This window comes from Giraffa tippelskirchi, chromosome 3 (genome assembly GCF_054371585.1).
Source record: "Giraffa tippelskirchi isolate mGirTip1 chromosome 3, T2T-mGirTip1v1.2.pri, whole genome shotgun sequence".
Lineage (NCBI taxonomy): Eukaryota > Metazoa > Chordata > Mammalia > Artiodactyla > Giraffidae > Giraffa > Giraffa tippelskirchi.
In genome coordinates this window covers 146,185,704-146,474,061 of record NC_137277.1, presented here as the reverse complement: position 1 = coordinate 146,474,061, position 288,358 = coordinate 146,185,704, and the positions used below count along the sequence as shown (strand labels likewise).

General features: G+C 39.5%; 1 protein-coding gene and 1 non-coding gene across 2 annotated transcripts; both read left to right on the top strand.

The window, feature by feature from the left end:
- The first annotated feature begins 40,815 nt into the window (after positions 1-40,815).
- Positions 40,816-40,922, top strand: LOC145543897 (U6 spliceosomal RNA). Its single transcript, XR_014081142.1, has one exon. It is a non-coding gene; the product is annotated as a U6 spliceosomal RNA (small nuclear RNA).
- A 36,217-nt stretch (positions 40,923-77,139) lies between these two features.
- On the top strand, positions 77,140-276,296 carry SATB2 (SATB homeobox 2). Its single transcript, XM_081577716.1, has 11 exons — positions 77,140-77,159; positions 81,596-81,823; positions 103,120-103,296; positions 157,702-157,828; positions 158,976-159,099; positions 174,949-175,051; positions 199,283-199,755; positions 220,503-220,715; positions 225,527-225,682; positions 241,925-242,122; positions 273,145-276,296. Exons 2-11 carry the CDS (start codon positions 81,655-81,657, stop codon positions 273,604-273,606), a joined length of 2,202 nt encoding a protein of 733 aa, XP_081433842.1. The 5' UTR covers positions 77,140-77,159; positions 81,596-81,654; the 3' UTR covers positions 273,607-276,296.
- Positions 276,297-288,358: the final 12,062 nt, after the last annotated feature.

Below are 288,358 nucleotides of genomic sequence, written 5' to 3'. Positions count from 1 at the left end.
AGGGGATCTTCCCAACCCAGGGATTGAACCCAGGTCTTCTGCATTGGAGGCAGATTCTTTACCATCTGAGCCACCAGGGAAGCCCAAAATATAACATAAATGTACACAAAAATAAGTGTACACTTGATGCATTTTCACATAGGGTAACCCTGCATGACCTATATAATCAAATACCCAGGTCAAGAAACAAAATATTACCAAGCCCTCATCTGCCTTATGTCCCTCTCTGGTCATTATTATACTAAGAGAGACCACCCTTCTGGCATCTGGCTTCTGGCACCATAAATTAGTCTTGCCTGGTTTTGAACTTCAGGGAAGATGAGTCAGACGATGTGTGTACTGTCTGGTTTCTGCATTCTTTCATTCATTTATGTTCATGAAATTCATTTATCGTGTTATGTATAGCAATTCTTTTGGGGGCATACAGTGTTTCATTTTATGAATACCACAATTTATTCATTTTACTGTTGATGGACATCTAAGTTACTTTCCTTTTTTATCTATTATACATAAAAGAAACTTTTCTGTATGTGTTTCTGGTGGGCAGATGTGTAACTTTGGGCTTCCCAGGTGGCTCAGTGGTAAAGAATCCACCTGCCAAGGCAGGAGAAGCAGGAGATGTGGTTTCAGTCCCTGGGTGGGGAAGATCCCCTGAAGAAGGAAATAGAAATCCACTCCAGTATTCTTTCCTGAAAAATCTCACGGACAGAGGAGCCTGGCAGGGCTACAGTCCATGGGGTCGCCAAGAGTTGGACATAACTTAGCAACTAAACAGCAAGAACAGCATGTGAACCTTACTGTTGGAGTAGAATTGTTGGGTCATAAGGTATGTGTAGTCTAGTTTTAGCAGAAAATGCCCAACAATTTTCCAAGTGACTGTGCCAATTTATATCTCTACCACCTGTATACAAGAGTTCCTATTGCTCTGTATCCTTGTCAACACTTTCCACTAATAATGCCTTTCTTAAGAAATGAGTTTAATTACTTTTCTTCTATGTGTATAAGAGCTGGAAGGTCAGAAAAGAAGAGGGATTTGGTCCCCTATTTCTTCTATATCTTTAAGTGCCCCTGAGACTTTTCAGCCTTTCCATTTACACCAGTATTGCCATCCTTAGGTGGATTACCATAGTAGTAGCAGTCACATACCTTGAGGAACTGCCTTTTTAGGACCCTCAATTCTACTATAGTCTACTATTCTACTATAGTCATCTAATCTAGGTTTGCTGCCAATTAAGATGACCTCCAATGCCTCCTGAAGTCTTTGGATCTTCAGGATGATTCTATTGAAAAACAAAGACCTATTTTTTCAGTTCCACTGTAGCTGACAGTTTGGGAATGACGTGATGGTTGAGAACTTGATTTTAATTCCAAAGAGAGGCACAGAAAAGATGTCAGGAGTAGGGCTGAAGAACACCATCATCTCACTCTTGGGCTAACTGCCAGTCTGTAACCTCAACATTTTGTAGTTTATTTTTTCCTAGAATGTTTACTTGGCCTATCAAGGTGTGCTAAAGCCAGAAAGAAGATAGACTGTTAGAGAACTTAGACTTGAAACTGATCTTTTAAGAACAGACTGAATTTTCTTGAAAACAGAACATCTGGCTGCTAAGTCCAAAGGTAACGTTATACAGAAGAATCAGGTGGTTGCCAGAGAGGAGGGAGGTGAGAGGAGGAAAGAAGGTGAGGGAAATTAAGAGGTACAGATTTCCAGTTGCAAAATAAATGAGTCATGGGTATGAAACATAGAGCATGGGGGATATAGTCTATAACTCTGCAAAATCTTTTTATGGTGACACTGTAACTAGACTTACTGTGGTGATAGGTTTGAAGTATATAGAAATATCAAATCACTATGCTGCTTATCAGGAATGAACACAATGGTGTAGGTTAATTATGCTTCAAAAACAACAGACTCGTAGAAAAAGAGATCAGATTTTTGGTTACCGAAGGAGGAAGGTGGAGGAAGGTGGTCAAAAGGTATAAACTTTCAGTTATAAGGTAAATGAGTACAAGATAAATGAGTATAAGATAAATGTAATGTACAACATGATAAATACAATTAACACTGCAGGATGTTATATATGAAAGTTGTTGAGAGAAAATTCTAAGAGTTCTCATCACAAGAAAAAGTTTTCTATTTAATTTTATATTTCTGTGAGATGATAAATGTTCACTAAACTTGTGGTAATCACATCTCATTTAGGTAAATCAAATTATTATTCTGTATACCACAACCTTATATAGCACTGCAGTCAATTTTATTTCAATAAAACAGCAAGGGAAAAAATCAAGGCTATACCCCAGATAGAAACCAATCAATCCAGTATTTTTATGCTATGTTAACAGCACATTCTGGTAAGTCACATCTGTTTCTACCAAAATCAATATTTGGGCCAACACTCTATAAAAACAAGTTAATTTACATCCCCAATATCTGAGATAGAGGTAAACTCAATTAACTTACATTTAACAGTATAAAGTTTTTCATAGTGTCAACATCAGTTGTGAAATAACCTCCTCATATACAATACCTCTGGGCCTCTGGTCCCATCACTCCATGGGAAATAGATGGGGAAACAGTGGAAACAGTGTCAGACTTTACTTTTTTGGGCTCCAGAATCACTGCTGATGGTGACTGCAGCCATGAAATTAAAAGACGCTTACTACTTGGAAGGAAGGTTATGGCCAACCTAGATAGCATGTTTAAAAGCAGAGACATTACTTTGCCAACAAAGGTCCGTCTAGTCAAGACTATGGTTTTTCCAGTGGTCATGTATGGATGTGAGAGTTGGACGGTGAAGAAAGCTGAGCGCCGCAGAATTGATGCTTTTGAACTGTGGTGTTGGAGAAGACTCTTGAGAGTCCCTTGGACTGCAAGGGGATCCAATCAATCCATCCTAAAAGAGATCGATCCTGGGTGTTCATTGGAAGGTCTGATGTTGAAGCTGAAGCTCCAATACTTTGGCCACCTCATGCGAAGGGTTGACTCATTGGAAAAGACCCTAATGCTGGGTAGGATTGGGGGCGGGAGGAGAAGGGGACGACAGAGGATGAGATGGTTGGATGGCATCACCGACTCGATGGACATGGGTTTGGGTAGACTCCGGGAGTTGGTGATGGACAGAGAGGCCTGGCGTGCTACAATTCATGGGGTCGCAGAGAGTCGGACACGACTGAGCGACTGAACTGAACTGATAAAATACCTCGTGTGGTCCTGACCACATCCCTCTGGGGGAGTTGTGTTGTCCCCATTGTATGCATCAGAAAACAGACGTGTGGAGAAGTTAAAGACCTTCCCCTTCTGTAAGTGGCTGACCAAGGATTCAAGGTAAAGTCTGTTGGACTTCAGGTCTCTGATATTAGCTCCTACCTTCAATTGGCTCCTGCAGGGAACTGTAAGAGGGCTTCAAGTTGGACAGACCTTGAAGCTGTAATATCAGTCCTATGTTTATCCCCATCTCTCTCTTCGTCTGCACCTTGTTCCTCTCCCTCTCTCTCTCTCTTTCTCTCTCTCCCTCTTTCAGGACCCGTCTACTCACCCAGTTACTCACAGGCAAGGTACGCCTAGTGCATTTGCTTCTCCTGATGAAACTCGACAGAGAAGTCCTCATAAACACGTTTCTGTTTTAGCAGACTGCCGAACACCATCTGCTAGCCCGATAAAGACAATCTTCCTTTAATTAGGAATGCTGAAATGTTGGAAATCCAGGCCAGCTTCTAGCATTACAGAGAAAACTTGGGGCATGGAATCCTCAGAGGAGCAAACTGAGAGTTGGGCCCAGATTTTCAGGGAAAACACACAACCTGCTGAAGTTCAGGAGAAATGGGGCCTTGTGGCCTGTTCTTGGGACGCTTCTCTGCACCCTCTAAAGTGGCCTCAGTGGTTGCAGGGCCAGGGGCCAGACACACAGGGAAAACTTTTCAGTTATATTCACTTTTTTCTAGCTTGTTTCTTTCCTTACATATGTGTGGGTTTTTTGGGTTTTTTTCATAATAAGGGCTTAGTCAAAACTAAGATTCCTCTTTTTGGGTGTGCCACTATTGAGCAGATTCTACACATTTCTCCTGCTCTCCTACCAAACTTAAATGCTCAAAAACACATTTATTTCCCCCTGGAGATGGTTTTATTCAATATTTCAGACATGGGGACATATTCTTTCTAAAAAGTAAAAATAAAAATTGGTTGTACCTGAAAATAATTGCATATATAGTATATTCAATATTTTAATTTGGCATCCATTATGGAGTTAAGACGATGTCATTTTCTATCATTGAAAGAGAATGTTTATTTGAACGTAGTGTGGTTTTTTTGTCAGCCATGCTCTCATTCACATGTTTTTCACAATTAGATTTCTTTGTCTGTTGGTTTTTATTTGAACTATATTTGATGTACAATGTTGTGTTAGTTTATGGTATATAGCAAGTGATTCATATATATATATATATATATATATATATATATATCCTTTTTTAAATTCATTTCCACTATGGCTTATTACAGGATATTGAATATAGTTCCTTTGTGTTATACAATAAGACTTTGTTGTTTATTTTATATATAGTAGTTTGTATCTGCTAATCCTAAACTCCTAATTTATCCCTCCCCCCACCCCTTCCCCCTTTGGTAACCCTAAATTTGTTTTCTATGTCTGTGAGACTATTTCTGCTTGGTAAATAAGTTGATTTGTGTCATATTTTAGATTCCACAAATAAGTTATATCATATGATATTTATCTTTCTCTGACTTATTTCACTTAGTTTGATAATCTCTAGGTCCATCTCTGTTGCTGCAAATAGCATTATTTCATTCTTTTTATTGCTGAGTAGTGTTCCATTGTACATATTTATATCCCTTCATCTGTTGATGGACATTTAGTTTCCTTCAGTGTCTTGGCTATTGCAGACAGTGTTGCTATGAATATTGGGGCGCATGTATCTTTTGGAATTATAGTGTTCTCTGGGTATATGCCCAGGAGCGGGATTGCAGAATCATATGGTAAGTCTATTTTTAGTTTTATAAGAAATCTTCATACTGTTTTCCACAGTGGCTGTGCCAATTTACATTTCCACCAACAGTGTGGGAGGTTTCCCTTTTCTCCACACCCTCTCCAGTATTTGTTATTTGAGACTTTTTAATGATGGCCATCCAGCCCTGTGTTAGGTGGTACTTTACTGTAGTTTTGACTTCCTTTTCCCTACTAACTAGCAATTTGATTATCTTTTCATGTGCCTATTGGTCATCTGTATGTCTTCTTTGGGGAAATGCTATTTAGGTCTTCTTTGATTGGGTTGTGAATATAGTGTATTTACTAGAGCCAAACAGATTTTTTTTTCCATTGTGTTAAATAAATTTCAATATATTCATGCCTTCGTGAAGAGAAAACAGTTTGGTACATCAAAATAACAGATGCAGTTATTTCAGCTCTTAATATTCCTCAGTGGTTAAGGATTTTGTTGTTGTTGTTGTTGTTGTTGCTATTGTTCCTAAATTTTAGCCTTTTTTGATTAATTTAGGGAATAATGTTACCTATTCTTATAACCACCATGTAGATGAAGTATTTTTTTAAAAGAGTTTTTGTAGCATGATTTGATAGTAAGTGTCACTCAATTCTAAAAAGATCTGAGTCTTGGAATTTAAAATATGAAGCCATATGAAGTATTATAATAATCAGAAGGGTAAATACATGGCAAGTTTTACCTTAGGGAAATTATGGAATACCTCAGACAAAATTCTGTGAAAGGAAATCTGACAAGAACCTGAATATTTCAACAATGCCATGCACCATTATTGCTTAATGTAAGATGTAGTCATTCATGTCTCTTTAGCTAAAATCACTGAATACTTAGAAATAAGTTGAACAAACAAAATTAATTTCACTTTGACTGTAATGGACAATGTCACAAACACTCACACACACTCTCTCCTAAATGCACTCGTATATAGGAGGAATGAGGAGGTAGTTCCCATCAATATGATATAATATAATAATATGGGTAATATATTAAGTTTAACTGGTCAGAACGTTGAGATAGAATTTTATTGATTTTTTTTAATTCTCTACATGTTGTAGTCATAAGTACAAATACCAGATCCTAATCCAAAAGGATTCATTATCATGCTAGAAATAAACCACAGTAAAAGACAACCTCTGTAATGGCATGTCTCCTTAAATTAGAGTCATGGCTGACATTTTTGCTTTTATGAAAAGTGCTGTATTAAAATGACCATCTAAGACCTTTGACCCTAATTACTTCTTGTTAATAACAGTATTCTGTTGTCCCTGGTGGAATCCGTACTTCCCTGATTTGTCAATGGCAGGCTTTCATGGGAAACATGTTTAGTCACCAGCACTGTACCTCCATGAAATAGCTTGATATTTTGTTATCAATATTAATCTGTCTCTTTTTAAAAAAAAAAAATCATTTCATAGCTTTAGGTAATAGCAACATAAAAATTTTGGGATACAAATCAGGAAATTCTCATTTATATGAATGTCACAGAAGAGATATTAGGGAAAACCTTGAACAGTCCACACCATAGATGTTAAGCTTTTATGTGTGCCTCTGGCAAGTTATAGTCCATGGGGTCGCAAAGAATCAGAAATGACCGAATGACTGATTACACATGCATATTGCGTTATTAGCCCATGTTATAAATTGTTTATAGAAATGACATCAGATATTTGTGCTAAGTTGCTTCAGTCGTGTCCAACTCTTTGTGACCCTACGGACTGTAGCTTGCCAGGCTCCTCTGTCCATGGGATTTTCCCAGGTAAGAATACGAGAGTGGATTGCTATTTCCTCCTCCAGGGGATTGTCCTGACCCAAGAATCAAACCCGAACCTCTTAAGTCTTCTGCATTGGCAGGCAGGTTCTTTACCACTAGCACCACCTGGGAAGCCCTCAGATTTTTATTGTGTATCTTGTCAAAAATCAATCTTATTATAACTCCTACTTTTTATCCTTTTTATCTTAGTAATCACCAGCCCCTGTCAATTCTACCACCTAATCTTCTCTCGGAAATCTCTTCATCTCCATTACCTCTGCCTTTTTCATGTTGCCTTTGTAACAGTATCCATGCATATCTTCTATACCTTTTCCTCAGATACCTCTTCTAAGCTACTACCCACCACAGTAAACCACACTAATCTGGTCATGTTAAACACCTTTAATAACTCTTAGCCAAGTAATAATGGTCACACATGCACCATTAATTTTCCAGACATCAACTGTTAGTACCTGATAGAAAAGTCGAGGATGCTAGAAATTACAATTTAAACACTGAAACAGTGCAGACAGAACTTAGGTTCCATTTCACCAAATGATACCAGGTTCCAGAGTGAGTGAGAGAGGGAGGTATGATTCTTCTCTTCCTTCACTTGAGGGTTTCTTCCTGCTTTCACGGAATGGACATCTCACCACACTACATGGAATGATTCAGTTCAGTTCAGTTCAGTTCAGTCGCTCAGTCACGTCCAACTCTTTGCGACCCCATGAACCGCAGCACACGAGGCCTCCCTGTCCATCACCAACTCCCGGAGTCTACCCAAACCCATGTCCATCGAGTCGGTGATGCCATCCAACCATCTCATCTTCTGTTGTCCCCTTCTCCTCCTGCACCCAATCCTTCCCAGCATTAGGGTCTTTTCAAACGAGTCAACTCTTCGCATGAGGTGGCCAAAGTATTGGAGTTTCAGCTTCAACATCAGTCCTTCCAATGAACACCCAGGACTGATCTCCTTTAGGATGGATTGATTGGATCCCCTTGCAGTCCAAGGGACTCTCAAGAGTCTTCTCCAACACCACAGTTCAAAAGCCTCAATTCTTCGGCGCTCAGCTTTCTTCACCATCCAACTCTCACATCCATATATGACTATTGGAAAAACCATAGCCTTGACTAGATGGACCTTTGTTGGCAAAGTAATGTCTCTGCTTTTAAATATGCTATCTAGGTTGGTCATAACCTTCCTTCCAAGAAGTAAGCATCTTTTAATTTCATGGCTGCAGTCACCATCTGCAGTGATTTTGGAGCCCCCCAAAATAAAGTCTGACACTGTTTCCACTGCTTCCCCATCTATTTGCCATGAAGTGATGGGACCAGATGTCATGATCTTAGTTTTTTGAATGTTGAGCTTTAAGCCAACTTTTTCACTCTCCTCTTTCACTTTCATCAAGAGGCTCTTTAGTTCTTCTTCACTTTCTGCCATAAGGGTGGTGTCATCTGCATATCTGAGGTTATTGATTTTCTCCCGGCAATCTTGATTTCAGCTTGTGTTTCTTCCAGCCCAGCGTTTCTCATGATGTACTCTGCATATAAGTTAAATAAGCAGGGTGACAATAAACAGCCTTGACGTACTCCTTTTCCTATTTGGAACCAGTCTGTTGTTCCATGCCCAGTTCTAACTGTTGCTTCCTGACCTGCATACAGGTTTCTCAAGAGACAGGTCAGATGATCTGATAGTCCCATCTCTTTAAGAATTTTCCATAGTTTATTGTGATCCACACAATCAAAGGCTTTGGCATAGTCAATAAGGCAGAAATAGATGTTTTGGAATGATAGTGTTTAAATATATGTATTTCTTGTGCAATGTGAATTCAAAATGTAAGCTACTTTTTTCACTTGGTGCTCAATAGGAAAAACAGCCACCTCTATGAATTTATGGAATTTATGTCTAGAATGATTTATTGAGAGATGGCACATGGGCACCAGCACAGCACCTTTTTAAAAGACCTCAAAAATGATGAAATCTATTGAGATTTTTGCCTTGCTTTCTGGCTCTCAGACTTAAACACTTGACTTTGGGCTAAGTTGAGATTCTCTCACGATTCTTCTGAGTTGTCTCCTCGTGATTTGCCATTCCTTTACAACATTTACTGTCTAGAACTTTGTGAACTATTTAGTGCCCTGTGTGTAGGCTCTTTTCAGGTTTCTGTTTGAGTCAATACAAGGCCTGGGCTTCCTAGGTGGCTCAGAGGTAGAGGATCTGCCTGCCAAAGCAGGAGACACAGGAGATGCGGGTTCAATCCCTGGGTCTGGAAGATCCCCTAGAGGAGGAAATGGCAACCCACTCCAGTATTCTTGCCTGGAAAATTTCATGAACAGAGGAGCCTGGTGGGCTATAGTCTATGGGCTCACAAAGAGTCAGACATGACTGAGTACCTGAGCATGCAACAAGGCCTGGCCTGAAGTAGGTGTTTAATAAACACGTGATAGTGTGGAAAAGACCAATTTTAGCTCTAGTGCTCTGTCGATAATTTTTACTTCGCATTATGATCATTATATGCATGTGCAGTTGAAACTAAAAAATCACTCATTTGGCACCAAAGCATGACTAATACAATTTTGCAGGAAATGCCTCTAATTTCTTTGAGTACCATGTGGAGGCCTCATGGGCCCAGAGTTCCTGACTGAGCTAAAGGACAACTGTAGGTGCAAAGAAAGGGAGCCATATGATGGGGACTCACAGGGGGCTCTTTACCAGCTACAGATGAGATTTCCCTGACTGTTCTTTGCAGTAAAGTGTTTTGCTGCAATGTTAAGATGAGAAGAAGCATCTCCATTTCAGAAATACAAAGGAAAACAAACTATCTGTCTGTCTGCATAACATTCCTTTAAAGTCAGATGAGTTTATTTAAAGCATGGTATCCCTGGGAGGGGTGTGTAGACTGGCCAACCCTACCACAGAGCCTGCAGGAACCAGTGGCCTGGCTAACTTTCCACAGAAGTCTGTGTCAAGGTTTGTTGGGGTGGGGTAATGTTTCCTACCAAATAACTCAGACAGAGGATTAAACACATTTCTATGCAACTGTGGCAGATTTGGGTTTTATTTTTACCCTACAGTCCTTAAATTACAATACCTCTTTTGATGTGGCATATGCACATTGTGTATTCTTAACTGCTTATTTAGATACATTTTGGACTTTCAGAAGTCATTTTTTTTTTTTTTTTTTTGGTTGTGGATGCCAATAAATAGGTTTGTAGGGGGAAAGGAATAAACTGTACTTTTATATTCCTGGTTTGGGGATCCTAATAAAGTTTTAAAAATTTATAACCTAATGGCGAGCCATGTCTACCATTGCACCATATCAAAAGATTTTTCCTTAAAAGGAAAGATGCAAGGTTTTTTAGTCTAAATATGACCTGCTATAGTTTCCCATCTGGAAATTCTAACTGCCTTCATTGTCGGTATTCCCCTATTGTCTCTGCAAATTAAAACTATGGACAAGCACCAAGCACCAGTTAAATGAGAGCCGCAAGATTCCTAGCTAAAGGACTTTTCCTTTTTCACTGATAGCTAAGTTCATCCTAACTCCACTACATCTTTGTTCCTTCTGACCCTTGACTTGCAGGTACAATATTATATTTTCTCTTTGACACTGTAGACATTAGTGATGTTTTTGCCATCTCAATGATTCCTAAAAATGCTCTTCTTTAGAGTAGAAGCCCCGAGCTCTGAGAACCTACATCTTAATCATGTTTGCACCCACAGAGACTATGAGAGAACATAAACAAGTGGGTAGGGCAATTGATGCTTAATGCTACCCAGTGACTGAGGTCTCATCAGTTTTGAAGTTCAAACTTCTGACCTCTGAGTTCATTGCCTAGTGCTTCCATTTCCTCCTTCATTTGAATTCTTACTGTTGTGGAGGCCATTTAAGTTAATTGATGACTTGGCATATTTTTAGCCTCTGGAGTTTTGCATGTGAGGGCAGAGGAGGGAGACTGGGATTGTGGTTGGGCCTCACTGCCAAGCATAGCATTGTGTGTTACCCTGACCTTTGTCTGGAGTTCTCAAGACCCTAATTGAGTAATCCTATTAGTGGTGTCTTTTAGGAGAAAATATAGTAGAGGAAAAAACAAATATTCTTCCATAATCATGTGCTGCTGCTAAGTCACTTCACGTGTCCGACCCAGGCGACTCCATAGCCCACCAGGCTCCCCTGTCCCTGGGATTCTCCAGGCAAGAACACTGGAGTGGGTTGCCATTTCCTTCTCCAATGCATGAGAGTGAAAAGTGAAAGTGAAGTTGCTCAGTCGTGTCCGACTCTTAGCGACCCCACGGACTGTAGCCTACCAGGCTCCTCCGTCCATGGGATTTTCCAGGCAACAGTACTGGAGTGGGTTGCCATTTCCTTCTCCATAATCATGTAGAATAAACTTAATATTATAATAATCTTTGCCAATCATTGTGTAAAAATGATATATCATACTGACTTGGAAAGTCATTTGAAAGTTTTATTCTTTTCATGTTTTGCTATTTGGAATTTTCTACTTTGTGAATTTTAGTCATCCTTTGTATCATGTTAGATTTGAACTGTCTTTATTTTTTTTAAAAAGATTTTGTCTTTTTTTTAGAAACTGATTTTCTACTATCTTTGAGCTCTTACAGAAATGATAGTAGTCATGGTAAGGACATATCCTTTCAAACCTTATCTCATTTAGCTAATTAGTCAGCTCCTGAATAAGAGAGTACATTTTTGTTGATAACTTTAGAAAAACATTTTATCCTTTGTCCAAAACTTTTCACATTTTCAGACAAGTTATGTATGAATTCTGGAATAAGTAGAAATTTCAGAAAAATAAAATAACAAGTGTATGGATTTATGGAGACAGGAGAATGCAATTTCTTAATCAACATTTGAGAGCATCAAATTCCTGAGAGGAAAGTCTAGTTTGAATATTATTGTGTAGATGGAATGATCATATGTAAATTGCTTGGTATATTTTTCTGTTTATATGCATGTATGTGTATGGACTCTGTGAGCTTTTTTGTGTGGGTGGATATGTGGTCAAATTATGTGGATGGGTTTGTTTGTGGGGAAGTATGGGGTGCACACAGGAAATTAGGAATCAGAAGCCCTTATGGTTTTATTTTAACAGAGGTAAGGATGGATCGAAGTGGCTTTCAATTTTCATATGAAATCATTTAAGCTGGCATTAGTCTCGTAATATACATCAAGCATGAATTCAAAACAGTTTTAAGGAATGAAATTCTCACAAAGAAGGTAAGCTTACAAAACTACGTTAGTGTGTGTATTCTTTTTAAATTGAAACTACCTAACCCAGCATGTAATAATTTTATGTCTAGAAAACTGACACCCAGGTCATTAAAGAACAACTCTTCTATACCTTAAGTTCTTGAAAACCAGTCTGAATAATTTAGCCTATTTCAGACAAATAGTTGTATAGCCATCTGCCTACATACGCTTTAACCCTAAGCCAGTGAGCATGGTAACAGTGGAGAGCTCCAAAAAGAGTACAGTCTGCACATAGTGAGGAACTGAAAAAGGACACCAGCATCCACAGATGGATTTGCCTACCACATTGAAATCAACATGGCAAAGAGGAGAGGGAATGAAAAGTGTTTATTTTCTCAGGAAATCATATATATTCACTCTGATGGGAGCACATCCATCCAACAAACATTTACTGAGAGCCTACTATGTGCCAGGCCCTGTTCTGTGTGCCAGAGAAGAGTCCTAAGAGAGCCTCTTCTGGTCCGTAAGGATAGCCATATACATGGTATGTGTTACCTTAGAGTCTGGGCAGAGTCTGATTGCACCTCCTCAGGCAAGGTGAACCTCCCTAGGGATGGGTGACATTGAGGCTGGGTCCTGAAGGATGAGTAGGAGTTTACAAGAAAAGAATGAGGAGGGCATCGCTGGCAGCAAGATCAATGCTGAAGAGGCGTATGAAGCACATGGCACGTTTAGGAGAATGGCAGGAAGTGTCATGTGTGTGGAGCAAAAGGCTAGGTAGATAACACTTTCTGGCTCTTCCCAAAGAGGTCACAGTCTTAGCTGGCAGACATCTTTTTTTTTTTTCTCTCTCTCTCTTTTGGCCCACACAGTGTTTTAAAAATATTTTGAATTAGTTGCCAAGATTTAAAAATTGGAAGATTTCTCATAAAATTCCAGATTTCTGGCTTCTCTTGGGAAAAAAAAAAAAATCGGAAGATCTGGCAACACTGGGCCCACATTCCCACATGGCAACAAATGACTGGAGCTGAGTAGCAGCTCCAATGCCTCCTCCCTCTGTGAAAGAGGCATGAGCTTGCCAGTTCACCCCCCTCTCCCCACCCCCCTTCCCCTTACTATCTCCACCCCCACCCAGCTCTCCTCTCCTTCCTGTTATGTACCTGGCCACCTCTGAACCTGTTGTTGTCTAGGGTAAACGCTGAACAAAATGGCCATGTTTCTTGCTTGCATGGAGCACAGACAATAGAAGACTTCCTGGAGAAAAGTGAGAGGGCCTTGGATATCTTCCTAAGGAATGAGGGCTTCATCCTACAGGCCCACAGGGAGACAAGAAATATACTTAAAACAATGATGTGATTAAGTCTGTCCTTTAGAACTCTGACAACAGAATGAAAGATGATGACATGGATAGACAGGGTCCAAGGCCAGGAAACAAGTAAAAGGCCATCACAGCAGTCAAGAGAAATCAAACTAGGAAATGATATTCTACTTATGACCCTAAAAAAGCTATAGTCAAACTTTGAACTGTTAAAGCATTCTCCAAAGAGAAGTCTCATAAAACTTCAAATACAGTAAAATCACAATGTATGTATTTCGAATGTTGATTTATAAAAAGGAAAAAGAAAGTTCACCGGAATAACATAGCAATAGCAAAGACATGCCGACCTTTGAAGTTTTGTAATGAGTAGCAAACATAAAGCCTCAGGCCTTCAGATTAGCCCCACTAAAGAGACTGTAGGCAGCCCCATGGGTCTGTTTTTTTCAATTCATAGTTCACAATATACCATGATCTAGCCCACATGCAGGGGTTTATATACTAGGCCAAGTCAACCCAATTGCAAAAGGGAAGTTTTAAAATGATAGACATATTCCTTATCCTTTTTCAAAGTTTCCCTCAACAACAGAATATATACTCTTTAAATTAGCTAAACGTTTAGAAGCTGGAATTCTGTCAGCCTCAGAAACTCTTTAGGGCACGAGTAATTTAAATCTCCACAAAATGTGCTCAGTTTCACTCATGTATTATGGATGGAGGTTTTGCTTTCTTAGAGCTCTGTCTCTTCACCTACAGCTGAAGTTGTCCTTGTATCATTCTCGTCATTATATTCTTTTCCTCAAACTTCTCTAGAGTAGGGAAGGAGAAGAAGAAAGTTAGAAAGGAACAAGGAAAGACCATGATGCCAACGGATCTTTTACTTTAAAAACTTTGAAGTTTTACACAAATGTACAATTGTGTGGTTGAAAGGGAAAACAGATTGCTGGACATCTTTCTTAAAATAATTAAGAATTCTTCAAATCCCTAGTGCTTCTGCTCCAAGGGGCTCGTTGTCAAATAAAGTGGCTCATAAATGCCTAAATCCTCCACCCATTCTGCCAAACATTCCATCCTTTAAGCAGCCTGGAACATGCTTCTTGTGTTTCCTGTCAATATTACCCACAGAGAGATACATAGAGGGTTAAGTTCCATGTCTTCTGTATAGATGCTTAGATCCACCTTGAATGAATGAGATCTCAGAATATACAGCTGCCCTGAGAAGAGGAGCAAAAATACCTTCTAAGGTGCCTTGTGATAGTCAGCACTCTGTGTTCTTTTAATAAGATAGTAAAGTCTTAGAATGTTTTATTATCAAAAGTTATTAGTTCAACAGTCCTTCATGGACTTGATGCTCAACAGGGTATAATGCAAATAAGTGTTCAGATTCTTTTTCTAAACTCTTGTACACAAAAAAGCTATATGAGGCTTTTTAAAGTTGAAGTCTGGAGCATAATAATAGCAAATGCTTTCTACCAATCACTGATCTCAGTAATACATATATGTGTGCTTAGTTGCTAGGTCATATCTGACTCTTTGCAATCCCATGGACTTTAGCCCACCAGGCTCCTCTGTCCATGGGATTCTCCAGGCAAGAATACTGGAGTGGGTTGCCATGCCATCCTCTAGGGGATCTTCTTGACCCAGGGATCAAACCCGCGCCTCCTGTGTCTCCTAAATCACAGCCAAATTTTTACCACTGAGCCATGGAAGGGAGGTCCCTAACATGTGTCATATGAAGCTAAATTGCAAAACAGAGCAAAATTTCTGATAAAAACACAAGATAAAAATTGCTCCTCAAATATATCTGGCATTGGTGCAGACCTAGTAAATGGGATATAGCCAAGAATACTCAGTGGGGAAAGGATAGCCCTCCAATAAATGATATCGGGAAAACTGGACCTCCACATGCATAAAAATGACGCTGAATTCCAGTCTTACACCATTCACAAAAATAAACTCAAAATGAATTCGACTTAAACATAAGAGCTGAAACTGTAAAATTCCTAGAAGAAAACATGGATAAAAGCTCCTTGACATTGACCTTGACAGTGATTTCCTACACAAAACACTAAAGCACAGACAACAAAAGCAAAAATAAATGAGACTACATCAAACTGAGAAGCTTTTGTGCAGAAAAACAAATGGTCTAAGAAATGAAAAAGCAACCTTTGGACTAAGAGAGAATATTTGTAAACCATTTATCTAAAAAGGGGGTTAATATCCAAAATATATAAGGAAGTCATGCAACTCAATAGTGCAAAAATAAATAAATAAATAAATAATAGACATTTTTCTGTGAAAGACCTACAAATGGCCAACAGGTACACGAAAAGATGCTGAACATCACTAATTGTCAGGGAAATGTAATCAAAGTCACAATGAGATACCACCCTCCTCATACCTATTAGAATGGCTGTAATCAAAAAGACAAGAAATTTTAAAAAGAAACCTGTAGTGACAAGGTCAGAATGAAGGTAAATTATGAAATGAATAGAGCCTAGCTTAATAAATATGAATGTACACAATTGTATTATTTTCATTTTTTTGAAGGAATAGGTGTACATATTTAAAAACAACAGAGACCAGAACAGCTTATTAGCCAATAAAAACATCTCCTTTCAAATGATTGTCTCGTTCCTCAATGGCAATTATTTTTAATAATTTGTTTTTATTTCTTATGGTGATTATAGCTTTAATATTTGTACTCCTCTATATGGATTTATAAACTTTGGAAATTAAAATAATAAAGTGCAGAGGATATGGAGAAAAGGGAAATCTTGTGTATTGTTGTTGGGAATGCAGCTTTGTACAACTACTATGAAAAAAAGTAAAGTATTAAAATCACATTATCCCTATTCGGGTATATATTCATCGGAAGTGAAATCAAGATCCCAAAGAGATAAATGTGCCCCTCATTGTTCATTGCAACTTTACTCACAACAGCCAAGATATGGAAACAACCTACATGTTCACCCACAGGTGAATGAATAAAGATGTGATATATATGATATTATTCATATAAAAAAGATGGAAATCCTGACGTTTAGGACAACATGGATTACCCTTGAGGATATTATACTGTGAAATAAGTAACAGAGAGAAAAGACAAATACCATGTGACCTCACTTTTATGTGGAATCTGAAAAAGTCAACCTCATAGAAACAGAAAGTAGATTGGTTGTTGCCAAGGGCTGGGGATAGGGGAAGTGGAGAGATGTTGGTTAAAGGATACAAAATTTCAGTAAGATGAATAAGTTCTGGAGAACTAATGTACAGCATGGTAACTACAGTTATCAGTACATTATATACTTGCAAGTTGCTAGGAAAGCAGATCTTAAACATTCTCACCACTCTCACAAAAAGAAAATTACATGAGATGATGGAGGTATTAGCCAACCCTATTGTGGTAATCATTTTACAATATATATTTGTATCAAATCTTCACACTGAATACCTTAAATTTACACAATGTTACGTGTCAATTATATCTCAACAAGGCTGTAAAAAAAATACAATAAAATAACTCACCTCAACAATAGACATTCTTGTATACCATCAAACATTTGCAAATCAATATTTTAGTGACATTGGGACTTCTGGTTTAAGATGGTGCCAACCTAAGTAGCCTCGGGTCCACAGTCCACAAACTGTCCATTTGAAATACGTATTAAGACAGCTAAAGTTATGAAAACTCATACTACAAAGAAAAATAAACTCAAAAGCTTTACCACATGCCAGAACCTTCATGGAATTTTCACAAGTAAGAGTTCTATGGAGCTGAATTCACAAACATCATGGCTTTCCCACTCTGTCCCACTTTTGAGTTACAATAACACCTTTGGCTATTGAATAGGTGTGTTGTGTGTGTGCTCAGTCATGTCTGACTCTTTACAACCCCATGGATGGTAGCCTACCAGGCTCCTCTGTACATGGAATTTTCTAGGCAAGAATACTGGAAATACTGGAGTGGGTTACCAGTTCATACTCCATGGAATCTTCCCGACCCAGGGATAGAAAACATGTTGGCAGGCATATTTTTTACCACTGAGCCACCTGGGAAGCCCCATTGAATAGGTAGAAGAATGCCATTGTTAATCTCTCTTCAGTGATGCAGAAGCTAGTTTTATCAGAAAATAAGGCAAAGACTACTTTTTTACAACCAAAAAGTTTCCTTTAAAAGACAAAACTAAATTTTAGCATCCCTCCTGGGTTTCCCAGGGGGCTCAGTGGTGAAGAGTCCACCTGCCAATACAGGAGACGTGGGTTAGATGGAGTCAAGAAGATCCCCTGGAGAAAGAAATGGCAACCCACTCCAGTATTCTTGCCTGGAAAATCAAAGGACAGAGAAGTCTGTGGGCTTCAGTCCATGGAGGTCCCAGAAGAGTCGGACATTACTTAGCGGCTACACAACAACAATAACCAGCATCAGTGCATCACACTATGCCCATTCAGAGACCATGACATGGTTTTTGAGGAAAAACAAAACAAAACAAAACAAAACCAGGTGGGGGGAGTGATTAGGGTGCATCACTCTCTGAGAGAAATGTCCCTTTAGATGAAGTATCCTAACAGGGTCAAGAAATGGTGTGTGTTCTAAGACTGCAATGCCCAGTATGCTGACATCTAGTCACATGTGAATGTTTAGATTTAAGTAAAGTAAAAGTATACAAAATTAAAACTTTAGTTTCTGAGTCATACTAGCCATATTTCCAGTACCCAATGGTTACATGTGACTAGTAGCTACTGTGCTTGGCTGTGCAAATTGTAAACCATCTCTACCATCAGAGAAAGTTCCTTGGCAGTGGTACTCTAAGATAAAATCCTTCAATAAAATATGAAATATGGAATAGTAATAATACCAATTTCATAAGATTTTTTAAAGCAAGCAAAGACCATCAGGAACACACTTGAAGTCAATGTTTGTTGAGCTTGGTACATATAGAAGAAGTACTTCAGAGGAAACCTAGGGTACTTCAAGAGGGAGAAATTAAAGAAGGGTACCTGCAACATGTGGGGGGTAGAATTAATCAAAAGATGGCTTTGACAGAGTAAGTGGCTGAAACAGTTCATGGTCTTTAAACCCATGAGTCTGTGAGAAGTTACTGCTAGATAAGTTTGTCCATGATCTTATCTCAGATTGTATGGGTCTGAATGAACTTGTGGTAAGAAAATTTGAGCCTAGATACTTTGTGTTGCACAACATGGTTTGGAGCAGCTTATTTGTTTTGCAGTTTTGAAAGTTGTACCTTCTGTCTCGGTTCTCAGTATCTCCCTCCCTCCAGTGCAGCCTAACTACCAGTAAGGACATTTTTCATTTTCTTGGTGATAGATCATTTTCTTTTGGAAATATGATCAATTTAGTCCTGCATCTCTCTTGAAAGTATAGTATCTAACAAACTCTTGCTAAATGATGAATGAGTTTTGAGGATCTAATGTACAGCATGGTGGCTATAGTTAATAACACTGTATAGTATATTGGAAATTTGCTAAAAAAAAAATAATAATAAAAATAAATCAACTATATTTCAAAAGAAAAAAGAGGAGAAATAAAATTTGCTAAGAAACTAAGAGAGTAGATAGATCTCATGTTCTCTGCATAAAACAAAACAAAACCGTGATATCTGTAATTGACTTGATTGTGGTATGTGATTGTTCAGTTGATAAGTCACGTCCAACTCTTTGTGATCCCATGGATTGCAGCACACTAAGCTTCTCTGTCCTTCACTAGCTCCTGTAGTTTACTCATACTCTTGTCCATTGAGTGGGTGATGCTATCTATCTCATTCTCTGTTGCCTCCTTCTCCTTTTGTCTTCAATCTTTCCCAGCATCAGGATCTTTTCCAATGAGTAGGTGCTTTGCATCAGGTGGCCAATGTATTGGAGCTTCAGTTTCAGCATCAGTCTTCCAATGAATATTCAGGGTTGATTTCCTTTAGGATTGACTGGTTTGATCTCCTTTCTGTCCACGGGACTCTCAAGAGTCTTCTCCAGCACCACCATTCAGAAGCATCAATTCTTCTTCAGTGCTTAGCCTTCTTTACGGTCCAACTCTCACAACTGTACACAGCTGACAGGTAAAACCATACCTTTGACTATATGGATCTTTGTCAGTAAAATGATGTCTCTGCTTTTTATTATGCTGTATAGGTTTTTCATAGCTTTCCTTTCAGGGAGCAAATATCTTTTCATTTCATGGCTGCAATCACTGTCTGCAGTGATTTTGGAGCCCAAGAAAATAAAATCTGCTACTGCTTCCACTTTTTCACCTCCTATTTGCCATGAAGTGATTGTAGTAATCAATTCACAATGTATATACACAACAAATCATCACACTGTACATTTTAAACATACATAATTTTTTCAATATCTCAATTTTTATAAAAGAAAGAATGACAAAAAATTATTTAAAATTAAAAAATAATAGAATGTATAGTATCTGAATCTATTAAAAAGGATTTAATATTTGTAATGGCAGTTGTTTGGAAAACTGTAGGCATTATACCCCCTAGTTATTTTTTGTTGGATAATTGTTTATTGAGTCATCTAGCATGACAGTGACTATGCAGCAGTATTTGAGACTCTGGAGATTATATACTTGGCAACTATAACAGAGAGAAACATGGACACAAGGATTATTATTAATGGTTGAAACATGTCCCAAATGTCCCACAAACTATTTGGATCTTCCTTAGATGATCAAGTGTTTTTGGTTTTTTTTCCTCTTTAATTTGAATACGAGTTGTTTAGTTTTTCCAGTAACCGAAGAAGTGGTCCAGTATCTAGAAATTATCAAGGATAAGGTTGTTGGCCCAAATAAGGCAGTAGAACCGGCAAGGGAGAATGAAATGGCTTAGAGGGTAAAGAAAGTGAAAAAGTGAAAGTGAAAGTCGCTCAGTTGTGTCTGACTCTTTGCGACCCCATGGACTGTCCATGGGATTCTCTAGGCCAGAATACTGGAGTGGGTAGCCTTTCCCTTCTCCGGGGGATCTTCCCAACCCAGGGATCAAACCCAGGTCTTCCACATTGCAGGCGAATTCTTTACCAGATGAGCCACAAGGGAACCCCTGAGGGTAAAGAACGAAAGTGTAAAGAAACAGTACTAGTGGCTTGTGGCCCCTGGTTTGGTGGGAAGGAATGGTTTTGAGTCAAATATACTTTTTCTAGAAATCTTGATCTAGCTAGCTGTTCTCACAAACCATCTACTTTCAGAGATTCTTCAGCTTTATGTTTCCATTAAGTGCAGTTTTTAAAATTCTTAATGCTGGAGAATGGATGATGTTTCATTTGGAAAATCTATCATTGGAATCTTAATGCTGTGATAGATGTTAACAGTACATGATAAATTCTTTTCTGATGAAGTTTAAGTGAAGTCGTTATCTGATGATATTTCCAAAGATACCTAATCACCTAATCTAATATGTTGAAGCTGATTAGGTAGCTGGTAAGGAAGCCTGCTGATATCTTTTGATGATAAGAATGAAAAGTACACCATAATTTTTCATACACTACAGTATTTAAATGGAGGAGAATAGAATTCTTGTTTGGAATAGCACACAAAATTAGCCTATAGAGATTTAGTCTTCTTCCTAGGAAGAAGAACATGTGACAGTGAGGACAGTGATAAATGCCCAGTTGTTTTAAAGTGAAAGTCGCTCAGTTGTGTCTCTGCAACCCCATGGACTGTAGTCCATGGAATTCTCCAGGTCAAAACACTGATGTGAGTAGCCGTTCTCTTTTCCACGGGATCTTCCCAACCCAAGGATTGAACCCAGGTCTCCCGCATTGCGGGTGGATTCTTTACCAGCTAAGCCACCAGGGAAGCCCAAAATCTATAGTATGAAAATCACCAGTTGACATTTCCTATGTAAATCTGACAAAATCTTTGTATGGGCTGTTATTGTATCAATGTATATCTATAGATACGTACATTTACACTGTATCTGTATGTTTTTTAATGTGAAGTCAGTTCAGTCGCTCAGTTGTGTCCGACATTTTGCGACCCCATGAACCGCAGCACGCCAGGCCTCCCTGTCCATCACCAACTCCCGGAGTCCACCCAAACCCATGTCCATCAATCGATGATGCCATCCAACCATCTCATCCTCTGTCGTCCCCTTCTCCTCCTGCCCCCAATCTTTCCCAGCATCAGGATCTTTTCAAATGAGTCAGCTCTTCGCATCGGGTGGCCAAAGTATTGGAGTTTCAGCTTCAACATCAGTCCTTCCAATGAACACCCAGGACTGATCTCCTTGCAGTCCAAGGGACTCTCAAGAGTCTTCTCCAACACCACAGTTCAAAAGCATCAATTCTTTGCCACTCAGCTTTCTTTATAGTCCAGCTCTCACATCCATACATGACCACTGGAAAAACCATAGCCTTGACTAGACGGACCTTTGTTGGCAAAGTAATGTCTCTGCTTTTTAATATGCTGTCTAGGTTGGTCATAACCTTCCTTCCAAGGAGTAAGCCTCTTTTAATTTCATGGCTGCAGTCACCATCTGCAGTGATTTTGGAGCCCAGAAAAATAAAGTCAGCCACTGTTTCCACTGTTTCCCCATCTATTTGCCATGAAGTGATGGGACTGGATGCCATGATCTTAGTTTTCTGAATATTGAGCTTTAAGCCAACTTTTTCACTCTCCTCTTTCACTTTCATCAAGAGGCTCTTTAGTTCTTCACTTTCTGCCATAAGGGTGGTGTCATCTGCATATCTGAGGTTACTGATATTTCTCCCGGCAATCTTGATTCCAGCTTGTGCTTCCTCCAGCCCAGCGTTTCTCATGATGTACTCTGCATAGAAGTTAAATAAGCAGGGTGACAATATACAGCCTTGACATACTCCTTTTCCTATTTGGAACCAGTCTGTTGTTCCATGTCCAGTTCTAACCGTTGCTTCCTGACCTGAATACAGGTTTCTCAAGAGGCAGGTCAGATGGTCTGGTATGCCCATCTCTTTCAGAATTTTCCACAGTTTATTGCGATCCACACAGTCAAAGGCTTTGCCATAGTCAATAAAGCAGAGGTTAATGTGAAGAGTACACAGTAATTGATACATATTTAGAACAATTTTATTTATACATAACATAGAAATGCTGAACTTTTCTTTGAATTAGTCAACTTAAAAGAAATTTACCCTAGTTTTAAGAAAGAAAGGGCTTCCCTTGTGGCTCAGCTGGTAAACAATCTACCTGCAATGTGGGAGACCTGGGTTCGATCCCTGAGTTGGGGAGATCCCCTGGAGAAGGGAAAGGCTACCCACTCCAGTATTCTGGCCTGGAAAAAAGAGTCAGACATGACTGAGCAACTTTCACTTTCACTTTAAGAAAGAAAAAATCTCTCAATAATTTTGAGTTAATTAAAATTGGCAAACAAATGGAGTCATTCCTATTATCTTTACTTTTATAAAGGAGAAAATCTTTATGTTACCTGTATCTATTTAGGAAATGCAAAGACATTTCAGGGGTAAAAGCTATCGTGATATTTTTATTATTCTAATTTGGTGCCTAAATTTGAAAAAGACAAAATCAAAATGAGTTGTCATAGGAGACAAGATATGCCTAAGGCAAGTAACAGTTACAAGCAATAAGTTTAAAACAGTGATTAGTGAAGGTCATCATTAAGAACTTAAACTTTTTCAGAAGTAAAAGCTTATATATATATATATATATATATATATATATATATATATAAAATTCATTTGGTTTTGTCAGTTCTTAGTTGTAGCACACAGGACCTTCCATCATATGGGATCTTTAATTATGGCACACAGACTCTCTAGTTGTGGCATGGGCTTAGTTGCTCCGCAGTGTATGAGATCTTAGTTCCTCCACCAGGGATCGAACCTGTGTACCCTGCATTGCAAGATTTTAACCACTGGACACCAGGGAAGCCCCAAAAGCTTTTATTTAAAATATATCAACAGCAAAAAGAGTTCAGCTCAGTTCCATCGCTCAGTCATGTCCAACTTTGCGACCCCATGGACTGCAGCACGCCAGGCCTCCCTGTCTATCACCAACTCCCGGAGCTTGCTCGAAATCATGTCCATCGAGTTGGTGATGCCATCCAACCATCTCGCCCTCTGTCATCCCCTTCTTCTCCCGCCTTCAACCTTTCCCAGCATCAGTGTCTTTTCCAATGAGTCAGTTCTTCACATCAGGTGGCCAGTATTCAGGACTGATTCCCTTTAGGATTGACTGGTTTGATCTCCTTTCATTCCAAGGGACTCTCAAGAGTCTTCTCCAATGCCACCATTCAAAAGCATCAATTCTTTGGCACTCAGCTTTCTTCATGGTTCAACTCTCACATTCATACATAACCACTGGAAAAACCATAGCTTTGACGAGATGGACCTTTGACTAGGCATAGAATAATTTTTATCAGAAAGAAAATCCGTTCTAGTTTGCTCTTTTAAAAATATCATCCATGATCAGATAAAGATCTGTAAATAGCTTTCTCTTTTGAATAAACCCATCAATTTAAAGAGCTTGGTCAAAATTTTTAGCACTTTTTTTCTGACTCCGTATTTATAGATATTCTAATCCCAAGCTCATAGTGTTTACTCTTCAGGAGAGATTTTTCTACACTTTTAAAATATACTTAAAATCTGTCTTTTATTATTTTTTTATTCTGACATAACCAGATATTTTTTACTTTAGAGCAAAAGTATTCCTTTGTTTAAAAAATAGTAAACTAAAATGTATCCATTACTCTGTGGAAACAGCCTCCACCATCACATACTTTTATTTTAAAACAAACATGTATGTCAAAATAAATCAAACATATTTGTGCATCTTTTTTAACCTCTTAATTGAAGACTGCTCTGCATGTATTAAATAATAACACAAATATGTCAAAATTATGTGCTTAAGTATATAAAGATTATTTCTCAGTAAAATCAAAATAATATTAAGGGTTTAAACTAAGAGTCTCAACAAATCTTATGATTTGTAGCTTTATATAAATTTATATCTTTTCATAAAGCCTCTTCCTATTATGATACGATATACTTAAGTACAGAATATTCAATTTTATAATCTCAAAGGATTGACTAGCAAAACTAGTAAAGGAAATTTAGGAAATTCAAATTAGACTTTGTTTTTTGGCTGTGTTGGGTCTTAGTTGCAGCACATGGAATTTTTTAGTTGTGGCATTTGGGATATAGTTCCCTGACCAGGGATCAAAACTGGGCCCCCTGCTTTGGAAGCATAGAGCGCTGGACCACCAGGAAAGTCCCTCAGATTCGACTTTTTTATGAAAAATAAAGTTTAGTATAAACTAGAATATTTTGCTAATGTTGTTTTTAATGAAATTAGGGGAAAAACATACAGCAGTTTTTAAACCTGAAATTATTAAATCAGCTATTTGCTGAAGGAATAATTTTGATAGGAATATTACATGAAATTTTAAAAATATAGTTTATAAATGCGTACTTATAGCAAAAATTTGAATATTATAAATCATAGTTAAACGCTCTTGGCATTTTGCTTTCCTTCTTGTTACCCAGAAGCTAAGGCCATGTAGTTTGGGATTTTTTTCAAAACCTAAATATATCAATATTGTTTTTAAAAGTCAATAAGAACTTGGTCTATTAAACCTAATTTCTAAAATGTTTCCCTTTTGATTAGATCCATTTAAAGTAAATATTCCTAGAGTGACACATAATGACAATTTCTAAAAGTAATTAATGTTTAAAGTTTCCAAGGAGACAGGCAGAAAAATAAATGAGAGAGAGCCAGCTACAGACAAATATGGCAGAAATCATAGTATTGAAAGGGAGGGTCTGAATGGTTTAAAAGTCCCTATTACCTAAGTATGGCTTCCCAAGTGGCACAGCTGTAAAGAATCTGCCTGCCAATGCAGGAGATGCAAGAGACACAGTTTCGATCCTTGGGCTGGGAAGATCGACTTCAGCAACCCATTCCAGTATTTTTGCCTAAAAGATTCCATGGACAGAGGAGCATGGCAGGCTATAGTTTATGGGGTCACAAATAGTCAGACATGACTAAGGGACCAAACAACAACAGAAAACAACATTAGCTAAGTATACAAGTCTAAGTTACAGGTATAGACATCACTGCAAGACTTCTAGTTGAAAGTGCAGTGCCTGAATCTACTAAAAAGGTCTGTTTCTGTTCTCCTATCATTAGAGATAATTCTCCTTGCTGGTTTAAGGGATTCGTTGGGAAATTGGGTGCTGGTCTTGCTTGAAGCCTCTTTATTTTTCCCAGAGAAGCTTCAAGTTCCTTTTTCTTTTCTGTAGAGTTCAGAGCAGCTTTAAAATGTATCCATGGTAAGTCTAAACTTATAAGTAAACATTTCCTCTAAAATTTTGGCTATTGGAAAATCCTTTAGAGAGACAGCTTTAGAATCCTAATTGTATTTGTAAGTTTTCCTGTCGATTAAAAAAATAAAGACCTATAGGTAGCTAAGATTTTGTTTCCTTTTCTGTTCATGTCCAAAGTTCTTCAGTGTGGCCACTGTAAGTACAAGTTATCTGTGATTAAATTATGCCATTTTAAAAAACGCACATGAGTTAGAAATGTAATTAAAAAAATATTAAGTCAGACGTTTGACCCAAAGCGACCAATGACTTAGATGGAGACCACCCCATGTGCACTGCAAGAGTCAGTGAGAATGGTGTTTCTACAATCTCAGGTTTCTGGAATGTAAACAAAGCCATCACTAGTGGTGAGATTGACAAACCCATAGCTCTGGACAGATGAAACTGAATAAAATAGTTCTCAGGGGCACGAAGACAAGACTGAAGAAGCCCTTATAAATGTTTTGAAAGATGACTCAAGGCAAAGTTTGTCCAAAGGATGCCAATCTGATGACAGCTTCTGAACTCCTCAGCCTTTGAAGCATCTCAAATATAAATCCATCGGGCCTGTGTCTATCATGGTTGCTGGGCCTTATGTGGCTGACTCAATCCTAATAAATCAAAGACCTTTCTTCCTGGATAGCTAGAAAAGATTCATTCAGGAAAAAGTGATGATCAAATTTCTACTCAGGTGTATTGACACTGGAAATTTGCCACTTAGGTTTATACTCCAAATGGCCAATATTTGAATTTCAATGTAACAACAGAGGAGAAATCCATTTGGTCTAAGAGTGAATTATATCCATAAACAGATATGAAAATCAAGGTCCCCACATTTTGCTTTTTAGACTACCTGAATAGCAGTTATTATGTCCTGTTGTTTTGAATTTGTGTGTTAGACTTTGGTGGCATAAGATTCATAGTGCTTAATGTAAGTGGAGGAAAGAATTGGAGTAAATCTTAGTATTTCAACCTAAAGATTTATGGAGCAATTATTTTATTAGAGTATTGCTAATTGAAATTTACTATTGAAATTTACTCTTCAAAGAGCTGTTTTCATGTACCTGTGATCTATTCGGACTCTGGGTCATGTGGGCTTGCCTCTGACTCACATGCTGAGCCAAAAATCTCTGGATTCCCAGGGTAAATATGGGAAAGCTAACTACTCTCCTAGCAGCACACATATAGCAGCAAGTAGTGCCTGTGCCTGTTACATGTGGTAAATCTAAGCTGGTAGTCTTTGAGAGCAGAGTTTTGGGCATCCTTGGCTTATCTGTTCTAGTTGGTTCAATGGCCAGCCCTACTTCTACAGTGCTGCACTGAGGGTCAGGTCAGCAGAGTCCAGTCCTGTTTCCTCTTCAGTCACTGTGATCCTGAAGTTACTAAAGGGAAAAGAAAATAATCATGCACCCTCATCAAGCCCCCACTTTATGACTGCTGGTCTCCCAAGTTTCCCAGCCTGGATAGGCAAATTCTTCACCTTCCACCTTGGATTGTTGGTATATTCGTTCAGTAAGAATGAAACCAGCTTCCTAAATGACTATTATTTTTCTACAAAGGAGAAACATTTTTTCTACAAAAGAGACAACTGATTAGGATGAATTATTACCAATTGTCATAGATGATCTTAGGGTCAAAGAGAGAAACGGAGCTGTCAAAAATCAAAAGCAATTTGGACACTGGACTATTACTTAATCATAAAAAAGAATGCAACAGTGCCATTTGCAGCAACATGGATGGATCTAGAGAATATTAAACTTAGTAAGTTAGAGAAAGACAAATTCTATATGATATCATTTTTTTGTGGAATCTCAAAAACAATACATGAATCTATGCACAAAAGAGAAACAGGTCCACAGACATAGAAAACAAATTTACGCTTACCGTGGGGGAAAGGGAAGGAAAGAGGAACAAATTAGGAGTATGGAGCTAACAGATACAAACTACCATGCATAAAATAGGTAAGCAACAAGTATTTACCGTATAGTACAGAGAATTATAGTCAATATCTTATACTAGCTTAAAGTGGAGTATAATCTGAAAATATATATATATATAACTGAATCACTTTACTGTATACCTGAAACTAATACAGTGTTGTAAAACAACTATGATTCAATTAAAAAAAAAAACTAAGAAACCAAACAAAGCAAAAAACCAAATCAAACCATGACCACCACCACCAAAAAAAAAAAAACAAACAAAAAACGAAGAGCATTTCTTGCTCTGAAGCCAATAGCCTTCACTGTAATCTCCACTGTGGTCCCTGTCCATGTGCAGAAGGTATGGAGACCTAACTGAAGGTTAACTCTGGCTTCCCTTCTCTGTATCATGAAGGAAGAAGCACAGTCTTGGCACAGTGGATGGGTGACTTTCTCTTGAGTCAAGGAGCCTGAACTTGTAGCCATCTCTACTTCTTCAGACTTTGGATTTGGTATTTGATCTTTAAGCCTCAATTTTCCTATCTATAAAATGGGCATAAAAATAGGGTCAAATGATCAAACTCGTAAATTTAGTCTATGAAATCAATGAAGCAATTTGAGTTTCCATCCCTTGCATATAGAAAGTAGCTATCAAGTCTTTGCTATTATCATTTACAAAGTTCAGGAGTTCCCAAGACATTCTCATTTTCAACACCAACTACAAGTTTGAGCATCCCTAAGTACTACCCTCAGATTCAATAATTCACTAGAAGGACTCAGAACTCAGAAAAGATGTTATACTCACAGTTTATTACAGTGAAAGATACAGATTAAAATCAGACAAGGGAAGAGATGCATAGTTTAGGATCAAGGAGAGTCCAGGGTAAGTGTTCCAGTTGTCCTCTCCCAGTGGAGTTATACAACAGTACCTATTTCTTGTAGCAACTATATATGGCAATTGTTGTTGTTCAGTTGCCCAGTCATGTCCGACTCTTCATGACCCCATGGACTGCAGCACGCCAGTCCTTCCTGTCCCTCACTATCTTCCAGAGTCTGCTCAAGTTCATGTCCATTGCATCGGTGATGCCATCCAGCCATCTCATTTTCTGATGCCCTCTTCTGCTTCTGCATATATGGAAATAAACACAGAATAATTACCAACCAAAGAAGCTCAGTTGAGCTTTTGTGTCCACAGATTTTATTGGGAATCAGTCACATAAACATGGTTGATTGGCTCCATCACTGACCTTAACCTCTAGCCTTTTCAGAGGTCGAGCTGATACTGCCTGGCTAAAGGGCCCCCATCATAAATAAGGTTGTTAGCAGAGACTGTTGTGGCTCAAAGGACCAAATAAACAAAAACACTCATCAAGCAGGACATTCCAAGGCTAGAGGCTGCTTCCCAAGAGCTGCGTACAAAGGCCAAACCTCTCTTAGCACAAAGTTAATCCCTTACTACAGACTATTGTTAACCAAATCTCTTTTGCACTATCCATAAATCACTAAAATAAGACTTTGAATCTAAAATTGCTTAACAAATAGTTAATTCTTTTGATAAAAATTATGTTTTTAGCACTTACTATGACCCATGCACCATAATGGGCCATGGGGATTTTTTTTTAAAAACCAACCTCACTAGTCTACTGCCTCCCTTAATGAACTAGTGGGAGAAACAGATGTCAAGACAAATTGTTGCAGTATAGTCTACCAAAGTCTTCTAGGAGCCCAAGGAAGAAAATGTTTAAAATTTGCTTGGAATTGCAGGGAAAAACTAAATTATTTCCCCTTGGGAGAATTTTATTTTGAAATTATAATCTTGGAAATTCACTCTTTCTGTTTTGCAAAACGGCTTAACTCTTAGTTATATTCCTAATCTGTGAATGAGGACTGACCACAATACTCCAGTGACTGAAATGGGTAGTCTCAATCTTTCAAAACTTCTCACTTCATTGATTCATCCATTCAAAACTCTCTAGCTAATTAATTTTCATGCTTCACTTCCCAATATTTTTGTCAATTACTGCATCACAGTCCTTTGCTTCTGTTCCTGGGTAGTGGGTAGGGGAGAAAACAGGAAGAAAAAAGGATTTGTCACATGTTTAGGAGGATGTGATCCTTACACAGCACAAATATTTGCTTATTTTTATAGGCTGACTAAGAAGATTTAAGCATTTTCTTCCTTGGGCTCCTAGAAGACTTTGGTAGATTATACGGTAACAGTTTGTCTTGACATCTGTTTCTCCCACTAGTTCATTAAGGGAGGCAGTAGACTACTGAGGTGTTTTGTTTTGTTTAATCACCACCCTTATGATAGAGAGTGAAGAGGAACTAAGGAGCCTCTTGATGAAGGTGAAAGAGGAGAGTGAAAAAGCTGGCTTAAAACGCAACATTCAGAAAACTAAGATCATGGCATCCGGTCCCATCACTTCGTGGCGAATAGATGGGGAAATGATGGAAACAGTGACATACTTTATTTTCTTGGGTTCCAAAATCACTGCAGATGGTGACTTGCAGCCATGAAATTAAAAGACGCTTGCTCCTTGGAAGAAAAGCTATGACAAACCAAGATAGCATATTAAAAAGCGGAGACATTACTTTACTGACAAAGATCTGTATAGTCAAAGCTATGGTTTTTCCAGTAGTCGTGTATGAATGTGAGAATTGGACCATAAAGAAAGCTGGGTGCCGAAGAACTGATGCTTTTGAATTGTGGTGTTGGAGAAGACTCTTGAGAGTCTCTTGGATTGCAAGGAGATCAAACCAGTTGATCCTAAAGGAAATCAACCCTGAATATTCATTGGAAGGACTGATGCTGAAGCTGAAGCTCCAATACTTTGGCCACCTGATGCGAAGAACTGACTCATTGGAAAAGACCCTGATGCTGGGAAAGATTGAAGGCAGGAAGAGAAGAGGACCACAGAGGATTAGATGGTTGGATGGCATCACTGACTTGATGGAAGTGATTTTGAGCAAGCTCCTGGAGTTGGTGATTGGTAGGGAAGCCTAGCGTGCTGCAGTCCATGGGGTTGCAGAGAGTTGGACATGACTGAGAGACTGAACTGAACTGATACATTGGCTATCTAGATCAAGAGTCAGCAAACTCTTTCAGTAAAGGGCCATAGTAAATATTCTGGGCTTTGCAAACCAGACGGTCTCTGTTGCAGGTACTCAGCTCTGCTCTGGCAGTATGAAAGCAGCCATCTGCAAAACAGAAAGGAATGGGCAGAGCTATGTTCTAAGAAAACTCTATTCACAAAAATGCAACTGGCCAGATTTAACTCTGGACTCTAATTTGCAGACCCTTAATCTGTCTAGGTCATTCATTGCCACAAGAATATTGTGGATGTACCTGATGTAGAAGCACTGAGGGATAAAGAAGATTTTCTAGTAAATGCAGAAGCATAAGTAGGCCAGAAATTAGGAGTGTGTAGTTATCGGCTTTCCATATGTTGCTCCAAATGAGATGGGATTCAGGCTATAGAGTAAGAATGACTAAGACAAATGAGCCAAAACCATCTTTTTGACCCATTCTGACAAGCTCTGCCTTTATTGCAAACTCCCTTGCAAACACCTGGGAAGTCCCTGAGGCTGTGGCTAGGCTTATGAGATTTGAGAGCCAAAGGTGTTGTTGTGATATAAATAGTATTTTGGGTCTTCTGATTTTAGGAGAATATATTTGAGGCTGAATCTATACAACATGAAGTAAAGTAGAAAATAGGTCATTTATTTGGTCAACATAATAAGCCACATCAAGCACTCCTGCCTTCAAGCACTCTTACTTGTTGACTCAGTGTCTTTTTCCCTCCCGTCATCAGTGAAAAGCTGATTTTATTGGGGGATGCAAAAGCACTCAACATAAATGAAGTTGATTTTTCAAGGTACTCTTTCCACTAGCAGTAGCCCATATGAGACAGTTCTGGATGCTGAGATATAAGCAGAATTCTACCAGTAAAGCTTCTAGGAATGGTATGTTTTCCTTGTTAAAAATGGACAAACTCAGCTTGCATGCACTTCCTTCTTTCAGCTAAGACCACAGATATGATGCCTAGAAAGGGAGCCACCATCTTGTTATCATGGGAATCAAACACCATGGAAGATGAAGCAGAAAACTTGAAGGAGCCTCAGTCTTCAGTGATTCCTTTAATGCCTACAATGCTTACTTCTGGACTTCTAATTTATATGAGAAACAAAACTTTATTGCTAAGCCACTGTTGGTTGATTTCTATTAAATTTAGCCAAATATAACTCTAATTGGATTAATTGACTTCAAATTTTTCAAAGCTATGAAAATTAGTCCATTGCCAGTGTTGAAATGCTATCACTAACAAAGGATAAAATCTTGACCTTACTTTGTGCAGTGAAGACAGTAGAGTTAAGAGCAGGATAGTACTGAATTGATCAATGCTCTGGTTCACATTCTGTTACTCTTCATCAGCTCATTAGCTGCTGTTTCAGGATTCGTAGTGGCTACTACGAAAGGCATTTATGATGGTGGAGTGTGGCCCATTAAGGAGTCTGGTTGGCTAAACACAGTCTAGGCTGTATGTGTTCAATACAAGCTGTTTCACAAAACTTGAGGGAACATAGAAAATCTCAGTGCTTGGAAGTTAGTACATCATCATCAAGAGTATTCTTGCTGTTATCTATGAGTTAACTATTTTATATAAAAAGAAAGTATTTTTTAAAAGTTGTAATTATTCATTCCTTTTTTTCTAAGCTTTATAAATAAATTCTATTGAAACCATGCTTATGATGAGTAATTCTTCAAAAACTTTCTCTTAAAAGCCTTTTGCCATTAATATTTTAGTTTATTAAAAAATGAGTTATGTCTTAATCCATTGTCAAATGTACAACAATTAAACAGCATATAATATTGAAGTTGGAAGTTTCTTTGCAATTGGATGGTTTAGCTTACAATAGATGGTTTATTAATGTAAACTTAGTGGAGGGTAAGCCAATGAGCACTTCATGTTCTGATGTTTGAAAAAGATCAAATTTACAAGGACATGATTTTTTCCTACCAAATTTCTAAATGTTACTGTTAAAAGACATAGAATATGTGTAATACAAACATATGTATCCCAAGGGGCAGTTCAAAAAGATTGTTAACATGGAAAGTTTATGGAAGAATCCAAAATCAAATTAATATCCCAGAACTTGGATACTAACTTGGATTTTGAAAATGTTTTCCCAGATTAAAAAGGAGTTTTGGTGAGGGGCCCCATATGGAAAACATGCATAATTTATTTAAAAGACCAAAGCAAAAGTGAATTCATAGTATGAAATCTGGTGATTACGCTATAATTAAAGGGCTAGTTTGTTTTCTGTTTTAAAATTATTGTCTTCAGAGTTTCTACCCACCCCTCTTTCCGCTATTCAGGGATTCAAAAGTTTAGAAAGAATTTTCTTTGTAGAACTGAAAGTTTTTATCTTTTCACTATAGTACAATAATGAAAATCTTTTTATCCTCTCCCTCATTTTGACTTTCTACTTCATAGATTATATTTAAACAAACCAGAGGGGCTTCCCTGGTGACTCAGATAGTAAAGAATCTACCTGCCATACAGGAGACCTGGTTTTGATCCCTGGGCCAGGAAGATCCCCTGTAGAAAGGAATGGTTACCTGCTCCAGTATTCTTGCCTGGAGAATTCCAGGAACAAAGGAGCCTGGGGGGCTATAGTCCATGGGATCTCAGGACGTAACTGAGAGACTAATACTTCTTTCACTTTTCACAAAATCAATGATATTGACTGGCTAAACTGATTTGGCTGGCTACTTAAGTAAATGAATCAATTCTATACAGAATCATTTATATAAAATCATTCATTCAAAAAACAGTTCTTATTTTAAATATAGCAGTTTCATGTTTCAGCCAGGAACAGAAGAGAGAAAGGCAATGAGCAATGAACCATCGTGCCTCAGCCCCAGGGCACATGCGTGTGTGCTTAAACTGCTTTTTCATCTGCATTCACAATACCCACATGAAGACTGAAAAGGTTGTCTGCCAAACTGTTTCATCCTGCAGTGTCAAGAAGTCTTCTCATAAGGGAAAAACCACCTGTCTTTATATCTGAACAAGGAAAGTGGATTGCTAGGGGGAGGGGGACTCATAACTTGAGATAAGAGCTCAGGGTTAGGTTAGGGTTGTATTAAGGATCAAGCAAGGGCTCTGTTTGCCAAAAATCACCAAGGGAAAAGAAGGTCAGGAGGGAGATGAAGGGCAGAACAAGTGAAAAAGAGAACAAAAGGGAGAGGAAGGGAAATTTAAGAAATCAAGAGGAAACAAGAAAAAAAATACAAAAAGAGACAAAACAAGAAGTGAAGGAATGGATGTAGGGGCAGTGCGGAAACAAAGGAGATGAGGACAAGGGAAGGGAGGCAAGAAGGAGATACTGAAACAAACCAGTCCTGGATCATGAGTAGCAAGAGAAAGTGTCCTCAGAGCCTACACTATATGCATCCACTGAAATTAAATAGTTACTGCATTTGACCTTACCCCTTTCATATGACTACAGTTTGCTCCTATTATATTACTGTAATAATATAAAAAATAGTCAGAATTTAAATCATTTTTAAAGCCAATTTTAAACTTTCTTACATTTTCTGAATGCTGTTGCTTTCAGTTGCAGATTGGATTTTAAAAGCTATGTAAACCAGTGTTATAGGTCCTGCCAAAATTAAAAACAAAAAACTGTACTAAACTAAAATACCCAACTTAAATATTTCACACATTATGTTCGTGGATCTAATTACATTTCTAGGCTCAGAAATACAAATGTCTAATACGCACGTGTCGATAGAATGATATAATCTTTGTCATTTATCAAGCTTTGTGTAAAAACAACACTGGTAATAGTATACTATAGTGTTTGTATTATAAATGGGGCATTGGCAAAGTAATTACAAATTGAAATTAAGAATAAGAACACTTTCAGATTGAAATTAGAAAAGATCAAGTTGTAAAAGGTAAGCTGAGTCATTGATAACCCAGTCCCAATGGAAGTCAGTAAGTATGTGATTAAAAAAGCACGCAGAGGAGCTTTGGTGGCTCAGTGGTAACGAATCTGCCTGCCAATGCAGGAGACACGGGTTCAATCCCTGATCTGGGAGGATCCCACATGCCGTGGGGCAACTAAGCCCATGCACCACAACTGTTGAGCCTGTGCTCTAGAGCCTGGGAGCTGCAACTACTGAGCCCATGTGCTGCGACTACTGAAGTAGGTGTACCCTAGAGCCCATGCTCCACAGCAAGAGAAGCCACTACGATGAGAAGCCTGTATACTGCAACTAGAGAGTACTAGAGAAAAGCCCGTGGAGCAACAAAGACCCAGCACAGCCAAAAATAAATAAATAAATAAAATTATTTTAGATAGTAATAATAAAAAGAGCATACAGGGACTTCTTTGGCAGTCCAGTGGTTAAGACTCCATGATTTCATTGAAGGGACATGGATTCAATCCCAGGTAGGGCAACTAAGATCCCACATTCTGCATGGCATGGCCAAAAAAATTAAAGATATTAATTAGTTTCTTAAAAAGAGCATGTAAAACATAACCAAAGGGACCTCCAAGAAGGCAGGACTAAAGTGTGGCTGTAATCAAGAAAGCTTGGGTCAAAATAATTGCATTGTATTCTATCTGAGGACAAGTAAGGTAATATGGTATATTAATGCACTGAATCCTGCAAATCTCTGTATTTTCATAAAGATGAAATTTCTGCAAAGCCCTCCTAAGAGGTTCTTCTCGGTTCTCTCAGGCACTTTCAGAAATAATTTTTGTTTGAAAGATGTGTTCACAGGTACCCTTCTGTTTGGTATTTTAAAGAGTCTCGGACTGGAAATCAGGACCTAGGTTTCAGTCATATGTCCAAAGACAGACTCTCTATGCTTTCTGGACTCTATTTTCCATCTGTAGAATGGGCATGTAAAGCTAAAATCACAAAGACATCTTCCAGAGATGTTGACTCTCCCTCCTTCCTCTTTCTTCTCTGGATTCTTGGAGCTGACTTCCTTTTTTACTGCCAACTTTTCTTTTATCCTATTACCTGTCAGCTATGAATGCATCTCATTAATTCACAACAAAAGTGGCTGTTGAATATTAGATGAGCGCTTGCAAAGTGCCAAGACCACTTTGTCCACTCTATTTCATTTAATCTTCCCAGTAGACCAATTACATTGTTTCATAGCAATAAGTATTCATCTAAATCCTTTCCTACGGTGTATCACAACAATATTCCATCATTCTTAAATATCCAAATGTTGACTAGTTAATCTGTTTCCAATATTTTAGTGTTAGAAGAATAAATATTGATTCACATATGTGTTTTTGTGTGTATATATAGACATAGATATATAAATAATGCCATAATAAATATATAGGTGTGTATATATATACATACACACATAGTTCTTTCACTCAATAAATATTTATGTACCTGCTATGTGCCAAGCACTACAGTTATGATGATGATCAAAAAAATTCTATCTCCTGGCATCAAGGACCTTATAGTGCATTGGAAAGTTTAAGTAAACAGACAATTATATAACAAAGCATGTGCATAATTGGAGTACAAAAAAGGGATGGTCAAGAAGTGCTTCTGGATTGGAGAAACTACTGATAGAGATTTATGGCAAAAGGTTCCTGCAGAGGAGAAATAAAGGGTTTTATAGAAGCTACAGTTAGAACTGGACATGGAACAACAGACTGGTTCCAAATAGGAAAAGGAGTACATCAAGGCTGTATATTATCACCTTGCTTATTTAACTTATATGCAGAGTACATCATGAGAAACGCTGGGCTGGAGGAAGTACAAGCTGGAATCAAGTTTGCCGGGAGAAATATCAATAACCTCAGATATGCAAATGACAGCATCCTTATGGCAGAAAGTGAAGAAGAACTAAAGAGCCTCATGATGAAAGTGAAAGAGGAGAGTGAAAAAGTTGGCTTAAGCTCAACATTCAGAAAACTAAGATCATGGCATCAGGTCCCATCACTTCATGGCAAATAGGTGGGAAAACAGTGGAAACAGTGACAGACTTTATTTTCTTGGGCTCCAAAATCCCTGCAGATGGTGACTGCAGCCACGAAATTAAAAGACGCTTACTCCTTGGAAGGAAAGTTATGACCAACCTAGACAGCATATTGAAAAGCAGAGACATTACTTTGCCAACAAAGTTCTGTCTCATCAAGGCTATGGTTTTACCAGTAGTCATGTATGGATGTGAGAGTTGGACTATAAAGAAAGCTGAGTGCCAAAGAATTGATGCTTTTGAACTGTGGTGTTGGAGAAGACTCTTGAGAGTCCCTTGGACTGCAAGGAAATCCAACCAGTCCATCCTAAAGGAGATCAGTCCTGGGTGTTCATTGGAAGGACTGATGTTGAAGCTGAAACTCCAATACTTTGGCCACCTCATGCGAAGAGCTGACTCATTGGAAAAGACCCTGATGCTGGGAAAGATTGAAGGCAGGAGGAGAAGGGGACAAGAGAGGATGAGATGCTTGGATGGAGTCACCGACTCAATGGACATGAGTTTGGGTAGACTCCGGGAGTTGGTGATCGACAGGGAGGCCTGGCGTGCTGCGGTCCATGGGGTCGCAAAGAGTCGGACATGAGTGAGCGACTGAACTGACTGACTGACAGAAACTGAAAGAGGCTACAGTAGAGCTAATATGTTTTACAAACTTCTGGTTGCAACCCACTAGTTACGAAACCAATTCCTTTAGTCATTACCAAAATTTCATGTAAAATGAGAGAGAATAAAACAGAATGGAGAATACCAGAGTGTATCACTGTAAAAAGGTTATATCTTGTTTTAAAAAACTTTTGTTTCATTATGTGTAGGAACCAAGTCAAAAATATTTGAGAAACACTGAACTATAATGTCAGGAATGTATAGGAGAGACACCATAAGAAGTGTTAAAGATGAGGTCTGAAATAAATCTTACTTCATCCTAAAGACAACGGGAGCCATTAAAGAGCAGTTCAGAGAATATTGTGCTTTGTAAAGATCCTTCTAGAGAAAAGATGAAAGAAGAGCTGGGGGATTGCTTAGGTGGCTACTGCAGTCATGCACGAGAGATCATGAGGGGCTGGACTAGGAGAGTAGCAATGGGGATGGAGAGAGAGCCCACCTAAGGTTGGCCCTCGATATACAAAGGTACAAATCTATACTGTTACAGAATTCCCTTCAGGGGTAAATAGTAAGTGAGGTGGAAGGCAAAATGATTGATCTGCACTTGAGATTTGACCGATAAGTAGGGATAAGATGACACTGGATTTTGGGACTATCAAGATACAGAGGGAAGTGTTAGACTGTGAAATCTAATCTGAATTTTCAGAGAAATTAAATCCAGGAGCTGATTTAAATTTAAAATAGTGAGAATAAGACATCTACCACAATAGTTTTAATTAAAAAGACTGGCATGGTGAGGATGTGGAACAAATGGAACTCTCATAGACTGCTGGTGGAATAAAATTTTGTACAGTCACTTTGGAAAATTGGTCAGCAGTGTCCACTAAAGCTTATCATACACAAACCTTATGACCCAGCTCTTCTCCTTGGTCCTCCTCTTCCCCAAAGAGAAAGCATGATTTGTCCAAAAAGACACAGTCAAGAATGTTCACAGCAGCTTTCTTCATAATAATAAAAAACAGAGAGCAACTCGAAGTTCATCAATGGTAGAAGGAATAAGTTGTGATGTTTATACATTAAAATATTATACTGTGTCTCTTTCTAGTTATCAACTGACCACAATACAGCCATCTATAGTGCCTCAGTGCATGAACAGCAGAGGGTTGCTTTTTTAATATGAATAGTACAAGATTACAATTCAATTTCTTTTGATGAGTTAATTTTGCCATTAAAAAGTCATTTTATGGTACAAAAATGGTACAAAAGAAGTACCATTTATAGGAAGATAAAACAGATGAAACTAATCTGTGGTGCGGGCGGTCAGAATAGTGGTTACATTTTCTTGTTTTTTGTTTGTTTCTTTGACCATGCTGTGCAGCATATGAGATCTCAGTTCCCAGACCAGGGATGAAAGCCACAACCCTTGCATTGAAAGTGCAGACACTTAACCCCTAAACCACCAGGGAAGGCCCAGTGGTTACCTTTGATGGAGGACACTAATGGTTCAAAAAACTTCTAGGAGTGGGAAATGTTCTATTTTTTGATTTGAGAGGTGGTTACATGAGTGTGTTCACTGTGTGAAAAATCATCAAGCTTTGCATTTATGATTTTTGACTGTGAAATATGCTTTACTTCAGCTTGTTAAAAAGTATACTGTCAATTAGAATAAAGTCTAGCAGAAGTACCATTTCTGGTTCTGTAGACAGGCAACTCAGCTGCCCCAAGTTGAATTTCTCACTTACTTCAGTTCATGGCTTAGTAGTCCAAGTAAGACATCTCTTATGTGTTATTTCATGTTATTGTCATTCTCTTTACCCCCATCTTCCTCTCTCCCAGATCCCCTTCCCAGTGTATTTAATATCTTTCCTTTAAATTCACTCTCCATTTTTCTGTGTAGAAATTTGTGTATCTTTGAAAATTGTGGTGATGCGTATATGTGCTTTTAAGACATATAAGTGATGCTGTGCTAAAAATCTCATTTTGATTTTTACATGTTAAACATAAATACTGTGAATCTGAGATATGATCATGTTATATGAAAATATAGCTAATTTATTATAATCGCTGTATGGCATTCCACTGTATGCATGCATTTTACTTTTTCATTAACAGACCTCCACATTACTTCCCTCTCTTCACTACCACAACTGTACTAGTTTCCTCATGAATCTGCATGAGAGTTAATGAAGCACATTGTACAGCTTTTTATCTTTATCAATATTTTTTCTAGGAAGATTCAGTCACATTCCCATCAGCTTTTATAATTCTTTTGTATTTTTTCTCCAATCTGATAGACAAAAAATTCTCAACATATCTTAATGTGCATTTAACTTCGTCTAATAATTTGTATTGGAGTACAATTGCTTTACAATGTTGTGTTGGTTTCTGCTATATTTTTGTTGTGTTCGGTTGCTAAGTCGTGTCCCACTCTCTGAGACTTCATGGACTGTAGCACTCCAGGCTTCCCTATCACTATTTCCCAGAGTTTTCTCAAACTCATGTCCGTTGTGTCTGTGATGCTATCCAACCATCTCATCCTCTGTGGTCACCTTCTCCTCCTGCCCTCAAACTTTCCCAGCATCCGGGTCTTTTCCAATAAGTTAGTTCTTTGCATCAGATGGCCAAAGTATTGGAGCTTCAGCTTCAGCATCAGTCCTTCCAATGAATATTCAGGGTTGATTTCCTTTAGGATGGACTGGTTGGATCTCCCTGCTGTCTGAGGGACTCTCAAGAGTCTTCTCTAGCACCACAGTTCAAAGGTGTCAATTCTTTGGCACTCAGGTTTCTTTATGGTCCTACTCTCATATCTGTACATGACTACTGGAAAAGCTTTGACTATACAGACCTTTATTGGTGATGGCTTAGATTTTTAATATGCTGTCTAGGTTTGTCATAGCTTGAATCAGCTATATGTATACATATATCCCCTCCCTCTTGGACCTCCCTCCCACTTACCACCTCCCATTCCCACCCATCTAGGTAATCCCAAAGCACTGAGCCGAGCTTCATGTGATTTATAGCAGGTTCTCACTAGCTACCTGTCTAGATAAAAATAAGCTAAAAAACAAAAACTTTTAAAAATCACTAGTAAGATTAAATATTTTTCATGCTTTTTGTTCATTTATATTCTTATTAGTTAACTGCTTGTTCATGCCTTTAATTCATTTTTCTTCTGGGATTATTTTTTTTCATTGACTCTTAAGAAAGCTTCATATATTAACAAAATTGACCTGGGTTCATATATTGCAGATATGTTTTCTCATTTGATTTTGTCTTCTAACTTTATTATGGTGCTGCTGGTGGCGATTGCAAGTTTGTTTTGCTTTGTTGTTGTTTGGTTGGTTTGGCCTTATGGCTGCCTTTTTGTTTCCTTTAAAGAAAAATTTTTTTTTGTATTTGTATCTAGCTGCCTTTTTATGGTTTTGGTTTCGAGGTAATATGCAAGAAGAGCCAAAAAAAACCTTCTAATTCAGTTATATGTTTAGAGGTAACAGAAATATAAGTGAGGAGGACTAAGGTTAAGAGGAACATTAATCCTATCAAGATGTATCAGGGAAGAAAGTAACCAACCAAATCAAAAGGAATTATATTTGCAAAACAAATTTTTGATGTTAGAACCTACTTGGAATGTTTAAGATAAATCAAAATAGTGCTCGCTTCAGCAACATATATACTAAAATTGGAATGATACAGAGAAGATTAGCATGGCCCCTGTTCAAGGATGCCGTGTAAATTCGTGAAGCATTCCATATTAGGGGGGGAAGAAAGTATTTGGACCACAGTAAGAATTCAATAAATGGTAACAGTTGTTAAGACAGAAAAAGAGAAAAGATAAACCAAAATATATCCAGGATGTAGTTTTGATTGTAACCACTCTCTTTTCACCTGTACCATATGATATTCTTGTTAGGCGCTGAAGTCAGGCTAGGCTCCAATGATTGTAAGTGAGATCTTGGGGCCTGTGTCAGGAAGCAGATGTGGCAGCCTGTAGGCCATGGTGACTGCCTAGCATTAGTGGGAATTTCAGACAACCAGGCTGATATTGACTGCAGTGTACCACATGATGAGGAAAGCAACGGTTCTTCTCTGGTCAGCATAACTGCTGAAGAAGTACAGTCACTTCTTTTTCTAGACACTTTATTTAGAAATTTAAACCATGCCTTTTCCAAAAGTGGACTTGAGATTGCTTACATGCAAAAAAATATAGTGCAAGATTAAAAGAGTAGATGAAGAAATTATGGAAAGGGAAAGATTAAAGTAGGATAAATAAAATAAAGCCAGAGAAAACATTATTACACAAAACGCATACCTAAAGGTTCAGTACAACTTGTGAAATAAGGGTAGGAATGTTAGTTTCTTAGTAAAGAGAGCAAAAAGAGTGAAGCCTTTTCACGAAAGTTATTCATGAAAATTATAATCACTCCTGATACTCAGTTCTAAGAGAAATTTCTTCATTGAGTAACATAGAGAGAACAATGCCCCATGACCTAGTTGATAAGGCCCTCAGCAACATATAAACAGTCAACAATACAAGCCTGTATGTGGGCAACTAAGAGCAGTACTTGGTATTTTTACATAGAGTGTTTCTCATACAAAAAGGATTGTAAATGTCTCCCCTTTCTTGATTAGCAAATTCTACTAGATAAGGAAGAAAGATGTTATGCATGTTCTTAACATTCGGTTCAAAATCCACGAGGTAAGTTTTGGTTCCTTCGAATTCTTGTAGTCAAATATTCAATGTTGCAGGACGGGTGTAGACAGGAATTCTGTAGCAAAAAAGGACTTTCACATTAAACTGCATAATTCCTTGCTGGATTTTTATTCCTACCCAATACAAACTATCCTTTTTATAATTCTGTGGGGTACTTACTCAACAGTATTTTATTGTAATGATGATGTGAACTACACAGTTGATTTGTTACCCACATGACCACTTTTCCTTCTGTCAAGAGTGGTTTGGTCTATGTTTTCAAATAAGTCGATTGAGCAATAAGAGAGATGAAGAAGGTACCTTAGAGGAAGAGTTAACTGGAACCGAAGAGAGGAGGCAGCACGCTTTCTCATGGCATCTTATTTTTGCCCTGGTGCGCTTACAGACAGAAGTGAGTGAGCGCATCCTTTACAGAACACAGTCGGCCAACACTGTCCTGTGTGTGGAAAGAGTTTTGGAAGCAGAACAGAGGTGTGTTTTTCATTAGGCCACATTGGATTTTCGCATTCGAGAGTATAATTACCAAACCCAGCCCTCAAACCACTGCAAAAACATCACATGCTTCTTACACACATTTTTTCCCTTCAAACCAGCACTCAAAGTGCCCACCAAGGGCCCTGCCCACAGTAGGGTTCATTTAAAATTCTTTTCAAACGCAGTTGTAACATGGCTTTCATCCACAAAACAAGTATTATCAGCAGTTAAATCATAGGATTATTCTTACGTTACAGATAACTAGGTACACTTAATGTGTAATAGTTATTATATTAAGACCCTGGGCCATACTCTCTTGGTATAAAATTGCCCTCCAGGAGTCAGGCTCTCGGCAATGCACCAGTATCTCTTTCAAGCTTATAATGAACCTGTGCTCTAAACTTGATATTTAGAAGGTCAATTCAGTTTGGAGATTAACTTCTATTTAATTTAAGTTTTAGAAGTAGTGCTAAGGAGAAATGAACACAAAAAGAGGTAGACATTTTATGCTTATTTTTCTCCCTGAGAGCTCTTTTGGGCCAGTGAGAAATTCCAAGCATCAAGTTCTCTTTCCCTCTCTGCTCCTCACTGCATATTGTAAACCCATGATCCTCCCCACTCACCCCTGCAGACTGGGGGACAGCAGGTACTGAGCTTCCTTGGCAAGAGAAGTTTCTAACTGAATTGTGTGTTCTAGCAGCTTAAAGATCTAATGCAGCTTTTTATTTTTTGGCTGCGCTGGGTCTTAGTTGCCATGTGCAAGCTCTTAGTTGCAGACTGCGGAATCTTTAGTTGCGGCATGTGGGATCTAGTTCCCTGATCAGGGCTCAAACCTGGGTCTCTTGCATTGGGAGCGCAGGATCTTAACCAATGGACCACCACAGAAAGTCCCTAGCACAACTTTTTGAAGAATCTCAATCTTCAAAAGGAGACGTATGGGGAAGGGAGTCATTTATCACCTGTGTTAGTGTGGAATATTTATTGTTGTTCAGTCCCAAAGTCGTGTCCTACTCCTCATGACCTCATGGACTGCAGCACGCCAGGTTCCCTGTCCTTCACCACCTCCCAGAGTTTCCTCAAGCTCATGTCCACTGAGTCTATGATGCCATCACCATGTACTGCAAGATGATTTTAGGTGGACATTAACGAACATTTATCATTTTAATAGTTGTTTACAATGTAGTAACTTGCATTTAAATAGTATTTACTGTGTGCTAGATATTATGCCTTATCTCTATTAACTCATTTAGTCCTCATATCAGTTCTAGGGAGAGGGTAGGTAATATTATTGTCCCCTGTTACAGATGAGGAGACCAAGGCACAGGAAGATCAAAAGATTTGTCCTGGCTTGTTTAGGAAGTTAAAGGTAAAGTCTAGATCTGAACCAATATAATCTAGCTCCAATGTCTACGCTGTTAAGCCCTCTCCAGCTCTTCTCTACCGGACTGCACAGAGAAAATCAAGCTAGTGCTCCAGGGCATCCATTGTGTGTAATGAATCACCTCCTCAGGTATGCACCTAGAATAGTAATAGCTATGTACCACCGTAGGTGCATAGTGTACATTAGTGACTTTAGGAGAACAGTCACTTATGTAATTTTCTGCTTAATTCTCTTATATAACTCCAACTGGAAAAGGCCATTATCTTACATAATTTAACATGCATTAGAGAAATACATAACTATCTGTATTAATCATTGCTATGTACTGAATGGTGCTTCCTCTTTGTATGTTGAAGCCTAATCCTTAATTTGACAGTATTTGGATGTGGAGCTATGAAAGGTAACTGGTTTGGATGAGATCATGGGGGTGCCGCCCCCATGGTGGTATTGGTGTCCTTAAACTGAAAGCCCAGAGGGCTAGCTCTCTCTTTCTCTCTATCTCTGCCATGAGGACACAGCAAGAAGATGACCATCTATGAAGCATGGGTAGCCCTCACCAGACACCGATTTGCTGGTATCTTGATCTCAGACTTGCCTCCAGAACTGTGAGAAATAAATTTGTTAAGCCACCTAGCCTATAGTATTTCTATTATAGCAGTCCATACTAACAAAGACAATTATATATTATATATATACAGTATTAAAGATTATCTATTATCTATACATTTATTAAAGATTATTCCATAACTTAGTGACCAAAACAGCAAACACTTATTTATCTCATAATTTATATGAATCAGAAATAAAATCTTACGTTTACACAAAACCTATATACAAATGTTCCAAAAACTGGAAATAACTTAAATGTTCTTCAAAAGATGAATAGTTAAACAAATTGTGGTAAACCCATACTATTGAGTACTGTTGCTACTGTTCAGTCACTCAGTCATGTCCGACTCTTTGTGACCACATGGACTGTAGCACGCCAGGCTTCCCTGTTCATCACCAACTCCCAGAGCTTGCTCAAAATCATGTCCATTGAGTCTGTGATGCTATCCAGCCATCTCATCCTCTGTCGTCCCCTTCTCCTCCTGCCTTAATCTTTCCCAGCATCAGGGTCTTTTCCAATGAGTCAGTTATTCACATCAGGTGGCCAAAGTATTGGAGCTTCAGGTTCAACATCAGTCCTTCCAATGAATATTCAGGATTGGTTTCATTTAGGACTGACAGTTTTGATCTCTGTGCAGTTCAAGGGTCTCTCAAGAGTCTTCTCCAACACCACAGTTCAAAAGCATCAATTCTTTGGCACTCAACTTTCTTTATGGTCCAACTCTCACATCCATACATGACCACTGGAAAAACCATAGCTTTGACTAGATGGACCTTTGCTGGCAAAGTAATGTCTCTGCTTTTTAATATACTGTCTAGGTTGGTCATAGCTTTTCTTCCAAGGAACAGGCATCTTTTAATTTCATGGCTGCTGCAGTCACTACCAGCAGTGATTTTGGAGCTCAATAAAATAAAGTCTCTCACTGTTTCCATTGTTTCCCATCTATTTCCCATCTGGTCATGGGACCAGATGCCATGATCTTTGTTTTTTGAATGCTGAGTTTTAAGCCAGCTTTTTCACTCTCCTCTTTCACTTTCATCAAGAGGCTCTTTGGTTTCTCTTCGCTTTCTATCATAAGGGTGGTGTTATCTGCATATCTGAGGTTATTGATATTTCTCCTGGCAATCTTGATTCCAGCTTCTGTTTCATTCGGCCTAGCATTTCGCATGATGTACTCTGCATATAAGTTAAATAAGCAGGATGACAATATACTGCCTTGAAGTACTCCTTTCCCAATTTGGAACCAGTCTGTTGTTCCATGTCTAGTTCTAACTGTTGCTTTTTGACCTGCATACAGATTTTTCGGGAGGCAGGAAGGTAGTTTGGTATTCCCTTCTCTTTAAGAATTTTCCACAGTTTATTGTGATCCACATAGTCAAAGGCTTTAGTGTAATCAATGAAACATAAATAGATGTTTTTCTGAAATCTATTGACAAATGCAGCATCTAGGGTGGATATCAAGGAAGCTGTGCTTTGAGAGTGGATACAATCCCCCCAGTCTTCTCCTTAGCTCACTTTTACCTGATTGACTGCTTCTCCTCATCACTGTGTATTTTTCATTTTTTGCCACAGTTCAGTAACCTCAACTCTTCTGTTCAGTTATGTTTCATTTATCTATCATTGTATAACAAGCTGTCTCAAAACTTAGTGGTTTAAAAACAACATAAGTGTTTAATTTACCTTTGTTTTGGCAATTTTGGTGAGGCTTAGAAAGAATATCTCTTTGCTTTACAGTATCTGGGGACTCAAGATGACTTGAGGGATGGAGGTTGGAAGAACTGGGTTGGGGGGCGGGGCTGGGTTTCTCTATTTCTGTCTCCTTTTCTCTCTCTTCCCTTTCCACATGAATAGTCCAGATCTCCTAATAACATGTTGACCTCAGAGTGGTTGCACTTCTTACAGAGCAGTTGACTTCTCCCAGCAGCAGCATTTCCAAAGTCTACAGTAGGATCTCCAAGTTTTCTTAGTATCTAACCTCAGAAGTACAAGGACATCACTTTTGCAGCATTTTATGAGTCAAGCAAGTCACTAGGGCCAGCTCAGATTCCAGGAGAGAGAACTAGACTTTGCTTCTCAATGAGAGGAACAGCAAAAAAATTGTAACCATCTTGTATCTACCTAGATCCCTTTTCATTAAAATTATTTGACTTTTTGAAAAAGTTTAGATTCCACATTGGCTATAACACTTTTTATTAGTAATCTTCATCTTTTTAAATTGGACAAGTACATTCATTTTAAATTATGCTAGTTATTTATTTAGGTGGTGCTCTAATTGCCAAGTTTCGGAGATTTTGAGTGGTTTTTGCCGACTATATTGTATCCACAAGCTGTGTTGTTTTGAGTACAATTTCACAGAGCTCAACATTTTCAGAAATACAAATATCAAATATCACGTATACCCCATTTAGCAGAAACATGTATAAATGCATGTACTTACAGTCCTAGGGTCTTCACTGAGTGTTTCAGACCTCTGCTTAGACCCAGAATTTCTTAAGAATCCCCAATTTCTTGTTTTACTCCTTGATCCCAATGCAGAAGGACATCATTACATCAAACAGCACTCTTTCTTCAAGCAGAAACTGCCACAAAAAGGCAGCAATAAAATTGATTTTTGGTGAGGAAGAGTAGATTAACTTCAAGGCAAAATTAGGAAAGTTATTTTTTCGTATTATTGTTGTTTCTTTTTTAGTCATTTAGCACATAGTTTTGTATGTGGCATGACAGAGAATCTTATGCAAGTTTAGCTGAAGACATGTAGAGCATTCAGTTGGCATAATGCCCAAAGGAATTTGAATGTGTGTGTATGTGTGTGAGAGAGAATGAGAGAAAAACGGCGGGGGGAGGTGCGGCTGGCTGATCTGTCATTCAGAGGCTCTGCTGAATTCTTTCCATGTCTACTTCATCACCCTTTTATGAAGTACTTTTCAAAACACAGGAATACTATAAGGAAATCAAATACCATTTACAACTGAAGCTAAGATTGACTTTTCTTCCGGCCACATTCTCTGTGGAAATAACACATGTGTGCATACAAATGTGCGTGTGCGTGTGCGCGCGCGCGCACACACACACACACACACACACACACACACACACACACACACACACACAGAGCTTAGCACTCAGAACATGAGCATCATCAATGAAGGGCAGGTCCTAGCCCCAGATTTCTGACATAAAATTCCATATTAAGATAACAGCGTTCATAAAAATGCTAGATGATTGACTAAGTAGCACTGTTGAGATGCAAGTCGTGACATCTTATAGTCACAGATCAAATTTCAACAGAAATTCCTTGACAACCTGCTGTATATTAAGCACCATATGAGGAGGATGTATGAAAAGAAATAAGATAATTCATTTCTATTACTCAGTTGCTGAGACCAAAAACTTAAACTTCCCTTTGACTTGCCTTTTCAAAGCTCTTGGTAACTGCTATGAATCTATTATTCCTAACATGTTTAATGCCTCCTACTTTCTCTTGTGTTGCCTTCTTAGTTCAAGCCACCACCTTCTCTTCTATGGACTATAGCAGGATCATCCTAATTGTTCTTCTTTCTTCTCCCCCCACCCCCAATATTACCTATTCTCCACACAGCAGCCAAGATGTCTTTCTTAAAAAGGAAATCAGAAAACACTCAGACACTCCAACAGCACTCAGAATAAAATCCCAACTCCTAACCATGGCCTTCAAGACCTCTATCTCTCTCTTCAGCTTTTATACTTTGCTCCTAGCTCATTCCAGCCCATTATGCTTTGAACACATCTAGTTCACATTCAGTTCAGGTCCTTTTCACTAGCTGTTTCTTCTGCTTGGAATCCTCCTTCCCTTGCCCTGCCCCCAGACATTCACTTGATTTGAGTCTCTACTCAAATGTCACTTCCTCAGAGAGACCTTTCCTGACCTAAAATATCATAGAGAAAATAGAAGACATTCTCAACTCCTCACTCTCTCCCCTTACCTTTAATTTTTTTTGTCTTCCTAGCCCTTCACATGAAATATTTATTTTTTTTGTTGTTTTTTCTCCCCACTAAAGTGAAATTCCAAGAGCTTTGCCCATCTTAACTGTTATCATCTCAATGCCTAAAACAGTGCCTGCCACATAGAAAACACTTAATAGACATCTGTTGAATGAATGCTCACGTGAAAGAAAACCTATGCTGATGAAGTTCTGATCTGTATTGGAAGGGAGGCATGGAGACAGCCGTGGTCATATGATGTGATCGTGCTGTGACAGATGTGTGGGCAAAGTGTTTGGGGAACACAAAGGGCTGGGTCCCTGGTTGCTTAGAGAGAGAAGAATCAGAGTTTTTTTTACCTGGATCTTGAAGGATGAGTAAGGGTTCACCAGATGGCGAAGTCTGCAGAGGACATTTCAAGCAGAAGAAAGAAATAGTGGATGCCAAGGCCTGGCTGTAAAAGCATAACATGGGAGGGATGCTCATCATTTCGTTGTACCTGGAAAATAGGACATGTAAACATGCTGCAGAGGGAGATAGAGAAGAGAGTAGCAGAGGTGAGTTGATCAGCTCGGAGACAGAAATGACTTTGCAAGGAGCTTGCAAGAGCGATTGGATTTGAGGAAGGTTAAATCATCATCGTGCGTGCATAAGTGCTCAGTCGTGTCCGACTCTGTGATCCCATGCCAGATTCCTCTGTCCATGGGATTCTCCAGGCAAGAATACTGGAGTGAGTTTCCATGCCCTCCTCCAGGGGATCTTCTAGATGAACAGATAGAACCTGCTTTTCTCCTGTCTCCTGCACTGACAGGCGGATTCTTTACCACTGCACCACCTGGGAAACTCAGAAATCATCTTCAGTGCTCCAGAAAGTTTACTGGCCTCTGTGTGGTGGATAGCGTGAGGCAAAACAATCATCTAGAGGGGATTGGAGAGAAGGTGATGGATGGGACGTGCATTTCAAGAGAGCATGGAGGGGGCCTGGTGACCTAGATATGGGAAACATTGGAAAGGGAGAAACAGCCTGGCAGAATTTTAAACTTGGGTGATTTGATGACTTTATCCTGGTAAGGAAACCAGAAGGAAACTCAAGTCTGGAGAGTAAGAAAGAGAACTAGTCATGGGTCACGTCTACCCAGTGTTCTTCCTCTCCAAGCCCCTGGGTAGCCCTTTGCTACCATTTCGTCAGCTCCTGGGAGCCCACCTGCCTTGGTCCCACAGCAAACTGTGTAGTGCTGGCCTCATAACTGCTCCTCCCTCTACCCCTTGAGCTTTGGGGATTAGGTAACACATGTGTGCCTGCCTCTCCCTTCTCTTGAGACAAATCTTTCCCAGGTGGCTCTTCATCTAGAAAATAGATTAACATCAATTCTGCCCAGCAAGACAGGCTCAGACATGCCAAGTCCCAAAGGGATAAGACTAAAACTCAAGCCTAGACTCACCCAAACTACATGTATAGTATCACTGGACTTTCATTATTATTTTATGCAATTCTTAAATTACACAGCTAATACAAGAATACTTTCCCATTATAAAATATGCAAATACAGAAGTACACTAAGACTTAAGAGTTCCTTCCACAGCAACCCCCTGAAAAAGAAAAGAAGTACACGCCTCCTCCTAAGAGTAAAATTTGTCTCTTTACGGTCCTTTATTTCACACACACACACACACACACACACACACACACACATATACACACACACATACATATATACATATAGAAACAATGTATAGTTTCATATGTTCTCTTAGGGCTCAAATTATTTTGAAAACTTTTTTCACTTATATACCTGTCTTCAAAGATTTTCACATCAGTAAATATAAATCTACTTCTTTCTTTTCAAACTGCTGAAGAATATTCCATGGCAGATGTGTATATTTGTCACTGACTCTTTCCCCTTCTCATGGATACTTGGATTACTTCCCATTTTGCAAGATTTTTTAATAGTGCTACTGTGAATATCTTTGCACACTCTATTTTGTACATGTTTGCAAATGTTTCTCTAATGTGGACCCCTGGAAGCAGAATTGGTTGACCATACTAAAGGTATTTCATTTTAATTTTGCTTGAGGCTGCCAGTTTTTCTATTCTATCTTATTAAGTGCTTCAAGATGTACTAAAACAGAAAAATTTCCTTAAATTGTAATGTCAGTTATATCACAACAGGATCCTTACTGAGGCTAACATCAACCCAGGGACAAACCCAACACTCTGATACTTGTGCAGTATTCCAGAAGAGTAGGAATGCTGGGCTGTAGGCACAGTTCTTAGGGCTGTCTAGCTTTTCTGGGGCCTACTGAAATTTGAGATCTGAAAAAAATTGTTTGCTTTGACATATGAAAAGAAAAATAGAACACTGAAGTTAACACAGATTTATTAAATAATTATAAAATGTAACATATAGTATTCATAAATGTTTCCTTATTGAGCAACCTGGTATTCTCCTGAATTCTTGCCCTGACCTTCTCTACTCCTTAGCTTGAGAGAACAGCACCAGCTTTCCTGGCTTGTCCTTCCCATATTCAGGGAAGACAATCATCCAGAACATATCATCAAGATTTCCTTTTTTCCCTTCCCTAGTTTGGAGGGTCTTTCCAAAAGGATTCCTTGTGTTCCTCTTTAGGAAGGAGGCAAGTTTAACTTGGATAGCAGATTGAGAAAAGAACTCCTTCTCCAGGAGGGTCAGTATTAGGGAAGGACATGCATTTGTCGGATGTAAAACACTGGGGATAATTCTTCTGGCAAGGAGGGGAGGAGATGAAAAGCAGTGAGGTCCTGGAAGGGCTAGTCCCAAGCACTGGGTGGGTGGCTAAGGCAGAGCTTCTGGGTCACACAGTCTCTGCTGTGGAGATGAAGAGGCAGGTGATAGTTGGGATCTCTCTCTGACCTCAGCTTTTATTCTGAATATCAAATTCTTTTTCAAGGAATTTATTTTCCTCTAGTGCTTAATTCCTAGTGTGGCGGTGACATTGCTCCTTACTATTTTTCATCATTAAAGTATCACATCTCAGCAGCACTGTAAGCTAAACAGTCCTTGCAGGATAAGCTGAGGGACCGTATCAGTTATAATATTTCTATGGGAAAATGCTTTGGGGATTTTGACAGTGGATTTACAAAGGAACCTCTGGAGGCCAATCCATTCCTGACTGATCACTGTTCACGTGGACTGCATATGCGATGACCAGACGTTTCTGTTTTCCAAGGATGTTCCAGTTTGTGATTCCCTGGGAAATGTCCTGGGTCAGGAAGATTTTCTATTCAAGTTTCTCTGCAATAGACTACATAGTAAGTACTGTGATATAAGATGCCCTGTAGACTGACCTGGCTAAATTATGCTGTTTTTTAAGCTGGTGACTTTGTAGTTTACAAAATAACCCATGGAGTTTGGCATGCTTTGAAAGCTCAAGATGCATTTCTAAGAATACAAACATTTCCTTTGGCCACCTGGACTATAAAACCCTGGAGGACTCTAATCCCCTGCTGGAGATTGTTGGTGGCCTTCCTTTCCTCTTTTTCTCTTACTCCTTCTTTTCTGTAGCCCAGCCTGGAGTTCTGGGGTCTTTAAAGATGTAGTGAACTAAGATCTGTTGAAATTCTAACAATCGCCCAACTATTCCCCCTGATACTCTCCCCATCCTTCTCCCCAGGAAAATGACCTGTTTATAAAACTCTCTATAGATACTTTCACAATCTGGTGACCTCAGTTCCCTCCCATGTTAGACAACGGAGGTAGAGTTGTGGTCTTCACTCTGGAATTCCCTCCCACACACACTCCAGAGAGCGCCACACATAAGCGTGAAGGGTCCACTAATGAATTTCATGTTTAAGAAAGCCTCCCAAATGTTTAGTTATTTGAAGTAAAGCCACACAGGAAAATGAAAACATGAAATGTCTTTTGCTTTTGGCTGAAATTGTATAAACTTGCCAGTTGAGACATTGACCATAAGGAGATGAGGAAGAGATGGTCCTATTTTCAGAGTTTCCACTGCCTAGCAGGATACTTGATAAGTATTCAACACATGCTTGTTGAACTAAACTGAGACTCAAGCTATACTGGAGGTGATTACATTCAACAACTCTGCTGTCCTGAAATTTCCAGAACCCTCAGTTATTCCTTGTCTTGGACACTGCACTCAAAAGAACGTAGGTGACTTCTCTAATCTTTTGTTCTGAGGAGTCTTCCAAGGGCTTCTCATACTTCCAGCATGTCGGCAACTGTCTCCCCACAACTTGACCTGAAATTCTCACCTTAATACCACTTGTGAGGGGGAGGTTAAGCCACTGTTCCCATTCTAATAGCTACATTATCAAGAGGAGAGAGAGGAACCTGCCTGGATCAAGAATGTGTAGGGATGCATGTATGTGGTGTGTAGTGGTTATTAAGGGAAAAGGAAGAGTAGAGAGGCTGGATGCTTATAGTTCCCTCTTATTATCATTAACAAGAGTGTCCCTGGTGGCTCAGATGGTAAAGAATCTGCCTGCAAGATGGGAAAACCTGGTTCAATCCCTGGGTTGGGAAGATCCCCTGGAGAAGGGAAAGGTAACCCACTTCAGTATTATTTCCTGGAAAATTCAATGGACAGAGGAGCCTGGTGGGGTACAGTCTTTAGGGTCATAAAGAGTCAGACACAACTGAGTGACTAACACACACACACACATTACTATTAAGTCACAGGCTATTTCTGTCAGGTTATCTCATTAGCCCTTTGGAAGTCTTAGAAATTTGGCTTTGAGGATATAGAAAATGAAATAGGACTGGATGATGCACTTAAGTGCTATATGATCCAACCTGCAGCCACCAGCCACTCATGGCTCTTGGGCCCTTGGAATTCTGGTCCAAGTTGGAATGTGCTGTAAATATAAAATACACACTAGTTTTCAAAGACTTATCAAGGAAAAAAAAACAAAATATCTCACTAGTAATTTTTTATATTCATTACATATTAAAATTAAAAATGGATATATTGGCTAAATAAAACTAATTATTAAAGTTAATGCTACTTGTTTTTAAAAATTTTTAACAATGGCTACTAGAAAATTTTAAGTTATGTATATGGCATTATATCTCTATTCCCTGGAGGAGAGCATGACAATCCACTCCGGTATTCTTGCCCAGAGAATCCCACAGACAGAGAAGGCTACAGTCCATACGGTTGCAAAGAGCCAGACATGACTGAAGTGACTTAGCATGCACACACATATCTTATTGGACAGCATTGCTCTAGTGGTAGGAAGAAAGATCCCACCCTAGAGGGCGCTGAAATCCAGTGCATAGGCAGAGGTGCCAGTGGAATGAGGCTGCAAAGGCAGAAATGTCACTGGAGGGAAAGGGTGGCCTCAAGGTAGGAGCGTGTGTCTGTTTGGCAGCCTGGCTAAGCACACAGGGACTCCCATCATCCTTTCCTATCTCAGTGTCTTTAAAACAGTTGGCTGATTTCCCTTATGCTGACTCCTGTGGCAGAGGAAGAGAGTAGGGAAGAGGGACAGATCCTTACGGTTCTAAGATTTGGCTTGGGATTAGTTTCTGGGGTGATCCTTGTATTTTCTGGTCCCAGGTTCTACACTGTAGCTTACTGACATGTTAGTAATGAGTTCAATATTCCAGTCAAGCTCGGGAAGGCCACTAATTCTACTGATTTGGTTGATTTAAAATTTCCTGATAATATATTTTAACTGTAAGAACTCATTTTACTGTCTTCCTAATCTGACTTTTGGATCAGTGCATAGACATTGATATCAAAGCAGGAATAACTGGATTTTTCATAGTGGTTTACAGTTTTCAATGTCCTTTTCAGCAAATTATCACTTTTTATTGTCACAACATCTTGTGAGGCAGGCGAGGCATGTATAGATTTTTATCCATATGCTATAGCTAAGAAACCAAAAAAAAAAAAAAAACCCACATAAAAAGGTTGCCTTGACCAGCATTTGAAAGCTGTTAAGTGACAGAATTAGGAATATATCATGGATGATCTCACTGGAAACCTTGGCTTCTGATCTTTTGTGGCTTCTCCTTGTGCATAGAGGATCACTGAGTGGGCCAGGGCGTAAGCAGTCGGCAGCTTCCTGAATTCAAGCAGTTCTGCCCCTTAAAGATCAGGAAAGTAATTTACAGGGTCTGCACAGCAAGATTTGGAAAACTGCCATTTGGGGAGCCAGAGAAGGAGCCTAATTGGAGCACCGCCTTCCACTCAGCAGGAATGCCTTTGAAGTCAGTGCCTCCGTTTAATTCCCTCAGGCGACCTCCCTGGTAGCTCTCGCAAAGGCCCAGCTGGTCCCTCAATGGAGAGAGCTTCTGAGCTGCAGGCAAAGCCCAGCAGAGGGTGCTGAGAGCTTACCACTTCAGGGTGAGATGGGGGCGGGGGCGGACAACCATCTGCTTTGCCAGGGTGGACTCTGGAAGAGGAGGAAGCTTCAGGAAACAATGGTTATAAGAGCTTCCTGTCCAGCAGAGTGATGAAGATGATGATGATCGTGGTGATGATGATCATGATGATGATATAAGTGGTGGCCAGGTCTCACCTGGTGGGGTGTGGTGTGATCTGGAAATGTTTTTACTGCACCTTTGTGATATTTTTAGAGATCACCGTGATCACTGACATGCTCCATATTGGGAAAATAGTTTCAGCTACTTGTCTAGATACTCACAAATCATTGCACAACCTGGGCTCTGACAATTGTTTGTGATGTAATCTGGGCAAGTTATATAACTTTTCTGATCTTATGTTACTCATCTAAGATTAAAAGATGAGATTAAAATGAGATTAAAAAAAACTACCTCAAAAGTATCAAATGAGATAATAGATGTGAAATATTTACATAGTGTATGCTAATTGCAAACATTCAATAAAAAGTAACTGATATTATTCAATTTAATTTTTCTGACTTTCAGGGCAGAATTCATTCTTTATTAAGCAGTCTGCCCCAGTCCGCCTAAGTTTTTGGCATGCTTGTACAGTTCTCTATTTATAAGTTCTGCTGTGATAGCTTATGGAAGATTGTTTGAAAGATATTAAAGAAGTTATTTGACTTAGTTCCCTTACATACAATATAGGGGAAAACTATCTCGGCTTCAGTTCAGTTTAGTTGCTCAGTCATGTCTGACTCTTTGTGACTCCATGGACTGCAGCACGTTTAGGTCAGCTGATAAAAGGACTTCCCCCAGTGGCTCAGCAGTAAAGAATCCACCTGCCATGCAGGAGACACAGATTTGATCCCTGGGTCAGGAAGATCCCCTGGAGAAGGGAATAGCAACCCACTCCAGTATTCTTGCCTGAAAAATCCCATGGACAGAGGATCCTGGAGGGGTACAATCCATGGGGTCCAAAGAGTCGAACACAACTGGAGCTACTGAGCATAGCTGATAAAACAAAAACTACCTTCACAGAGTGTCTTAAGCAGAATAGGAGTTTGTTTCTCTTTTATGTAACAGTTCAGAGGTAGGCAATACAAGACTGATAGTGTAGTCTGCCATCCTCAACATTTGAATCTCACCTTTAGCTTCAAAGTGACTGTTCCAGTTCTTATATTTTCTCAGGCACATGCCTGATGTTTTCAAAATTAAGACCACGAGTAGCACCCATTTCTCTTATTTATTATTTTTTAAATTATAGTTGATTTATAATATTTTTTAGCTTCAGGTGCACAGCACAGTGATTCAGTTTTTTTACAGTTTATGTATCACTAAAAATTATTACAAGACAGTGGCTGTAATTCCCTGTGCTGTGCAGTATATCCTTCTTGTTTATCTATTTTATACATAGTAGTTTGTAACTGCTAATTCCCTACCCCTTTCTTGCTCCTCCTCCATGCCCTCTCCACACTAGTAACCACTGGTTTCTTTCCTTCCCTCACTTAAATGCTCCAAATTTAGTCATATGGTCTCACCTAGTGGCAAAGGAATCTGGGAAATTTAGGCTTCAGCCAGGTGACAGAAAAACAAAAGAGCAGTATTAGATGAAAATCTGAAAATTTTCACAAGGTCCTTATTGTTATAGCCTCAGAAATTGCTGTTAATACAAGCGCTGATATTTCTGAAGATCTGCTGCGGCTGCTGCTGCTAAGTCGCTTCAGTCGTGTCCGACTCTGTGCGACCCCATAGACGGCAGCACACCAGGCTCTGCCGTCCCTGGGATTCTCCAGGCAAGAGTAGTGGAGTGGGGTGCCGTTGTCTTCTCCGTCTGAAGATCTACCTGTCCCATTTTTCACAGAAGAACCTAGAAAATCCTCTCCTTTCAAAATCTTTTGATTCTGTGCTTGTGATTCAAAAGTAATTTAGGAGCAAGGTTGCTGGTGGTTCTAGAAAGAGTGGTAGAGGATTACTAATGCAAAACAGAGCTGGAAAAGGAGTAGGAAAGTCTTGAAGCAAGTGGCGCTCCTGACGAAGCGGCAGAGAACAAACAAGGAAGTATTGTGCTGCGTTATGAAATACAGATGCTGCTTGGATCATTTGGGGGTTTCATTCCCTTCCAGTTATGGGATGTCCATCAGTACATGGTTGACCCAGAGATCCTCTATATCTGCTCAGTCCGGAGATGGCTTCTGGAGGCTAGTCCAAGAGCCTGAATCCATGAAAATTTTTCTGAAGTGCTGGAAAATAGTTTCCAGTATCTCTCACAAGCAGATAATAGTTTCTAGAATTTTAGCATCCTCTTGATTTACCTTGGGACTTCCCTGGTAGCTTAGATGGTAAAGAAACTGCCTGTAATGCAGGAGACCCCAGGTTCGATCCCTGAGTGGGGAAGATCCCCCGGAGAAGGAAATGGCAACCCACTCCAGTGTTCTTGCCTGGAGAATCCCATGGACAGAGGAGTTTGGCGGGCTACAGTCCATGGGGTCGCAAAGAGTTGGACACGACTGAACGACTAACACACACTCTCGTTGGGCTTCCCCGGTGGCTCAGCAGTAAAGAATCAGCCTGCAGTGCAGGAGATGTGGGTTAGATCCCTGGGTAGGGAAGATCCCCTGGAGAAGGACACGGCAACTCACTCCAGTATTCTTGCCTAAAGAATCCCATCTAACCAGCGTCAGACTAGTTTGTGAGATGCTCTAGAAGAAAATGATTGGGATGGGAAAATCAGGCGACGATTCCAGAGGCGATGCCCTGCAGCTGAGACTCAGATAGGCTCGGGGAACTTGCTATGCCCTCTAGGTTATCAGAAGAATGCCTGCTGGTGACCTCCTCTGGAAGGTCTCTCAGAATCAGACTTTCCTTCCCACTTCCACTGCTGCTGCTCTCAGCTTGGCCCTTGGAATTTTGTGACCAGCCTTGTTACCCTGTTTAACTTGTCTCTTTGCTACTTGGTACTTGTTCCTCAAAGCCATCCTGCATATTGTTACCATGATAATTCTCCAAAATCCTTTTCACAATGAGCCTTCTTTACCTTTGAATTTACCTAGTGGAGTTATTAGGGTTCTTTTATATTTCTCTCTCTCTCTCTGGGATTATTATTTTTTTTTTTTAGAGCTGGAGTTTTTCTTATATGTACTTTTAAAAGCCTCTGTATGATTACTATAACAATGAAAAGACAATGTGTTTTAAATGCTTGAAAAGTTGGGAGGGGGCAGCTGGGAGCCATTGTGGCTCTTATTTCTTCTTTATCAAGTCTGTATCCTTTGGGGCACTATTTGAGGCCTCCATAGATAGTCCTACCCTAGTGACCAAATGTACTATCTCTTGATTCTTCAAGTCTAGGCTACTATACTTTCCTCATGGCACATGGCTTCTGTTCTTGTCAAACCCTGTCTTCTCAGCCCACTCAAGTTTTAGCCATCTTTCCAGACCTAGTTAAAATTTCACTCTCCTGGGCTATTTTAATTCTAAAACATATGTATCACTTCTCTGACATTTTATTTATGTTATTATCATGTTCCATAGAAAACTGATGATACAGTTGATGCCAATACTTTTACCTACATGAATCTTGTCTCCTAAGTGAATTCCAAGTTCTTTGAGGACAAAGGTGAACTCTTGTAAATTCCTTGCTTTCCTCTCACCTCTGGCATAATTCTAAATACATAATAGGTAATCCATTGATAATTATATTTTGAGAACTTTATTCACCTTAGCTAAGTGATTTAACATGTGTCAGACCACTTCCTACAAAATATTTGAAGGAGGATTTCATAGGGATGGTAATCAGGAATACGAGAAGTAAAAAGCTAATGGGGGGATTTGGGGTATCAGTAACAGCCTGACCGTGTGGCCTTGGAAGATATCACCTTTGTCCTGACTTGCCAGCCACTCACTCTCCACATGACTCCTGTTGGCTCTTCTGACCACTGCCCGGATGAAATCCTTAGCAGGTTGGGAACTTCTCTGAGTGTAGCAGGAGCTACACTCAGTTCCTGACCCTGCAGGTGGTAGACTGTGGTGGACACCTCCATTCATTTGTCCCAATTCCATCAGCATCTGAGGGAACCCCTTTCTCTCCAAGAGGCAGGCTCTAAATGCTGTCAGTGAGCACAAGTCCTCTAAGCCTGGATTTCCAAGTAGGCTCTGCTGTGCTGTCCTTAGTCGCTCAGTCATGTCTAAGTAGGCTACTCTTCTGCAATTACCACTTGAAAACAGGAACTTTTTTCAGTGTCCATTTGGCTATAAAATCTGTTTGCTTATCTGTGTATTTTGTCCATCATCTGCATGATAAAGCAAGGTATGGTTCTATTAAGAATTGGTCTTAGACTCTCAGTTCTTACAGGATGTACAGAATGTATTTTTAAACATGCCTAGGGCATTTCCTGGCTTGAAAACACCCTTTCCAATGATTGGTAAATGGTGCCCTTAAAAAAAAAAGTCACCTGCATAAAAGCTCACCTCTGACTTTTTCACGGTTAGGCTGATGATGACAGAACCAGACAGAAAGTCTAAGCAGTGTAGATCTCTTCATTAAACACCACTCTTAGCAGTGTGTGTGCATGCTAAGTCACTTCAGTCATGTTTGACTCTTTGCAACCTTATGGACTGTAGCTCTCCAGGCTCCTCTGTCCATGGCATTCTCCAGGCAAGTATACTGGAGTGGGTCGCTATGCCTTCCTCCAAGGAATCTCCCTGGAATCGAACCCATGACACTTTTGTCACCTGCCTTGGCAAGTGGGTTCTTTACCACTAGCACCACCTGGGAAGCTCCGTTAACAGTGTGACCTTGTGCCAATTATGTAACTTCTCTGAACTAACTTTTGAAAACGAAAAGTGAATGATAACAGTACCTATTCACAGTATTATTTTAAGGATTAAATGAGATAATGCATGTAAAGTGCCTAGTAACATTCATAGCTCTTATTTTTGAAGTTGTTTCAATGATTCCTTGAGCTAGAGGTAGCTGAGCATGGAATGTACAAACGAGTAGCTTCTCAGTATATTTTTTGAATTGAAATGGTTCTAAGTCCTGTCCCAATGTCAGCAGAGCCAATCCAGTTTGGTGGCTATTATCCAAATCCATCCCCTTTTGCTTTTCCTTCTCTTTCACAGGACTGAAAATACAAACAATATGGGAGCAATAAAAACAAATGGCTGTTATGCAGAAGGGGAGGGAAAGACTGGAGAGTCACTACTTCAGGCTCCATAGTAGGGCTTTAGTTTTTTTTTTTGTTTTTTTGTGTTTTTTTTTTAATTTTTATTTTTTTTGTATTTTTCTTTTTTTTTTTTTTAATAAATTTATTTATTTTAGTTAGGGGCTAATTACTTTACAATATTGTAATAGTTTTTGCCATACATTGACATGAATCAGCCATGAGTTTACATGTGTTCCCCTTCCTGGACCCCCCACCCACCCCCCTCCCCATCCCATCCCTCTGGGTCATCCCATTGCCCCGGCCCTGAGGCTTTGTCTCATGCATCGAACATGGAATGGTGTTCTGTTTCACATATGATAATATACATGTTTCATGGGCTTTAGTTTTAATAACCCAACCCACCCCAAGCAGCCTGAGAGTTTTCATCTTGGAATAAGGGTTCCCAGTGTGTTAGTGGTGTCTTCCCTTAAGCTGCAGTAGAGAATTGATTGGTAAAAAGCAATCAATTTGTGTTTGGTTTGTGGGAGTGAACACCGTCTGGAAGGTCATTGAAATTTTATTGTATGAATGTTTCAAACTGATGTAAATATCTAGGCAGAGCTCACAAAGGACCAAACATTGAATCAAAGAGAGAACCATACAGAACAGCGTCTTGGGTGTTTTCCTTCCAAAAGCCTCTTCCTGGGCCTCACGATTCTGCCTTTTAACACCTACATCTGAAATCAAAGGCAATGGTAGGCCAGGTGTCTAATCAACTTGCCACAAGCTGATTTGGCTTAGTGTGTGGACTTTGAGAAATCCTCAGGAAAAGAGACAAGAAGCTACAGGACGGAGGAAGTGGATCTTTGACGGTAGGTCCTACATTCTGCTCTGCTTTTGCAAAAGACTGGAGAGGCTGCTCCTTTGAGGCTTCAAGCATGGCCCCAAGGGTTTTGTGCCTTGTCTTCCAGGTGAGTGAAGAGAACTCTGATCTGGTGTTGCTGCTCCTGAATGCTCTGCTTTGTCACTGCCCCCTGCTGGGGCTGCTGGTGGTCTCAGTGTGGCTAACAGAACACAAGTTAGAGAAAAATCTGACCACAGTGAGAATAGAATAGGAGTTTATAAACTGAATGGGGAATACTGCCTAACCCAACAACGAACAACCATTTTCTTCCTGAATCAGATGACTGTAATGAGGAAAACGGCAATATTTAATTTGTCTACAGCAAACAGACAATACCAGTAGCCTGGGTTAATTTAATGTACAGGGCAAGAGAGATGCTTCTCAGAGTAAGCCTGAGAGTCTGCTCAGTTGAGTCTGACTCTTTGCGACCCCCATGGACTGTAGCCCACCAGGCTCCTCTGTCCATGGGATTCTTCAGTCAGGGATACTGGAGTGGGTTGCCATTCCCTTCTCCAGGGGATCTTCTTGACCCAGGGATGGAACCTGGGTCCCCAGCATTGCAGATGGATTCTTTACTATCTGAGCCACCAGGGAAAGCCCTCAGATTAAGCCTAGGGCTCACCATTTGGTATGACACCCTGTGCCCTTGTAGCAAGAATGAAAGAGACTTACATTTCTTTTTCTATATCCTAAACCAATATAATGTCACATCTCTGGGGTCATATGATGAAAAGTTCTACCTGCCTGAACATAGTCCCCTGAACTGACCTCTCAGCAGATAGTCCTGCAAATCTCTGCCCATCTTGCCTGGCTGAGGAGCCTCCAGTATAGGTGCAGAAAGAGTACAAAACAGAGGCTACATACAAGTCAGAAAAATTTCATTGGTGATGCAGTGATATAAAGGCCTTTGTGTTATTTTGTCTTTTAAAAAAAATGAATCTAAGAGAACAAGGTGATCTAACTTTCAACTCCTTATTCACGCACCATCAATAATTTTTCAGTATGAATTAAATGAGAAAGACTGGATTAGAAATTCTCACACCATAATAATAGAGTGAACATTTTCCAAGTGTTTGCTATGTTCCAAAAACTTTCAAGCAACTTAAATGGAGCATTCCATGTAATCTTCTCAGTGTTATGAGATACCTATTAGTATCATGTCCATTTGACAGATGTGAAAAACGAGGCTCCGAGAGGTAGGTTAACCTCCCCAGGCTTATATTGCTAGTTAAGTGGGAATGGCGGGATTGATGTACACATTGTTTTAAAATTTTGAAATGTAATGCTTCATTTCCCCCAGTATTTACATTAATTTTAAGAATTTTTCATAGTCATTAAAGTTACTATTACAGGAAGATGGAAACTATTGTTTAAATACATTTAATCTTTTTAAAGAGAGACTTGTTCCCTGTACCAGCTCCCAGCACACACTGGCATAACCTCCTTAAGGGTGGTCAGAGCTTGCCTTTCCTTTTCATCATACTCCCTACCCAACATCTTGTTCACCACCAGTCTTCTGGGTGAGGAGGGAGGTGCAGGCAGTATTCCAGATTCTTCTTGATAGGAATCTCCAATTTCTCTTGGAGGAAAGCATGCCTAGAGTCCAGCATCGAGGAAGCGGGAGGGGCCACCACCAGGGTAAAATGAATCTACTGTTCTGGAAGCACTCTCCTCTGCTGGGGGGTGAGAGAGAGAAACTTACTTCACCGCAGGCTGCCACCCACTCCTGCAGACACAGGTGGAGAAAAGTAGCCTCACCTTAGTGAGCAGGGATTTCCTAGACCACGGTGCTAAACCCAGAGGACTGAGCTAAATGAATAGAGAGCTCTGGAAGGCAGAGGTTCAATTCTTCTTGGAGTCGGGAGGGAACAGGAAAAACAAAGTTGCTAATATGCAGTTGTGTTTAGAACGCATTATAGTAAATCTTCCCTGTTATTCAATGCAGCTCACCCATACTGGAGAGCCAAGGGAGAGGAAGTCTGAGGTTTGTTTTCATTCATATATTTTCAGCTTTGCTGTAGATACTGTTGTGTGTGGTAATTCCTAGGCAGATGTTACAATGTAGAGTTTCTCCAGGCGGTTTAGTTGGCATTTTTAACAGGACTCGGATTAAAAGTCTTTCTCCTCAAAAGCCGGTTCAGTGATTGAGGCTGAAAGGAGTCGGGCTTTGAAATCCTCTCCTACAAAACCAAAGACAATCAGAGCAGCCTTATTTTCTTTATTGCCATGAGTCTGCTGTGAACCATCACAGGTTTAGGCCACAGGAAACTCTCAGACCCCCCAGGTAGGAAGTTACTCCAGCCCACAGACCATGGAGACCCCTTGTGAGATCCACAGCAAGTGCCAGTCTTCAGGGATACAATGGAACTTACAGGGTCTTAGAGCAGGGCTAACTGGGTTGTGGGTTTGAAAGCAAACGAGTCTCTTCTGTTTCCTTCTCAGCAAACCTCTTTTTCTCTTGTTGCCATTGTTGTATGTAGGCTAACTGAAAACTTGATGTTTTTTGGCTTTTAAAAGGCTGAAACTGGAAGGACGAATAAAATGACTTGGTGGGGGTGAAGCAGGTTGATGAGTTGAGTGGCCTCAATGTCATTCCATTATGAGTTTCTGTAAACAGTGCTTCTGAATTGTCAATTTTATCAGCCAAACATAAGTTTTGTATGTGTATGATAGAATAAATATTGCACATCTCAGCCAACCAATGCTTTTCCTTTTTCTCCCCAATTCCCAAAGGACTTTGAAGAAGGGAGATCAATAAATCAATTGGTACCTTGTCCAATACCCATCTCAATGACATCACAGCGCCATTTGCTAAAGATCAGACATTAGCTACGGAAAGAGACCAAGACATTTCCATTTGATAATGTATCTCTTTGCCTTTGTGAACCAGATCCAAAAAAGAAATAGTGGCGTGTCCTTGTAAATAATTATTTTTGTGTTGACCTTATCAAAAATTAATAAGAGGGTAATTATGGAGAGAATGATGATAATCATTTATATCTCAGTTTATTATAAAAATAGTTAGAAATGTTTTCTAGACTTTTCTGATAGTATTTCATTCAAGAAATGTCCCTACTATAACTAAATCAACTTTTTAGAAATTAGATTTTTATTTTTTCAAATATGATTTTAGAAATATATATATCCTTTCCTCCTGATCCTAAAAAATGACACCAGAATTTAACATTTAAAAATCTATAAGCAAACACTTAAATGCATTAAATTCGCTCTGATTTTTGGAGAAAAACAATACAACTTGAAAGAATGCCTTTATAATACTAAGAATCCCACATTTTTGTCTGTTTTGTTCATTCAGATATATATTTGCACATATCCAATGTTCTTAAATTGAGATAAAACAATACAACTACTTTTGTTTAGTCTTTCTCCCAAATGCTTCAATCTATATGTGTAACTTCATTTTTAAAATTCAGCCTCTCTTTCAGCAATACTCTTTTCACACAGATGGTACAGATTTTGTTATTATTACAATATTATTAAAGGAGTATGCCTTACTAAGAACCCTAAAATATGTGAGAACATAATACTTACAAAGATAATGATAACAGTAAAATTCATATTAATGCCCCATAATCAAAACTGTACTGGAGTAAGGGTCAGAAGAGTTCCAGTTGCCACTGGGCACTCAGGTTTTCCCTTGCGACTCCGAATAGTAAAGAATCTGCCTGCAATTTAAGAGACTCTGGTTCCGTCCCTGGGTCAGGAAGATCCCCTCGAGAAGGAAATGGCAAATCACTCCAGTATTCTTGACTGGAGAATCCCATGGGCAGAGGAGCCTGGTGGGCTACGGTCCATGGGGTCATGAAAGAGTCCTACATGACTGAGTGGACTTTCACTTTCATGTGATACTTTGCCTTTATTCAGCTCAAGTTCCTCATCAGTAAACTACAACTGTTAGAATAGATGGTCTTCATGTTTCCTTCCAAGTGTGAAATTCTTGCTTTTGTGAGTCCCTGGAGTGGGAGTGACTTGGATGACTCAGCATTAGGAGAGTTCTTCTGAATTGTAGGTTTCTGTGGGAAGGATGGATTTTTGTGTAAGGAGAGCTTGCAGTATCTGTGGGAGTATTGACCAGGAAGTCTCTGATGCCTCAGCACTCTGTACAGTCTCCCCAGGCACAGTGGGGTGGTCTGTGGGTTCACAGTCCAGCTGTTTTCCTCCTGACCCTGGATTAGGGTGGCTCTCTAAACTTTGGTCATACCTTAAGATGAAAGCTTCTAAACCCATACTTAAGCATATGGAGTCAGAAAGAAAGACAGTCTGTTGTGATACTACCACAGCAAAGCCAGCGGTTGTCCTCTGAGTTCCTAGTTCATGCTGGGACCATCTAAAGCTCCTGGAAATAAAGGACTTGGAAACACAGAAGGGACTGATGTTACCTAGTCGCTAAGTCGTGTGGACTCTCTTGCGATCCCAAGGACTGTAGGACTGTAGCCTGCCAGGTTCCTCCGTCCATGGGATTTCCCAGTCATGAATACTGGAGTTTGTTGTCATTTCCTTCTCTAGGGCATATTCCCAATCCAGGGATTCAACCGGAGTCTCTTGCACTGCAGGTGGATTCTTTATTGCTGAGTACACCGGGGAAGCCCAGCAGACGAGATTAGATCACCTAAAAATTGTTAAATAAGTCTCAAAATTTGTGGAGCTAAGAGCAGTCCTTAACCACTGAGCGTGGGGGGTGGGGGTGGAATATGTATAATGAATATATTTCTCATTGGATATGGGCAAAGGTGGTAATCTTGTCACCTACGAAGTTCCTTAACTATATCTGGATCTAAAGAATATACTTCGCTCTCGTCTATGTTCTTTGCTGTGTAACAACGCAGGGATCAGTGCGCCGGGCCCTGTGGCCCCTTCTCTGCTGGCAGCGCACACCTGGAGGGCAGGTGAGGAGGCCGCACGCCATCCGCGTTCCCTTTGTCGCAGGCGGCTGGGCCAATCTGAGGCCTGGACCGGAGCCGGCCTAGCGCTTGCGGCGGCTCCCCCTACCGGGAATCCAGAGCAGCGCCGGTTGGCCGGGCGCAGGGTGGCCCAGCCGCCTCCCTGAAGCGGGTTCCTTCGTGGCTTCGCGGGTGGGATCGGCGAGCGGCCGCCGGCGGGGTCGGCCAACGCAGGGCGGAAGCATTCGGCCAGGGTAACGAGCATTTTCCTGCATAAACAATTAGTGCGAATAAACATATGAACCGATGGCTCCGTAAACCGAAGGACTGCCGAGCGCCTCTAACTGGTGTGGCCGCGGTGGGGCGGGGGTAGGGGTGGGGGTAAAGACAGGAGAGTGGAGGGAAAAGATGCGAGGCCAAGGAAGGAGGTGCGTGCGTGTGTGCGTGCAGGGAAGTGCCCCAACACGCGCTCCCCGAGTTCAGAGGTGCTTCTGAAGTTACTAACCAAGTCAGGGCCGCTCCCTGGAGAGGTAACCGACCGTCTCCGTTATACTGCGCCCTACTCTGCTGCCTGGGATCCGCGCGCGCTGCAGGTAGTCAGCACAACCCACGGAGGCTCCTGACGCCCTTGGAGACCCGGACCCCAGGACCGAGGGCCTCCGCCGGGGCGCAGCCACCTTGCACTCATCGGCCCTTGATATCACCGATAGTTAATTGGGGCCTCCGAATATCTCAAGTTCAGGTGAGCAGGGGAGTTCCCAAGCTCCAGCCCTCGCCTTCGCCCTCGGAACTTCTCTCCCGGGTCTTGGGTTCTAGCAGTGGCCCGAAGGCAAAGCCGTTTGGAGTGAATGACGAGGGGGCGAACTCATTTCAAGCTGGGAGAAGGCTTGCACGTGCTCAGGGGCCGGCTTGCTTAGGGGAGGGCGGTGCTGGAGCTCCGACTACGGTGCTTTCTGGGCGCGCAAATTTGAGCGATGCGCGCTCCGCTAGGCTAGCACCGCCATCAGTTCGCCCAAGTTAGGGCTGCCTGGGTATCCATGTGCGAGATGGGTGAATCGAGAACAAAATCTTGAAGACTGGTCACCTGGGAAGTCCAGTTTGCTAATGTGCATGTGCTAGGTCACTTCGGTCGTGTCCGACTCTCTGTGACCCCATGGACTGTAGCCCGCCAGGCGCTTCTGTCCATGGGATTCTCCAGGCAAGAATACTGGAGCGGGTTGCCATGTCCTTCTCCAAATTTGCTAAGCCTAGCCCAATTTGGGAGGGGGGGTGCATCTTACGCAGGATAAGCCGCTGGAACACAGCATCCATACAAAGATGGGGACATGGCGGGGGGGGGGAATTATAGGAAAAAAAGCATGAAGGTACGACCCGCCACGGGGCATCTTGCCCGTCCCTCTTTCTCCAGGGCCGTCCTAGAGGCAGCGCGAGGCGCAGTGGATGTCAGCAGACCTCGCCCGGCATGCTGAGGTCGCGACCTCCCCCCCTCTTTGCCTCCCCAAAGGCAAAAATGCACCAGCCAGGGGCCTCCGTACCCCAGCCCCCCAGGCATCGGAGGCCAAGGCGGGGCCTAATCTAAGAGCCCATCGCCCACCAAGCTTCAAGGAGTCTGAGGAAAGGAGGCCCAAGCTCCGGGTGTTGCGGGCTGCTTTTCGGAAAGTCTCAGGCAGGGGCTTCGACCCCTGAGTGGAGAAGTCGCCTCAAGTGCTTTATCCGCAAGGAGATTTCCTGGATCAAGGGTGCCGCAGATACTGTAATGCCCTTCGCCAGCCGCTCGCGCTTTCTTGCCCCCCTGGGGTTGAGTCTGAGCCGGGAATGCTGACGGCCGAGCACACTCTCAGTTCTCCGCCCTGAAGACCTAGGCTGGGGGAGTTGGGAGGGTGTTGGCGGGGCGCAAGGCCCCCATTTCCCGCCTGCTTCTCTTTTCGCTCTTCCTTTTCAGAATAAGCCAGTGATTTGGCGGTTAGGCTGTTACTGAGACTCATTTTCTAAACTCCCTTCCTCTCCTAGTTTTTCTTGAAATTGTTGCAATATCCACCACCTTCCCCAAACACACACACACACCTTTCTCTAACCTGCTCCTCCTCCCACTTTCGCCGAAAATGTAATACGTGTGGAAGATGTTCAGTGTCTGTTGCCGAGCTGAAAACTAAGTACTTAGGGAAGGGGCTTCCCTAAAGATTAGGTGTTTCTTTCTGAAGTTGCTGTTATATACCCTCTTACAGAGGAGCTCGGCTTGTTTTCGAGTAAAACTCGAGCCCCGAGGTGGATGGGGAGGGGTGGCTGTGTGCACCTCTCCAGAGCACCGTCTGACCTCCCTACTCCCTGGACTGGAGGCCCCTAGGCTCAGCCAGGGGCCAGGATCAGGTTCCCTAGGTAGCAGATGAAACTGACAAGCAATCTCGCTCCTTTTTCCTCCCCCGCCTCCCCTCGCTCCACCACTTTTTTTTTTTTTCTTTTCGTAGACGGGCTGAGCAATAGGCAGGTAGTCCGAAGCTGCAATGTAAGAGTGGTGAGCGATCCCGGGGCTGGCATTGCCCTCCTGGATTTAGGAAACGCCTTGGGGAGGAGGAGGGTCAAAGGAACATCCGGTTCTTTTGAACGAGGACTGCGCGCGCCGGGCAGAGCTCGGAGCAGAGGGCTCTCTGGATGGCTCCCTGAGCAGGTAAATCTGCGGCGGGGTTGAGAGCAGGTGACTGACACTCTTGGTGATGGCAGCCAGGCAGGGCAGCGCCCTTGCCGGTTATCAAGGTGATTAACCTCTGGGCCTTGCCCCTGGTGGGATCTCTGCACCCCCTTCTGCTTCCCCCTCACAGGGATTAGGGGGCTCTCCTTCCAAAGGAGGGCCCAAGGGTCGCGGCCTGGGCCCTCCTTTACCTCCGAGCGGCCACTCCTCTGAGCAGGGCTGGGAGAGAAGGAGGCGGCACGCAGACCCGTACCTTCTCGTCGCCCACGTCGCCAAGTAGGGTTCATCGGGCCGGTCCCCCGTGGTCCCTCCGGGTCACCTCCCCCCAGCAACCACTTGTCTGAAACTTACCAGATTCCAACCTTTAGGCAGGAAAAAAAGTGTTTCATATACAAACCGATCAGGGTATTTGCAGATAATTGCGAATGTCAAATACTCGGGCGTGATGACAAAGTGCAGAGATTGCCAGGGCCCGAGCTAGGCCTGAGGGGCGGGGGCTGCTGGCGGGGCTCCCAGGCCACCTCACTCCCGCTGAAAGGAGGGGAGGGGGCAGTCGGCCGCAGCTGCCCGCTGCCCATTTAACCGAGACGGCTGTTCCTTCGACCTCTCCGTGGAGCTGATTCGTGAATTCATTCGCTGCGTCCGTACTCGAGCCCTGAGCTGAAAGGCAGTGCTAGGCTGAGTACCGCACCAGCCCAGCTGCCCCCACGCCCACACGAAAGCACACACACCCCAGGCAAAATGCACGCACGAACCAGGCGACTGGGCCTCAGTTGGATGCTGAGGCCCAACGCCCTGCCAGATTGCGTTCCTAGAGCTGCTGCCAGACTGTCACCCCCTGCTGCCTGACACATGGGGAGGGGCGAGTCACAGGCCACTTTGGGGCGAACTGCTGCACACTTTTAGTGCTGGGATGAGTTCTCCACAGAAATAAAGATACACTAAAAAATAATAAAAGAGCCCCTCTTCCCTCCCCCTATTCTACAGCCTAGTCCTCCTACCTGGGTTGCAAGAGGCCGTGGGGGTGGGATGGGGTGGGGTTGCCCCCGGGAGCCATAGCACACAGCCCCCAGAGCTGACCTGTCAAGAACGTGGCTGGTCTCTGCGGCCTTCGGGACAGTTCCCTTGAGACCTTCTGCGGGCATGGTCAGGTGTTTCAAGCGCCCTAAATCCTAAAATTAAGTTAACCTTTGTTAAATTCCAAAGTTACTGAAAACTGAGAGGAGCCATGATAGATGGTATGATGAAGTTAGTAGCAGGTCTGCCACTTCCCGGGGATCCGAACAGGGATGGGGTGGGGTGGCGGGGATGTGGGCGCTGGCCCCAGGGCCTGGGGTGGAGAGGAGCAGCAGAAGTAGGCGCCTCAGGGAGCTGGCCCTTGGGTTCTAGGTCCTGTAACTAAGTGGGGGAGGGAAGAGACGGAGACACATTGCTGCAACCGGTCCCTTTCCTTTCTGAGGGTGGAAGAAGTGTCAGGGTACTTCCGAAGGCGGGGCAGGGAGGAGGGAAGGGTGGACAAGGGAGTGTGCAGCTGGGTTACAGATGGAGGAAAGTCCAGAAGAGCAGGCTGGAATGTCTGTCCTGGGCATGCCTGTCCGCGACCCTCACCCTCACCCCACCCTTGCCCCTTCATTGAATGCCTGAAGTCAGCGTATCCCTGGAAGCCCTTGAAGTTTTACACATTTGTCTGAGGTTTCCAATGATGACAAATTAGAAAAACGCTTCAGCTGTAGCCCAGCACTTCAGTCTGAGAGTTGGGGGGAGGAGCCGTTACTATATGCAGAACTGGAGAAAAGGAGACACTGGCCTCCCCATGCTTCTCTGCCCCTAAAACTGCAGGGTTGGGATGAGGAAGGGCAGGGGACTAAGGGACTGGGAAAGCCAGATCAGTCAGGAAGTCGGACACCTGACTCCTTTAGCCGAGGGCCACCAGGAATGCTCTGAGAGCTTGGCTTTTCATGCCCTTGCCAGAAGACTGGACTGGAGGTCACCAGGGACAAACATGGTGGCAAGCTCTGCAGAGGACTCACCAGGTCCAGTGAGACCAGTGTAGACAGACAATAGACACTGTACCCAGCCTGGGTGGCCAACAGGGGCCCTATGAGTGTAAGATGTGATTCTATTTGACTTTCCAAATCAAAATGCATTGATTGGGGCCCAAAGAGTTCATGGCACATAACTATCTTAATTAAACCTGTTATAAACAGACAAATCACTGCTCCTTTTGCACATAGAGCTCTGGGAGGTCACATGGGGTCTGGCAGAAGCCTGGCTTGGGGGATGCTCTTTTTTAAAAAGGAGTATGAATGAATCAAACAGAAAAAGGAATAAAAGTGGAGTTTCCACAGCCTCAGAAAACAGCTTAGCTGGAACCAAAACACAGGATGGCAGGGAGGTAATGTGGGTGGGGAGGGGAACTTAAGCCTAGGGACAGCTTGAGTTCACAGAGCAGCTCTGACAGAGACCCACACTCCAAGGTGGGACTGGAGTAGAAGGGCAGGAAGGGAAGGGGAGGCCCCAGGCTTTGGGGGGAGAGTTTGGGGGAGCAACCCCATTGCTGAGGCTCTAAGTTACCCTATTCAGCTCTGCACTTTCCTTCCTAATCCTTCCATCTTTCCCTGTCATTGCTTTTGAATTCTTGTCACTCGGAGGACTGTACCAAGAGGACATGTTCTTCTGTAATTTAGTACAGTCAGCTTGGGGGTCAAGGGGCAGCAGTCCGGCATGTGCCCTGAGCATTTGGCCATTGAATCAGGAGCCTGGAGTTGGCAACCCTGGGGAAGATGAATGGGAATTGAGACTAGCCCAGAGAAGATGGTAAGAAAAGTCATCTGTAACCCTCTGAGAAACCAGGGGATGGGTGTATACACCCAGGGCTCAAGGTTTGCTCCCTCTGCTGAGAAGCCCCAACACCTGGGCATGATCTGGAGAAGGGAGAAGTGGGTCGGGTGTCTGATGCTCTCAGTCTGCGGATACAGGGGAGAGCTTGGGGAGGTGATGTCTCTGAGAAGTGTCAGCAAGAAGCTCTTCTCCACTTGGGACTCTGCAAAAGGCTGTCTATCTCCAAATAACTGGATCTCTGGAAGTTACCTGGCAGAAGGTGTCTCACAGACCAGAACAAGTAGAGCTAAGGAAGGCTCATCAATTTTTAAACTAAAAGTGGAGAGCAAAATTTCTCCACAATATGTAAACACTGAAGATATGAGTGCACAGGTTGGGGTGTGTTCCTGGAACTTTGGAAGCCGATTTCCCCCTTCCCCCTTCCTGGTTTGCAAACTTGAATTCTTGTTGCTTTTCAATGACTAGTTTTTGACCTCTATAGTAATCTGGTTCAGAAATACTCTTCATTTCGGTTAGGGTGATATTGGTGGGCACTAGTTCTGTTGTATCTATTAGGAAGTTTAAGTTCAGGTAAATTTTAGCATAACTGTTTTCTTGAAAGTACTTTAAAATATTTTTTTACTTCCATACAAAAGAGATGAAAAAATATATATCGCCATGATTATAGAGAAACATGCTTAGTTCGACTTTAGATTTCTGAGATTTTGTGTAGGCGCCAACACCTCTGTGGACACTAACGAATGGGCTATTCGCAGTTATTCATGAAAGGTCTTTTATATTTTTAAATTGAGGCATGGTTCCCAGGTGGAAAAATTCCTTACCACTAAGAACATGCTTTCGAAAAGATTAGAAAATCAAAACAAAAAATTAGACGGCATTATAGTATAGAAATCTTTACTGAAATAAAACAGATATCATTACAATCTAGGAGATGAACTTAAAATGTAGTGAGGCTTAATTAAAATGCAAACTATTAAGGAAGCACTGCAATGTCTTTGTCACATGCAAAGGGAAATACCTTAAGGACCCTTGCCCTCCTTACTAGTATCCTGAACCTTGAATTTCTGTTAACATTTTCCGCCTGTGAAATAGCAACAGTTCACCTTTCAAAACTCTTCACTATTGAGCGACAATGATGATTGTTCTCCAGGGGAAGGACTTTTGAAACAAACAACTTCTTTCACACACTCGCACACCCGACACAAACGCACCCACAGTTGTCGGTTTTTTTTAAATGTTACTTCTGAATGAGAGGGAGAAAGAGAAAGAGGGAGCGAGCGAGCGAGCGAGCGAGACTGGGAAACTCTCTGGCTTAGGTAACCAACAAACCCAATTACTAGGCTTTATTGATACTAAAAGGAAAAGTTCCCCTTGTAAAATTTCTCTGAGCTTATTAGTTATTTAAATCAGCCCCAGGGCTGGACGAGCGACGCCGCAGGCACCCGCCGTTGGCTCCTGGAGGAGAGCAGACGGCGTCCGCGCCCTGACCGGCCGCCCCTCGCTCGGTCCTTGGCACCGGTGGCAAAAGCAGGCGGCGCGAGCAGAGGTGAGCCACTTGGCAGGGGGGCCCGGCCTAGCCGGCTCGAGACAGCTCCGCGTTGCCTATGGGGATTAGAATTCAGAAATTAAAATTCAGAGACAGGTCGCAGCCCGTGAAAAGGAGTGGAGGAGCAGGCCAGGCGGACACCTAGTGCCGGAACACAGCGGGCCGCGCAGCTCCCCTAGGGCGCCGCCGGGCACCGGCCTTGGCCGGAGCGCGCAAACCGGCGCGGCTGGCCAGGCGCCCTGCGAGGGTGCGGCTTCTGGCCACCCGGCGAGCGGCCGCTTGGGCCTCCGGGGCTCGCTCCTGTTTTGTGTGGGCCTGGGAACTTTGTAATGGGCTGGGCACCAGGTGGATTTCCACCTTTCTGCGACGATGTCCCTTTCCATAGCTGACTCTCCAAATATGTTTGTGTGTGTGTGCGGGTCCGCGCGCGCAGAAACAGTTGAATTTAAGATAAATCCCAACCTACCCACTGAAATCCTCTAAGCCCGACGTGGAAGCTCTGGAGTCCTGACTCAGCGCCCAGGCAGCGCCAGGTGATGCCCAGTTCAGCAGGACTTGGCCCCTGGGCTCGGAAGCAAGGTGTCGCAGGTTGGGGAAGAACTGAGTCCCAGGACACTGTATCTATGCCGCCTGGGCCCCGGGGGTCAAGCCCTGCGGGGACTGAGGGTTTGCGTTGGGCTTCGTGAGACCGAGAGAACAGGCGAGTCGCCAACCCAGAAAACCCTCAAGGGTCCACGCCACTCCGGACGGCTTTGGGCCGCTATACAGACCAACACCCGCTTGGTCCTCGGCTCTAGTAAGTGCCCGGGACCTGGGCTCTCTCTGGCGCAGTTGGAGATCACCCCACGCCGCAAAACGCTCGTGGAGCCGCTCGAGGCTTGGGCCACCTAGGGTCTGGGCTTCCTGGGCTCGCTTTGCCCCAGCTAGGGGTGGGCGCGGGTTTCACGACGCGAGCTGGCCTGCCTGAATTTGGGGGTGCCGGTGGGCCGCTGTGGACTAGACTAGACTTTCCGGGTGTACTTTTCATTGCAAGGGGTTAGGGCAGACGGAGCGCGCCGATGTTCTGTCTGCCAGAGCGCGTTGTTAGGTTGGGTCGTCCGGTTATGCCTTATGCCCGGAGTCCGGGGGCCTGCCCCTCCCCCCACCGCATCCTGAACCCCCAAGGCGGACTTGGGGGCGACTCGAAAGGCCGGCTCCGGGACGCCGAGGACGGAGCCGGCGCAGCACGTTGGGGCCGCAGCCCACGCGGTGGCGCTGTCGGGAGACGACGCCTGCGCTCGGGGCTGGGACCCCGGCCGTGACCCCGGGCTTGGGAGTGAATGACTGGGCTGCCACGACGAGTCGAGCCCGCGGGTTTCTTCGCCGCCTCGAGACTGGGGTTCGGAGATGGGACCGACCGACCAACTTCTCTTGGCTGGCTCGGTGTTTCCCGACAGAAAGAAAACGCGACTCTGGGCTCCATTCCCGGCCTCCCTGGGTGGGGACGCGGGGGCGTAGCGGTGACTCCTTTGGTGTTTCGTTTTCTTTACCCCTTTGCCTCGTTACCCCGTGGTTGAAAATCGATTTCTATTTTTTAAAAGAAAAACTAGATTATCAGGCCAGTCGTTGTCTCGCTGCGCGGCTGCAGAAGGAGATCCAGCTATTAAGCGCCAGACTCTGAAAAAGAATGAAGGGATCCGGGAGCCCCGGGGGCGCTGTCGTTTGTCGCCGGAGCAGTGAACGCTCGGTGCCCGCAGGCCTTCCGCCCTCCCCGGCTTCCCGACCCGCGGCCGCGGCCAAAGCAGACCGAACCAACAACTCTCCTTGGCTTCGAAACCTGTCCGCTAGTTTTCCTTGCTTAGGGTAGTCGGCGCCCCCACCCCCACCCCCCGAAGCCCTCTCCCCTCCGTTCCATCTGAGACCCTGGTGCCGAAAGCTCCGCGTCTTCTACCGACGCAGCTGCAAGCTTCGCGCGTCCCCTCCCGCCCTCGGGACCTCTGCACTGTTTATTCCCCTGACCGCCCCCCCCACCCCCGCCCCGACCCTCTGGCATCTTGAATGTCCCGCCGCTCACCGTCTAACGCGCACTGGTCGCCCACCAACTTTCCCCTATCAGCCGTCTCCCTGGTACGCATCTCGCAGTCTAGGCCTGAGGGGCTTGTTCAGGTGAGTCTAGGAGCACACGTCCACTGCCCCTGCCTTGGGCGGCCCGACGGCCGCCTCACCGCTCCGCCCCTCCCAGGCCCCTGGAGCCGCTGCGGGAGCCAGGAGGGATTTATCTTTGCCTGGCGCGGGTTTGGGATTTGTCCGGCTCTGATGCCAACAAGGAAGGCGTGCGGATAACAAAGTAAGTGTCCCCCGCCCCTGCGCTCCGGCCAGTCCCCAGACGCCTCGGGGGCAGCCTAGAAAAGGGCAGGAGCCCACCCTGGTCGATCGGTCCTTCTAGGCGCGTTCCCCGTGGAGTGTTCTGGCCCCGGAGGCCCTTTCCCCCTCGGCGCATCCAGTTTCCAGTCCTAGCCCCGCGCAGTTAATGCGGTCTGCGAAAATGTTGGTAGCCCAACTCTCCTTGGACCGTCTGCGACGGAAACTGGCTTTAGAGCTGGTGTGGGATTCAAGTGAAAGGAACGATTCTCTCCCGCCTCCTTTCGCCCCCAGCAGAGCAAGCCCCGGACTGGAGGGAGGTGGGGGTGGAGGAGAGGCAGGCCCGCGTGGGTTCCTAGGAGCCGTCGAAGGCAGTTGACAATGGCCATTTCTATAGAATTTCCCCACTGTGCTTTCGGGAGTGGAAGGAGAACGCGGCACAACTTTCCCGTGTTCTCTTAGATGTGGCGCACCGCGGGGAAGTGCCTCTTTGCTAGGGTGACCGGACCTGAAATCCTGGGAGCCTGGTGATGGATGCTGGATGATGGTCGGGGCCACGGCGCACGACCGGGAGCCAGAATCCCACGCCCGGCACCGGCACCCTGCGCTCAGGCAGTCGGGCCTAGTCCTTCCCGCGCGGGCACTAGGGAAGGAAGGTTGGCCAGAGCCGAAAGCTAGAACAGCAGAACCCTTGGAAATCAAGAAATCACGAAATGTTGTCATTAACACTGCAGGCCATAAAAGAAAGGGGAAGAAAGGCCTGGCAAAAGATAGAGAGGGAGAGGGAGAACACGGAAATGAGAAAAAACATACATACTTAAGCCCAGCGTATAAAGACCCGTTGATTTTTAAAATAACAAATCTCAGTGTGATTATGAAAGACAGACGACCTTTGACTAAATGACATATGAAAAAAATTGGGAGTGGGGGAAGAAGGGGGGAAAAAGTCTGGGTAGATTCCCTACGAAAACGTCAGTGAGAAGCAATCTGAGGGATAAAAATGTCCCTCAATGTGAACTTTATGCTTTGAGCACTGGAGCAAGCCATCCTGTAATGTGCAAAAATGCGTTTAGGATCAAATTTTTTTTAAAAAAGTAATTAAAACCAATTCTTTTCTTAAGTGTGATTTTGTTTTAAAACTGGAAATAAACCACTTGAGGAATATAAAACAAAACCAAACAAAACTTTTGAATCATCATAATTTATTTACTGTTTTAAAAGTAGAATATCCTAGCAAAAGGTAAAAACGTTATTTAAAATTTCTTATTGTCAAAATTAAACATGCTGGAAATAATCGCTTACTTCAGTTGAAATAAAGTCAATACAAAAGTTGTGCAGTAAAAAGCTCATGTAATTTGAAACAGAAAAGGCCTTTATTAGGGACAAAACTCAAGGGAGGGGGAAAAAAACCCATTCTGGGCGTATATCATAAAATTCCCTAGAATTCTTCCCTTTTAAATTGAAAGAAATTTGTAAAATCTAAACACCCATCTCCAAGCATTCAAAATACATTTCTGGTTATAACTCATCGTATTTGACATTTCCTTCTATGTTAAATGAAATTAAATTTTCTTTAGTTCTTTTGCCCAAAACGATAACTTTCTTCATTATTAAAAATGGTCAAGAGTAAACCCCAACAAAGAGAAAATCAATGAGTTTAAAAGAGTGCAGAATCTGAAACTAGCCACAATGTACATTTAATTGTACTTAATTGTAAACTTTATTTAAGTCGCCCTTCTCAGGGGTTTAATAATTTAGAATCAATAGTTCCTTTCAAAACATAATAAAATATTCACACTTTATAAAATATTAACCGATTAACAATACAGCTGTGTTGTTCATAAGAGTGTAACTGAAGTCCCCGTAATCATGCTGTTGACATAAGCCTGTGCGAAGTGCTCCTTCGCAAAATGTAAATGAAGATCTTCGGACAGTGGTGTTTATAAAATAGCTCATTAATGACTTAAGATTGAATCGCTCCAACCATTCGCATCATCAGATATAATAATAGTGACGAATCAGACAGGAAAGATCCTGGCTAAACGATTTGCATTTTTTTCCAGAAGTACTGAAGTCCTAATATCACCAATTCTTCTAAGTTCCTGGACATTGATCCGGAGGAGGATTCTGCAGTTCAACACCAAGGTAAGGAAAGAAACAGCATTATTATCGTTGTTAAGGTATTAATAAGAAATGCGCCTTTCCCCATTTTGAAAATGGGCTTAAACTTTGACAGTGGTAGTAGCTGGTTTTTGCAACACCCCCTTCCCATTCTGACTTGATAGTACAGATTTTTTTAAAAGTTTGTCGATCGAACTTACAGTTTTGTCTCTTTGCAGCCCCAAACCTACCACCACGAGTTGGTTTGCTTGAGCACTTTGTTCTCACAGACTCCGAACTGTGCGTTTTCTCGAACCCTTTCTTTTAGGGAGGTAGGAGGGGGATGAGGTTTGGAGGGGGTAGGAAACCGGGAAAAGAAAACGCAGCCTAAAACTCCCGGTGGCTCCCCGAAGGTTTACTATCCATCTCGCTTTCTTTCTTCGCCCGACTCCGACCGCCTCCGGGGTCGCCAAGGGCTCCTTTGGAACTCGGTGGGCGGCGACTGGGTGCGGGGTCCTCCGGATTCTGGGCTCTGAGACTTAGGCCGGGGGCAGGTTTCACTTCTGGGACCCTTTCTCTTCCAGTCTCTCCCGCCTCCCCGTTCCCTGTTTTTGAGGGGAGGCTGGGTGCACACTGCTCGCCGGTTGGGTGCGGCGAGTGGACAGCGACCTGGCCCTGGGTACCCGAGGCTCAAGCGGCTTCCCGCTGCGGGTACACGCGACCAAGATTTCCATTAACAGCCCCCCGAGCGCGTTTCCCGAAATCGAATATAGTTTGGCCCTCTGGCGCCGCCGTAGAGTCAGCGCTTCTTAAGGGGGACCGGTGACTCAGGCGACGAGATGTGGGGGGAGGTCTTGGGGTCCCCGGCGTCAGGAAGGAGAATCAAGGTGTGCGGGAGGACGAGAGGTACCGCCACCTCAGGAGGCTTCGCTGGCCTCAAGACGGGAGGGGACGCGTCCACATTTTCCCGCCGCAGATCGGGACCGCGAGTGTCACCTGGCGCCCCCAGTGTCTCGCGGGGGCCGCGGCTTCTGCCCACGTGCTTTCTTTAAGGAGGTTCCGCGTCCAAGAGTGATCTTAGGGACAAAAGCGCGGCCAGAGACCGGCCTGCTCAGCTAGTGCCCGCGCCACCTTAAATGAACACCGCGGCCAGAGCCGGGCTACAGGCGACTGCGGCCGCGGGAGTCCGCAAAAGTTTGTGGCTCAGTTACGCCTTCGCGAGACCTGCTGGGGACGCCCCCGCAGGGCCTCCCCCGGGGTGGGGAGGCCAGGTCCTTGCCGCACAGCTCTGCCTGCGCTCACAGCCTAGGGCCCGAGCGGCTTGGGGTCCCAGGAGTCCCAGCCCAGCAGCCAGAAGACTGGCAGCCCCACCGCCCTCGCTGCCACCGCGTCACGGCCTGCAGGCGGCCCGGGCTGCGCTGCTCGAAATGTCGCCGGCGCTGCGAGCGGTCCAGGGACGTCATCCAGGGATGCCCCCCGCCCCGCGCACCCCCTGCAGCCCTCTTCCCCGTGCCACCCGCAGCCCGGCGGGCAGTGCCGGTGCGCCTGCCATTTGGGACACCCGGGCTATTGTTCTGGACCCACGGCCGTGACAGCTCTGAGCGAGAGGCGGCCTTCCCCGCGCGTGCGGCGGCGCGGCGGGCCGGGACGGCTGGCTCCGCGCGGAGGGGGAGCTCGCAGGCACCGGGAAAAGTTGTTCGGAGGGGCGGAGGCGGTGGGTGGTGGGCGGAGGCGATGGGTGGGGGAGGCGATAGCCCTCCTATCTCCAAAGTCGAAAGTACTCCGCGTAGTTAGTAGAACCCGGAGCCGAGGCAGCCGCGGTTGCCTCCTGCGCGTGGGTCTGTGCCTTCGCCGGGAGACCAGGCAACCAGCGCCAGCCTCGTCGCCGCCGCAGCCTCCGCGCCGAGACTAGTGCGCCTCTGGGCTGGGCGAGGCGGCCGCGCCCTGGACCCGCCACGAGGAGGAGGAGGAAGAGACCCTGGGCCGCAGCGCCCGCCTTCACCCGGGCGCACCCACCCACCAGCCGCGGCCACCGCCTCGCGCGGCACTCGGTTCCCTGCCATCGGTCCTCCGCCGCCTCGCGCGCGCGCGCGCGGTCCTCGCCACACGGCTCTCCCACCGCCGACTCTCTCTCTCTTCCTTCTTCTCCCTCCTCCCAGCTCTCCACCCTCCCCTCTTCAGTCCCTCTGCCTCCTCTGCAGCCCCGCTGCTGTTGGGTCGCCTGGCTCACAGCGATTGATTGATTGATGTTTAATTTCCTGCCAGGCGGGGCCCCCCTCCCCCCGCAACCTCCCCGGCCCTCCTCCTCGTCCCCCACTCTCCTTCAATGCGGTGGACCAGTCTGGCTCGGGTTTAGATCTCTCCCCCCCAACCCCCATCCCGAAATAACCCAGAGACTTCCCCTACCCCCACCCCAAATTATTATTTTGAAGGCGCTAGATCTGGGGACGGAAAGGGGGAGGGGGAGAAATCGGAAACCGAGGACAACCCAAAAGGACTCACTTTGCTTGATGACTCAACGCAACTAATAATCATCTCCCTCTCACTGTGTCTCCCTCTGCGGCTCGTCAGTGAGTCCGGCTCCGGCTGCTGGCGGCGGCGGCGGCGGCGGCGGCCGAGAGGGGAGAGGCTGGAGGTGACAGCTCCGGCGGCCGCCGCTTTTGCTCCCGAGCGCGGTCCCAGGTCCCTGCGCCTTCTCGATTCTCAGTGGCACCGGCCCTACAGCTTCTTCGGCCGTACCTCCTCGCGAGCTAGCGGCCCCGCGAAGCTGCCGTCCCGACCCGCCTCCGCCGCCTCCCAGTTCTCAGCCCTTTCTCTCCAGAAAGAGTCTCCTTCCCGAAGGTGTGAAAAGGCTTTTTCAGCCTCCTTCTCTCTTCTCCCCTCCTCCGTCGCCTCCTCCCGCGCTCGCTCGGGTGCCCCTTTAGAGGAGCCCTCCTTTCCCTCTACTCCTCCCTCTTCCCCCCACCCAACCCCCCCATCATCATCATCCTCATCATCATAACAACCATCATCGCCGCACTAAGAAGACACCCTGACCCAGGACCTTAACCGTTTGGACCTGGGAAAGAGGAAAGGGAAAAGAGTAAAGAGAAAGGAAGACTAGGAAAATACTGCAAAGCAAATCACCAGAAACTTTCCACCCTGGATTCTCTACTTTTGCTCCATGGACAGAGCCCCAGCCAGCCAAGTTACAGACAGACTGTGAGCAGTAAGTACTCAGGGCGAAGGCGCCCGCGCCAAACTCGGGAGTCCGGGGAAGCCCCGGGTCCGGCTAGGTTCCCTCCCCGCGGCTCTCGCTCTCTCGGACAGCGCAGCGGAGGGAGTGCGGGCGCAACCTTCGCCCTCAGCCCTCGAGCTCAGCCTCTGGCATCTCTCGCATCCCTCCTCTCACCTCCCCTTTGCCACCCCCACCTTGTCTCCTCGAGCCGTGGCGACGCGGCTTCTCCCACAACCTGAGCGCCCGCGAGGATTCCCAGCGCACTTTATTGCGCCGGGTTCCAGCTTCTCCGGGATGTCAGTGACAATGTGAGTGCCTTTTCATCAGGTGTTTCCTCCTGCGCCTCCACCCTCCCAAAAATCCAAGGGTGCGGAGATCTGCGGGCTCTGTGAGGAGCGCGCTGCCAGCCAAGCCACCCAGATGAAAACTTTTGGAGATTTAAAAATTGAGGTTGATGAAGGCTGCTCCTTTCCGCACCTAATAATTCAACTGCTGTTTGCTTTTGTATTTTATCCTGAAAAGCTTTTGAAAGCAAAACTCAGGATCGGATGAAGATAACGTTCCAAAATAATAACGATTGTAGCCCCCGCCCTTGAGGTGAAGGTTATTCAGATTACTCTGATCAATATCCCCAAGTGTTTTGGAATGCTTATTAATGTGGAATTAGGGTTGATTTTGTGCAAAGTGTGTGTGTGTGTGTGTGTCCCAAGACGTGCTCGGGAAAGGTAAACGGCGGGGATTCAAGGGTCTTTTTGCCAGGCCTTTGCCCGGCAGGGCGATTCAGAGCGCCTTCACCGTGTGGTTAATTTGTTTTCTTATGGACTTGTGTGCACCCCCACCCCTCCTTGAGTGCGTGAGATGTCTTTTTATGAAGTTCATTTCTTCCGCAACCCTGAACCTCCCTCCCCCCGACAGCAAGGCCGTCGCACCCGAGAACGGGTCATGCCAACCCTGTCCCAATGAATGGATCACTTCTGGGCTCCCCTGGGCGAGGGGCCGGACTTCGTGACCAAGAGCTAACTTCTGGGAAGCAGCAGGGTCGCGGCACCCCAAGTTCTGGGTTTGCTATGGGCCACCCACTGTCAGGTTGGGTCCGGTTTCCCCGGCCAACCGAGGTTCGGGTCCCTCGGGCAGCGTGGGAGGAAGTTTGGGTGGCTTTGGTGAGGCGCGCTGCCCCACTGGCCTAAACGTCTATCACGTGTGTGAGCGGTTTTCCCTCTTTTTTTTTTCTTTCCCTCCCCTTTCCCCCCCGCCCCCTCCCTAGGTCCCTGCGCGTTTTATTGCGACCTGCCGGTGGGAACTTTGTCTCCAAGTCGGAGCAGCATGGAGCGGCGGAGCGAGAGCCCGTGTCTGCGGGACAGCCCCGACCGGCGGAGCGGCAGTCCCGACGTCAAGGGTCCTCCCCCGGCGAAGGTGGCCCGGCTGGAGCAGAACGGCAGCCCCATGGGAGCCCGCGGGAGGCCCAACGGCGCCGTGGCCAAGGCCGTGGGAGGTAACAGCCTGGGCTGGGAGGCGCGCGCAGCCCGCGGCCGGGGCGATCAAGGCCTGGGTGTCAGGGTTCAGGTTGATTAGGCGCTGTCGCGGTGTAGGGTTACAGGAAGTGAGTTCCAGGTTGCCAAATAATGCCCCCGTCGCCTCTCATCTGCAACTGGTAGCTTCATCTCGAGTTAAAACAAGAAAGTGGTTTACCCGGAGGGTGGCATTTTTTGGGCACTTTGCCACTATGTGCTGAGGTGTTGGCAGGTTTATGTCACAGCCAGCTAACTGTTTCTAGATTTTCCTAGAGAGCTTTTTAGTGATCTAACTCTTTTGCTTTGCCTCAAGAGTGTCTGTTGTAGGGATGGAGTTTAGGTGCGATCGCTTTTACGGACTAATCTTGAATGCTCAGGTTAGACCAAGAGCAAGGGTGTTGATGTTACTTTATTAGTTAGGACAGTGCTTCGAGACAAATGATTAACAACTGGGAGTATTTCCAGCCACTTTATTTTAAGTGGGAAATAAAGAATCCCTGCGAATCTGTCAGGCCCTTAGAGACTTTAATGCTACCGTTTTTAAAAAATAAAGTTTAAAGTTATATGCATTTGTAACTTTGTTATGGAATTATATGGCACAACAGGTAAAAATGGTATAGTGGTCTTATTGGCTACACGCTGTTTTTCTTTCCAATAATTTAGTATTACTTAAAATCTTTTGCAGTGTTTACTACTTAAACAACCACTTTCTTTTAAAGTGGTTAGGGAAAGTAATTTTATGAAGTAAAGATATGCAAGAAATTTAAACACTATTAAAATATTTTGAGGTTTATAGGACATTTCCTTAGTTGTTTTATACATGTAAATACACAGTTCTACATGGCGTGCAGTTTTTTTGTGTTTGACATAAATTACTAGTTTAAAATTTTTTTGCTTCTTAAAGTCCCCCCCCGTAATATTTTCAGTATTAGCCTATATAATGTTACTTTTACATTAGCCTACCTGAAATTAAACAAAACCCTAGGGAAAGTTAGTGCTAAGTTCTTCTGCTCTAAATAGCCATAGTATGTATTTCCAAGTAAAGACGTAATTCAAAATATCCAGTCCCTTTTAAAGAAATTTTATAAACAGACAATAGACAATTTATAAAAGAACTGGCTTTTGGTTTTACTTATTTTGTTATTACTATTTCTTCATTGTAGACATTCAGGATGGTTTGCCTTAGTTCCTTTTATTAATCATCTCCCTTGCGCAGTACTCATTTGCTCAATTTTTAAAGCTTTAATAAAATTATTTGGCCATAGATTTAGGGCTTATGTATCTTTCATTTTAGGGACTTGAAGCAAAAGAAAACTTCGTAGTTTCGTGACTCACTTTTTAGAAATAGTGTTTATAATGTGCTGTCTTGAGACTGAAAGAATAATTTTGGACTTTTGGTACCATTTTTTAGTATATGCATACAAGAAGGAAAAATATATAGTGAACATGATGGGACCAAAGGTGAGATGACACGATAAGTGCTAGTGATGTTGGGTTGAAAAACTTTTAGAAATCCTTGGAGAGGATGTGTTCTCAAAGTGGCCTAATTCATAAGAAAAAAAAAAAAAACCCAAAAACCTGGACTGAAATTTTGGTTTCTTTCTAAACTCACTAAATTGAAAGAAGTCTCTATACATTTTAGAATGTAATGATTAACAATTGTACTTCCCTAAAACAAGTTTTTCTTTCCTTCCTATATCTTACTAAACTGTGAAAGAAACTACTTGATTTTGTTGACCAGGGATACCTTCAATGTAAAATAGTGGTTACTTTTCATATTTTTGGAGGTGATAATTCACATTTGACCACTTATTACAAATTTGATATAGACAAATATGAAGCCTTGGTGAGGAGTAATAAATTTGTTTCAACAAGCTGGTTTAGTCACTTTTTCTGAGCTTTAACTTAATTTAGTAATATCAAAGGTCTCTGCTACTTCCCAAATTGAAAATAAAAATGACATTATTTTGTCTCAATAAGTACCATTTATGATACTTAATAGTAAAGTGGATAAAATAGTTTACATATAGTGGATTTTTAAAGATTTTTTTGTAAAGATTTTACTCTGTAGAACATAATAGATTGAAAAATTTTTCATTTAGGAAGTTTTAATATATAACAACTTAGAATATAACATTTTCAATAGTACAAAGTTTTCTTATTGAATGTTAACGATTATTTTGTGGGTGTTTATATATTGATAGTTTCCAAATGTATATTGAGATACATAATTTTATTTCATTATAACTTTTAATCATGTATATAGATTGGAGAAAAGCAAAGTGTTTTTAAAAATGCACATTCTAAATTTTAAAAATATTTAAGATAATATTTCTATTTAGTGGTTCTTTTATAATTGAAATGATTGGGGGGGAACGTAGAGTATATATAAAATAGATTATATTTCTATTATCCTACCTCTTCTTGTTTAAATTTTCTTTATGAAGCAATATAATAACCCTAGACAACTACAAAAGTATTTATAGCTCTGCATCATTTATTACCATTTTCAGATATACTGCAGTCTTGTCAATGTTGTAAAGATGGCTGTAATATATATTTTAAAAATAGAGCTCAAAATTTGGGAGGATGTATTAGTTAATCTTTAGTGATTCTCTTTCTTAAATAGTCTCTCCCTAAAAATAGGGGAAATCATTAAGTTAATTGGCTGCTCAATAAAATGGCAGTTTATCTTACTGCTTCTGATAAATAGGTGAATAAATGTTTCTGAATGCGTTGGTTGCCATAATAAATTCTGTTGCTGTCACTACTTTTTTAGAGGGAGAGAGAGTTTGCTGTATTTTTTGATGAGAACTAAATGTTTTTTTCAAAAAAAGAGATTATTTTAGTGTCTGGATTTGACTGGATGAGGTGGTAGAAACACTATCACAGGATTCTGTTTTAATAGGGGACTTAGAAGTGTGTTGTTTACAGTGTGGTTAGCTTTAGAAGACTATTAGAAAGTAGATCAATTTTGCTTTGTATTTCTAACACTTTCTAGGCTGTATTTGCTCTTATCTAAGCAGTGTGTTTTGAAGCGTGTATGTAATAAAATATAAGTGCTCAGATATAGATGACAGCTTTTATAGAAGGTCCTTAGGAAAAAAAAAAGGCTAATATCTCTTTAAAAAACATATGAAGGCTGGGAGAGAGTTTAGAGCAAGCAAGAGCACCACGGTGTTGACAGCTTTATATCCCTGCTGGGTAACATTCACTTACTAGAATTGGCGTCCCCTCTCAGCTAGTAATTCACTCCATAAGGATTTTGAAAAAGGATGATTAATGGTGGAGAAATTTATATTCGTGAAATTGTTGATTAAAACTTACAGATCTATTTGAAGATTTAGAAAAAGAAAAGATTATTAAGGATGATGAATATAAGAATCAGATGATCCTTTTACCACCGTTAGCATAAGTACCTAAACTGTTCAGCTGTATGCAGTGCTTCAGCCATGCAACCTACAGCATAAAATGAAAGTGATGCCAATCAAGTTTTCCCGAGGAAGCAAGGCGTTCTGCTTTCCTCCTGGACTGCTGAAAGGCACTGGCCAGTTGTGCCTTAATAGCAATAAATTACTGTGCTTCATTCATTGTTAACACAAGCATTTTCATTTTTTAATGTTTGGCTTAAAGAAGAACTTTCAGACAGCTTTATTTAAACTGAATGAACAGCGCTTGAGTATACCAGATGGTGTATTTGCTGATAGGAGGCATTAAACATCAGAAATCTTTTTGATATTTTCCATTTTCCTTTGAATTTTGATGATTTTTTGTTTTGTTTTGTTTTGGTGTTAAATGTTCTAGAGTTCAAGGGAAAATGTTTAAACACTGGGAATATCTTGCTTTTTTTTCTTTTGGAAAAAAATTAGCTTTTTGGGGGAAAAGTTAGCTTTTAAAACAACCATTTAATTTTGGTGAAGAATTGTCTATTGAAGTTATAACTCTTGGACCCCAAGTAGACCTATTCTTCTTGCTACCGGTCAGCCCTTTCAAGAACATAACTGTCTTGTTGCAAAGGGAAAAATATCATTATGCAATACACGCTGATGTACTCAAATTGGGAAGCAAATGTGATCATGATTGTGGGGCAGGGCCTCATTTAGAGCTGAACACTATCTACAGTGTTAATTATCTGCATGTGGAACATTTCCTTTTCAATTAAAAGAAATGCACTTCAGGTCAGGTGTAGTCACCATAGGAGCACTTGTAGAGAGACATTTTACATTTTGAAAGGAGTGCAGATATGAAAGAGTATAGATACTGACCTATTGAAATGTATAAAATACTTAGAAATTTAAAACATATTGTCAACATAGGCAAAATGGAGAAAACTCATTAAATTCATTGTAACTAAGGATGTACAACATCATTATGCTTGTGGAGAAGACTCATTACTTTAAAAGTGAAAAGATTGTATTTCCCTCTTCCATTCCTTTTTTTTTTTAAGGGTTTAAGGTCTTCTAAATAGAATGAACTTAGGCTTTGGGGTCATCCAACAGTCTTGTATGTCCTCTGTAGTTTTGCTGAGGTAGAAAAATAGCCCTCTCTAAAGTGTTTTCTGTCCTTGGCCTGTTATTAAAATAAAGATATACTTGGTTAAAAAAAATATATGCAATGAAACATACACATTAAACAGAACATAGGGTATCCGCCCCTGAAAGTCCTGAGCATAATTTGATGTTTCAAGTAGTTTTGGAAGCCTTATATTCCATTAGTAGAAACCCACTGACCATTATATATTCAAGATCATCTGAACAAAATATGTGTATATGTGTGTATTGAAACTACATAGATATCCCTTAAGGCATCTGTTTTTTAACCCCTGCGGACAATAGGTAATATCCTCTTTTTCCAGGGGGTTGTGACTAAGAGTATCAGTCTGTACATACTGTATATCCTGTGTTAATTCTTCTCCCCTTGTATGAATGTATGTATATATTTTGCCTACCTATCTATAGGGAAGAAAACAGACTAATTATAATTTATTAAGCATCTAAGAAAATTAATTTTGAGTTATTTTAAAAATGTGGAAATCAGTTTTATTCCAGGCAAGACATAGTAATTATTTGGTGTATCTGACAAGGCAAATCTGGTAAGCATCAAACTTGGTGGTACTACTTTGATAATTTAAAACTCTTTTTTTTCTTCTTTTTTATGATTTAGTACAGAGACAGTTAATATGATATATAAAAAAACACAAATTGACAGAGTTAGATGAATTTCAAGTTGTATTATTTTCTTTGGTCTTTTAAGGATTTTTAAGTTTCTATTGAGATAAAAATGACAATTTCTCATCATTAAAAAAGTTTCTTATAACTAGTAATCTCATATTAGGTGCAAAAAAATATGTACATAGTTTTTTATTTAACTTCTTATTTTGTATTGGGGTGTAGCCGATTAACAATGTTGTGATAGTTTCAGGTGAGCAGTGAAGGGACTCAGCCATACATATACATGCAAAAAGTATATACATAGTTTGCTTTATTTCAGGAAGCCAAACTTTATCTTACATAGCATGTAAATAAATAAAAAGTTATTTATATTTTTATCTAATAAGTAGGCTTTTTAAGAAACCTGTATAACTATATGTGGTCACATAGTAGTTTTACTAGCTTCCTTACATGAATGCTGAGATACAATGGCATTTTGGAACATATTTAAGGATGGAGCATTTGACAAAAGTTGTATGTGTAACAGTTTGTCAGTGAAAAGTGACAAGTGGGAAATGACAAATGAAATGTTGGCATCATCACTCTTTATTTTGATAAAAATGTCTCAATTTGCAGTGATATAATACTGTTTCATATTATTTCATGAGTTGTGTGAGATGCATAACGGGAATTTAGATTTTGTGAACGGAAAATTAGCAGCCCAAACTCTCTTTTCTGAAGCTTTGGCAGCAAGTTCTGCCCCCTCCACAACTCCCCAAGAATAAGAACAGCAGTGAAATGTTGGATCTAACCCATACATTTTAACTTATTATTTTTTGGAAAAAAGGAAAGAAAGAAAGGAAGGAGGGTAGGGAGAGAGAAAGAGAAAAGAAAAGAAAGAGGGAAAGAACTGAAAATGATTTCAAGTAGGAGACCTTTATGTTTAGCTCAAAAAATGAAGAAGAGAGTTTGCCTTTTGTAAATGACTTAAAAATGAATGATTTCCTTCTGCTGACTTTGATTGTATTGGAGCTTTCTTACTTCCAATCACCACTGCTCTCCAGCATTAATTTAGGATGTCAATATGGAAAGCTGTGGATTCCTTTTATTTTAAAGTGCAGTAGAGGTTTGGAAATGTCTATGTGTTAAAAATGGATTTTTATATACAAAGGATTCATTATCCTACTACTTACGGGTCATGTGATAGATGCTTCAAAGTCAAAGTAGACCACCCTGAGTGGAATTGAAGTATGAGTTAAAACAAAAGCCAGTTAAGGACTCACACATTTCCAAAAAAGTACAGATGTGGCCTCTATAGGGTGTTATTTTCTATATTTCTGAATTCAATGATCAACCAAACATTTATTTTCTTCTTTTACATGAAACAAGCCCCACAAGGACTTTATGCTACATAGTATTTATGTAAAAATGTTCTCTGATGGAGTTTTCAAAATCATGGAACTCCATCTATACATATAATTTTTTTTGTTTTCAATTGACACAATTATTTTGCTGTTTATAGCAAATGATTTAAAAATTGTGGTAAAATCAGTATAACTAAGAGGCAGTGAAAGGCTACATCAGAAATTGTTTCTGCAACTTGTCTTTTGCTTCTCATTTGCAGAGTTTTTAATTATTTTAGATTTTTAATTAACCAGCTAAAAATGACCTAATATGGAGTAAATGTGCTGTAGATATGTAATTATGATGATTGGGTTTTTGGTTGTATTTTTTCCATTCTTAATTGATGTGTATACCTTTAAAAATATTAAAAATAAGCTAGTGAATATGATAGTTATTAGTTGACAAATGCTTAAAATGGAAAAAAAAAAATCCTTAATAGAAATTTCCAGAATTTGAACCTTGCAATAAAGTTATGAGCAAATTATGACAGTCTTATATTGTACTAGGAATATTCTTTATATGTGTTTAGAACACATTAAGATAGTAAAACTCTCTGGGGGATATATAGTTCAATTTTGATTGCACTCAGTATTATTACTACTTGCTAGTATGTAAGACAGATTAGTTTCTACCCTTAACTAGTTGCCTTATCACTGGAATTAAGTTCTGTCTTAGCACAGTGGGCTGTTAAACTATAGCATAACATAACAAAAAAGATTTTTTAAAAGTTAAGGAAATACGCTGCAAGCTACTATATATGAAAAGGGGTGCATTTCACACCAGAGTAACTGTTTGGTGCTTACTCATGTTTGTTGCACGGTTATTGAAATGTGCACAGTAGTTCAGTGACTTTCTTTGTTTTATTGAAGAGTTGCACAGATATGAACAAAATTAATAGAGACTCTGGTAGAGAAATTGTTTTTCAGAGCACTAAGATCTGACAGAGGTGATCTGCATCTTTCATAGAAACAATTTTAATTTCGTAATATTAAGCTCATATATCTTCTTATTTCTTTTAAAAATATTTTTTACTTCTTAAAAACAATTTGGCTAGAAAGCAAGTGTATCTGTTCTTTCATAACTGGAGAAGATTGATTTTCAAGTTTCCCGATTATTACCCATATTAAAATTGTTTTTTTTATTGTGCTTGTTCCAGTTATTTATATATACATATAAGAAAAGGAAAAACTGATAGCTTACTAGGAAAATACATTCATATCAAAACTCTTAAAATAGCAATGTTTTCAAAATATTATTATTATTATTATTTTTGGTTAACAGAACAAGAACTTTCTTTAGTCATAACCCAAAGATGCTAACAGAGCAGCATGATAAATGTCTCTTTAAGTGTCGTAGTAAAAGAAAATGACTTGCCTTCTGAGGCAGTGGAGAGTTTATGTTGTTTTGGACCCATTTCCCAAGCAGTGATCGAAAACAGATTACAATAACAATTATACAGTCAGAAGATGCAATATCCATTTCTGCTTTAATTGAGTGAAAGAATAATAAAAACATCATTAAGAAAAATGAGGTGGACCTGTCACACAATGTACCAATTTTTAGTCTTGGAGAAGATGCAGAAAAACTGAAATGCTTTTCACTTACTTTGCTATGTTTATTAGCTAAATTCTGTTTTGGGGAGAGACTGTTTGGTTCTCACTATGCCCTGGGAAGTTCCGAGAGGAGCTCCTGGGTGTAGTTGCTCAGGAGACATGGAAAGTGCTCAATGGTTTGTTTTCACTTAGAGTTTAAGATGGGGAATCACAATTTCTTATATTCTACTTGAAGGAGTAACTGCCTTCTCTCTTTCTCTTTCCCTCTCTCTTTTTCACCTGTGTAAATGGAAATAAACAGTAATGAATGTTTCTCTTGTTACAAAGCCCTGCAAAGTAAGGGTTAGGTGTGGTCCCTGGGCCTGCTGTTCTTCCTCCTCTGGCTGATGGAAGAACAGCCAAGATGCGGGGGGAGAAAGTTGAAGATGAATAATGAACACCCTTATTTTTTCTTGGCATATGTGGCATTGTGGGGGGACCATGTGGACACATCACCTGACAGTCACATAGGTGACATAGACTGTCCTCTGAGATGCATAGGCTTTGGCTGCTGTCTGCAATCTTTGGAACCATTGAATCGATAATCCTTCATACTGCTGAGCCTCTAGCCCTCATTCCCCAGGGCAGCGCTTTCAGCAGCTTGGAATGAGCTGACTGGCAGCCGCTGAAATCGGTGGCTACTGTTCTTTCACTGGAGGCTGTATTTCTTACTCTGTTCATAGAATTGCGTGTGCTTAGAAACTTGGGTGATGACAGTGGAGTTAGCCCAAACAGGGGAGTTAACCCCTGTCGTTGTGGGGATACTAAAACCACAAATGAGGTTGGCCATCAGAGCAGCTGGAGCCCAAGGTTGGACTCAGTTGACAGAGTTAGAGGAGACTATTTGGTTTGTAGCTCCGAGTTTTCTTGGGTTCGATCTTTAAAAACCTTTCTGAGAGTAGCAAAATGAAAGGAATAAGATAGGCAGTAAACCCTTCCTGGTGGAGGTCTCATAATCCCATAACTGTCCAAAGCATAATCCCTTTCAGACTGGAATTTATGTCATACAGCTCAAAAAGCTTCTTTTTTTTTCTTTTTTTAAAATTTCAGTTTAGAAAGTCTAGTTAATAGTGCTTTCATTAAAATACTTTTGTCAGCAAAAGGTTTTTCAGTTTTAACATTTACATAACCTAACATCATTGACGAATGCCACGAGCTTTAAGGGTCTATTAGTGGTTCCATTTTTTCTGGGCTTTATAATTTAAACCTAAACATTAATTCTGGGTGGAACTTGGCATAATGTCTTTTTGCCTTGGAGGGAATTTTTGTTGTACAATAAAAAAAAAAAGCACTGTTTTTTTTTCATCAGTCACCTTCTCCATGTCTCCCCTTCCCTAAGTAAATGGCAGTTAAATAGTCAAGGTTTTAAAAGGGCTTATTTAAATCAAAAAAAGAAGTGATTATTTTAGGTGAATTTAACAATTTTCCATTAGTTCATGTTGCAAACTAGTGCTTTTGATATTAACAAAAAAGATCTGTGAGGTTGATAATTCAGTGAAAATATTTTTCCTTTCTTTCTCTCATACTGAAGTCATGTGACAAGTTTTTTTAATAAAATATATTTGAGGACTCTTGAAACTTACAAATCACTCACCTGTCTTCTTTATTAGAAGCTGAGAGACTTAAAAAATTCTTTATTTTATGTTGCCTGAAATGATAACATTGACTAGAAGGAAAGAAGTTGGGATCTCACTGCTAAGTAAGAAAGAAACAACATTTCCCCAGTATTAGTTATTTTGGAAAGTAAACTTAAACTAGGTTTCTTAAAATGATCTCTTTAATATATAATAATAATACTATGTTAAAGTTGAGTTATCATAGAAATCTGGTAACAAGGTGTTTATGAAATTAAGAAACAAGTGAGGAAACCCTGTGATGATCAGTTTGTCATGATCTGCAAATGAGAAAGGGTTCAGAATGCTAGTGAGGATGCATGCCTGGAAGTAGCTCATGGAGGAGAGTGAGGCTAAACCAGGGTTCTTCTGAAGCTTTGCCAGCTTTCAGCTCACCAGGCTCCATTCAGATAAGATTTTGTCCTGTAGACTTGGAAGATGTGGTACTAGAGGAATGAACACCCTTCGTTATTTAGGGGGTATAAGAGGAGAAAATTGTTCACTGAAATGGAAGCTACTACTCATTTAAGACTCAAGTAAAGGCACTTAATAACGTTGAGCAAGGTGATCCTGATTTTCTTTTTTCTTCTCAGATGAATCTTCAGGTAACATTCAGCATGTACTCTATTTACAGGTCCATTCATATAGTGAGTTTGAGCCTTCAGCACATTTTTACAGCTAACTTATTACCCCTCACCCCTCAACTGGAGCTTACTATTGAAAGTCTGCCAATGCTGTCACAAATGGTCGTTAGTTCCCAAGAGACTTGGAGGAGAAAAAGAACTGAAGGAGAATGCTGTGCCCTTAGTAAGAGCCATTTTGCTGCACATGTTTTTTGGCCGCCATGGTGAAACCATCTAGGCGCCGACCTTCATGTTCAGGATTGATACCACACACTCTCCTGTGAAAATGTATAGAATTCCAATTAGCCCAGGGTCAGAGTATAAATGTACCTCTTTTCACACTGTTCCAAGTGGTTAGTGGAAAACAAACTGCAAAGTAATTCCCTCAGCCCCCCAATAAAAAGATTTATAGCAAAATAATTCTCAGCCGAATAGTGGGACTGTTGTAGGTTTGCGTTTGATATTTCTAAGACTGAAATACAGTCCGTGTACCCAAACTAAGCATTTATTGTAAACAAGTTAACTGCCGAGAGCTTATATTCTGTCAAACATAATTATATTGAAGATTGATGTATAGCTTGAAAGCGAGTTAGAGGGAGACAGTGCTTTTCAAGCCAGGAAGGCTTCTGAGATGCAGCGCTTTTCTTCCTTTGATGTGAGTCAGTGAAGTCGTCTTTCTCACAGCCAGCCTCTCATGTATATAATAAACACAGGCTTGCTCTCTGAAAACATATCTGGTTGTCGATCCTACTCCTGCTAGCAAAGTAAAGAAATGAACCCGTATTCATGGAACCTGTTAGGTAGAGTTTCTTTTGTCATCTTTATCTAGATCTGGGCAGCGGTGGCGCTGAGATAGTCTCTGTCAGGATGGCAGGCAGGTGAGGAGTGCACCCACAAGCCTTCACCTAAACCTGCACCTCTGAATTAACCTCCGAAACAACCCCTTTCTCCTTTAAGGCTGATTTCAAAAAAGAGCCTTTGACTTGTCTTTCTGGTAGTTTGTTTTGAGCCTGTGAGATGAGACCTATTTTAAAATTGTGGCCTCTCAAGGGACAGGGAGAAACTACACTAATATGCTTCATTTTGTGGCTCAGAAATTGTTCTTGAGTTAAATAACTTGTGAACTCAGGGAATCTAGGAAGAAGGAAGAATGAAATCTTTCTGAAGTTGGGATATTCCATATCTGGGATTAACCCCAATCTAAAACGGTGCAGTGCTCTCCCATGGTTTTTGTGCTTTAAGAAAGGTAGAAACATATATATTTTCTTTAGGATAAAGGTTTATAACTTTTTTTTTTCCAGGAGACAAATCACTTTGGGCTTTTGTGGCACTTGTCAAAGATAGTTAAAAATGGAATTACACTCCTCCTATGATTGGGTGATATCCTTTGGATAACATTAAGAATGAAGATAAGAGTTTCAGTGGATGTACATTCAGGAGCTGAAATAGTCTCTTCGGTTTTATAATATCAACCTTAATATTGCCTTTGGGAAATGATCTAAATTATAAAGAGATGTCTTAGAATCATAAAATGAAAAACAATATACTAGTTTTTTCCGTTTTGTTTTCCTTATTTAAGTAACTACTATAAATTACACAGGTACATATATGCTTAAAATATGTTGTATGGAAAGTATTCCATCAGTGGGGATCTGAGTTTCCCCAGTCTGTATGCTGGATTTTATTAACTTCATTTCAGTCACAATAATAATATCCTATGTACTGCAATCTAGAGAGCTCAGTGTCCCCTTAGGGAACTGCAGAATACACAGTATGATTTTGACTTTCTTGCTCTCTCCTCCTATTCTTTTCTTTTTTACCTCCCAGTGTTAGCCGTTTCAAGGACCTGGTTGCTATTACATCTCAGTGGAGGCATTTGTTGGGTACAAGAATGAGAATGGCTTTTAGTGGTTGGGAAAGGATGGTAATGGCTGCCTGTCTGTTTAAGCTCGGCTTTGTGAAGTCTGCATTCATTTCACAGTGACGATCTTTACACACTTATTAAATATCTGTATACGTTTTGCTGTTTGAACCCTAAACATAGATATAGGGCAGCAGGATTTTTTTCTTGTAAGGGAGAAAGCCTTTTATTTTTCACTATAAAAACTTTACCTTTTCAGGTTTTCATTTGATAAAAATCTCTCCACTCTAGTATGATTTCCTTTGGGGCTTTGCACTAGTGTTTGATCTCAATTTTTAATAATTTTGGTGAGTTAAACTCCCCAAAGAAAACATGCTTGTGCTCTGGAATATTCCCACTATAAATCTGGGTAGTCTTGTCTTATTGAGAGCCAAGTGCTTGATTCCTTTATTAATTCCTTGCTAGAGAACCTCAGTACAGTTAACCTCTCCTTAACACTACACTGGAGAAATTAATCAAAGATTTTTTAATTGTTAAATTAGATAAAATAACATTTAGGCAGAGCTCAAAACCTGTGATGATGAAGCAAATGTTAGTTTGCTAACAAAGATAATTTTTACTGACTCCTTTTTTCACTCCTGGGGCTCTGAGTTGCAAATAGCTTTTCCAGAGAGGAAATAAGAATGAAGGGAGTGGCAAATACATCTCTAGTTCAATACTATTTTAAAAAATTACCTTCCCAGAAACCTCCAGAATAAAATTTTACTAAATGGAAGACAGAGATCCTGATGTTAATGAATTGTGGTACAGTCATTTTAACATGCTATTGAGTCTCAAGACTTACTAGTATATGCATTTCTAACCCAATATGAAAAAACCTGAAGAATTTAGTTTTGAGCTGGGGGATCCTCACACAGTGTGCCATATGTTTGAACTCTTCTGTGATACCCAAACTTGCATATTCGACCTTTATTCTTTTCTTAAATTTTGTTTTGATTCTGGGATCGGTAAACATTTTATCTCTCTGTAGTTACTACACTTAGAAAAGATGCTGCTGTCCTTCAGTGCAGGACGTGGGTAGGATTGCAGATAAGATGCCCTCCGGGCTCTAGAGTGTATACAGTCACAGGGCAAGGTGCTGTGAGCCAACAGAGTCCTGTGCCAGTCGACTGGGATGCCTTTGTGGTGATAAACCAACAATTTCTGAAGGCAGTGGTCGTGCAGGGCCCTGTGATCTGGTGTGTTTCCCTGGAGAACATGGAGTAAGTTAACTCCTGGATCCATGTGTGCAGATCCTTTCCTAGAAAGGATTCCTTGTCTGCTGATGCTGAATGCCATGCAGTAGAGCCAAAGTGACGTGGACCAGTTAGATGGCTGAGGAGTCATGGGGTTTCCAGAACCGACACTGCCTATTAATGGTGGTTATTAATGTCTAGGTGCAATTAGCAATTTGCTAAAATGAATGAACATTTCTCTTGGGTCTGCTGCAGGTCATTCTGGAGGTGGAAGGGGGAGCGGGAGGGTGAGGACTTATCTAAGACCGGTCCTTGTTGGAGAAGGAAATGGCCAGCCTCTCGTTCACTGTAACTGGACATTCTTGACATCTGGGAATTTAGTTCCTTGGATCAGGCTTGCTGTGGCTGTGTTCCCAGGTGGAGCTCAGAAGTTTTGGTTTAGATAAGTAGCTACATTGTGCCTCCTGCATGCCTATGAAGTCCTGTTTTGCAGACGGCCAGGCCAAGTTGATCCTGCCACCGCATTTCTGGAACTGAAGTGTATCGAGAGTCCTGGAGTTTTCCTTTAGCCTTCAGATCTGATTTGAGGTTGAATTGTGGCCTCTCAGTTTGGGGACAGGCCTGGAATCAGAGATCTGGAAGACCAGAAAACTCATCTCCCTTCCCTACCACTTTAAACCCAATATGAGCCTTTGAGGTGATAAGTGAGAGGACCAGAGCTTACTTGGCCAGCCCTACCCCCGGCCTATTTTTTGTTCTTATCTTCCAAAGTTAAGATCTGCCCCAGGGGCTGTAAAGTAGTGTCTGGTTTTACTAGAGAGAATTCTGAAAATAAAATACTTCTTGATAGTCTTACCTTCTCCTCACCTCCATACAGAGGAAGTGGCACCGATGAGCTTTATAGGTGAAACTTTAGTTGGAGGTCTAATTTTGAATTCTAAGCAACTGGGTCATAGATGAACAGGTCATGCCCTTAGAGTAATTATTTTGCTTTCCCCATAATTGTAGGATTGACTGGTCCTCTACCTGTGAACGACCAGGACTTTCAGCTGTCTCATCTCTATCTTGCCTCCTGTTTCCTCTTTGGGAAGTGTTAAAAACAAAACCAACAGCAAAAACAAATGAATTGATCCTTCTAAGAATCTTTAGTTGACAAGCAAAAGACAGAGAGGAGCTTTGGAAAGTGGAGCAGTTTAGGGGAGCCTGGAGGACCTCTGTGCCACCTATAGGTGGCTCCTTTGCCCCCAGATGATTTTACTTGCCCTCCTAATACTGGTTTCCAAGGTGACACTAGTCATAAAGAATCCACCTGCTAATGCAGGAGATGCAAGAGAAGTGGATTCAATATCCGGGTCTGGAAGATCCCCTGGAGGAGGGCATGGCAACCCACGCCAGTATTCTTGCCTGGAGAATCCCATGGACAGAGAAGCCTGGAGGGCTACAGTCCATAGCATTGCAGAGTCGGACATGACTGAAGCAATTTAGCATGCACACATGTACATAGCATGCACGCTAATACTGGTGAAAACATGTTTTTCTTTATTACCTTACCTGAAGATCTTTCAGCTGGAAGTTAATATGGGCTACAGTATACTTCTTTAACAATGAAAATATATCTGAGGAGATTAAGAGACTACCAAACCATTCAAATTGTCAAGTGTTGCGTCTTTTTATCTATTAATCTCTTTGGAATTTCAGCTCCTGGGTGAGTGGGCGGCTAGAGTGGAATGTGGAGCCTGGGGCCACCAGAGCTCAGGAGTTTGGTCCCTGGGAGTTGAGAGTAGGAGCAGAAAAGAGGGGAGTAGGGAAGACACACTTGATCCATTTTGAAATTTTTCCTGGGACCCCAAGAAGGTGGTGTGGACACCCTCATCCTTTCTGTTTCTGGTTGCAGTTCTTGGCACTCAAACTTGCCTTTATTGTTTCAGGGTGGAAGGAAGCATCTAGAGGTTAATATTCGCGAGACTGTGTGTGCTTGTGCCTATATGAGAAACAGAGACAGAGAAGGGGAGGATATGAGGTTTTAGAGCAAGTAAACAGTAGTTTTGTGTTTCTGGTAAATTTGCAGTAAGAAAAGATAGTTGCCCCTACCCCCACCCTCCTCCCCAGTCCTCTGGAAGCCCCTGTGTTGTTCAATTGGTTTCCCTGGTGGAATTTGTTTCAGTATTTCTGCGGATCTGTGATTTATTGATTGTGGTAGTTGCTGAGGGTGATGCTTTACTCCTGGCTCAGTTTTATACAAAGAACAGATGTAGATGCAAGGCTCTGCCCTAAAGCCTTTGTGATCTTCAATTAGCCCAGGGGCCTTCTCAGGTAATAGAACCTGATCTACTGCTGCCCCCAGGGAAGGGAGAAGGCCCTGTGGCTGCCTTTCTTCTGGAAAAGGAGCCCTTTGAAAGAGGGGAGGAAAAAGGCTGACTTCCTATCATCTCAGACTGGCTTCTGTCATTCAGGCGGCAGGCTCAGGAATGAGGGTGGATCCAGCAGGTGAAGGGACTGAGGAGGATCCCGGAGGCTCTGCTCACCCACACTGGAGAAGGACCCATTATGTGAGCCTTTCTTAGTGAGTGACCGAAGGGCAGGGTCTGTGTTCGGTTTCTCCTCTGCACCCATGTCAATACCCTGAAATGCAGTAGGCTATTGAAAGTTGAATTCACTTACAAATGACATGGGTTACCCATTGGACACAACAAGTGGTGAAGGGTCCTTTACTGAAAGGTCACACATTGATATTTCTGTGGGTGTGGGTTTTGGAGTGTTGTTTTTAACACCACCCACCCCCCCAAGAATGCTGCATGCTTGAGATTTAAAGTTGGCTAACTGGAATTGTTCTATTCTTGCTTCTCTGGGTTTCTTTGGACATCATACTGAATTTTCCTATAGTTTCAGATTCCTCGTTTATCAGATGAGAGTAATAATAACCCTTTCACAGGGTAAACAGGGAAGAAACAAAGGTAAGTATGTATGTATGAGTTAGGAGTTGCCCTGCAGATGAGAGTATCATTTCGTGTCCCAGCTCTCCCAGAAGACACTAGAATCCTGCTATCTAGACCTCTGCCTCTGGACCTTCTTTCATCTTTCACTGTTAGATCCAGCACATTAAACAGTATTTGTTCCTCACATTCATGCCTGTATCTTGTCATTTCCTGAGCACTTTAGATTTTGTTCTCTGAAATGAAGACAAAAAAAAGTCTTTCTTTTATTAAAGAAGTTGGATTAATATAGTTAGGAGTGAAACAATAGCCTACAATTTGTTCAATGAAACAGGGAAGATACCACGTTAGATATTGGAGTTTAACCAAGAGTACATCTGTCCTCAAGTCTCTTCAGATCTGGAACACAGAGGAGAGATAAGTGACAATGGCACAATTGTCCTGCTAATCAGGTTGTGGTGTATTTATCCTGGGTCAGAAAAACCATTGTATATTTTGGTACTTGGCAGATTGCTTAGAGCAGCTTTGTCTGATTGAAATGTAATAAGAGCCACATGTATAATTTTAAATTTCTTGTAGCTTCTTTTAAAAAAAACGGTTAAAGAAACAGATGAAATCAATTTTAATAATACATTTTGTTTAACTCGGTGTATCCAAAATATTATTTCTATATTCAATTAATAAAAATAATTTTTTGAGTTAAATATAACTCTTTTTTATTTTTGGTATTAAATTGTTGACACTGAGTGTGTATGTCACACGGCACATCTCAGCTCAGGACCAGTCAGCATTCAAGTGCTCTGTCACTGCGTGTGGCTAGTGGCTCCTGTATTGGACAGGCAGTTTTAGAATATTAAGTGTGGTGCTTTTAACACTTTCACCCTTTTGCTGTGGAGCATGGTGAACATGTTAAGCCTTTAAGCATCTTAATTAGGCCATTCAGTGATTACTGGTATGATTTTCATTCTGAAGAAATGCTTTTCAGGAAGTATCTTGAGCCTTGATGGTGGACCCTGAAAAAAATTATTGGTCTCTTTTTTTCCTCTGTAAAGTGGCGTTAATACTGATTTTTAAAAAACCAAATGGATTTCATTATTGGAGGGCTATTTGTCAGACCATTTAACTATGTTACATTGTTTAATTCTCACACCATTCTAGGATGTAGATATTATTTACATTTTAGCTAGGAGGAATTCCAGCGTCTGAGAGGTCAAACAAATTACTCCCACAGGTTAGTAATGACAGTGGCAGGACTTCACTCCGTCCTGGCTCAAAGCAGCCATCTCCCCACATGTCTGTGTTTGCAGGGCTGTGGTAGCGAAGATCAGGTTAACTCTCTATAATGATGCACACTTCCTCGGAAATCATGTCATGATGAAAATGGCAATTTGAGCATCATAACTAATAACAATTGGGAAAATGCGTTTTTCTAGTAGAGAGAGTCCCATTGCTTATTTTACCTCTGTGACAACAGAATTAACCATTTATCCCAATTGTCAGAAGAGCTCTTAATTTTTAGCAAATGGCTAGGGCTGTGTGCCTGTCCTCTAGATTAAACCACTTGCTTACCTCCTGCAATTATAAAAGGCTTAGCGAGGCTTACAATCAAAAGGTTCAAAGTTCTCTACTTGATCATCTGGAGATGGTCTGTGCTATAATAAAAGAAAAATAATGCCATAAGCTCTAGGTATAGGGTGAGGACAACAGTGTCTTTCTTTTTCTTCTTGATCATTTCTAAATTTTGTTATAAATGCATCTTAGTTTTACATTGCTATTATTGTTTTATTGGGACTTTTAACTCTGCCCATTTTTATTTTTTTGAAGTGCTTGCCACATGCTCTCACTATCCTTTCATCTGTTGTCACTTTTTTTCTTTTTGTTTTCTCTTTTGCCTGGAGCAAATTGGGTGATCAAATGAATAAATATATATATATATATTTTGGTACATATATCTACTCATCCTTTCATAGTTTTCTTTCCTAGGAATTTGCTGTGTTTTAAACGTATACCTTAATTTTCTCCTTCCCTACATTTGACCTCAGTTGTACTGTTTTACTAGTTTTCATTTCTCTTGTCATTGTCACTAGTAACTGCATCTATTTTTCCTGCCTTCCTCTTCTTTTGTAAAAATTGCATTTCAGTGTAAAGATTTCATCATTATTTTGATTGATCTAATTCTACTAAAAAGGTACATTTTTTCTAGTGGTTAAATATAACCTGTTTATGATAGCTTTTAGTATCACATGTATATGTGCTTTTAGAACAGATTCTGTTATCATATACTTCTGATTAATACTGTTTTGTTTTATAAATGTCCTTTTTTTTCTTCTTTTTTTGAAAGTAGGCAATGCCTGTGAGGGACAAGTACTTGCTTTTTGGTTGTGAGCAGTTATTGCTGTCATGTCAGATAACAATTTGCTTCCTTCAGTCACTGAAATAAAATATTTAGGGAATATTTTGATCATTGACATTAAAAAAAAATAAATCTCAACTTGGTATAAATCTTTGTGCTTTAGTATTGCATTTCATCTCTAACTCATGAACTCTTAATATTATTAAAAAGTTACTGGGGTCTTAAGTTTTTTCAGATGACCATCCACTTGAGGAAGATTTGTGGTTGCTAAACCAATGGCTGCATGATAGGTTATGGAGCAACTGGATTCATTTAAAGGTCTTATCTGTGATTTCCAGATGTGTGACACTTAGATGTTGACATTAGGAACTGCCCATGGATTTTCAGCACTGAAACTTATGTACACACAGGTATTAGTGATGAAGTAGCTTATGGCACCGCTGACTACATGGCCCTATGTGTGCATACAGTTAAATCATTAAAAATAGAAATCAACCTGCTTCCTTGAACAAAGATCATTTACCAGTATGTAAGAGTTAAAAGGTCTAAATGGAGGCTACTCGGTGCTGGTAAGGACTCTCATGAATGGATCCTATAAAATGCCATTATGTTTGCTTAGGAAGATTTTACAACACTTTTCAACTGCACTGAGGGTACGAGCAGGGGCAAGCTTGTTTTCATTTGTATCACCAGAGCCATGGGGTATACCTGGCACACAGCAGGTATTCAGGGAACAAAAGTTGGATAAATGAATGACCACTGAGATAATTTGGAAGAAATATAATTTATATTATTCACTACATGTCTTACAAGCAATTGGGAATAAACTGGGCATAAGTAAATAAGCATTTGATATGACAGTGCTGATCATAATTAAAAAAAATATTTTGTAAGGCACTATGTGGCTAAGCTAAATTCTCTTCTTTGTCTAAAATAATGTCTGCCCCACCCTTATTTCCTATGTTCCATAAATTGATACCATGGATGGTATATGGGCAGTGGACAATAATGCTTCTTTGTTGTTCTTAGGAGTGAATACTAAGTTAATAGTTGTGTCAGGTATGGTGTGGTGTGACTTGTTAGTCTGTTGTGCAGGCTTAATAATAATTACCATGATCTTTAATGATAACAATTCTTAATGAGTATTATTATTGTTAATAATGATTATATTTAATAATTACATCCAATACTTATTATCTTTAATAATAATAATTAGCACATGGGAACTGGTGTCACCATTGTATTATCTTTAGAAGAAAAATCTAAATCTGTGACCTGGTAGTTTGCAGAATGTCTGCTCCCACCCTCTGCTTTCCAGGTCAGAGTGAGTGAGGAAGCTTCCAGGGTCCAGGCAACAGAGAGAGGTTTCTAGAGAAACTTCTATGCATTCTGTGTGTCAGAGGTCATTTTACACAGGTCTTATTTTTATTGTGAAATGCTGTCACCATGAGCAGTTGATCTTCTACCTCCCCCTTCATAACTTTTAATTTTCTTGCAGATCCTTACTCCGTAACATACTAATTTATGTGAATTACATGGGGCAGAGTCCATGTTTATTACTTGTATGTTGGTAAAACTTTGATCTTCTTTTGTCATGGCTGTGTTTAGATTTAAATGCCTGTATGACTTTTTTTTAAATAAAAAACAGTTTATAAAAAAATCTTTAGTGAATTAAACATTTTTTAGCTTTTCACACATTGATACAAAGCAGAGAAATACTTCAGTGACAACAGATTTCAACAGATTTTCAACTACACTAATTTGCTTTACTCTTTGGGGTAGTTTACTTCTTTGAAAACACAAGCCGAGGTATTCTTTTCCAGCGGTAACTGGTGTTAACATATAAAATAGTAATTTTTTTTACAAGACAAAGTTTCATATTTGTATGCAGATTTTGATGTAAATTAAATGTGAGTTAGGACTTGCGTGAGCAGAGTATTTTCAGGTTAGTTGATGGCCTATTTAACAAGATTTAGAAACATAAAAGATACAAGAGGAGTTTCTTTTAAATTCCTATTGATTTTCTTGTACATATTCACAGAATAGCTTAGGGCCTCAAATCAAATATGCTTCCCTCCTAGGTGTCTTACAATATTTCTAGACAAAAGCACATCTGATCTGAAAATACTGGTCTCATTAATAGCTGATGATAAGACCACAGACATGAGGATGCTAAAGACAGAAGGTCTCCTTGATCTCACTTACGTGCTGGCTATGAACTTGAGGTTTTTCAGTCAGGAGACCTCGATGGAGACACTCCACTTTTTAGTGACTAGAATGTGAGTGCTTCTGTCACTGCTTGGGGCAGTTCTGCTGCAGTCTGATAGTAATAATGAAGGGGAAAAAAATCCACAGCTTTCCCATTAGGCCCATCCGACTAAGAGGCTTGTTTAATCCAAGCCACTGTCAATCACAGATGAGTGACTTTTATAACTGTCTCTTCCCTTCTTATGATGGTGACTGAGATTTGCTTTGTAATGTTTGTGTTTTGCTCTTGAATTTTGTCCCTGCAGGTTTGATGATTCCTGTCTTTTGTGTGGTGGAGCAGTTGGATGGCTCTCTTGAATATGACAACAGGGAAGAGCATGCTGAGTTCGTCCTGGTTCGCAAAGACGTGCTTTTCAGCCAGCTGGTGGAGACTGCGCTCCTGGCCCTGGGCTACTCCCACAGCTCAGCGGCGCAGGCACAAGGTATTCTCCCATCGCATTCTCCTCCCCATGCCGCGGGCCTGTCATGATTTGAGGAAGAGTGTGTGCCCCGAAATAATTCTCCAAACAGGGATTGGAGGAGAATGGTCACATTTAGCATCTTTCCCAAACAGTAGACAGAAGAATGTTTCATAGAGAATCTTGTTCTCTGGTTGCTTTGGGAAGCATTTGACCAGCACCTCTAGAGCCACCAAAATCATTTCATTTTGCCGTTTGCATTTCAAAGTGGTCATCATAGAGTTTTGTTTTGTTTTTTTATTTTTGCATTGATAGCTCTCTTATTTTCTCTAAGTCCCTAAATCGGTATTCTCAGAGTACTCAGACATTTGACTCCTTACTTATCCAAACTTTAATATGTGATTTATGAGCTTTCAGTTTTCTAAGTTTATTCACTGCTTTGGGCCTGCAGCTTTTGTACTTTATGATCAGCTTTTAGTTAAACAAACAAAAAAAATGTATGCCTCTCATATACTGTACTTTCGTATCTTTTAATACCTTTCTGTAGTTCTGATGTGGTCCAGTCATTTAAAAAATGCTCAGTGTCTTTGTGCTCAATTCATTTTACTGATTTAATTAAATATTAAATTTGCTTCATTATTTCAGTGTGAATTGTACAGCACCGGGGACCCCACTGTGAACTGGTGTTGCCCATTCTTTTATGCCAAATAATTGACAAAACAAATAACAAAAATACCCCAAACCTGAAGAATAGAAAAATAAATTTTTGACCCAATAGAATGATGTTTGTTTTTTAGCCGGAATGATTGAATTGTATAGATTATGATGATGGCTATAACTAAAGGACAGAAGCATGTGACTGCCTGGTTTTCTTCCATATATTAATTTCTGTCCTTACTTAACATTTGTGTATGTGCTATCGATTTTTGCTACTTTTTCAAATGAATTCCTCCTCATATACTTCCTAAGAACTGTTAGTCCAATCCTCTATTTATTTAGAGAAGGAAACGAGGGATTAAGCAGTTTATAAAAAGTTACAAATATGGTGACCAAGGACATGGGATTTAAATTCCCAAGCTCTTGACTCTGATTTTGTAAGCAGATTATTACTTTTAAAATTTTTTAAAAATTAAATATTCAAATTGTATCTTGGTTCTACCATCTGAAACCAACCCATCTACAGGAGATCAGGACTGTTTTCCCAGGGCTATGGGTTACTGTGAGTTGAAGTGCATGCTGAATCCCTGCACTTGGCCTGTCCGGGTGCAGCGATACATACAGCTGAATCGTGGAGTCCACTGCTTTCAAAGCAGCGTGATAAAGGATGATTCATTTCCTTCTTGTGTGAGGGATTCAAGATTTGATCCCGAGCAAATTGCACGCTGGGCACCATTGCTTTTATTTCATGCTATGTGCCCAAATGAAAGAAAAGAATCCCCCCTTCTTCCCCCCCATAAACTTTTCATGCCATTTTAGGGATATTTTTCTCTGAATGTAAAGGTCATTGTATCCCACTGCTTGCATCCTGGCGTGCCAGCTTCCTGTTTGACAAGGCTATCCATCTCAGTTAGCACGGCTGCTCAACGCGCCGTGAGCTCACATGTGGAGCACAGAGCACTAAGTGGCCAAGATTTGATTTCTGGCACATGCTCAGGGAAGGGGCTCTCAGGAAATTTGCACGAGGGAGCCACACGGTTCCATTCAGTGATGTGGACTGAGAGTTCTACTCACCAAGATGAGATCCACTAGCAAGAAATATGGTCCATGGTGGAGGGTTAGAGAGGAAAAGAGCCAAAAGCGAATATTGGCTTCCCCAAAGTTTTTGAAAATGGTGGTTAAACATGACTAAATATTGCACTTTGTAAAAGTTGAATCAGTATCCTGAAGGTGCTCTAGATTGCAGATATAATTTATTTTGTAGGTAAATGAAGGTATTATCTCTAGGTCCTGTACTATAATTTCACAGAGGGGAAAAAAAAAATCACAGTTCATTTATTTTATTTTAAATTCGATTGCTAATCTCTGTTTTGGGCAAATGGAAAAACTTAGAATTATTTATTTTGAAATAAATGTATTAGATCTTTGTTGTCATTCAGATCATCATGTGTGCAGTTTGTGGCACATTTATTAATATTATAGACCAAAAAATGCATGATAAGACAGATCATTCTCGTGCTGGAGAAACAGCAGAGCAGGAGGAAGCTAGAAAAGGAGGCAGAACAAAATGTGATTGGATATTCAAAGCCTGAGGTTTTATATGTCTAGTTTTCTGTTTTGTTCTGGTTTTGTTTGTTTGTTAGTTTAGGTAATTCCCTCAAGATGGAGAAGTCATTGGGTGACCTCCTAGCAAATGCATTTGTGGCAGAGAAACTGAGTGTTTCTGAACTTCTTCTTCCTGTGTTGGAGAAGTTGGGCCAAACTAAACTGCAGGGAGAGCTGGTTTCTTGAGTCTATTTTTACAAATTTAGACTCTTGAGACATGATTTTTCATTTTGACATGGCCAGAAAAGAGCTTCAGTAATTGAGTTAGAATAGTATTCAGCTTGTCTTTAAAAGAGAAAATACATCAGCAATGTTGTTATTTTTGAGTGGCACTCACGTTCCAATGACAAGGCAGCATACCCATGCTCTTGTAAGCATGTTGTTGTTGTTGTTGTTTAGTCACTCAGTTGTGTCCAGCTCTTTGAGACCCCACGCACTGTAGACCACCAGTCTCCTCCGTCCGTGGGATTTCCCAGGCAGGAATACTAGAGTGGGTTGCTCTTTCCTTCTCCAGGGGATCTTCCAGACCCAGGGGTCGAATCTGTGTCTCCTGCATTGCAGGTGGATTCTTTACCGCTGAGTCATCTGGGAAGCACTCTAGGGAGCATAGCATAGTCAGTTTCTTTTTCTGAGAGGTCATTCCCTCCAGGTGAGCTGAAGTTTTATTAATAAAGAATATTTTCTTATAAAGGATGGTAGAAAGTCTACTAAAATGTAATTCAAGGGTTTCTAATCCAACCCCTCCCCTCCCCATTTTACAGAAACCGTTTTTATTTGAAACCAGATATTTGGACCCGAGAGGATAAGAAGACAAGATAATGTCATAAGCCATGGGCATTAGGCTTTTTGTTGACCCAAACCCTCCAGTTTCCCAGAACATATGCCATTAACTTTCTGTGATTCTCAAGGATATGAGATGCAGGATTCATCTGACCAGCTGTTTTGCATATGCAAAAAGCCTAAAGATGGCAAGCTCTTTGCTTTTCCCAGAATAGGTAGCCTTAAGAACAACCGGCACGTTTTATGTTATATGCTGAACTATGAGTCAATGTATGTGGATCAAAAGTAGCTTCCAGTCTTTTGGAAGAGGAGTGTTAACCTAGGGAACGCTATGCAGTAACCCTCCCCCTCTAAACTCATCACTCCTTTCATTGGTCTTTCTTGTTCCTGTTCATCCTTTCAGTTTTGCTCCACAAGGCTTTTGGTAATAGCCATGGACCTCTCCGCATAGTCAAGAGAGTTCTTTATCCTAGTGATTATGTAGCTATTCATACTTGCAAGGTAGATGGTGGACTCTGGGAGGTGGCAGGGATAGCAACATGATTCCTTACTGTGTGCATTTGATTAATTTGTAAATGGATATCTTATCTCTCTCCTGCTTCCTATTTAAAATTTATTTTTAAAGTTTATAATAAAATTTATTTTTGACTAGAAAATTTTATTTAAGAACAAACATGCAGAACAATATATAAGCAAAAATCCTTTCTGGCTGGTGTTTTTGAAGGAGGGTGTCATGAGTATGTAAAAGTTATGCGTTCAAGAGGAAGTATATTAGTCACCATTTTTTCTTATGTGTATTAGAATAGTTAAATGTATGTGCAGTGTTTGCTTAGTTGCTCAGTTGTGTCCGACTCTTTGTGACTCCATATACCGTAGCCTGTTAGGCTGCTCTGTCCATGGAATTTTCCAGGCAAGAAGAGTGGGTTGCCATTTCCTACTACAGGGAAATTAAATGTATATGGCCATTTAAAATGACATTTTTAAAAAGTGACACAAAAAATGCATTTAATGTAATTTGAATCAAGCAGAGCACCAAATACAGTGTCAATGATATAAAATTCTACTTATATGTATAGGAAAAGACAAAGAAAATATATGAAAATATCAATTGGGTGGGTTGTGGGATTATGTGGGATTTTCTTCTTTTTCCAATCAGAAAAAAATGTAAGTATGAAATTCTACTTCCTCTATGAATTCTTCTCTGAATAAGTGGGAAGTTGTTAATTTATCCATAGGTGTGAAAACTTGTGTATGATATAGATACATTATTTCTGTTGTCTTTTTCAGTTTAAGATTAAAAAAGGAATAAGTCATTAACGGGCCCCTGTGATATATAAAACAAAGGTTTTTTTTATAGTTTTTTAAAAATTTATTAAAGTATAGTTGATGTACAAATGTTTCATGGAGTTTTAATAGTACAAGGTAACATAAATTGAGCAATTACTGTTTGCCAGGCACTATTCTAAGAGATTTACATGTACTGACTTATTTAATTCTCGCAACAGCTCTTCAAGTAACGTAAATGTTTCCCATTTCATAGATGAGGAAACTGAGGCAAGTAAAGAGATGGAAATAGCTTTGCTTGGTGCACAGGGCTAGTGGATGGAAGAGCTGAAATCTGAAGCCTAGTTAAACACCTCCTGAGTCAGAGTCCTTAACCATAGGATTGTCCAGTGACAGCCCTGATCACTGGAAATGTTGAGTTGGGGTAGGAGTCCATTCTTATTTAATTCTTGTTCTTTTACTTTTTGGACGTAAGGCCTAACAGACAAGACTTTTTGGATTTGGATTACTCATACATAATGATTTTATTTATTTTGTAATGATTACATATATTCAATAATGATAAATTATACATATTTCACTTCTGTAATGAAATATACAGAAATATTTCTTCAAGATAACTGAGACAGATTTCATTAAAAACAAGAGCCTCACAAAATTGTTTATTGATGCCTACTCCTAAAACTATAAAGAGGGCCTATAGTAGGTTATGTGGACTTCCCAGGTGGCTGAGTAAAGAATCTGCCTGCAACTCAAGAGACATAGGAGATGTGGGTTCAATCCTTGGGTAGGGAAGGTTCCTTGGTGGAGGGCATGGCAACCCACTCCAGTATTCTTCCCTGGAGAATCCCATGGACAGAGGAGCCTGGCAGGCTACAGTCCACAGGGTCACAAAGAGTTGGACACAACTGAAGCAACTGAGCACACGTGTACTTGGTAAGTTACAGAATTCAAATATACATTTCTTGCTTATGAAGCTAAAATGATTCCTGATATGCAAGTAAAGCATATTTCGCAGCAATTCTCATTTTCAAATTAATTAATTCAATAGCATGAACACCTACTGTGTATCAGTCGTTCTAGGTTCTGGGGATAAATAACTGGAAAAAAACATCTTGCTTTTATGGGGCTTATACAAGAAAAGTTGAGTATATGGATTTCTAGTTGATTTTTGCCTTCTGAGCTCAGAAACATTGAATATTGAGGCTCAGAGAACAGAGATGCATATAAAATTTGTTTACTGGTTGGTGCTACTCTTTAACTAAATGTTCATTTTCTTCCTGAAAAACACTTGAGAATATCTCTTCTTCTTGTTAGCTTTTGGAAATACATGTTGAGGTGGGAAATATGGGTTACAATTTCTAGAAAATCCTTACTTGGCTTTATTAAGGAAAGCTGTTTATTTGTCTCTTCTGTACATTGTTGTCTTCATTTCAAAAACAGCCCTAATGTTGGCTTTGCTTTTCTTTTTGGCCGCACAGCCAGATATGCGGGGTCTTAGTCCCCGACCAGGGATTGAACCTATGCCCTTTGCAGTGGAAGTGTGGAGTCTCAACCACTGGGTTATCGGGGAAGTCCCTGGCTTTGATTTTTATTGGTGAAGCTCTTCTGTTCTCACAGGCCCATTTCTTCAGAACACAAGGGTGGCACTAGTGGTAGGCATTTAGTTAATGTTAGAAGAATGAACAAATGAAGATATTTATTACCCTGGAGAAACATGCATTCCTACAAAGTATCAGTTTACTGTCTTTAATTATTAGATTTGGACTCATGAACTGGAAATCATTTTGTTCTCTTAACAGAGTGATACATAGCACAATGGGAAGTTGGTAGGAATACCATAAATATTTTTTGAACATTTATTAAGGTTCATTTTTGCTAAACTGTTTCCATAAGGAATTTTTATGTGTATATGAAGTTGTGTGTGAAGTTGGTTCCCATTCATTAACTTGCTGTTTTCATCAGAAGTGAAGTATAATTTGACTCCTTGTGAAAGTGTGAAAGAGTTAGTTGCTAAGTTGCCTGACTCTTTGCTATCCAGGGACTGTAGCCTACCAGGCTCCTCAGTCCATGGGATTTTCCAGGCAAGAATACTGGAGTGGGTAGCCATTCCCTTCTCCAGGGGATCTTCCCAACCCATTGATCAAACCTGGGTCTTGTGCATTGTAGGCAGAGTTTTTACTGTCTGAACCACCAGGGAAGCCCCCAGTTTGACTACTTATTGTTCAGCTATTACCATTTCCAGATTATCCCATCTCATCATTCCATAGTCAGTGATGTTTTGGCTATGCATGGTGTGGCCAAACATTCCAATCATAACTGTTAGACTCAAAGAGGTAGTTATTCAAAGGGTACTTAGGGGATTGGTGGCATCTAAATTCTTCTGATCAAAACTTAGAGATATTGTGTCAGTGTTTACGTAGACCTCATCTGTTTGAAGGCATCGTATGAAGGGAGAATAATTTTAGCTTACGAACAATAAACAATGATAAGAATATATAGAATAAGATTTAAAACCAGAGCAGTGAGAATATTTATATAAAAAGGAATGAAATGAAATGGTATTACTTTATATTTTATGTTATATAAAATAAATACTATTTTATATATTATATATATTATTCCTTTATTATCACATACTTTCTAGTGGGCTAGTTCTATAACATACCACATATTGGGAAAACTTTACATAGAATACACTTTCAAATATAACACATACAAAGTTGAGAGTGTGTTAAATACTCATGAGCTCATCATCTAGGATCAACAATCAGCAATTTATAGTTGATTTTGTTTCATCTGTGCTTCTATGCATTCTTACCTCTCTCCCACTGGATTATTTGAAATAATAATAATAAAAATAATCCTTATATTTTGTCCGTTAATATTTTACTGTCTCCTAAAGACTATTTTTTTTAAATAAATTTATTTATTTTAGTTGGGGGCTAATTACTTTACAATATTGTAGTGGTTTTTGCCATACATTGACATGAATCAGCCATGGGTTTACATGTGTTCCCCATCCTGAGCCCCCCTCCCACCTCCCTCCCCATCCCATCCCTCTCATTCTCTTAAATTTAAAAAAATTCTAAAACTTACATTTTCTGCTTTAATTCAGAATTATTTTTATTTTGCTAAACTTAATGAAAACCTCAATTCTATAAATGTCTGCAAATATTATGATTCCAAATAAAAAATTAATAAGCTTAATCATAACCCTGGACAGGAATTCAGAAAAATCACTTTTGAGACACAGAGAAAGAATGACATATGTCATTAAAAGACATATGTTGTCTAAAGCTGAAAGGTTTTTCATGCTCTGAAAGTTTGACATTCTCCCTACTGAAAATGTTTTAAATGATCTCTTGCCTTGTCTGTCTTAGTTTCTTTCTTTGGTTCACTCTCTCTCTTTTTTTCCCACTTTTTCTTCTTTAATTAAACTCTCATGTTTGGGAGACTCTCAGAAGTTTTTTCTTTATAAGGGCAATGTTGGAAAAAAAGGTGCATATTTAGAAATTTTAGGCCTTGGAGCAAACTTTTAACAAACAAGCTGCTTTTTACAAAATTCTGTGGCTCTCAAAAAAGAGCTAAGAAAGCTACCCAAAATTGCTGTTAACCATGTTTCAACCCTCATTAGAGCTGGATGGACCAAAATGTAAAACACTGGCTGGGCTGACACAAATCTCTAACAAGCCTCCATGCTCTTCCCTCCTCTACTATATAAAATTAAATATTCATGTATGTGTGTGCATATATATTTGTTCACCTGCACATAGCAAAATCTGAAGTACTACTTTTGCACTAAATGCCGGGGGAAGAATAATGTTCATCTTACTTCTTTGTCTATTATATACTTAAAAATGAATAATATAAGTGTTTATAGTTCTGTATTCCTAATTTTTGTTTATATTGTCATAAATGTTATTTAAAATATATAAATATGTATTTATGACTCATTTAAAGGTCAGCTGATGGAATTGTTGTGTGTATGTAAATTTGTAGAGAGTGAAGACCCTATCCAATTTGATTTGCAGAATGCCTAGCTGTTAAGTAGGAAGTGTTTGATAAAAAGTGGTAAGGGCAGTGAATTAAAAAAAAATCTGATCTCGCTTGACACCTGACCTTGCAATTTTTGCCAGAATGTCCAGTGGAAAAAATCATTATTAGTGGAAATAATTCATTAAAGACAAAACTAGCTCATTATTTTCTCTATTATGAGGGATGGGTTTAGCAATGTTTGTAGTTAAGTTTTATTTGGGGCAGTTGGTCATGGTGACCATTAGTTTTGATGTATTTTTTAAACTGCTTAAAATCCTTCTTTTTGCAATTTGGGCATTAATGCCTTTGACTTGGAGGGGAGTGATCATCTTAGTTTTGCGTTTTGGCATTCATATAAAATGATCCAGGTTAAAGAGATTGACCCACAGTGATATACAACTTTTATTTAATAATTAAAGTATGTCCCATTAAAAATATATAGCTTTTGAGGAGTTATGAGTAGGAAACCTACAATCTAAAATTGGTGATACTCTGATACAATTTATATTGTGTTTAATTTTTTATTCTATTCCCTTCAAAAGTATAACTGTCATTCACTAACGTATAGATTTAAAATACAGGGTAGTCATTTGCTGAAGACCAACTCTTTTTGTGCTTTAAGAAGATGCAGTAGCAATTCTGTGAAAGGAACTCATTTGGTAAAAAGCACATTCATAAATGATACAATAGACAGTGCTGTTACCTTTTGTGTAAATCCTTTATATTTAATGCTTTTCATTGATAACAATTCTCAAGCTTGATGCTATACCAATCATATTTAATAAAGTCTATTTTGCAATTCATGATAGACAGTAAAAAATTCTTGGCCATTTACATTTTGTAATATTCAAATACTTTTAAGAAACTTTAGTTTTTTCCTTTTTAATCTGTCATCTAATTCTTATAATTTCAGTTAATTCTTTGTGTAATTGTGAAATTTCAGAACTGTAATTCCTTTTACGTCTAAAATTCATATACATTTTACATTTATACTTTGTCCAAATTTTCTCAGATACAATATAATTGTATTTAAAAATTTTTATGGGATATAAACTCTGCAACAAACTCTTCATTCATTGCATAGTATCGGTGGGAAGTTAATTTGTAATGTATGTAGGCACCTTGGCATGGAAAAGTTACCCTGCAGTATCAGGGACCGCTTCTGTCTGCAGTGTGACGGAGCTCAGCAGTGGTTGTGGGAGTCAGGGTTGCAGAAGAAGCATGCAGTTGACCGTTGGGTCACTCATGGGCTCCTTGGTTTGGTTTCTGAGGTGCCAGATATATTTCACATGATTGTGATGAGCATTTAGAATTCAGTGCTTTGAAAAGCAATGTTTTTATTGTTGTTGTTTTGGAGGTTTTTTGATAGTAGCTTTGAGAGCTCTAAAGAGTCTTACATCAAGGTTCTACTTGCTCAAAAGCAGTCACTAGCAAGATTATTTGTGTGTCAGTGAGGGAAACAAAGGTTTTTCCCTGTCTGCCCCTGTTTGAAGAAATATCACCCAGGACAGAAGCGCAAATCTGCGCCACTGTTTTACAAGCTAGTTACTCAGGTTGGAAAAGATCGCTGCTGGCTATATGCAAATAGACAGTGCCCAAGGTTTCTCTCAGCTTCCAGCTCCAGCTCCTCAGAGAAATGCATCCAACATATTCTTTCTGTCAGTTTTGTAAATCAAAGAATGAGATGCTGAAACACTCATAGCACAGTCAAACCTCTGTCCTCAATGATGTGGCTCTACATGGCCTAATAATCTCCCAGGTGAAAATCTGGGCCCACATCCTGGGAGCCAAGTTAAGAGGACGGTCTGTTCTTAATCAAATGCTTTGACCCATTTCACCGACTTAAGGTGATGGTTCTTGAGAATATCTGCTCCAGAGCCAGAGTAATAAATAAAAAATTCAAGTGTCGTGTTTTATTATTATGAATACAGTGCTTCCTTAAGGGAAGAGGGAGGTTTCTTTGAAAGGGGGTCTCCTTTAGATACTCTGCAAGGGAAAAGAGAGATTAGAATTATTTGGAAAGGAAGTACTTTATTAAGATCTTTAGTCTTTTAGAGCATGATTGGAAGAAGTGTAGCTGAATTTTACTGCTCCCCTTTTATGGAGAGGAACACAATGCAGAAATTTTTGTTTATTGTTGTTATTGTAATTTTTGTTATTTTGTTTAGTTGCTCAGTCATGACCAACTCTTCTGTGACCCCATGGACTGTAGCCCCGCCAGGCTCCTCTGTCCATGGGACTTCCTAGGCAAGAATACTGGAGTGGGTAGCCATTCCCTTCTCCGGGGACAATGCAGACACTTTTGAAGATTATACCTTAATTTTGTGGCTCTCTCACATGCTATATCATTCATGCACTTAACAAATATTTCTTGAGTGCCTATTATGTGCCAGGCATTGTTCTAGGTGTTGAGGGCACAGCAAAGAACCAAACATATAATGCCTCTGCTGTCAAGATACATTACAGTAAGGGAGATAGAAAACTATAAATATATAAAAAAATGTTAAATAGGACCTGGCAATAAATTAATGCATATGTTGATCCTATTTTCCCCATCTTGTCTAGAAGGAAGTTTTGGCAAATTTAAGCTTGTGGAAAGTAGCCATTTGGCCAGAACAGAATTGAAGCGTTTGAATGGGGTTTGAGGATTAAAAATAAAATGATGTAGGTGCCTAAAAGGGTAAGTCTCAGTTTTCTGAAAAACTTACCAATTTGGACTATTCATGTTTGGAATAGGACAAATGAATACATCAAAATTAGCTTAGATTAAGCCATAGTTTAGTTTTCGTGAGGGAAACTGAAACTTGTATGGAATAGACATGCTATGAATATATTTAATAAAAATACTATTAACTAATTAGTAATATGAAGCACTAATATTTATTTAATGCTTCTTATACACCAGATGTAGTTCTAGGTGCTTCACATGTAGTTTCTCATTCAGTCCTCATAATAGCTCCTATGAAGTACATGATATAATTGCCCACAATTTACCAATGAGGAAACTGACATTCAAAGAGGTAAGTACCATGGCTGATGCCAAAAACTGGCTCCATAGAATGTGTACTTAACCAATATCCCCCTCTGTGGCATTATATTTCTAGTCTGCCAATTTAGTCTATAATTCAAACTAATAGTAACTCTATTTTACAGGCATAAACCAAAGACTGACATTTTGGAATTGGTAACTGAACATATACATGTTTAAATTGAGCGGGGAGCTTGTTTTGAGTCTAAATAACAAAATTGAACTTGCTGTCTTGGGATGGCATTTTATGAGAACTTATTTGTGAGACTCCCATTTTTGTATATCTAAGCTCTTTACACACTTATAGATTAAAATAACTTTTTCAAATAACAAACTAGTGCTTGTTAATTATAGAAAACTAAAAAAATACAGAAAAAGGAAAAAGAAGACACCACCCGCATGTCAGACCAACGACTGAGAAATAAATGTAGGTAATATTTTAAGGCACTCTTCTTTAGTTATCTCTCTTTGGTTGCTAAGTCGTGTCTGACTCTTGTGACCGCATGGACTGTAGCCTGCCAGGCTCCTCTGTCCATGGGATTCTCCAGGCAAGAATACTGGAGTGGGTTGCCATTTCCTTCTCCAGGGGATCTTTAGTTATAGTGCAGGGCATTTTTTTACATAGTTGAGGTCACATATGCAATATTTTCATCTGTGGCTCATTTAATATTATATAATTTGCATATTCTTTATTATTATTTCTAATATTACATAGTAGTGAAGTTTTGGTTTTCAAAGTGAATGTGAAAGATTTGTCTTCTTTTGATGATCTGGATGGATTTAGAAGTGGTCAGTAAATTAGGAGGTGTTAAGTACAGACACTGCGTCTAGGCCATGCTGGACCATCAGAGTGACCAGCTCCACTGTTCATGTGACAATGTAGTTACTTTTTGAGAATGTTTTTTCTAGGTTAGTTCACTGCAGCGACTTCCTTGGCGATCCAGTGGTTAAGACTCCACCCTTTGAATTTAGGGAGTGAGGGTTTGGTTCTGGTCTGGGAGCTAAGATCCTGCATACTATGAGGCCAAAAAAAAAATAAGTTTACTGTAGGTGTTTTGGCATTGACCTCCTTTCTTTCTTACCTCTGCCTTGTGGTAAAGAGTTAAGTTTTTTAATGTGGGAGAAAAGTTAAAAGACATTGTGTCATTCAGGAAACCTTAGTTAATTGATTGCATATTTTGTTTTTATAATAGTCTAGTTCTTACCACATTTTGGTCTTTCTCCTCTTTAAAAAATACATACACAGCATTGTGTGGGTTAGTTACTGAGTGCTTACCAGTTTCACAATGACAGTCCTGTGTTAACAATGTCCCTGGCCCAGGCATTAATAACTGATGACAGTTTGTCTGTTTTTTAGCCTCTGGTTTTTGCTCTGTGCAGAAGGATGGAGATGTTCTGAAAGAGTCATTGGGGGAAACTCTTAGGGAAGGTTTTTCCAGTGTTTGAATTGACTGAGCATGGCTCACACTTGGAGGTAGGGAATTTGTCAAACAAATCATGAAAGCTCCCAGGCTTGCAGGAACAGTGGCTTGTAATCCCTTGTTGGTGGTTTGTTTCTAGAGGACCTCAGATCCTCCTGGGCATGAGAACCAGATGAACATCTCTCTGTCTCCCTTCTGTATTTTATAGTTCTAAAACTGACCTGGCTTATTTTCATAGTGTTCTCTGTAGCTTAGCAGGTGTCAGATGGTCCTAGTTAGAAGTCAGATGGCCTCCTGCCCTGCACCCTTTCCTAGAAGTGTCATTGGTACCATTCCCATCATCTCCCTTTTGTATGCTTTTCTGAAATCATTCAGCTTACACTGAGGTCTGTCCTTAGAGATCAGGATCACTCTCTTCCTATGTGATTATGTTGGTGGCCCTTGGATAGAGAGAAGTATTTGCGTGTGTGTGTGCTAAGTCACTTCAGTCATGTCTGACTCTTTGTGACCCTATGGATTGTAACCCACCAGGCTTCTCTGTCCAAGGGATTCTCTAGGCAAGAACACTGGAGTGAGTTGCCACCCCTTCCTCTAGGGCATTTTCTCAACCAAGGGATCAAATCTGCTTCTCTTATGTTTCTCTACCACTAAGTGCCACCTGGGAAGCTCAGAGAGAAGTATTTGCTTTCAATAAATATTTAGGTCGGTTTTCATAATGGGCATAGCAAGGATTGGTCAGGATTTATGTAACCCACGTTATCTATAAAAATGTACTCATGTGACCAAAAATATCGATTCATATGAACAAAGAGTTTAGTTAAGAAACCAGTGTTTTCTTATACCATATATAATACAGTGTTATAATTTGCTGCTATTTTCCTTTTTTTACTTGTAACTTCTGGTGGATAGTAAAACGTACCCATTTGCAGTTTAAACGAACAGAATTAAGATCAATAATGCTTTTCTGTCTTAACTTATTAAAGGGAGGTTTCCTGTTGTGACTAATAAGATTATGAATTTTGTCCAAGTCTCTCAGCAGAACTAATTCAGCCAGGTAAATGGAAAAAAAAAAAGGTCCAACTCTGTTGTAAGTCAGGGAGATTAAAACACTTGTGGGTGTGGTGTGTTCTCCCAGGAGAATGAGGTGTCATTTAACATTTGATAACGGATCTTGGCTGCATTGTCTTTAAGTTTACAAAAAATAACCAACTTATCGTCCCCAAAACAACACACCAATAGAATATTTTTCTCTTGTCTCTCATTGGTATACCTCAATATTAGTAAGACATAATTTTGTTATGTTTTCATGTATGTTTAGCCCTTAAAAAAAATGGTGTGCATATTGTTGCTAATTATAGTGCTAGGGAACATAGAGCTTACTGTGTGCCAGGCATGTGGTAATTCACTTAATGCTCACAAACCATGTGTGTGACATAAGTACAATTATCTACATTTTACACCTAAAGAAACAAAGCACAGAGAGGTTAAGTGAATTACCCTAGGGCGTCCAGGAAGAAAGTGATGGAGCCAGGATTCAGATGTTGAAACCCAGGCATGGGCTTCTTGAGACAGGGACTTAGTCACTACACTCTGCCCCTCTATGGCATGACCAGACATTGTTGTGATTGTTTATATAAATAAAAGGCTTTGCAAGGCCTAATATAACTAGACTAACTCATTAAAATGCTACTTATTTCCCCCTTCTTTTTCCTTTATTTATCTTTTCTTCTTGTAGTAGATTGGGAGACAAAAACTTCAAAGACATTATGAGTATGTTCTACTTAATCTGAAATATTTTGATGCTTCTGGAAAAGTGAGATGATTTAATTTCATATATAATTGCATGAGGAAATATAAATTATGTTTTCTAAAATACCTATGACACTAAGCCACAAAATGAACAGATAAAACTGATTTGTTCTCTGACAAATCAAGATATATGGCAGTGTTTTCATTACAAGTGCCGTTCGGGGGGATGGAGCAGCTGAGTGTGCTACAATATGACAACTCTTCTCAGGCGGGACTGCTTTCACAGGGCCTTCCTGAGGTGATTTACAACCCGTACTAAAAATTTTCTTAAACCAGTGTCAGGCAAAGCCCAGGTTGAACTTCTCAAGTCATGGAATGCAGATATATCTTCCTAACTGACCTTCTTGAGCATTAACTTACTCTTCAGAAATAAGTCATTTTATCCTATAGAGAGAATGGGCCATTTTCAGGGCATGGGGTGGGGAGTGGCATTTTGAAAATTCTCTGTCTTAAGTGCATTTAATAGTTTCCTGGAAGGTATGTGTTGACTTCTTCTGGAGGGTAATTTATTCATAGTAAGACTGAGTAATAATTCTTTTTTCTTCCCACTGGACTAAAAACAGAGTGTGTTGTAGGTCTCTGTGTGGTGAAAGGCTAAAAACTCAAAATGTGGATGTTGTGTGTTCAAGCACTTCTCAAAGGACCTGTGTCCCCAAGCTGCCACAGTCATTTGTTTGTCCTGAATTTTAAAAAGGTTTTGAAATGTGTGGAACCAAAATAGTTCTGTTTGTTGTACTGGGGAATCTGGGAAAATAAAAGTGTTGTCTTCTGTGTGGGAGAGATTGATATGGCTTGATTGCTGGTGGCTGTGGTGGTTTAGTCACTAAGTCATGTCCGACTCTTGTGATCCCATGGACTGTAGCCCGCCGTGCTCCTCTGTCCATGGGATTCTCAAGGCAAGAATACTGGAGTGGGTTGGCATTTCCTTCTCCAGGAGATCTTCCTGCCCCAGGAGTCAAACCCAGGTCTCCTGCATTGCAGGCAGAATCTTTACCATCTGAGCCACCAGAGAAGCCCTGTTAAATAAAATGATCCCTCTGCAAGTAGCACCTAATCATTGCCTTGGTTTTGTTGGGCAGTGATGGACTTTTCATTGAGTCTGCCAACATCACTCACCTGGTCCCTTTTGTGATCCATGACAGCTGATTTGTGATGGATGGGCAGGAATGGGGGGCAGAGATTAAATGTTCGGGTCAAAGACAAAAACAGAACTTCATAAAGCAGATCTTGGTTTATTTTGTATTAGATTCCAGAGCAATGGGTAAATTCAGACATACAGGAGGTGTTATTCTGTATCACTGGGTCTTGTATTAGATGCTTTACTTAATGTTTTTTTTTTTAATGGTACATTTTCTGTTATATGTAAAAGAACGTTGGTTAAAAATAGCTATCTAATATATGTTGCGTGTGTTTGTTAGTCAGTCATGTCTGACTTTTTGCGACCTCATGGACTGTAGCCTGCCAGGCTCCTCTGTCCATGAATCTCAGATTCTCCAGGCAAGAATACTGGAGTAGATTGCCATTCTCATCTCCAGGAGATCTTCCTGACCCAGGAATCAAACCTGGGTCTCCTGCATTGAAGGTAGATGCATTTACTGTCTGAGTCACCAGGGAAGCTAGAGTTTATTAAACAAACCAAATCAAACAAGAGATAGTATTGTACAACACTGTGACAGTGTAGAGGGAAATCGGGCTAAGTTTTGAAAGTAGAAGTTCTCAGTTGTCCATTAGTTGTTGTTTTTTTTTAATTTAATTTCCGACTTAATGAATATAAATGGTTAGAAGCTTATGGATTTCTCAGTTTCTTGTCTTTAAGGCTTTGTTAGGAATTGCTCATGGTGAACAGTTGATCAGTGTCTCCTATCAGACCAGCTGAGAGCTATCTAACATAGTGAGACAGGACCTTGGGTCTCCAGGCCTGTGTTTTCTATGCTCCTGTTCTTGTTGAGGACAGGATAGTAGAGTGTGTTGTTAGGTGCTGTGAACTCAGGAGGGTGACTGCTGGGCTTTTAATCTTGTTGTTAACACTTTCCAGCTCTGTGACTCTCTGTCCCTCGTCCTCATCTATAATGTAGGGGTAAAAGGGAATTCCCTGATAGTCCAGAGGTTCACACTCGGTCCTTCCACTGCAGGGGTGCAGGATATAAGATTCCACATACTGCTGCTGCTGCAAAAAAAATAGGGGTAGCAGTAATTGCTTTCCCTTCATCACCTCCTTCCTAGGGTTGTTAGGAAGATTAAATGAAACAGTCCAGATAAGGTGCTTTACACAGGGTAAGGGCTGGGTACATGTTAGTTGCTGGTATAGTTACTACTAATACTTTACAAAGCAGAAACTAGATATAATATGTTAATTTCTTTGGTTTTCTGTAGTCTCCATGCATGTATCCCCTCCTGCGATACTGGATGTGAATTACTAATATATTTTCTTAATCATTTTGATTTTCTTGACGGATAGGAAGCATAGATCCAATGATATTCATTGTGTTTTGATCAGCAAAATCCTATTCCATGGCACTACATCAACTTGGAAAAAAATTGATTTCTTTTTTTGTAGACAAAGTATTCTGTTCTACATTGACTCTACTTTTAAAGTAGAATTTAATCTATATTTTATATATGCTGACAGTATAATAAAATTTCTCCCAAGTCATCTGGTTGAAATTGTGTATTTTAAAAAATGAAATAGCCTTTATTAATAACAAATTTAAAAAATTTTTAATTTCAGGTTTTGTAATAATATGAGTTAGTTTTTTAGTCAGGTGACAAACACTTTGTATCTATTCAGTTTTCTCCTTCTATACATTCTAAATATCCAGGTGCCGTGCCGTGCTCAGTGGCTCTGTCATGTCCATGTCTGACTCTTTGCGACCCCATGGACTGTAGCCCACCAGGCTCCTTTGTCCATGGGATTTCCCAGGCAAGAGTACTGGAGTGGGTTGCCATTTCTTACTCCAAGGGATCTTCCCGACCCAGGGATCCAACTGGCATCTCTTGCATTGGCAGGCAAATTCTTTACCACCATGTCACCTGGGAAGCTCCCCAAATATTCAGTTATCTAAGTACAAATGTAGCTTGACTACAGTGAACTATCTCTTTTAACACAGCATTCCCACCGTTGGATTGAAAACCAGGCTATTTCCTATCTGATTCCTCTTCCCAAATAGTTGTTCATATCTTTTCTTCTTATGTTCCACTTATGGAACTGCCTCAAAGCAAATCTGGGGCTGTGTGGAGCAGAAGGAATGTAAATGTTTTCCCTGGGGACACATTGTCAATAGGTATTTGTGACCTGGAAAATTTGAATGTTATTTACCTTAAACACAGCTCCTCCTTTTCATTCTCCTTCCTGGAGCATCTCACAGGACATAACTTAACTTTGGTACATCTTACCTGGACTAAATGATCACATCTTAAAGAAAAAAAAAGGTAGACTGTGGTATTTGTGTGACTAAAGAGCCCAACTAGATAGAGATATTAGGTCATGTTATGCTGCATTCAATTCTGTTGCAGCATAATGCTGTTAGCTTGTAAATAGGGCAATAAGAAATGAACGGACAGTGAATCCCAAAGTAGCAGTTTTATTCTGATTTTTTAACTTCTTTTCCCTCATTCCTGTAGTCTTCTTCCATTCTCACTATTTCTCTCCCTTTTCTCAGTATTTAAAATATTTCTGTCTCCCCTCTGCCCTTTTTTGAGCAATATTCTATTATTAAAAAAAAAAAAAAATTAAGCATGAGTTACCTGTGGGGAAACATAGCATTTGAAGACTTTTTTCCTGCCAGCTAGTAGATGTGTGGTCCCACTGTGTTTTGGTGTGTGTTTATTTTAATATTAGAATTCCCAGCTGAAAGCTAATAATACTCTAAGAAAAGTATAATTATGAAGGTAAATCTGTATCAAAAATTGCATGGTGTACCTCAAAGTCAAATATAATTATTAGGGGATAGTCTCCTATTTGATAATTATCCATTCATAGATTTATACATAAAGTAGTGTTTTTAAAAATGTGTATTTTAAAAATTCATTGAATTTCCCACAAAGTATAATCCACTAGATTTTAGGCAAAATAACCCACTTTGGTATAATAGAACCACACCTATATCAAAATAACTAAAACACACTAAAATAGAAATATAATGTTCCTTCTGCCAAATATTATGACGTGACTCCTGCCAAGCCCTGATGCCCACTCCCTTCTGAATCCAGTCATTCTATTTTTAACTTTCCCAAGCACTCACCCCTGCCAAGGCCTGAGCATGTGACGGCTACCCCTTTACCCTGTGGCTGTGGGCAGTGGCAGTGGGAGCAATGGTGATGCTAAAGGTCGGCGGACAGGCTTGGTGGGGCTGGGAGCAGTCTTGCAGAGAAGGACAGCTCACAGGGAGTGATGCTGGGCCCGGAGGCTGCCCGCAGAGCCTGTGGAGAGTAGGATGGAGCCTCACGTCCTGAAGGAGACAGGCTAGACCAGGAGGGACACAGTGCATGTGCCACGGGACTAGCTCCTAATTGTAAAGGTTTTCGGGGCCATCACAGGTCTGTGAGGGAGGCACTAGCAAGCACAGTCTCATTTGGGGCGTGAGGGATGAATTCGTTTAATCAAATTTCTCACAAACGAAGGAATCTTCTTCCCATCAAATCAAACAACTTATTTACAGATTTTAACACAATTTGGATACTGATGCATGTTATTGGTGTTCATTCAGTTATTTATTTTTTTAACCAGCATGCATCATTAGTATTAAATGCTTGTTAAAGCAATATCATTTTTAATTGTAATGTGCATCATTCTACATAGCACCATCAGTGATTCATATGTCTCATGATTAGCAACTTTTCTCAGAGATTTACAGTAACATTGATGACTTAGTCTCTATTCCAGTTAATAGTGTCTGAAACAGTTACTTTGTTTTAGCTTAGTTTGAACAGTTATTTGAGACGTCAGCCTTTGGGCAGATGGCAAACTTAACTAGTCTGTTCCTGAAGATAACATTTTCTTTTGAGACTTGCAGTCATGGAGCTAGTACTTAAGTTATAATAACCCTGTACTATGAAGAAGGACGGCATGTTTCTCACTTCAGGCCTGGTATTTTAATATGTAAATTTTATGACTCTCATTCTTATTTGAGTTATTTTGTTTTTTAGATTGTATTCAAATTGCACAGCCTCTCATCCTGTAGATTTTTCCTCCTTTTATGATTCCCAGCTTTTCGCTTCCTCTGTATTGCCGTGGTGCAGCCTTTCCTTAATCAGAACGCGCTGCTCTTCTGCCCTTGGCCGTGGCGTCCTGCTCTTTACCCCTGTCTTGCTGCCAGAGATCATTTCTGCTGGGAGAGGTGTGTGCTGACGGATCCCATTGAGACCCTGCTCTTGCTGGAATCCTTCTGGGTTTTTTTTTTTTTTTTTTTTTGGTGATCCACGGGGAAAGGAGTGACCAGCTAGACGCATTTCTCAAGCAGAAGCCACATGGTGTTTCGAATGGAAGGCTTTTGCAGACTGGGGTTTGTGACAAGCAGGAGAGGCTGGCGCAGGAGTCTTGAGTGAGCGCTTTGACACACCGAGTAACAGCCCATTATCACTTGCGCTGGTGTCAAAACAATACCGCAGTTTGAACTGCAGCTCAGCGTACTCCTGCTGTCACACAAGCTCCCTCCTAAGTCATTAGAGTGTTGGCATGGACTCTTCCCGGGAGCAGTTAGAGATGCATTAGGAGAGGGGGAAGTGTTTATTAATGCAATTGAAGAAGTGGTATTAATCATCAGCTCTGTGTCAGGTGCTGTGCTGGGCTTTGGGGTGGGGCTCCCATGCCAGAATGACAAGGTCCTGCCCTCAAGGTGCCTCTTGCCTAGCAGACCCCGAGAGTGCAGTGGCTGTCATAAGGAGTAACCTTGGAGGGGGCAAACAAAATTACTTTGAGAGTTTAAAAGAAGGTAAGATCCCTCTTACCAGGTTGGAGGGATCCATTTAGACTGATGAGGGAAGTGATGTGTGAGAGGGGCCTTGACAAGACTGTAGAATTTTGATGGACAGAGATGAGGTGAGAGAGACAGTTGGCAGGGAGTTCTGTTTAGCTGGTAGGCAGGATGTGTTTAGGGGAGATACGAGGACTCAGGAACCTACTGTAAAGAGCTGCGAATGCCAGGTTAAAGAGTTAATGTCGACCTAGTGGTCTCCTGCTTGAGCCCTCCACTGAAAGGCTTTTGAGCAGGGCAGTGATATGTTAGGAATATGTCAGTGCATAGTAAGATATTAGTTTAGCTATGAATCAGTTAAGTTTGCAAGTGACTACATGTAGCAGAAACTCTACAGAGGTAGTTTAACCAAATAGGGGCTTTATTTGTCTTATGTAGTGACCAATCCAGGATAATACAGTATTTCCCAATGCTGCCACAGACACAGGCTCCGGATCTCTTCCTGGCTTCTCTTCTTATGGTTGCAAAATGGCTGCTGTACCTCCAGACATCCAGTGCAGATTCCGTGCAGGAAGAGGGTGGGGAAAGAAGGGCAAAAGGCCAAATGCCTCTCCTCATGAAGCTCTATATTATTCTGGAAGGGATTTCATCCCCTAGGACTTTGTCATTTATCTCAGTTTCAGGTCTACAGAGCCTGGGAAATCAATTTTTTTATTTGACACAATGCCTCTCAGAAAAAAATTGGGACTCTTTTGGAAGAAAGAAAGGGCGAGTGGTTATTGGGTAGATAGGAGCAGTGTTGGCCACAGCTTGTTTGTGAATCTATCGTGGGAAATCAGGAAAGACAGAGAGCAGAGGGGCAGAAAGCTAGTCATACCAGCAAAGATTTCTGATTAGATTCAGAGAGAATGACTTCAGAGTTTGGTTTCAATTTTAGATTTGCTTAATGAAAGATGATGGGACAATCAGTTAAGAAAACTAGGCTTTAAATCTAGCACTATTATTAAAAATTCATATTTTTTTAAACGAAGTCACTTCTCTGAACCTCAGTTTTCTTATCTATAAAGTTGAGGACTTCAAAACCTGTGAGCCAAAATCTGTGATGCTAAGAAATGATTGCATATGTGCTCTTGAATACTATTTTCAGATTAAACACTGAGTAAGTTATAAAAATAAACATACGGATTATGAGAAGATATACATTTATTTAGAAATGTTTTCTGCTAATTTGAGGAACCCAAGAGCTAGCAAAAGTATTTCATGTATTAATTTTAAATAGATTTTTAAAAACAACACTGTAATATTCCTTGGCACTGGTGTTTTCTGTTATCAACTATACTTGCATTTCGTTACTGTAAGGGAAGCAGGAGATAACAGATTCACTCCCGAGCCCCTGCTCTAACAGGATTATTTATAATGTGACAATTTATTACACGGTCTTTTCCTGATAAATAGCTCAATTACATTCTCCATGTATTTTGCAGTTCCATCTGGGGCAGCTCATACCATACAAAGCAAAGATGCACAGTTCTATTTTTCATCTGTGACTTGTTCCCGTTAGGAGAGGTGTTGTCTCTGCTCCATCCCTGATTTCTTCCCCTACCCACCATGACAAGGCACATATGCCTAGCTCAGATATGTCCACATTGTTTTAAGTAGGGAGGGAGATTAAAAGAAATAGAAAACCTGGCCCCTATCCTTGAGGGATGTATTATTTAGTTGGAAAAACAAGACAAAGACACATAGAACAAATGGAGAATAGCATATAAGATGAACTAATGAAGTGCTGGAGCAGGTGCTGCTATCTCTGTGTGCTGGGGTGGGGACCTCTCTTGGCTCACTCACTTGCTGACTCTCTCACCTTTTTTGGGACATTTCTTCATCATTTGTCCTCAGAATTCTTGTAGCTTCAATTTCTCCCTTGCCGTTAGCTCTTTCTGCTTGGTCTACAGAAATGTTCAGTCAAGACTGTTCAGGGATGTCCCTGGTGATCCAGTGGTTTAAGAATCTGCACTTCCTCTGCAAGGGGCATGGGCTCAATCCCTGGTTAGGGAACAAAATTCTGCATGCCTTGCACAACGTGACCAAAAATACAAATAAATAAAATAAATTAAAATGGAGAAATAGCATCAAAAAACAAACTAAAACAACAAAAACTGCCCCAAATTGAAACAGATTCTCCATATTAATTCCGTGATTCAGGCAACCACCATATTCTTGTTAATTGTATTCAAAGTTTGTATCACTCCATTCTTACAATCTAGCTCTAATCAGTCTCAAATTGCTTTTACATAGTGTTTTTCTGGTCACCGAATTTAGGAGCCCCACAATCTAGCTTGTCTTCCTTTTCATTCGCTTCTAGTCATGGAACTACTTGCATTTTCTGCCCTCATTCAGAATTGCATTTCTCATTGTTCCTCAGATGTACCGTATTCTTTCAGGAATCTTTGTCTTTATGCATTTTCTGAAATGCTTGCCTTCTCTCCAGGTTACCTGGAACACTTAAGGCCCAATTACTGTTGTAGTTATTATCCTAGAAGGATTATCCACGGTCCATCCACCAAATAGCATTAATTAGTTGCTTTCTCCTCTATGCTGCTATAACACTTATCTTTGTAACAGCAGTTAACACAATAGATTATAGTTTATCTGTTTACCTATCTTTTCTCCCCTGGTCTGTGAGTTATTTTAGTCTAGAGACCATGTACTATCCATACTCACTGCTTGTCATATAGTGGGTTATATGGCATAGTGCATTATAACCACTCTCGTTGCTGAAATACTGACTTTGGAGTCACACTACCAGAGTTCATCTATTGACTACCATTTGCTTGCTTTGTGACTTAGAGCAAATGTGTAAAACTCCATGAACCTCAGTTTATTTATCTGAGGTACTAAATAAAAATAGTACCTACCCTTATAATGTTATGAGGATAAGATGATATCCAAGTAAGGTTCTTAGCCTACTGCCTAGAACATGGTAGGTATTCATGTTAAAAGAATATTTTTTAAAAAATATATTAATAAATACAACAATATTTGGTGGTAATACCATCTGTCTCCTCTTTCACTTTTTGTTTTAGGTGAATATAAGCAAGGAAAATTAAAGGGTGTTGTCACGCATAAATATGACAACTTGGTGAGCTTCTGGATGACAAACTCTGCTCAATAAGGATGAGATCTTTATCATAAGAAGAAACAAACTATGCAAGATCAGTAAATGCCATTTATTAGCAATTACCATTTGGGCTTCTTATTTAGAAAAAAGCCTCCAGACATCTAAGATCACTACTAGAGCTTTAAAAGTAAGAGGCACAAAGAACTTTTATGACTTTTTGAAAAGCTTTTTATTTTTGTATTTGCAAAGGTGAATGTAAATGTTTTACCAGGCCCTAAGTGTATGTTTTGATCTACTTTTACACTTATTAACTGCTTCGTTATAGTAGGAAAATTCATCACAGTTTTTAACACTTGCTTTTATGATAGCCTTATGATGTCATTCTTGTGTAGTACATTGCATTAAAACATAAAGTGACCACCCTGAGCAGTTGGCTAAAATAATGCAGCATTCATTCTTCTTGAACTGCAGCCTAAAATATTCCATAGTTAACGTTATAGCAACATATGCTGGGAGGTCAATTTTTCAGAGTTGTAATCTCACTTCAAGGTTGGAGATTGGTGAAGATGACAGTTCCCAGCATTCTTTGTCCAGTTCTTTGGGAAGACAATACTGGAAAATACCGAGTTCTGATAAATGAGGCATTAATGGGTCCTATTCTGACTGTCAGGTTATTTGTGTTGAGGAACGGGTAGGTGATTAGTAATAGCAGTTTAACTCAGATACCAGCTGAGATGAGAGTGTTCCGCCCGAGGAACAATGGCTCGTTTTACAATGTGGCCACAAAATTCAGCGTGGTTGATCCTAGCTGCCTCAAATATCATTAAACTAATCTCAGAGCCTGGGATTAGGTTTGGCTGACCAAGTGTCCTTTCAGGTCAGAGTTCAAGGAGTCATGGTTAAGTTTCAGGGAGAAGGGAAGGTGACATACTCTTGATGTATTTGCAGCAAAGATTTTCTTCTATGGTACTTTTCAAATCCGTCAAATACCCTTAACTGCTAAACTAACATAGAGAAAGGCAGTTCATAGTCTCTAAAATAGTCTGTTTACAGAGGTTATTAATGACTCTGGCCTATAGAGTGTGTACAAACCAAAAAGAAAAGTCGGTGAAGGGGGTTGGCAGTGATGAGAGAGAGGACGCTGTGCTGACAAACTTCCTTTCTTTCTCATTCTTTGCACTCCTGTGATTAAATCCAGACTTAGCAGTGGCATCATGACACTGGGAAGATGAGCTAGAGACTCTTTTGGAGTTGAATTTCTTAACAGTACCCCACCCCCTGCCCCCCGCAGTAGAAACGGTGTTCACACTGTGACCAATCTTTAAAAACAAACCAATGGTAAACAGCAGGCATATTCTAAGCAAAGATTCCTCCTTTATAAAAACTTGACATTTGTTGCAGGTGGTATTATGACACCATGGTATAGAAAAATCTAGTCTTGATTTTTTAAGTAAGGTATTGAAAATATAAAGTAGGCAGCATTGTAGGGCACAGATTAATTTTTAGCCATGATAAATATGTTAGTTCACCATCTTGTCCACGGAAAAAGCTATTCCTCAGGGAAATGGTATTAACTGTGCAGTATCTTATAGCTGAATAGTGCTCTATAAAATGTTGAAGGTTTATACATGACCTGAATTCAGCTTTCTACCTATTGTTTTATTTAGTGCCATTTGTACATCAGTAAATTTACTGTAAATTCCCTCCCCCTCCAATTTCTGTGTAGACCACTGTGAAAATAACACAACTGAGCAATGTATAGGGCTGGCTATGAAAAGAGAAAAACTGGAATGGACTATTAGGATTGTGAAAAAAATGAAAGTGTTAATCACTCAGTGTGGGTGGATGTGCTCAGTCACTTCAGTTGTGTCCAGCTCTTTGTGACCCCATGGACTGTAGCCCTCCAGGCTCCTCTGTCCATGGAATTCTCCAGGCAAGAATACTGGAGTAGGTTGCCATTCCTTTCTCCAGGGGATCGTCCCAACCCAGGGATAGAATCCAGGTCTCCTACATTGCAGGTAGATTCTTTACCGTCTGAGCCACCAGGGAAGTAGTTGAGTCCGAAACATAATTAGAGAGCATCTCTTCCCACTCCTCCAGTACTTTTCTGGTTGAGTGTTACTAGCCTGTGCTTCTAGGCATGGGGGACTCACTTCTTTTTGAGGTTTTCCGTGTTTGTCATATTGCTCTAGTTTTATCATTTCCTGAGGATTGTAAAAGAAGAAAAGGGAATAGTCTTCAGACAGTGTGTACCAGTACTACTTCCTTTGTGCGTAGGACAGTTCAGATATTTGGAAAGTACCGATTGTGTCCTATGACTTCTTTTCTGTAGGCTAAACAACCACAGATCTCTACGTGAATATTTGGTCTCTTGTTTTATCCTCTCATGCCCTGTATCACTCTTGTCTTTGGTTGCCCTCTAGTTGTCCACGGCCCTTTGAAACTACTCATCTCATTTCCTCACATGTGATCTCGACTTTCTAGAAATGCATTAGTTATTTTTGGCAGATGTTTACAATGATGGCTCATGTTAAATCACCTTAATGTAATCAAGGTTTTTATTCTTTTTTTTTTCTCACAAGAATTTATTATTATTTAGGTGCTTAAGTAATATCCAACTCTTTCGTGACACCATGGATGGAGAGAGGGGCCTGCCAGGCTCCTCTGTCCATGGGGATTTTCTAGGCAAGAATACTGGAGTGGGTTGCCATTCCCTTCTTCAGGAGATTTTCCTGACCCAGGGATCAAACCCATGTCTCTTGCGTCTCCTGCATTGGCAGGCGGATTCTTTACCACTGAGTCACAAGAGTTTAGGAAAGGGCAAAATTTATATACATATAAAAATGACACTAATGTATTAATTCTTGGTAGATTTCATTTTGCTTTATCTATTCACGAGTTAGTGGCCCATTGAGATAATTTTTAATCTAAATTATGTTATCAATTATGTTGGCTTTTGGGGTCTGCACATTTTACAAGCATGTTCATCTAAATCATTAGCAAAATGTTGAATGGACTGGGCGGAACACAGAGTGCTGGGTCATAACGCTGAAGAGCACCTTGGAGGCTGACTGTTCACTTGGGTGCTCAGTCACTCAGTCGTGTCCGATGCTTTTCGACCCGATGGACTGTAGCCCGCCAAGCTCCTCTGTCCATGGGATTTTCTAGGCAAGAATACTGGAGTGGGTTGCCATTTCTTACTCCAGGGGATTTTCTCCAGGTCTCTTGCATCTCCTGCATTGGCAGGTGGATTCTTACTGCTGCACCACCTGGGAAGCGTGACCATTTACTTGGGGACTAATTATTACTGAACAAGACACAAGCTACCTAACTGTACTGTCTGTCTGGTTCACTAAGGTATAATGAAAGTTTTTCTCGGATATTTCTGCCGTTCTTATAACCGTGGTCAAAGGACATTATTTTAATTTGGTTATCCTTTTCTGTGAACTGAACTTGTTTTTACTTCTTAGATTTTGAACTTGGGCATAACAGTTTGACTTTTTCTGGAATTCTATTTCTTCATGGTTTCATGTGTGTATGTATGTATAATATTTTAAAATTTTTACTCTTGGATAACACGTCTACAAATTCCTCCAATATACTAGGATGTGAGTTCTCTGGGCCAGGAGACTTATCCTCATTTATAGAAGCTTGATGTTCTTTTATGACCTTATTTCCTGTATTAGCTTTTAGGGCCTTCTCAGCCATTGTTCTAGCATTTCCAGTTTGAAGCTTCTTTTGTTTTAGCAGATAACATGGGGATAGATGGATAATTGGGTAGTTTTGCTTCCAGTGTTTTCATCTTTTTACATGATCTCATCTCCCTTAAACAGCTGTCGTATCTTTCCCTAGATCATCATTTGGTCCCTGATTTTATGTGACACCTTTGTGAATATTAGCAGGTTTCACTTGGTTCAGGTCTTTCTTGGGGGTGACCTCTTCATTAAGATTCTTTAAGAGATTCCTGCTTATATCTCCACTCTACTTCCCATGCTTTTTATGTAGTCTTCAAATTTTAAGTTCATAGGAGAATTTTTTAAGTGGCCATGCAAAGGGCTGTTTAGTGTAGGGTCCTGATCCTGACCTCATTTCTTAGTAGGGGAGCTGACCTTGGGAGAGCTCCTAAAATTCTCTACACATCATCTGTAAAATGGACTCAGAGCCCGCCTTACACTAGACCATTTTAAAGATTAAGTGAGATTATTTTAATGACCAGTGAGTGGCATCATATTCAATGAATGCTTTTGTTATTACTATTATTTTTCATGATGATGCCCACTCATATTTTTTCCCCATTTTTATGACCATACAGGCATTTTTATATACTGGCATCTCTTTTAAACCATCTCCTTTACAGCAGTGCTATCCATGGAATCACACCCATATTTTCTTTCAGCTTTTTGATGTCTGCTTTTCTAAACTATAGAATACATATCTCTTCTAAGAATGCCATTGCTTACCTATTGTAAGTTTCAGGAGAAGCAGACTTTTGTACCTCTAAAACTCCCATGGCTCCATATCTCTCAAGTTAATCCATTTGATTTAAGCCCCATATAGTTCAGCTTCATAAAGGTGTTCCCATATGCTTTCCATGGGGAATACCATAAGCAGGATGAATTATGGGGGCAGCCTACGGCTCTCCAGATACTAAGCTCTCAGAAGGCTTTGTGGATACCTCTGTTCTTCGAGGGGTTAGATTGTCAGCTGAAGATGTTGGAATTTCCCTGGGTTTTCTCACAAAGGACTGCGCATGGTGAAAACTAAACATGTTATTAGAATGTTGGGCTGGGAATTTAATGGGCTTAGGGAAAATAAGTAAGAATTGTGGAAACATAATTATGAAAATATAGGGTTTCACCGTGTTTACATTTTAACTTCCTACCTTGTTAGGTGTGTTAATTGTAAAGACTGCCTGCTTTTTATCTGTAATATGCAGAGAGTAAATAATAGTACCATGGACCATGCGATATTCATATAATTAAGCATTCCTAAATTTTTGGAATTCCTAAGTAAGAATGCATTTGAGAGTGTTTGGCCCTGAGATCTTTTTTCTTCTTCTTCTTCTTTATTTTTTTCCTTTTTAAGAATATATATTTATATATAGAAATAAGCATGTGGAGTTTGATTTCTTTACCATGAATAATTGTACTAAAATATTTCTAGAACATGTTCTAAGTTTGCAGTTATATGTGAGAAGGTTCAGAGAATACTTTTGAGGAAACTCCTTTCGTTTTCCCTGAAAAAATGATAGTGGTGGAGTACTTAAAAAACAAAAAAAATGTGGCTCCCCTCTCCTGCCTGTCACTTGCATTTTCCCTCTGACTTTTCCACACTTCCCCTGGGGAGAGGCACTCTATTCTGGCATCTCCCTGACAGGCCTGCTTGGTGGGGAGGTACTTCTCTAAGAGCAGATACCCAGGGCCCGTCCCAGCCTATCACATCCAGTCCCATGGTAGCAGACCCCAGAATCTTCCTTTTCATAAAAATCATTTTTTGGGGGGGATCTCACATCCCCAAGTTTTGAGAACCGTTTCTCTAGTTCAATTGTCGTTGGCTTCTATTATGTCAGATAAAACCAACATTATGCAGTGTTCCTTCCGAAGTGCTTTGTTGTTGAAGAACAGGCTGCTAGTGGGCCAGAACAGATTGTCACCATGTAAATGGGGTGTCAAGGGACATCATTTTATGGGCTCACACCTATCTCTCAGCCAAAGACATTTCAGGTTAGTCGTGTGCCTGCACTGGTAAAGGAATAGAGTCTCATTTGAACTGGGACAACCCTAGTTCTGGGTACATTCTGTGGTATTATATTTGCCAACTCATATTCAGCCCATGCATTTATAATTACTCAACTGTTTCCATGCATTGAGTCACTGCAGAAAAGCCGCTTCTTTGTAGAACCTCATTAAGATTTCAGCTGCTAACAGATTTTATTTTACAGTTCCAGCTTTCATGATATTAAGATATGGAGATTTAGGCTTCTGGGAGGGGTTATTTACAAGTTTAAAGCCCTTAGCTATGGGAGCATCACAGTTATTTTAAGGGCATAACCAAAATGGGAAAAAAAATGGGTAGTCCGGTATTCTAATTGACGTAGTATATACTTTGAAGGCAAAAATTAAGAATGCCAAATTACTTAAAAAAAAAAAAAGTGCTTGTTTGGGATTTGCATGATTTTATTTAAAATGTCTTTTAATTTAAAGAAGTGTTTTTATAAATGTTGTTTAAAATTTGGGGGATGGAGGTTAAAAAGACTCACATAGCATTAAAGCACTATTCATAGTGTTTGTATTTTTTAAAATGAGTATACTTTCTTTATGCTAGCCAGGGCTTCCCTGGTGGCTCAGATGGTAAAGAGTCTGCCTGCAGTGTGGGAGACTTGGGTTTAATCCCTAGGTCAGGAAGTTCCCCTGGAGAAGGAAATGGCAACTCACTCCAGGATTCTTGCCTGGAAAATCCCATGGACAGAGGAGCCTGGTAGGCTACAGCCTACAACTACAGACATGACTGAGCGACTTCACTTTTCTTTATGATAAGTATACGTGGTAAATGAATAATCTCGGGCTTAAATGACATATTTTTCTTTTGTGGTTTCACCCAAAATTATACTGAGCCATTTATATCCTATATTGCTCTTTACCATGGTATTTTAAAACTTTCTTCTAAATAATGTGCACTATTTTCATTAACGTAAGTAACCATTAACTGAGTTATTGGTTATGTCAATTAGAGCTGCCACTTATATTTTGTCTTCTATCTGGTAACATAATAATTATTCTTCAGGCAGCACACACAGGAAGTGAGCTCAATCAGAGCAAGCAGGTCCTGATCAGGAGTCAGGAGAGTGCTAGCCGTTGGGATGGTTGTTTTTGTGTGAAAGTTCTTATCTCCTTCCTTGTCACGGTGTTACCATCGCTTTCACTGAGGAGGCATTGGCTGCTTATCCTGTTTGGCAACACTCTTTAATATTTCCAAAGGGGAAGTCTTACTCATCCAGTGCTCAGGGGCATCTGCTCAGGGATCCTTTATTTGCTGTTTTGTCCCTGGTGTCACTGCCTTACCTACTCTTTCTCTAGTCAGGTGATAAGAAGCCCCTTGTTGACAGAGATTGTTTTCTGACTTCTCTGACCCCCTGAAGGCACTATGTAGCTGTTACCTGAATAGATGATGAAGTCTAGGAGAGGAGTTAATTTCTGCTAACTGACCAGATTGATTTAATCTGTGTTCCTATCCAGCCACTTTGAATATCAAGGCTTTCTTGCTTAATATCCCTTTAGGCAACATTGGAACTGTTGATGTTTCTATCTAAAGGTTTCTAAATTGGAGGATTTCTCATCTGAAAATAGTCAAGAGTTTATAAAAGAACAGAGATGTCTGAATGCAAATACCTTCCTTTCGTGTGTAGGTTGTTTTGCTTAATAATTTTCAAGGAAAGCATTTTTAACAGCAATAAATTCATCCCTTGTAGGAAGATTGAAAAATACAAAACAATGTGAAGGATAAAGTAAAATTCCCTTTTGATATCACTTGTGGTCCAAGATATATTTTGTCTTAAAAGTTTTGCTGATAAAGACTTTTCTATATCCCTCTTAGTTTCTTTTGCCTTCCCTCCTCATAGGCACAGGACTATATCTATATAACATGTTTTTTCTACTTAATGTAACACACATATTTCATGGCATTAATTTTTGCTGATATCCTAATGGTTGATGGTATGAGTTATACCATAATTTACTTAACCATCCCATATCTTTTAGGTATTTAGGTTGTTTAGAGTGTTTTATTTTTACAGATAACTCTTTAATGAATATCTTTGTGTTTGATGTCCTTTTATGTTTATGACTTATTGGGGCAATGGACAATGCTTTTTAAAATTCTTGACTATATTCATTATTAATTTTCACTGATACTTAAGATATTAAATTGTCAAACTTCAGACTTTAAACTCAACTTAAAGCTTAATGAGTTTTCTTGTTATTATAGTTAACCCGGAGTTAGAAAATACTCTTAAGAAGAATTTAGGCTGGTGAAGGGCTTTATTGTACTGATTTAAGGGTCAAAATGAAGAATTTATAAAGCATGCCTGAAATTATAAGACAGCTACATCTGAGTATTCTAAGATATAGCAGTCATTTAAAATGCATAACATTCATAATCTTTAAATGTTTTATTATGAAATGTATCACACTTACACAAGAATACAAGTCAGGTATATGCTTAACACTAGAGAGTAAATAAGTAAAGAGTAAATAAGACAACCACACTGCTTAGGAAAGCGAATATTCTCAGCATCTTTGAAACTTCTTCATGTCAATGTATGGCAAAACAAATACAATATTGTTAAGTTAAAAAATAGATAAATAAACCAACTTCATAAAAATTTTAAAAAAATGAAATAAAAACCACATTACCCTGTAAAAAAAAAAAGAAACTTCTTCACGTTCTTAATATAATTGATATTTGTGTGTATGTGTGTGTGTTTCAGTGCCAAGAAGCTCAGTTATATTGGTTTGAGAAGATTTGTAAATATTTAATTTTTTCCATTTCCACTGCTTTCACCTGGTCCAGTCTACCATCCCTTCTCACCTAACTTGTTGCAACAGCCTCCAAACTGACTTCTTTGCTTTCCCTTCTGATCCATTTCAGCTCAAGATCCCAGCACTTCCCCCTGCCCTCAACCCTCCACCCCTCTCCCAGCCCAAGTGATAGCTTAAATACAAAAACTGAATAATGCTATTCATCTGCCTAAAACTGTTCTCTGTTTTTTTTTTGTTGTTGTTGTTTAATTTAGAGTAAAATTCAAATACTCACTGTGACCTGCAAAACTCTTTCTTATCTGTCCTGGCCTCCATCCTTAACCACTTATTCCTCCCATTTCTGCTCCCAGCCACATGGACCTTCTTTAAGCCTAAGCCAGATCTTTCCTGCTTCATCACCATATACATTCTTTCCCTCACTTTTGCTCAGTACCCTACCTTTAATCACACTTTGGTGAAAACTTGCCTTTTTATTTCTTGAGCCATTTTCCCTATCTGATTATTATTTCTCATAGCATCCTATTACTTTGTGCTCAACAGTTGTTAAATATTTAATATTGTCTTTGCTTATTGATTAGACCTAATAGACTTAAATTTCATGAGTGTAGGCACCAGGCCTATCTTGGTGACTACCTTGTGCTTCTATTCTAGTACTTCGGTAAATACTCCATAAATGTTTAAACACAAAGTGAAAAAATTTAATGCTGCATTTGGAAGAGAATATTAACTTTTTAATGTTCACCAGTGATGTATGTTATTTTTTGTCTAATAAAATACAACTGATTCAGTTCATTGAATCTGTCCTATATCCCTCTACCTCTTTTTGTTTGCATACGTATATTATTTTTAATTCTAACTGACTGGTTTATTAAATGTGACCAATTTAGGTTTAAATACTCTATTAGAGATTTATTTTCTCTCACGTGCTTATCATGAGTACATAAAATAGAAAGGTTTAGGCAACATAATATAGTGGAAGGGATCTTGATATAATGGAAAGAATGTGGGCTTTGGAGTCATGAAAAACTTGACTTTAAGTAGTATTTATGGTGTTTGTTAGTAATCTTGGGAAACTATTTAACTTTTCTGTCCCCTGGTGTTCTCATCTGCAAAATGTGATGATAAGTGAATATGAAAGTGTTAATCACTGAGTTGTGTCCAACTTGTTGTGACCCCCTAGACTATAGCCTGCCAGGCTCCTCTGTCCATGGAATTCTCCAGGTAAGAATACTGGACTGGGTTCTCCAAGGGATCATCCTGACCCAGGGACTGAACCCACATCTCTTGCATTGCAGGCAGATTCTTTACCCTGAAGCCTGGTGATGATAACATATACTTCATTGATTTGTTGAGAAGATTGAAGGAAATAATATATGTTAAACCTTAGCCCTGTGCTTTCTATAAAATAAACACTTAATTCATGATATTATTATTATTATATCATTATTATTAGGAGCTGTGTGCCTTTAAGTGGCTTAATCTTTTCCTGCTGCTATTTCTTAATCTGTAAAATGAGGATGTGTGCATGCTAAGTCAATTCAGTCATGTCTGAGTCTTTGCAACCCCATGGACTATAGCCCACCAGGCTCCTCTTTTGTGGGATTCTCTAGGCAAGAATACTGGAGTGGGTTGTCATGTCCTTCTCCAGGGGATCTTCCTGACCCAGGGATCAGACCCACATCTCTTATGTCTCCTGCATTGGCAGGTGAGTTCTTTACCACTGGCGCCTCCTGGGAATCCCAAAATGGGGATAATTCTTGCTTTATGGGAATAACTTGAGGATTAAATAATATAATGTACGAATGTATTGATGTAAGACATCTAGAGCATTTCTACTTGACTCATAATTGACCCTCAATCAATGAATAAAGGTGGTTGATAAAAAAAAGACTTGGGATTAAGTTACTTGGTGGGGATTGGGAGTCTTTAAATTTCATTGATTCATTTAGTACATATTTGTTGGATGTCTGTTTTGTGCAAGGTACTTAGCTCAGTGCTACAGCTAAAAGGATGACTAAGATGAAGCTCCATGGAATAGGCTACAGTTTAATGGGGAAAGAGGATATTACATGAATTATTTAGTAATTTACCTCATAAATAAATACCAGTATAGTGAGATTCATTATCTTTAGGGTAATAGGAAAAGTGCTATTCCACCTGGAGATATTGTTGGAGTTGGATTTTAAAGGCTAAATAGGAGTTCTCCAAAGGGTAAGAGGTGCCATGATATGGGGGCTTCCCAGGTGGCTCAGTAGTAAAGAATCCACCTGCCATTGCAGGAGACACAGATTCGATCCCTGGGTTGGGAAGATCCCTTGAAGGAGAAAATGGTAACCCACTCCAGTATTCTTGCCTGGGAAAGCCCATGGACAGAGGATCCTGGGGGGGCTACAGTCCATGGGGTCGCAAGGAGTCATACATGACTTACTGACTAAAGCATGCAGGTGCACCATGATATGGGGAAAAAATATCAACTCTGGAGTCAGGCAAACATGGCTTCCAGTCTCTGCCATTTAACATCTTTATGATGTTAGGCAAATTATTTGAAAGTGAAAGTGAAAGTCGCTTAGTCGTGTCCGACTCTTTGTTACCCTGTGGACTATACAGTCCATGAAATTCTCCAGGCCAGAATACTGGAGTGGGTAGCCTTTCCCTTCTCCAGGGGATCTTTCCAACCCAGGGATTGAACCCAGGTCTCCTGCATTGCAAGTGGATTCTTAACCAGCTGAGCCACAAAGGAAGCCTAAGAATACTGGAGTGGGTAGCCTATCCCTTCTCTAGCAGATCTTCCTAACCCAGGAATTGAACCGGGGTCTCCTGCATTGCAAGCAGATTCTTTACCAACTGAGCTATGAGGGAAGCCTTATATTAAGCAAGTTGTTTAGCTTAATATAAATTGGAGCCTCTCATGTCTATGTCATAGGATTTTTGTGAAAGTTAATACAGTGAGAAAGTGTTCAGCTCATAGTAAGAACTTATATATGTAGGTTTTTGCAATCACCTGGAATTTTGTCCTTCAGGTACAGGAAATGGCAAGATGACCTCCGCTCCCATGAGTCCATAGCTGTATGTCTTTACCTGGTCAAACATGAATTTTTTTCACTTGGTTAAACCTTTTTATTATATTTTTGTTTTTAAAAGTTCAAAGACCGGCTATTCATCACCACTTCAAACTCAATTTGTTAGAACATTTGGCTCTTTAGAAGTTTCACTCTCACTCACTGTCCAAGAAAACATTGTCTTCCTTCTTCCAGATTTCTAAATAAGAAATCAATCATTTAAAACTCTTTGTCACCCTACTTAACTCTTCGTAACTTCAGTAACAGTTGGCAGCTTATATTTGGTTATCAGTTTAGAATTTACAGAGAACCTGAACTCATGTTACTTCATTTAATGTTCTCAGCCTTTGAGATGAAGGCCATTATGGTCTTGTTTACAGGCAAGGAGACGGAGAGGCACAGAGAGGTAAGTGGCTTGGTCTTCTGATTCTAATCCAGGACTTCTGACCTGATACCCACCTGCCTTTCTGTAGTTTGCCTGTCTTCAGAGGCTATCATTCCTTCCAAGGTTGCCAGCATTCATTCTCGTGTTTCCTTTAGACTGCAGCAGTCTTGTTTAGTTCTGTATGACCCCGGATTATGCAGCATCCTCTTATGACCTAGATTTTGTACCTCTGGGGAAGCTTGTGCCTGCTTTTTGTTGATATTGATAGACTGGTATTTCTCTATCATTTCTTGATGTTGTCCAGTGGCTTCTTATTGCCCTGTGAAGCAACTTCAGGATCCTCTTATCTTCTCCCTCAAAACTACCAATCCTTCTTTACTTCTTGACCATCCTTCCACCATCTTGTTGAAGTATGGAATATATTTAAGCTGTAAATTCTCTGCGGTGGAGCTACTTTTCTTGTAACATCCTTGGGCTCCTCAGTACTCTGCTAAGCAACTTTCTCCATGTCTTTCTAAGAAAAACAGAAACCGAATTTTTCCATGAGGGCTTTACTTTGGGACTCCCATGTCTACATGAACTCCTTTAAAAAATTATCTCATACACTTACCTTTATGAGTTTCTTCTTTTCTAGATTTTGTGTGGCTTACATTACCATTCATTATTGCTGGGTTATTTTTCAGAGTCACTCAGTCTTGAACTGAATGACTTAGATTATAAATTCTTAGCATATAAAGAGTACTGTTACTTTAAATTATTCTATGAGCAGCAGAAGCTAGTGTTGAGATGATAATGGTGATACTTAATAAAATGTTTTTCTCTGTTAGATCATAGGTTTACAAATAATTATTAGACTTGGAATCTCTGCTAGCTGCGGCTTGTTTGCCACATTCAGGGTATATTCAACTTAGCACATCTTTACAAAATATAAAAACACTAAGTTCAAATTCAAACTGATTTAAAATTATACTGTAAGATGTGAAGATCTGTTACAAGATATGACTTATTTTTTTTTTAAGCATTTGTGATCCCTGCCCACTCCTTTTCCTAGCACCTTTTATTTTGTTATCTTTGCTTTAGTAAATAGTCATTCAAGAAGATGGTTTGTACAAAAAGATTGAAAATAAAGGCATGAAGGAAATTGTATGCCCTACCATTTCCTTGTCTCTCCCTCTGAGATTTTATGTATGCTCAGCTTCAAAAACCAGTTTAAAAATAAAAAAGATGAGGGCGGTTGCAATCTGCTCCATTTTATGCAGATTAGGTATGGCCCTCAGGCACCTGCCAAATTGTTAATATGGCCTTCCAGTTGGGTCTGATTAGTGTGAACCCAGATCTTCTTCTCCATTGAAATAGAAATGAATTTTCTGGGAACAAGTTAGCAGCAGAGTTGATATTTTCACTCGTAACCATGGTCAGGTTATACTTGGCCAGTTTCTCAGTGTAGGTGAAGCAGACTGGCCTGGGCATTTATGATTTCCTTCACTTTCACTGGGTTTCTACTCCCCAGGAACTTTGGAGTTTCCAGAGACCAGTGGGACCCTGACTTTCCTTGGTGCTGTCATGCCTTTGAAAAGTCATTTTCCTCTGCGTTCCAAAAGTGAAATATTATTGTCTTTTTAAAAATTATTATTTGGTAAAACACATCTGTAGGCCTTATATTTGCAAAAGCAAATACCTTAAATTGTCTAGAATGGATGTTTGTTTAAGGATACTCACTCTGGACAATTGAGTTTTGGGATTATTGCAACAGTTATTTTCAGTGCCTCAGGGTAAAAGATTAATTATCTTCCCAAAAGATAATGGAAACAGCAAATATGGAAATATCAAACATCTCTCATGATTCTATTAGAGTAGATTTTAAGAAAATATTTTGATAGTGATGATGGCATTTTTGTGGGAAAAGAATAAAGGGTTTGCAAGACCAAATAGGGGCTGGAAGTTCAGGAAGAAAAAAACAGGAGTCCTATCTCCAGATTTGGGTGCATGATGAGTTTTAAAAAATAGAGTCAACTTTGTCAGTTGTCTAAACCAAGCCCATATTGAAAATTGCTGGATATTTAATGTGAACAATATTTCCTTTGAAGTTATTTTATAACTTATTTTTTGCCAGTGGAGGAGCAAGAAACATACTAAACGGTTGACATAGTCTACATTGTCCTGAATAGACCAGAGAGATAAATGGCTGTGTTCCAAATACCGTAATAAGTTCTTCACATAGGTTTGCTTCACATGGGATGGTTTATGGATGAATAAGGGCTTTCCCAGTAGTTCAAGGTAAAGAATCCATCTGCAATGCAAGAGCCGTAGGAGATGCAGGTTCAATCCCTGAGTCAGGAAGATCCCCTGAAGCAGAGCCTGGTGATCCACTCCAGTATTATTACCTGGAGAAGCCCATGGATAGAGGAGCCTGGCAGGCTACAGTCCATAGAACGGCAAAAAGTCAGACACAACTGAAGCGACTTAGCATGCACACATGCATGGATGAATAAAAATTTTGTTTTTTGTGTCTCATTTTGGTTTAATGTAAGCATCATTACGTGTACCACTCAACCCAGTATTTTGAGTAATTAGTAATTACTGTCAAGTAATTCAGTAGCAGGGACAAGAATTACAAAGTTCTTATTTCTAATTTCTTTATTTTACGTGGAATAATGAAAATTGAATGCTAAAATTAATAGTCACATAGATGTGATTGGGGAAGAAATTTGCAATCATTTTTGCACTCATAGCTCTTAGATATAATGATATTTCAGTAAAATAGTAATATTGTGCGAGCTTTTTTTTTTGAGGCTGTACTGAGTGCCAGTCATCAGGTGAGGCATTCAGGTGAATGAGATATGTAATCACTGATTGATTGCAGCTAGTTCTGAGATGTTTCCAAGTGTGTAAAAACCACAAATTGATAAATGTCCGTGGGTATTTTAACTTAAGTAAATTTAATGAACTATGAATGATATAGATAAGTGTTTTATCAGAACATAAAGTTATTCTTTGTTTCTGATGCAAATTAATTTTAATGTGATATTGGATAACTTGGGTAACTGCCTTTTTCTAGTATAGCAGCATAGCAATATCATGATAAACATGAAATAAATGTCCAGTTTATTGGTGAATCATTATAACGTGAATATGACAATACACTGTTTTTTGTTTTTTTTTGGATGGGGGAGCAGATCTTAGTTCCCTGACCAGGGATCAGACCCATGCCCCCTGCATTGGGAGCAAAGAGTCTTAACCACTGGACTGTCAGGGAAGTCCTGATAATATACTGCTGATCAAGTTAAAATAATCATAAAAGAAAAATTTGGGTCTGTGAAGATACATGCTGTTCATCAGTGTAAAAGATTCAGTTCAGTTCAGTTGCTCAGTCATGTCCAACTTTTGCGACCCCATGGACTGCAGCACGCCAGGCCTTCTTGTCCATCACCAACTCCCAGAGTTCACCCAAACTCATGTCCACTGAGTCGGTGATGCCATCCAACCATCTCATCCTCTGTTGTCCCCTTCTCTTCCCGCCCTCAATCTTTCCCAGTATCAGGGTCTTTTCAAATGAGTCAGCTCTTTGCATCAGGTGGCCGAAGTATTGGAGTTTCAGCTTTAACATCAGTCCTTCCAGTGGACTGGATCACCCAGGACTGATCTCCTTTAGGATAGACTGGTTGGATTTCCTTGCAGTCCAAGGGACTCTCAAGGATCTTCTCTAACACCACAGTTCAAAAGTATCAACTTTCTTTAGAGTCCAACTCACATCCATACATGACTACTGGAAAAACCATAGCCAAGATCAGACATGAGGAAAACCAGTCTTGTAGTGAATATTTTTTATGTTCCTCCCATATATTATAGAATATATATGTTAAAACAACAAAATAAGATAAAAACTGAAATAAGCTGATTTTTTTTTTTTTTTTTTCACATTTGACTTAGTGACCTGACTATGTTTTTAAGATTTGTGACTTTCCTTCCTTTTAGAGAGGGGAAGTTGACGGTGACCTGATATTAGAATTAAAATGAAACACCACTCAAGTTGTTTCGAGAATGATTGAATTAAAAATCCACTTGATATCCTTGTTTCTAATGGAGCACAACAGAAATTTACAGTACTAACTCTCATATAATCCCTGTCTTCTCCTGTCTTCCTTACTAGCTTTTATTTTTTAATGCCCTGAGTAAAAATAAATCTATTTACACTTTGTGGGTCTTTTATGTCAATGATTCCTAGGAAATTTCATAGTATTTATAATTAGATAATTTAGAAACTTCAGCACCTTGCTCTTAATTTTTAGAATAATACTTCCTGAATTAGATTTATTTACTTAGGTGGTTTATTTACTTATGCTAGGGGCTTAGTTCATGTACAAAAACATCTTTAAGGGAAGGAAATCACTTATTTGTGGAGGCATATAAGCATTATATTTCTTCTGTTTGTCCTATGGAGATGCAAAATTGATCTGAGCATATCTTAATTTTCTAATAATTGTGTTATTGTCTTTCATTCACATAAAAGAATCCCTGGGGAAAGCCACTCTTAGCTAATAATTTTAATGTAAAGGAAATAATGAAAACAAGTGTATTTATTCAGGTAGTAGTCCATTAGGAGTCTGTAGGCAGCAGCTTTTGTTATTTTAGTAAGAAGTGCAGTTGGCAGAATGATATTCAGTTAAAAAAATCCTGATTGAGCCATGTTCCCTTTTTTGGTTGATATGAAAGCCATTGTTGTTTTGCTCACCAACTGGCAGACCTTCAATTATCCTGAATTTAGAAGTTGTTTACTATACTTTGAAAGTTTAAAAATGAGCCCTCCCTGAGAAACAAAAAGCTGGGTGCTTGCCATTTTTTTAAAAAAGAAAAGTAGAATTTTAATGAAAGAAAAATCAATCCACCAATTCAATGTTGAGTTTATTTTCACAGTTTTGAAGGCTTGCTGTGTTTTAAAAATGACAGTAATCAAAGCCACCATTATTAGGCCTCCAAAGTATTTGGGCAGTATTTTGATTTAGGGTGTCAGAGCTGCAAGGGGGAGACCATCAGTAAGTCTCTGGGAGTGGATGGATTCCTTGAGAAGATTTCGTTTGAGGGTTTCAACCCCTCAGGCCTTTCTCTGTGGCTTCAGCAGCTGTCTAGCATATCTTGTCTTCCTGGCTGTCCAGGGTGCCAAGAGTGTGGGGGCTCAATTCTCTACGTGTTGGGGGTTAACAGAAAGCCAGGGGATGGAGTCTGGGTAGAAAACATCAGTTAAACCTAACAGGTGAGCTAGTACTGCTCATGGCATGGCAGAGTGGCAGGCCCCCTTCTCTTTACCCTTTCCCTTCTTCCTTCCACCCCTCCCTCCTTCCATTCCCCTCTCTCCTCCTTTCGTCTCCTTCCTCCCTTTCCCTTCTTCCCTTCTCCATTAGTTCATGTACAAATACATCTTTAAGGAGAGGAAATTACTTAATTCCCCTTTCCTCCCTTTCCTTCCTCTCTCCTCCCTTCCCCTCCTTCCTTCCTTTCTCCTTCCTTCTCCCTTTCCATCTTTTCTTCCTCCCCCCACCCCGTTCCGTCTTCCCTTCCCCTACCCCATTTAGCTTTCTTCCTTTTTCCTCCCCTCCTTCCCCAGCCATTTTCCTTCCTTCCTTCCTCCTTCCTCCCTCTTCCTTCTCACTTCCTTCTGTCCTTCCCTCTCATGTCTTTGTGCCTCTACCATCTGCCAGGAACTGTGCTATTGTGGAGCTTGCAGTCCAGTGAGGAATAAAGATGATAAGTATTTACAGGTCCAGAGGGCCTCTGGGATGCTTTGCAGCAGAGGGTGGGGGTGAGATACAGTTCCTGATATAGCTCAGATTTCGGCCACAACAAAGATCGAGGAACCCGCATGCCACAGATAAGACCCTGAGCAGCCAAATGAATAAATAAGTCATCTTTTTTTTTTTTAAAGATGGTAAGATGGAGGCTCAAGGAAATTAAGTTGACTTGCCTCAGTCACTGAGAGGACAGTTTCCAAGCCCAGGCACTTTTGACTATATCAGGTGACTTGCCGTATTGGCCAATGACATTTTAGGAGATTCACGTTTTTACTTAAGTAAAAACATTCTAAAAAAATGTAATGCTTATCTCTTTAATGTTAACTCACAATTCATGAATGCCAGCATATGTTTATACAGCACTTTATAATTTGCAGTGCCATTTAGCTCATGTTATTATAATTACCATTTTGTGAATCAGGCAGGGGTTTTTTTTTATTGGTGGTGGTTTTATTCTGGTTTTGCTTTTAAATCCCCATTTTATAGAAGAAAAAATAGGTGTCCAGAGAGGTTAAGTGAGTTTCTCATAGGTGTAGAGATACAGCCAACAAGTGGCAGCTCCAGGACCAGACCTGGATATCCTGATTCTCAGTTTGCCCTCTCTCAGATAAAGTGGCTTTCTTGTTTGTCATGCACACAGTGTATTTGAGGCAGCCTCATGCTTACAGGGCTGTAGTTGGGGTTGTATGAAACAGTTAAACTGGCACTGCCCTTGCCTTCTGGCAGCACATAATCAAAGTAAGGTAAAGAGTTTTTGGAATTTATGCCTATACAGGAAACATTTCTTCTGTTATTAATATTACCTCTTCAGCCCGTACCAAATCCCGCAAACTTAAGGAGAACTGTAACTTCATTACAATGCGCTCCTAACCCTATTTTCCTTCTCACACTCCAGCACTTTCTCCTTTTGCTTTGCTTATCCTCTTTAACATTTGCTAGTGAGTTGGAAAAAAGGAATCTGTGAATCTCTTGGTCTCCTGCCCTTCTTTTGAGGAGGATCAGTGGCTTGATCTTTTCCATGCTCTAGGTTCTTATTTTTACCAGATACCTGGGCTGTGCTTCCCAAACCTAGCTCATTCCCAGCACTTACAAAGATCTACCCTGCAGCTTCTGTTCTGCAAGCCCGGGTAGGGGGTCCACAGCTGCTCTCAGGATGAACTTGACCTTGAATGCTCTAGCTATTTGCTTAATATGACCACTCTCAATAGCACAGTCTTTACTAAACTACAAATTTCTGGGAATGGGGAGGAAAAAAAAATCCATTTCTGGTCTTCCCCTATTCTTCAGATCATCTGTAACTGTTCAGCCCAACTTACATGGGATAACCAGACTTCCTGTCAGGAATAAATGCTAAATCTCTAGCATGGTTCAGTTGCCTGTTGATGCCTATGGCATTTTTCTGATGTGTTTGAATATTTTATGGGGCTCAAATAGACCATTTTCATGATTCACCTCCAGGTATGTTGTGACTGTAGATCTACCTTCTATTCAACAAACTGCTACCTACTGGGAGCACACCTCATATGTACTGGGTCTCTGGCTTCTTTGTGATAGCCATTAGAATGGTAGTGCCATATTTAAAAGTTTGGTGTGCCACTTTTATGTATGACATTTCCAAAAGATGGAAATAAAGGTACCATCAGAACTTCTTTGAATATAAAATATCTGAAACCAGAAAGCCATGTACATTTTTAGATTTAATAGTAGAATGTATGTGAAGATGTACTGAAAGTAAAAATTATTAAAATGTTCTTAAAGAACCCCCCAAGAATTTAAACCAAAGAAAAAACCTCCAAACTAGTTGCCATTTTGTAATCGTTATAGCCATATTTGCTTCCATGTCTTATAGTTTCTTAACAAATTACTGCGAAATCAGGTTAGTTGGAACATGAATAAATATAGAACATAAATGAGGATACTTTTGCCTTCCTATTATGTGGCAACATTTTCTTTGATAATCAACATGCCCTCATAATATTGCCCTTAAAATCAGATATTATGTAACCTTAAATTATAGGAAACAGAATATGCCTGAAGGACAATTCTGGAATATATAATTGGGAGCATACAGTCTATAGGATTTCCAAGGGTGTTGAGCTCAGTGACATGGTATCTGGAAAACTAGGTCCTCAGTAAAACTTGTTGCAACATTTGAGCTTCTATCAGAAAAGAATACATGTAATAAATTAAGATGGGGAATACGTTCATAATGGTGTTCTTAGATCTTCAGTGGATAGACTTCTTACTCCAGAGGATGCAGAAACACTGGCTAAACATAATTTATGAATAGCATCTGCTAGAATATAGCCAAAGATGTTTAAAAGAATATATACATTTTCCCCTGTGTCTTTGATTATTGAAGATACTTTAGGAGGACAAATACTAGGGAAAAATCTCTTTATGCAAATATATTTCTGAATAGAAAGGAGGAGAAGTTTGTTTGTGTTACCTGCCAAAATTAACCATTTGATTCTGAACTCTTTCAGATAATGATTAAACTGAGAACAATAATAAGAAAATACATACCAGATGAAATAGTTTTATTCAGTGGCAGAAGCTCAGAACTGATCCCAAATAATTTCTCATAATGCTTTTCTTTCTCATTTGTCCTATTCCCCATGTAATAGTTTTAAATGGCATTCTTATGAAATAAATAACTAAACACTAACCATATTTTTTTCATATCCTGACCAATATTTTGGCTGTTTTTCAGAAGAATTGGAATTTTGAAAATTAAATAAAGGTTTCTAAAATACCAACTTCAGAAAGTTTTATTTAATTTGCGGAATAATTTTGTTCTCTCTGTCTGTTTTTTTTTATAGGGTCTTTATTAATTTAGTCTAGTTACTTAGTGCTTATATTAAATAATCTAATAAAAGTCAGGGTTATAGCATAACGTTTCCCAAATGTGAAGCAGCATCTATTACATGAGACAAAATCTTTATGCTGCAAAATGTAAAAACCATGTATAGAATTACAAGGCACGAAATGGTACTGTATGTATTTTTTAAAGTAGGACATTTTTGTAATGTAAGGGGGTAGTCAGCTCAAGAAAAGATTGACAGACAGCTCTGTATCATGTTGTTTGTTCAGAAAGTGCTCTATAAATTCATATTTCAGGTTTTCAATACTAATAATATTCCTGATGATCATTTCTCTTTATACAGATATGATGTAAAATTAATGTTCTAAAGAGTAAAAACTTACCTTGTTTGTTTTTGTCAATAATATTTGAATTGTTACAGGCAGAGCTTTCTCTGTGAGTATGTTTGTGTGTGTATGTATTTTTAGATAAATTCATTTAACCAGTGCAGCCTCAGTAGTTATTCTCAATTGCCAAACTATCTATTTTTGTCCTATATATATTTTTTGTATTGTTATAAACTCAGAATTAAGTATATTGTAGGTTCCCAGACAAGTATGTTCTGAGATTTCATTAATATGTGTAAGTAGTAATGGTACTTGGAAAATATAAGAAATGCTGGAAGAATGCTATTTCATTTACCATTTACTTTTACCTCAATGGAAGACATCTGAAATATGGATTGTCTTTAAAATCAAAGCTGAAAAGTGTAGGAGAGTTTCACTAAGTTGTACTGGGGTACTGCTAAGCTATGTATTCAAAAGGAAAATGTGTACATTTCAAAAACCATTTTTGTTTTGCCTTTTTTTCCCTGTCCTCATTGAAAAGTCATTCCTACCACAGGTTTAACAATAATAACTACAATTTATGCCTTTATGCTGCTACAGTTTGATGATATACCACAGTCAGGCCACAGGTTAGAAACACAGGCTGAGTTATTATATACTGCTGGGTAGTGATTTCCTGTGAACTGATTTATGGATAAATAATTCTATGTTCTTATTATATAGGATAGACATTTTTTAATTTCTTTAACAAAGCTTAGCTGAACAACAGAAAATTACATGCTGTAGCACAGGGACACAACCAGTCTGAGGAGGATAAACAGATGCAATCAGTGTCATGGGTTCTCCTATTTTTAAAAGGGGCTTCATCAGCATTTGGTATATTGTGGAAATAATACTGCCAACCAGAAGCCCCAGGGCTTAGTTACTCTGAGGCTGGGGTTTTGTATTGATACTCTTTTGCTGAGATCTTTTCAGGGAGTTATGAAATATGTAAACCTTAGCCTTTAGATATTAAAGCTAATGTTTCATTTTTTTCCCAGGCTGAATTTTCATTTTGTTTGAAAATTAATGGTAAAATGTACCTGGAATAAAAGAAAATTATTCATCAGCTGTTCTATAAGAATACAGCTGATATCTTGCTGGGTTTCTGTATCTGTCTCACCGATTGATTTGTAGGCTTTATTCTTCAGTACACCCAATATATATCTGTTTTTATCAGCATCTATCTCTATGCCATTGCAAACTGTGAGAATTATTCTCTTGTACTTTATAGGCGATCTGCTGCAGGCATTCATGAAATAAACATTTCTTATATTTGAGGTACAATGGGTAAAACTGTCATTTTGGTTTATTTTAAGAATGGTTTCACTTAGGTATGTGTTTAGCAATAATAAGCTACTCTACTCAACTGTGAGCTCCATAATTACAGGGATAATGTGTATTGGGTTATGTTTTCATCTTAGTGACTTATGCTGGAGACACAAAAGAAAAATTTGTTAAATGAATGAATAACTAGTGCTTAGCATAAACTCTTTTGATGTTTTATTGATTATATTGTATTATCCTCAGAAGTGATCAACTTTCTAAAAATTTGAGTCAAATATTGATTAACTCTAATGTGTATTATCACCATGCTTGTTTTCACATAGTTAGAGATAAATAATACTAGTGATATGAATTATGTATTTACTGAGAAGAGTATTTGGTGTCTTTGAGACAGGTTATAAACTGATAAAAATAACAAATACAAATGAACACAAGCAAGTATTGATATTTCTTTTTGTGATATGTTCACTCTTTGGCAGAAACACTGCATTGGGAGAGTAAAAAACTGATTTCCATTATTGCACCTTTTTAATTTTAGACAAAAATTGCCTCTATTTGCAACCTAACTTTATGTCACTAATGGGAAATTTACCTGCAATTGTATTTTGTTATTTGGTCTAAAGGCATCACATGAAGAATGGATTGGTCCTCTGTATTTTAGTGTAAGATTTGTCTAGATATAAACAATTTTATTTATATTATGCTCAATTCAGTCATGTTAACATCTATATGAATTTCAACCCCCAAATAAAGGCCCATGATTTGCAACTCAAAGACCTTGAAACTGCATTTGTAATAGTCCTCAGCACCAGGCATTTTGTAAATGTGTGCAGATGATAAATTCTTTGGAAATAGGAAAGATGATGTGGGAAACAGTGTTTATGTCTTAAATGGCACTGTTGAGGCAGATGATTTTTTTCTCAGAGAAGCTGACTTTTTAGGCCCTGACACCTGTTTGCTTATTGGTCTCATAGGTTGCTTTTTTAACATTAAATGTCAAGACCTTGCCCCATGAGTGACTGTGTGGTGGGGCACAGCACACATGAGCAGAGCGGAGTGGGAAGGGAACTGGTCCAGTAGGTAGAAAACTTGTCAGGTGAAGCCTGGAGCCTAGTCCTGGCCGTCATCCACTGATGTCCTTGAAAACTCACTCTTTTCTGATCTTCATCTCATTTTCAGGTGTCATACTGACCCTGTGCTCTCCTCTGAGGATGAACTCTAATGGTTTGGGAAAAAAAAAACCACTTTGTATACTGTAAAGTAATATAAAGGGATATTGTGATAAAATAAGCTCCTTCTAGGATACACTAACCAACCATGAGTATTTACTGTGCAGATATATAGAGAAAGGAATTGCTTCAGGCTGGATTGACCAGAGTTGGAATTATTTGTGGTACATAATTTGAAGAATGCATACAATTTCCAGAAGTGAAGGCATGGGATGAGTACTCCGGACAAAATGAGAGTGTGATATATATTCAGAAAAGAATTGGGAATTGCCATTTATTGAGCGTATACTGTGTGCCTGGCTGGGTGTGTGTGTCTGTTGTGGCTGTGTGTGTGTGTGTGTGTGTGTGTGTGTGCGCGTGCTCCGTTGCTCAGTTGTGTCTGACTCTTTGTAGCCCCACGGACTGTAGCCTGCCAAGCTCCCCTGCCCATGGAATTTTCCAGGCAAGAATACTGGAATGGAGTGCTATTTCTTACCCCAGGGGATCTTCCCAACCCAGGGATCGAACTTGTGTCTCTTGCCTCTCATGCAATGGCAGGCAGATTCTTTACCACTAGCGCCACCTGGATGTGTCTAGTACTATCTAATCATCATTAGTTTCCTCATTTTTTGGACTGGGGCTTTAAAACCTACTCATGGAGTATAAGCATTAGAAAGAATTTTGTATACTTACGCTGTTGTTATTGAGATTTCTCCAACACTGTGAGTCAGATATCCTCTGTGGGTACATACCCTCTCTTCTTTTTTTGTCCTCCTTCACTGTACTGAAGCATTTCTTGGGGTCTGTATCTTTCCTTAGAGGGAGTCAGGAAGAGGCTGTTATGGCATAATTAGATACACCTATCTGGATTATTTCAGCTCTTTTTTCCCCCCACAGAATACTTCCTTCTTTTAGTCCATCTGAATTCTAGTCTAGGTTTTTTTTAAAAAAAATTAGTGGAGTATACTTGATTTACACTGGTGTTAGTTTCAGGTGTACAGCAAAGTGAGTCAATTATACATATCCATCCATCCAGTATAGCTTCACTGTCCTAAAGTTTTGCTTTGATGGTGTTACATCCACACTCAAGAACTTTCAAAGATCTGTCTTCTTCTAATGTTTACTAGGCACTTACTCTGTGCCATCCCACTGCCACATTCGCATTCTCATTTTAAGCCTGGTGGCAACCCTAAAGAGCAGGCATTGTTACTATCCCCATCTTACAGATAGTGGAAACTGAGTCTTGAAGAGACCAACTAAACAACTTGCCCAAAGGCTCACAGCTGACAAGCAGAAGGGACGGGGCATGGACTCACCTCTGACCCCAGGCCTTGCTTATGACCTCTGACCCATACAGTGTGCTACTGAGTTGGGCATCCAGGCCTTCCAGAGTGGGAACCAAGCTCTTTCCAGTCTTCTCTTCTGATGTGCTTCACACTTGAACCTGTGTGGCTTGTAGGCTACTAAGATGAATGAGCACAGGGTATTTGAAGTGAATCTCTGACTTCCTAGTGATGTTACTCAAGGTAACCCAGCCCTACTTAACCTCCCTTTCCTCATGAAAGGAACTGAAAATAGATATCTGGGGTGAAGTTCTGAGGGAGAAATTAAAGAGGTTCACTTTCAGTACATTTGATGGTACAAAAAAATGAGACACTGAGAGGTAAAGGATTGTTGTACTGTTTTTGTTAGTTTTAAAGTAGGTGAGATCTGAACCTGCTGCTGCTAAGTTGCTTCAGTCGTGTCCGACCCTGTGTGACCCCATAGACGGCAGTCCACCAGGCTCCGCCGTCCCTGGGATTCTCCAGGCAAGAATACTGGAGTGGGTTGCCGTTTCCTTCTCCAGTGCATGAAAGGGAAAAGTGAAAGTGAAGTCGCTTAGTCGTCCGACTCTTAGCGACCCCATGGGCTGTAGCCTACCAGGCTCCTCCGTCCATGGGATTTTCCAGGCAAGAGTACTGGAGTGGGGTGCCACTGCCTTCTCTGAGATCTGAACCTACTTGTAGGTAAAAGGAAGGCGACACTGCAGAGCAAGTCTGTAAGAAATGAATAAGCAGAGGGGAGGGACAAGGGAACGGGGATAAAAGGAGGGACATAATTGATGTATGCTCTTCCTTTGTGATTTAAAATAATGAGCGCCTTTTGTAGGCACTTGACCAAATTAAAGATTAAATGATATTGAAGTCATCCTTAAGTAAATATTTTTGAAATTAACTATATTTGCCTTTTAGGGAGCATTACATGCATGATAAGACACTTAGTTATCTTTGACTCTGTGCGACCCTGTGGACTGTAGCCTGCCAGACTCCTCTGTCCGTGGGATTCTTGTCCATGGCAAGAATACTGGAGTGCGTTGCCATTACCTCCTCCAGGGGATCTTCCCGATCCAGAGAGTGAACCCGCGTCTCTTACATCTCCTGCATTGCAGGCCAATTCTTTACCACTAGCTCCACCTGGGAAACCCTAGGGAGCATAAATGTGTCAAGATAATTACTGTAAATTGTTGGAATTAATGATATACAGGCTCTGTACTGGGGCTTCTCTGATGGTTCAGATGGTAAAGAATCCACCTGCCAATGCAGGAGACATGGGTTTGATCTGTGGGTCAGGAAGATTTCCTGGAGAAGGGAATGGCAACCCACTCCAGTATTTGTATCTGGAGAATTCCATGGACAGAGGAGCCTGGCGGGCTACAGTCCACGGGGTCATAATGAGTTGGACATAACTGAGCAACTAACACATACAACAAAGCTCTGTACTGAGGGCGCTATGTTCAGTCTCGCAGTATTCATGTGAGGTCAGGATTTTTATTGTTCCATTCTACAGACGAGAGGATTGAGGTATGGGGAAATGATGGAACTTGCTGTGGTTGCATGGTTAGTAGGTAGAGGAGCCAGGATATGAGCAGCAGCAGTTTGACTTGGAAGCTGGAGTTCTTTGTCATTATGGTGTCTGCTTCCCAATTTGATTTCCTCAGGCAAGGGAGGTGGGGGGCATGTTCAAGTGGGAGGGGACATGGGTAAACCTATGGCTGATTGATGTTGATGTTTGGTAGAAACCAACACAGTTCAGTTCAGTTCAGTCACTCAGTCGTGTCCGACTCTTTGCGACCCCATGAATCGCAGCATGCCAGGCCTCCCTGTCCATCGCCAACTCCTGGAGTCCAACCAAACCCATGTCCATCGAGTCGGTGATGCCATCCAACCATCTCATCCTCTGTCGTCCCCTTCTCCTCCCGCCCCCAATCCTACCCAGCATTAGGGTCTTTTCCAATGAGTCAACCCTTCGCATGAGGTGGCCAAAGTATTGGAGTTTCAGCTTCAACATCAGACCTTCCAATGAACACCCAGGATTGATCTCTTTTAGGATGGATTGATTGGATCTCCTTGCAGTCCGAGGGACTCTCAAGAGTCTTCTCCAACACCACAGTTCAAAAGCATCAATTCTGCGGCACTCAGCCTTCTTCATCGTCCAACTCTCACATCCATACATGACCACTGTAAAAACCATAGCCTTGACTAGACGGACTTTTGTTGGCAAAGTAATGTCTCTGCTTTTCAATATGCTATCTAGGTTGGCCATAACCTTCCTTCCAAGGAGTAAGCATCTTTTAATTTCATGGCTGCAGTCACCATCTGCAGTGATTCTGGAGCCCCAAAAAATAAAGTCTGACACTGTTTCCACTGTTTCCCCATCTATTTCCCATGAAGTGATGGGACCGGATGCCATGATCTTAGTTTTCTGAACGTTGAGCTTTAAGCCAACTTTTTCACTCTCCTCTTTCACTTTCATCAAGAGGCTCTTTAGTTCTTCACTTTCTGCCATAAGGGTGGTGTCATCCGCATATCTGAGGTTATTGATATTTCTCCTGGCAATCTTGATTCCAGCTTGTGTTTCTTCCAGCCCAGCGTTTCTCATGATGTACTCTGCATAGAAGTTAAATAAGCAGGGTGACAATATACAGCCTTGACGTACTCCTTTTCCTATTTGGAACCAGTCTGTTGTTCCATGTCCAGTTCTAACTGTTGCTTCCTGACCTGCATACAGGTTTCTCAAGAGACAGGTCAGATGGTCTGGTATTCCCATCTCTTTCAGAATTTTCCACAGTTTATTGTGATCCACACAGTCAAAGGCTTTGGCATAGTCAATAAAGCAGAAATAGATGTTTTTCTGGAACTCTGTTGCTTTTTTGATGATCCGGCGGATATTGGCAATTTGATCTCTGGTTCCTCTGCCTTCTCTAAAACCAGCTTGAACACCTAGAAGTTCACGGTTCACGTATTGTTGAAGCCCTTCAATTAAAATTTAATTAATTAAAGAAAAAGAAAACCAATTCAATTTCCTCAATTAACACTTGATACCAGCCCAAGTAATATTTCTGTCTGTTTTATACCAAGGAAGGAGGACTGTATCTCAGGAAGGTATTTCCAAAGAGGGTTAATACTTTAGACAAGACCTCGTTTGGAGGAAAGGCTCATTAAGAAGGGTTGCTCCAAGTCCCTGCCAGGCTAGAAGAGAGCAGCCTCTGGACGTGGCAGTCCTAGCATTTCTCGCACCTGCAAACTCTGGCAGGTAGTTAAGCAAAGAGCATGACTTCTAGGTGCAGGTTAGTCAATATGGTGTGAAAAAGAAAAAGCACGCACCACTTCCCCTTGCCTGAAAATAGCGTGTGTCAACAGCTCTCTCCCAAGATGTAGAAACCAACCTGTAGCAGCTGCTCTCTGTGAAGGCATTAAGTGGTGAAGACACCTGTATGTGTCTAATTCCAGCCCAAACAAGTCTCCTTCTGGCTCATCAAGGTAGGGAGAAAATTCATCTAAATGGAGAGGAATAATTTCAATAGAGTGATTGTCTATCATTTCCTGTAGAGATTCCTCCCCCTCTACCTTTAAAAAATTGAGGTATAATTAAATACAATAAAATACAGGCATATTAGGTGTTTGGTTACGTGGATTTTGACAATTTTTATACCCATGTAACCACCAGCCAAAACTAGAAATCCCCTTTATGTCCCTTTCCAGTCATGACCCTGCTCTCTTGAGGTAAGCACATTCTGACCTCCCTTTTCATAGACAAGTCTTGCTTGTTCTTGTATTTTATATAAATGAAAGCATTAGGAGATATTCTGTTGTGTCTGGCTGCACTGTGGTATAAACTTGTAGCAGAACACTCCGCAACAATGAAAAGGAATGAACAACAGCACACAATAGCATGAATGAATCGCCTCTAGAGTTGTGCATTAAAGTTTACAGGATTCATTGGCTTTATGCTACCTTTGTATTCTTAGTAACCAAATGACCCACACAGTTGTCTTCTACTTGCTTAGGAGTTGCTGGCTTCATTTTTTCTCCCTCTAATCTCATAATAAAATACCACCTTTAGGAGATGATCTGGTTATACTCAGGCTTCCCAGGTGGCGTTAGTGGTAAAGAACCTGCCAGCCAGTGCAGGAAATATGCAAGAGATGTGAGTTCAATCCCTGGCTCAGGAAGATTCCCTGGAGGAGGGCTCAGCAACCCACTTCAGTATTCTTGCCTGGAGAATCCCATGGACAAAGGAACCTGGTGGGCTCCAGTCCTTAGGGTTGCAAAGAGTCAGACACAACTGAAGCGACTTAGCATACACACACAGGTTATACTCAACTTATGGGCTATCACGATAAGGGGTTTTTAAAGGGAATTTAAAACTGTGGAGTGGTTTTTTTAAAAAGGAAATATATTAGACATGTCCCACGGTATCTTTTTAGTACTTTCAAAAGTCAGAAGCAGTAGAGGAAGCAAGGAAGCAGACCTGGCCTCTGCGGATGGCTGTCCGGTGGGCCCTGGATGTTCATTTCATGACTACTCCATGCTGTGTGCTGTGCACTTTTCATTGTCATGAGAGAGAATGTTAGGAAAACTATCCCCACAAGAAAACAGCTTTTCTTGGCAAGTGAAATATGACTTAAGGAGCCAGAACTGGAGACATACGGTACTATGAATGAGAGCTGTGTTACTTTATTGGATCTGAGTCCAGGCACTATTTATACTGCAGCATATTCAGCACCAGATTGTTAAATCTTAATACTGAAACAGTGCATCATTTTAATATTTTTGTTCTGTTTATTCCCTGTTTTCAAGCATTATGTCAAGCATTGCGCATTCATTGATTTCATCTTGGACAGGACGTGCCCTGACCAGAAAGTTCATTTCCTATTATTGGAATTTTGCCCCATAGCTCTAAAGCAGCATCTTGTGAAGCTTTTAAAGGTTTACTTGGGTATACAGGTGTTATCTCTCTTTGAGGATAAAATATATTTTTTGAAAGAACAATGTAGTTGGAACTCACCTGTGTTGCCAAAAATAAAAATAAAAATGCTGTTCCTCGTCTATCACTAAAGCATAGCTGTTTGGGATGTGTGACAGTTTTTGACATCTAGGGGACCTTTGGATTTTTTTGTAGCATACAAATAAAATGTTTGTTTCTCTGTGTTGTTTGTGAAGTGGGTTTCTCTTTATATTTTGTTATCAGTGTTATGTGTGCCCTGTGCTGCAGATAAGTTCCATCTTGTGAATAGCCTAGCATTTTCACCATGGCTTGCTGAAGCTGTTCTGTGAATCTGTCCAGGTCTGACCAGGATTTTTATTTTCTCCATTGTCACAAGTGTTTACCATATGTAGCACAGGGGAAGGGTACCACTGTCACTGTGAAAAAAGCTGAGGAACTATCAAAGGGGGAAAAAAAGGAAGTTGAAGGCATCTTTGCTATTTCTGATCTGTGGTCAGTCATTGTGCTGTGGAAGACAAGCCCTCCGCCTGGTGAAACGTGAATTTAGAAGTGAATTCTCATTGCTTCTTCAGCTCCAAATGCTATTCACACTGGGTTTCGCACCACAACCAGGATGTGACTGTGTGTGTGCTGAGCCCACACACAGGAATTTTCTTGTACAATTCAAAACTGAATCTTATATTTACTTAAGACTTGCTTTTTTTTTTTTGTCTATGAAATCAGCAGTTCGGTATATTTAGCATCAGTCTTAAGTTAGACTGTGAAATAAGACTTTGGGGGAAGGAAGTGTCCGTATGGTTTTCTAAGTAATTTAAGAAACAGGAAAACATAAAAAAAACTGATTGTCCATGATGAAACCTCATCCTTTCATTCTCATCTTCCTGTATAGTTAACTCAATTGTCAGCCAGAGAGAAATAGGCTATTGCACAGGGTTGTAAAATATCTCTGAGTGGGCCTTGAATGTTGGCTATTGGATGACCTTCTTAACATTGAACAAACAATGGGAGGGTTTAATAAATAGCAGCTATGTGTTTATTATGTTTTTCTTCCCTGTGCAGGAATAATCAAGCTGGGGAGGTGGAACCCTCTCCCCCTCAGTTATGTGACAGATGCACCCGACGCGACAGTGGCCGACATGCTGCAAGATGTCTATCACGTCGTGACATTGAAAATCCAATTACAAAGGTGGGTGTCTCTGAACATCTGCCCTTCCTTACTCTCGGAGCTGCTCCGTCGATCATAGACTCGCTGCAGAGATCAGCTCATCCTGTCTTTGTTCATTTCTTGACATCGGATGAAATGAAAAGAAAAAAAAAAAAGAAGAGGAGGGGAAGGGGGCCCTTCACCAGGCATCTTTATAGTCCACATTCCAACTGTTTTATGTTTTGTTTTCAGAAGCAGTGAAGTGGTAACCTAGGGAGAGCTTGATAAATCATTAAAAATCTGCAGCCCATAAAGGGGCACTTTCCAAAGCCCCTAATTTAATGAGTCCTCTGGTTAAATGCTTAGTACATAATACTTGAAGAATCAACACCTCTGCTGTTTCAGGCTTGTGTTTGAGGGGTGAGTTGGGTGCCTGGGTAGCCTGCTTACCCAGAGGGTACTGGCACTGGATGTCTTTTGCTTTCCTCTCTGGTAGCCTGCAGAAGTTCTGGGAATGGTTCCTTTTTTTTCAGATACAGCACTCAGGACAAAGTATACTGCTAAGGACTCTAGAGGTTCTCTGCAGTACCTTGTGTTGTCAAGTTCCTGCAAGTCATATCCCTTATATTGTCCTTTCCTCTATAGGTTTTGAATTTACCCCCTTTCAGAGAATTTGCACTTTAATAGGGATCTACCATTCCCATCCTTGTCTAGGAATACTTTAATGTCTTTAGTTATTTTTTGGTTAGGTAAGTAACATCTCTAGATTGTTCTGTGAGTGTTAAGGGTGAAAGTGAAAGTGAAAGTGAAAGTAGGCCTTCAAATCTGATGAAACTTATGTTACATTTAACCTTAGGAATGTCCAATAGTTAAATTTAAGTTGCAGAAGTTTGTAATCACACTGCCATGCCATTTCTATCAGCAGGTTGGAAAAATCATATTTTTAAAAATTGGCATTTATCTCCAAAATGACTGTTTTTCTCAGGCTAGTGTGATAGCCGACTGAAAGAGGCCATGATGGGCTCTGCCGAGGCCCTAGAGAAGCAGTTTTACTCCTTTTCCCTCATTTCGAACCCAGGTTTGACCCTGTTCTTTGATGGTTCTCCTTATGCTTTACAGGACGGGAGGTGACTGCTGTACTCTGCACTATTAGGGTTTGCATGTCATTCATTCTTCCTCTGTTTTCCAGTTGTTCGAAGTTGGAAGACTTGCCTGCAGAGCAGTGGAACCATGCCACAGTCCGCAATGCCTTAAAGGAATTGCTTAAAGAGATGAACCAGAGCACATTAGCCAAAGAATGCCCTCTCTCCCAGGTCAGTGTCTTCAGAACAAACGAAGCAGCCATGGGTATGCTGTCTAGCAGGAGGGGCACTCCCGCTCAGACAGTTGTCTTTATATTCACACTACATCGTGTTGTTCAGTCACCCAGTTGTGTCTGACTCTTTGTGACCCCATGGACTACAGCATGCCAGGCCTCCCTGTCCCTCACCATCTCCCAGAGTTTGCCCAAGTTCATGTTCATTGCATCAGTGATGCTGTCCAGCCTTCTCATCCTATGATGCCCTCTTCTCCTTCTGCCCTCAGTCTTTCCCAGCATCAGGGACTTTTCCGATGAGTCCCCGGTGGCTCAGCTGGTAAAGAATCCGCCTGCAATGCAGGAGACCCTGGTTCGATTTCTGGGTCAGGAAGTTCCCCTGGAGAAGGGATGGGCTATCCATTCCAGTATTCTTGGGCTTCCCTGGTGGCTCAGACAGTAAAGAATCTGCCTGCAACGCAGGAGACATGGGTTTGATCCCTGCGTTGGGAAGATCCCCTAGAGGATGACACTACATCTTAGGTGGGCAAAAATATGGAGATTGTGGCGCTTTTTGTTGTAGAGGAGAACTTATCACTAGAGCTCTGATGTAGTAGGAGTCACATTAAAACATTTTACACTCACTCCTTAACTTCTCATACATGTCATAGGAGGTGGGTATCAGTATTTCTATTTTATAAATCAAGAAACAAGGCCCAGAGGCACTTTACTTGCCTGAGTTTACTCAGCTGGTTAATTGCAACTCCAGTTGAGACCTCCCTTGCCAAAGTTCAGGCTCCAAATTGCATTTCTTGGTCAATGAAATGGGTCAGCCATCCCAAATCCATCTTAATTTGTTTATATTTGTTTATTGAGCCTTTTCTGGGTCTAGCAGAGAGAGATGATCTTTGCATCATATATGTTTTATAGAGATTTTGTAGTGAGTTCAGCATGTAAAAATGCACTGTGAGAAAAAGTGATACTCTTTATTTAATGAACTGATCATAAAGTATGACAAGTCACAAAAGTAAGAGACCGAGAGGATGAAAGGGAGGAATAGCAGAGGAAGGGCTTCTGTTTCTGTGTGTGTTCATGGGTGAGGGAACCACTTTTTCTAATGATAAGATGTTTTAGTGGCTATCAGGAGTGGCTTAGAACAGCTGTGAAGTGAACTCAGGTTGACATTATTTAAAGCTATGAATGGAAATCCGTTTTCTGGTGTGAGTTGCTACATTTGATTTAAGACAATAGGCCACCTGCATGTCTGTCAAGTTCAAGGGACGATAACAAGAACCATGGAAAGTTGATATGTCCTGAGCTATGTTCTGTGATAACAGTCTCTGGGAGAAGTAGGTAGCCTAGTGGTTAAGAGTCTGCATTGAGAGTCAGTCAGATCTGGGTTCATGTCTTGGCTTACAAGCCTCTGTGACCTCATCTATTTCTTTGTAAGTAAAACCAGGAGAGTAATAGATCTAAGTCATATAATGAAGAGTAATGAGATAAATCACATAAATTCTTGGCCTGGTACTGGCATACAATGATACTCCATAAATAGTACCAGCTGTTATTATTGAGACATGATATTGTTGGTGTGAACTGAATAATTTTTATATGTGTCTTGGAGAGTGTTTGGAATAGATCCTCTGAGACAAAGCCTGCTATTGATATCTTAGCTTCCAAAAAACTCAAGACAGCATGCACCTAGGTGATTGGTAGATGGAAAGGGACACTAGTGTTTCTTGACCATCAGTCATGTCCCTGCTTCTGTGCTTACAGCTTTCTTAGGCCATTTCAATACCTCCCTGTTGGTATGTTTTGTCTAACTCTTTGTGACCTTGTGGAGTCACACCAGGCTCCTCTGTCTATGGGATTTTTCAGGTAACAATACTGGAGTGGGTTGCCATTTCCTCCTCCAGGGGATGTACATAGGGTTAAATCTTGTTGCTAGAATTTTTATTTATTCCAATGTGATTACTTATGAAGTTCTGAATTATTGAATTATCTTGAATTATTCTGATCACATGTAGGGACTGGATAAAGAACAATTTAGAAAAACAATTCAGTCATTTGTCCTAAATTTTACAGTTAGTCACAGTTAATTTTCTCTTGGATTTACTTGAAAGTCAAATTGGGCTTTTCCTGGAAGTAGACAAGCTCCTAACTTAATATCACCAATTCGGAATTTTATCCAGGGTTTTTGAGGCCTGCAGGAATTTGGTCAGTATTGATCTGTTGTGATTATTTGGTTTGGTTATAGCTATAAGATGTGACTAGAGAGACAGCCTGCATGGAAGGAACCCACATGAGGAGCTGAGAGCCCTGAGCTCTACTCTCATTCTCTCTCTCTCTTTTTTTTTCCTGGCTGAGCCACGTGGCTTGTGGGATAGAACCTGGGCCCCGGGCAGTGAAAGGACCATGTCCTAATCATTGGACTACCAGGGGATTCTTGAATCTCAGTTCTTTTATGCTGGTTGTGATCCTGGGCAAGCCTGTCCACTCTCAGAGCCTCATTAAACTCATCTGTAAACTGGGCATGATTGTGTCCACATATGTCATGTAATTTGCAGGGTTGTCTTAAGCTTTGAATGAGAACATCTTTACCCTTGGTGTAAAAATGCTTTTGCTCTCCCATTTTCTCTTCTCATTGCTTGCCCACTGAGTTGCCCAACCTCAAAAGTTTCTTTTCTGTCACTCTCACAGTAGATACTATTGGTTCCACCACCTCCATATTAAAATCTTCCTCCTTTGTGCCATTGCCTTGTTTAGACTTTCATCACCTCTCCTGTGAAATATTTTAAGTCATCCTGCGTCATAATCTTTCTTCTGGCACCTGCTTCTCCAACACTAACATTGTATCATTTCCTTGTCTATAAGCCTCCAGCGGCTCCCCCAGACACTAGCCTGATTTCTATCAGTCACCTTCGTCCCTCTACCTACTCAGTGCTCCAAATGTATGCAATTGAAACATTTAACATTTCTCAAACTTCACCAAAATATTCCCAAGGGTGGGAACAACCTAACTACTACCCTTAGCATTTCCTCTACTCCATGCACCTATGTTTTTGATATTTTTAAAATGTCCGTAGAAACCTTTTTACCTGTTCAATTACTAACCTCCCCTGTCTACATGAGACTAGTCCTCAAGGGAGATGTGCCAGGTTAATCTCTGGCTTTGGTGGCCCCTGTGCACAATGCTGGTGACCTTGGAGTCCTTCGGTGTGGCACTACCTTGCTTTTGCTGTGCGATTTCTCTTGGCTAGCATGCCCTACTCTCTCCTGCTTGATGAAATCTTTCAAACATCAGCTGGGAAGTCGCTTCTGGTGAAGAACCCTGACCTTCTGATTAAAGTAGTTGCTTCTTCTGCTTTTAGTAACCTTTTGGACACACCCCTGTTGAGCACTTATCACAGCCTGCTGTCAGTGTTATCTGCCAGTTCTCATCACTTAATGGACTGCCTCACAATAGCAGAAGCCATCTCTTATCTTTTATCTCTGGAGTTCTCAGCATTCGGCACAAAGTATATCTTGCATGTAGTTGTTACTCTAATGCAGGAGTTTTAAACTTTGGCCCAACTAAGCTTTTGGGTTGGATATTCCTTGTGATTGGGGAATGACCTGTGATCCTGTGTATTACAGGATGTTTAACAACATCCTTGACCTCTACCTACTAGATGCCAGTAGCATTCCCCACCCCACCCAGTGCCAGCCAAAATGTCTCAACATTGCCAAATGTCCTTTGAAGGGAGGAAAATGATTCTTGGTTGAGAGCCACTGCTCTAATGTGTTTAATTAATTTAATATTAAAATGTTTAGAAAGTTTTATAAAATATAAAGTTTTATTATTTTTACAGTGTTCTTGGCAGCTCTAAAATGTTTTGAATGAGAAACAATGAATATAGTATTTTGGTGGTTGATACCCCCAGAACATTTTCAATCAAACGGGGGCTCTTTTCTGTTGCTTAGATATGGGGGATATTTGATTTAGGCTTCTGGTATGTTGTGTGATTTTGGAAAACGTCACTGGAGTAGTCCTTCTCAGCCAGCAAGGGCACATAGTATGCGTGTCTGCATTAATCCTATGGCTGTTACTCTGCAACATTCCGGATTATTCACTTAAATTGCATAGCTGGATTGAATTTCAGTGTGGAGATAAGCTCATTCATTTTGTTAGTGGTTACAATAGAATAGGTGAATATATTTTTATTCAACCTGTGTAGTGTGAAAAAGAATGAGTTTTTGTTTATAGACAGTGAAACAGTCATTTAAAAATGTATTTTACCAGCGTGAATGGAGTCCCAGTTAAGAGTCAGGTACTTTACAAAGGATTGGGGGTATAGTGGTGAAGATGAAAGAGATGAAGCTTTCAGCCTAGGAAGAAGAGAGTGGAGCACCCAATAGTACTTCACAGGAGATTGGTAGATTATTAGACCATTTAAAATATTCTCAGTTCATGAGTAAAAGACTGGTTTTGAAATAATTCTCCCTTATTACCCCCAAGTCAATCCATTTTAGGTATTTCCTCACTTAAGTTTGGCAGTTGCATGAAAGAATAATTCAGTGGCTAGTACATGTTTTCTTGAATATCCCAGTGGTCTATATTTCAAAAGAGCAGTCTTGAGGGCAGAAGGAAGGAGTGGAAAAGTCCATAAAAAGGCAACAATTGCAGGCTGAGGCATATATATTTAAAGACAGGGAAGTCGTGATTTAGCTGTTCTCTGTCTGGCCAGATGCTTAGAAAGTATAGGTTATGTTTGTGTGTCTGTGTATTTATTTTTGATTTCACCTTTCAAAATGTGTTTAAGTGCTGACAGCCTCTTCCTTTTCCTCTGATGTCCTCCTGAGTCACCACTTCCAGCCTCTTCCATCAGCCCCATTGTCTGTCCCAAGCATCCTAATTTACTGTACCTTAGGCCTAGGTCTCCCTTATTAAATGGTCTCTAACTGTTCCAATTTGAAAACATTATGAACATGTCTTTTTGTGGCTTACTAATTTTTTACTCAAGGAAAAGTTAAAAGACAAAGCCCCAGATCCTTAGGGTTTTAATCCATTAAAATAAAAAGATCTAACAGTACCCACCTTAACCACCTCATAGGTTATTAAGATGATTAAATGGAAGGACAGTTTGCAAATGCCCCCTCCTCCCTTCCTAACATTATCTCTGCAACACTACACACGCTTAAAACTTTTTTCATATATGTGATAAAAATACATAACATGAAGTTTTATCATTTTAACAATTTTTAAATTTATAATTTTTAAGTTTACAATCCAGTATCATTAACTACATTTACATTTCATACAATCATCACCCCCTACCCCCATCTATTTTCAAAACTTTTCATCACTCCAGATGAAAGTTCTGTAAATATTAAGCAATAATTGCCTATTCTTCTCTCTTCCAACAGCCCCTGGTTACCTCTGTTCTATTTTCTGTCCCTATCAATTTACTTACTCTAGATGTCTCATAAAAGTAGAATCATAGAATATTTGTCCTTTTGTAGTGGCTTATTTCACTTAGCATATAGATATATTTTTAAAGCAGCTCTGTCCCATGCCCCTAGTTGAGGTTTTATTGCCAAATATTTGACGAACAAGATGACTGGTAGAAGTTACTGTACTGTGAAAATGTTATAGTATTATGGTGGTGTTTATGTAGTCTTTTAGAGACATAGATTGTATGATAATGATTTGTGTCATTCTAAGCAAATCTTGCCCATTTGAGGGGTCATTAAAGGACAGCTTAAGTTGCAATATGCCAAAATAATCAGGCAATGAAATCAAATAGCCAAATGGGTCAGTAGAAAATAACAAATTGATCATGCGCTCATTTACAGACTAGTGACTGATCAAGTGCCTGGATCAGTATTGTCTTAACCAGTTGCCAACTGTCCGTATCATTTAATCTTAAATTCATGTATGACCTGTGGTAACCAGGTGTTGACTGTCCCTTTCAGTTGTTATCATGTAAAGTTGTATTAGATCACCTCCAACCTCATGAATCTTGTTGATGGGGACGCACAAATGACAACTTCAAAGTAATTCCCATCGGGTGATTGGGATGATGTCTGAGAAACGACTCCATGGAGGGAAGAAAGCTGACATTCACTGGGTCCATATCTTGTGTGCTAGGCCTTCTACACAGATCTTCTGTCTGAATCCTTCCAGCCTCGGAGGCTAGTATCCGTATTTCACCCTCACAGGTGAGGGTGCCCCTGTCAGACAAGCAAACCCTTCCACAGTCTTCTAGGCGAGAAGTTCTTGAATTGACTCATGTCAGACTCCACAGCCCAGAGGAAGTATTTCTATCAACTAGAATTGCAGGGAGTTGCCATTCTGATAGTATAACTCAGAAATGGTGATGGAAACGGATGTTAGAAGGCTGACAAATAACATTAATTTTTCATGATAAAGTAATTCCTCCAAATCATTTTTTCCCTATACTATACCTTCCTGGTGGCTCAGACAGTAAAGAATCTACCTGTAGTACAGGAGACCCGGGTTCAATCCCTAGGTCAAGAAGATCCCCTGGAGAAGGGAATGGCAACCCACTCTAGTATTCTTGCCTGGAGAATCCCATGGACAGAGGAGCCTGGTGGGCTACAGTCCATCAGATCGCAAAGAGTTGGACACGACTGAGTGACCAACACTTTCACTTTCACTTCATATCCTTAATTGAAATATTATTATGATCTCATGTTTAATAGTTATTTAGCATATCACAAAACATAATGACAAGGCTGAAAACAAGCAAAGAATATATATGTCATTCATTGCCTGCATCATGCTCTTTCCTCTGTGCTAAGGTAGAAAGGATGGCCCTGAGACGCCAGCTTCCCTCCCACTTCTTGCTCTGAGGAGGAATTCATTCTCACCAATGGAACATGTAACCATTCACTTTGGTTTTAAAATGTTCTTTTTAACAGTGAGTGTGTTATGTATCTGCACCTTAGCTACTCTTAGTATAATGTTGCTGTTCAAACTGATCTCACTAAGCCAAAGGGAAAGTGGTGAAAAATACCCAATTATTTTATCTTTCTTTTTTGGGAGGGAGGAAAAGGCAATGCTCAGATCTCTGTCTTTCCGAGCATATTGTACAAATCATCTTAACCTGTGTTTACTGTTTTGCTTTTCCTGTCAAGTTTTAAATTACCTTTAGGTCGCCTAACTTCCTATGATTCTTAATTCCTTAATTAGCGCATATAAAGGCCTGAAACTTTTTGTTTCATTTTTGTCACCTTGTTTCTTGCTATGTCTAAAGAATTGGTTGCAAATATCCACTTTGGGTTTGCACTCGCTGATGGAGATGGTGGTGAAGATTTTCCATGAAATAGTGTGGCCTAGTGGTAGTGTCTCTTTGTGCTGCTCCCTGCGGCTATTTGACTTTGAACAAGGTGCTTCTTTATTCTGAGTTTCTGGGTCCTTAGTCTGAAAAATGGAACCATATTTAAAATGATAGGTGACATCTCTTTTCTGGGATAGTCAAAAACAAGCAAGTGAGTTTAAAATTTGTCTCAGGAAGCTAAAAGAAATGTGTTTTTCTTAGTTGTATAATTTCTACTTAGCTACAATAAGTATTAATAATAGTACCATAATGTTCTCTTGCAGTTGCCTTAGAGCAATTTCAAATTAGTTAGTAAACTTTGCAGTAAGTAATTTTGGTATATTTTGAGTTCTCTTATTTTATTAAAAAATAAGTTCCAAATATAAGTCGCAGAGGTGTCAGAGTGGCTGCAAATAAGGGATTTTAATCCCTCATCTACATTCTTTATATTTAAAATTTCACTATTGGTTACAAAGAAGCCCGCAACTTTCAAAATTTTTTCTGTAGTTGGGAAGATGTGTTAAACCTTTCTATTTATTTCAATACATAACATTTTTCATAAATAGCTTTGTCTACAATCACTGTCTGTGTGCTGTTTATGGTTGTGAGTAAGTATCTGAGGGGGCTGCCTCAGTTGCCCATCACACATGTCTTCCTCCTTTCTTTCTCACAATCCCTCACCATGCAAAGTGAAGCATGTTTATTAAATGCAAAGTCAGTTTATTATTATTAGTCATTTAATATTAGTCTATTTAATTATATTTCATTTTGATTTTAGTTGCTAAGTCATGTTCAACTCTGTGGGGCACCATGCTTCTCTGTCCATGGGATTTCCCAAGCAAGAATACTGGAGTGGGTTGCTGTTTCTTTTGCCAGGAAATGTTCCCAACCCAGGGACTGATCCTGAGTCTCCTGAATTGCAGGTAGTCTCCTGCACTGCAGGCAGTTTTCTTTACCAACTGAATTACTAGGAAAGCCCTCTATTTAATTATAATATAAATATTAATATTTAATAAAACTTAGTCCCATAGTTTGTGTTAAAAATAACAGCACACATATCTTTTGGGCTATTCATATCAGTACTGCTTTATGTTAACATGAATACTCAGAAGTTGGTTGTATTCTGGATTGAAAAAGTGGACTCAGATCTTGTTCATTTGTCAAAAAAATGTGGGTATTCTAAAAGTCCAATTGTATGGTTGCTCTCAAATGATTGGAAAACATAAAAGAGCAATGTAGACTACAAAATTATATACATGTTTTTAAAAGCAGGGAATGGAAATTAGATGTTCTTTGGCAGGGTGGTAGGTGGGAGAGATTTTAATCATTACTCATCCCATTTTGCAGCAACTGTATCTCATCAGGTCCAAGATGCTATTGATTGTAAGATGTATCCCAATTTCAGTGATATTAAAGTAGTGTCATCCCTTGGTATCCTAGGAGATTGGTTCCAGGACCGCCTTGCAGATACCCAGGTTCTTAGATCTTTAAATAATATATATAAAATGATGTAGTATTTGCATATACCCAGTGCACATGCTCCTATATACTTTAAGTCATCTCTAGATTAAATACGATGTTCATAGTTGCACACTGCATGTGCTGCAGTATGCACAGGAAATTTAAGCTTTGCTTTATGGAACATTCTGGAATTTTTTCCCAATATTTTCAATCTATAGTTTGGATGCCTGGATGCAGAACCCATGGATACTGAGGGATGACTGTATGATGAAATGTGGTAAAGAAAAATTCTCTGTGCCCCAGGGCTGCTGGAGAACGCTCTTCCTTGTAAAGTAAAAGTCATCATGTGCTTGCTCTACATTATCACCTTTCAATTTTGTTTATAATAAATTGTTTTGATGTTTTAAATATAAATTGACACCAACAAACATTAAGATGACCTTGTAGTATGTGTCTAGAGTATTCCAGTGAGGTCTAGTGATTCAGACAAAGACAATGAGAATATAGCAGTCTAATTTAGGGTTATGGAATGTTCATAATTGAAACTGGACTAAAAAGACATAACATGATCTTTCATCTACAATATCCCCAAGAAATACCTCTTCTATTTTTAAAGCTGTCTCGGGTTGAATTATAAAGGTTTATATCAGTAGAGCTACTTTAAGGGGCTACTAAATGTAAAGAACTGCAGAGAATTAATATGAATAAAAGGTGCCACAAATTTGAAGAGACCTTTCTGGTGACTAAAGTTTCTCATTATATAGGAAACTGTTTTTATTTACTACGCAGTTCCTTTGCTCAGTTCCTAGCTTAAACCTATTTGTTGTTCTGTGGTTTGTAGAGCTGGAAACTCATAATGATACAGGGACGAGAACAAGCCTGACTGAATCTCAGGGTAGCCAACTCCTTTTTTTTTTCTATCATCTTTAATTATTATTATTATTTTAGTATATAGTTTCAGATGTGCAGCATTTACTATTTGACATCTGTGTACTCTACAAAGTGATCACCACTACAGGTCTAATTACCATCCATTACCATACAGTTGAGCTCCTTCACCAGTTTCACCCACCTGGCAACTCTCTTTATCTCTGGTAACCACTAATCTGATATCTGTATCTCTGAGTTTGTTTTAATTTTGTTTTGCTTTTTAGATTCCATATGAGTGAAATCATACAGCATTTGTGTTTTTCCAATTTATTTCACTTAACATAATACCTGCAAGGTCCATTCATGTTTTTGCAAATGAGAGGATTTAATTCTTTTTTTATGGCTGAGTAGTATTCCACTGTGTTATATACCACCTTTGCCAACTCCTCCTTTTTAAATGAGTGTGAGCCCAACTCTAGTATAAGACCATCTGTTGATGAAGCCAATAGAAGCACTGATATTCATTTTCTTGCCACATCAGTTCAGTTCAGTTTAGTCGCTCAGTTGTGTCTGACTCTTTGCGACCCCATGGACTGCAGCATGCCAGGCCTCCCTGTCTATCACCAACTCCCGGAGTTTACCCAAACTCATGTCCATTGAGTCGGTGATGCCATCCAACGGTCTCATCCTCTGTCGTCCCCTTCTCCTCCCACCTTCAATCTTTTCCAGCATCAGGGTCTTTTCAAATGAGTCAGTTCTTTGCATCAGTGGGCAAAGTATTGGAGTTTCATCTTCAACATCAGTCCTTCCAGTGAACACCCAGGACTGATCTCCTTTAGGATAGACTGGTTGGATCTCTTTGCAGTCCAAGGAGTTGTCAAGAGTCTTCTCCACACCACAGTTCAAAAGCATCAATTCTTTGGTGCTCAGCTTTCTTTATAGTCCAACTCTCACATCCATACATGACTACTGGAAAAACCATAGCCTGGACCTTTGTTGGCAAAGTAATGTCTCTGCTTTTTAATATGCTGTCTAGGTTGGTCATAACTTTCCTTCCAAGGAGTGTCTTTTAATTTCATGGCTGCAATCACCATCTGCAGTGATTTTGTAGCCCCTCAAAATAAAGTCAGCCACTGTTTCCACTGTTTCCCTATCTATTTCCCATGAAGTGATGGGACCAGATGCCATGATCTTAGTTTTCTGAATCTTGAGCTTTAAGCCAACTTTTTCACTCTCCTCTTTCACTTTCATCAAGAGGCTCTTTAGTTCTTCTTTGCTTTCTGCCATAAGGGTGGTGTCATCTGCATATCTGAGGTTATTGAAATTTCTCCCGGCAATCGTGATTCCAGCTTGTGCTTCCTCCAGCCCAGCGTTTCTCATGATGTACTCTGCATAGAAGTTAAATAAGCAGGGTGACAATATACAGCCTTGACATACTCCTTTTCCTATTTGGAACCAGTCTGTTGTTCCATGTCCAGTCCTAACTGTTGCTTCCTGACCTGCATATGGATTTCTCATAGAGGCAGGTCAGGTTGTCTGGTATTCCCATCTCTTTCAGAATTTTCCACAGTTTATTGTGATCCACACAGTCAAAAGCTTTGTCAAAGTCAATAAAGCAGAAACAGATGTTTTTCTGGAACTCTCTTGCTTTTTCGATGATCCAGCAGATGTTGGCAATTTGATCTCTGGTTCCTCTGCCTTTCCTAAAGCCAGCTTGAACATCTGGAAGTTCACGGTTCATGTATTACTGAAGCCTGGCTTGGAGAATTTTGAGCATTACTTTGCTAGCGAGTGAGATGAGTGTTATTGTGCAGTAGTTTGAGCATTCTTTGACATTGCCTTTCTTTGGGATTGAAATGAAAACTGACCTTTTCCAGTCCTCTGGCCACTGCTGTGTTTTCCAAATTTGCTGGCATATTGAGTGCAGAACTTTCACAGCATCTTCTTTTAGGATTTGAAATAGCTGAACTGGAATTTCATCACCTCCACTAGCTTTGTTCACAGTGATGCTTCCTAAGGCCCACTTGACTTCACATTCCAAGATGTCTGGCTTTAGGTGAGTGATCACACCATCGTGATTATCTGGGTCATGAAGATCTTTTTTGTATAGTTCTTCTGTGTATTCTTGGCACCTCTTTTTAATATCTTCTGCTTCTGTTAGGTCCATACCATTTTTGTCCTTTATCGAGCCCATCTTTGCATGAAATGTTCCCTTGGTATCTCTAATTTTCTTGAAGAGATCTCTAGTCTTTCCCATTCTATTATTTTCCTCTATTTCTTTGTGTTGATCACTGAGGAAGGATTTCTTATCTCTCCTTGCTATTCTTTGGAACTCTGCATTCAAATGGGAATATCTTTCCTTTTCTCCTTTGCTTTTCGCTTCTCTTCTTTTCACAGCTGTTTGTAAAGCCTCCTCAGATAGCCATTTTGCTTTTTTGCACTTCTTTTTCATAGGGATGGTCTGCTCCCTGTCTCCTGTACAATGTCACGAACCTCTGTCCATAGTTCATTAGACATTCTATCAGATCTAGTCCCTTAAATCTGTTTCTCACTTCCATGGTATAATCGTAAGGGATTTGATTTAGGTGATACCTGAATGGTCTAGTGGTTTTCCATACTTTCTTCAATTTAAGTCTGAATTTGGCAATAAGGAGTTCATGATATGAGCCACAGTCAGCTCCTGGTCTTGTTTTTGATGACTGTATAGAGGCTTCTTCATCTTTGGCTGCAAAGAATATAAACAATCTGATTTTGGTGTTGGCCATCTGGTGATGTATGTGTAGAGTCTTCTCTTGTGTTGTTGGAAGAGGGTGTTTGGTATGACCAGTGCATTCTCTTGGCAAAACTCTATTAGCCTTTGCCCTGCTTCATTCTGTACTCCAAGGCCAGATTTGCCTGTTACTCCAGGTGTTTCTTGACTTCCTACTTTTGCATTCCAGTCCCCTATAATGAAAAGCACATCTTTTTTGGGTGTTAGTTCTAAAAGGTCTTCTAAGTCTTCATAGAACTGTTCAACTTTAGCTTCTTCAGTGTTACTGGTCAGGGCACAGACTTGGACTACTGTAATATTGAATGGTTTGCCTTGGAAACGAACAGAGATTGTTCTGTTGTTTTTGAGATTGCATCCAAGTACTGCGTTTCGGACTCTTTTGTTGACTATGATGGCTACTCCATTTCTTCTAAGGGATTCCTGCCCACAGTAGTAGAGATAATGGTCATCTGATTTAAATTCACCCATTCCAGTCCATTTTAGTTTACTGATTCCTAGAATGTTGACGTTCACTCTTGCCATCTCCTATTTGACCACTTCCAATTTGCCTTGATTCATGGACCTAACATTCCAGGTTCCTATGCAATATTGCTCTTTACAGCATCGGACCTTGCTTCTATCACCAGTCACATCCACAACTAGGTGTTGTTTTTCCTTTGGCTCCATCTCTTCATTCTTTCTGGAGTTATTTCTCCACTGATCTCCAGTAGCATATTGGGCACCTAACTGACCTGGGGAGTTCATCTTTCAGTGTCCTATCTTTTTGCCTTTTCATGCTGTTAGTGCGGTTCTCAAGGCAAGAATACTGAAGTGGTTTGCCATTCCCTTCTCCAGTGGACCACGTTCTGTCAGACCTCTCCACCATGACCTGTCCATCTTGGGTGGCCCCACATGGCATGGCTTAGTTTCATTGAGTTAGACAAGCTGTGGTCTATGTGATCAGATTGGCTAGTTTTCTGTGATCGTGGTTTCAGTCTGTCTGCCCTCTGATGCCCTCTCTCAGCGCCTACTCTCTTAATGGGCTTTCTCTTACCTTGGATGTGGGGTATCTCTTCACGGCTGCTCCAGCAAAGCACAGCTGCTGCTCCTGACCTTGGATGTGGGGTATCTCCTCTCAGCCAAATAGATTGACACTAACCACTAAGACAAGAGTGTTAATGAAGATGCATCTGGAATAACGACAAAGTAGGGAGGCCAGAGAGTGGGGGAAATGTGGATTATTTGGGACCAGTGGATGTGGGTTTGTTTCCTGGTGTTATGGGCCAGGAAGAGTTGAGGGACAGCTCCAGGCAGGACTTAAAACACTTTCCATTTTAATCAGCTTTTTAGGACACTTTGCAATAGACGGTTTAGCTCTGACTCCTGCCATAGCTATATATCTTATGCCTTTCCAGAGGGTAAGATTCATACAAACCACAAAGAAAGATGACAAGTACATCTGTAATTATTCACATACACTAGAGTGGCTAGTGCATCTGTTATTAGACTGCTTTCATGTTAAATTTTTCATTATTATGACATTTCATTTTGGCATTTTTAAATTTCATCTTTGTCCCTTTTCATCTGTTACATTTTGGTGACTCATATCCCACATCAGAGCTGTGTTAGGCACAAGGGAGAAAAAAAAAGAGACATAGTCACTGTCCTCAAGGATCTCACAGACTGGGACAGAGAGGAAAGCTCAGCCCAGAGAGGGAAGGAACTAGCCCAGCTAGCCAAGAGACGGCTATACTCCTTGTTAATAAGACACAAAGCAAAACCCTGCCTCAGGAAGATTAGGGTTCCTTTGATCCTCTAAGGCAGCATGCAAGGCTCGGAAGTTCTGTGATACACTCAGGTGATACTAGCTCTTTGTGTTTCCAGGGCTGTGTTCAGAGCCTCAGATTAAAAGAATTCTCTTTACTATTTCCCCATAGAGAACAGAATTGTCATTTAGAAATCAGCAACTGCAGGCAGGACAGCCATCTGCTGTATAGAAAGAACCAAAGAGATTTCTGTGAATTGAATTAGGAATCCCCACTCCCCTCATCAGTACTGTGTAGTGATTAAAAAAGAGGGAACCTGTGAGCTCAGAGAGGAAACTGTCTTATATGGGAGTCTATGCAGGACTGTCTACTGGTGTTTGAACTTTCTGGTAAATAAGTTGCCAATGCCTTGATTTATTGTAATCCTTTTTATCTTGACTACTTTGTCAAAATGCCATTAGAAGTTCTACGATTTCCTTCAACTGCTTCATATCTGGGGAAACCTTTTGTAAGAAAAATGAGATTTCAAGGCAGGATATAAAGCCTAACATAGGTCATTTGGATTTCTTGACTTGTTTATGTCCATTTGCTTTTAGACAGAATTTGCAGAAATAAAATCTATGTGCAAAGCATACACATATACTATCACAGTCATTCATGTATAAGTTAACATCTGCCACAAATGTTGGTCTGAGTATGCCATATTGACTGAAAACATATCTCTGTATGAAATTTAGTTCAAGGTGTGCAGTTATAGGGCTTCCTTGGTGGCTCAGTGGTAACGAAGCCTCTTGCCAATGCGGGAGACACGGGTTCAATCCCTGGGTCGGGAAGATCCCCTAGAGAAGGGAATAGCAACCCACTCCAGTATTCTTGCCTGGGAAATCCCACGGAGAGAGGAGCCTGGTGGGCTACAGTCCATGGGGTCACAAAAAGTCAGACACAACTTTGTGACTGAGCACACACGTGCCGTTCTAATTTTTAATTTTCAGTGGTGAGTCAGGTTATGTTCCCTTTCTCTTTCCTTTTAACTGCAATTTCAAACAAATCAGCTAAGAGGTTGAGCTGAGGAGAGAAAGGAGTATGAAGAGCAAGACGGAATCAGGTACTTTAGCACTCAGAAAGTTTGATGCATTTTTGGTTAAAACACAGTACAAGTGTTATGTTTAGTTTCCCCTGCTCTAAAATAGCACTGTTAATTTTTTCATTTGGTGAATTTTCACACAAGTGCTAATCACACGTTTCTATAAATTATATTAATTTAACTTATTTACCTAAATGTTGTTCCTCAGTGTGTAGCACGGATGTTCTCAGATTCTTGGCTGTGTAAGCTTGTTGCCATTGGAACCTGAACAGAAATATCTGAAAGGCATTATTTGGATTACAGATGCAGGAGCATCTGATCTCACCTTTTGCTGGGGTTCCTAAATCACAACTGTTTTTTGCCTTTGCAGTCAATCTGCATGTCCTGTTCCCTCTCTTTGACATTGTCCCCCACTTGCTTTTTTGGAGAAAGCACTGTCATCTACAAGTTAAAGGGATAGTAAATTTTGGTAATTGTGTTTAATAGTTTAGTTTGTAGGAGAATGACTTCTTCAAATTTAAAAGACAAAGAAGATTGGTATAGACTATAATGTCCCCTTTCTTGTCCCTAAAAAGGAATACCCATATCAAAAATAACTTTTTTTTTTCCTTTGCAGAGTATGATTTCATCCATTGTAAATAGCACATATTATGCCAACGTGTCAGCAACCAAGTGCCAGGAGTTTGGGAGATGGTATAAAAAGTACAAGAAGATTAAAGGTAAATTGGCTTATATTTTTGAAGTTGATTTTCAGTTTTTAGGTCAAAGAATTGTTGACTCTTGGGAATTTATGCTGATTTAGATATAACTTTTTGATAAAAAATTTATATAATTTTTTCTAAAGGTAGGATTTTTTTTTTTTAATTGAAGTATAGCTGATTTACAACATTGTGTTAGTTTCAGGTGTACAGCAAAGTGACTCAGTTTTTTTCCAAATTCTTTTCCATTTTAGGTTATTAGAAAAAAGAGATTGAATATAGTTCCCTGGGCTATACAATAAATCTTTGTTATTTATTTTATATATAGTGGTGTCTGTCTGTTAATTCCATGCTCCTAATTTATCTCCCCTTTCCCCTTTGCCAACCATAAGTTTATTTTCTAAGTCTGTGAGTCTGTTTCTGTTTTGTAAATAAGTTCATTTGTATTATTATTATTTTTTAGATTCAACAAAAAAATAAATGATATCATATAATATTTGTTTTTCTCTGTCTGACTTCACTCAATATGGTGATCTCTAGGTCCATTCATGTTTCTGCAAATGGAAATATTTCATTCTTTTTTTGTGACAGAGTAATAATATTCTGTTGTATGTAAATACCATATCTTTATCTGTTCATTCATTGATGGACACTTAGGTTGCTTCCTTGTCTTGGCTGTTGTAAATAGTGCTGCCGTGAGCATTGGGGTACAAGATAGGCTTCTCTTAATATTTTCATTAAGAGATCCAAATTGGCTCCCTTAAAACTAAGATGGCATTAGAACTAAATTCTTAGCATAATGTATGAAGTTCATAGTTTTCACAAGAGATGCTTGTGAAGGCTGAAATCGTTAAAAATATTTTGAAGTGGTATGTTTTAGACAGGCATGTCTATTTTAAAAACTCAATCAATAAATCATTTTTATTAATTTATTAATGTAATTTAAAAGCAGTCATTCTAGGTTAAATTAGCACTGATAGTTTAAGTACCAATTAACAAACTGAAATGAATGTGTGGTATCAGGAAATCTTTGATCAGAAGTGGAGTTTTGATGTTGTGTTTAATTTGGAGACAATTCCAAAATAGTGGTTAAAGCAAAGGGACTCGAGAATTTGTATTCAGATCTTTGTCTTCTGTTTGGTAACTGTGTGAGTTTGAATAAATTATTTAACTCTACCAAGAATCAGTTTCCTTATCTGAAAATTGGAAGTAATAAAAGGAAGTCGCTAACTAGCTATAAGAACTAAATACCTTACTACCGGCACAAAGTAATCTCTTAATCATTGTTCAGTATTTTAGTTGTTGTTTATTAATAGTAGTAGTTCTACTAGCAGTAACATATTATATATGGAATTATATCTGGTACTGAATAGACAGTTCTCTTATCACCAGTATAATAAATGGCATACTATTTAGGCCATCCAGCCCTTTAAATATATCAATCATATTTGGCCTTTGCAAATTTGTCAATGTTGGAAAACTTCTATTCTTCCCACCTCAATTCAAAGGCTATTCAATTCAAATGCTACCAGTCCCTGAGGAAATTGGGGGAATTTAGGGGAACAGAACAGATTGGTGTTTGAGGGTCCTTCTAGTCCATATTTTGCATGACTATGACATCATCCATTGCACTTTATTTGGGCATTCAGAGCCTTGCTAGTGGTTTACTGCCCCTGTGAAGAGGGTTAAATGACAATTTATGGTGGACAGGTAAAAGTAAAGGAAGAATTTGTTTTTACTACCCTGAAAGTTTTCTCTAGGGAAACAGTATCAAAGTGATGCCTCTTGGCTGTTTTTGGGAGTTTGTTTACAAGGTTACCTTTTGAAGAAATGAACTTTATTTGCATTGGTGGCACATTTCTGATTACAAAGGAATGAGAGCATTTTATGCTAAATATATGATTTGTAAGGAAAGTCAAGAGGTTGAACTACCCAGTAGAAATTAAGTTCACTGAAAATTGAATTAAGATCCATTCCTTTTCAGTATATTCTAAAATTCTTTAGACTTTTTAGTTTCTGGTTTGGGGACTTGCTTTAGAATGTTACTAATATTAACTCTTGTACAGGATAAGATGAATAACTCCTCATTCTAAGACATGATTGTGTAGTTCGGAAGTGTTTCTTTTCTGTAAGTGTTGTCTCTAAGTTTTTCCTTTAAAATCATATTGTTAAAGTGTTTGAACAATATCCTCTTTGGCTAAAAAATCAAAAGCATCATGCTGCTTCAAGGTCATTTGTTAGATCTCATTTACTTGCTATTATAAGAGAAAGGAAGAGAATGTACGTACTGTTTTAATAGTCTGGAGTATAAGTCCAAATTCAGAAAGACTGGAAATTTCACTGTAGTGTTCTCAGAATTGCCACGTAGAATCTGGGTGTGTGTGTGTGTCTATGGTATGTGTGTATGTCTGTTCACATACACATTAACACTTATGTTTTCTACTTTTCTCCTTTCTTCTTAGAGATTCAGTTCTTCAAGCTCTGTTTTTCCCCTTCAAGATAGTAAATGCACAGTTAATTCTTGAAGTGCCATAAAAGCAGACTGAGACCTTGATTTCAGGAGGTCAAGGATCCACACCTGAAGAGGCAGCCAGACACTATGTACACATACTATTCAAAGAGATGGCACTAGTCATTGCTGTTGAAAAGTGTGTGTGTGCATGTGTGTGTGTCAGTAGGAGGAGAAAAGGGAAGGTTAAGGTATGTGTGAAGTAAACACAAGCTGCCGTAAAACAGTTCAAGTGGTGTTGATTCATCAACCAAGGGAGTGGGAGGAAAAACAAAGAATTCATGACAGGTAGAATGGTGTGCAGAAAATAAACACTCCAGAGAAGTGCATTTTATTAACCTTCAACCTTCAGAGAAAAGGAAGTGTTGGACCTATACAGCAACATTTCCATTGATAGAAGCTTTATGCTATGAATAGATGTCACTGTGGGGGTTCCTATCTAGTAGAATCCATTACTCATGAGAAAGCAGTGATTTTGTTTGTGAAATTTCTATTTGTGTCCATCCATTTTCAAAACGAAAAAACAAACAAAAAAAAAACAAACCTGGAATTTCAAGCCTGGAAATAAAGTAGCAAAACCAGAATTCTACTTGAGACTCTTCCTGTGCTTAGTTGCTCAGTCTTGTCTGACTCTTTTGCGACCCCATGGACTGTAGCCTGCCATGCTCCTCTGTCCATGGGGATTCTCCAGGCAAGAATACCGGAGTGGTTTGCCATGCCCTCCTCTTCCTCAGAACCCAGAAATCAGTGTTCTCTGTCTTTTCTTGTCTCCCCACCCCTACCTTGTTTCCATCCCATAGTTACCAGCTTACATGTATCATTGCTAATTCTCAGTGTAGAAGAAAATATGAAGCTAACTTACTGATGGCTCAAACTAAATGTGCTCTACATTGTTAAATATGTTTCCTATTATCTTCTAATGTCTGTTTTAATAAAACAGTGGGAACTAAATGGTTGCTTCTTAATCAAAACCATGATTTCCTAAGCATAAGCTATGTGATTCTGTTACAAATTGCCACATATAGATCTTGTAGGTCAAAATTTTTTTCTCTTCTCATAGAAGTAAATAAACAGTAAAATAATTATATACTTTGAAAGATCAAAGTAAATATGACTAAAACCTGGCAAAAATAAAAGTCTACTGAAAGGATTTGAAAAAAAAAAAGATCAGATTGCAAATTCTATAGTTAATGCTTAAATAAATATGAGAAAAATGAATAATCAATAATTTGATATCATTAAAAACAGATGTGAAGACTATATACAAATGGAATTGTCTAAATTTTGAAGTAAACATTTTAATGTGCATTTTTTGAATTTGTTGTTATTATAGCTAAACGTTTACACTTACTCTTTAAAACGTCCTAAGTTGGTTTGGCTTAGCATGTTAACTTTATTTTCCTCAGTGATCATAGCAAAGCACATTCTGTTTACCTTTTTCCTTTAATTTCAAAGACAATCATAGTTGACACAGACGTATTTGAGTTAACGTTAGTGTTAATTTAGGATAGATGGGGAGACAGTTTGTATACTATGGTTTTAAAGATCAGAACTATGAACCTACTTCCCAGGAGTTTTTGATATTGAAGAAAATGAAGTGGGTGAATGGCATAGTTGGTTGGTTTAGATGGCATTTTTTTATTGCTGTTCATCTCATACTATAATTGCTTCTGGCCTAGTTTCTACAATGTAGAGCTCATATAAACTCCCAGGTTTAAGGGAAAAAAAAGTATACTTTGTGGAAAAACAAAGCAAAACAAAAAGAGCAATATTAACAGTTGTTTATGTAGGAATCTTACTGTTGGACACAAGATTAATCCACAGGGACCTACAAGCATTCATGCTATTAATTATTTTCAAGAATTCTAGGGGTTATATGAGATTTACCTATTAATTTTTCTTTCTTAAATGCTACACATTTTATCAAAACACTTAATTTTTTAACCTAAGTCATCTTATGTATTAAATCTATTTAGACATAAACTTGCCCCATCATTTTTGTGAAGCTAAGTGGCAATTATGTGTACTACTATTAGAAATTATGTTATTCTGGCAACCTGCTTTCACAGGGGAGCTTATAAGAATAAGAAAGTACGTTAACAAAGAAGAGATGATATATTTTAAATGTTCCCTAATTAAAAACTAATAAGTTAAAAGAAAATAACTTTGTATTTAAAATGTTTTCCATCTGGCACCAAAAGCAAAGTGAACTATCATTTTTGGTCAGGTCAATCTCAAGTATTTAATATGTCACAAGAATTAAGGGGTCATTGAAAGTTTACACAAATCTAGTGGATCTCACAAAATTGTTTGTGTCATAAAATAATACCACTAGAATGAGCAGACCTAACCAAACCCCATACTTTGGCCAGAAAGCAAAATTATCCCCATCACTTTCCTTTTCTCAATCATTGCTCAAGAACCCCCTGATTGCTAGTTGTCTTAATTTTATTTGTTTATTTGAGCTTATTTTGCAAAATATTAAAAAGCTGGGAGAAATGAGGATTTTTAAAAACCAGTGTTACTTCCTCAAGCCTGGTTTATTCTAGTAATCAGTATTTTATCTGACCCTGTCTGATCTAGTCTTGCAAGATCAAACGTCCAGGCCAGCAAGCAGACAGTAAACAAAGCCCGTGAAGGGTTTCAGTAAACACAAAGATTAGATGTTGAATGAAAATTAAACTCCTTGAACTAGTCCTCTGTACTAAAGTGGTTAAGTGGGTTGTGATTAAAAGAAATAAGTAATTATGATCATTATAGCTGAAATGATATAATGTTACCACATTTAAAGCACCTCTTGTACCCAAAAATGATTGTGTCATTTACAAAGTGGCGCCTCGAAGTTGAATAGAGAAATGAGTGTCCTCTGACCTGGTTCCACAAGGCAGTCCTTGCTTAGCCTTGGTGGTCAGGACAATGCCTTTAATCAACTGCTGGTACTTCTCTGCTGTTGTTTAGCTCTGATGAGGTCAAAGGAACTTAACTTTCGTCTACCCAATTTTTCTGAGTCAATGAAAGAAATTTGCTTTCAGTTTTGAATCTAAATTAAGGTGTTTGGCAAGGAAGTTTGTCTGCCCTCTGCCTATAGTGTACCTTGCGTAAAATAATGACAACATCAAATCCTTGAATTTTATATGAATATTAGGTTCATTGAAATAGAAACACCACTTCCGTAAACAAGCACTTTCCATCTTACTAGTTTTCCAACATTTGAAAGAGCCTTGTGCGTTTACACTGGTAATCACTGATGTGCATTCATTGATCACCTTACCCTTGCTGACCTTCAGATTAGGAGCTTATTGGCAGTATCACTAAGTGGAAGAATGGCACATGGGAAATGCCATGGAACCTAACCTCAGATGTGGACTCATTTCTTAATTGGATTTTAAGAAGCTTATTCTAGCTGTACTGGTAGCTGTTTCTTTAGCGTGGATGTATTTATTCATAAATGTTTAAAGAACGAAAACAATCATTTGTCAACAATGTGGTTTGTAGATGAAACAAACTTTCTATCTTCTCATACTTATACTATTTATAAGCCATTTGGGTAGTAGCCACCACTGGTGGTTCAGACGGTAAAGAATTCTCCTTCATTGTGGAAGACTTGGGTTTGATCCCTGGTTTGGGAAGATCTCCTGGGGGAGCGCATGGCAACCCACTCCAGTATTCTTGCCTGGAGAATTCTATGGACAGGGGAGTCCATGGGGTCACAAAGAGTTGGACACGACTGAGTGACTAAGCACAGTACAGCATAAGCCATTTAAAAACATGTGTTTTAAAACAGAATGGAAAGGGAAAAAGGACCTATTTTTCTAACCTCTTCATTTTTTCATCCATGCATCTATCCATTACAGTTTGAAAGAATTATAAGACATGGTTTCTGCTTTTAAAAAGCTTATATTCTCTATGAAATAATTAATAATATAACATCTTTTATTATCATTCAGAAAGAAGTCATCTACCTGGCAGGATTTTAAGTAGGGATCACTATATAGTCCTCCTTTGCAAGAAAGTTACAGTCACAATTAGATGATTAATTTTGATTAAATGTTTAGTGAATGTCTCTACTATAGCCCATGTTCAGTGCTAGAAGCAGAGAGACATTCAGAAACACGGAAGATATGGTTCCTACCTCTACTTGTGTTGCTTCATCCTAGCAAGGAGGAGACCTTATAAGTGTATCTGGCAAATATATAGCAGTGATATAAACTAGTGCAGTGGTAACACAGAACAAGGTCCATAAATTATACCTGCTGGGTGTCAGGTTTGGTTGGGGGTGAGGGATAATTAAAAAAAGAAGTAGCACATGAGTTAAACCTTAGGACAAACAGAGCTTTTCTCTGAGAGGACAAGGAGAAGGAAGGACCTTTCAGGAAGCTGCAAGTTCATCAGTATAGGTGCAGAGGTGCAGAAGAGCATAATGTATTTAGGAAATTACGGGTGGGTGTCCAGTGTGTCTAGAATGGCAGTGCATTTATCATGATACTGTGAATATAACATGCCCAGAATGGCTAAGATTTTTGGTTGGTGAAAAGGAAAAGACAGAGCATGGCTAGATGTGGGACTGATGGTGGCACCAAACATTGGTGAAAGAGCAAAAATGTTTGGGACTTGGCTGTGAGAAGCTTTTGTGTTATAGTAATGAAAAATAAAGTTGGAATGCTAGTGAACACATCTTAGGGCACTCTGAAAGCCCAGTTGAGACATTCTGAGAATCATTGAAAGTTTTTCAGCAATGAAGTGAAATAATGATAATGACGGTTAAAAAAAAAATCTTCTAGAAGCCATCTGAAACCAATGTATGGATGTGAGTGTGTATGGCAGGAGGGGAGGCACATGAGAGGAAGAGGGGTAGTGTGCACACTCTGGAGAACACAGGCAAGCTAGAATCTACTGCAGTAATACATGGAAGTGAAGATGGTGAGGGAGGTGGGGCTTTGGCTTTGGTGGCAGGAATGGAAGAGAGAGGTGACTGATACAGTATGTGAGTAGGAAGAGAAAGGAAAATCAAAGTAGAGTCCAAGGTTTTGAGCTTAAGTGACTCTTGGATGGTTTTGACAGAAACGTAATGATATAAACTGAGAGGAAGTTGCTGGTGCTTCAAAGAGTTGGTGAACTAGTGAGAAATATGCACTAGGCTGTTCAAGATGTGGAGCCAGCTTACCAAAAGACAGGACTAGAGAATAGATTCTGTAGCCAATTTTTTGGATATAATAGTTAAAATGATACCAAAGGAGGATTCTCTGAAGGAGAAAGTTAGAACAAGCAGGATTGGAAGCTTTGAGGTATAAAAGAGCCAGGAGTTAGAAGACATGATTAGAGAGAATGTGAGGTTTCATGGAAGTCAAGGGAAGATGGGTTACCAGTTGGGAAACGTCATCAAGGGGGACGGGGCAAGAGAAGGAGAAGAGATTGGAAGCCCTTGTTGTTGTTTAGTCGCTTAGTCATGTCCAACTCTTTTGTAACCCCCATGGACTGTAGCCCTCCAGGCTCCTCTGTCCATGGGATTCTGCAGGCAAGAGTTCTGGAGTGGGTTGCCATTTTCTTCTCCAGGAGATCTTTTCAACACAGGGATTGAACTTATGTCTCTTGCATCTCCTGCATTGGCAGGTAGATTCTTTACCATTGAGCTACCTAGGGAGCCCGTGGAAGCTCTTAGCTTTGGCAAAAAAAGGGACTATAATGACATTGGAGGGAGCTATTTCCTTGTCATGTGAAAACAAAGAGAAGTTATATACATCAGAGATGGAAGGTTATAAGGAAGTGAGGGCACAGATAGTGACTGAGTGATGAAAGGATGTAAGAGCAGCTAACTGCAGCATCAGGCCTGAGGGCAACACATACTTCCACCCTCACCCTGATACTCAGGAGAAAGAGGATGGAGCCAGAGGAGGCTATTATGTCCTGATTATCTAGCAATGAGGGAGAGAATGGTTGGGATGGGGGCTAGGTGGGGAACTCGGAAATAGGTTCTGGACAAAATATGTTTGGGGAAGCAGAGAGAAACAAGGAGTTGAATTGGGATGATATGGTTAAAGGTTGTGATATGGTTAAAGGATATGAACTAAAGGTCTCTTTAGTTCTTAGCTTTTCCTTTCACAAACTTTCAGATTTTTCATAGTTTCAGATTTTCATTTGTCTTGCCAAGAAACAAAAGCTAAAACAAAGATAGATCTGATGGTGCCTGATGAATATACCACAGAGTTGTGAAATGAGAGCTATTGTATGCCAACTAGCAAATATCCAGATTTAAAATCTGTTATGAGTGTGGTGACATCCTCTTGTTTTGGGGAAACCAGTAGGTTGAAGTCAGAATCCTCTTGGTCTCTTGATTGATTAAATGAAAATTATTATTTGTGTTTCCTCAGATGATTTACAGAGTTAAAACAGAAAAGCACTTAGGTTTGCAAGGTGCTCGAAGCTCTTAAATACAGAATGCTAGGACCACCAACTGTCTATGGTAGATAGTTGTTTAATTCACTGTTTGTCTGACTGGTTCTTACCCTGTGGAAGAATTTGAGATTATCTGACCTTGAACTACTGAACTCCCATAGGAATGGACATAAATCTAGAATCATCTGGAGTACAACTCAGGCTATGAGTTCTAACATTTGTCCTTTCAAGCTGTCACCTTCTAAGTTCCATGTTAGTAGTAATTTTGATTCTTGAATAGTTTCCCTATTAGACCAAAAATTCCTTGAAAGAACATCTGTAGGACTCATCCATTTTGTTACCTTCTCCAAGCCCTGTGAACATAAGACTTTGAATATTGTAGATACTTTGTAAATATTAATAGAATTTAATTTAATATAGGTGAATTTATTTGAACATACACACTTAGAACAGTTTTATTTTTGCACATGTTATATTGTGACTAATTTGCTATTGGATGTCTCAATTGAGATAAAAAGGAAAATTTTTGCTTGTTTAATTCATATTACAAATATCCTTAGCAAATCAGCTATCAGTTAAAATCATTCTCTTTTTCTGTTAACTACTTTTTCAGCTAAAGATTTAACAATTGTTAATTAATTCCACTGAAAGAGACAGTAACACCTTTATTAAATAAAAATTAGAGATCAGTTATGTAGCCTAAGAAAAACATCCCTTGGAGGTATTTCCAGCCAGTTTATTGAATAGTTTACTAAAAATAACAGCCCCAAACATTTAAGTCCTATGAAATCAAAGAGAATGGCCAGTGGAAAAGAATGAATTATGGGTTGATAGTTTCTTTGATTAACATTTCCTTCATAGGTTAAAGTAAAGAATTAATCCACATAGAATGCTCCTGAACAATACTGTTGAGTTTCTTAAATGTGATTTTTTTTTTATCATGTGTCAATTTACCCTTGAAATTATGGTTTCAGATTAAAACAAAGAATGAAAATCAAGATATCATTAGATATAGGTAACTTTAACCTATTCCGAAAGCTGTAGGAATATTTGAAATGACCAGTGTTGTCAAACTATGATAAAGCATTATTTGACACGAAAAGGGACAATAGTGTTCTGATGAAGCAAAGGTGGACAATGCTCACTTTTTCCATGGAACATAATGGGTCCTATATGACCTTTTATTGTCAAAACACAAAGGTGTTCAGATTCAAGTTGCTTTATGGTAGATATATATTTTTTGTGGATCTTAGTATGATGGAAAAAGGAAGTTGATTATAAGGGGAAAATATACCTAAGAAAACCAATCATTTGGGGTATTATCACAATGCCGGCTGGTACACTTTGCTTATGGGCTGGAAGCATTTTCCTTCCAAGCCTTGTTTTATTAGGAGTTAACAAGTTGGCTCTGAATATATTGCTCTAGGCAGAGACTTTGCAAGCGAATTCTCAATCCAGAGACAGATTCTCTTTAACATATTTAGAGGAAAAAAAAATCTTTAGGTTTCATAGTCCTAAAAGACTTAGTTTTTTTTTTTTTTTTGCCCTTCAGCCCTTTCAGACTCCTAATATTTTCTTTAATTATATTTAGTGAACTCTTCTGGTTATAGTTTTGTTTTTAATTTCCAGTGGTGTGGGATTTATATCTGGTATATATGGAATATTGGCTTTAGCTCTTGAAATTGTGTCTATGTTTGTGTTAACAAAAAAGCAATTTTTATATAACAAATTGACTTTGGACCTACAGTTATTGACTAAGACAGAATAAATCAGAAGTATTTTCAGTGATTGGACATGTTCAGTATTGGCAGACATGATGCTGTTCTGGTTTGTCAGGAAAATTAGTGTTATGTTTACATTTAAAAATAGTTAACTCAGTGAAAGACTTTGGGTGGACAGTAGGGCTTTTTCATGTTGATGTGTAGCCCAGTTCAGAGAGAGGAATCTAAATAAATATCAGGTTGAATCAGATGTAATTTCCATTTACATAGGTTAAAATTGTAGGTCACCGGTTTCATATAGTAGTTCATTCATGTGAATTTATTGTGATTTCCTGAGATTCTCAAGTTATTACCATGTTATATGAGTGTGCATACCCCGTTTTATTTTTTGTTTCAAATGAATACTTCATATTTACAGAGCTTAAAAAGAGTACTTGCAAAAGCTCTCAGTTGTGTGATTCATGTCTGTCATCAGTCAGGAGGGAATCCACGCTGATGGCACTCATTTGGGGATAAAGCTTTTTGGCAGCAACAAAAGTAAAAGAATGGGAGGATTCATGAAAATAAATATAGTGAGTCCAAATTTATATTACAGATGACTAGAATGAATTGCTAATAACAACAAAATAGGGATTAAAGGAGCTATGTTTTATCATCAAATAGAAATGCATCTTATATCATAGGCAGTTGCTACAGGTCCATCTCTGTGTACCAAGCTGTTAAACTGAAGCAAATCTATAGATAGAGCTCTTTCAAGCTAGTATTATTCAGTACTATATCTGTAGCGGCTGTCATCATAACTGGTACATGTTGTTATTTGTTGCTAAGTCATGTCTGAGTGTTTGTGACATGCCAGACCTCCCTGTCCCTCACCAGCTCCTGGAGTTCCCCCAGGTTCATGTCCATTGAATTGGTGATGCTATCCAACCGTCTTATCCTCTGCTACCTTCTTCTCCTTTTGTCTTCAATCTTTTCCAGCATCAGGGTCTTTTCCAGTGGGTTGGCTGTTCATATCAGGTGGCCAAAGTATTGAAGCTTCAGCTTCAGCATCAGTCCCTTCAATGAATATTCAGGGTTGATTTCCTTCAGGATTGACTGGTTTGATCTCCTTGCTGTCCAAGGGACTCTCAAGGCCTGATACATAGTAGCTGATTAATAAATAAGTACAAAGTAGTTGATAAATTCTATCCTATGAATTAAAACAATTAAAAAGCAAATGTGAATAATCCTATTTTAGTGATTAGCTCATGCAGTTGGGAAAAATCAGTAATTTCCTCACCGTTCAGAACTGACTGGCTTCTGCAGTCTGTCACATCAGGAAGGTTTACAGGGTGCAGAGTGTAGGCTGCAGGGAGAGCCCCTACCGTTCAGATAATTCAGCCACTCATCATGTCACTCTGCATGTATGGACCACATGCGCACCTGCACCCACATGTACAAACAGAAAGCAGGACTTGTCTGTTGGAAAGTTGATAAGTCCTGACTCAAACCCTAAAATGAGTAACAGACACATGCCCCAAGTTGGGCAGTTTATCGTAAGCAGTGGGACAAAGGCTTTAATGTCCTAAAGACATAGGTTTGAGTTCTGTTACTTGCTTTAATAGATTTATGACGTTGTGTTTCTTTTTTTTTTTCTGAGCTTCAACTTCTTCAATAAAGTGGCATAATAATATCTATGTGATATAATTTTTATGTGAGAATTAAATGACAGTGATGTGTTAAGGGTTAGCTCAGTACCTCAACTACTATATAAATGGTAGAAGGCATGAAGTTATCTGCAATACACTAAGAATAAAAATATTTTTCTCTAAAGGAAATACAACAAAAGTACTTGTGAAGCATTTAGTCCCTGAGAACTTCACTTTGAGTTATGCAGAAAAAGAGAAAAAAACAAGCAAACAAACATTAGTTTTCACTGGCCCTATGATTTGTTTATTATGCTTATAAGACCAAAGCCAGTAGCCCTAATCATTTTAATTTTTCCTAAATATTTGTCTACATTTGGACTACTATTTGACCTTGAACAAGTTATCTAATTTCTCTGGTATTAGACAGGATCATTACCCTTAAAATTAGGATCCAAGGTTTGGGGGTTAGGTTTGAGGGAGCAAGGATCTTGGGGTGGAGGTTTGGAAATCCACAGCAGTGGTCTGCTCAAGAATATCTTTTCCCTGTGCCCAAGATGTGAGTACCCATTCCAAACTATTGATTTGATTGGCAACTTTTCTACCAAGAGTGCCACATGGTCAGCCTTTGTCTTACTTTGTAGAATTGCTTCCAGAGTACTTTCTGAGGCTGAAGGAGTCACAGAGAAATGAATTATTCTTCACTCCCCCCACCCAAATTTTTATTTGGCTGTATTCTTCTATCCAGGGTTTCCAGGATTTGTTCTGGTGAATACTTAAGAGTGTTAGCTTATTATGGAATCCATTAGCACTCACTCCTGGTAATCTGTTTACATTTGCATAAGCATCTTAATGGTTTAAGGAAAAGTCCATAGGCCAGAAATTCCAGAAATTTCTCAGTGCAAAGCCTTTTACCCAATTCTTTGCTTTCTACTCGTTATAACTATGGACAAAACCCTAGGGCTTATTTCTCAAAGGCAATTTTGTTAACATTTGCGTTGAAACACTTGGTTCATGTTTCTGGAAAAAATTATCAGTCTTTTAAGCAGTGTTGACAGATAAACTTGCAAGAGCAATACTACAAATGCTGTTATTACCAGTGTATAAACTACTAAACTACTATTATTCTTGTTGCATTGGGGAGTTTCACAAAGAGAGATATCTTGAGTTAAGTCTTAATTTTTGCCAAGGAGTCAAAAAACAGAAGCAAGTATTGCAAGGGAATTGCTTTGAAAATCCTAGCAACAATACTCTTTAATGTGCTATTAGGTGAGTAACCTGGAAGGTTGCTTTAAAACCAGTATATAGGTAATCTTTCTCATTTTGCAGGTCATCCCCAAATCCCCCAGCTAGTTAGAACTTAGGCTTTAAAAATCCCAGTTTGCTCTTCTTTGCCCCTACCCTGTGCCATCTCGCTTTGATTAGCAGATAACTCTATGTATATGGCTTCACCTTTTGCTCATAAATCCTCTTCAGGAAGTATACTTTGGGGCATAAAGTCACTTGAGTATATTTGGAGTACTGAAATTTTTCTGGGTTTACTTTTTATAGCATCCATAGCAGATACAAGTAATAAAAACAATGAAATCTAACAGAGAATCAATAGGCTGAAGAAAAAAAAAAAGCTATTGTGTATGTTTGTGTGTTTCTTTTGCATGCATTCTCTTGCTCGGTCGTGTCGTGTCAGATTGTTTGCCACCCTTTGGATTGTAGCCTGCCAGTGTTCTCCATCCATGGGATTTTTCAGGCAAGCATGCTGGAGTGGGTTGCCATTTCCTCCCCCAGGGGATCTTCCTGACCCAGGGATCAAACCCACATCTCCTGTGTGTTCTGCATTGCAGGCGAATTCTTTACTGCTGAGTCATCCAGGAAGCTCCTATGTTTCTTTTAGTTCTCTCTGTGTGTAAAACAACAAAGATTTATTGTATAGTACAGGGAACTATATTTAACATCATGTAGTTAACTATAATGGAAAATAATTGGGAAAATAATATAGATATATACACATGTATGTATAAGTGAATCACTTTGTTGTATGCTTGAAACCAACACAATATTGTAAATCAACTATTCTTCAGTTGGGGCTTCCCTGGTAGCTCAGATGGTAAAGAGTGTGCCTGCAATGCTGGAGAGCCGGGTTCGATCACTGGGTAGGGAAGATCCCCTGGAGAAGGAAATGGCATCCCACTCCAGTGTTCTTGTCTGGAAAATCCCATGGACAGAGAAGCCTGGTGGGCTACAGTCCATGGGGTTACAAAGACTCAGACATGACTGAGTGACTATCACTTTCATTCTTCAATTAAAAAAAATACTGTAGGACCCTTTTCTTCTTTTTTATGGTTAATGTGAATGTAACTTGTATATATTTAAAGCATGTTTTATTCCTTAAGTTTTCTTTCCATTTTTTATTTATAGTAATTTTTGAAACTTAAAGCTGTATTTATATAGTATTCCTATAAATTTAATTTCCAGAGTTATGAGGTTGTCATTTTATTTCCCATCTATTCTACTGTCTCCTAATTTGAAAGTCAAGATATGAACTATTAAGCCTCATTTGGAGAAGCTAAATCTAACACATTCCTGCATGTGCTATGAAGCATGTGATTCTAAATTGACAGTGAATGCTTCTAAGCTGTAGGGATTAGTTTTAAAAAGCAATATGATGTAACATGCCATTGTTACTTAAACCAAAGGAAAGGTTGCAATTCTTCAGATGACCTTTGGGAAATAGCAGACACTGGTCAGAATGTCCTAATCAGGTCAGAATGGTCAGAACGTCCTAATTTTGAAATGGCAAAGCTAATCTGTTAATCATAATTATATAGACATTTTCTGAAATGTACAGTAACATTTAAACAAAGACCTTTCATATAGATACTGATCATCTAAAATTTACCCTTACAATTCTAAGGTAATGATATTTTCCCTATAGCAAAGCTAAGATCCAGAGAAATCTCCAACTTGCTCAAAAGGAGGTCTCAGAGCTAGTAAGATTTAGAATGTAGATTTGAGTGCAGTTTTCTAATATCAGGTCCAATCAATGCTTCTTCAGTATAATATGATCATCAACAAAAACTAAAGATACATCATAGAGAAGAAAATTCAAAATGTTTAGATACATTTATAATAGAGTGAGGGCTTTTCTGGTGGTTCAGACTGTAAAGAACCTGCCTACAATTCAGGAGACCTGGGTTTGATCCCTGGATCGAGAAGATCCTCTGGAGAAGGGAATGGTTACCCACTTCAGTATTCTTGCCTGGAGAATTCCATGGACAGAGGAGCCTGGTGGGCTATAGTCCACAGGGTTGCAAAGAGTCAGACACGATTAATACTTACCACTTAACTAACTTTAATAATATAGTGAAAGTTCAGTAAGATTGAATCCTTAATGTCATTAGGGTTTAGAGAAAAAAAGAAATATGACAGTTATAAATGTCTGGTATAATCTCAAAAGACAACAACATAAAAGCCCAGACAATACAGAATAGGATTCTCAAATTTCAGAATACATAGAAACCACCTGGCAGCTGTGTCTTGTATACTCTCAAAAGACAGTAAGTAAAAGCAAAAATGATATAGGCATTGATTCTCAAACTTCACATAAGAATTGGAAATTTGGTGTACATAAAAACTCGAAGAGATTCTGAATTTGTATTTCCAACAGTTTTCCACGTAATATAAATTTTGATGTTTCATAGGACCGTATTTTTAATGTATTTGACACAGACCTGAAATGTGCAATGTACATCCATGTATGTATGTTAGTACACTCACACAGACAGACACACACATAAAGTGGATATTAATAGTAATGATAAACACTGCATAGTGCCAGATACTGTTCTAAGTGTTGACATATATTAACTCATTTAATCTGCACAATAATCCTTCAAGGTAGGCATAATTTTTAGCCCACATTAAATGTACTAAGTAAGGCACAAGGAAGTTAAGTAACCTACCCATGGTCACATATCAACCAAATGGGCAAGCTGAGATTTAAACCCTGGCAGTCTGGCTTAGAAATCTCTGCTGTTTACTTTTATGCCATACATCTTTCCCAATAGCTGAAAACATATCTATCCAAAACTGCAATAAAGAAATTATAATAAAAATTAAGTGCCAGATAGGAATATGACAAGATTTACATATAGACATATATTTTTTGAGCATTGGAAATATTTCTGCAACCTTTTAAAATATATATGTATATGTATTCTTAAATACTTGACTTCCTGGATGTACTGTGAAATTGCATAAAATAAAGTGAGATTTTTGTTTTGAAGCAAATACCTTTTCATTGTAATGCAGATAAATCCCTGGGGAGGAGTGCAACTTTCTTGACTGTGAGCAACCTGTCAAAGCCAGCGGTCTTGGTCATTGAATAGCTAATATTCATAGGGTGCTCTTGGTTAGAACATCTACTTGGAGTTGTATACAACCCCAGCAGCTCAGAGGATGGTTAGATAGTAGTTCCCAGTCTTTGTTATTTTCACTCAGTCCCAGAAAGTTCAAAGGAATTAGCAAGATCCTCCAGGAACTGTGCGTTTTTCAGAAACTTGCTGCTGCTGCTGCTAAGTCGCATCATTTGTGTCCGACTCTGTGCGACCCCATAGACGGCAGCCCACCAGGCTCCCCCATCCCTGGGATTCTCCATGCAAGAACACTGGAGTGGGTTGCCATCTCCTTCTCCAATGCATGAAAGTGAAAAGTGAAAGTGAAGTCGCTCAGTCATGTCCAACTCTTAGCGACCCCATGGACTGCAGCCCACCAGGCTCCTCCGTCCATGGGATTTTCCAGGCAAGAGTACTGGAGTGGGTTGCCATTGCCTTCTCTGTCTCAGAAACTTGAGCAGACTCCAGATCTGAACTACTCAACTGCAAGGCCCCAGGACTGGGACCCTTCTCCAGAGGTTAAAATAGCTACAGAAAGTTGCTCTGCTACTAAACATAGATGCATTTCAGCCCCACTTGCCACATGCTGGGGACTTGTACTTGAAGCTGGGGACATCATTCCTTCCCAGGAACTTCCCATTCCATAAATTACCTTTAGGGACTTTGGCAACAGTAGAATCAAATTCACTGTGAATTAAATTGCAACTCTGATGTAAAACTCTGGAAGCAGTTGTATTTTTAATGTCTTTTTAATAAGTAAGCTGCTGCTGGTGCTGCTAAGTCGCGTCAGTCGTGTCCAACTCTGTGTGACCCCATAGATGGCAGCCCACCAGGCTCCTCTGTCTCTGGGATTCTCCAGGCAAGAATACTGGAGTGGGTTGCCATTTCCTCCTCCAGTGCATGAAAGTGAAGTCGCTTAGTCATGTCTGACTCTTGCGACCTCATGGGCTGCAGCCTACCAGGCTCCTCCATCCATGGAGTTTCCCAGGCAAGAGTACTGGAGTGGGGTGCCATTGCCTTCTCCAATAAGCATTTTGGCTTTATTGAGGATATGTTCTGTTATGAATGTGAGCATTGCTTTTGTCATGAGAGGCAGCACTCCATTTTATTCCTCATGTTTTTTAGGGTTTCTGATCCACGGCTAAGTATTACAGAGATAAGACGAGCCCTTAGAACCAGGGCTTACCTTTGGTCTTGGTTTAATTTAAGACAGGCTTAACCTGATACTTTCTATCAGAGTGAAAAAGCAAAATACAAAATTAGGCACTGCTATTAGGTCTACATTTTAGTCACTATGATTATTTTCAAATAATTTAAAAAGAAAGAAAAGGAGAAGAAGAGAGGGAAGGAGGGAGAACGGAATGAAAGGAAGGAAAGAAGGAAGGAAGGTCAGAAAGAAGAGAGAAAAGAAGTAATGAATGTTCAAGCTCACTTTTCAGGTTGAGTCTGATACATTATGATGCTCCTCTGAGTTTTCTTTTTCAAGTACTTGCATTTCACCTGCTGTGACATAAGAGGCTAAAATATTATTCTGATATTATTTGTATAAGAGTGGCATCAGAATAAAATGTTTTTCAGATTTGACAAAATCTATGCAAACCACTCCTGAAACCATGAACTGCCTTGGTCAGTAAAAATGACGCCTATTGGTGATCACTTGATTTTCAGGCATTTTTAAAGTTGGGGTGATTTTTTTTTTCTTTATTATTTGAAGTAAAGAATTTGACTTTTCTTGATAGAGCTGTCAAGGCCCGGGAAATGTTGATGAAGCCTCATTCCTTGACCAAACTTAAGACAAGCTCTTGAACCTTTTTCTAGGCCCATCTGTGCACTTCCTTGTAAAATCCAGTTTTACGAGAACCCTGCTAAGTCAGTTTAACCAGAACCTGCTTGATATCTGATCAGCCTCGATATCTCATTCTTATCGGGTTCCTCATCCTCTAACATCCCCTAGGTGATGTCTGATCACCCTGGCCTGTCTTCAGCAAAGAATCCTGTTAGGTCAGTTTAGCCAGAATCCCTCTTACTCATGATGTTTCCTTTTGGTTATTTTCCACCTCTGACCCCCAGTCTGTTCCTTGGCTGTAAATTCCCACTTTCTCATGCTGCTTTTGGAGTTGGACGCAGTCTCTTTCCCCGACTGTAATATCCCATTGCAGTGGTCCCTATACCTGTTGTGATGCTCCTGGATAAGGTCTGCCTTAATATCTTTAACAACATAGGGGGTATCTTTATTCTCATAGGTAAAATTTTAACACTGGTAACCTGTGGATGGGCAGGACCTAGTTTTCAGAAATGTTTTGTTTGGCTTTTCTTGTGTTTTGAAAATGGAGTTATTTGTCAGTACCTAAATTTAGGAGCTATCCTGCAAAAATCCAGATTTTTTAAAAAATATAATTTTTGGAAAAAAACACCTAAAGAAATGACAATATGAGAAAGACAACTGGCTGAGTCAAGGTAGTGACTACTCTCTTTGGACTGGAAGACTTTCTCTCCTAGTATCTCTGCGGCTGGCTTCTCTGGATGTTGTGCTCTACCTGGCTGTGTAGGCATTTGAATTTGCAATGCCTTCATTATGGTTTACTAATGATTTAGTACTTCATGGTGTGGCCACATGTCACTAAAAATACTTCCTCAGTCACTGTTCTAAACTATATGAAATTATAAGGATCTGGGAACTCATTAGAAAAGGGGAATTATTATGTATAATCTTAAAGGGTGCGAAGGAATCTTTGCATTTGATGTGAAGAACTGACTCATTAGAAAAGACCTTGATTCTGAGAAAGTTTGAAGGCAGGAGGAAAAGGGGACGACAGAGGATGAGATGGTTGGATGGCATCACTGACTTGATGAACATGAATTTGAGTAAGCTCCGGGAGTTGGTGATGGACAGGAAAGCCTGGCGTGCTGCCGTCCATGGGGTTGCGAAGAGTCGGACATGACTGAGTGACTGAACTGAACTGAACTGACTGAATCTTAAAGGAATATGGACTGATATTATTCTGATTCTTATTGTACCAATTTCATAGAGATTTCACAGAGCTCAAGAAAGTAACTCAAATGTAATTAAGTACTGAAAAATGAAAATAGTGACATTTTAGAAAATTAGCTTTTGATCAAAGAATGTTTGCATTAAAAGGATATTTCTTTTTTTTTTTGGAAGAAAAAGAATAAAATGTCTACTTCTTAAGTACCTGAAAACATAATTTACTACTTGAATTTGCCTTTATTTTGGCTGAATTAAAAAGCAAGCAAACAAAAGTGAATTGAATGTCTGAGGGCAAGTATTTCTGCCTGAAAAGTGTGACTTTACTCTGGAAACTTTGTTCTTCATTTATTGATGTAGTGTATCACATTGATTAATTTGTGGATATTGAAAAATCCTTGCATCGCAGGGATATATCCCACTTGATTGGATTCAGATTGCTAGTATTTTGTTGAGGATTTTTGCATCTATATTCATCAGTGATAATTTGGTGTATAATCTTTTTTTTTTTTTGTGGTACCTTTGTCTGATTTTGGTATAAGGGTGATGGTGGCTTTGTAAAATGAGTTTGGAAGTTTTCCTTCCTCAGCAATTTATGGAACCTTTTCGAAGGATGGGTGTTAGCCCTTCTCTAAATGTTTGATAGAATTCACCTGTGAAGCCATCCGGGACTTTTGTTTATTGGGAGTTTCAGTGCTTGTGATTGGTCTGTTAATGTTTTCTATTTCTTCCTGATTCAGTCTTGGGAGATTGTAACTTTCTAAGAACTTATCCATTTCTTTCAGGTTGTCCATTTTATTGGCATACAGTTGCTTGTGGAAATCTCTTATGATCTTTTGTATTTCTGTGGTGTTGGTCATAAAGTCCCCTTTTTCATGTCTAGTTTTATTCATTTGAGCCCTCTCTTTTTTTTTTACTTGATGAGTCTGGCTAAAGGTTTATCAGTTTTGTTTATCTTTTCAAAGGACCGACTTTTAGTTTCATTGCTCTTTGCTATTGTCTTCCTTGTCTCTGTTTCATTTATTTCTGCTCTGATCTTTATGCTTTTTTTCTTTCTGCTAACTTTAGGTTTTGTTTGTTTGTTTGTTTTTCTTTCTCTAGTTGCTTTAGGTGTAAGGTTCGGTTGTTATTTGAGATTTTTCTTGTTTCCTGAAATAAGATTGTATTGCTATACTTTCCTCTTAGAACTGTTTTTGTTGCATTCCATAGGTTTTGGATCATTGTGCTTTCATTTTCATTTGTGTCTAGGTACTTTATTTCCTCCTTGATTTCTTCAGTTATTCATTAGTTGTTTAGTAACGTATTATTTAGCCTCCACATATTTGTGGGTTTTTTAAAATAGTTTTTTTCTTGTAATTTATTTCTAATCTCATAGCACATGGTCAGAAAAGATGCCTGATACAATTTTAATTTGCTTAAATTTACCAAGGCTTGCTTTGTGGCCCAGCACATGGTTGATCCCTGGAGAATGTTCCATGTGCACTTGGGGAAAATGTGTATTCTGTTATTTTTCATCTGGTCTAATGTAACGTTTAAGGCCTTTCTTTCCTTATTGAGTTTTTGTTTGGATGATCTGTCCATTGACAAAAGTGGAGTGTTAAAAAGTCACCCACTATTATTGTGTTAATTTCTCCTTTTATGGCTGTTAGCATTTGCCTTATATATTGAGCTGCTACTATGTTTGTTGTGTGTATATTTACAACTGTTATATCTTCTTTATGGATTGATCTCTTTATCATTATATAGTGTCCTTCTTTGTCTCTTATAACAGTCTTTATTTTAAAGTCTATTTGTCTGATATGAGCATTGCTACTTTAGCTTTTTTTTTGATTTCCCTTTGGATGGAGTATCTTCTTCCATACCCTCTTCACTTCTTTCAGTGAGGAACTTACAATAGCAACTTCTGTCCTATGAAAACTGTGTTAGATTACCTTGCTCAAAGGCTCTTAACTATTTGCTTGGTTTTATTTTAAGTGTGTCTTATTACAATACCTGAAAAATGTTTGCCTTTAGGGGATAAGATTAAAATAATTTGTTTACCTTGAACTTTATGAAGGAAAGGTGAATGCAAAATATATGAATTACATCAAAAGGATTAAGTTATAAATTGAAGTCTTAAAGAAGTTTGAAGTAAACTTTTGACTTATTTAGGAGTTCATAGGAAAGTTAAGCAATCATTCAGTTTTTTAAAAAATCATGAAATATTGTATATGTCTGAATATAAGGTGCTCACAAGATATGGATATCTGTGTGCTTTACCAATTAGAAGTTTTAAATATACAAAGCCTTTAGACATGTAATAAAATGATGAGGTATATATTTACATTGTTAATGTATTAATTTACTTCCTTGTATGTATTTAAAAATCATGTTATATAAAATATTAATTTAGAAATACTAATTTCTTGATTGATTTTTTTCAAATACTTCACATATGATTTGATTCTAGTGACTGTCATCTCTAAATTCCCTGTTTTGAGTCATCTCACCCAGTTTTCCAGCACACATCACTTTTGCCTAAATATTTTGAGACTCAATACTTTTTCTTTTGAACTTTATTTTGTATTAGGGTATAGCCAGTTAGCAATGTTGTGATAGTTTCAGGTCAACAGTGAAGGAACTCTCCCATACGTATACATGTATCCATTTCCCCCCAAGCCCCTCTCCCATCCAGGCTATCATGTAACATTGAGCAGAATGCTATGCAATAAGTCCTTGCTGGTTATCCATTTTAAATATAGTAGTGTATACATGATCATCCCAGACTCCCTAACTGTCCCTTTCCCCTGGCAACTATAAGTTCGCTATCTTAGTTTGTGAGACAGTACTTTTTTGATCAATTATGATTCTATCACTGTAAGCCATGTGCCAATTTGCAAGCACTGTTTGCATATTCAAAGGTGCAATTATTTAAAAAGTTTGTCTTACAGGTGAATACTTTTCTGCTCTCTAGCATGTAATCACTCAAAGTAGTTTTCTTTAAAGTTATACCAATAGACTTTTGCATAATCATATATAGCATTTCCAACTGTAAGAAAAAATTACTAAATTCATGTGCAATTTTTGCTTTATCAGATTTTTGGGGAATTCCCTGTCAGCCCAATGGTTAGTATTACATGCTCTCACTGCCAGGGCCTGGGTTCAGGCCTGGGGAAATATTAATAGAATGCCACAAGCAGAGTGTCAAAATAAAAACAACAATATAACACAGTTTTTGTTAGATTATATCCACAAGCATTTAAAGCTGGCAAAGATAGAGGTTGTTTCAGCAAACCTTAGCTTTACATAATAATGTAATATAGAGATTTAGATAAGGATTTGATTTGCTATGATGTGACTTTTTTTTTTTTATCTGAGTCTTTCTTGCGAAATATTCCTGAGGGAAGAAAAGACTGCCTCATGTTTGAACATATATGATACTTTCCTTTTTCTCCCCTTCAAAGTTATTCCTTAAATCTTTACTAAAGTACAATAAAACATATGAGAAAAATAACCTGGAGAAAGGGAGAATTTTATTTAATCATAAATCAGTTCACTTCAGTTCAGTCACTTAGTCACACTTCCCTGTCCATCACCAACTCCCAGAGCTTACTCAAATTCATGTCCATTGAGTTGGTGATGCCATCCGTCCATCTCATCCTCTGTCATCCCCTTTTCCTCTCGCCTTCAATCTTTCCCAGCATCAGGATCTTTTCCAATGAGTCAGTTCTTTGCATCAGGTGGCCAAAGTATTGGAGTTTCAGCTTCAACATCAGTCCTTCCAATGAATATTCAGGACTGATTTCCTTTAGAATTGACTGGTTGGATCTCCTTGCAGTCCAAGGGACTCTCGAGGGTCTTCTCCAACACCACAGTTCAAAAGCATCAATTCTTTGGTGCTCAGCTTTGTTTATAGTCCAACTCTCACATCCATACGTGACTATTGGAAAAACCATAGCTTTGACTAGATGGACCTTTGTTGGCAAAGTAGTGTCTCTGATTTTTAACATGCCGTCTAGGTTGGACTTTTTCTTATTCTAGTACATATCACAATCATTAGAATATCCATGTCTTAAAGATACATTCCTATATAAAAGATAGCAAGTGAGGAGTTGAAAGGATATAATATGAGACAGGCATTGTATATAAATGTCTCCATAGGTGTATAATAGTATTTATGTGAGATTGTTATTAGGAGATAGCAATTAATTTGGCAGAAGATGTTGTTATTGTCATTTCCTGATACCCATGAACTATACCATTAACCATAAACTACAGAAGATGAAAACAGCTTTTTTTTTTTTTTTAACCACAGTGGATGATGAAGGAGGTGATAGAGCTTGGAAACATGAGAAGATTTAGAATTTGTAATAACCATTTCTGTCTTGGCTATTTAATAAAATGCCTACTTTTAGAAATTAAAAAAAAAGGCAAATATTTTTACTTTCCTATCATAACCTATGGAAAAATCTATTATTGTAACATTTTTTCAGGAAAAGATGACTCACTTTTACTCTGGGTCTTCCAGCTTTGTATGAAAAAAATCTTTTTCATTAATATACCAAAAATATAATTTAAAACTACATGTATCAGCAACAAATTATACTAATGATGATAATGATGGATTATCATTTTTATCTCTTAACAGTGGAAAGAGTGGAACGAGAAAACCTTTCAGACTATTGTGTTCTGGGCCAGCGTCCAATGCATTTACCAAATATGAACCAGCTGGCCTCCCTGGGGAAAACCAACGAACAGTCTCCTCATAGCCAAATCCACCACAGTACTCCAATCCGAAACCAAGTGCCCGCATTACAGCCCATCATGAGCCCTGGTCTTCTTTCTCCCCAGCTCAGTCCACAACTTGTCAGGCAACAAATTGCCATGGCCCATCTGATCAACCAACAGATTGCCGTTAGCCGGCTTCTGGCTCACCAGCATCCTCAAGCCATCAACCAGCAGTTTTTGAACCACCCACCCATTCCCAGAGCAGTTAAGCCGGAGCCAACCAACTCCTCTGTGGAAGTATCTCCAGATATCTACCAGCAAGTCAGAGATGAGTTGAAGAGAGCCAGTGTGTCCCAAGCTGTCTTTGCAAGAGTGGCATTCAATCGCACACAGGTACCATTAGCATTAAACATCATACTCTTTATATCATGTTAATGATATATCATGTATCATGTTAATACTGTGGACACGTTGTGACATATTTTTTATCTCTTTAAAATTTTTCTGTGGATCTCAGAGTACATAGAATCAGATTAATTAATAATCTTTAGTTCATGAAATACTATCACCATTGATCTATGCTTGGTCATAATTAATTAATTTCAGTAATGTAATGAATATCTGTGAACTCACTACCCAACTCAGCACCTGAAATGTTACTAGTGACGTGGGTCTCTTTATGTACTTCTCCTTCCCCCCTCTTTTCCATTTACTTTCCCCAGATGTAACCCTGATCTTGAATTTTGTGATTATCATTCCTTGTTTTTATTTTTTAAAAAACTAGTTCTAAAACTTACCTTATCTTTGAACTTTACAAAAAATATTATTATATGTTATCATTTTATAATTTTTAATAAACCCTTCAAATGTATAAGTTAGATTTAAGATATTGATTAAGTAGTAAAGTAGTATTGATAAAGGGCTTCCCGGGTGGTGCCAGTGCAGGAGACATAAGAGAGACAGGTCGATTTCTGGGTTGGGAAGATTACCTGGAGGAGGGCCTGGCAGCTCACTCCAGTATTCTTGCCCAGAGAATCCCCATGGATGGAGAAGTCTGGAGGTCTACAGTCCATAGGGTTACACAGAGTTGGACATGATGGAAACGACTTAGCACAAAGTAGTAATGGATAGTTGACTTGTATTTTTAGTGTTTTGAGAGAATTATATGCCAATATAATATTAAATGATAGACAGTGAATGTTCAGCTATGTCTTATTTTATTGAAGGTTGCTTATAATCAAGGAGTTCTTTCCCATCAGTACTAAATGTGAGTGTGCATTAGAATCACTTGGAAGACTTAAAAATAGATTGCTGGACCACTTCCTAGAGTTTCTGATTCACAGGTCTAGGGTGGCACCCAGAAATTTGCATGTCTAACAAGATCCTGGCTGATCCTGATGCTAGTCTGAGGTCACATTTTGAAAACCACTAATCTAGCTCTAGGTTTTAGAAAAGGCAGAGGAACCAGAGATCAAATTGCCAATATCTGCTGGATCATCGAAAAAGCAAGAGAGTTCCAGAAAAACATCTATTTCTGCTTTATTGACTGTGCCAAAGCCTTTGACTGTGTGGATCACAATAAACTGTGGAAAATTCTGAAAGAGATGGGAATACCAGACCATCTGACCTGTCTCTTGAGAAACCTGTATGCAGGTCAGGAAGCAACAGTTAGAACTGGACATGGAACAACAGACTGGTTCCAAATAGGAAAAGGAGTACGTCAAGGCTGTATATTGTCACCCTGCTTATTTAACTTCTATGCAGAGTACATCATGAGAAACGCTGGGCTGGAAGAAACACAAGCTGGAATCAAGATTGCCGGGAGAAATATCAATAACCTCAGATATGCGGATGATACCACCCTTATGGCAGAAAGTGAAGAAGAACTAAAGAGCCTCTTGATGAAGGTGAAAGAGGAGAGTGAAAAGGTTGGCTTAAAGCTCAACGTTCAGAAAACTAAGATCATGGCATCTGGTCCCATCACTTCATGGGAAATAGATGGGGAAATAGTGGAAACAGTGTCAGACTTTATTTTTTTGGGCTCTAGAATCACTGCTGATGGTGACTGCAGCCATGAAATTAAAAGACGCTTACTCCTTGGAAGGAAGGTTATGGCCAACCTAGATAGCATATTTAAAAGCAGAGACATTACTTTGCCAACAAAAGTCCGTCTAGTCAAGGCTATGGTTTTTCCAGTGGTCATGTATGGATGTGAGAGTTGGACGGTGAAGAAGGCTGAGCGCCGAAGAATTGATGCTTTTGAACTGTGGTGTTGGAGAAGACTCTTGAGAGTCCCTTGGACTGCAAGAAGATCCAATCAATCCATCCTAAAAGAGATCAATCCTGGGTATTCATTGGAAGGTCTGATGTTGAAGCTGAAACTCCAATACTTTGGCCACCTCATGCAAGGGGTTGACTCATTGGAAAAGACCCTGATGCTGGGTAGAATTGGGGGCAGGAGGAGAAGGGGATGACAGAGGATGAGATGGTTGCATGACATCACCGACTCGATGGACGTGGGTTTGGGTGGACTCCGGGAGTTGGTGATGGACAGAGAGGCCTGGCGTGCTGCAATTCATGGGGTCGCAAAGAGTTGGACACGACTGAGTGACTGAACTGAACTGAACTGAAATCTAGCTCTTAGGCCATTGTCCCTTTGGTGTCTATAGGAGTTTGGTTCCAGGACCCTCACAAATACCAAAACCCACAGATGCTCAAGTCCCTTATGTAAAATGGTGCAGTACAGTTGGTCTGCCCTATCTGTGGATTTTGCATCCACAGACACAGAGGATCAATTGTATGAGTGTGCAAAAAGTAAAAGTGCCTAATCTTAAGGAGCTAACAATCTGGTAGTGAAAAGTAAAATGTACTCAGATAACTAAAATAAAATGTGAAGTCAGGAGAATAATGTAAGATAGTGTGAGCAGTGACTACAGTGGGTGTATGTGAGGAGTTGGGGTTAGGCATACTTACAGTAGAGTAAGTAAGTGAGTAAGCAAGTGAGTCTTTAAGAGGACAGTGGGTTTAAGTTAGCCACCCGACTAAATGCAAGACAGGAAACCAAGCTCTCTGCAGATGCAAAGATCAAAAAAATTGTGAGTGAACACATATGTGAACAACTGACTTGAGTATGAAGGTTTCTGGATAGTTAGACCTTGAAGGATGAATAAAATTTATTGGGCAAACATCGAGAAGAAGGGCATTTTAGGTTAAAACACACACACACACAAGAAAAGGGTTGAGTCAGAAAAAGTCAGGACCAGCTGATAGTTGATAGCAAAGCTAGATAATATAACTTAAAGGTAGAAGAACAGATCCAAAAAGATCTTAGGTTCATGCTAAGAACTTTGAACTGTGTTTTAATGAGCAGTGGAAACCATTGAAGGTTTTATGTAGGGATGTTCTTTCATCGAATGATCAGAATTGGATCTTAGGAATACTTTTTTCCCTATAATGATATCAAAAGGGTAGGAATTTTACTTAGGAGGCTGCCTTACATGTGCAGCTGAAATGCATAGAAGTTTTAAACAAGACTGGTGGCAATGGAGTAGAGGGTACTGTCAAAAAGCATTGTGAGAGTAAAGTTGACAGAAATTGCAACTACCTGGAGTAGAGATAACTCTAGGGTTTGAGCCTCGTGACTACCAATGAAGCATAATTATTTAGAGAATTAAGGAGGGCATTGAAAGAGATGGTTGGAGTAAGCTTAAAGTGATTATTTGGGGCTATTTTGACTTTGGGCTATTTGACTTTGAAGTGCTAGTAGACTCCTTAAGTGAAGATGTACAGCAGTCATTGAAAATAAGAGTTTAGTGCTAAGGATAGTTGTTAGGGTTAGAGAAGGAGATTAGAAATTTATTCACAAAACCTGGAATTTAAAAAGACAGCAGAGGGAGGGGAGAAGCCACTAGCACTACTAACACTAAGGAAAAGAGACCACGAAATGCCAGGAGAGGTGGGGGCAGGTGAAGGTAGAAGAAAAGAGAGATGCTGATAAAGTATAGAGGATTTGGGCTGAGAATCTTCCATGGGGGGGAAAACTAAGAAGTCTAGGGAGGGGAAGTTTGAAACCATGCCATGAGATTTGGTGTTTGGTTGGGAGAAATCCTTGGCAAGCTTTAGAGTATAATTTCATTAGAGTGGTGAGGGCAGGAGCCAGAATTTAGGAGTTAAGGAGTGATTAACTGTCAAGGATACAGAAGCCGTGGCTGCAAATTACTCTTTCCAAAATTTGGTGTTGAAAGGGAGACCAGAAATGGATTGACAGTTCTGAAAGTGAGAGGGAGTCACTTTGAGACAGAAGAATTAGCTTGGTCCTCAGCTGAAGTCAAACAGCATGAACGAGTGATGGAACCAACCATTGTGGTTTGGTAACAGTCTTCAGCCACCGTGAAACTGCAGGAGTAGGATCAGGGAAGAAAAGCAGTGGGCTTGCTTGAGATTTGGTGCTGACAGATTAGGTATGGCAGGAGACCAAGAGGGGTGAAATCTCTTGCTCCCTTGACTCTTAGCTAACGTATACATTTTGTTATTGACAGAGCCTGTTGCATCATTTGAAAATGAGTTCAGAGGTTCACAGAGGGCTACACGTGTTCCAGACATCACTAAACCATTATTCTCTTGTGACTCAAAGTACTAGGGTAGCATATGTGTGTCCACAGTTATCTGGGTTGAGCCCATAGGAGTGCTTATCTTCTTGAGCAAGTCTGGTTCATACTGTTATAAAACACAAAATAGAAGGATGTGTCTTTAAGCCTGTATTTTGCAGTTCTGTGTGTGTGTGTACTCTTTCATCTATCATCCATGTGCATGAATAGGCATTTCAAGGCTAGTCAACATTTTATTGCTGGTTATTTATATAGCTCCTTTGGATAAGGATAAGGTTGAGAGCATGGTTGTATTGCTTTGGATTTTAGAATCAATTATGCAGTGTACATTTTATCTAAGTAGCATGAAGCATGAGAGAATACTCCCAATGAGGCTAGACCAAGGCAGGCCGTGTTGGTGTGAAGAAATGCTCTGCCAAAGCCCTTGGCCCTTGGAGTCCTGTCTTCTCCTGCACAATCCTTTTTGTCTGTTTTTTGGAATTAATGATTTTTCTTTGGCATTGCCATCTTTCAAGTGCCAAGTTATAAAAGGTCTAATTGAAGCACAGAACACATTTTATTATTTTCCTCCTGCCATTAAATTTGTAAGATGGCTACACCCAGAAAGAAACATTCACTTTCAATCAACATGAGCTTGAGTTCATGGGCCAGCCTTGAGGATATCAAGTGGAAACTGCATAGGAATGTATGAGTATTTCATTTTAAATTTCTGCTTTTAATTTGGGAAAGCTTTTCATCCCTCTGGGATCATAACCTGTTGTGTATAAAGCCCAACCTAATCAAGGTAGATGGTATTGACAGAATGACATAGTTTGAACTTAAGCTGGAGGTCAACAGGCAGATTGTTTCTGTTGTATATGCTGTAGTCACTACAGCAAAGGTTGGACAGCTGGATTTCACCAGCAACATTGTTAAATGGAAGATATGGTCTACTGTGCCCCATGAAACCAACCATGGATTTTCCAAATGATAGGCTCTCTTGAGTGGAATCAGAAATATGTTAGTGATAAAATAACTTGTTAACAAATAAAAATTAACTTTGTAGATAATAACATAAATGAGTTGTTAATCTGTGGACAGTAACGAATCTCAGCTTTTTTTTCCCTCAAAGCAAACAGAATCAGAACCATTTATTTTTGATGGACACCTAAGACGAGTTCTAGTCTTGTACTCAGTTGCTTTGCTGATATGTAGTGTATGCTTGGGCTTCTTCAGTGGCTCAGTGGGTAAAAAATCCACTTGCAGTGCAGCAGATGCAGGAGACGTGGGTCTGATCCCTGGAGCATCTTCTCAGTTTACTGACTATTTTTCATAAATAGTTCATGATATCTGTTATTCACTTATTATCAAATTCAGTAAAAAGCATTTTGATTTGTCACACTATAGTTTGTGTTCCTGGATTTGTTGTTGATGATTGGACCAAGAATAAATCTAGTGATTAATTTCTCTGTTTTGTATGTGTGTATGTGTACACGTAGAACAAAAATCACATGCACAATATTCACAAATGAAGTTAGAATTGTTAAAAAAAAAAAAGCTTAGTTTTTCATGTTTAAGACTTCCAGATGAAAAACTGAAATTCATAATAAATAGCATTTGAAAAAGCAGTTCTTCAAGGAAAAACTTAATTATTTTGTATGTCTGATCCATTGCCGCTATATCATTTGTTGATGTAAAATAACAAAATTAAGGGGAAAGGAACTGTATTTCCAAGAACTTGCTTTTTAATACATTTTAATTCTTATCAGCGTGTCTTTTAAAAACAGAAAATACATTTGTTTGATAAAATGATCTCCTACCCATACTTCTTGACAAGGTCCTGACTTCTGTCAGAGTCAGAGATCAACAACCTTTTACCATTCTGATTTTATTTATTATTATTTCTTACACTTCTCTGTTAGTTTGTTAATACTGTCTAAACTAAGAATATAAATTAAGTCGCATGTTCTGGGCAAGGGAAACAGCACATTTGAGATCATGCAGTACCAGGATATTGAATCTTCAGCGTGAGCATGAGACTAATATAATTCCAGATACAGGGAGTGGCAGTGTGTTGCATCGTGTCTGTGCCGTAAGCATGATTTGTTGTTGTTGTTCAGCTGCTGAGTTGTGTCTGACTCTTTGCTACCCCTTGGACTATAGCCCACCAGGCTTCTCTGTCCATGAGGTTTCCCAGGCAATAATACTGAAGTGGGTTACCATTTCCTCTTTCAGGGGATCTTCCCCATCCAGGGATCAAACCCACATCTCCTGCATTACAGGCAGATTCTTTACTACTGAGCCACCAGAGAAGCTCCATCTGCATGGTAGAAGCCTATTTTTGACATTCTGACCTTATATAAAATATACTCTGAGCATATCACTTTATTTTTTGCTAGTCTTCTGAAAGAAAAAGTTAGCCCTACTTCTGGAGACTTTTATGACAAATGAGACCCTATGAGAATAGTAGGAGAAAAGTGATATTTTCTGACCTGGTCATTAATATTCTGGCAATCCTATGACACATTACTGAGCATTTCTGTTACCTATGGTCACAAAGTGCTATGATACACCAGAGGAGGCTGAGGCAGATAACAAGCCTGCTCTGGTTTCCATCCTTCACTCCTCCAGCACCGCCTCCCACCCTCCGGCCTCATGATTTACTTCTAAATCATGGTGTCTGCTGGTTGGCTCTTCATTCAAAGGACTTTCCTCAGACTACTGGATTTTCCTTTGCTTGCACTGACAGAGAGCTGGAAGCACTTAATAGGTGTCTGATAGGCGCAGGAGGATGAAAGCCCAGCTCCTTGCCTCCTGTCGCAGGGACAGTGCTGACCTGTGACTTTCACTCCAGAGGTCTCTGCAGACTGGGCTGAGGCTTTGCTTGCATTTCTTCCCTTCTCTGTCCTGCTTCTCCCACCCCCTCACAAGTTTTCCTCGGAAGCACTTCCTAAATAAATCACTTGTGTAGGAATCTTTATCTCAGGACGTGCTTTTTATCTCAGATTACAGATCAAGGTCATTGCTAGTCTAATTGACATTTGGTTATGCCATAGGATAGTAGTTTGAGTAAAACATATCTTCATGTTTATACCTACTACCTTCAGAAATCTAAGGCAAGACGTTATTATGGAAATAGTGTAGAGGTTTTTATGGTACCACTTTGTTTTAAAAATATTATCAGTGTTGTTTATAAATCATGAGCAAGATGTTATTAGGGCAATAGTATAGAACTGTATAGATTTTTTTTACTGTACTACTTTCTTTTGAAAATATTATAACTACTGTGATTTTTAACTGAGTCCCCTGAATTCAATGGGCTGGTATGGCTATTAGCCAGATTTAAGTATGGATGTTGAATGTGGGGGGATTGATTAGAGGGAGGGGAGAGAAAGAGAAGGAATGAGACAGAAACAGACATTGGATATGAGGCCCTATGAGATCTTTCAGCCTTGACATAAAAACCATCCTTACTGAGTCTCAAAGATGCATTATGTGATTTACGTGAGTTTCAGAGTAGCTTTGCTTCTCTGTCCTGCCCTATCTCCAGTGCTCTGTCAATGATGGAAATGGGTCTGTTAGACTGACAGTTTTGAGACATAAGAGGACCTCTGTAGGGTTTTATTTTTACTTTTTGCATACTCATTTTCCCTTGCTTCTATCCCAAATTTATTTTAGCGTTGGCACACTTAGCAACCCTATGGACATGAAATAAGTTGCCTGGCTATTTACTGTGTTTACCTCTTTGCATTTTGACAGTTTGGTTACGAATACTAACCTATAGCATTTTTTTGTCCCTTGTCACTTTATGGACTTAAGAAAATCAGTAAGAGATTTTGAAGATATGAAAAGGTTTGTGACTATTTTACAAGACTTAATATTACCCAGGAATGGTTGTGGGATGTCCACTGACCTATAATAAGAATGGTTTCATGAAATATGCACAATGAATCTTCCTTAATAGATAAACTATTCTCTAATTTATTTAAAATCCAATGACCTACATATTCATGTGTTCAGAAATCCCCCATTTACTAGCATTGTCTCTCCTTTGAGACCTTCCATTTGAGCAAATCTGTTAAATGAAGTAGAGAGGAAGCTTTGATCCAAACTAGGCTAAATCCATTGGAACAAATGCCCTGCCGCATGTGAATGGGAGAATTAGAATGCCAGCAAAGGGAAATGAAGGGTTATTCTCTGTCCCTCTCTGCACCTCTATCCCCTTACCTTGAAGGTGGGGTTCAGGAAACAGCCATACACATGGAATTGGCAATAAAAAGTTTGTATTGTTTGAACAAGAATTTTGCCACACTCACTTTTGATGAAGTGTGGTTATTTTTCTTTTTTCTCTAGCAGATTATATGCCATAACTGGAAAAGTTCAGACTCATTTTGTGTCTAGGTAGCTCTTCTGAGTCAGTTCTTAGAAACATGTTTTCATTAGAAGTCTATATGTATTTTGCAAAATATGTTAATCTTCTATAAAAGAAACACTTCTAATTTGGTATCTTTAGTTTGTGAAAAAGTCACAGAGTTACACAATTTGCAACATTATATCACAGGTCTTTTTTGAGAAAGCTTTTATTTGATATAGAAGAGAATTTTTAAAATCCTTTGTGAACTCATTTGGTTGATCGATCCTTAATTTGCGTACTTTTATTTTTTTATGAGACTTTGCAAAGAAAATATCTGTTGTTTATTTATTGAAGCCATATCATTTGAAGAAACTTAAGTTCAGGGTCATAAATACAATTTATGAAGTCACTCAGCAACCAGAGAATGTTTTCAACAGATTGGAAAATTAAATTGAGTGATGTATCAGAAAAATTGGCAGTAAGGTCAACAGCTAGAAATGTAAATGTCTTTGTGTGAAATGACATGGACTTTGCTTTTATGCTTTTATTGGCACTGTGTTTATAGTATATTCCCACCCACATTATTAAGGTTAAAAATTGAAGTGGCACAATTAGGAAGAGATGTGTAGCAACAAAATGAAAATTCTAACAACCAAAATATTTGGAAGTCTGAGGTTTAGTATGTTACCTGTTAGTTTTTTTCTGAGGGTGGGGAGAAATTTCTATAACTTCTTGTGTGGTTTATACTTATTGTTAGCCCAAGGTAGGCATGATTTAGTTACACATACCATTTGTATGTATAGAAGACTTGACCTCCAAGATATTTAGAACTCTTTTTCAGCATTCAGTAAGATATAGGCACTCAGCAATACAGCAATAGAATACAGTGTAAATCCAGAGGTCTTGGCTCCATGGTCCAGTGAGCTGGTTATAAAATGACTAGGGAACCTGTGAGAAAAAGGAAGTCCAGCCACCGAAAGATGGGCTGTAAATATGAAATGCCACAGATCAGGCATGAACATGTTATTGAGTTTTGAAGCAAATAATATGCCCTCTTTTGATTTCAACATTAAATTAATAAAGTAGGGAAAGAGGGTCCTGCAAGCTTCATAAAATAGGTACTCTTTCATTTCAGAATCACTGGCTTGAATTCATAGATTTAAAGATTATAATAATATTAATATCTCCCAAGACAGCAGTGTCTCAAAGTTATTCAATGACTTAACGGTGGCTCTCAAAATAGTGGTCTCAATTTAGTCCCTCCTTACATATAAAGACTATCGTTAATTAGCACCTTTTAGGCAATTTTGGGCAAAAAGCATAGGGGAGAAGCTGGCTTTGTTTGTGCTCTGGGTAAAGAGAAGTTTGACTCAGTATACCAGCATATTCCCACTCTTAAATCTAATTGAAACAGAACATTTCATGTAAAAGAAAATATAAAGGCTCCTTTTATCCCCCTCCTTCACAAAACTTATACCAAAGAATCAGAGGATACAGATATAATAGTACAGTGTTCTATTACTTTCATCCCTGATCAGTGTGAAAAATCCTTAAAAAGTAGTTACTGAACTGTTACAAAGTGAAAGAAAGTGAACATCGCTCAGTTGTGTCTGACTCTCTGGGACCCCATGGACTATACAGTCCATGGAATTCTGCAGGCCAGAATACTGGAGTAGGTAGTTGTTCCCTTCTCCAGGGGATCTTCCAAACCCAGGGATTGAACCCAGATCTCCCGCACTGCAGGCGGACTCTTTACCATCTGAGTTACAGAGAATTCAAGGGGAACTCCTTGACAGTCCAGTGGTTAGGACTGCACGCTCATTGCCAAGGGCAAGGGTTCAATCCCTGGTTGGGGAACTAAGATCCCATAAGCTATGGGTGTGGCCTAAATAAATAAAATTCAGGGCTTTTTATTTTTACTAAAAGAAAAAAAAAAACCTGGTTTTGATGATAGTTTTATAATGTCACTATTCTCTAACAAGGAGGGGTTGACTCATTTTGCACAGATGTGGAGTCTCTAACCTGAAATGAGATATTTCACTTCTAGTGAGTGTGTCTCAGTAGAGACTGGCACTTTTAGAGGGAAAGTCCAGTTTTATTAGTTAACTAGTTTCTCCAAATCCTGGATGGTGTTTAAAGTAGGATTTTTATAGAAGAAATACAAGGCAACACTAGCTTTAGGTTCCATTATTTATATGCTTTTCACCTTTGCTTATTCAAAGTAATTAAAAAAATATATGAGGTGTTCCTTCATGGCCATTGATGGAAATGATGACCATTTGGCCTGAGGTTAAGTGCATGTTTGTTCAAATAAAGTAAATTCAGTTTGAAGGCCAAAAATTCTGTGAGAAAAATACAACTAAATCAATTTGAAGTCAATTGGAAATTGACAAGGTTGTTTAAATTCTATCTGCAAGTTTTGTGCCTAAAATTATTCCTGTAGACAGCAGTATTTACTTGCAAACTTCTCTGATCACCACACTCAGTAAGAAATAATTTTTACATTATAAGCTAGTATGTCTAAGTCACACACACTTAGACATTTGTGCACACATGTATGTGTGTCTGTTTTAAGTTCCACCTTATTTCCAACTATATCTGTATATTTCTTCATGAAAGAAAAAGAAAAAAACCTTCATGAAACAATAGAGTATGAAGCACTGTGGTAATTTCTAGTCTATTTAACTACATTTTGTTATAAATAAACTACCTATAATGTGCTAAATTAATTTTATCAGCCACTAATAATTATGACCCATGTTTCAACAATGGGTTTAAATGGGTTTAATCAGCAGATTAAAGCTGATTTTAAAAGTTACTTGGGGAAAGAAAGTGGTTTTACTGTTTTGAAATATGAATAAATATTAGTTCAGTGCTATTCTGAAACGTCCATATGGTCATTTCCCTTTATATAATTTATCAACTTTTTCTCCACACTCTCCTCTATTCCAAATAATTTTAATTATTCTACTTCCTAAAATTTCTTTATTTATTTTAATTAATATTTTTATATTTTCTGTCTTTATAGGAAGACATCTATAAGTGGAGGGCCTTGAATATGTGAAGTTGCAAGTTGAAAATAAGAAATGTACTTTGAAAAAAAAGAAATGTACTTTGATATTAGTTCTGTATTTAACCATTCATTTAACAAGGATTTATTAAGCATTCAGACACTACGCTAGGGTTATAATGAGGGCTAACATTTATTGAACATTTAACATGTATTCAGTACAGTTATAAGCTCTCTAGAGAACCCTATGAGGGAAGTGCAATTATTATCTCAATTTTGCTGGTGAGGAAACTGTGCCATAGGGAGATTAATTAATCTTTGTCCACTTGAAACCCAATTTTGAACTCAGAAATTTTAACTTCAGAACTCATCCTCATAATCACTTTATTCTCAATCATTTCTGTTACCATTGACCAGATGATGAAAGACACAAACCCTCCCTCAAGGAGATACAGGAATAAGCAGACTTTTAAAATTGGTAATCCCACTGTGGTATAATACATCCTGTGATATGTTCCATGTACTGTATGAGAACAGATGTTTTTAACCCTGTAGGTGATCAAAGCTAAGGCAGAAAATATTCAGCAAGGAAAAAAAATAATGTTTTATAATTATTTCAGGATGGAGTCAACTCATATGTTTATAGACTGCTTTTCTACTTATATCTGAATGCATTTGATACATTTGAGATATAAATATGCAATAAATGTATGTTTTTGTTTTTGAAAGTACTATTTTTGCCAATGTTTTGACAAAGTAGCCAAAGCTAGTAAATTTTTTGGGAAGTTTGCCAACAGTTGTTTCACAGAATACTCATGGAAACTAGGAATAACAAGGGCCCAGCACTTTGTGAATGCAGTAGTCATGGTGCCAGGTACTTGAGGTGTTAGTAGAAACCATGCATGTGCCCAGAGCTGAGAACACCACTGGCAAATGTTTCCAAAAGGAACCTGTTCAGTTCTGTATTTGCTTTGCTTTTTGGTGCTAATGTGTTTAGAAAATTTTTACTTAGATTGTGCACAGCCCCCATTTCAGTTCCTAAGACTTCCTAGAGACAAAGGTGGAAGGGATGAGGAAGGAAATATGATGGGACCATTTATTTAGTTGCTTCTATCACTGCATAGATGAGGTAGGTAGAAAGTAGTCAAGTTGTCAGGAATCTGGTTCTGGCTAAGTTCCTCCATGGTACATGCTCAAGTGTGGTTTGAACAAGGGGGTTACAGTTAAGAAAACACAGACCTTTGGTTTCAAGAATGTTCTGTTGCAGGCAATGTTGTGTTGCCTGCTTACTATATTCTGATGTGGCAGGTGGCACAAGTGAAGTTTTAATGCATATGCAAGAAAGAAAGCTGTCTGTGAGGGGACTGTTTCATTTAATAAATTGTAGATTTGGGGTACATGGAATATTTGTTCTAACGTGGGGTTTGTAAGGCCCTAAATTTCAGTATTTATTATCTTATTTGTTTTCAATAGGTTGAAAGAGAAGATGTTGAGTGACTGTTGTGAGTTAGGCTTTTAAGATGGTCCATCAGGCTAGCTGGGGCTTCCCTGGTGGCTCAGATGGTAAAGCATCTGCCTGCAATGCAGGAGACCTGGGTTCGATCCCTGGGATGGGAAGATCCCCTGGAGAAGGAAATGGCAACCCACTCCAGTATTCTTGCCTGGAAAATTCCATGGATGGAGGAGCCTGGTAGGCTACAGTCCATAGGATCTCAAAGAGTTGAACATGACTGAGCAACTTCACTATTAGGCTAGCTGCTGACTGTTTAGCAAATATGGGACTCCCACTTCCAGAAAACTGAAAAAAATATGGTGCTCTCTTAGAGCCCTATGTTTTTGTATATCCCCAACTAACCACTAAGCACAAAATATATAGATTTTACTCCCAAGGAATTGACTATATGATAGGAGAAAGAGGTTTTATAGTTACACAATGTAGAAGATGATAAGTGTCGTAAATATAAGATAGAACTGGTGCCATCTCCCTTCAGAGGAGGGAGAAAGTATTGCCAACTGCAGCATATATACATATACAGATATATGCACAGTCTTTTAGTGCATTGCAGAATACATCTCTACAGCATGAACATTTGTCTGCAAATGTTACTTTTGTATATGCATTTATATTTGCAGAGTACATTGATTCCCTTTAAATGCTCAATTCTATCCACCCCCATCATATAAAAGTGCTATATGCATAGGCTGTCTTTGCTAATAAAGAAATATTATAATAAAAGAGAGGTTTTTATTAAACTAATGCAATAACGACATTTTCTTTGAGGATTTAACACATCATTTTTAATAATAAAAATCAAATTGTCATTGTTGTGCCCTGTATACCTTTTATTCAAATCACACTAAATACTCTGCCTTCATGTCTAAGCAGTGCTCTAGGGGGTGATGGGGGAGGTGAGTAGTTTTTAGCATAACGCAAATGAATTTCCGCAATCAGCTTTGTAGTGGGGTTGTAGATTATGAATATGGGAGCCAGGGAAACCTGTTTATATTTGTGAGCCAAGGGGAGAATGCCTCTCAGGAGTGTCTGGAAGGAAATAAGACTGGAGATTAGGAAAGAACCAATTCTGTTAGGTCAGCTTTTAGTGGATAGGATGTCAATACTCTGTTCAGCCAAGTAACTGAGTTCACAGCTTCAACTAACTGTATATTAACCACTGAATTTGAAGCATTCATTTTGTATGATTAGGCTAAGAATTTGGTATCACCTGGTTTTCAAAAGAGTATACTAGTTCTTGGCTCATGTCAGCTGAAATCAGACATTTCAGAATTGTATTAGTTAAGACTAACTGATAAGCATGCAAAAGGGGTGGTTAAATGTGAAGAGTACCTTCTGAGGGAACTGTGTGATAGACAGGTCATGCTGGGTGGCAGGATATGTGTTTAGCCCCTATGGGTCCCAAGACCTCTTCCACCTCTGACTTTCTCCAACTTTAATCTGTAATATGGGGCGGGGGGTGTGCCTTTTAACCTTGTTCATTGGTTATGGGATCATTTGTTTAGGTTGAAACCTAACATTTTCAAACTATAATATACTGTGCATATGATATGATATCTGTGTTACATGATATATGAGTATTCTGGGGGTTGAATTACTTCAAAAGTTTATGTTATAACAAATATGTGAACAGAAATGTAGCTTACAGAAATGAAAATAGTCTCTGGCTAGTTTGAGGCTTTTTCCAAAGAGAAGCACTAGGGTTTGGCTGGGCCAGTTTTTTCAGCACACACCTGGTGTATATCACTTTAAAAAATAAATTATGCCTCATTAAATTACAATTAAATGGAATCATGATCATTTGTTTTTCTGGAAGGAAGATGTTTTGCATATTGAAAGCCTAATTTGTTGCAGGTGACAAAAAGGCTGAACAGATTATCTAATATCACTTCATTTGGGGGGTAATGTTTGCTGGTTAGTTTGTGTATACTCCAATAGTTCAGAATTCTTTTAATGTGGACTGTATTATTTTTACTTCAGAAAGTCTTCTACTGCTTTACCCATTTTTGTACTGTGTTTTTTAAGCTTTTAAGGAAACAGAAACTTCTTTTGACATTCTGGATTAGTCATGCTCTTTCTTTTGTTCAAATGTGCTAATACTGTCCAATCCCTCACTTAGTCTCCCTCTTTGCCTAGCCTCACCACTATCTCTATTGCTGCCTGTTAATATTATGTACATTTCAAATCCCAGCCAAGTTAAGTACTGCTTCTTCCAAAACGTTTTCCCTGAGTCCTGCAGTTGGCAATACGTTCACCCTCTTTTGAACTGAAATGGTACTAGTTCTATCTGAAATTTATGACACTCATCATCTTTTACATTGTGCTCTATAAACCACCATATAGTAAACTCCTTGGCAGCAGAATCTATGTCTTGGGAATCCTCCCATTCCCTTATGAGCTTTGTACCAAGTTGTAAATGAGAAATGAATTAATAGACTGATCTGTCATTCCTTGGCAATATGTTTATTGAATTTGAGGGTTCTCTAGGTAATCAATGGGAGATATAGCCTAATTGTTGAGAATTAATAATGTCTGAGAGGTATGAAAAAGAGGTATCTCTTAAAATCTAGTCAGTGATGACCTTTGGTGTCCTCTCCTGGAGTGGCTGGGAGGTCTGATGGGCTCAGGCTCAGATTTCCTAAAATCTGGCCCAGGCTTGGGTTCTCTTCTTGCTCTTAAAGGATTAAAGGATTAAAGGCCCATCAAAGGTGGTTTCTCACCTGTCCCAGATGAAGTTTCAAGGGCTAGTGCAGAACCTTGGAAGTAAATTTTACAGAGCCAGTCATAGTAATGTTTCCCAAATATTTCTGAGCATGTATTTTGCACAGTAGCAATTTGGAGCCAACTATATAAATTGTTGAAGAAATATGAAAGTCATAATATGTAAATAAGAAGATGCTTCAATAGAAATGGCAGATTCAGAAACTCCAAGGTCATTTAATTTGTCACAAATAAGTATTATTAAAATACTAGAAATCATAAGCATATCGATTTTTCTGTTTAAAAAATTAGCCCCAGTTCTTTTTTTTTTTTTTTTTTTTTTGGTCACATTGCATGGCTTGCAGGATTTTAGTTCCCTAACCAGGGCTCAATCCTGTGCTCACCACAGTGACAGCACAGAATCCTAACCACTGGATGACCAAGGAATTCCTAGCCCCAACTCTTTGTTTTGTCTTTAGAGATAACCTGTATTAGCAATGAAGCTAGATGGCATTATATTATCTCTTATTTGTGCTTTGTATTATTTTGCTTTTATTGAATTTTCTGCCAACCTCATGTATTGTTTGCTGGTGCTGGAAGTACTATGGAGCCCACAAAACTCTCCATTAAAGGATGAGGGAGAAGGCCAGTGAGAGGCACTCCCTTCTTTTGTCAGTGACCTGTAACCCAAGAGCTCTGGTAGACGGTGCCTTTCTCCCCTGTGCAGAGGCTTGTTCTACTCCTTTTCAGTCAACACGTTTCTTGGTCTTACACAACCTCAGCTAACACCACGGAGAGGATTGTTTATAATCTCTCCCTTGAGAAGGCTCTGTTGCCTATGATGAGGAAAATACTTAACGACCACTTTACTCAATACTTGCAATATGTTTTAATAAGATTACTGATATGAAATTTTAATAAGCAATATCCTGGTTGATTTATTAATTTCCCTCAGTTTTCACATTCTCAATATGCATGATCTTTCTATTCATAAAAGTATATTTTTATTTTCAGTGCCCAGGTGCCACGCCATGTTCTCTATAGCTCAGGCTGCATAATGGAAATGTCCAAGTGACACCTTCTCCCTGGCCAGTTGATAATTAAAATGCCAGGCAACTGAGTGGCAAGGGCTTTAGAAATATTTATGTAGGATAAATTATTAATTTATGTTCTATTCAAGACAGTTTCAATATGATAAACATTTACTTATCTTGATAATTAGATGGGGTGATTTGTGATATATTTAAGTCATGCCATACATTTTCTTCTGATTTTTTTTCCCCATGATGGTTTTAAACTAACTAAATAAAACATGCTTTACATTCATATGCCTGCAGACTTTTGGCAATATTTTTAAAAATCCCTGTTGAAATAGTTAAAAGCACATAACCGAAACGAAGAAGGTTCAACAAAACAACTAAAACTCTTCTTGTGCCCACCAGTTAGCCACTTGTTATTGAAAATGTCTGAGGTAAAAGGAATCTGCTTTGGGACCAGGGCTACACAGATGAGACTTGAAGTAAATAATTTAGAACAGTGTTCTCATTCTCTGGGGCAATTCATGGAGGCGGCACTGGCCACCTTGTTGGTTTGAGACTTTATCTTCAATTAAGCGAATGAGACAGAGGCAACAGTATATCCACCAACCCCTGAAAATACAAATATTGTGTCTCATTCACTTCGGAAATGATCCTGATGAGCAGTCATTTACAAGGATGCTTTGTCTTGATTTTTCTTAGAGATGAATTCATTTCCCTGTATGGTTGTCCAACATGTAAAAAATGCAGGGGTAGGAACTCCACAATTTCCATGTGGGGAAAAAAAGGTGAACCACACTGAACAAAAAGTAAATAAAAGAACTCTGCCCTTCAGAGTGATTTTGTTTTTTATTGATTAGGAATAAACAGACTTACAGTTTTGAACCTGGTCCATGAGAACAATATTTTTTTTGTTGTTTCAGTATTTTACACACAAGATCTTTGCCATAATGTCCTCCACAATTTGTGAAAATAATTTCACAGAAGAAGTTTACAAGCTTTTCCAAATTTGGTAGTCTGACATTTAGTAAAATGCTAAAGTTACTTATTTTTTTGGGGGAGGGGAGGTCAGAGAATAAAGAGTTTTAATTTTTCATCTCATTATTTATACTATTATTTATCTTTTAAAAAAAACTTTTTATTTTGCATTGGTATATAGCTGATTAACAATGTTGTGATAGTTTCAGGTGAACAACAAAGGGACTCAGCCATACAGATACATGTATCCATGAGAGAGAGAGAAAGAGAGAAGGGGAGTAGGTGCCAGCTTGTCCTTCAGGTGCAGAGTTCATCATTAAAGAAAGCTCAGAAAATACCAATCTTAGTATCTTGTTAGTATTAGAAATTGGTATTGGTTGTATTTTATACTTTAATTTTTTATTTTATTAAAGTATAATTGATTTACAATGTGTTAGTTTGTGATATACAGCAAAATGATTCATATATACCTACATATTTTCTGTTTTATATTCTTTTTCATCGTGGCTTATTACAAGATACTGTGCTATACAGTAGGACCTTGTTGTTTGTCTATTTGATATATAGCAGTTTGCATCTGCTAATCTCAAACACCTAATTTAGCCCTCCCTTGCCCTTTCCCCTTTGGTAACCATAAATCTGTTTTCTATATCTGTGAGTCTGTTTCTGTTTTGTAAATAAGTTCATTTGTATCATATTTTAAATTCTACATATAAGTGATATAATATGACATTTGTCTTTCTTTGTTGGACTTACCTCACTTAGTAGGATAATCTCTAGGTCCATCTATGTTGCTGCAAATGGCATTATTCCATTCTTTTCCTTGACTGAATAGTATTCCACTGTGCATATAGAAAATTAGTGTTGAAAATTCTTATCCCTCTTGCTTCTGCATATATTAATTTGGAGATTTTTGTCTTAGAAGCAAAATCATTATTAATATTTCAGGTTGCTTAGTCCAAGTGGAAAGTAGGATAACTTAAGGCAGAATTGACGTTTAATTTCAGAAAGATAATTAATACCTAGATTGTATAACATTTTCTGGAAGACAGGTGTCTCACTTGTTCCTTCTTTCTGAAAACATGACAAGAAATCAGGATTTTCTTAGAATCATTTCACCAGTAGCGTAGTTTTATATACCTGCTCTACCTTGGCCTTTCCTTGGGCATGTATGCATGCAGACACACACTTGTTAACATTTTTTTCTAGCTTCATTATATGGCACATTATAGTCCCATTTATAAAGACTTTTCTAATCAAAGTAATGACAACCAAATTGGCAGAGCTATCAGATGGCATACCTTTTGTAAGTTTCTTATAGTAAAATTGTCTTACATGGTGTTTTGAGTGGTGATTACCTCCTGGAGTGCTGATAACTATGTGATGCATATTCCTGTGACATTTGGTTCACTATCTTATATTACTTTCTAAAAAAAATTTGCCTACCTTATCCTGAGGATTTTTGACCAACTAGAGGTAGTAGTGTGTTTCTTTTATATCCAATGCCTTTTGGCCTATTGGCCAAATATGGCCTATTTAGCCATAGATTACAAATCTATGGTATAGTATTTCTTTGCATTAATATTCCCCTAAGTGAAATATCTTTGGCATCTACTTTTTAGAATTTGGGGTTATCCCCATCTCTTGTAAGACTCAGAAGTTAACATCTTAGCTTTTTCTGAGGTATCATCCTAGGGCCTGATCTCATACTGCCCTGAGAGGGGATGTTAGCTGGGAATGCCTTTATGTGATAATCTAACAAGTATGCAGAATGGAGGGGCTTCCCAGGTGACTCAGTGGTGAAGAATCCACCTGCCAATGCAGGAGACCCAAATTCAATCCCTAGGTCAGGAAGATTCCCTGGAGAAGGAAATGGCAACTCCAGTGTTCTTGCCTGGGAAATCCCATGATCAGAGGATCCTGGTGGGCTACAGGCCATGGGTTTGCAAAGAGACAGACACAACTGAGCAACTGAGCACACACGCACATGCAGGATGGAAAGGGATCAGCTTTTGCCCCAAGTACTGTGATGTCCCAACTCGGTTCTCTAGCCTTTTTCTTGAGTCCATACTACTTTTCTTTCGACTTGTCAGCATTTTTCTTCTCTTTGTGAGTTCTCTGTGAGCAGAGCACACAAATTTCCTATGTAAAGCATTCTATTTGGATGGGTCTCACAGTCAGAAAGTATCTGAGCCTGTCATGGTGTTCTCCGAGGTGTGCTGTGGCCCTTCACCAGATTGCAGCTGCACTTCTGTCGCTTCAGTGGTGGAATTAGAGTGTCCCCGTGAGGGCATCTCATAAAAAGGTTTGGGTGCCCTCTGGTACATATGCAAGGAAAGCTATTAAGTATGTGGATTGGGAAGCTGATAGAGGGTTAAAACAAGTTAGAGCCATTTGCTTTGTGTCTTTTTTTTTTTTCTTTCCCCACAAGTAACATCTATATTGAAAACAGTGGCCGGTCACACAGAAATTCAGCCAAACTTTTTTTTTTTTTAAGTCGATGTAAATCTCCCATGCTGTTTAAATGTCGGAACTAAATTTACCAAACTTGGCAGATTTGTAAAGCTGAGCAGGACTGCCAAGTGTTCCCAGTTTCAAGCAGAGAGAGTTCTAACAGTTCCTGAAATACTTGTAGGAGGCACCTGGTGGTAATTGCAGTTTCACAATTCTTCCCAAGCGCCTACCTTGCTAGCTGGCATCTCTGTACACTGCTGATTATTACAGTGATGATAAAGTGTCAGAATAGAATGGCCCAAAATAACGCAGAGCCCCCAGGAGCCAAGCACATTCCCTCCAAATCTTCTCGCTGGAGAACTGTCAGGAATTAGACTGAGGTTCTTGACATCACAGCCAGCTGGTTACACCAGAGGGGAAGGGCGTGGGGGTGGGGTGCGCCAGACGGAAACCACACCACATACCTGCAGATGTAACGTGGCCTACTTTTTTTTTCCCATTTAATCAGGGGTTGTTGTCTGAGATTCTGCGGAAGGAAGAAGACCCTCGGACAGCATCTCAGTCTCTTTTAGTAAACCTGAGAGCCATGCAGAATTTCCTCAATCTGCCTGAAGTGGAGCGGGACCGTATATACCAGGATGAGAGAGAGCGGAGCATGAACCCCAATGTGAGCATGGTCTCGTCAGCCTCCAGCAGTCCTAGCTCTTCCCGAACCCCTCAGGTGAGATATTCGCTCCACTGACTTTTCACTCTTTGCCTTGGAGACATCTTGCCTTCACTGATACTCGGTTTTCCCTCAAAAACTAAGAGATGTAATTCTAGGATTTCTTAATCCGCTGAACATGTGGGTTAGAGGATGTGAACCTCTGACCCTATACTAGTGGTTATCCTTTACTGTATCATCCATGCCATTTCTCTCCCTTTAAAAAAGTCCCATTCTTCCATATGTGGTGGGGGTGGATGGAAGGATAACCGTTAGATGTCTACATACAGCTGTTTGGTTATCAAAGAAGGGACTAGGGGATTAGTGTTGAAGCTGAGTTTGCATAGGAACCACACTACTTTTCCTCCAATTGTGTATTTATTTGGATGGAGATAGGGTAGTTGGGGGCTGAGGACAGCTAGAGTAGTCCAAGTTCTGCTTGATGCAACCTGAAAGAGATGAAATCAGTGAGGAACCTGTGTGTGATGGAAGCATGCATATGCTGTGGCTAGATCAGAATGACTGGGAGCTCATTCAGTGATTCTGTAGAAAATAGTGGGAAGGTAGACCTTCATGTTTTCTTTCCTGTAATGATTCCCACAGGACCCTGGCTCAGCTTTCCATCCTTCCTTTCTCCACACTTTAAAAGCATTCTGTTCTCAGGTCCTTCTGCAAATGCATACATCTATTAATAGTAATGTGTGCTTTAAAGATTTTAACTGAAGTGTCAAGTTCTCAAGTCAGCCAAGAGTCATTTCCAATTCAGATCTGAGCACACTCCTTCTTAGCCCACTCCCTACTTCCCTTCTAGGGCTTCCCTGGTGGCTCAGATGGTAAAGAATCCACCCACAATGTGGGAGTCCTGGGTTTGATCCCTGGGTTGGGGAGATCCCCTGAGAAGGGCATGGCAACCCACTCCAGTATTCTTGCCTGGAGAATCCCCATGGACAGAGGAGCCTGACGGGCTACAGTCCATGGGGTGGCAAAGAGTAGGACATGACTGAGATACTAAGCACAGCACAGCCACTTCCCTTGGGCTTCTCAGGTAGATAAGTGGCAAAGAATCTGCCTGCCAGTGCAGGAGACACAAGAGACTCGTGTTCAGTCCCTCGGTCGGATAGATCCCCTTGAAGAGGAAATGGCAACCCACTCCAGTGTTCTTGCTTGGGAAAGCCCATGGACAGAGAAGCCTGGTGGGCTACAATCCTGGGGTCACAGTCAGACACGACTTAGCAACTAAGCACGTACACACACAGTGCTTCCCATAAACTTTTACTAATCGGTGGATTTATAGTAAAGTCATCTTGTTTACTGTTGCTGGCATGGTTGCAAGTTCCTTCTTGAGTTATAGATTTCAAACCAAATATTTAACAGTTGTACATTTGTACAAATCAGAAAATTGGGTATGCTGAAAATGTGATTTTTTTGGGGGGGGGGTTAGATACATGTAGTTTTTGGGTTTAGGAGTTTGTTTTCTGGCAAGGTGTAAGGAACTGATTAAGCCGAATTTTATTCTAATAGAAATATTTGAGCTTTTTCAAGTACATTCGTTTTTTTTCACACATCTTAACTCTCTTTATATTTTTACACTCTGCAATAGATTTTTAATTGAAGATCATTTTCTATCATGAACTGCCAAATTGTGATACTTAGACCTTAGTGAATTATGAATTTTAGTTACTGTTAAACCAAAACTAAGACGCTTGACTGCTTACTTTGGACCAGCGTAGCCAAGTTTTTTTTACTTTTTATTTTTTTAAATTTTGAGGCATACATGTTGAGCTATTGAGTTGGGCGAGTTGTTAATTTGCACTAATATTTACTTCTATTAAATTCACCAACATTTTTGCCACTTTTGAAGCCCATTAAGCTATTACAGAAGAATCCAGGCGTGCTTCATGGCCGTTTAACTGGGCAACTTTTCTCAGAAAGTCACTCCTTCTTGTTAGAAAATCACACATGTCTGTGTGTTTTGTTTTCCACTCCTTCATAATATTTTTCTAACAAGATTATATCTTAGGCATCTTTTCAAAGACCTGGTAGCTTTCAGAGCCAGACCAACTTACAAGGCTACATAGTTAAGGCCAATATTTTGTTTTTGAGCAGAAGAAAATCCCATCGAGAAAATTCCTAGATAAAGGTGTCCTTTAGAGACAAGTTTAACAGGGAAATTGATCATTTAATTTCACAGTTTGGAGATTTTTGAAAATAAATGTTAAATATTTTTCTCAAAATATATTTGAGGATATGGTCATGGCACTGACATTTTTACATTGTCTAGAACATTCTTCTTTTTCTGCTGGTTAAGCATTGAGAGAATTATTAAAGAGTTTAAAACGTTTCATGATTACCTACTTAATCAAAATTCTTTATAGAACTGTCTCAGTGGTGTAGATACAGATTACTGTAAGGCTTTCATTGTGCAAACAAATGTCAGAGAGGTGCCACTGGTTCAGCCTTTGAGCTGGAGCCAGCATTCCAGGGCACACACACAAGGTCTTGCATAGGTCCATGGAGATTATTTTCCAGACCCAATGGCACTTTCAGTTCAGTTCAGTTCGGTTCAGTCGCTCAGTCGTGTCTGGCTCTTTGCGACCCAATGAATCACAGCACGCCAGGCCTCCCTGTCCATCACCAACTCCCAGAGTTTACCCAAACTCATGTCCATCGAGTTGGTGATGCCATCCAACCATCTCATCCTCTGTCGTCCTCTTCTCCTCCTGCCCCCAATCCTTCCCAGCATCAGGGTCTTTTCCAATAGCACTTTATTACTGGTTTAAAACAACTTGAAGAAATTTCAAATTCAACCCCTACAGTCTCTTCTCATAAACCTTCAACTGGCCAGTATTCTTCAATGCATTTAATGATAACAAAGCAACAAAGAAGGATAAGAATGATCATTTATTGAGCACTTATTTTGTCATGTATTGTGAATATTTTTCATGGATTTGGGTCCTCACCATTTTGCATTGTTGTTCCCATTTTACAGATAAGGAAACTGAGGTTTAGGTAGGTTAAATACCTCATGTAAGGTAATATAAATGATTGGTAGAGTTAGGATTTCAGTTCTGATTATTCTGATTCCAAGGTCTGAGTCCCTACGCATATATTTCTGTGCTTTACTTTAGCTCTCAGTGTTCCAGAAAACATTTGATCAGTTAGTTAACATGATGTTAAGTCAGTGAGGCTAATAAAAACATGCACTGAGAAAGGCAGAAATGATATGCTAAAACATGCACTCTGGATTAACTAGAAGTTTTAAGAAGAAAAAGGAGTCTCCTTGAAAAAGATGCAAGAGGATTAGAGTGTTATGGGAAGACATCAAACTCCAGGGCAAGAAGAAAAGTGTAAAAACATCACCAGTATAAACTGGAGGTTTTGGAGGCAGAATAGCACAGTGGTCCATGAGCTTGTGCTTTGGAGCCTGAGAGACTTGAGTTCAGATCATGGTTATTTCACTTACTGCTGCATATCCTTCCAGCAAATTATCTTCTTTTATTTTCAGTTGTCTTCATCTCTAAAGTGAAAATAATAATGTTTAACTCATTGTGTTCTTAAAAAGAATAAAATGTGATGACAAGAGTAAAACACTTTCTGGAATGCCTGGCACATAAAAAGTATGTGTATAAGTTATTATTACATTTCAATAATTAGACAACAATATGAAACAGGAAGGTCACAGGAGAATGGCAGAAGTCACTGAGTGCTTTTGGAACCAAAGCTTTCTTTTAAAGTTAGGATGTGACCCTGGCTTCAAGACATCATTGAGAATGATCCCATGGTGTCCACACTGTATGCCATGTCTCTCTAAACCCTGCATACCCTGCAGTCCAGTCGGGGAACAGCTCAGGACTTCCACAGAGGGAAATTAGTGGTTTAGGGCTGTAGGGTGGGTGGAGACAAAAAGAAAAAATCTCACTTTAGACCAAATCAGCTGGCAGTGCGCAGGAATCTGAGGGTGGGGGCAGACTTTTTCCTTTGTCTGGTGGCCCTGAGTTCTGAGAAGGCTACCCAGCCCCCTCTCCTTACACACCATAGTTTTCTGGATCAAGTAGGTTCAAACATTTTAGGGTTATCCTAACTCCAAGAAGTACAGACACCTTTTATATTGTCCTTCATTTGTCTCTGAAGCTGATGGGAAATCATTCAATTAAAACGAGCACAGCAGAATACATAAAACCACAATATGAGTTTAAGAAAATGAAAACAGCACTTCAAAGGCATTCTGAAGCCTAGTTTTATGAAATGAAATTTTGTTTCATTTCCACTGATTTCCTAGGTGAAATTAGGTGACTGTCTGGGTAGCATAATGATGATAATGGTGGGAAGCCATACATACTCAAATGACATACGTAAAGCTTTAATAAAGAATGAGAGAGACTCAGGAGAGTGCATTAAATTGAGTAATAATTTATTATTTAGAGACCTCTACCCATTTACTCATTTTTTTTTTTTCCTGGAAGATTGACTCTTCCTCTAAGGTGTTCTGTTTTCAGAAGGAAAAAAGTAACCGTGTGTGTGTTCTGCATGCCTGTGTTGCAGTTAGGTGATGGCTTGAGTTTAGTACCCGGAGTAGCCATCCTACCTGCGAACCATCTCAGCTACTGTGAGGGGAACAACAGGGTTGACAGGACTCTGCATGTCCTATAGGAATGCACTGCAATTATTTCCAATCACAATTAACCTGATTAGAATAATGGACAGGAAGTGTCCCTCTGTAGCTAATGCGGTTTGGCATCAGCTGACTGAAATCCTTTGATAATTTCTGCACAGATGGCTGGGCTGAATGCAGCACTTTTTAAATTATTATTTTCATGGTCTCTTGGTAGGCCAAAACCTCTACACCGACAACAGACCTCCCCATTAAGGTGGACGGCGCCAACGTCAACATCACAGCTGCCATTTATGACGAGATCCAACAGGAGATGAAAAGAGCCAAGGTGTCTCAAGCCCTGTTTGCCAAAGTGGCTGCAAATAAAAGTCAGGTGAGTGGATTTTTAAAGAGCAAAAGTGAGGCTGGAATTAGGCTGTTCTTCTCCTCCCACCAATAAAAATACATGTGTTCCTATAATAATAATAACAATAATAATCCCTAGGGAACCTGTCATGTTCTTGCCTTTTGCTCTACAGTTTGCTTTTATTCCCATCAGAGTTCAAAATAAAGACTAAGTCAAAACCCAGATTTTTTTCCTTTTCAAGTTTTTTTTTTTTTTTTCAAAAAGAACCAGCCTTGAGGTATATCTCTCCCAATTCTGAATACTGCTATGTATGCTTTTTTTCGGGTATTTGAGCAAAACTTGGTGTGTTCAAAACAGCATCTTCCTGAGAACAAGTTTTAGCCAGGTCTTGTCACCTCTCTTATTCCCACCAGGGGAATGGATGACTTTGTTATAATAACTGCTTTTCAACCCAGCCCCAGAGACACCTTACAATGTCAGGTGTTTCTTTTATGTAGAAAATACAGTTGTTTTTCCAGGAGAAAACGCACATTGGGGACTGCAGAGTGAGTGCTGAGATCTTTAACAGAAAAACAGAGAAGCTTATCCAGTACAGTTTTGCAGAGTGCTGCGATTGTGGGGAATGGAATGCTCCAGGGAGAAAGTAGACAGATGCTTAGGTTTTTTATTTCTGAAAGCAGCGACAGTTGAAGGGCTGTAGTATCTGTTTCAATTCGTTTAAAGGGACAACTACGGCCCTATCCTAGAATGGGTTATGTTGAGGTGCCTACTTATTTATTTCTGGGTTGAACAATTACTCAGATGTAGGGTGGAGAAAACAAAAGTTAGTTAAAGCTTAATTTTGAGAGTCCTTTAATTCAGAGCTTGATTTCCTCTGTGGGCTTGCATGACAAATGCTTTCATCCCTACATATGTAAATGGTAAAATGGTCCATCATCTGAACAGATCTGCTTTGTGCTGTAGAGAAAGGAAGTTACTGAATATTGTTTTAAGCAAGATTGTTTTTAATGAAAATTAAGTTTTTAAAATGATAGTTAAATGCTACATGTATACTAATTATATGGTTTGGGGAATAGACTCTTTTTACCTGTAGTTTTACAATAACCTAAATTATTTTTCAGATGTTAATAAAAAGAGAGCAGTAGAATATTCAGCAATTTCGAAGAGGGTTGAAATATTTGTTTCCCCTATTCAATTTTGATGTCATGATTTTTCCAGATTATTCTTCCTCTCATCAATGAAATCATTGCAGTATAGTTGGCTAACATATCATGTCCAATCATAGGATGAAATACATGAAAAGAAAATACCATAGAGCCTTCTTAAACTGTTAAACGCATAAAATCCCATGTACCACATGGCAAAGTATAATGAGAGTTGGAGCTGTTAAACGAATAAAGCTGTTAAATGCATAATGCCACTTGGCAAAACTACTGTGCATTTAATGGTTTTCCACTGTGTAATAAAGGACATATGTGGTAAATCTGCAGTAAGTATAAAACTACACAATTGCTTTTGCAAACCTGCCCCTTAGTCGTGACTTGATGTAAATATCAAAGTTGCACTCAGTCCTCCTTTTATAACTGCTTTCTAGAAAAACTCGAGGCCATAGTCTAAGAACTTGATTCAGAATGCTTATCATCTTCCTGTTGACTTTGCACTATTGCTTCTGAAAATAGTGTTGACTCCAGCCTCCCCAAGTAGTTCAGGTGGCTGATTGAAAACTGTTTGCCAGTTGGCACAAATGTAGCTCCCCAAATTTTTATTGCCTGCAGAACTCAGTAGCCCTGTTTCTGTAGAGCTTGGAGTGAAATATAGTTCTAGGACCTGATGTGCTAAAAGGTGAGATTGAGCCTAAATGGAGATAAGATGCTTTATTTCTTGTTTGTTTTCCATTAGGATGGTGATTTCATTCTCGTTTATGAATAAGGAACTTTATTTGTAAACAGCTGATAGAGATTTGCAAATCAGGTGTTAAGTGTCTTAAAAACGGCACTGTCAAACAAAATAAACTTAGCTGATAGTTTCAAAGGCAATTTAACATAAGACATTCACTCTGCTTTGTAAGTACTACCAGCATTTGCTTGATAAAAAGCATCCTTAATGAAATCAATGGCATGATGTTGTTTGTATTTGGTACATGTCCATAAGGGTTTTGTGTGTGTATGTGTATGTGTGTGTGTGTGTGTGTGTGTGTGTGTGTGTGTATGGAGTGACTGAGGAAGTAAGGGTACTCCATTCTCTTGGAGGTAAAATTAGGAGAACCTTAAATAGAAACTCTTGTGAACTGGAGTGGATTTGAGCCTGGAAGGCCCTGTTCAAACACACATACTAACCCCTCCTCTTCCATTTTACATGTCTTAAAATAGAAAGGAACCCTCCATTAAATCTCATTCATTCCTTGCTATGAATCGCTGTCATCATAATAAAAATAGTAACCTTACACTGCCTGTGTGTTAGGCAAACTTTGAATGAAGAGTAGGAAAAGGAGAGGACATTTTTAGAGACTGAGAGTGGTGGAGCAAGAGGTTCCTCAAGGGCTGTAAGAGTTTAGAAAACAGGCATAGTTGGAAGAGGGGTTCAGAAAAGGAACTAAGAGTGACAAGCATTTGTAGTTATGCATGTGGTCCTGTTGGTGAAAACAATATTACTGGAAAGTGTGTGTTTCCTTAGTGTGTGGGTTACATCAGGGTGCATTTGTAGGGTCGAAGACCACCTGTTCCTTTAACTGGGCTCCGGCTCCTTTGTCATGGCCAGGCCAGCCCATCATCCAGTTCCACTGAGTGCCTCCTGTCTGATCCTTGACCTTTTCTTCATGTGAGAGAAGCCAAAGAAAGAAAAGCAGGGGGAAAAGCATGCTTACATACATTTCACCTTTTACTTTTGTTTCATTTTCAATTTAGGATCAATTTTAGGTGTTGTGTGTGTGTGTGTGTATGTGTATGTGGGTTCTGAAGACTCTCTTTTCTTTCTGCGGAATATTCAGATTATTGGTCTTCATGGGATGGCATGAACTATGGTCAATGGCTGTTCTCTGTGAACTAGGACCAGGGGTCCTCAGCAGGAACCATAGTGGAAAGGCATGTGGCATTTCCCTCACAACTTCAGTATGGCCCTACATACAAAGGGCCCCCAGAGAATAAGCACCCAAGTGTGCGGTCTAAGTGACTACAGGAACTCTGTGTCCCAGTCCCTCAGATTCTGTAGAGTTAGTCTCCCACTCTCCCTTCCTCCCCAAGTGCAGTTTATCACATGTGATCTGGGAAATGGAAATCCAGCAGGGAGCAAACACAGTGACCTGTGTGGCACCGCCATTACAGTGCTCCAGGGATGGCCATGTGCTTCGTGACAGCATCTTTAGCTGCATTTCTTTCTGTTGACATCAGCTGCCCCTTTCCCCAGATGTTAACTCACTATTTCTCTCCTCTCCTGCCTGCTTCTCTTTTTTATATTGCTTTCAGTATTCAGCTCATGGAATGCTGAGGTTGATCTGAGGTTGGTTTTATTTTGAAAGGAGAGTGAAACTTTATTATTTGTACACCCAAAGAGCCAGCTCCACACACGTCTTTTCCTATTAAGTTTGGGTGGAAATAGAGTAGGTAGAGGAATGGGAATGGACTTACTCCTGTTCTACTTTGCCTTCATTAAACAAATAAAATAAATGAATAAAAATGTTAGAAGTGCACTAGGTTTGCTTTCTTTTTTTCTTTTCTCTCTTTTTTTTTTTTTTGGCGGGACAGGAGGGTCTTGCTTTCTATCATTAGGAAGGTAGAGAGAAGCTGCTGCTGCTGCTGCTAAGTCGCTTCAGTCATGTCCAACTCTGTGTGACCCCATAGATGGCAGCCCACCAGGCTCCCCCGTCCCTGGGATTCTCCAGGCAACAACACTGGAGTGAGTTGCCATTTCCTTCTCCAATGCATGAAAGTGAAAAGTGAAAGTGAAGTCACTCAGTCGTGTCCGACTCTTAGCGACCCCATGGACTGCAGCCCACCAGGCTCCTCCGTCCATGGGATTTTCCAGGCAAGAGTACTGGAGCGGGGTGCCATTGCCTTCTCCAGAGAGAAGCTGAAACACTGCAAAAAAGGGAAAGAGACAACCTGGTTGTAAAGCTCAGTTGGTGGTAATAAAAGGGCCAACCCCAGAGTCTGCTGGTATAAAAGAGGGAGTGACCTGGGAATAAGGGGGGGTCCTCTGAAGGGATGACATTGTAGGATGTCCTCATCATTACCACCAGGATTTAAAAACCCCTGCCAGTCCTTGAGTTATTCCTGCCCCACACACCTTCCAGGCCCACAAGCTGCAGGAGCTACTGCTAGGATCAGGAATGAGAGAGTCCTCACTCCTACTGCAGAAAAGGGAGGGAGGCACAACTGTGACCCCACCACAGTGGGGAAAGAGTTTCTGGCCCTTGGTATACAATTCTGAAATAATTTCCTCCATAGAAGCTGTGTTCTTCGTGGTGACTGGGTTTCAATATGTTGTATACTTTATGTATGCTATGATTAAATAAATTTTGTGTACTGATTGGCCTTTATTCCTTATCATTGTTTCACAAAGAAATATGTATATATTCATATTCATATTGTATGTTCTCACTTACTGACTTAACAAGCTGTAATCCTAAGTAGAAGGCTTCTTAAACTTTAGATGTAGATTATAAACTCAGATTTTATGAACATTCTTTATTATAAAATATTTCCTTATAGATGATCTAATTTGACTAACAAGTTAAATGATTTAAAATATACAGGTCTCCATAGCAGATCCTTTTAAAGGTAAAAATAAAGACAGACAACGGTACATAAAGAAAAATAATTGGTATATCGTTTGGTTTGTTTCCTTCCTTTTACTGCTCTTTGCTATTGGAGTTTATATCACTTTCAGTACAGTGCTAACGTATTTTCTTCATTCAATCATGGGTTACCATATTAATTTTTGCTTTTGTATGTCTCTTCTTAAAAATGTCCCAGGCACAAGTTAGTTGTACATATTTCCTTTTTAAAGAAATAACTTCTGTTTTATGATTACTTAAGTAAAACATCCTCATTTTATTTTTATTCTTTAATTCAAAGGCATTTCTTTTCTTCTTTAATGCTATTTATTTTGAATAGGTAGCATATGTTCATTATATAAGCTTCAAAAGGGACAAAAGAGTATACAGTGAATAGTCTTCCTCCATCCCTCACCCCTTAGCCATCCTTAGAGGCAGCCGCTGCCAACATTTCTCCTGTATCTTTGGAAATACAAGTTTATAGGCTTTCTTTGTCCCTATGCACAAATGACTAGCATACTTTACACATGATTTTTTCTTTACAAATCCTAAAGATCTTTCCATATCAGCACACTTAGTCCTCTTATTCTCTTAAGCTCCTATGTCATATTGGATGGATTGAATGCACCACAATTTGATTCTCTTCCCTTCGTGGGTATGTAAATCATTTCTAGTCCTACTGTATCGAAAATAATGATAGGATTTACATTCCAGTGATGTCCTTGCCAGCGATGCTTGAGGGTTGCTACCTCTATACCTTCACCTAAGGCATTTTGAATGACTCAGCTGACTACAGTTTTGGCTAATATAAAGTGTTTATAATAAACAAAAGCAAAACAAAACCCTGAACAACTGGAAATTTCCACCTCTCCCTCTTCCACCAGGTGGGCTCTGCATATGGCTCCACATATGATCCCCAGCTAGCGGTCCTGCCCCCTTGTACCTGCTATAGCATCTGCGGTCAGAGCTGCATGCTGCCTTACTGTGCTCCCCCCAGGCCCACCTCCCGGCTGGGGCCTGCAGGTTCTGCAAGTGCTGCAAAGGCCTATCGAGATGAGGGCCATGTGCCCTTGGGCATCGTCAGGTGACAAGGAGAGATTGCACACCCCCTGAAATGTCACCTGCAATGCCCCATCCTCATTTTAAAAAATAAAATGAAAAAAAATATAAAGGCAAAATATGAATCACCCATAATTCCACAATCCAGAAGTAGTTGGTATTAACCTTTTAGTCTTCTAATGTGTAAGTGCAGGTTTGCACGTGTGTGTTTATATCCTGGCTGGGATTATATTGTAATAAGACAGTTATAAATTGTAAATTTTTAAACCACCTTTTCTCATGGGAGAGTATATTTATGAATTGTAAAGTATCTTCAGTCTCATTATTTATTTCTTAGCTTTTAGAAAATATTACACAAGGATCAATTTTGCCGCTTTGCCCTGAAAGTGGTTTGACAGTTACCTTTTTTATTAAGTTCCCTTATAGAGATGGCTTTATTGGGACTAGGATTGCTCAGGCTATTGGGGCTTCCCTGGTGGCTCAGTTGGTAAAGAATCTTCCTACAATGGAGGAGACCTGGGTTCAATCCCTGGCTCAGAAAGGTCCTCTGAAGAAGGAAATCGCAACCCACTCCAGGATTCTTGCCTGGAGAATCCCGTGGACAGAGAAACCTGGTGGGCTACAGTCCATGGGGTCACAAGAGTCGGACATGACTTAGCAACTAAACCACCACATTGGAAGTAAATGTTTGCCCTGATCTCTGGTATAAAGAGTGACAGGAAAAACTGGCTGTATGATGCCACGTGTAGAATGAGGTGGTGGTCTCGTCTCACTTCCAGTGCTTTTGCTCCTGCCATCTTGTCTCCGGTGTATAAGGCAGACTAAAATGAGGTGTGTGGCCTTGCCTGCCCCTTCCTGATGAGCAGCTTTTTCTCAAACCCATTTTGACAGCCTATCAAAAAGCAGCTTCTACTCTTGTCAACTGGGGCATTATACTACAATGTCAGTGCTGCCCACCAAACTTACATGAAACAAATGAACATATTTACACTACAATTGCCATTTGAAAAAAATTATCACAGCAAGTAGTGAAGAAATTAGGCTTCTCAGTATTCTCAAATGCCAAATTAAGTGGACAGTGAGTAAGTACAGTGATGCCTAAGCATCAAGTTAAACCCTTCACTTTCCTCCTTTTTCTCTCAGCATAATTCAAAGGAATAGATTCTTTTGAGAAATAATCAACAGAAATTCCCTCAAGATCTCAATTTTTACTTCATCCCTATAGTGAGGAATTGGGTTCTTCACAATTGATTATGTTTCATGCCCTAAATCTAGCCTTTATGGGAACCCTTAATTAGATATCAGTGAAGGTTAATACGTAGAGTTCATATGCAGTTCATAAAGTGTCGGGTACCTTTACCCATTGCTGAAATTTCTGTGCTGGGTTTAAGCACATCTTCCTCTATTGCAGAAATCTTTGAGTTGCATTCTTTTGCCTGTTCATGACACAACACTTTTAGAAAATTGCATATGACTTTGAAGCAGATCAGGTTGATATATTAAAAGCCATCTTTCTGAACTCTCCCAGCCTTCTTTTGGAGGTGATATTGAGTTAAACCATGGTTCTTACAGCTGGAGAATGTTGGTGCGGTGACTAGTTCCTGCTATTTTGTCATAGAGACCATTGAATCATCTTGCTTTCACAAGCTGAAGACTAGGATTAGACACACTAGGTTTTAGGGTACAGTCCAAGGAGGCACACCCTTTCAGAGTCACATTCCTTAATTTTTGCACATTAGTTGCTTGCATGCCTCACTTTAGTCCCAGTCCTAATCTCTCAAACAAGTTTTGTTCCTGGGTTTCTGCTGTGTCTGTTTTTTTCCCCCACACTTATGAGTTCTTGAGGCAGTGTTCATAATATTAATATATAGTACCTTGTATATAATAATATATATTAATATATATACCTTGTATCATATATGTATGTGTGTATATATATATATACACCTTGTATCATATATATGTGTGTGTGTATGTGTATATATATGTGTGTGTATATATATATATATACTTTGTATTATAAGTATATATGGTATGTATCATAGGTATATTATGGTATATATATATTATAATATATATACCTTATATCACAGGTACCCTGGAATTTGAATCTGAAGTCTGGGACTAGAAATATTTTAGTCTAGTACATTTTACTGTTAATATGTTTTTAATATTTAAGTGGAGAAGACTCCAGATTCATTCTTCTTTTTGATGGATATAGGTGGCTTTTTTTTTTTAGATGCATGTTCCCATGTATGTGTTTAAGTATGTGTGTACACACTTGTATAAAGTCTTCCCAAATCTCTATACTATTATATAGCTATGCATATCCCATATTTCCATGGTAAGGAAGACAACAAGATTTTATGAAATCCCTTCTTAACTTGAGCCCTTTATAACAGAGGTTAAGGAGTTGTTCTGAAATAAAATTTTCATTACTCTCAATTACAGATTCAATCTTTACAAACACATCCATAGAAATGTGAGACACATGCCCAGAGACAGCTGAAAATTAGTCCCCATGAAAATACAGTTTAGAACTTAGTGTACAATTTTGAGAAATAAAAAAAGAAGCAGATCATTTTTACTTACTACATTCAAGGTATAAAATAATTAACCTTGAACTGTAACCAAATGCTCAGCACAAATCTTTTTTCAGGTTTAGATGACCTCCTCGTCAGGGATGCATTGAAGCCCTTGACAAGTCTCCCTTGCAGTTTAGCCTTTTATCCATTTCAGTTTTCTTGATTAGGTTATCTTGAATCATTAGGGGGTTTATTTATTTTAATAGACACTTATTGGATTCATGAAAAGAGAATTCAGTGACTAAGAAACAAGAGCTGAATATTATCTGGCTCATTTCACACTTCAGAAGAGTCTCAACCAGCTGAAGAGAAATTCTTTCACAGTTAAAAAAGTTTGTTTGGGGACTTTATGTGCTTCCATTTAGAAGGCGAACTGTCTGTGGTTAATAATATGAATTTTCTTTTGAGACACTCCGAAAATGTTTCCTTTTGGTTACATATGCTGACATTTTCTGTATTGAAGATGTGGGTGACTAAATGGCCTTTTACATGTCTGTTGCAAGAAGCCTTGAGTCATTCTCCTGAAGAGAGCTGTTCATTTGTCAACTTATTCATTCATTGGAGTTCCTAGATGGGCAAAGAGGGTGGAGGCTTCTTACTATTTGTAGACAGAGTTCACTCGTCGGCTCTGTGCTAGGTTCCTCAGGGCAAACGGTAACAACTGACAAGACCTTGGTCTTCAAAGCGAGTACAACCTTACTTAAGAAGAACAAATTTATTTTACTGTATCTCTTTTTGGAGATCAAATCAGTCTGTGGACTTGCATTTGTTTCTTAGCAAGTCCTGGTTTGTATTTGTTCAGAAATGCTATAAAAACTAGGAACTGTGTCACCAACACAGAATTTTTTTTTTTTTAGGAAAAAAATGTGGGAACAGGCAGAAGTTGGAGTGATTACCTGTGTCCTGGGGTAGGAAAACAAGTAACTTAGTACACAATGAAATTTCAGTACCACGGACAGGAACCCCACTCTTCCCATCTCCTTCCCCTCCCCCATCACTTAAACCTAGGCATGGAGCTAGGATTAAAACCCATATCTAATGGGCTCCAAATTCAGACACTAGGCTGTATTATTGTTTTCTGAAAGACTTCCCTGGTCATTTGAATATTCTCAGCATTTGATGTGTAGTGTGGAAAGTATGTCACATTTATTGTATATTTGAAATTTTTAAACCTTTCTTTTTTTATAAGGATAATAGATATTGTTCTTCCTCATTCATTTTCAATGTGAGAGAGCTTTAAAAATTCTCACTTGAGCAACAACAACAGCACACACACACGCACACACACACAAATGATTAAAATAATGAGAGTTAAATGATATGGTTTGGTGTTTAGGATATATGTCATTTTTTAAAGAACAAAAGCTGGAGGATAAAGCCTATGCAGTGTGTGCAGTTTACCAGTAGCAGGCCATTGTAGGACCTGATTAATACCCAGCAACATGATTTTACTATGAAAAAGAAAAGATATCTAGGCTAGGGTAAGTGGAGTTCTTAACTTTATCATAGTCTTTTCTCCAAGGACTTCTTGTTAAAAAAGAAGAGAGGAAGGAAGTAATGGAGGAAGGAAATTAAAAATGGAAAGAATATTCCATATATGTGCGTTAGAATATGATATTTATCTTTCTCTTTCTGACTCACTTCACTCGTATAATAGGGTCTCGGAAAATGCTACTGAAGAATTTATTTACAAGGCAGCAGTGGAGAAACAGACATAGAGAATAGACTTATGGACATGGAGAGAGGGGAGGAGAAGGTGGGATATATGAAAAGAGTAACATGGAAACCTACATTGCCATATGTAAAATAGATAGCCAACGGGAATTTGCTGTGTGGCTCAGGAAACTCAAACAGGGGCTCTGTATCAACCTAGAGGGGTGGGTTGGGGAGGGAAATGGGAGGGAGGTTCAAAAGAGAGGGGATATATGTATACCTATGGCTGATTTATGTTGAGGTTTGACAGAAAACAACAAACTTATGTAAAGCAATTATCCTTCAATAAAAAATAAAAAGAAAAAAATGTAAAGTAAGAATCCTTTGTCATATCAGTTAAAAAGCCTTCAGTGACTCCCATGGCCTATAAGATTAAGATGAAATTTCTTTGCATGTTATTCTTTATAATCTGCCACCCACCTCCATTTCTAGACTGTGCTTTAGCTGCACAAAGTTGCTTCTGATTACCAAATGTGTTACTTTTTTAAGCCCCTGCATTTGCTGATACTGCTTTCTGTGCTTAGAATGTTATTCCAGTCACTTACTCTCCCTTTCAAAAGAGAGGGGATATATGTATACCTATGGCTGATTTATGTTGAGGTTTGACAGAAAACAACAACATTCTGTAAAGCAATTATCCTTCAATAAAAAATAAAAAGAAAAATAATGTAAAGTAAGAATCCTTTGTCATATCAGTTAAAAAGCCTTCAGTGACTCCCATGGCCTATAAGATTAAGATGAAATTTCTCTGGTGAAAGTCATCTTTATCTTTTAAGACCCACATTATGAATCCGGTTCTCTGTAATGACATTTTCCTTGAATTTCATGGTCAGAATTATATACTTTCCTGTTGGTGATCTCAACTAACCTTTTAAGTAAACAGTAACAATGAAAATTAAGTGAATTACAACTTCTTATAAACGGGATAGAAAATTGAGTCAAGTTTTCCAGCAAAGGGAGTAACATGAGCAAAAGCATGAAGATGAGAATATATCAAGTCTATTCAGGAATTGTGAGTAATTCACAGTGGCCAAAGCACAAGGTCCATGGGAGAATTGATGGGAGATGAAACCATGAGGAAAAAATAGGAACAAATTGTGGTTCTTATTGTTGCTGCTTCTAGTGTTCCTAAATTGTGAACTAGAGGTGTCTCGTTTAAGTAAATCCTCAGTAAAACTATCAGTTTACTAAAGGATAAACTGTGGGGCTGTTATTCATCTTTCAAAAAGGAATAATAATACATTTCTTCAAGTAGTAAGGATTCCTGATACATTTACAACTTTATTTGCTTTATAAATTTAGATTGCTGCTGTTGCCGCTAAGTCGCTTCAGCCGTGTCCGACTCTGTGCGACCCCATAGATGGCAACCCACCAGGCTCCGCCATCCCTGGAATTCTCCAGGCAAGAATACTGGAGTGGGGTGCCATTGCCTTCTCCAAAATTTAGATTGACGTACAACTTTTTAGGAACATGTGGGTTGTAAATAAACTATCTCTTGACTGGTGTGAGTGTCACCTCACCTGCATAGTTGGGAAAAGGTGGTCAGAGTTGTTTTCTCTCCTGAGGGAAATATATTTGTTTAAGAGGCTGATGAGATGATTAAAATGAAATGTTAATAAGTATTATTTGCTTATGGCCTGAATGCTTGGGAACTCTTTAACCATTGATCAAAAGGATGTAGCCTTTGAACTTATATGCTTTCTTTGGGTTCAGAATTTGAAGGTAAAAGTATTTAAATTGTAAATTTCTTGGCATCATTACACTTAAGTTCCATGTACATTTTCCTATGTAAGTTTCAGGTAGTCGCTGTATTTTTTCAAACGTCTGTATTTGAACACATTTTAGACTCACAGAGACTTTGCAAAATGTTACAGTTTCCATATATTTCTCACCTAGCTTCCCCTAATGTACACTGTATTACCATAGTGCAGTTATCAAAACCAGGAAACTATCAGTGTTTTAATACTACCGACTAAAAACTTTATTCTAATTTCACTATTTTTAAATTAATATTATACTAAATATTAATAGTATTTCCACTAATTTCCTTTTTTGGTGCCAGGACCCCAATCAGGAACCACATTGCATTTAGTTAATTGTTCTTAGCTTTCTGCAGTTTGTGACCATTCTTCTCTTTTCTTTCCTTTTTTCTTTTTAATGACCTTGTCACTTTTAAAGAGTACTGATTGGTTATTTTGTTGAAAAAAGTCTCTCAATCAGGGTTTGCCATGATTTGACTGAGATTATGCATTTTGGGCAAGTCTACCTCAGATACTATGTTGTGTCCTTTGCAGTGAATCATATCACAGAGTTCTTAGTGTGGATATGTCATCACTGGTGATGTTGACCTTGATCACTTGACCAAGGTGGTTTTTATCCTTTGTACTTTGACCTGGTGGCTAATCATTATCTGTTGTTTCTGACAAATAACCAGGAAACAGATCACAGATTGTGGAGCTGGAAGGGAACTTAAAGATCATCTTTTGTAAACTCCTTCTTTTATAGTTAAGCTTCCAGAAGATCTAAGACCTTATCCAAAGGTCACCCAGTAATTTATTGTCATAGCAGGAACCTAGCAGTTCAGTCTCCAAACTGAATATTCTATGCTTCCTTGCTGTGGTCAGGTACACGTAATTCAGCCTCAGTTTTCCCAGACTAAAAAAGCTAAACTGACTTTATGAATATTCAGCCAACCTTTGATCAAAGCTTATTTCCAGGCTAAAAGAGAAATTACAGCTAGGTATATATTCCACAGTTCCTGGTCCCTGCTCACAAGGCTGGCCAAGGCTGGAAATCAGATGAACTTCTGCATCAGCATCTATAAAATGAAAATAATTCTCCTGGAATGCTCCACATAACACATAGGGAACAACAACAAAAAACCTACTTGAGATTTTTAACAGAAAAAGGAGATTTGTTTATTAATAATTCATGAGTTCCCATTGAACATGCACGACAGAAACAGTGCTATTCAATAGAGAATACTGTCATCTGTCACTGTTTTATTTGACATTTACACTTTTTTTTTTTTGCCTGATACTGCAAAACTTTCTTGGATGGCATGCAAAAATTATATAAATGAAAAAAATCCCAACGTGGGACTCTATCTCTTCTGTAGTGGGTTCACTCACAATACATACATGTGTGTGCAGGCAACAGCGTGGCCCTTTCTGGAAAATTCATTAGCCGCCAAACAAACTAATAACAGGCCTTTTTGAGAAAACAGAGATAAGCTTCCCAAATGGGCTGGTGGAGGGATCATGTGAATCAAAAGATGGAGGGTGAAATGGGAAGTGAGGTGGAAGAATAGATTTCCGGAAGATAAACGCACAAATCCGTGGAGTGAGCAAGTGAGTCAGAGTGAGGGGAAAGCGAATCATGGCTGCCGTGAAGAAAACTGACAAAAATACACTGCCATTTCAGACACAGGATAAATATTTATAGATGGCATTGCAGGAGCTCCTCTAGTAGGGAATATCGGCATTTAGTAGATGAGCAAGTTAGGAACTCCTTGTGGTTTTGTGTTACTGTAAGGCTCTTGACAATGTTTCTGCTCTGTAGGTTAGTTATTATTTATAAAAATCACAGAACCAGCTGATACATTCATAAGCTAATTATTGAAGCAGCTGGGTACACATGGTGCAATATGTCCAAGGCTGTGAAGTATCACAGATTTCTTGGGGCCTGCTGTGGTGGGGGTGCACTGTTGAAGGCTCCATCCCTTAATCTGATCAGCCAAGCAAACACTTTGTGGGGAAACTAGATTAATAACCCTCTAAATACCATGAATGTGCTTCATCTTCAAAACTGGGTTCCCTTAAACATGCTATTAGCTCAGCTCCATCAGGGATTTGAGGAAGTTCTCCGGTGCCCTAAGAACAGGGTCTTGTTGGCTACCTCCCTGTGCCAGAAATTAATTTGGTTTGCTTATGTCTGCACACATGATCACACTTGTGTCTAATCCACTCCCTAATAGCTTCAAGGTCAGGACCTTGCTTGTCAGTGGGCAAATTGAGCACTACACTTCTTAAAGACTGATGGCAGACAGCGCCCAGTCCATAACGAGGCCTGTAGTTTGTTCTAAGTGATTGTAATGAGTGCAGATTATAACAGCGCATATAAATCAAATGCAGCAATGAATGTTGTGCGAGACATTCCGAGTATGTAAGTGGAGATACCACTCAGCTGTCACCTGTCTCCTTTCAAGCTGTGGCTTCCCACAATGCAGTTCACCCCTCATGCGGAACAGCAGGTGCTGTCCTCCTTAAGGTCTGGATATCTCAGAACTTCATCTTTTAACAGATGCAGATTTTTGTTTTTATTTTCTGTTCAACGATTGGTCTCCATGCTGTAGCCTCCCCTGGGAGATGTTAAACATACCTGTTTGAAACATTTGAAAGAGTTCAGTTGGAGATTTATCCAGATCTGTGAAAAGACAGAGAAATGAGAGCTTATTTTTTTTTCCACAGATGGTTTATATTCCATTTCAAGAATTTTTTGCTTTGTACAAAGAAACCCTTGAGGAAACACTTTGGGGCTAGGAGTGTTTTTAAAAAATATAATTTAGTTTTTGATAGGGATAAAAAATTGAATCATCTTCAATTTTCATATATGTTACACCTTGAAAATCAACCATTACCTGTCTCTCAACTGAACTGGCAAAAAAAAAAAAAAAAATCTTTGAAAATACTTGGGAGCACATTTCCAAGCAAATGATTAGATATCTTGTTTTCATTCTTCCTAGCCCTCTAACTCTCCCCAGCTCCCAGTTTATTGCAAGAAAGATCAGGTCTGCGCAAATGTGGCCTCTCACTTGTAAAAACAAGGCAGTGTTGTGTTACAGATTAGTTTATAAATCCCCAGTGGCTTCACAGTTCAGTGCCTACAGCTGCTGCAGATGGGTCTGGGTTTTTGTCTCTTCGCAGCGCTGCAGCCGGCAGTTGAAGGAGAAAATGGAATGATCAGGTTATTAACATGGAGGCCGCGAGGAAGAGGCTGCACAATGAGAACAGCTGGTGTTGCTGTCTTGGCTGATGCAGCGGAGATAATCAAATCTTGCCTTTTTTTGGGTAAAGGCAGAAGACACAGTGGAGAGTTAGACAAACAACAGCTTATGATATTATGAGGGGTTTTTGTAATGCGTGTCAGGAACTTTCATTGGTTTACAAGTTATGAGAGAATTTGTGGAGGTTTCAAGATTTCTTACAAAGTCATGTGTGTTTACTTATGCACCTTTTTAGAAAAATTCTTATTCTTGAAGGAGGCGTGATATGGGACAGTCCTTGTATTTAAAATGAGCAACGTAGATTGGAAATGATGGGTTAGAAAGCTACTGGGTAAAATATTTTGACATGAGTCAGTGAGCGATGTTGACAGCATCCTCTGTATTATTTTCATATAATCCATCATTATTTGCATTACATTTTCTTTCTCGTGCAGTTGCGAGCAAGAGAACATCCGGATGCCAGAGTTGGGAGGCAGACATTTGCAGGTGTGACCTGTCCAACTGCTTACCTTCCTGCAGGTGTGGCTGAGGCAGGAAGGTGATGGTTACAGGGGCCTGGAGCCCAAGGCATTCAGAGGTTGAGCAGATATACACTTTTCTCGTTCTAGCAAAGGGTGTTATGGAGGAGTTATTGATCTTTGTGAGACTATTTCCTCCCTAGAGAGGAAATATTTCTATTTCTATTTATACCTAGGTATTTCCTCTTCAGAATTTGCCATTTTGTAATACATATTTGTTCATTTTCACTTTTTTCTTGGAATGGAGTACTATCCAACTGAGCGGGTAATTTTAAAATTTGTAGCTGACCAACATGAATGACTTATGCTGAGAATTGGAAAGCTACACGCATCCTTGAGTTTCTTTTACAAAGGGACTGTAAATTAATTGAGACTGTATTCAATAGGAAGGGGGATAAGGTAATTAACAAGACTGAAGATTCTCAGGTATCAGTGTGACTATATGTGTGGTCACTAGTTGGTTTTCAGAGTTGCCAGGCTGTTTCAGTGTCCCCCCAGGTTGGTGGGAACAATTTTGTTGTAAAAATATGATAAGCTGGTGTGGTACTTGACTGCACTCAAGCCCCCTCTGCGGCTGTGCACTCTACAGGTTCATTCAGTGGCCTTCTGTGTTTCTAGGGCTGGCTGTGTGAACTGCTCCGCTGGAAGGAGAACCCCAGCCCAGAAAACCGCACTCTCTGGGAGAACCTCTGTACCATCCGTCGTTTCTTGAACCTTCCCCAGCACGAGAGGGATGTGATCTATGAAGAGGAATCAAGGCACCATCACAGCGAGCGCATGCAGCACGTGGTCCAGCTTCCCCCGGAGCCAGTACAGGTGGGCGTCCCCTTCTCCCCTAAACCTGGACAGGGCTCTCGGGGCCAGCAGCTGTGGAAGGTCAAAGGGGCAGACCGTGTCACCTGCCCTCGGAAGGTGTCCCACGCCATGTCCCCCCAAACAGAGAGCCCTGTTCTCATAGTGGGCATAGCATGTATGTGTGCATGTGCACACATGTGCTCTCTCTCACACACACACACATACACACACACCTGTGACTGCAAAGTCAAATCCGAAGGCAGCTACTGTGACTCAGACAGGAAAGAATATGCCTGCAATGCTGGAGACGCGAGTTGGATCCCCAGGTTGGGAAGATCCCCTGGAGAATGGCATGGCTACCTATTCCAGTATACTTGCCTGGAGAATTCCATGGACAGAGGAGCCTTGTGAGCTACATTCCATGGGGTCGCAAAGAATCGGACATGACTGATCGACTAACACGTCACACTTCCTGGGAGTATTTTATTGATACTTGTGGGATTGTGAAGCCATAGCACTTGTGGAGAATTAAATCTCCCAGTTAGAAATCACAGTTTCCATCAGTGCACTTTCTAAAGAAAAAAAGACTCTGAAATAGCCAATGAATTGATTCAAAATTCCTCAAGGAATGTTTCATTAGGCTAAGAGAAATATCCACATGAGCTAGGGAATACCACTGAACTCAGCTGAACCTAAGAGAGAAGTTGTGATAGATTTTTAGTATTTTTAGGTGAGTTCCTGCTATCTTTGGTTTCCTCTCTTTTAGAAATCTACCTTCATTGGGTTTGCATGTTCTGTTTGCTTAGATTTTAGTCTCATTGCTGCTGCTGCTAAGTCGATTCAGTCGTGTCCGACTCTGTGCGACCCCATAGATGGAAGCCCACCAGGCTCCACCGTCCCTGGGATTCTCCAGGCAAGAACACTGGAGTGGGTTGCCATTTCCTTTTCCGATGCATCAAAGTGAAAAGTGAAAGTGAAGTCGCTCAGTCATGTCTGACTCTTAGCGACCCCATGGACTGTAGCCTACCAGGCTCCTCCGTCCATGGGATTTTCCAGGCAAGAGTACTGGAGTGGGGTGCCATTGCCTTCTCCATAGTCTCATTGAGATAAATTATATTCTTTCTGAGAGTCACAGAGTTTAACTAGTGACCCTTGCTGTTATCTAAGATCAGTTACTTTGGGGAAGAAATATCAGTGAAGGTTTCTATGGTTTCTTCCCTTCGAATTGTGCCACAAAGTGTTTTGGTAGACTGTGAGATTTGTCCTGCTCAATGCCATCAATCCAAACTGCCATGAAAGAGGATCACCTGAATCTACTTGTGTGTAGCAAGAAGGGGACAGTTGAGGCAGGTGTGCACATGTGTGTGAGGGATAGAAGATGAGGGTGAAGGAAGGGTGGGGTGTGATGTCTTGATCGGATAGCATAAGAGAGGTGGTGAAGGACGCGGCTCTGAAATGCTCTGCCTGAAGCTTCCCATCTCCTTTCCCCTTGCTCCACCCTCACATGCCTCGGGTAGAAGCCAGAAGCCACTGGAGCCATTATGTCACTTGCCATCCAAATATTGACATCACAGTCAATGCTCTTGTGCTCCCATTGGTCACTTTCCAAAGTCGCAGAATGAGTTGCCCAGATCGTTAGACTCGTGAGTTCACAAAGCTACAAGCACCTGCGGGAACCTCTTCTAATATCCACAGTACACTCAGAGAAGGGAGGTCACAAGGGGTACCTGGTTAATAAGTGGCAGAGCCGGCTTTCCTGGCTCTGGACTAGTGTGTGGGTGACTCATTCCCCAGAGATGAGCCCCAAGTCTTAGCTTTCAGGACCAGCTTCTCCCTTCCCTCCACTGTCCTTTCCTGCTGGGGCCTTGTCCAAACACCAGGGCACCTCCCTAGAGATAATTATTCCAGCTTGCTGAGTCTCATGAAGCAGTAGTTGTAGATTTTGAGATTCAGTTGAAATTAAAAAGGGGCCCATTATAATTACCAACCTTTTATTTTAGAAAATAAATTTATTCAAAAAATTCAAGGGACACTCCTATTTATTATTCATATATTTATATAATAAATACTTGTTAAATAACAAATTAATGAACAGGATAGCCTCAGGCAAAAGATCTTACAAATGTATACATTTAATCATATGAAAAACTCACCATCACCCTTATTTTTCTCATTTTAATGTGAATTGATCCAAACTTCTGTGTTGAACCTATGACCAGCTTCAGGAAACCACTGACTTTGTGTGGACTTTTCATTCAGAGTCTGTCTTAGTCAATCCAGGCAAGGTAAAAGGCTCCTCTGTCCATGGGGTTCTCCAGGCAAGAACACTGGAGTGGGTTGCCATGCCCTCCTTCAGGGGATCTTCCTGAATAGAAATGAAAAACTGATTTATTATAAACATTAGTAGCATTTCTTTTTTATCATAGGATGATGGCAAAGTTGAAAATTCGGAGAAGTTTGGGGTAAGAAGAGTAATACCTATTCTCCGTTAAAGTGAGGACCTCCCTTCATTTGGATGATGGCTCTACTCCTGTCTCTACCCTTCCTGTCCAGAATTTCTCATCTCTAGAGGTCCCTGTGTTTAGGTAGCTAGAAGGGACATTCAGCATCATATTTTGTATTTTAACTGACCACTCTGAGTAAAGTAAATCTTAGAAGCAGACAGACAATCGATTTATGAGTTTTATTACCTTTTATGTTAGTGTATCAGAACTAGAATGTGCTAACAATATTTAATGGCTAAGGAAGGGTCAGTCTGAAATTTTCCTTCAGTTTTAAGCACTTTGTGGCTATTAACATTAACTTCTGATGTCACTAAGATAACTCACTTATTTTATAAAAAGTTACTCCTATCACTCAGCTCTTAACTAAAGAGTTTACAAATAAGGTAATTTTTTTCTACATTGACTTTTTCTCAGCTATTGACCTTGATCTCATAACTGTAGAACTCTTCAATATATCATTTTGTGTGTGTGTGTGTGTGTGTGTGTGTGATTTCTCTCTCAGTGACACTGCTTTCAATGCTGCATTCATGTTTTATGGCAAAATAGAAAGCATTTGATTAATTGTTTATTACAGTTGTGATAGGAAAAATTAAGAGAACTTGAACTAGACAACAGAAGCCTTGAAACTGGAGAATAAAGTTAGCACAGCTTCTGTGACTTTGGACAGATTGTATTCAGAAAGATTCCAAACTACTAAAAAGTGTCTGTGATTGTCCAAAAGTTAAGCCATTGGACTCAGGGTTGAGATTCACTGGTGCCCTTGTATCAATTAAATTTTAGAGAAACATAGTTGCTTACACATTTTAGGGATTAAAAAATTTGTACATTGGTAGTATTAGGTGATGTTGCATTTTGTCTGATTAGGCAGAAAATGGACTGTTATTAAATTGTTAAGTATGAGTGAAATCAGGGATTATTAAGAGTCTCTGATTATGCAGCATATTAAAATGCACACAGAAATCCACCCTACTTGTGGTTATGGAAGAGTGCCATTTAAATTTAAGTAGTTAGGGTACACTATTCCCCAGTTTTTCTTAAATTATAAAGATATGAAGTAGTGACCTTTGTACATAATTACCCACCAGAGGAGTCTATCACATTAGGGCTCCACAGATGTATTGGATAAAAGAAGAAGCTTAGAATAAGCCCCTCCCCATTCAGTGAATTCTGTGAAGTCTCTTAGAGCCTCTTTCCTCCCGGAAGGGAGGACATTTTTCTTGCCTTTTGTTTGCAAATAGTTTACTAATTGGTAGTCTTATATTGCATGCAGATGTGTTTCTTTTTTTAAGCCCATGAAAGACTTTTAAAAATTCAAGCCCACATTTAGAAATTAAGAAATTTCACTTAAAAATCCAGATTTCACAATCCAGAGATTCAGGAGATCTTACCCACTGGGCCACATGGCTGGAGCTGGTGGTCTCCATTCTGGGCACAGCAGGATAGTGGTCTCTATCCTATTGCACGGGCCCCACCACCTACACGCTGTCTTCCAGGCACACATGTCCAATTCACTTTGTTCCTTTAGGCTGCTCCTGTCCCATCACTGCATCCCTGTAAGGCCAGCTTGCCCCAAGAGTCCTAAAGCCACACGTGCCTTGCCCTGCGGTTCTTCCATGGTAGCCATTGTGTGCCATTTATTTTTCTTTTTTCTAACATCTCAGAGTCCTTGAAATGTATATTTGATGGAATTTCCCTTCAGGGATGAACCTACGTTATAGTTGGGCTTGGGGCCATTGAGGGGTATAGTCAGCCCCAGAGACTTGGGGGTCCTGGGAGAACAAGATTTTTTTCCTTAGGAATTCAGATCTCTCCAGGCGATATAGATTTGATGTCATATGGAGTTATCTGATTTCTCCAGTTTTCTTGTTGATATTCTTTTTTGAAACCTCCATTTAAGTTCCTGCTGTCTAGAAGGTGACCTTCCAGTCTCTGAATACACTTTATAAACTAGATTCACCTACACTTATGGCCCTTCAGTGGAGGCAGTATTGCCCCAGGGAGTAAAAATTGATTCTTGGGGTGCATAAAAATCTTCAGTTTACAATTGTTTATTGCTCTCCAAAGGGACATAGTGCATAAAGAGATGTTCTGTATACCTGGTATTAAAATTTCATGACGCGGTGGGGAGATGATTAGGAAAAAATGCCTAAAAAGGCTCCTGTGGGGAATAATAATGCAAAATGTTGTGAAATGATAACATACATAATGCTTATAGTTCATGTATGGATAGCACAAAGACCAACATAGATGAAATGAGATGGTATGACAAACGAAAACATTCCATGAAAAAGATAAAATAAATTCCATTTTTTTTCCACACGAAAAGATTGGAGGCAAAATTATTTCTTGTGGTTGTAGTGATATTCCCCCTAGTGGTTATTACAACCCGAGGCCCTATAGTGAATGGATATCCTCACCTTAGAATCAAAAACTAGTTAGGCCAGGGTATTCATTATTACCAACTCTATTTTGCAATTGGAAAAACTGGAGCAAAGACGGAGGGCCTTGCCTGCAGCCAGAATCGCCAGCTGAATGAAAACACAGGCGCTTTTGGCATCCAGTCTTCCCTCTGACCACACTTCTCCCTTAATGCAGCAGAGAAGAAAGGACATTGCTCATGCTATGACTAGGTCACTGAGTGGGGCTGATTGGAGACCATTTGCCAAATTGTTCATGTCTGTGTAGTTTGTGCTTTATTGTTTTATTATATTTCCACCACAGTGTTTCCAGGGGTTATTTTGTAAGTTCAGGAATCCTGAGTTTGCTGTTGTGTGGTTTCCTGACAAGTCCTTGTTTGAAAATTCCATGCCGTATGCTGAGTAAGAATGTGAGACCTGGTGGAGGACAGCCGACGCCAGCCTCATACCTCGGCTTGTCTGGGTTGCTGCCCACTCAGGGGATTCTCAGTATTTTCTCAGCTACTGAATCCTTGTGCTGATGTCAACCGGTGGTGACTTTGCCCTCATGGATATGTGGCAGTGTCTGGAGACATTTTTGATTATTATAACTTGGGGATGCTACTGGCATCTGCTGGGTGGAGACCAGGGATGCTGTCAAATGTCCCATAATGCAGACGACAACCTCCTCTACCCTCTAAACAAAGATGTATCTGTTCTACACTGTTGATAGTGCTAGGGCTAAAAAACCTGTATAGAAACCCCATCAAGGTTGGGGAGTAGGTTATCTACTTTCACATGTGAGACACTGAAGCTTAGAGAAGTTTAGTAACCTGCTCAAAGTGGGACCTTAAATCTTCATCTGTCTACCTTTGGTGTTTGACTTTTTCCTCTGAACTAGAAAGAACTGCTAAACATGCAGCAGCCAGCCTTTCCCAGATACTTGCTATTAGATGATATTAGGCAAAGCTGTTTATGTACATCCATCGTTCTACTGAACAGATCTAGTTTTGTTAGCTTCTTTTTTATAGAGTATTCAGTGCTCCTTGGTGTGATGTCAAGAAACTGATGCGACTGAAATTTTCACTGTTCAGTAAGCTTCTCTGACATTTTTGAGCTAGCTTTGGAATGTGACTCTCATTGCAAAGTTTAAGGATACTTGAAGTCTCTGATTAAGCACTGAGAATTTGATCATGCCTTTTTGCCTCAGCTATAGGTTTTATTTATTTTTTATTTTTTCAATCTTTTGGCTGCACCACACAGAGTGTGGGATCTTAGTTCCCAGACCAGGGATCTAACCCATGCCCCCTGCAGTGAAAACGGAGTCTTAACCACTGGCCAGCCAAGGAAGTCCAAGCTGTAGGTATATTTTGATTTGTGAATTTGCTTTCAAAAGGACAGTGTATAAGAAAATAAATAAGCTAATTAATTAATCAATTAAGGATGTTTGCAAATTCTTTAACCAGGTTACTAGAATCTCTCTCATCTTGGATTCATTCCAAGCCCCTCTTCAAACCCTGCTGTGTGAATATGGCTCTAGAGGTTTGAAACTCTACCTGAGTCATGAGGGAATGGGCAGAGAGATGCTTGCCATTTTAGATGAAATATTACAGCAGTTGGGTATAAGGAAGTCCTCACTGGGGTAAACTTTGAGAGTCCCTGACCATGAGTCAAGAGCCACACTAGCCTTTTCCATATTCACATAATGTTATCCTGCAAGCATTTGTTTAACTTGGAGAGGTTCTTCATTTCTTTGTTACTAGTTAGCCTTTCAGCACATCCAAACTTTTAAATTTGTCACTGGGAATATAGAAAGATTTGGAGGTTATTTAGAATGAACGCTTTATTCTAGAACATAGACATTTCTATCTTAGGTTCAGCTTCTTCCAAAGTATAGTGAACAGGTTTCTCATGGTGGTGATGTCAAACAGTTGAATAATTTCCTTAAAGTTGGTAGCTGGTAGATTGGACATTAGCTGTGGCTTTGCTTTCTTTAGAGATTTCAGCAAGTTGTTTGTCTACTTTTTAAATTTCAAAGTTTCTTAAAGTATTTTATTGGCATGACATAGAAATTCCAGCTTAAATATTGGATATATATGAAAAGAAATTGAGGGAGATCGAACTTGATGAAAATCCACCTGTATGAATATGTGTAGGTTTCTCTGAACCTGGGACTTGGAATTTGTGTAGTTCATGTGTTCACCCTCTCCTTTGCTATCCTGGGTATAACATATCTTCTTCCATTGTCAGCTTCTTCCTGCTATGATCGTTTTCTTTCTTCTATTATTTACCTTTTACTCAATATTTTCTCTACCGCATAACTTTTGCTTACTACTCATAGCATCTCTGAACTATAATTCCAAGCTTCTCAAAGCCTTGGCCTGCCCACCACCTCTGCTCTACTTCACAACTTTTCTGTATACTTTTATCAAATCCAGCTTCTGTTACCCACTCCTTATTTACAACTTTAGATTCTTATAAGAGAGAAATTGACTGGTCCACGTAATCCCCATGAAGGCAAACTTTCTTGACACTTAATTCCCAACCAGTAATGTGAATGCTCAATTTGGAGGTCACTGCATTTTAGAGAAAGAGCTTTGTTGGGCACATGGTTAGAATAACCTCCAGGAGCATGGGGAATGGAAAGCTAGCTGGCTACACACCACCTGCAGGTAGTCTGTGAATGGTCTGTCCTTGGGCTGGAAAGTTAAGGCCGTTTAGTAGTCCTGGATCTATCACGGTAGATAGTAGCAGATATAATTAACAAGTCTAATATAAAATTTTCATGTCAAAGGAGATTTATGTGACTTGTTTAATATAAAGTGCTATGGACATGTAAGCAGTAGGAATCCAATACCTAAGAGCAATGTCAAGCTTGTGTGTATCCAAAGTATAAAGCCTTTATAGTTCATTACAATTTTTCTAACATTTATCATGGATGGCCATGCTTTCAGGCACTGTGTTATAGATCCAGATAGGAATTAAAATTTTATAGTAATATGTTCTGGGTCTATCTATTTATTGCTTTAAAGTGGGGTCACTGATTTGCTAGGTTTATTGTTTTAATAGTTGGAGTTAGCTTTCTACTTCTCATTCTTCATGGGGTTGTTCCAGTGTATTTACTGAGCAGAACTCACCCTATGAGTGACTAAAACTTTACAACACACCACCTTCCAAATTAAACATCTAGGGTTAGCTACTGGTTGGAAGTGAAATGTCAGGCAGCTGGGTTCCACTTCTCCCAGGCTTTTGCTGGGGCAGCACAAAGAACCCTGTTTTCCTGAGTAACTTGCTCTTCCATAATTGTTGTGTTTCTTAAATAATCGTCTAATTGCATTTTCAAGAGGCAGTACAATCTCTTCAGGTCCTGCCTTGGGTTACTGGTAGACCTCTTGTTTTTCAGATCCTAAAACTGAGTAGAAGGCACTTTGCCCAATGCTACTCTGTGGATAAAGCCAAGAAGCAGGACTAGCTCTGTTCCTTACATCAGGACCTGTACTTCTCACTGATGGAAGCTTCTGCCCTGCTTCGTGCTCAGAAACCACTAACATCGCTAATATAAATTACATTTCTTTATGCCTATTTTTAAAGGTTTAGGGACAGCAGGGTACTCCTCATGTACATTGTCATCTTCTTTTCCTTCTGGTGAAATTAAATAAAGATAGGAACATTATAAAACTTTTAGCACCTTGGCCTTTTCTTGATGTTCTGATAGGAAAATGATAGTAAACGTAATATTTTTGAACATAAAGCTTAGTTGTCTTTAAAAAAATGGATCAGCATATTGCTGTGGGATTGTTAGGGTATCTTCTTGCCATTGTTCTATTGGTCAGCTCAGTGTGGCTATTTTCTTCCTCCTCCTCTACTTTCTTCTTTCCTTGCATGCTTCTTTTTTGCAGTAATCTGAAACACTTTTTTCTAAGCTGAAAGAATTTACGGCAATAGCTAATAAATTTTGTGTCAGGGAAAACTGATTAAATATGAGCAATGTGGAGCAAGTTGAGGGAAGCAAAATAGACTTAAGTTGGTGCATTCACATGCATCGTGCCTTCTCTCTCACCCACAAAAAACAGCAATAAACTTAAATGAAGACACATGTGGACATTGAGGTGTCATTGTTTTAATGAAGTTCCTTGTCATATTTCATCAGTGAGAAGGAAATACCTTTCTTTATACTTTTATAGGCGTCTAGCAAACTCTAGCTTTTGGTAAAGATGATTAAAATTGACTGATAAAACTGGTACTTCCCTGTGGTCCAGGGGTTAAGGCTACATGTTTCCACTGCAGGGGTGCTACTTATTTATTCAACAAATATTGGTTGGGCTCCCTCAGTGTGCCAGGTATTGGTCTAGGCACTATGTATATAATAGTAAATAAAACAGAATTTCATACATATATAGAGCAGCTTTCCCTTTTACTCACATGGATTGTATTTTTAAACAGATTTCATTTTCCCTCTGCCTTGCCTTAATCTAGAATTCAGACTATGGTTTAGCAGAATCCATAAGCCTTACTATTCAGTCTTCCTGTGTGGTGCTGGTAAAGAACCCGCCTCCCAGTGTAGGAGATCTGGATTTGATCCCTGGGTCAGGAAGATCCCTTGGAGGAAGGCATGGCAACCCACTCCGGTATTCTTGCCTGGAGAATCCCATGGACAGAGGAGCCTGGAGGGCTACAGTCCATAGGGTCACAAGGGGTCAGACACAACTGAAGCGACTTAGCATGTACGCACGCAAGCCTTTCTATTCACTGTTTCAGGAACCAGAGCATCTTGTAAAGAAGAAAACTACCTTCTATTTCTATTTTCAATGAACCTTTTACCAAGTGGGAAAAAGATGATAGGGAAAGAAAAGGACCTGGAAGTGACCTTGACTCCAGTCACAGGGCTGGGCGTGTGACTTTGGACAGGAATTTTATCCCTTACAGTTTCCTTTTACTGTTTTGTAAACTGTTAGAGTGTGGATTAGGTGGTCTCCATCTGAAACACTGATTCTGTAAATTGGTTCATCTATTTCTGATCCTCATTTGAGGATTTTAATGCAAATGAAAAAAACAAAAAATAAAACACATTGCCCCTGGGAGGTTTAAGTGCATTTTGGAAAAACAAATTAGCAACAAAATAACAAATTATGAACACCTTATATGAGCTCAGAGAGATCTAGTTGATTTTCTTATGACTGATAGTTATGACAATTACAAGAGAAAGCCAGCCACTGAGTTTTAAACTATCGTAGCCAAACCTACCTACTGTGGCTTCTCAGATGTTTCTGGTTAGTGTGGAAATCTAATGTAGCTGAAAACTACTGCTGATTTTTATTAAGTCGAAGTCTGGAACTTCCCCTTGTAATGATAGACAAACTTACTTTCAATGAAAGGAAAACTGCCAAAGTTCTGAAATTCATTTATTTTATTATTACTCGGTTTAACCCTAGAAATGGGAGATCAAGAAAACTAGATAGATTTGACAGTTCTGAGGTCACAAGTTCAATTTCCTCACAAGTTGTTTCTAGATTGAATTCACTGCAAATCATATAACTCTTCACCTCTTGACATGGAATCTTTTAGGGAATTGTGTATCACATTAAGGTCATCCTGATCACTCTGGGGCTGGGAAAATGACAGATAGTTTGGATCAGGTGAAGGAATTCCAGTGACCAAGTCTGGAAAGCCTAGGAGGTGTGAGTACCACTTTCTATAACAGATCAGGGTGTACTGGAGTAAGCTTACACAGTGAGCAGGAATTGATGTCTTTAGGATTTTTGGAAGCTGGTTTTTACATTGTTAGTAGAATGGAACTGGCCTTGGTCAAATTATTCACACTACAAGAACTGGCAAATGATTCAATTGGGACTTTTTTTGTCTAGAGAGCCAGTTGTTAAATATTTACCAGCAAAACACTGAATAGACTCCAATTAGATTTTTTTTAAAGCCTTGTGGATATCCATGTACTTATTTTTCATAAGTAAGATATGCTAAAAACCATTGTATGAAAGAAAGGTTAGGTGTTTCCAGAACTGAATGGCTGATTGGTATTAAAGCTCACTTGTTCATTCAGGTGTCAAAGTAAGTAAGTGTTAGTACCTAAGTTGTGTTTGATTCTGTGACCCCATGGATTGTAGCCTCTGTCCATGGAATTCTCCAGGCAAGGATATTGGAGTGGGCACCTTCTTGACCCAGGGATCAAACCTAGGTCTCCCGCATTGCAGGCAGATTCTTTACTGTCTGAACCATCAAAAATAGTTATATATGTAAGCAGTAGTTGTTTCTACTCTTTCCCCTTCATGCTTTCCTTTAGTTTAAATCTGTTTCTTCATGTTCATGGCATTTGTCTTTGTATTGCCTTCTGTATGTGGTATAAAAGGCTAACTTGAGTATCTGGTTAGATTCATTTTGCAGAATCAGAACCATGTACATAATGAGTTCATAGTCTGGGATTCCCTGGTGCCAAACACCCAGCAGATTTGGGTGAAAACGGGAAGTTATTTTAATAGAGTACTTTCTTAGATATGATGAAGTGAACCCTCACAGTGCACTTCAAAATGAGGAGTCAATTATTTTTTTAAAGTATTCTAAACTTAGGGAGCTAAAATCTATGATATGAATGCTTAAATATATATGGATATAGAAAGGCCTTCCTATTTCTATTACGATCTGAATGAACAGAATGTGCCAAAGTGAGCATATACTGTTTAAGTACAATATATACATGCAAATGGTTTCTTAAATATAGTTTTTCTCATTTCAGCTTTTTTGACAATTCATGTCAACAGTGTACTCGTAAGTGTGGTGCTAGAAGAGCAAACAGGGAATTGTGGTCGACAAATGTCAAGCATTTCCATGTAGGTGTAATTTTAGGAGTATACTTTTGAGAGAAATCCTTATTTGAGTTTATGCTTCATGTGAAATGAAAGCCTCCCAAAGAGATAGAGCTGAAGTAGTCAAACAGTGTGTGTAGTACGTTAACACAGTTGTTTCCTTAGTAATGAAAGGAGAGAACCAAATTGATGGATTCTTTTGCTTGTAAAACATAATCTGGATCAAATGCATCAGTATGTTCTATCAGTTGACGATTCTTTGATATATCTGTGTTTTAGAACTACTAATGTACCAAGGGAGAAGTTTTCTTGTCACTTTATTTGCAAGGTATCAACCAGTTTATTTGGACCTCCTAGGACAGATATGCTAGGGATGGCACTCTGTACTCCAGTAGTCTCTTCGTATTTGCATATTTGAAGCAGCATTGTCCAGTACACTCTATGAACATGTAACATCCCCTCTGTTGCCATTACTCACATGTAGAACGTGTCTGTAATCAGCTTTTATTTTATGTCACATTCATCTGCATTTGCAGCATTTCAAAGACTAGTCTGCAACATCTTGGCACAGATGGGGAAAGCAGAGTTGCTTATAAGTTCCAGAACTACAAAGACACAGATCAAACATACGATATTAATAAATAGCTTGAATGGGGGGTGGGGAGAGGGGGAGGATTAAAAATCAGGTTATTTATTTAGAAAGTTGAAAGTCTCCATTTGTGATCGTTACTCTGTTCTTGAAAGGAAATAGGTGCTGGATTTTATGTTTTGTTTTTTGCTCCAGTCCTCACGTTTCCCTCCTCCCCCTTCCTCCTGTTTTAAATTAAAATCTAAAGACAGCCCGAAAGAGTATATATAACTGCAAAAAGGATGTGGTAAATCATGGCAGAGGTTTGTGATCTCACAGACACGGTGGTGTCAGGGATGAAGACCAAAGGCGAATCCTTAGCTTCCAGTGGATTTACTTGAAATCCCTCACCCTTGTAGCCTATCATGGATAATAGCATATCATGGATAATTACATTTTTACAAATGGTAGAGAAAATCATTTTGACACACACATAGTATTTTCCAGCCAGACGGGCTTTTCAATCTTTTACAGCTTTAATGCATTAAGGCTCACATATTCTTTGTTTATTTTTAAAATATTATCATTAATAATAGGTTTGTTCTGTGGTCAACCTCTGAGTAGAAGACACTGAGGAAGACCCATTTTCCCCTGTTTTCCTCAAGTCAAACATTTGATACCTTTTCCTTTGGAGAAGTTTGTGCTATTCATGTTTTTCATTTAAAAAGTTATGGCAACCAAATTTTCATGGAGATTTTTAGGAGCTTTGGTCATTTTTTCAGCTTATTGCTGTGTGAAAGAGAATGAATTACGTTTAGTGGCAAAGCACTGGGTGGGGAGGGAAACAGAAGAAGAAATCAGAGAAGAAATATTGTCATGGATTTGTCTGCAGTACTATGTAATGATGTGAATTCTGGCTGGGTGAACTTACGGAAGGTTGTCCCTGTAGCCACTCAGCTGCATCAAAATTCCAGGGCCCAGGAAAAACTGGGGGACGGCATTCACTTTTCTTAACCCTTTCTGATCAGATGTGGTATTTCATTTTGAAAATGAAATTAATTCCCCTGAGGCCTTTGAAAACTTTAATAATGCACAATAAATAAAATCATATCTAATAACTCAACAGTTTCATTTGGCACCATCATCATCTTTTAGATGTACTGCAATGGCAGAAACATAAATACTTGCAGGCTTCGAAAGCCCAGCTTCTATTTGCTAAATAAACTTGGCTGCTTTAAATTCCTCTGTGTACAGTCATTAATACAATCCACTCTGACAACATTTAATTAAAGTGCTTTTCTCTATTAAATTCATTAAAAATTCTGCCCCCCAACCCCCGCAACGTGTATAACTGCTTTCCAGATGCTGAGTGTCAGGGACCTATGAGGCTCACTTTAAATAACTTCTGATTTCTCTTTGTAAAGTGTTTATTACATTCAATTTAGAAACTGTTAAATATGACTTAGAAGGAAAGTCAGATTCCAAGACATATTCCCCATCCCTTCAGCAGCATTTTCCTTAAAAAAAATAATCTAACTCATCTGAATAAACATTTATTATCTGACTATTTTTCTTATAATGTATCAACCCTCCTAGGCACTTAAACTGGGAGGTAATAAAGATATGATTTCCATATCAGGTTGGTGAATTTGCATTAGTTCTCAGCAGATCCTTGGCTTGAATACCTTTGCCTGCAGATTCAGGGAAAGGGAACAGAACAGTCCAGTATTAATAGATTATTGACAGTTTAATGTCTTGGCACCTACTTAGTCCATGAAGTATAATAACCAAGAAGCTGTCTGATATGAAAGCAGTCAATAAGATTTTCAGTGAAAACCTTTCAGTTAATTGCTGGTTGACCTTAGAGATTTCCTTTAGACAATACTGTCTTCAGTTTAGACCAAAAGGACCATATTGATTGATAGAGTTTATTCAGAGATGATTATTTAATATCCACTGCTCCAGTATATGTGGTAAAATTTGCCTTTTCTGTGTCTACCAAATGAATTGTCTTTTTGGCAGTGCTTTTCACAAATACTCCCTTTACCAGCTCTACTTTGAAAATATCTCATTAAATCTGTTCTCTTCTCAGAAATAGAAAGTTGGGAATCTTGAGGGAACACATGATCAAGTGTTTTAAAATGATAATAGAGTTTTGATAGAATTCTTTGCTCAGTCTGGAATTATAATTCCAACAGAGAATCTGACAAAGCTAAAAAGTGTGCTCTCAGTAAGAGTAATTATGTAATACCTTAAAAGCACTGTACCTTAAAACAAACATGTTTTTTTAATGCCAAAATGCTTTTTTGGTTTCCATAAGTAAAAATGAGATGACTTATATTTAGTTTCTAGATTTTTTTTTTATGGATTTTTTTTTCTCCATAATTTATTTAGTTTTAGTTGTGTGGAAACAAACACATATTAATAACAAATGAGTTTTAATAAAATCTAAATAAGCCACAAAGGTGGCCACGGAGCAGCCAAGGCTGTTTCTGGCCCTAACTTGAAACCATTGACTTCACTCACTTTGGACTGTATAGTGTTGGAGCTGCAGCGATTGGCTCAAAGTGCGGGCAAAAATACCTGAATTAATTTTGTTATTTTTCTTTCCTTGTTGGTTCTTAAATACAAGTTAACATCATCCTTTCTACTCTAAGGATGATCATTTTGGCATTTAATATTAGTTTTGGAAAAGACCTACAGTGCTCTCCATAGCAGCATTGTTTAGATAAGCAGCATCCATTCACATTTCACTGCCATTACTGTCTCAGGGTTTTATTGTGATACATAGGATCCCTTTTTAACCAAACATCTAGTTTTTATAATTTAATTTTCTTAAAGGTTTCTTTCTTTGTGTTATATAGATTCTCTCATTGTTATTTGTTGTTTTACCTCCAGCAGCTTTTCTTGTCGTAGAAACTGTCTGTTGCAAGCCTTCTGACTGCTGTTGATAGTAGAAATATTTCTGGAGACTGGGGAGGCGGGAGAATGAAGCAAGCTGATGACTATTTCAGTTTTTATCCCTGACAACTGTGAGACCCTAAACGTACTTCTCCAAATGTCAATAATTTTCAATCAGATCATTTCAGAGTGGGGGGTGAAACTAGAGAACTGCATGAGCCACTGAATAGTGTTATTGCTCTATGCAAAGTATGTGTGTGTCTGTGAATCTAATGAATTATCATGAACTAGTATAATTTAGTCCTTCTCAGGACTAGGTGTATTTTTTTCATGAGTGCCTATATGAACTGGCCACTTTCTCCCCTCTTACAGCTATTAGACATGTTCTAATTTCTCAGAAGACTTTTTGGTTTATATAATATGACTGCTGGAGTAGGAAATGGCAACCCATTCCAGTATTCATGCCTGGAGAGTCTCACGGATGGAGGAACCTGGCGGGCTGTGGACCATGTGGTCGCAAGGAGTCAGACATGATTGAGCGACTAACACACAGTGCAATGCAATATGACTACAGGGCTTCCCAGATGGTGCTAGTGGTAAAAAATCCATTTGCCAATGCAGGAGATGCAAGATATGCAGGTTCAATCCCTGGGTCTGGAAGATCCCCTGGAGAAGGAAATGGCAACCTGCTCCAGTATTCTTGCCTGGAGAATCCCATGGATAGAGGAGCCTGGTGGGCTACAGCCCATGGGGCTGCAAAGAGTCGGACATGACTGAGCTTGCACATACCTTGGATATGGCTATTACCAATACATATGTATTCTGGAAATTTTAGGATAAATTTTAAGAATTTTAAGCTTCAACTATTCATGTAAAACACAGTGCCTAACCCTGTACTAAGTGCAGAGTGTGTGAATGTAACACAGAATCTATCCCTAAGGAACTCTCAGATTTGTGGAGAGATGGGTGTGTGGACAGATGACGATAATACAGCGTGTAAGTAAGTTCAGAGAAAAGAAAAGAACAACGCCTAAAGCCTGGTGGGCTGGAGGACCCAGAAGGCTTCCAGGAAGTAGTGCTGCTCTGGGTCCTTTCCAGAATTCCTCACTAGAGGCACTTTCCAGACAGAGGGGACAGGGGAGGCAAAGGCATTGAGATTAGAGTACAAGTGTGGGGACTGGAGCTTTTAGAGTCATTGGAGCACAAACCGAAAGGCTGTGTTGAGGAGCACAGACAGGGCTTGCAGGTAGGGCACCCAGCTTTCTGGAATGTGCGAGAGGCCTTGAAGACCTTGGCAAGATGTTGTGTTGGCTGTGGCAGGGAGGCCTGTTGGGAAGTCAACTAACTCAGGCAAGAGATTATAAAGGTCTATATAACAACAGTGAGAGTAGGATGGAGAGGGGGAAAATTAACCCAGCAACTATTTAAAAAGGATAATCAGCAGCAGGTGGGATTGGCTAGATGTGGAGGTTCAGGTCGGGGGAAGGAGTCAGTGAGAACTCTCAGATCATAGCTGGGGCAATTTGAGGGTCTTGAAACACCAGTTGAGAGCATTAATGATTGATTCCCTGATAATGTCCGTTGTAAGTGTGTTTGTTTTGTACTGAGTTTTCAGCTATTAAATTAAATCCACCTCTAAGCAGCTTCACATTTGGAAGTATAATGACTTGACAGTTCTAGTTTCTGAGGACGACCTACACAGGATAAGCAAATATGCTTAGAAAAGCCAAGGCAACGCGGCACAGAGACAAAATCAGACTTGCTTTGTGAAGCTGGGTAGATAAGGATGCTGCATGACTGGTCTCACGGGAATATAGTGGTTCATCTGCAACTTGGAAACTGAAATCTTTCTTGTGGGAAAAGGAATTGCCAATCCAGTTACTTTGCCCCAGGGCATCAGGAACTGGGATTTCTCTTCCCAGTGACCGTTCTTGGTACCCTGGGAGATAAAGATTTATTTTCTTGAGTAAACCACAGTCTGAGTAAGACTGCCTGACCCTGTCTGCTTTCCATCTCTCACCTGGTGTACTTACCACAAAGTTTAGAAGCAGAAGTTTCTCCATACCTGGTTACTGTTAATAAGATCATTAATGTGGAGAATGTAAAACCAGTATCCTCATAATGAAGTAAATGTGGTTTCAAATTTAAATGAATACTCTAGAATTAACCTTCTGGATGTTTTACTTCACATGATTCAATTTTTCCATTTGTTTTTCTTGAAAGAAAATAATACCAAGGAAACCAGTCTCTAATGAAATTAAGTGAAGTTGTAAACTAAAGGCTATATTTGATAAGCTCTCCTTTGACACCTTTTCTTTGCTAAGCCACAAGGAATCTTTGCTGATACTCTAGAGATTGGTGGCTTTTACCTCACTGTCTGAGGAGAAAAACGCTTCTTTGATCATTTGACTTTGTTTACCCAGTTTGGACATTACGATATAATAAACCATAATATGTCCATGGTGTGGTAATTCTAGATACTTTGTCTTTTACCAGAGTGGTTGATTATAATGCACTGCTTAAGATTTGCTTTCTATAAAAGGAATATTTGTACTTTTATGTGTTTGATTCACACAGTGCAGTTTTCTCAAGTCCTGTTATTAAGTGGTTACATCCAGAAAGCAAAAAATATGCTGAGGTAGTGTTTTATTGGTGAACATCTAATATTTTCACTAACCATAACTGTCAGATTGTTCTGACTTCTGAGTGCCCCAGCTGTAAAAATCATACAGAAAATGTGGCCTATCATAAGATTCTAAACAGCCCCATGTGAGACCTCAAACACATGGATTACCTTCTTTTTTCTTTTTGCCCTGAAGTAAAGAATCTAATCCAAACAACCTTTTTCCTTAAATAATTTAAGCCCGCTTCTTTGAGAAGCTGGAATGCAGCATAACTGCTGTGTCACTCATGCCATTACAATTATGGGGAATTTTCATCTTAAGCTGAGTCTTGGCTGAGTTCTGTCGGGAAAAAAATCTTCTTCTGCTGGCAGATTTTGACAGAATTGGGTATATTATTTTTTTAAATGATATCCAAAGATAGAAAAAGTAAAAATTCGTTCATTACCTACTCAAAATTAACATTTGGGAGAGGAACTTCTCCGTGATATATTATAATTGTTCCTTGTTTGTCTTCACTTTTAATCATAAACTGGAAACACTGAATAGTTCCCTCTGTCACTTCTGGTGTTATTTTTATATTTTAATTGGAAGATGTTTATTCACACTAAAATGAATTTTTGTTCAAAGCTTTTAAACAGAATAATTTTTGTATTTTCCAGCTAACAGCAGCAAGACCATGTTTGTTATGTGTTAGACAGGGATTTGTAATATGTAGATCAGAGTTCAATTTTGTGTATGCATTTTCTCATCTGATGAATAAATACAACAGAATCCATTGCTATTGTGAGATTAGTTTGTTATCGTTTTTAAGAAACAAGCCCAAAGGATAGCGAACCACTTCAAATATATACTAACTGTAGGATTTGAATAATTAAATTTATCATATGATCCCCAAGTCACATCATATAATCTGTGTAAATCAGGAAGAATGATGCTTTAGTTCAAGAAGCTTATATAATTTATTGAGATCCTTTAACTTAAGGTGTACATATCCTTTTCCCCCATGTCATCTTTGTTTCTAAGTCATTCTTTACCAATAGGTGTTTTCAAGTTATTTTTGTCACCAGATTTCTAAATAGTAAGATATTTGAAAGTGGTTTGAAGTTTGACTCTAGCACTTTTCCTCAGGAATCATTATTTTAGGTCTTCATTAACAGAGCTCTTGGCTGGCCGCATGATGTCTGTTCTTGTAAAATATATCTATTTTCTACCTTCTTTAACTTAACATGTTTTCACTTAAAAGGAATTGAAACTCTGCTCTGATTAAACTTGTTAGATGAAATTTCTTTACCTGAAACAGTTTCTGTACAAGCATAACTCAGAGGTATTGCCAGTTCAGTTCCAGACCACCATGATAAAGCGAATGTCACAACACAGTGAGTCCCACAAACTTGTTTGGTTCCCCAGTGCATATGAAAATAATGTTTACACCATACTGTAGTCTATTAAATATGCAATTGGATTTTGTCTAAAAAAAGGTACATACCTTAATTTAAAAATATAGCTAAAAAATTCTACCTGTCATCTGACGATGTGGGGTTGCCACAAACCTTCATTCTGTTAAAAAAAAAATGTAATATCTGAGAAATGTGATAAAGCTGAGCTCAATATTGCATTCTATTCTTTTAAGCTTGAATCTGTTTTAAAAACTCAAATTCCATGTATCACTGGCTTTTCAAAAGGTTGTTTTCATTTGATTCACATTTTACTTCACTTGAGAATTATTTAGCCAACTGGATTAACTGTTTAAGAATTCTAATGGATCATTCTTATCCTGAACCTTTGCACATCTTTCTCTCTTGCCCTTTTGCCATTGATGATGTGTCATGAATTTCTAGGTTGATTCTTTTAATGACATTATGAATTCCAGGTACTCAATTCATCCTAGCATTTTACACTCTTCATTATCTTTAACTTAAGAGCTCTTCTTTCATCCATGCTGGTGCAAAAGCCACTCAGCTATACCAGTGAACACACCATGCAGGCATTTAGAAATCAGAATACCATAGGTAACTGTCAGCTCTGGTCATGTCATGTTACTCTTTACTCATTTTCACTCAAATATAAGGTCTTTAAGGCTTCCCTGGTGGCTCAGCTGGTAAAGAATCCATATGCAAAGCAGGAGACCTGGGTTCAATCCCTGGGTTGGAAAGAACTCCTGGAGAAGGGAAAGGCTCTCCACTCAGTATTCTGGCCTGGAGAATTTCATGGACTATATAAGTCCATGGGGTCACAAACAGCTGGACACAATTGAGCGACTTTCACTTTCAAGGACACTTTAACTTTACCTGTACCTTGAATCTGATCTTCAAAAGATAGGCCTTCCCTGTTAATTTTTAGGCAGAGTTTTGTGTTTTGAGATGACATTGTGAACAGTGGTAGAAGTATATGGGAACAGGGGTAAATGTACGCTCATGGTGTCAGGCAAATGCAGCTTGGGTGGATGGGCTGAGGGATGGTTTCTCCTAGGAAGGAGGACACAGAGTTGTAGCCTGGACCATCCTGAAGAATCTACTCTTCTTGAATTATCCCATGAACAGTTTGTGGAATGATTTTGGTCATATTAGGTCCTAAATGATCAAATAAACCTATGTATCATGTGACGCTGATGAAGGAAAAGTTTTCACTGCTAATAGGTTCAGTATATGTCTATGTTTTATCTCTTTTGCATTCTAATACGAGAGAGATTTGTTTTTTATGTGTCATGGTGTCTATTTAATGGAAATACATTTCCTCATCTTGACCCTGCTTAATTTGCTATCAGCTCATCTCCTTGTATTAGAAAAGAAGCTCACCCAGCTACCTCTAGAGTCTGCAGACTCTGGCCACTCAGTATAGTCAGATTAAGGACTACAACACATTTTTTTTAACCCAAACCATACCAAAGTTATTGGTATAGTTGTTCTCAATTTGTTACTAAAGAGGAAATGATATAAGCCAAAGGCTGTTTTAAGAACTATGCTTCCTCTAAACTCCCAAGTTTGTTTTAACAGATTATTGTGTCATAGTGTTTTTATGCTTTTATCTTTGACCAAAGTGTTTATTTTGAGAAACAATTATTAAACTGCATTAAAAACATACAGGATGTTCCAATGCCATCTTTGTTACAATATTAAAGGAAACTCAGACTAAGGCTGGATGAAATTGAACACATATTTCCATGTCAGACTTCCTACCATTTTGCTTGTTTGTATTGATTTCTCTTGACATGGTCTTCTTTTATTGAGCACTACTCTTTTTTTTTTTGGTTCTTATTCTCTCTCTTCCCCCTTCCTCCCCTCCCCAAATCCCCTTCCCATAGCTGTATGTGCTAAGAGCAATTGTAAAAGGAGACCAGCTTATATTAAACCTGCCTGGAGTCAAAATGTAATCTAACACCTGTAGTCTGCAATTTGTCATCACTTCATGGATAGTATTTTTTTTTTTTTAATAACAGATTTCCTGAGTTTTGACCTTAGGATACTGTATAATCCAAAAAAAAAAAAAGCAACAAAACTAAACCATAGTTTTTAATAAGTCTTATAATGTTAGAATGTGAAATTACAACCATAAGAACCAACTCAAGTAACACCATTTGAAGTTAGAAATAGTGCTGAGCTGTACATCTAGGCAGATATATTTTGCCTGTGAAAATGTCTCCGAATGATAAAGTCAAGAGGCAAATCATAATGCTGTGTACTTTCTCCTACACTTGTTCTCTAATACCTTTCTAGGTGACTGAGCTCAAGTAAGGATGTTTTTAACTCTAAGATCCAATTTGAATTTTATAGTAAATGGTTTAGTTTTCATTAGGGCTAAGACAGAGCTATATATTCAGTATGATTTATGTGGTATAGAGTTTTCAAACTTTTTAGTGTTGGGATCTCCATTCATTATTCCTATTAAGGACTCCAATAATGTGCATATCAATACTTATATTAGAAATTGGTTCTGAGAAAACTTAAATGTTTATTTTTTTGAAAATAACTATAAATAATATGTGTGTAAATGATATATTTTAATGAAGATCACTGTATCCCCCCCCAAAAAAAATATAAGAAGAGTACCATTGTTTTAAATAAATTTTTGCAAATATTTTTAACATCTGACTTAATGGAAGACCTTTGGATTATCATAATTGCTTCTGTATTCATTCTGATACAAAGTGCAGCTTGTAGTTTGGTTGAAGTAAATGAAGAAAAGCAAGCCTCACACAGACATGTAATTAGAAAAGGAAAGGATATTTTAATAGACTTTCCAGGAAATTATGATTTTCTTGTTTGATACGAAACTCTACAAGTAGTAGTTTCTTAAAGGTTAGTTGCAGAGTGGAATCTAAAATGATATCAGTGCACTTTCATATTTTTTTGCATTATAATTCATTTGTCTGTCTTTCACTTTGAATAAATATTTTACCTATTCATAATTTTATAATATCAATATTTATAAAATATTGATGTAGTGAGTTATGTAGATCTTCTAAATATTGACACATTTCATTGTATGACATATTTTTAAAAAATTTTTAAATAATCACAAGTATCATCAGGGAGGTATTTAAGTATAGGGGAACTAAGTTTTTAGTGGAAGCTACAAGTTTTCCAAAATTTTTATTTTTGCTGGGAGGGTAGAATTTAATCATTGGCAAAAAACTGTACAGATTTTTTTTTTTTTTATCAACAGGCTTACTTCATTTTTAAGAAAATGTCTGCCAGAAACCTAAGTCTGAATAACCATAGTATGCCTGTTGGTTGTTATTTCAAATAAAAATGATATTTATTTCATTACAAAGGTTCTAGTTCAGCTCTCAACTCACACAATTGCACAAATGCTCTTTGCTCAGACAGTAAAGAATCTGCAATGCAAGAGACACAGATTCTATCCATGGATTGGGAAGATCCCCTGGAGAAGGGAATGGCTATGTACCCCAGTATTCTTGTCTGGAGAATTCCATGGACAGAGGAGCCTGGCAGACTACAGTCCATGGGGTTGCAAAGAGTTGGACATTACTGAGTGACTTTCACTTCACTTCTTTCTCATGAGAACTATTTTACTTAGATATGTCACAGAAGTGTATTATTTCTCTTAATCCTTATAAAACTGCAAGGAAGATTTTATAGATTAACAAACACTGTGGTTCTGAGGAAGTGACTTGCTCAGAGCTGCACGGCTAGTAAGCAGATATGCTTTTTAGGATAAAGACTGGATTCAAAACCAGAACTTTGTAACCTCACAACTCCTGCTAACAACTTTTATATAAAAGCAACCTTAAGGATTATGCAGTGCCCTGAAGCTGATTTTAACACACAAAAAATGGTAAAAACAAACAAATGCCACAAACTATTAGATATAAGTTCCTGTAATGAGTGATGGTTTCTTTACTTTAAAGCATAGTTTTGCTTAAAATGAATAATAGCAAGAAAAAGTAAGTTGCACAGAACAAAAATAGTAACCGGCCTCAATTAAAGGAAGAGAGAATATGGATTAATCCAGTGCAGCAGACGAAAGAGGTACTCAGTACTTAGGTATGCCAATGTGTAGCTCACAGTCCAACAGATGAGAGAGATGTATGATAGTTACATTAATTATTAATTACTAATGCTAAATTCTCCCCACTGAGTTTTGAGCCAGAATTAACAGTCTTAAATGCTGATTTTGAAAAAAAAGGGAAAATTAGAGGGTAGAGCTAGGTTGTTAAAACTTAAGACAAATATCTCAGGGTTGAAGATACTAACTAATATATATACTAATATATATACTATATATATATAACTAATATATATACTATATATATATAACTAATATATATACTATATATATTTTATATATATAGTATATTCTAAAAATAGCAGCACTTACTCATTCATTTAACAAATTCTAACTGAGTTATGCATGAAGGCTTTCCAGTTCTAACCAGTTTTTCTCATTGCCTGTTAAGTATACTTTCTCAGAATTTTTAGTAGAAGAATGCTTTCTTTTTGGATAAACTATTTTACCGTCTGTTATTTTTGTTAACACTCTGTTATTTTGGATGAGGTAAAATTAAACAAGTAAAAAGAATTCTGTTATTGACTCAAATGCAGTTAGAAGTCATCTCCTATTGATGTGCCCCACCATGGAGAACCTGAAGCTCTCGTGACACTCGCTCACTCCTGCAGCTGAGGCTTGTCAGAGAGAGAGAGGGATGCAGCCACCTGGGAGCCGATTTTAACCCAGTACCTATTCCCCCACTGGATCAACCACCCTCTATAGTCACCTCCTTAATAATTTCTCATTTTCTCTATATAAAAAAGACCACAAAGTCTTGGCATATTATAAGTAATCCAGTTCACCCCATAATGATACAGTGAATTATATACTTTCCTAAACTTAATCATTCAGGATCTCACTTCCTTCCCTGCAGGCAAAAGCCATTATATTTTACACATGGCTCCCAGCTGGTTTTCATTGAGGCCTTCAAAATCTATTTGAATACTGAGCGGTTTAAGAAGAGCTGCTTTATCTTTCTCAGTCAGTCTTTGTCATGGTACCATTTTGTCCTTGTGTTTTTAAAATTTTCCATCTCTAAGGCAGAAAAGCAACATATATCCTTATTGGGCTTTGTTACTGGGCAAGGAGGTGTTGGGTTTTATTTTGAAGTTGATATCTCTTTTGAATATATTCACAGCCTTTCTTCCTTCATCGCCGTGTTCCTGTTCATTTATACACATGTATGTCATATTTCAGCCCAAAGAGATTTCAGTGAATAAATAAGAAGGCACTTATTAAACTTTTAAGTTTCTACTTGATTATATTCTACCCATAACTTATTCATCAACACTTGACTGTTAGAGACAGGACTCATTATTAAAGTTTTGTAGATTGCTAGGTCCAGTTATTATAGACACTCCAAAAATATTTGACAAATGAATTCTTTTTTTTACTTTTTTAACCCAAGGTCTATGGTTTTAAACATAATTTCTTTTAGACATGATAAACTCTTCTGATGAAGAAGGCAGTCATCAGTTAAATATAAGTTAACCGTTCTTTTGAGGATAGAAGTGCCAATGCATCCTTCTGATTGTTTTGATGGAAGTATTGCTATTTGTGATATTGCATTGAAAGTCCAGTTATATATATGAGCTGGGTTTTTCTTACTCTCTCTTTATATATACAGGAATATTTCTCTTCTCTCTAGTGATAGTGGTGGTTTCAAGTCCTACTGTGTTTTGGGGTAGATCAGATGATATGATTATAGATCACAGGAAGGGTTTCCCTCACCCTGATAGTAGAATGCCACGGCCCCGCTGCTCTGGCTCTGGCCCTGAGCACCCGTCACTTGTCATTCTCCCTAGCGGAGGGCTGTCTGATACCGTGTCCTATGATGGCAGTGACAGTGCTGCTGTTGGAAACGTGCTATAGCTGTGCTGTCCAGTGTGGTGATCCAGCACTGGAAACATGGCTCGTGTGCCTGAGGGAGCTAAGTGTTTTCTCTTCTTTCAGTTTTAATGAATTTAGATGCCAGCAGCTGTGTGTGGCTAGTAAGCTGCTGTATTGCGGGGCACAGATTTAACTTGCTGCCTCCCTTGATGTTCTTCAAATATACTGAGTGTACTTTTTCCTCCTAGCTTGTTCATTTGCTGTTTTCCTCTGTCTGGGATGCCCTTCTTCATGGCTGGGTCCTCCCTTCCTTCAGGCTTCTGCTCAAATGCCACCTCCTTAGGGAACCTTCCTTGAATCACTGAATCTAAAATAATGTCATCTCCCCCCAGTTCTTCTCCATATGCTTTGCTCTATTTTTTGCCGATAGTATTTATTACTGCCTGATATCTTACTTACGGTCTATCTCCTCTACTTTGGAGCCTTTGCTCAGTTTACCCATGCGATCTTGCTCATAGAAGACAGGAGAACAGAATGTTTAAGGACATGGGATTTAAAATCATATATGTTTTAGATTCCCAGTCCTGCTAATTAGAATCTATGAGACCTCTCATAAATTACCTACACTCTATGAATCCCAGTTTTATTATCATGGATGGAGTAAAAATACCTAGTCCAGGATTATTGTGAAAATAAGATGCATTTGTAGATTTAGGCCGGTGTTTAGGTTCATAATAAACTTGACATGAATGCTACCACCTATTATTAATATTATAATTATTATTGAAGCTACCTAGATATTTCACTGCTATGAACCCTCATCGTTATGTTTAAAAAATAACAATAGAAGTTACGAGAAAAGAGAAGAAGACTTTCAAATAAACCTTTTAAAACTCTCTTTGTAGAAATTATCAGAAATGAATTGCTGACCAGATTAAGCTCAATTGTGATGGAGAAAAATCCAAACCAAAATGAACTGGGATGAATTGTCAGGCTTCAGTTTGCAAAGGTCATGAGGAAAGGGATGGATAGCTATCTTTACAGAATGATATATTCTGTTATTTGGGAAAATCATGTGAAGAGAGATGATGGACTTTAGGAGTACAAAGGTCAGCTTCTGGGCCCATTTTGAAAAAGGGGAAAAAGGATGAGGCTGGAAAATGTGCAGACTTGGGCAGATTTATGTAACTATCTGGGTAGCTGCTCTATCATACTTACCTTTTTAAAAAAAATCAGAAAACAATCATCTGGGTTTGGAAAGAACTTGTTAGGAAAGAGCATATCTCTGTTCAGTTGGCAGGGCATTCTCTGTCTTGGTTGCAGTAATTGTAAATTTTGTGGTTTCAAAAAGTCAATCAACCAGAAATATATGCCTGCACTATCAGATGATCTGAGGAATAGGATGGTGTGTAGTCCATCCAGCAGGAATCAGTGACACAGCCTCAGGCTAGAGTTACTCAGGGTGCTGGCTGGGGACAGGAACCAAACTTGAGTCATCCTAGTTAACACACAAGGAATTTCAAATATCTCTGAAAAGTTCAGACAGAAAAACCAAAATTTAGTCAAGTGGGAGTTCAGAAATCAGTCCTATGAAAAGTGATTTGATGCTGCTGTTTAGATGGAGGAGCTGGGAAGAGAGTTTGGACTGCCATCCCTGTCTTTTGGCTCTATTCTACTTTTGTTCAGAGTATTCACACCATTGGAAGAAGTACTGCACGACAGTAAGAATTCCCTGATTGTCATAATAATAAGCTACTACAAGTGGCTAGTGAGGAAATGTAGGCAGTTCTTTTTGCTAAAAATTATCTACGAACAATAAGCAACTCTCTGCCTGGAGTGATCAGAACATTTCAGAAGAGTAAAGATAGTTGGGACTTGGGGACTCTTTTTGTCTCAGATATTATGCACATTGTACTCTTTCCTATCTGATCAAAGAGGCTAGAAATATCATTTAACCTTCTTCATGCAAATACTGTTATGCCTTCCAACTCAATATAGAATATTGAACTAACCCAGGATCTCTCACTTTGTAGATCATTTCTATTGCTGTTATTTCTCTGAAAAAGATCTTCCTCTCCTACGAGGGCAGAGACATTGTCATTGTTCCTTGGAAACCTACTTTCTTAGACTGATTGCTCCCTGTGTTTACAGTTTCCCACTTTGAGGGTGCTCTTGAAATTCTCCATGTTTCCAGGTTGTTATTTATCCAAGTAGCACCTTCACAAGGAACTCTGAGGACGAAATGACTTAATCCATGTAAAGTTCTTAGAAATGCCTGGCACAGAGTAAGCGTTCAGTTAGTGGTAGCTACTATGATCATTGTTTTCCCGTTCCATGTGTGGCTTCTCTCTATCCGTACGTTACTACTGCTAGGTTCAAAGTTAGAAGGGGAGGGAAAATAGGCCAATTGGTGGGACCTCAGGAGAAGAACAAACCCTATCATGCAGAAAGATTATAGTAACTTCAAAGTATAGTTTTGGAAAATCTCTTTAAATCTAACCAATGTACAATGGAAAACCCCTAAAGAACCAATCTAATTATTTAATTAAATGGAACCGTTATGCTGACTTTTACTACAGAAGGCAAGCATAATTTAGAAAATGGGGCATTTTAATTCTCTTTTGTTTTCCAATTAACGCAATTGCTCTAAAAGGAGGTCCTGTGCTTGAGTGTACATGTTATATGAGTACATATTCCCTACGTAATTTCAGTCTCTCTCTTATTCTTTCCCATCCAAAAAAAAAAACAACCAAACAAAAACCTCTCACCTGTTGACATGGAGGTTTATTTATTACAGTGCTCAGGCTACCCAGATTACAACCTCGGAGCAAATATCTTCCTGCCGTCAAAGCTGCCCTGAACACACAGGCCCACCACGCAGCTCTCCTCTCCCTGTGGCTATAATTAGGACGTTGAAGTAATGGAGCTCTCACTTTTTTGCTGATGCCAGCTCACCACAGCAGACCACATGAGTTTACTCTTAGTTGAAAGTGGTAAAGAAAATGCCAAGAACATTCATTTTAATTGGTCAACATTATATGGGCCTTTAGTGCCACCGTTTTATGGTCCTCTGTTTTAGATTTCTTTCTGCCACCGGCCATCAGCCTATTATGATGGGTGTTTTTATGTGCATTTGATTATCCTTTTATTGTTATTTTGATTGTTACTTGTTTATGAATGATTAAAAATTTCATCCTCTTTTTTTTTTCTACCTAGGTAACAATTTCATCTTCCCTAATAGCTATTAAATTCTGTAGAAAAGACTGACGTTTTCACATCAGTGAAAAATTAGTTTTTCCATCACATAGTCCCTGAGACTAGGAGAGATGGCAGCGATGTTTTTCTTAAATGCTTGCTCTGATGCTGGTATTTTGTAGTCTAAAAAATGGGTCATTAGGGCAGTGTGTGGTGTGGGTGGCAGTGGTGGTACCAGTGAGACTCTAGTGTAACTAGACATGTTTCTTCTGCATTGATTGGACTGAGTTCACTTGAACTCTGGAAAATGTTTAATTTGTTACATGTTACATGGAAAACACCATGTAAAATAAGAGAGAATTGTAAAAGAGAAACATGTGTTTTTTAAAAAGTGAACTCACTATTCTTAAAGGTCTTGGGGTGGGGGTGATCCAGGAAGTTAGACACTGATCTAAGTGGAGGAAATACAGTGTTTGCCTTTGACATTGATAGAATACTTTGTCTTGGGGACCTTCATGGTAGCCTTTTAATTACATGGCATTGCTGCTAATGTTGCAAGATGTGAGTAGTGGCCAAATTCCTCTTCAGTGTCCCATGTACCTTCTCCCCTCTCCAGGAAGTCCTTCTCACATAGCCTCTGAGCTGGACAGGGCAAGTTGTTCTGACAGTCTCCTCTGTGTTGCTTTCTTTCTTTAGATTGAAGAAATTCATAAGTAAATATTAAAATGGTAAACTATTTCATGCAGAGAGGACATTGTAAAAGCAGTTATGAAGATCAAGAATAAGTTTGCCCAACTGGTGTCAAATGTGGCTTCCCTGATGGCTCAGCCATAAAGAATCTGCCTGCAATGCAGGAGACACAGGAGACGTGATTTGATCTCTGGGTTGGGAAGATCCCTTGGAGGAGGAAATGGCAACCCACTCCAGTATTCTTGCGTGGACAATCCCATGGACAGAGGAGCCTGGCAGGCAATAGTCCAAAGGGTCACAAAAAGTCAGACACTACTGAGAGACTGAACACAACTAGTGTCAAATGACAAAACTAATGCAATGTAGTAATGAGTTTGATGTCCTTTATTCAAGGGAGACAATCCATGGATGGGGGCTACAGTTCCTCACAAGCAGTGGAGCAGTCTTCTGGAGGGATTTGGGACATCATTTTAGAGCATTAGAAGTGGCAACACAGAAGATAGGGCATGATTGGTGGGGATTACGTATCTGACTTTATTTAGAAAGATCAAAGAACAAGGAAGTAAGTATGGAGCCCAGAACTGGCGTTGCGTTTGGGGATGGGCTGAATGACTGTGATTCTGGTCAAGCAGAGCATTTACAGCCAGCCACGTGAAAGTTCAGTCTGCTGATGTGGCACCAGGCAGGAGTGGCCCCAACTTGGGTCTAGAAATTTTTTTAAATACTAGTTTCATTTTATTTTTGAGTGGGGAATAGGTAGAAATGAAAGAGAAATTTAAATTAATTACAGCTAGAAAGCCTTGACATGAAGGATAACAAAAGAAAAAAGGAATTGAGCTGCAAAACAAAGGATGACTAGTTTGTTCTCTAGCCTCAATGGTGGACTAGGGGCTAGGATTCCTGGTTTTCACCCAGGCTAACCAGGTTCACTTCCTGGGCAGGGAGCCAAGGTCTCACTTCAAGACACCAGGCATTGCTGTCTCCTCGACATTAGTGATATTGAGAAGGTCCATTTATGAGTATACAGTAGTCATCTAAAGTTCATAATTTAATAAAAAGTTGTATTTTTTTATATATATATTTTAAAAAATTATTGTTTAGGGATTAAGATCAGGGTTAAAAGAAAATAAATTTAAGTTGTTCCTAATTTTATGGAGTATTGATTTTCTGACTCAAATACTATTCCTCTGTTACACTTCAAGAATAATTTATGAGGCTGATATAATAACGACGTATCATTTATTGGATGTTTGGTCTAAGCCAGAGATGAACAAACTCTGGCCCATGAACCAAATCCAAGCTACCTCTTGTTTTTATAAATAAAGTTTATGGCAACATAGCCATGCTTATTTGTGTATGTTCACACTATAAAGATGGAATTGAAACATCGTAGCAGAGATGGTGAGGCCCTGCTAAGGCTAAAATATTTCCTACCTGACCCTTTGCTGAAAAAGTTTGTCAACCTCTGGTTTAAGGCAGGCACTGTTCTTTACATGCAATATGTCATTTAATCCTCACAACATCCCTAGGAAGCTAGTGTCTTATCCTTCTTTCGTATATGATGAAATTGAGGCTTACAGATGTTTAGTGTCTTGCACAGGGACACACAGCTTTGTGGAAGAATCTGGACATGAATTCATGTGATCTCATGTGTAGAGCCTGCACTTTTCCTCTGGGTCCAGTTTCTTTGTCCTTGGGCTCCAGAGAAGTGGCACATCATACCGGTTAACAGCAAGACCCTGGAGCCAGATCCTTTGAATTTGAATAACCTTGGGCAACATATGACTTAACTTCTTTGTACCTCAGAATGGAAACATTACTATTATTAACCTCTTGTTTTGTAGATGAGATTATGAATCTCCAGAAATTCAGTTAAGTTTTCAGAAGACCTGAACTTAACAATGACTACGCATCACTAAAATGCTAAGCAGACAACGTGTATCTTAGAAGAATGATGGCTTTTGAAAGGTGAAATAGTGAATCAAATGTTAATTTTTTTTTTTAAATTATAGGTCCTTCACAGACAGCAGTCTCAGCCAGCCAAGGAGAGTTCTCCTCCCAGAGAAGAAGCACCCCCACCACCTCCTCCGACCGAAGACAGTTGTGCCAAAAAGCCTCGGTCTCGTACAAAGATCTCTTTGGAAGCCCTTGGGATCCTCCAAAGCTTCATTCATGATGTGGGCCTCTACCCTGATCAGGAAGCTATCCACACTCTTTCTGCTCAGCTGGATCTCCCCAAACACACCATCATCAAGTTCTTCCAGAACCAGAGGTACCACGTGAAACATCATGGGAAGCTCAAGGAACACCTGGGCTCAGCGGTAGATGTGGCCGAGTATAAGGACGAGGAGCTGCTGACGGAGTCAGAAGAGAATGACAGTGAGGAAGGCTCGGAGGAGATGTACAAAGTGGAGGCCGAGGAGGAGAATGCGGAGAAAAGTAAGGCTGCACCCGCTGAAATTGACCAGAGATAATGTGAACTCCAATCAGGCAAAGCAATACACCGGTCCAAGGATTTTCTGTTTTAGTTTCTCTGAAAACTTTTTTTTTTTGCCTTATTTTATTTTTGTCTTTTTTGGTCTTTTTGTTCTCCTTCCTTTTTTTTTTTTTTTTTGACATTTCTTTGTTGCACAGGATACACCTGTAGACTGAATAAGTTCAGTATTTCCGAATCAGACATCGCCTTGGCAAACACACTAAAGTGTTAACGCTTTACAATGGACTGGATCGTAGTCATTACAATCACAGGAGACTCTGCCTTCATTATCCTTGCACTTATGGAAGAGACACCAGGCAAGTTCCCAGATGAAAAGACCTACGAAATAAATGAAGGAAGCTACAAGAGTGTGTGTATATGTATATGTATATATCTATATATTTACATATATATATTAAATTGCATGGGACAGAGAACTTTACAATCCGAAAGAATAGACTGTGAAATGAGTTCTTAAAGAAGAGACTTGTTTATGTATTAAAAAAAAAAAAAACCACTTCACAGTGAGTTGCTTTGGCTTTTTGATAAACTGCGGCCTGCTCTCAGGGTGGGGTGACTTATTTTTGAATTCCTATTTATTTTCTGTGTTTGTCCCTGAATTTTTTTTTTTAAATTCTATGGCTTCCTATCTGGCAGCTTGATGGGTAATTTTTGAGGTATGTATTTAACTAAATAAATCAACACTGCCAAAAAAAGTAAAAGAAAGAAAGAAGAAGAAAGTGGAAAAAAAAATCAGGGCACCTTAAAATGATACCAGTCAAATTAATCTTAAAGACACAATGCACACTTAAATGACTCGATGTGTTCCGTTACTCAACTTGTCGTTACTGTAGTGAACAGGTGCATTTCTGTGGAATTCCAAATGAGTGAAGCTGAAATTCAGTGCAGAGAAAACTCGTCTATTAGTGCAGCCTCGATAAAATGACATTTTGACATCAGACAAATGGAATTCACAGTATGAGCCACATTTTATTGTGAAATTTATTTACCTGCTTGTGGCTTCAGATCTTAAAATTAATAAGCCTGCTCATTTTAACTTGTTTATTGTTGCTGTTTTCTTTTTCTTTTCTTTTTTTTAAAATAGAAAATAGTTCAATGTAATGTTAAGTTAGAAAAAAAGTTGCTGCCCAGGTAAAGGGGCTCCTTCTCAAATAAATCCCCGTCCCTCCAGCTCCCGAGAGACATTTCTCATTTCTGTTTCACTCTGGGCGTCTTCTTTTCGTACACATTCCATCCACTTAACCATACATTTTTAGTCCTTGCTCTCATGCACCTCGTCCCTTCCCTGCTATCGGAGCAGCCCTAACGAAAACCTGTTTTTAAATCATTGTGCAGCTCCAGGCAATAGAGTAAGCAAAGCAATTTCAGTGGAATCACCCACTCGTCATAAACTGAAACATATTCCCAGTTACCTACATAGCAGTTACCTTACGTAAAGCAGAACTAATGCCGACTGGCTGTTTAGGGGAATGAGCATTAAAGCTGCAATCTACTATAGTTCTCCCACCGCCTTTAGCTTCCCATCAGAAACCATTACTTCCCACTTCTACTTCTAGTCATTGCAAGAGGAGACCTCACCTTCAGGACTGGCCGAGCGAACCTAACCCACACTTCAAGGTGGCCATCAAACAGTCCCACACGGTTGGATTTTTTTTAAGAGTTGTGCTCTCATGCAACCTTGTCAAAGACCTCATGCAATATCACTTTGAAAGTTATTTTCTGTTTACTACACAAACATTGTAATATAACTGTTAATACTATTTATATATTTGAAAGGTATAAAAGGTCGGAGTTAAAAAAAAACAAAACCTCTATTTGTAGATATTAACTCAGAACTTACAATATACAGGGAGAAGACATGTTGCAATACAAGCTAATTCTAGCTGCTCAGTAACCTCTGGAGTTTTTAAAGGGACATTTTCCTGTACTTTTTCAAATAATGATGTTTAAAAAATTATCTTGACACGAGCGTCATATACCTTTGCAAAAGGATGGTGGTTTGCAGTCAAGCCCTGGGCCCATCCTTCCTATTTCTGTAGTATGCTGCAGCTTTAATCAGAAAGTCCGTGGTTGCTGCTTCCTGATCTCCGAGTTACTTTTTTCCAAATTGTCTTCTTACGCTGTTGCTGAAGGTCACTCTACACGTAATGGAAACTGATTTTGCCAAGCTCTTACAAGGTGGTTCATCTCTCGATGGCATCCGCATTTGGTATCTTTTACACTTCAACCAAAAATTTATTAGGTATTTTTCAATGCTAAGTCTTGCCTTTTATTTTTTAATTTCACTGCCAAGTTTGCAGTGGTTCTAAGTGAATCTGTGGGCATTTTAGCCTGTGGTCTTGCCAGATCTTTGCGAATTACAATGCATATATGTCTATTTATTCAATATCTGTCATATAATATCTATTTGGAAGAAGAAACTTTCTCTTGTAGTGCCTCTTGACAAAGCACAATTTCCCGCCCCACCCCTTTTTTTTTGTGAAATGAAAAAACAAATTGTGTTTTATTGCGGTATCAACAATGTGAATAAGGATTAACATATTGTAAATGTTCTTTTTTCCATGTAAATCAACTATCTTTGTTATCACTAAGTGATAATTAATTTTTAACTTATGTGCATTGTTAGGCTGTTAGAATTTTTTGGTTGTTAAAATAAAACGCATTCAAAAAATATGACTTTGTTTGTCAAGTGTTTTATTGGGCCTTGCCTTCTTTCCCACTAAAGTTTTCATGTGGAATGAGACCTGGTGAGTGTAAGGAAGCTCCATTCCCTTATTTATAAGACAGCTGTACCTGCAATTACAGATGTTTGAGTCCTACCAATGCAAGAATTTAATTGTACTTAAAATATATGTGCATCTCTGTGTGTTTGTAAACGTATGCATGCTCACATCCTGAAGTTGGCAGCTGGGGGAATCATTTGCCTAAACATTTTGCGGTATACAAACAAAACTCAGTGCATAAAGATATATTTATGGGCTTGCTTCTTTATTTTTCTAGTGAATATTTTCTGTTTATAATTAAAAACCCACAAATGACTGCATGTCAGGAAACTTTTGGAGCACATATGTCCATGGTTAATGGACATAATAAAAGTCTTTTATATTTAGAGCTGGGTACCATAATGTGAGCATAGAGGAATGCCGGAAGGATTGATGTATCTGAGAAATGTGTGAAAATGATTTTTTAGAAAGTGCTCACAATGGAAAAAATTGTTCAAAAGACCAAAGTTAATAAAGAAGGAGCAAGTGCTTAGCATCAGAACTGACAAAGAGAAAGTCAATTAAAAAGTGATTTTTTTCTTTTGATACTGTAAATTGTTTTTCCTGTCTTTTTTTTTCTTTCTTTCCTTCTTTCTTTTTGTTTTTGGCACATGGTTGACATACAGATGTAATTTTTCTTTCCTTTTTTCCTCGATTTCACTTTCCTTTTTTCCCATGATTGTTGACAGCCCAGGGACTGTGTAGATAAGTTTTGAGGACAGTTTGTGGAAACTGGGTGTTTACAGAAAGGCAGACAGCCCCATAGTATAGAGCACTAAAGGTTTTTAAAGAAAAATTAGAGGTTCAATAGAGGATGAAACATGTCTATGCAAATGTACATGAATTCTGCCTTTGGGATAAAGACATGGAAGTAAAGCATGTGTGAGATAGTCTGCCTTTTAGCACAAATGCTTTCCACCTTCATGAGGTTGTATTTTCGGGGGTCACACTTCATCCAAAGTGACAAACTCAAAGCTGGGAGCCTCTGCCCAATGATGGGTTTGGCTTTTGTCTTTTAGAAGGTGGTCTGTGCTAGCACCTTTTATTTCCAATAATACAAAGTCAGAGGTTTCTTGACTATATGTTAAGTCATGTCATCTCAGAGCTATCACTTTACGGGTTGAGGGGGTTTTTTTCCCCCTTAGAGAACGTATTTTCCTTTACACTGTTATTTCCCTTTCTGCAAAGCTTCAAACAAAGATTTAAAAGTCCTCACATTTTTTCTAAAGGGCAATCATGGCATCATCATACAATAAACATTTATTAAACATCCACTCTAAACCAGATAATTTGCTAATAACTGAGGTGACAAGGAAAACTGTATAATTTAATGCTCTCCCCTCAAGGAGCTTATAACTTAATGGAAATGTATATCAATACAGAAAAAGTGAAGTTGTCATCCAATGGTTGTCCTCAGACAGATGTGTATTTGTTTAGTGAGTGGTACAAGCATGTGCTATAATTTAGAGAATGAGAATTATCATTATTTGTGAGCTAGAATGGCCTTAGGATTGGCTGCATATCATTTTTAAAATTACAAGGTAGTAACAAGAGAAGAATTTACCTGTTTCTTACATAAAAGAAATTCCTGGGATAATCTGACTTCACAAAGTTATCAGGGACTCAAACTCCTTCCAATTCCACTTCCTGTGTTCCCTTTTCCTTACAGTCCGGGATGATTGCTAGAGCCTTGCCATCGCATCCACCTTTCAGACATCAGGATGGAAGAAGGAGTAAAGAATGGCCTACTCCCTTTCTTTTGTGGGATGTCTTCAAGTCCTATGCTTAAATACAAGGGAGAGTGGTAAATGTTCCTAGCTGTTCTACTAATTCCAGAGAGAAGGGGAGAGTGGATATTTGGTGAGCAACTCACAGCCTCTGCCAGAGAAGGTATCAAAGAGGATGTTGAAGATAATAGATAAGAGGAAGATAAGTACAAAGGCGCATTTGTCCTGCTGCTACTTGTGGAAACTTGACCCTCTTCTTTCTTTCCATCCTGTGTTCTTTTCCTTGCTAACTTTAAGAATCAGTTAGAGCACCACTTCTTCCAGGAAGCCTTTCTGATCTGCCCTCAGTTCAGTTCAGTCACTCAGTCATGTCCAACTCTTTGTGACCCCATGGACTGCAGCACACCAGCCTTCCCTGTCCAGCACCAACTCTTGGAGTCACTCAAACTCATGTGCATTGCATCAGTGATGCCATCCAACCATCTCATCCTCTGTTGTCCCCTTCTCCTCCCATCTTCAATCTTTCCTAGCATCAGGGTCTTTTCCAATGAGTCAGTTCTTTGCATCAGGTAGCCAAAGTATTGGAGTTTCAGTTTCAGGATTAGTCCTTCCAATGAATATTCAGGACTGATTTCTTTTAGGATTGACTGGTTGGATCTCCTTGCAGTCCAAGGGACTCTCAAGAGTCTTTTCCAACACCACAGTTCAAAAGCATTCATTTTTTGGCACTCAGCTTTCTCTATAGTCCAACTCTCACATCCATACATGACTACTGGAAAAACCATAGGTTTGACTAGATGGACCTTTGTTGGTAATGTCTCTGCTTTTTAATATGCTATCTAGGTTGGTCATAGCTTTTCTCCCAAGGAGCAAGCGTCTTTTAATTTCATGGCTTTAGTTACCATCTGCAGTGATTTTGGAGCCCAAGAAAATAAAGTCTCTCACTGTTTCCATTGTTTCCCCATCTATTTGCCAAGAAGTGATGAGACCAGATGCCATGATCTTAGTTTTCTGAATGTTGAGTTTTAAGCCAACTTTTTCACTCTCCTCTTTCATTTTCATCAAGAGGCTCTTTAGTTCTTCTGCGCTGTCTACCATAAGGGTGGTGTCATCTGTATAGCTGTGGTTATTGATATTTCTCCCGGCAATCTTGATTCCAGCTTGTGCTTCCTCCAGCCCAGCGTTTCTTATGATGTACTCTGCATATAAGTTAAATAAGCAGGGTGACAATATACAGCTTTGATGTACTCCTTTCCCAATTTGGAACCAGTCTGTTGTTCCATGTCTGGTTCTAACTGTTGCTTCCTGACCTGCATATAGATTTTTCAGGAGGCAAGTCAGGTGGTCTGGTATTCCCATCTGTTTAAGAATTTTCCATAGTTTGTTGTGATCCACACAGTCAAAGGCTTTGGTGTAGTCAATAAAGCAGTAGATGTTTTTCTAGAACTCTCTTGCTTTTTTGATGATCTGCCCTGCCACTATGGTTACAAATTCTCCTATTCTCACAGAGCATCGAGAGTATTGCACCATTACAGGTCTGTCTCAGGTCTTGTGGCATACTGTGATTGCTGTATTTGCTCAGTGAGAAGTTATGAAGTTTTTCTTTGCATTTATCCATGCACAGAAGTGGGGTGGGCTGGTGAAAATAGCAGAAGCCCTGGGGAAATAGGTGTGACAGTTTCCTCCGGCTCAGCATGTCCAGGAGTGACACTGAGTCAGAGCCAGAAGTGAAGAATGAAGAGTGCAGCAGGGGCCAGGTGATGCAGAACCTTGCCAGCTCACCATAGCAGGACGATGGTTGAGTCAGGACCTAAAGCCAAGACTGCATGTCTCCAAAGCTTGCATTTTCTCTCTAGTATCACACCACCTCTCTTTATGTCCTAGAATATCCTAGGAATGCTATATGAACTGCATGTCAATTTGTGGGTCAACATATTTTGTATGAGATGACCTTTTGACTTCACCCACTTTTTCATCATCTTGTCTGAGTATGACATTTCTGAAGGAAAAACCTATTAAAAAAACACCATACTTTGCTAGTAAAACTGTCCCAGAAGAATCTAGAAGTTGTTTCTTTGGTGACATTTTAAGAGGTTTAAAGTGTTACCCTCACATATGAAGAAATAATTACAAAAATATTCCATTAGCACTGTAATGAATGGTACAGAGCAATGATTAATTAAAGACAGAACCATAATTTATTCACTATCCATTAACAAGCGTAATCCCATTTTAACACAAAACAGTACAGACTAAGGGACTCCTGGGAGGCTCTGCAGCAACTTTGGACTGTGTAGTCCTAGGAATCCTCCTTGCCCACTGCAAGAAAAAGATAAGGAGACGATTCTAGGTTTATTCTCTCAAGTTGATTGTGAAAAGACAGTGAGCTATCCTAGTGTCTATTTCTCACCAATTTTGCAGCTTGTTATTTTTCCGATCCTCAGTTTCTTTATCCACAAAATGGGGTTAATAATTCATAGATCTCAGATCTATTGCTATGATTAAATAAGATATGTAGAATCATCTAGAACAAATCTTTCCTTTCTTTCTCACTTCCAAAAGTGAAAGAGAAGCAGGATATAAGATGTTATAAATGATTTTAAACACTTCAGATGGGTTTTAGAGTAGGATTAAGTCTGATGTTATTAGACATGGTTTTACATGATTTATAGCCTGAACCTTTCTTCCACTCTCTCTTATTACAATCTCTTTCTGCCCCTCCCTCCCTTCTTCTCTTTCCTTCTTCCTGTCAAGAGCTATAATATGGTTTTCTTTCTAAATGAGAGGGAAAATGAAAGAGGAAGTTTAGTAGCCTCCTGAAGTCTTCAAAATTAGCTGTTTAAACACGAATGGCACCCCACCCCCTTGTTTTTCTCCTGCTTCACTCTCGCTCAATTCCGGTGTGTTCTGCAGATCCTGTCTTTTCCCTCAGGTGTGGCAAGCACCTTCTTTGCTCCCCTTATTCCCAGATCCACACACCTTCCTCATCTGCTATGAAGACACTAAGTGTCCCCTGAGCTGGCGACCTCCCCTTTCTACCTGCAGCCTACACCTTTTCTGGATCTCCAAACTGTCCTGTTGTGCTGCCTACTCACCACTTCCACTGAACATGTCCCCAACTGACTTATCTTCTTCCCCAGATTTGATCCACCAGCTGATGACAACTCCGGCCTTCCAGTTGCTTGGACCTAAAATCTTGACTTTATCCTTGATTCTTTGTCTATCAGCCAAGTTCTTCAGAATACATCCACGATATGACAACCTCTCCCCTTTAATACTGCCACCAGCTTGGTGAGAAGTACCATCATCTCTCACCTGATCTGACTCTCTGACCTCCGTCCCTTCCACTCTTTCCCTGCTTCCTGGGCTCCAGCCATGTTAGGCCTCCTGGCTGTCCCTGGAATGCAGGGCTCATTCTTGCATTAGAGACTTTACTCTTTTCCCTCTTCATTTTGCCAGGAAAGCTCTTCCCCTGAGGCTGAAGGGCTCATTCCTCAATTCCCCGCAGTCTGCTCACATGTCACCTCCTCAACGACAACTACTCTGACCACCTCATTTAAAATTGCAAAAAGATCCCACCCCTGCCTTCTGGATCCCTTTTATCCTACCCTAGTTTAATTTTTTCATGGCTTCTAACATAATCTATAATTTACTTATTTTTCCTGTTTTTATTTACTTGTCAGTTCGTTTACCCCAGTGAAAACACCAGGAGGGCCCAAAGCCTGTGTTTCTTTCTTTCTTTTGTTTTTTAACCAATAAATATTTAAGTGAACTACCTTTCATAACAGTTTTCATCTGGTGAGATTTTTCAATTTTCCCAACTTCAGCCTAGATGAAGGATTTAAATTACTTTCTAGAGATGAACTTCGCCTGAATATTTCTTTAGTGCATAACCCAGGTACCGGAGGCCTCAGGAACTTCCAAGGCCGACGTTTGTAAGCCCACATTTGTTTAATTTATGGTCTGTGAGTCTATGCTGTCTTGGAAGACAGAATCACTGAATCATAGATTCTGTTGTCTAGCACATCCTCTATTCAAAACAGAAAACCCTTTTCAGGTTGGAGGCGTCCTTGGCTGGAGGCCAGGCAGTCTTTGTCCCTCCATAACTAAGAGCTTATGGCTTTGGAACTCAGCCCAGTCCACCTTGGGTCAGCTCTGAACTGAACTCTAATGAATGCCACCTAAGACTACATGGGTTCTTCCAGTAATCGCCTCACATGTTTGAACTCACATTGGATTTTGACCACTAAATCTTGTAAGTTCTTAGGTTTCTTTTACTAACCATGCAATACAGTCACAAAGAGAGCTTGTGTCACTCAGACTCAATGAATAGAAAGACACAGCTTAGGTCAAAGGAAGTGATCACCTTGTCCTCTTCAAACCTATCAGGCCATATTACAGCATTACTGTCAGTTCTCATGACATGTTTTGGAAATGTATCAGTAAACTGCAGTATATTCAGAAGACACAGGGTGATCAGGATGGTAAAGGACCTTGAAGGTTTGTGTGTGTGTTTGTGCTAAGTCACTTCAGTTGTGTCCAACTCTTTGTGACCCCATGGACTGTAGCCCACCAGGCTCCTCTGTCTGTGGGATTCTCCCAGCAAGAATACTGGAGTTGCCATACCTTCCTCCAGGGGATCTTCCTAGCCCAGGGATAGAACCTGCATTGCTTACATCTCCTGAATTGGCAGCTGGGTTCTTTACCACTGATGCTACCTGGGAAGCCTATTGAAAGTTTTCAGTTCCAGTTCAGTTGCTCAGTTGCGTCCAACTCTTTGAGACTCCATGAATCACAGCATGCCAGGCCTCCCTGTCCATTACCAATCCCGAGAGTTTACCCAAACTCATGTCCATCGAGTGGGTGATGCCCCAGCCATCTCATCCTCTGTTGTCCCCTTCTCCTCCTGCCCCCAATCCTTCCCAGCATCAGGGGCTTTTCCAATGAGTCAACTCTTCACATGAGGTGACCAAAGTATTGGAGTTTCAGCTTCAACATCAGTCCTTCCAATGAACACCCAGGGCTGATCTTCTTTAGGATGGACTTGTTGGATCTCCTTGCAGTCCAAGGGACTCTCAAGAGTCTTCTTCAACACTACAGTTCAAAAGCATCAATTGTGGATGTCATGGTATTTGGCTTCAAGAAAAATATATCAGTGGATAGGTAACATGTAAACCTCAAATACTAAAACCCAAGATGGGACAAATTAGATCCACTGGGGATGGGAAGGTCAGTGTTGTCCAAAATATTGCTGCCTGCTTTATTAGCAGAAACTCAAATCATTCTTTGTCTTGCTATCTTACTCCTGTCAAAGGTAAAATTACCTCCATTAATTCTTCTTTATTCATTTGGATCTACTGAATATTTCCTGATGGCAGGTTAACTCATTAGATTATCTGGGAATATGTTTTATAACTGATTCCATGGTGGGCAAGCATCAAGTTGGAGTGCTTAATATCAGAAGGATGGCCAAAACATAGAAGAAACTTCTCTACATCAAAGACAGGTCACAGATGAAGCAGATTTGAAAGTCTCCAGACTCAAGTCATGGAGGGAATTCCTTGTCAGTTCAGTGGTTAGGACTTGGCAGTTTCACTGGCAGGCCAGGGTTCAGTCCCTGGTAGGGGAACTAAGATCCTGCCAGCTGCACCATGTGACCAAAAAACCCAAAACTATGGAACAATGGGATTTCAATCACTGTGTGTCAAGATGCCTACAAGTATCCCTTGTTGCTTCCTGCTGGTGATCTTCAGGCCCAGGTCTGGTGGCATTGAGGGGGTCCAGCCCTGGGAATAGTGGGGAGACTGCAATCTTCAGCATCAGTGCAGAAAGGTGCACTTACACGCAGCCCTCTTCACCAAGTGTGACTCTCAAATATTTGCCAGTTTGGGAAATCCTATGTTGGGAAGATAATCCATGGTAATCACTGCCAGACACTGAGATTTCAGAGAGAGGGATAGCCCCCCTTCAGACGTAGTCGTCAATAGTGTTGTCAAATTCATATTGGCAAAAAAGGGAATCAACAGACAATAAAAATGCTAAAATCACCATCTGCTCTACCATCATTACATCAGAGAAAGGATCTTTAATCACGCCCAAAGTTAGGAGACATACTCTTGCAATGAAGTATGCTCCTGACTATATGTCAAAAGTTAGCCATTCTGTGATGAAATGTATATGTCCTGTTCATCTTTTTCTCCTTTTTCTGGGGAGCATTGAAAACTTTGTCACCACCCTGAAGTTATTGCAGATGGATATCTGGGAATCACTGGTCTGAGAATTACACTGAGTATTTATTTCCCGGATACTCTTATCTTTTGATTGAATCAGGCAACAAAAGATTAACACTGAAGCCAAAACTAGTTCAGCCTTCTCAGAACTGACTCAACTGTGGTATCAAGTTTTGTTACAAGGAACCACTCATATGGACCTTGCTGTTGCACTTGCTGTTACTTTTTTGATTCAGCTGTTGCCTGTAGTGTCTCCCAATGTCTCCCATGTGAAATTCCACCTGAGAAGTTTCTTTTCCAGTTGAAAGTGAAAAAGATCATTGTCTCTCCAGTGGAATGGAGATGCTATTTACTTTTTCTGATAATGAGAATGATTGAACTTCTTGAGTTGCCTTTTTTGCCTGGGCCACTGGGAAGCTCAACATTAACTCAAATGTGTACTCATAGCTGCTGAATTACCCGGAACTTCTAAATGGGAAAGAAATGACATGTCAGATTACCTAGAAAGCTGAGTTTGGACAGTACAGAGTTTCAGTAGCAGGTCACTAAAAATTTCAACCTAATAAAATTTCTTCATACACACAAATCCATTCTTCTAAAGAAATCAACCTGGGTTCATACTCAGGCCACCTTCTACAAATGTGCAGTTCTTTATAGCACAGGTGTTCAGGTAAAGGGTTGAGTGCAGACTTACCAAATCATGTGCTCTGGTGTGGGATCTGCTTCTGATCAGAGAAGGGGCCCTTCTCTGTAGTTAACACCAAGGTACGGAACAGGCCAGGAGTGCCTCTGTCCACACATTTGCATATATGTGTCTCATTCCAGCATTTTCTCCTCCAATGTCAGAATGCCTATAGTAAGGCTCTCATGATCTTTGAACAGGATGTTCTCTGAGGCTGTCTTGGGTATCACACTGTGTGGGGCCAAGCTACATCTCTGCTTCAGTGGACTTTGAAATAACAGAGCTTTGCCTGAGTGAAATCTCCAACTTTTCCCCCCCTCATCTAGACTCTAGTAGAGAGGCCAAGACAAGAAACAAGAGAGTTACCAAAAGCGATGAAAAATTGTTAGTCAGAACTTTTGACTGATTGGTGCCTCCAATTTCCCGTAACATGCCAGATGTACAGCTTCTTACTGTATGTAGTTACATATGTGTCCTTTGCATAAAGCCTCTCTGGCTAAACCTCAATCCCTGACTATTATATATTCTGAATAAAAGCGAAACATCTCAGCATTTGCAAAAATTCAAGATTTATCAACATATTGAGCTTTTACTAAGTCATGAATTCTTGATTTGTATTCATAGTGCTTTTGCATATTCATGGCCCTCTTTAGCCAAAGATCTTCAATATTCATTTACTATGGAGTGGTAAGTATATATTATTCAACTCCATGTACTAGTGGGTAAACTGATGCCCAACACAAGGCCTGATCAGAGAAGACGAATAAAGAGCAAGATGCTTTAGCCCCACGGGGAGGGCTCACTCCAGCTGTCTCCCTCCAGAAATAAAGGCCCACGGCCTGCTTGTGATTCTCACTTCTCAAGCATCAGGGGACTCAGGATTTTTCCTTCTGGATTTGTTGGAAGGTCTTGGGTAGAGTTTTCTCTTAAAGTGCGTGTGACAAAAAGGATAGCTTGGGAAAATGAAAAATAGCCTTCTTCCAAATTGTTTTGAATCCATGATGCCAAAGGTTAATTGACCAGATTAATTCCCCCCAAACCTGGAGGAGAACAGGTAGAGGGAATCATTTGTTTGCTCCAATAACCAATTAATGGCATTGATTGGGCTGTAAGGATCTTGTCTCTCTCATTTTTGTGAGAATAACAGAGGTCAATTTTCTTAATACCTTCCTTTCATACAATCTATTCCTTTATTTTCTAAGTAATTTATTGAGGATTATAACTACAAATTTTTCCAGGAGGGATTGAAGAGGTGTTCACAACATAAAAAAAAATTATTTCTGGCTAAATTTAGAAAACTGTGAAGAAATAAATCAAAATGATTCCTTGAAAGTAATCAGCCTCTGACACACATGAAAAAAGAATGTAGAATCTCTTAAAGTGCATGGGACATGCATATAATTTTTTTTTTTTTTTTGGCCATGCCACATGGCATGCAAAATCTTAGTTCTCCAATCAGGGATCGAACCAAAGCAGCTGCAGTGAAAGCACTGTTTCTTAACCATAGGACCACCAGGGAAGTCAATTTATGATTATTTTTGAAACTGTGCAAATATGTATTAAACATTTATCTATGAAGATGACATTTTGCCATAAAATATTTTTTTAAAAAGGAATGCCTTTTGTGATATTGAAAGGAAGACTATCGCAAAGGGAAAAATGACTAACCAGCTCTCTAAAATGTTAATGTGAAAATTGGTATCAGAAGACTTGATTTCTATTTTCTCTCAAAAACAAATAAAATAAATGTAATTGTTCAGAATTTCAACCACACAAATGCCTATTTTTATCCAAATACGTTGCCCTTTATACAAGAGTGCGATGACTGGCATTATTGTTGCTTTTTATTACTACTGAGTTTGTAATAATCTAGAACAAAGCACTCCAATATAATTTTCTGCAATAAGGGAAATGTTCTACATCTGTGTTGCCTAATAACCCCTCACACATGTGTAGAGTTGCCACATTTAGCAAAACAAAACAAAGCTCCCAAATTTAAAGAAGCCAGGGTGGGTATTAAGCTACTTCATTTATGTCCGACTGTGTGACCCTCTGTCCAAGGGGTTCTCTAGACAAGAATACTGGAGTGGGTTGCTATGCCCTCCTCCAGGAGATCTTCCTGACCCAGGGATTGAACCTGCATCTCTTACATTTACCTGCATTTGCAGGTGAGTTCTTTTCTCTAGCAACAACTGGGAAGCCCAAAGAAACAGGAAAGTGAAAGTGAAAGTCACTCAGTCATGTCCGACTCTTTGAGACCTCATGGACTATACAGTCCAATGGGATTCTCCAGGCCAGAATACTGGAGTGGGTAGCCTTTCTCTTCTCCAGGGGATCTTCCCAATCCAGAGATTGAACCCAGGTCTCCTGTATTGCAGGAGGATTTTTTACCAGTTGAGCCACAGGACACCTAGTAAACTTGAATTTCAGATAATCAACAGACAATTTTTAGTATACATATGCCCGATGCAACATTTGGCTTACAAAATATTAGCTATTATTGCTATTGAAAATTATTGATTCATTTGTTTGTGTTTGACTGGAAGGAAGCTATATCTATACAGTGCAAAAGGCAGCAGAGTCAAGTTCTTTGAAGTGACTGAAAAAACAAAACTGTGAAATCAAAGCCCTTCAACTTGGAATAGAATGGATCTTATTTTCTTTTGGACTCTGTCGGCTTTCACTATTTAGTAGCCAAAACCATGGGTAGAAATCAGCGTGTATCTTTAAACATTTCTTCAACATCAAACGACAACTTCCAGGATGCCTCAATTTATGCAAACAGGTGTGTCTCCTAAAAAGTTGCTTTAAGTCAGTTTTACCTGAATCAAATAATTCAGGGCTTACTCTCTGTTTAAAAGAATATAGGGGGGAGGTAGTTTGTAGATAGATAGATGGAAATTACAAGTTATCATATATAACAAATAATCAACCCCATCATTCAGAACATTTTTGATATTCATATTCTTTTAAAGTGTGATGTTTCTATGAATGTCTGGGAGGCAACAGATGGCAGATGCAAAGTATTTAACCAAAATGAAGTTAATGAAGGGCCTGTCTATAAAGATGTGGCTATCATTAAAGGAACCAGGAAGGCATGTTGGGTGCCCAAGGGATTAGCAACACTGGAAGCTGTTACCACGTGCTGGTCTGAAGGAGCCAGGAGATAGAAAGGTAAGAGGGGCTGCCTGAGAGGCTCTGTGGCCTCAGAATATTGAGATCTTTCAGACACCACAGCAAGGTAAGGGCATAAAACCATTTCTTCTCTCCATGCTCCAGTCTCCTGTCAGTTCCTCCCATTGGCCCCAAACAACCTGAAGCCAGAGGG

Excerpts from the sequence above, each read along its gene's own strand:
- SATB2 (XM_081577716.1), top strand. The coding sequence starts at position 81,655 with ATGGAGCGGCGGAGCGAGAGCCCGTGTCTGCGGGACAGCCCCGACCGG. Across the intron at positions 81,824-103,119 it reads CGTGGCCAAGGCCGTGGGAG|GTTTGATGATTCCTGTCTTT; the intron begins GTAACAGCCTGG and ends TTGTCCCTGCAG. Across the intron at positions 175,052-199,282 it reads AAAGTACAAGAAGATTAAAG|TGGAAAGAGTGGAACGAGAA; the intron begins GTAAATTGGCTT and ends ATCTCTTAACAG.